This window comes from Copidosoma floridanum, unplaced genomic scaffold (assembly GCF_036245765.1).
Source record: "Copidosoma floridanum isolate Cflo_tuat_1 unplaced genomic scaffold, Cflo_Japanese_pri ptg000013l, whole genome shotgun sequence".
NCBI classification, from domain to species: domain Eukaryota; kingdom Metazoa; phylum Arthropoda; class Insecta; order Hymenoptera; family Encyrtidae; genus Copidosoma; species Copidosoma floridanum.
Window position 1 is genome coordinate 25,264,955 of NW_028321890.1, and position 279,741 is coordinate 25,544,695.

The 279,741-nt window shown below is 37.4% G+C and overlaps 32 protein-coding genes and 1 non-coding gene across 60 annotated transcripts; 21 read left to right on the forward strand and 12 right to left on the reverse strand.

The window, feature by feature from the left end:
• The first annotated feature begins 624 nt into the window (after positions 1 to 624).
• LOC106647262 (NPC intracellular cholesterol transporter 1 homolog 1b) lies at positions 625 to 6,876 on the forward strand. The gene is made up of 21 exons (XM_089590760.1): positions 625 to 866; positions 970 to 1,187; positions 1,318 to 1,445; positions 1,514 to 1,655; positions 1,741 to 1,936; positions 2,120 to 2,343; positions 2,443 to 2,541; positions 2,855 to 2,984; positions 3,104 to 3,350; positions 3,437 to 3,638; positions 4,072 to 4,188; positions 4,285 to 4,465; positions 4,667 to 4,794; positions 4,908 to 5,168; positions 5,251 to 5,414; positions 5,495 to 5,607; positions 5,691 to 5,839; positions 5,928 to 6,136; positions 6,214 to 6,445; positions 6,519 to 6,632; positions 6,706 to 6,876. Exons 1-21 carry the CDS (start codon positions 626 to 628, stop codon positions 6,874 to 6,876), a joined length of 3,666 nt encoding a protein of 1,221 aa, XP_089446886.1. The 5' UTR covers position 625.
• A 1,284-nt stretch (positions 6,877 to 8,160) lies between these two features.
• LOC149374971 (NPC intracellular cholesterol transporter 1 homolog 1b-like) lies at positions 8,161 to 17,423 on the forward strand. The gene is made up of 24 exons (XM_089591342.1): positions 8,161 to 8,223; positions 8,307 to 8,417; positions 10,769 to 11,043; positions 11,147 to 11,364; positions 11,443 to 11,573; positions 11,653 to 11,794; positions 11,927 to 12,122; positions 12,225 to 12,532; positions 12,651 to 12,749; positions 12,819 to 13,027; positions 13,107 to 13,313; positions 13,400 to 13,601; positions 13,686 to 13,802; positions 13,915 to 14,095; positions 15,076 to 15,203; positions 15,317 to 15,577; positions 15,660 to 15,823; positions 15,904 to 16,016; positions 16,091 to 16,242; positions 16,310 to 16,518; positions 16,589 to 16,820; positions 16,894 to 17,007; positions 17,081 to 17,243; positions 17,320 to 17,423. The coding sequence occupies exons 3-24, from the start codon at positions 10,794 to 10,796 to the stop codon at positions 17,358 to 17,360; spliced, it is 3,837 nt and encodes a 1,278-aa protein (XP_089447468.1). The 5' UTR covers positions 8,161 to 8,223; positions 8,307 to 8,417; positions 10,769 to 10,793; the 3' UTR covers positions 17,361 to 17,423.
• Positions 17,424 to 17,436: 13 nt separating this feature from the next.
• LOC106647313 (polyubiquitin-A) lies at positions 17,437 to 20,888 on the reverse strand. The gene is made up of 2 exons (XM_089591343.1): positions 20,713 to 20,888; positions 17,437 to 19,756 (listed from the first exon to the last, which is right to left on the reverse strand). Exon 2 carries the CDS (start codon positions 19,747 to 19,749, stop codon positions 17,689 to 17,691), a length of 2,061 nt encoding a protein of 686 aa, XP_089447469.1. The 5' UTR covers positions 19,750 to 19,756; positions 20,713 to 20,888; the 3' UTR covers positions 17,437 to 17,688.
• A 5,478-nt stretch (positions 20,889 to 26,366) lies between these two features.
• Positions 26,367 to 34,878, reverse strand: LOC106647314 (phospholipase DDHD1). The gene is made up of 11 exons (XM_014363639.2): positions 34,806 to 34,878; positions 31,498 to 31,792; positions 30,361 to 30,678; positions 28,805 to 28,978; positions 28,598 to 28,726; positions 28,382 to 28,523; positions 27,947 to 28,053; positions 27,563 to 27,870; positions 27,191 to 27,479; positions 26,965 to 27,120; positions 26,367 to 26,883 (listed from the first exon to the last, which is right to left on the reverse strand). The coding sequence occupies exons 2-11, from the start codon at positions 31,592 to 31,594 to the stop codon at positions 26,735 to 26,737; spliced, it is 1,869 nt and encodes a 622-aa protein (XP_014219125.2). The 5' UTR covers positions 31,595 to 31,792; positions 34,806 to 34,878; the 3' UTR covers positions 26,367 to 26,734.
• LOC149374972 (small nucleolar RNA SNORD36) lies at positions 29,265 to 29,325 on the reverse strand. The gene has a single exon (XR_016293008.1). It is a non-coding gene; the product is annotated as a small nucleolar RNA SNORD36 (small nucleolar RNA).
• A 2,678-nt stretch (positions 34,879 to 37,556) lies between the features above and the next one.
• e(r) (enhancer of rudimentary) lies at positions 37,557 to 39,778 on the reverse strand. The gene is made up of 4 exons (XM_089591290.1): positions 39,636 to 39,778; positions 39,490 to 39,561; positions 38,937 to 39,024; positions 37,557 to 38,420 (listed from the first exon to the last, which is right to left on the reverse strand). The coding sequence occupies exons 2-4, from the start codon at positions 39,490 to 39,492 to the stop codon at positions 38,203 to 38,205; spliced, it is 309 nt and encodes a 102-aa protein (XP_089447416.1). The 5' UTR covers positions 39,493 to 39,561; positions 39,636 to 39,778; the 3' UTR covers positions 37,557 to 38,202.
• Positions 39,779 to 41,215: 1,437 nt separating this feature from the next.
• On the forward strand, positions 41,216 to 44,943 carry Pgi (glucose-6-phosphate isomerase). The gene is made up of 11 exons (XM_014362447.3): positions 41,216 to 41,631; positions 42,021 to 42,114; positions 42,193 to 42,384; positions 42,463 to 42,543; positions 42,623 to 42,838; positions 42,918 to 43,157; positions 43,218 to 43,398; positions 43,469 to 43,587; positions 43,669 to 43,897; positions 43,968 to 44,034; positions 44,105 to 44,943. The coding sequence occupies exons 1-11, from the start codon at positions 41,501 to 41,503 to the stop codon at positions 44,226 to 44,228; spliced, it is 1,674 nt and encodes a 557-aa protein (XP_014217933.2). The 5' UTR covers positions 41,216 to 41,500; the 3' UTR covers positions 44,229 to 44,943.
• A 3,950-nt stretch (positions 44,944 to 48,893) lies between these two features.
• On the forward strand, positions 48,894 to 52,377 carry Dolk (Dolichol kinase). Of its 3 annotated transcripts, none has more exons than XM_089591143.1 (7): positions 48,894 to 49,384; positions 50,057 to 50,310; positions 50,399 to 50,619; positions 50,689 to 50,877; positions 50,951 to 51,160; positions 51,234 to 51,576; positions 51,658 to 52,377. In XM_089591143.1, exons 1-7 carry the CDS (start codon positions 49,305 to 49,307, stop codon positions 51,762 to 51,764), a joined length of 1,404 nt encoding a protein of 467 aa, XP_089447269.1. In that variant the 5' UTR covers positions 48,894 to 49,304; the 3' UTR covers positions 51,765 to 52,377. The 3 variants fall into 3 exon arrangements, with proteins under 3 accessions (XP_089447269.1, XP_014219161.2, XP_089447268.1); XM_014363675.2 differs by having other exon boundaries at positions 51,234 to 51,561; positions 51,634 to 52,377; XM_089591142.1 differs by having other exon boundaries at positions 51,234 to 52,377.
• A 2,446-nt stretch (positions 52,378 to 54,823) lies between these two features.
• Syt4 (Synaptotagmin 4) lies at positions 54,824 to 63,728 on the reverse strand. 4 transcript variants are annotated; one of them, XM_089591050.1, is made up of 7 exons: positions 63,237 to 63,728; positions 59,294 to 59,605; positions 58,041 to 58,441; positions 57,020 to 57,178; positions 56,580 to 56,897; positions 56,388 to 56,503; positions 54,824 to 55,938 (listed from the first exon to the last, which is right to left on the reverse strand). In XM_089591050.1, the coding sequence occupies exons 1-7, from the start codon at positions 63,286 to 63,288 to the stop codon at positions 55,902 to 55,904; spliced, it is 1,395 nt and encodes a 464-aa protein (XP_089447176.1). In that variant the 5' UTR covers positions 63,289 to 63,728; the 3' UTR covers positions 54,824 to 55,901. The 4 variants fall into 4 exon arrangements, with proteins under 4 accessions (XP_089447176.1, XP_089447175.1, XP_089447178.1 ...); XM_089591049.1 differs by having other exon boundaries at positions 59,294 to 59,608; XM_089591052.1 differs by lacking the exon at positions 54,824 to 55,938 and having other exon boundaries at positions 56,182 to 56,503.
• Positions 63,729 to 67,726: 3,998 nt separating this feature from the next.
• cpb (F-actin-capping protein subunit beta) lies at positions 67,727 to 69,209 on the forward strand. The gene is made up of 4 exons (XM_014363641.2): positions 67,727 to 67,862; positions 68,134 to 68,345; positions 68,450 to 68,822; positions 68,904 to 69,209. The coding sequence occupies exons 1-4, from the start codon at positions 67,860 to 67,862 to the stop codon at positions 69,135 to 69,137; spliced, it is 822 nt and encodes a 273-aa protein (XP_014219127.1). The 5' UTR covers positions 67,727 to 67,859; the 3' UTR covers positions 69,138 to 69,209.
• A 2,028-nt stretch (positions 69,210 to 71,237) lies between these two features.
• eEF5 (eukaryotic translation elongation factor 5) lies at positions 71,238 to 73,913 on the reverse strand. Of its 4 annotated transcripts, none has more exons than XM_089590642.1 (4): positions 73,859 to 73,913; positions 72,379 to 72,671; positions 72,165 to 72,299; positions 71,238 to 72,056 (listed from the first exon to the last, which is right to left on the reverse strand). In XM_089590642.1, exons 2-4 carry the CDS (start codon positions 72,652 to 72,654, stop codon positions 71,985 to 71,987), a joined length of 483 nt encoding a protein of 160 aa, XP_089446768.1. In that variant the 5' UTR covers positions 72,655 to 72,671; positions 73,859 to 73,913; the 3' UTR covers positions 71,238 to 71,984. The 4 variants fall into 4 exon arrangements, with proteins under 4 accessions (XP_089446768.1, XP_014219135.1, XP_014219136.1 ...); XM_014363649.2 differs by having other exon boundaries at positions 73,804 to 73,908; XM_014363650.2 differs by lacking the exon at positions 73,859 to 73,913 and adding an exon at positions 73,222 to 73,354.
• Positions 73,914 to 74,665: 752 nt separating this feature from the next.
• LOC106647370 (proteasome assembly chaperone 4) lies at positions 74,666 to 75,391 on the forward strand. The gene has a single exon (XM_014363713.2). It carries the CDS (start codon positions 74,852 to 74,854, stop codon positions 75,251 to 75,253), a length of 402 nt encoding a protein of 133 aa, XP_014219199.2. The 5' UTR covers positions 74,666 to 74,851; the 3' UTR covers positions 75,254 to 75,391.
• A 105-nt stretch (positions 75,392 to 75,496) lies between these two features.
• On the reverse strand, positions 75,497 to 81,445 carry Cda4 (chitin deacetylase Cda4). The gene is made up of 9 exons (XM_014363693.2): positions 81,120 to 81,445; positions 78,097 to 78,233; positions 77,908 to 78,019; positions 77,638 to 77,765; positions 77,042 to 77,247; positions 76,666 to 76,961; positions 76,320 to 76,566; positions 76,047 to 76,238; positions 75,497 to 75,950 (listed from the first exon to the last, which is right to left on the reverse strand). The coding sequence occupies exons 1-9, from the start codon at positions 81,178 to 81,180 to the stop codon at positions 75,839 to 75,841; spliced, it is 1,491 nt and encodes a 496-aa protein (XP_014219179.2). The 5' UTR covers positions 81,181 to 81,445; the 3' UTR covers positions 75,497 to 75,838.
• Positions 81,446 to 83,058: 1,613 nt separating this feature from the next.
• Positions 83,059 to 85,569, forward strand: LOC106647312 (protein YIPF6). Of its 2 annotated transcripts, none has more exons than XM_014363635.2 (8): positions 83,059 to 83,373; positions 83,444 to 83,575; positions 83,643 to 83,780; positions 83,847 to 83,925; positions 83,995 to 84,037; positions 84,112 to 84,243; positions 84,311 to 84,468; positions 84,539 to 85,569. In XM_014363635.2, exons 2-8 carry the CDS (start codon positions 83,549 to 83,551, stop codon positions 84,652 to 84,654), a joined length of 693 nt encoding a protein of 230 aa, XP_014219121.1. In that variant the 5' UTR covers positions 83,059 to 83,373; positions 83,444 to 83,548; the 3' UTR covers positions 84,655 to 85,569. The 2 variants fall into 2 exon arrangements, with proteins under 2 accessions (XP_014219121.1, XP_014219122.1); XM_014363636.2 differs by having other exon boundaries at positions 83,460 to 83,575.
• Positions 85,123 to 88,298, reverse strand: BBS8 (tetratricopeptide repeat protein 8). The gene is made up of 9 exons (XM_089590640.1): positions 88,104 to 88,298; positions 87,706 to 87,898; positions 87,468 to 87,606; positions 87,243 to 87,387; positions 86,332 to 86,580; positions 86,079 to 86,254; positions 85,690 to 85,861; positions 85,356 to 85,562; positions 85,123 to 85,266 (listed from the first exon to the last, which is right to left on the reverse strand). Exons 1-9 carry the CDS (start codon positions 88,200 to 88,202, stop codon positions 85,147 to 85,149), a joined length of 1,500 nt encoding a protein of 499 aa, XP_089446766.1. The 5' UTR covers positions 88,203 to 88,298; the 3' UTR covers positions 85,123 to 85,146.
• A 1,426-nt stretch (positions 88,299 to 89,724) lies between these two features.
• LOC106647311 (sodium- and chloride-dependent glycine transporter 1-like) lies at positions 89,725 to 97,180 on the forward strand. Of its 5 annotated transcripts, none has more exons than XM_089590985.1 (15): positions 89,725 to 89,764; positions 92,005 to 92,302; positions 93,750 to 93,881; positions 93,987 to 94,141; positions 94,805 to 94,893; positions 94,977 to 95,109; positions 95,177 to 95,311; positions 95,391 to 95,494; positions 95,568 to 95,692; positions 95,957 to 96,069; positions 96,138 to 96,266; positions 96,376 to 96,475; positions 96,546 to 96,646; positions 96,719 to 96,871; positions 96,942 to 97,180. In XM_089590985.1, exons 2-15 carry the CDS (start codon positions 92,029 to 92,031, stop codon positions 97,098 to 97,100), a joined length of 1,902 nt encoding a protein of 633 aa, XP_089447111.1. In that variant the 5' UTR covers positions 89,725 to 89,764; positions 92,005 to 92,028; the 3' UTR covers positions 97,101 to 97,180. The 5 variants fall into 5 exon arrangements, with proteins under 5 accessions (XP_089447111.1, XP_089447108.1, XP_089447109.1 ...); XM_089590982.1 differs by lacking the exon at positions 89,725 to 89,764 and adding an exon at positions 90,127 to 90,274; XM_089590983.1 differs by lacking the exon at positions 89,725 to 89,764 and adding an exon at positions 90,691 to 90,764.
• A 1,568-nt stretch (positions 97,181 to 98,748) lies between these two features.
• Positions 98,749 to 113,596, forward strand: LOC106647266 (uncharacterized). Its single transcript, XM_089590761.1, has 10 exons — positions 98,749 to 99,077; positions 102,418 to 102,568; positions 104,213 to 104,353; positions 104,413 to 104,553; positions 104,926 to 105,072; positions 106,236 to 106,391; positions 106,794 to 106,925; positions 111,968 to 112,223; positions 112,954 to 113,203; positions 113,279 to 113,596. Exons 1-10 carry the CDS (start codon positions 98,848 to 98,850, stop codon positions 113,460 to 113,462), a joined length of 1,788 nt encoding a protein of 595 aa, XP_089446887.1. The 5' UTR covers positions 98,749 to 98,847; the 3' UTR covers positions 113,463 to 113,596.
• A 462-nt stretch (positions 113,597 to 114,058) lies between these two features.
• On the reverse strand, positions 114,059 to 116,518 carry LOC106647348 (uncharacterized). The gene is made up of 4 exons (XM_014363686.2): positions 116,077 to 116,518; positions 114,595 to 115,995; positions 114,365 to 114,516; positions 114,059 to 114,289 (listed from the first exon to the last, which is right to left on the reverse strand). Exons 1-4 carry the CDS (start codon positions 116,514 to 116,516, stop codon positions 114,177 to 114,179), a joined length of 2,106 nt encoding a protein of 701 aa, XP_014219172.2. The 5' UTR covers positions 116,517 to 116,518; the 3' UTR covers positions 114,059 to 114,176.
• Positions 116,519 to 118,975: 2,457 nt separating this feature from the next.
• Tbc1d15-17 (TBC1 domain family member 15/17) lies at positions 118,976 to 122,904 on the forward strand. Its single transcript, XM_014363680.3, has 9 exons — positions 118,976 to 119,368; positions 119,881 to 119,973; positions 120,063 to 120,561; positions 120,643 to 120,822; positions 120,951 to 121,045; positions 121,134 to 121,332; positions 121,422 to 121,639; positions 121,718 to 122,032; positions 122,110 to 122,904. Exons 1-9 carry the CDS (start codon positions 119,342 to 119,344, stop codon positions 122,398 to 122,400), a joined length of 1,917 nt encoding a protein of 638 aa, XP_014219166.2. The 5' UTR covers positions 118,976 to 119,341; the 3' UTR covers positions 122,401 to 122,904.
• A 3,910-nt stretch (positions 122,905 to 126,814) lies between these two features.
• Positions 126,815 to 128,373, forward strand: LOC106647372 (uncharacterized). Its single transcript, XM_014363714.2, has 2 exons — positions 126,815 to 127,405; positions 127,498 to 128,373. The coding sequence occupies exons 1-2, from the start codon at positions 127,176 to 127,178 to the stop codon at positions 127,985 to 127,987; spliced, it is 720 nt and encodes a 239-aa protein (XP_014219200.2). The 5' UTR covers positions 126,815 to 127,175; the 3' UTR covers positions 127,988 to 128,373.
• A 242-nt stretch (positions 128,374 to 128,615) lies between these two features.
• On the forward strand, positions 128,616 to 130,907 carry TfIIB (transcription factor IIB). The gene is made up of 5 exons (XM_014363685.2): positions 128,616 to 128,975; positions 129,567 to 129,677; positions 129,752 to 129,938; positions 130,007 to 130,477; positions 130,564 to 130,907. Exons 1-5 carry the CDS (start codon positions 128,959 to 128,961, stop codon positions 130,723 to 130,725), a joined length of 948 nt encoding a protein of 315 aa, XP_014219171.2. The 5' UTR covers positions 128,616 to 128,958; the 3' UTR covers positions 130,726 to 130,907.
• A 1,198-nt stretch (positions 130,908 to 132,105) lies between these two features.
• On the forward strand, positions 132,106 to 138,439 carry akirin. The gene is made up of 5 exons (XM_014363625.2): positions 132,106 to 132,929; positions 135,247 to 135,434; positions 135,505 to 135,667; positions 135,747 to 135,803; positions 135,878 to 138,439. Exons 1-4 carry the CDS (start codon positions 132,743 to 132,745, stop codon positions 135,755 to 135,757), a joined length of 549 nt encoding a protein of 182 aa, XP_014219111.2. The 5' UTR covers positions 132,106 to 132,742; the 3' UTR covers positions 135,758 to 135,803; positions 135,878 to 138,439.
• Positions 138,440 to 139,489: 1,050 nt separating this feature from the next.
• On the forward strand, positions 139,490 to 144,025 carry Arr2 (arrestin 2). 2 transcript variants are annotated; one of them, XM_023389774.2, is made up of 7 exons: positions 139,490 to 139,826; positions 140,259 to 140,380; positions 140,618 to 140,917; positions 141,618 to 141,845; positions 141,951 to 142,139; positions 142,240 to 142,412; positions 143,151 to 144,025. In XM_023389774.2, the coding sequence occupies exons 1-7, from the start codon at positions 139,760 to 139,762 to the stop codon at positions 143,296 to 143,298; spliced, it is 1,227 nt and encodes a 408-aa protein (XP_023245542.1). In that variant the 5' UTR covers positions 139,490 to 139,759; the 3' UTR covers positions 143,299 to 144,025. The 2 variants fall into 2 exon arrangements, with proteins under 2 accessions (XP_023245542.1, XP_014219116.1); XM_014363630.2 differs by having other exon boundaries at positions 139,493 to 139,826; positions 142,240 to 142,408; positions 143,141 to 144,025.
• Positions 144,026 to 144,083: 58 nt separating this feature from the next.
• On the reverse strand, positions 144,084 to 146,001 carry TfIIEalpha (transcription factor IIEalpha). 4 transcript variants are annotated; one of them, XM_089591275.1, is made up of 6 exons: positions 145,986 to 146,001; positions 145,602 to 145,896; positions 145,369 to 145,535; positions 144,945 to 145,300; positions 144,448 to 144,872; positions 144,084 to 144,312 (listed from the first exon to the last, which is right to left on the reverse strand). In XM_089591275.1, exons 2-6 carry the CDS (start codon positions 145,726 to 145,728, stop codon positions 144,137 to 144,139), a joined length of 1,251 nt encoding a protein of 416 aa, XP_089447401.1. In that variant the 5' UTR covers positions 145,729 to 145,896; positions 145,986 to 146,001; the 3' UTR covers positions 144,084 to 144,136. The 4 variants fall into 4 exon arrangements, with proteins under 4 accessions (XP_089447401.1, XP_089447403.1, XP_089447402.1 ...); XM_089591277.1 differs by having other exon boundaries at positions 145,602 to 145,735; positions 145,802 to 145,990; XM_089591276.1 differs by lacking the exon at positions 145,986 to 146,001 and adding an exon at positions 145,951 to 145,984 and having other exon boundaries at positions 145,602 to 145,860.
• Positions 146,002 to 148,384: 2,383 nt separating this feature from the next.
• LOC106647361 (rab-like protein 3) lies at positions 148,385 to 149,681 on the forward strand. The gene is made up of 5 exons (XM_014363703.2): positions 148,385 to 148,547; positions 148,726 to 148,935; positions 149,031 to 149,179; positions 149,264 to 149,377; positions 149,437 to 149,681. The coding sequence occupies exons 1-5, from the start codon at positions 148,502 to 148,504 to the stop codon at positions 149,611 to 149,613; spliced, it is 696 nt and encodes a 231-aa protein (XP_014219189.2). The 5' UTR covers positions 148,385 to 148,501; the 3' UTR covers positions 149,614 to 149,681.
• Positions 149,682 to 151,236: 1,555 nt separating this feature from the next.
• Positions 151,237 to 153,669, forward strand: LOC106647267 (odorant receptor 4-like). The gene is made up of 8 exons (XM_089590762.1): positions 151,237 to 151,327; positions 151,469 to 151,756; positions 152,310 to 152,612; positions 152,697 to 152,907; positions 152,990 to 153,089; positions 153,178 to 153,297; positions 153,380 to 153,535; positions 153,616 to 153,669. The coding sequence occupies exons 1-8, from the start codon at positions 151,294 to 151,296 to the stop codon at positions 153,667 to 153,669; spliced, it is 1,266 nt and encodes a 421-aa protein (XP_089446888.1). The 5' UTR covers positions 151,237 to 151,293.
• A 1,721-nt stretch (positions 153,670 to 155,390) lies between these two features.
• LOC106647375 (uncharacterized) lies at positions 155,391 to 157,730 on the forward strand. The gene is made up of 7 exons (XM_089590764.1): positions 155,391 to 155,424; positions 155,512 to 155,781; positions 156,432 to 156,942; positions 157,048 to 157,147; positions 157,224 to 157,346; positions 157,423 to 157,578; positions 157,674 to 157,730. Exons 1-7 carry the CDS (start codon positions 155,391 to 155,393, stop codon positions 157,728 to 157,730), a joined length of 1,251 nt encoding a protein of 416 aa, XP_089446890.1.
• An 878-nt stretch (positions 157,731 to 158,608) lies between these two features.
• Positions 158,609 to 160,876, forward strand: LOC106647268 (uncharacterized). The gene is made up of 6 exons (XM_023389764.2): positions 158,609 to 158,876; positions 158,943 to 159,429; positions 159,713 to 159,812; positions 159,887 to 160,009; positions 160,094 to 160,249; positions 160,814 to 160,876. The coding sequence occupies exons 1-6, from the start codon at positions 158,609 to 158,611 to the stop codon at positions 160,874 to 160,876; spliced, it is 1,197 nt and encodes a 398-aa protein (XP_023245532.2).
• Positions 160,877 to 163,945: 3,069 nt separating this feature from the next.
• Positions 163,946 to 167,864, forward strand: Ttc7 (tetratricopeptide repeat domain 7). Of its 2 annotated transcripts, none has more exons than XM_089591663.1 (12): positions 163,946 to 164,315; positions 164,477 to 164,628; positions 164,714 to 165,195; positions 165,286 to 165,434; positions 165,513 to 165,757; positions 165,828 to 166,016; positions 166,087 to 166,265; positions 166,348 to 166,787; positions 166,866 to 167,104; positions 167,206 to 167,310; positions 167,390 to 167,481; positions 167,555 to 167,864. In XM_089591663.1, exons 1-12 carry the CDS (start codon positions 164,192 to 164,194, stop codon positions 167,685 to 167,687), a joined length of 2,529 nt encoding a protein of 842 aa, XP_089447789.1. In that variant the 5' UTR covers positions 163,946 to 164,191; the 3' UTR covers positions 167,688 to 167,864. The 2 variants fall into 2 exon arrangements, with proteins under 2 accessions (XP_089447789.1, XP_014219287.2); XM_014363801.2 differs by having other exon boundaries at positions 165,286 to 165,410; positions 165,483 to 165,757.
• A 13-nt stretch (positions 167,865 to 167,877) lies between these two features.
• Positions 167,878 to 178,763, reverse strand: LOC106647408 (uncharacterized). Of its 7 annotated transcripts, XM_089591664.1 has the most exons (13): positions 178,194 to 178,762; positions 177,877 to 178,115; positions 176,248 to 176,356; positions 176,027 to 176,151; positions 175,622 to 175,957; positions 175,468 to 175,550; positions 175,197 to 175,361; positions 174,585 to 174,647; positions 172,741 to 173,427; positions 172,335 to 172,461; positions 171,879 to 171,978; positions 171,299 to 171,541; positions 169,534 to 170,921 (listed from the first exon to the last, which is right to left on the reverse strand). In XM_089591664.1, exons 2-12 carry the CDS (start codon positions 177,979 to 177,981, stop codon positions 171,315 to 171,317), a joined length of 2,127 nt encoding a protein of 708 aa, XP_089447790.1. In that variant the 5' UTR covers positions 177,982 to 178,115; positions 178,194 to 178,762; the 3' UTR covers positions 169,534 to 170,921; positions 171,299 to 171,314. The 7 variants fall into 7 exon arrangements, with proteins under 7 accessions (XP_014219290.2, XP_089447790.1, XP_014219291.2 ...); XM_014363804.2 differs by lacking the exon at positions 169,534 to 170,921 and adding an exon at positions 167,878 to 169,495 and having other exon boundaries at positions 177,877 to 178,762; XM_014363805.2 differs by having other exon boundaries at positions 172,753 to 173,427; positions 177,877 to 178,763.
• A 178-nt stretch (positions 178,764 to 178,941) lies between these two features.
• On the forward strand, positions 178,942 to 180,243 carry mRpL9 (mitochondrial ribosomal protein L9). The gene is made up of 2 exons (XM_014363711.2): positions 178,942 to 179,371; positions 179,463 to 180,243. Exons 1-2 carry the CDS (start codon positions 179,276 to 179,278, stop codon positions 180,180 to 180,182), a joined length of 816 nt encoding a protein of 271 aa, XP_014219197.2. The 5' UTR covers positions 178,942 to 179,275; the 3' UTR covers positions 180,183 to 180,243.
• Positions 180,244 to 180,508: 265 nt separating this feature from the next.
• On the forward strand, positions 180,509 to 183,649 carry LOC106647269 (protein phosphatase 1 regulatory subunit 36). Its single transcript, XM_089591327.1, has 7 exons — positions 180,509 to 180,564; positions 180,639 to 180,765; positions 181,668 to 181,706; positions 181,743 to 182,196; positions 182,369 to 182,566; positions 182,686 to 182,888; positions 183,271 to 183,649. Exons 1-7 carry the CDS (start codon positions 180,509 to 180,511, stop codon positions 183,319 to 183,321), a joined length of 1,128 nt encoding a protein of 375 aa, XP_089447453.1. The 3' UTR covers positions 183,322 to 183,649.
• l(3)L1231 (zf-C3Hc3H domain-containing lethal (3) L1231) lies at positions 183,529 to 189,054 on the reverse strand. 4 transcript variants are annotated; one of them, XM_089591326.1, is made up of 4 exons: positions 187,014 to 189,054; positions 186,707 to 186,956; positions 186,432 to 186,616; positions 183,529 to 186,199 (listed from the first exon to the last, which is right to left on the reverse strand). In XM_089591326.1, the coding sequence occupies exons 1-4, from the start codon at positions 188,068 to 188,070 to the stop codon at positions 186,033 to 186,035; spliced, it is 1,659 nt and encodes a 552-aa protein (XP_089447452.1). In that variant the 5' UTR covers positions 188,071 to 189,054; the 3' UTR covers positions 183,529 to 186,032. The 4 variants fall into 4 exon arrangements, with proteins under 4 accessions (XP_089447452.1, XP_089447451.1, XP_014219159.2 ...); XM_089591325.1 differs by having other exon boundaries at positions 186,432 to 186,619; XM_014363673.2 differs by having other exon boundaries at positions 186,432 to 188,112; positions 188,402 to 189,054.
• Positions 189,055 to 279,741: the final 90,687 nt, after the last annotated feature.

Here is a 279,741-nt window from a genome sequence, read left to right on the forward strand (position 1 = left end):
TGTCCCTGCTACGAATTTATAATTTTATCATTTTTTAAAATATGCTGTCTTATAAATGCATTTTTCCAGCTTTCTCAAACAATGCCGTCTAGATTTAGATTCAATAACAAAAATTAAGTTCAATGAAATTATTTTTAACACAGATTATTATATTATTACTGTAAGTACTCGGTTGTAGAAACAAGTGGTATAATTAGTCACTAGGTAACATAAATTTTTTTAAAAACAATATATTTTTAAAATAAATAAAGTATAAATATAATATTTAGATAGAACACATGACGTTTAAAATATTCTTTATTTGAATTAAAATTAAATTTAAAATCACAGTAGCAGATAATAACAACCATCCTTTATTAAAAATTGTGAGAACTAAGGAAAAAAATCTTGATCGATAACTTCCTGAAAGGCAACGCGTTCTTGATAAGATATTTGGTTGAGGTCACGATAAAAAATCAGGTATTGGACAGAGAGATACTCGATCTATTAAATGATCAGTCTGGTTTAGTGATCAACGTGTACGTAACGTCCGTAATCTGTGGGACAACTAAAAATCAGTACATTTTAAAGTTTATATCCAAATTCTTGTAGATCAATTCTGAATAGCTATTTAATAATGAAAAAAATGAAATACAGTGGCTCCCAAGTTTCAAGAATGAAAATTTTTATCCTAATAAGTTTACTTCTCGTGTGGTTTCACGAGGTTTCAAGCCACGATTACCATTGCATCTGGTACGGAGAATGTCACGACGAAGGCCAAAAAGTTAGAAGTTGTTTATCGAACGACACTGCCAAGCCAGTTGTCGATCAAAAATCCGTTGCCATTCTTCGGAAAAGGTGTCCACATATGTTCCGTAATGAAACAGGTGCAGTAAAACCAACACATCATTGAATGATGATTATTTTATCTTTGCTTAAATTCAACTCAACCATATAAAAAATACAAACATCAATATGAAATATAAACAGATATTCCAAGAACGTGTTGTGACGTCACTCAAATAGAAAGAATGGAAAAGTCGCTGGCCCCATTAGACGCCTTTTTGGGCAGGTGTCCTGGATGTTTGAAAAATCTCCTTCGTTCGATATGCTCTGTTACTTGTGGCTGGGATCAAAGTAGATTTATGGACCAAACTGAAATTAGGACGAGCAATAAAACTGGCAAAAAGTACATTGAATCCATTGAGGTTGTTGAAAATAGAGATCGAAATATTTTTTAGCAAAAATGTTTTCTCATACGATCGATTATTTTTTTTTTTTTTTTTTATTTACTTTTTTTTTTTCTCTTTAATTCAGTTTTTACACTCATTTTCATAGGTATACCTTTCCGAAGAATACGCAAATGCAACATATAATTCGTGCAAAGATATTTATATCCCATCTCAGACTGTGATGGCCATGGATATGGTATGCTTACGAGAAAAAGGACCTTGTGACCCAAAAATGTAAAGGACGATTTATTTGTTACGTAGCGAATATACTCCTTATTTATATTAATATTGATATGCTTTAGATGGTTTTCGTCGATGGGAGATCCAAAGACTCCTTATGTGCCATTTTTGATAGATTATGTATTCCAAAAAAACAAATTGAAATCAAAGTTAATCGAAAGCTCGTTAAATCCACCCGTCATTCCATGTGAAATATCATATGATGTCGGTGAAGGTCTTACTTATTTCCGATAGATAAAATTTACCATCAGTTTTGTTTATTAAACCAAAACAATTATCAAATCTCTAGCCTCAATCATTACCGTGTAGCTGCGTGGACTGTCCTTCAGCCTGTAAGGCTGCCAATGATGTGCCTACCCTCCAAGATCCACTAGAGATTTTCGGTTGGAATATCTTCGGTGTCATAATGGCACTTAGTATTCTGATTTTAAGTACATTTTTTACAGTTTTTTATACTTTGAGAAATTGCAAGTCAACGAATCACAGTGAGTTTGATTTATAAATAATTTTTCTGCAAAAAAATTATCGATACGTTTGGTATAAAATGTAGAATTTTGTAAAACTCTCGATGGATAAAAACTCGGAAGTATCAAGTGGCAACGAAATAACCATTGAACCAGAGATAAACAAATTGCGGAAATCATTGAAAAATATATTCTGTGCACTTGGAAAATTTTTTGCTAATCGTCCAGTAACAACTTTGTCCGCCACTGGCATTTCCGTGATCATCCTTAGTTACGGGCTTACACAGTTAAAAACATCGACTAATCCGATTGAAATTTGGTCTGCCAAAAACAGTAGAGCGAGAATAGAAAAGGACTATTTTGACGAAAAATTTGGGCCTTTTTATCGCACCGAGCAAATTTACATCAAAACTGTCGGTCTTGACAAGGTATGTATTCAATATATTTGCCTCTTGTAATGTCTTCTGGGTTTTTTTACGCTGATAATCACATTAGAATTTGAATATGCACACATTTTTACTCTATAGATTTATTACAACACATCGGATGAAGAACTGGAATTTGGGCCAGTTTTCCACAAGGACTTCTTGCTTGAAGTTTTAAATTTGCAGAACAATATAACACAGGCAAATAAAAATATTTTTTTATCCTCACCCATCAAAATTACTACTTCTATCTTTGTTTTTAAGGACGTAAATTGTTTTACATCCCTTCCCAAGCAATAGATTATATTTTGTTGCCAATGAAGAAGTACTTAACTATTTTCTGTAGGAAGTGCTATTTTCTTTAATCAAAAATCTTACATGCAACTAAGAAGAAAATTATGACTACCTTAATGGTGCTCGATTGACTTGATGTCTGAGACAGCAGCCAAGTCCTTCCTAGTGGCGTAATTTACTATTTATATAAATTATATGATAATATTATATTATTTAAAAGCTTGGCCAAGAAGATGACCAGGGGTTGGAGAAAATATGTTATGCTCCAGTAAAAAATGATTTCTCTGGTCCAACGACTATCGATGACTGCGTAATTCAAAGTATATGGGGCTTTAAAAATAATGATGATAGTACTTTTGGCGATCCTAACGAATCCACTGAATCCTACGACCCTAAAAAGTATTTAGAAGACTTTTACACGTGTCTAAAGTAGGCTTTTCATATCTTACGTAAAATGGCATAAAAAAAGAAAATATGGAACGATTCAAAACAAAATCTGACCATTTCAGTGCACCTTACAAAATTGATTGCTTAGCACCATACAAGGGTCCCATCATCCCAGCACTGGTGTTGGGTGGATTTTTAGAGGAAGGAAGAAACGCGAACAGCTACTCTGGAAGGGATTACATCAAATCAACTGCCCTAGTTTTAACTTTCATAGTCAAAGCTCCACATGATCAAGATGCGAAAAGTGCCGTTTTGAAGTGGGAAAAAAGGTACTGCGTTTTTTCAGTTATTCACATCTACCAAAATGTTGATCATACACACACTTATTTAAATGGACTTTGGCAATTGCTTTCAGGTTTCTCGATTTCATGAAAAATTGGTCGGCAAACGATCGCCCGCAGTTCATGGATGTGGCCTATTCCGCCGAAAGGTCCATCGAAGATGAGCTCGAGAGAACATCGGAGGCAGAAATTATTACCATTGTTATTAGCTACGCTTTGATGTTTGTCTACATAGCCATTGCTTTGGGGGATTTTGACTTTTCTCGTCAAGGTTTCGTAAGTACCGCAGGTCCGATATTTTTTCTAGGCTGTAACAAGTACAGTACAGTGAGAGTAAAAAAAATTTATGAAAATTATAGAGGAATTCCATCAAAAATTACTATTCTGCACAGTAAATAGAATGCAAGCTGTTACAAAAATAAGGAAAAGTTTTTTTTTTAACAGTTAAAATTATGGTTCAAAAAGTAAATTTATTAACCGATTCTCTTAAGGTTTATGTTTCCAGCATGGTAATTTTTACAGTTCCAACCATAATTGTAACTGTTGAAATAATAATTTTTACTATTAAAAATAAGAATTTTTTCCTTTTCTGTCAATTTGCATCCGATTTTCTGTGCAGAAAGTTAATTCCTGCTGGAATTTCTCTGCAATTATTATTATTCTTTTCTCTCAGTAAACAGTAACAGTATTATTTCTACATAATTATCAGGTAACCAGTAGAATTGTGTTGAGCATCGGTGGACTCGTAGTAGTTTTTTCTTCGGTCTCTTGTGCTGTTGGAATATTAGCATACCTTGGCATATCGACATCATTATTAACTATTGAGGTACATGTTGTGGAATTGACTCGAAAACCAACCAACTGAATTGTTATAAATAATATTACAAGAGAGATTTATCTTCAACATTATTTTTCCAACCAGGTCATTCCATTTTTAGTACTTGCCGTGGGAGTTGATAATATGTTCATATTAGTCAGAACATGCCACAGGTATCCCCGAAATCTTGACGAATCTGTACCGGACCACATCGCACGAGTAATGGGTTCAATTGGCCCTTCCATATTGTTAACAAGCGCTTCGGAATGCTTTTGTTTTGCCATAGGTCATTTTCAGCATAAAAAATTTATTTATGCATTAATCTGTTTACTAGAAAACCGGACTTTATTTCTATTATCTTACAAAAATATATTTTCATTCATAATGCCTTTTTGCACTAAGCAAATTCTCGATACATGCAAATGTGTACGTGAAAAGATCAATCTTTGTGTATTGAAAAAATATGAAACAAATTTTATTTTTGCAGGTTCGATGGTTGAAATGCCGGCTGTAAATTCATTTGCGAAATTTGCTGCGGTTGCAATTGCTATCAATTTTCTTCTTCAAATATCAGCCTTTGTCAGTTTACTAACGTTGGACATCCAACGTCAAGAGGTAATAAACACATGCTTACTATAGTGCAACTAATAAAAATAAAAATTCAGTCTAGTAAATTTATTAACGATACACAGTGATTTCATTCATAAAAAATATTTAATTTTTGTCAGAGCAATCGCGTGGATGTTTTTTGCTGTTTGGCCGCAAAAAAGAAACAAGAGGACCAAAGAGGAATCAACAAAAACTTGATCAACTCCTTCTTCGAAAAAGTATTTGCCCCCAACCTCATGAAAAATCCCGTGCGTTTCGTGGTACTTTTCGTCTTCACTGCGGCCACGATTGTCAGCGTATTTTTCGCCCCAACAGTTGACATCGGACTTGACCAGGAACTATCCGTCCCCGACGACTCGTACGTTCACAAGTACTTCAAGGTAATGCTTACATGCGATTGTTACTGCTTATTATAACCATTTGGAGGCAACTTTACGTTAATCGAAATGACGACAATTGCAGTACATGAAGGAGCTCCTGTCGATGGGACCCCCCGTTTATTTTGTCGTGACTGAAGGCTTGAACTACAGTGACTTTGAAGTGCAAAACGCAATCACCGGAGTCTCGGGCAACAACAACGATTCCCTGTACCTGCAGCTTTATTCTGCTGCCAATAAATCCAGAGAGTAAATATCTCTGCAGTGATTTTTTGATTTCGTAAATTCATGATTCCCAACTTTTATTCTTGACTAAAAATTTATTTCAGAACATACATATCGAAACCTCCCAACTCATGGCTCGACGATTACTACGACTGGTCAGCAAATGATGAATGCTGCAAATTTTTTCCAGGAAACTCATCATTTTGCCCACACGAAAGTAATTTTAGTTATAGAAAGGCATGAATTGAGTTTTGTGATACAGGCAGTGACGATTCAAAAAAAATTTTTTTGCCATATTAGATTATGACTGCCAAACATGTAACAAAAGTACAGACCAGAAGTACACTTTGCGACCAACTGTGGAACATTTTAGGAAATATCTGCCCTACTTTTTATCAGATGTACCAGATTACGCATGTGCCAAGGCAGGAAGAGCTGTATATGTAGATGTAAGTGAAATGAAGCAAAAAAAATATTGGGCATGTAGAGAAAACAAATACTAAAGGAAAACTTTATGTACTACATCAACTTTCACAGGCTGTTAATTATCGTTTAGACGAATACAATATGACAGATGTCGGAGCCTCACATTTCATGACGTACCATACGCCTCTGAAAAAATCATCAGATTGGTACAGAGCATTGGAAAGTGCAAGGCTTATAGCCGATGCAATCGGTGACTCGATAAACAAAGCTGTTTCAACAGCAAATTCAACAAATAAAAAAATAACTGTGTTTCCTTACAGGTAAACCATCAAACTATTAATAATAATAAATAAAATAAAAATCAAAAAATGGCACTAATTCCAAGTCTCATTTGCAGCGTATTCTATGTTTTTTACGAGCAATACTTGACGATCGGGATGATGGCCCTGAAGTCGATGTCTCTCTCCTTACTCACCATATTCGTTGTCACCCTGTTCCTGACCGGCTTCTCTTTTTATTCGGCTGTAGTGGTCGCAGTGACAGTCACTATGATAGTCGTAGACCTCGTGGGCTTGATGGTTTTGTGGAACATATCACTTAATGGGGTGTCCCTCATAAATTTGGTCATGGTAAGAGAGTTTTACGACATTCACGTACACTTGAAAATGATAAACCCTTTAAAATGATCAATTTTTGTTAAAGGCTGCTGGAATTTCAGTTGAGTTTTGTAGTCACATTGTTCACGCTTACATAACATCCGAACAGAGTGACAGAAAAGAAAAGGCTATGGACTCTCTGGCTAGGATAGGGGGTTCAGTAAGCACCAAAATATTTTGTCACTTTAATTGTTATTTTTGAATAAACGTTAAAGCACGTCGTTCATTTTTAGGTATTCTCTGGCATAACGTTGACAAAGTTCGTTGGTATTGCAGTTCTTGGTTTTGCAAAGACTCAAATATTTACCGTTTTTTACTTTAGAATGTATTTAGGAATTGTTTTAATTGGCGCGATACATGGTCTGATTTTTTTGCCGGTTTTATTGAGTTTTACAGGTAGATAAGAGATTAATTTTCATATTTAATAGTGATGGTAGTTTCAACAATACTTTTTACTAAGTCTTAGACCTATTACTTATCGCAAGTAACTATGGTAAAATAGTTATCTCCCAAAGCAATATTTTTTACGTACTGAATTATCTACAACAGAAATTTTAATATTCCAATAAAAATGTCTAGATAAACAAATTACGAAACTTATTTAAATTAAATAATTGATGTAACAAACAATAAAGACTGATGTTATTACAGATTATATTTAAAAGCCATGATTCATGATCACCATAAAATTTTCCTGTGCTCGTTTATAAAATTATGATTCACTGAAGTACATCGAAGCACTAGTAGAAATAAAAATCTATTAAATAACGTTTAAACCATCTTGTATTACCATTTTCCCGTCTTCGAATGCCACGTGGATAACATGTATGTTCCAGCTAAACTAAAATGAATTTCAAAATTCTATAAACATGTCGCCGTGGAATCGATCACAAAAAATTTTTAAACTTTTTTGTTATTACCGATCTAGAAAAAAAATGGGTGTTTTCTATACTTTTTTTAGTACTGAGGACAAAATTTCTCATAAGGTATATGGAAAAATTGTGTAGAAAATTACTTATCATTTTTAAATATTTTGGTATAGCGAACTGTACTACGAACATGCGATAAGCGCCAAATATTATCTCGTATTAGTAAAGTAACTTTTGTACATGTATAATCATTATTTCTACATGTTTATCTTACCCATTACTCAGAAATTGGCTTGTTCACAAAATCAGTTATTCAAGGTCATTATTTATTTCGTGTAGTACACATTTTAATTAAATTATTGAATTTCAATTACACCAAGTTTCTTTTTATGTTGACGAGGAATGGTGGTAAAATTTATTGATAAAGAACAGTTTTTTTTACAGCTGAGAGAAGTGGACTTTGTTCACGTACTATATGTTAATGACGGAATTTAAGTTTTGAATTTTAAGTAAATCTTTAAACATAATTAAATTACAATGAATATGTGATTTCGCTAAAAACTGAAAACTATACTTTTAATTAATCAGCTTTGAATGTCATAATGCACTGTTGTATCGTTTATAAATTTTTATACTTGGATTGACACAAATTTCTAAGTTAACATGCATGACACATTTGAAAACGAAATACACATACGTAAGATGTATTACTTATCGTTTCGTTAATGACTTCTTAACGATGCTGCCACAATCAGTAGAAATGACTGCACCTCCTTTTGAGCCGTTGGCTTGAACATTTCTTTCTAACTTTGCAATCCAGTATAGGCAGTGGACACTCAAGTGGCAATACGTCTCTTGCTACACACTTCCCAGGATATAACGGTAATTTCGTACTTTCTTATATATTAACCGTTATACCAAGTTCTAAGTGTATTAAGCTTTTGCATGTCAATGTGCCATTTTAGAAACTTAACTTCTTTCGGGCTTCACCTGTGCCCAACCACGACAATGTGTTAAATTTTGCTAGAATTGCTGAAATTCACAAAGTGCATTTTGGAACTGTTGTAACACCACTTGTAAGTATAAGAAATTTATGTAAAATATTTTAAAAACCACCTTTTTGACAGTTATTTAAGATGCATCGCCCTAATACAATTCTACCCTTCTTCCGTCTAATTTTAACTCCTATGTCATAGTATGCATATGCACATACCATCGGCTTAACGGCAGGAAGCTATTTTTCGAATCATATAAACAAAAAAGGCTACTTGTCAAAGTATGAGACAAGAAGTTCACGTTTCAGACTTTAAGGCGAAAAAGTTACGGTCCAATTTTTATTGCTTCTTATTATAAGTTGGCTACACCGACCACAATACATTTTATTATAAATACCATTCGTTATACATCATGTCAACTTCAATAAACACGTCCATTTTATTTTTGTAACTATGTAGATTGTATTTAAGTATATAATTGTCATTTATATGCTATGTCTGTAGTATATTATTAATTAATTATTACAATATCAATGACAGTTATTATAAATTTGTTTAATTAATTACTTTATTTTTATTATTATTATTATTATTATTTATAAAATTGTTTTGAGTATTACTATTATTTTTAATATTATTTTATTAACAACATAGTAATAATAAGTAATTGATAAAAATAATTAATGAAAAATGAATAAGCAAAAGAATTGAAAAAGTTCTATAATCTTAAATTATCACTGAATGTAGGAGAAAAAAACAGATTTTTACGGCATTGTAAGTAACGGACTAATTTTATTTAAATATTCTACTAATTAATAATATACTAACTAAACTAATTTTTACATTAAAATTACGAAGTAAAATTAATATCATAAATTAATCACATTCTTGTGAAGTATATATGACGAAGTTGTTGAATACAATCTGCATAGTTACTAAATAAAATCAACGTACCTTACAAAATTATCATGTCGTGTTATACGACTGGTACTTGGGAATTATTGCAATATAATTTATTATGATCGGCGTAATGTCTGAAAAGTAACTTTCTTGCCTCATGCTTTGAAAAGTAGCTTTCTTCCGATAGGCCAATAAAATGCTCACCTTCTGATTTTCTTATTAGAGTACATTTTCAGAAGTTACCATAATTTTTTTTTATAGTATTTGTGTACACGACAGCTTTTATTTTCGTTCTCTCAAAACGCTTTAGCCGTAAGGAATTTTATCTCCAAACCTTCAGTTTTATCAATGACTCTAACATCCACTTATACAAATAATAGTTGTTTGTTTTTTTTTACCTTTTTCAAAATATAAACATTCGTCGTTTTACTGGATCTAGATTTACAGAAAAAATTACATTCAATAAGCTAACTTTTTAATATGAGCAAGTTACTTTAATTACAGTAAAATAGCCGATTGTACTAATAAGTGATATGTTTGCTCGAAAAATAGTTAATTTGTTTTATCGATCCGCCATTTCTTAAAACATTATCTTTGGGTAATAAGGCATTTCGAAAAACAATTTGAAACTTTGACGATGTAAGTACACTTTTGACAAAACACTCAATTTCAGGTTTTTCGTATTCAAAGTAAAATATAATAAAAAACCACATTATCAAAGAATAACTATTGTCTTTTACCGATAATGACAAGATTTCTACAACATCAGAAAAAAAAATCACGTCAATCAAATAATTGATACGTAGCCTAGCACTTACGGATAATCTGATTTACCTTACTACTTTGAAAAGTTTGATAATAAATAATATCCATTTCCAATTTTTTTTTCTCCTAAAACTTACTATAATTTCCCATTCATTTACGGTTATTTATACCTACGAGTCGAGGATAAACCGAAAAACCAAATCAGTCTGAAACAGCCCGGTATTCATACTGTAACGTAATTGTAACAGCGCCAGCTTATATGCGAGTTACTAGACAGGACGAAATGTACAGAAACATACATAGTGAAATTATTTTTCAACTTTTAAAAAAAATTATTTGCCATTCGTAAGTCCTGTGTTAAATTGACCTTCATCTCGAAAGGAATGCAAATTATAAAATTGTTTCTTCAAAAAAAAAATTTTAATATTAGTTATTCATATGACACGATGGAAACCATATTTATTAAACCATCACTCGTTAATGAATTGTACTCGCTTGCATAATCCCTAAAATTTGCTATTTAATCATTTATTCAACTATCCCGTAAGTTGTTATGCATTTCGGCCGGTCTTGTAACTCTACCAATCTGCTGTTCGGTAGCTTTCTTTCCAAGTGCATCACGGCAAATACATTGCCCGAATCTCAATGTCCCAAATCACATTTCATAGGTCCCAAAAAGTACATAACTAGTTATCAGCTGTTAAGCCAATATTATCATAGTATTTAAACAATATTTTTACTAGGTCGTTGCTATAAAATATTTGTAGATCAACTTCGAGCAGCTTTTCCACGATGAATAAAATGAAATACAGTGGCTCCCAAGTTTCAAGAATAAAAACTTATATCCTAATAAGTTTACTTCTCGTGTGGTTTCACGAGGTTTCAAGCCACGATTACCATTGCATCTGGTACGGAGAATGTCACGACGAAGGCCAAAAAGTTAGAAGTTGTTTATCGAACGACACTGCCAAGCCGGTTGTCGATCAAAAATCCGTTGCCATTCTTCGGAAAAGGTGTCCACATATGTTCCGTAATGAAACAGGTGCAGTAAAACCAACACATCATTGAATGATGATTATTTTATCTTTGCTTAAATTCAACTCAACCATATAAAAAATACAAACATCAATATGAAATATAAACAGATATTCCAAGAACGTGTTGTGACGTCACTCAAATAGAAAGAATGGAAAAGTCGCTGGCCCCATTAGACGCCTTTTTGGGCAGGTGTCCTGGATGTTTGAAAAATCTCCTTCGTTCGATATGCTCTGTTACTTGTGGCTGGGATCAAAGTAGATTTATGGATCAAACTGAAATTAGGACGAGCAATAAAACTGGCAAAAAGTACATTGAATCCATTGAGGTTGTTGAAAATAGAGATCAAAAAATTTTGGAAGAACATAATTTTATAAACACTGATTGGGCATTGGTTTTTGCACAGGTATACTTGTCAAAAGAATATGCAGATGCAACATTTGATTCGTGTAAAGATGTCGCCTATCCGGCTAGTAATTCTAAGGTCATGGACTTGTTATTATGTTTTGGTCAAGAGAAACCTTGTACCCCTAAAAAGTAAAGAATATAATATTTATTCATTTATTATACGTGGGATATTTTTCTCCTTATTTATATTACTGTTAATACGCTTTAGATGGTTTACGACAATGGGAGATCCAAAGACTCCTTATGTGCCATTTTTAATTGATTACGTATTCCAAAAAAACAAATTAAAATCAAAATTTATCGAAAGCCCGTTAAATCCACCCGTCATTCCATGTGAAATACCTTATGATGTGAGTGAAGACCATTCTTTTTCTATCAAAATAAATGTTTATGAATTCTTTTATTACTAATTAACATGTTTAATAGTTTATTACTAGTGGTAATAATAATTACAACTAATATTATAACGTTTACATTTCAAGTCGACATCGTCGAAATGCAGTTGTGTGGATTGCTCTGCAGCGTGTAACGCTGCCAATGATGTGCCTACCCTCCAAGATCCACTAGAGATTTTCGGCTGGAATGCCTATGGAATCATACTGGCACTCAGTATTTTGATTCTGAGTGCCTTTTTTACAATTTTCTATACCTGGAGAAATCGCAAGTCAACAATTGACGGTGAATTTTATTTATAAATCATTACAATTTACATGCAGGGATTTAAAAAAAATCTGTGACAAAACAATAATGATTAACAATTTACTTTAAATTCCAATTTAGATGTATCAAATTACCATGTCACAACCACTGAGCCAGAGAAACATGTATTGCGAGAGTTATCGAACTATATATTCTGTGCACTTGGAAAATTTTTCGCTCTGCATCCAATCGTAACTTTGTCCGTCACTACCATTACTGTGATAATCTTTAGTTGCGGGATGACGATGTTACAGATAACAACGAACCCGATTGAAATTTGGTCTGCCAAAAATAGTAGAGCAAGAGTCGAAAAAGCCTATTTTGACGAAAAATTTGGGCCTTTTTATCGCACCGAGCAAATTTACATCAAAACTGTCGGTCTTGACAAGGTATGTATTCAATATATTTGCCTCTTGAAATGTGTTTATTATTATTTTTTTTTTTTTACTTCTCTATACAGTGATAATCACATTAGAATTTGAAAATACACACATTTTTACTCTATAGATTTATTACAACACATCGGATGAAGAACTGGAATTTGGGCCAGTTTTTCACAAGGACTTCTTGCTTGAAGTTTTAAATTTGCAGAACAACATAACACAGGTAAATAAGAAAATGAATAATTTAATAAGTAAAAAAAAAAATGTTTAAAAAAATGACTTACCATTGAAGCTTGGCCAAGAAGATGACCAGGGGTTGGAGAAAATATGTTATGCTCCAGTAAAAAATGATTTCTCTGATCCAACGACTATCGATGACTGCGTAATTCAAAGTATATGGGGCTTTAAAAATAATGATGATAGTATTTTAGAAGATCCTAACGAATCCACTGAATCCTACGACCCTAAAGAGTATTTAAAAGACTTTTACATTTGTCTAACGTAGGTTTTCTAGTACTTACAAAAAATCTCATGAATAAAGAAAATACAGAAAGATTCATGAAAAATCTGACCATTTTAGTGAACCTTACGGTATAGACTGCTTAGCTCCATACAAGGGTCCCATCATCCCAGCACTGGTGTTGGGTGGATTTTTAGAGGAAGGAAGAAACGCGAACAGCTACTCTGGAAGGGATTACATCAAATCAACTGCCCTAGTTTTAACTTTCATAGTCAAAGCTCCACATGATCAAGATGCGAAAAGTGCCGTTTTGAAGTGGGAAAAAAGGTACTGCGTTGTTTCAGTTATTCACATCTACCAAAATGTTGATCATACACACACTTATTTAAATGGACTTTGGCAATTGCTTTCAGGTTTCTCGATTTCATGAAAAATTGGTCGGCAAACGGTCGCCCGCAGTTCATGGATGTGGCCTATTCCGCCGAAAGGTCCATCGAAGACGAGCTCGAGAGAACATCGGAGGCAGAAATCATTACCATTGTTATAAGCTACGCTTTGATGTTTGTCTACATAGCCATTGCTTTGGGGGATTTTGACTTTTCTCGTCAAGGTTTCGTAAGTACCGCAGGTCCGATATTTTTTCTAGGCTGTAACAAGTACAGTACAGTGACAATAATATTATTTCCACACAATTATCAGGTATCCAGTAGAATCGTGTTGAGCATCGGTGGAATCGTCGTGGTTCTTTCGTCGGTCTCTTGTGCCGTTGGAATATTTGGATACGTTGGTACATCAACTTCTCTGTTAACGCTCGAGGTGCCTATGAATTAAACGTTAATTATATAATTGTACTCTATATTGATCAGATATTGTGTATTTTATTACACTCGAAATCTACCCGAAAAACTAACATGATTTTTCCAACCAGGTCATTCCATTTTTAGTACTTGCCGTGGGAGTTGATAATATGTTTATATTAGTCAGAACATGCCAGAAATACCCTCGAGACGTTGCTGAATCCGTGCCGGACCACGTAGCTCGAGTGATTGGCTCGATTGGCCCTTCCATATTGTTAACAAGCGCTTCGGAATGCTTTTGTTTTGCCATAGGTAATTATTAACTACAAACCAATAACAATTACGGATGTAGGTATATATATTTCGTAAATACAATCCCTTGGGTCGATATTATTTAAGCCCACTATCTTACATAGATGAAACTCAATTTAAAATGCCATGCATCTTGCTTATGCTACGAGGGAAAAAAAATTACTGGACCACGAGTAACCTCTATTACAAGTGTATTGAGAAAAAAATGAGTATTATTTTGGTTTTTATTTTTATTTGTACTGAAACAGAAATACTCGTAAAACATGAAATCAATTAATATTAATATTCATAACTTTCGTAGTGAGATACCAGTGAACTATATTTTATTTTGTCGATATATAAGGTGTTGAATTTTAAAACCATAGGTAAAAAATAATTGAAAGTTAAGTAAATAAAATTGTGAATTAAATAATGTTGGCTTAACGAAGAAGGGCTTTGTGCAGAATAAAGTTATCCAAATTTTAAGCTAACTAGATGCAGTACAAATAATCAGATTATCATGTAGAGCGAGTAATTTGTTAACTTAAATGATTAAAAAAGGGTGTATTTTAAAGACTTCGTGCCTCTCATGTTTGTGCCAAGGATCAAAGGCAGTGTTTTGAATATGTAGATCGTAGGACAGCTACATTCAATTTTTTTTTTCGACGTTTTTTTCAACTTTTGAACGTTAATAAGGGCCCTCGATTACCTTGATAAGGGAAATAGTGTTAATCAGCATTACCAGATCAAATTTAAAAACAGATCTCTAATGTGGTGAAGAAAAACTTACAATTTCAGTTCACGTAACATTCCATGATATTATTTTCCAAAAAAAAAAAAAAAAAAAAATTGGTAATTTACTCTTACAAATTAGAGCTCTTGAGTTGATCAACGATCAACATAAAAGTAGATTAAAAACAATTATAACAATATATGTATACATTTATAGTATTCGGTTGTTCACTAAAATAATAATTTTTTTTTTTTTTTTTTAATGACAGGTACAATGTCTGAAATGCCGGCTGTAAATTCATTTGCGAAATTTGCTGCGGTTGCAATTGCTATCAATTTTCTTCTTCAAATATCAGCCTTTGTCAGTTTACTAACGTTGGACATCCAACGTCAGGAGGTAATAAACACATGCTTACTATAGTGCAACTAATAAAAATAAAAATTCAGTCTAGTAAATTTATTAACGATACACAGTAATTTCATTCATAAAAAATATTTAATTTTTGTCAGAGCAATCGCGTGGATGTTTTTTGCTGTTTGGCCGCAAAAAAGAAACAAGAGGACCAAAGAGGAATCAACAAAAACTTGATCAACTCCTTCTTCGAAAAAGTATTTGCCCCCAACCTCATGAAAAATCCCGTGCGTTTCGTGGTACTTTTCGTCTTCACTGCGGCCACGATTGTCAGCGTATTTTTCGCCCCAACAGTTGACATCGGACTTGACCAGGAACTATCCGTCCCCGACGACTCGTACGTTCACAAGTACTTCAAGGTAATGCTTACATGCGATTGTTACTGCTTATTATAACCATTTGGAGGCAACTTTACGTTAATCGAAATGACGACAATTGCAGTACATGAAGGAGCTCCTGTCGATGGGACCCCCCGTTTATTTTGTCGTGACTGAAGGCTTGAACTACAGTGACTTTGAAGTGCAAAACGCAATCACCGGAGTCTCGGGCAACAACAACGATTCCCTGTACCTGCAGCTTTATTCTGCTGCCAATAAATCCAGAGAGTAAATATCTCTGCAGTGATTTTTTGATTTCGTAAATTCATGATTCCCAACTTTTATTCTTGACTAAAAATTTATTTCAGAACATACATAGCAAAATCTTCAAACTCATGGCTCGACGATTACTACGACTGGTCAATAAGTCCAGGATGTTGTCAATATTTTCCCGGAAACTCATCATTTTGCCCACACGATGGTAATTCAATAAATCATACATTAAATTTTATGTTCAGTTGATGAGTTGACGATTAATTTTTCTATACCTTGCAGTAATATCTGACTGTAAATCGTGTGATATTTCGAAGGACGAAATTTACACGGTACGACCGACTCAGACAAACTTCAGAAAGTATCTTTCCTATTTTTTGGCAGATTTACCAGACGCAGGGTGTGGTAAGGGAGGAAAGGCTGCGTATGGAAGCGTAAGTATAAGTGAACGGAAAAAATTACGTGAATCAAGACAAAAAAACTGAATGTAAATTCTTTCAGGCTGTTAAATATCGTTTAGACGAGTACAATATGACAGATGTCGGAGCCTCACATTTCATGACGTACCATACGCCTCTGAAAAAATCATCAGATTGGTACAGAGCATTGGAAAGTGCAAGGCTTATAGCCGATGCAATCGGTGACTCGATAAACAAAGCTGTTTCAACAGCAAATTCAACAAATAAAAAAATAACTGTGTTTCCTTACAGGTAAACCATCGAACTATTAATAATAATAAAAAAATAAAAGAATGGCACTAATCCAAAGTCTCATTTGCAGCGTATTCTATGTTTTTTACGAGCAATACTTGACGATCGGGATGATGGCCCTGAAGTCGATGTCTCTCTCCTTACTCACCATATTCGTTGTCACCCTGTTCCTGACCGGCTTCTCTTTTTATTCGGCTGTAGTGGTCGCAGTGACAGTCACTATGATAGTCGTAGACCTCGTGGGCTTGATGGTTTTGTGGAACATATCACTTAATGGGGTGTCCCTCATAAATTTGGTCATGGTAAGAGAGTTTTACGACATTCACGTACACTTGAAAATGATAAACCCTTTAAAATGATCAATTTTTGTTAAAGGCTGCTGGAATTTCAGTTGAGTTTTGTAGTCACATTGTTCACGCTTACATAACATCCGAACAGAGTGACAGAAAAGAAAAGGCTATGGACTCTCTGGCTAGGATAGGGGGTTCAGTAAGCACCAAAATATTTTGTCACTTTAATTGTTATTTTTGAATAAACGTTAAAGCACGTCGTTCATTTTTAGGTATTCTCTGGCATAACGTTGACAAAGTTCGTTGGTATTGCAGTTCTTGGTTTTGCAAAGACTCAAATATTTACCGTTTTTTACTTTAGAATGTATTTAGGAATTGTTTTAATTGGCGCGATACATGGTCTGATTTTTTTGCCGGTTTTATTGAGTTTTACAGGTACGTAATATGAAAATGAATACTAAAAATTGTTATTGGATGAATAATGACAAGTTTCAGAAATAAAATTTTTTAGGTCCTAGCATGGTCAGAAATCCTGTAAATGTGATAAAATAAGATTTTGTAGAGCAATATTTATTTATTGTATTGAATAAAACTAAACATGGAAATTTATTAATAAAAACGATGTAAATAAATTATTATAATAATTTTATTTAATCAATTAATTTACCAATGAACAAAGGCTATAGTGTGTTATTAAAATTAATTTTGTTATGCCAAGATTAATAAAAACTGAAAAAATTGATATCAAACTTTAATAAAATATTCAATGCTTTAATTGCAAATCAGTCTAATGAAACACCAGTATTAATCAAAATAAAACAAATAATCTTAAAGCTATCAGTACTATCGACTTGCTACTGGTGATATGAAATAAGTTAACTTATAAGTTGCCTCCACGAAGACGAAGAACAAGATGTAGTGTGGATTCTTTCTGGATATTGTAGTCTGACAAGGTTCTACCATCTTCGAGTTGTTTTCCAGCAAAGATGAGACGCTGCTGGTCAGGGGGAATACCTTCCTTATCTTGGATTTTAGCCTTGACATTCTCGATGGTATCTGAAGCTTCGACCTCCAAGGTAATGGTTTTACCAGTCAAAGTTTTAACAAAAATTTGCATTCCACCACGCAGACGCAGAACCAGATGAAGAGTAGATTCCTTCTGAATGTTGTAGTCAGAAAGAGTTCTGCCGTCCTCGAGCTGTTTACCAGCGAAAATCAAACGCTGCTGGTCCGGAGGGATACCCTCTTTATCCTGAATTTTAGCTTTGACGTTCTCAATAGTGTCGGATGCCTCGACCTCTAGGGTGATAGTCTTTCCAGTCAAGGTCTTGACAAAAATCTGCATGCCACCACGCAGACGGAGAACCAGGTGGAGTGTTGATTCCTTCTGAATGTTGTAGTCAGAAAGTGTCCTTCCGTCTTCTAACTGCTTGCCAGCAAAGATGAGACGCTGCTGGTCTGGGGGGATGCCTTCTTTGTCTTGAATCTTGGCCTTGACATTTTCGATGGTATCGGAAGCTTCGACTTCCAAAGTGATAGTCTTACCAGTCAAGGTCTTGACGAAAATCTGCATTCCACCACGCAGACGCAGAACCAGATGAAGAGTAGATTCCTTCTGAATGTTGTAGTCAGAAAGAGTTCTGCCGTCCTCGAGCTGTTTACCAGCGAAAATCAAACGCTGCTGGTCCGGAGGGATACCCTCTTTATCCTGGATTTTAGCTTTGACGTTCTCAATAGTGTCGGATGCCTCGACCTCTAGGGTGATAGTCTTTCCAGTCAAAGTCTTGACAAAAATCTGCATGCCACCACGCAGACGGAGAACCAGGTGGAGTGTTGATTCCTTCTGAATGTTGTAGTCAGAAAGCGTCCTTCCGTCTTCTAACTGCTTGCCAGCAAAGATGAGACGCTGCTGGTCTGGGGGGATGCCTTCTTTGTCTTGAATCTTGGCCTTGACATTTTCGATGGTATCGGAAGCTTCGACTTCCAAAGTAATAGTCTTACCAGTCAAGGTCTTGACAAAAATCTGCATGCCACCACGCAGACGGAGAACCAGGTGGAGTGTTGATTCCTTCTGAATGTTGTAGTCAGAAAGAGTTCTGCCGTCCTCGAGCTGTTTACCAGCGAAAATCAAACGCTGCTGGTCTGGGGGGATGCCTTCTTTGTCTTGAATCTTGGCCTTGACATTTTCGATGGTATCGGAAGCTTCGACTTCTAATGTTATGGTCTTGCCAGTCAAAGTCTTGACGAAAATTTGCATTCCTCCACGAAGACGGAGAACCAGGTGGAGTGTTGATTCTTTCTGAATATTGTAATCAGAAAGCGTCCTTCCGTCTTCCAGTTGCTTTCCTGCGAAAATGAGACGTTGCTGGTCTGGAGGAATGCCCTCTTTGTCTTGAATTTTTGCTTTTACGTTTTCAATTGTATCTGATGCTTCAACCTCTAAGGTAATTGTCTTTCCAGTCAAGGTCTTGACAAAAATCTGCATACCACCACGCAGACGGAGAACCAGATGAAGGGTGGACTCCTTCTGGATGTTGTAATCTGACAAAGTTCTCCCATCTTCGAGCTGTTTACCAGCAAAGATGAGACGCTGCTGGTCTGGGGGGATGCCTTCTTTGTCTTGAATCTTGGCCTTGACATTTTCGATGGTATCGGAAGCTTCGACTTCCAATGTGATGGTCTTGCCAGTCAAGGTCTTGACGAAAATTTGCATTCCTCCACGAAGACGAAGAACCAAGTGAAGGGTGGATTCCTTCTGAATGTTGTAGTCAGAAAGCGTCCTTCCGTCTTCTAACTGCTTGCCAGCAAAGATGAGACGCTGCTGGTCTGGGGGGATGCCTTCTTTGTCTTGAATCTTGGCCTTGACATTCTCAATGGTATCAGATGCCTCGACCTCTAAAGTAATGGTCTTGCCAGTTAAAGTTTTAACGAAGATCTGCATGATGAAGCTACAACAAAATTTAAGCTTTATAAGTAACGCAGTTTTTGACAGATATCAATTTGTAAAACTAATATCGATATTGCTATTAATTGGTCAAAGCCTTTTCTTTGTCGTCGTCGTAGTTGATGATAATGATCTTTCGACGTTTAAATTTAACGACATAAAGATATGAAACTGATTAAAATGACACAAAACGTAAAGCTACCGTTTAACATTTACACGTACACAACACTCACAACGTTAATATTTTCGACCGATCCAAGTTGTTGCCAAGGGCGAATCCAATACGTTATCGCCACGAAATGTTTCTCCGACGATTCGGTTACATTCAAAGATGGTGAATATTTTAATTTGGTTTGATTTAGCTTTGTTAAATTGTAAAGGGAAACAAAAATTTTGAAGATGTTGCCGAAATGTTAATAAGCTCGTCTTTTTTTTTTTTTTTTTCTTAGTCACTAACAGATGATTTCAAGATGGTTACCCTGGCGTCCCTGATCGATAATATACAGCTAATTGTATCCCACGAGAACACCAGACGATGGACGAAGGAGTAAGAAAACATGTGAAACTTTGACCTTTTAAAGTCGACAGGGCTATTTTTAAGTACCAACGATTTGGCTTCGTAAATAAATTTGTTAATTCCGTACTCCGTCGTACAAGTTCGTGTAGCCCGAGTTTCAAGATGGACGCTCCTTTGTCTCCAGTTTACGACACTGTACGCATTAAAACCAGTAAAACCTCGAGTTTTAACATTTTGCGTTCCGAATTATGTAAAAGCTGTAAATTAAGGATGGACGAACAATCGTGTGTCAGTGCTGCAACTTTCTCGGATATTATTGTTGCGTTTCGCGTTGCAATGGAATGTTCTGGACGAGAATGGACTCGTCGTAGCATTACTCATCGCCAGTTGTTACACAGCATTTAAACATTTGGTAATAGAAAAAAGCACATATAAGTACTCACCAGAAATGTGATGCTCCTTGAAACTATTTTTTTGACTATATAAATGTAATAATGAACAAACTGGAAATTCGTTATAAATTAAGCGCAGGAAAGCAACTCTCGACTTGACTCGCTGAACAACCAACGGAGAATATTAGTACCCTCTCCTTGGCACTTCTGCAGCAGCTCTGTGTGTGTGGGTGTGGGTGTATTCCGCAAATGCTGCCAGCAGTTAAGTTACGTAGGTCGTGGTAACGCCGCATGGTGGGGCAGCGCTAGCGTCAACCTGTACTAACTGTCGGTGGGTTCCGCATGTCAACAAACTTTGATATTTTTTACTGTTTTCGCTCCCATGCCATCTGATATTTCGGAGTTTGTTGACATGCGGAACCCACCGACAGTTAGTACAGGTTGACGCTAGCGCTACCCGACCATGCGGCGTTACCACGACCTACGTAACTTAACTGCTGGCAGCATTTGCGGAATACAACCATAGTCCGCAGGCTAAGTATACGTCCTTAACCGCCTTTTTCACTAACGTTTAGAATAATGATTGAGACAATCAATGATTGTATCATGAGTTTTTGTATAAAGTTCAATTTATACAAATAAGTTGGTAAATATAGGCACACATGATTAATATTTAAACATTTTAAGCTGTATAAATATATAACATAGATTCCAAATATGCATTATTACCGCTGGAATATGCTAACAAAACCAAATATCCGTCTTTCTCACCCAGCAAAATAATAGGTATCTGTATAATCCTGTATCAATTTATTGCACACATGCGAAATGTTCAATGACAGTAAACAATGACATAATTTCAAACTTTACTTTTAACTCTTCATTTCACACGTAATTTTACAATGCAATTGATAAATTATTATTCATACAAAAGTATTAATATTCTTATAGGAGGTCGATTTTCAGGCAAAAGATTATTTGTAAACTTGCCGTAAACAGCACAGCCAATGTCAACTTTTTATTTTCTATCTACACAACTAGTTGCGGCTGGTTTTAGCGTTTCAGATTTCTAAACTAAAAAGTGGCCCTAAAATTCTGAAGGAAAGCTTTAGATATTTTAGGCCCTAGAGCCATGTTGTCAATTATAAACCAGCCGCAACTTATTTGACAGATACAAAATGAAAATTCAACATTTTCTATGCTGTTTGCGGCAAGTTTACAATTTATCTATTACTCGAAAGTATACATATATAGGAGGTTAATATTCGTATAAAACATACACTGCAAACTTGCCGCAAGTAGCACAAACATCGTTAATTATTTATTTTGTATCTATTTCAAGAGTTGCGGCTGGTTTATAAGTGACTAAATGGCTCTAGGGCTAAGCTGCCTAAAGCTCTCCTTCAGAATTTCAGAAGCAATTTTTGGCCAAAAAAATCACGACCGCTAGATGGCGCTGATCCTAATGATTATAACTACTTATAGTAGAGCCATTTAATTAATTATAAACCAGCCGCAACTGATTCAGTAAATACAAAATAAAAAAATAACATTGTTTGTGCTACTTGCGGCAAGTTTGCAGTGTATGTTTTATACGAATATCAACCTCATATATATTTATACTTTTGGGTAATAGATGAATTGTAAACTTGACGCAAACAGTGCAAACAACGTTAACTTTTTATTTCATATTTACGAAATTAGTTGCGGCTGGTTTATAAGTAATTAAATGGCTCTAGGGCTAAGCTGCCTAAAGCTCTCCATCAGAATTTCAGAAGCAATTTTTGGCCAAAAAAATCACTACCGCTAGATGGCGCTGATCCAAATGATTATTACTATACTTATACAAGAGCCATTTAATCATTTATAAACCAGCCGCAACTAATTCAGTAAATACAAAATAAAAAAATAACATTGTTTGTGCTACTTGCGGCAAGTTTGCAGTGTATGTTTTATACGAATATCAACCTCATATATATTTATACTTTTGGGTAATAGATGAATTGTAAACTTGACGCAAACAGTGCAAACAACGTTAACTTTTTATTTTATATTTATGAAATTAGTTGCGGCTGGTTTATAAGTAATTAAATGGCTCTAGGGCTAAGCTGCCTAAAGCTCTCCATCAGAATTTCAGAAGCAATTTTTGGCCAAAAAAATCACTACCGCTAGATGGCGCTGATCCAAATGATTATTACTATACTTATACAAGAGCCATTTAATCATTTATAAACCAGCCGCAACTAATTCAGTAAATACAAAATAAAAAGATAACATTGTTTGTGCTACTTGCGGCAAGTTTGCAGTGTATGTTTTACACCAATATCGACCTCCCTTATATTTACACTTTCGGGTAATAGATAAATTGTAAACTTGCCGCAAACAGCACAAACATCGTTAATTATTTATTTTGTATCTATTTCAATAGTTGCGGCTGGTTTATAAGTGATTAAACGGCTCTAGGGCTAAGCTGCCTAAAGCTCTCCATCAGAATTTCAGAAGCAATTTTTGGCCAAAAAAATCACTACCGCTAGATGGCGCTGATCCAAATGATTATTACTATACTTATACTAGAGCCATTTAATCATTTATAAACCAGCCGCAACTAATTTCATAAATATAAAATAAAAAGTTAACGTTGTTTGCACTGTTTGCGTCAAGTTTACAATTCATCTATTACCCAAAAGTATAAATATATATGAGGTTGATATTCGTATAAAACATACACTGCAAACTTGCCGCAAGTAGCACAAACAATGTTATTTTTTTATTTTGTATTTACTGAATTAGTTGCGGCTGGTTTATAATTGATTAAATGGCTCTAGTATAAGTATAGTAATAATCATTTGGATCAGCGCCATCTAGCGGTAGTGATTTTTTTGGCCAAAAATTGCTTCTGAAATTCTGATGGAGAGCTTTAGGCAGCTTAGCCCTAGAGCCATTTAATTACTTATAAACCAGCCGCAACTAATTTCGTAAATATGAAATAAAAAGTTAACGTTGTTTGCACTGTTTGCGTCAAGTTTACAATTCATCTATTACCCAAAAGTATAAATATATATGAGGTTGATATTCGTATAAAACATACACTGCAAACTTGCCGCAAGTAGCACAAACAATGTTATTTTTTTATTTTGTATTTACTGAATCAGTTGCGGCTGGTTTATAATTAATTAAATGGCTCTACTATAAGTAGTTATAATCATTAGGATCAGCGCCATCTAGCGGTCGTGATTTTTTTGGCCAAAAATTGCTTCTGAAATTCTGAAGGAGAGCTTTAGGCAGCTTAGCCCTAGAGCCATTTAGTCACTTATAAACCAGCCGCAACTCTTGAAATAGATACAAAATAAATAATTAACGATGTTTGTGCTACTTGCGGCAAGTTTGCAGTGTATGTTTTATACGAATATTAACCTCCTATTTATGTATACTTTCGAGTAATAGATAAATCGTAAACTTGCCGCAAACAGCACAGAAAATGTTGAATTTTTATTTTGTATCTGTCAAATAAGTTGCGGCTGGTTTATAATTGACAACATGGCTCTAGGGCCTAAAATATCTAAAGCTTTCCTTCAGAATTTTAGGGCCACTTTTTAGTTTAGAAATCTGAAACGCTAAAACCAGCCGCAACTAGTTGTGTAGATAGAAAATAAAAAGTTGACATTGGCTGTGCTGTTTACGGCAAGTTTACAAATAATCTTTTGCCTGAAAATCGACCTCCTATAAGAATATTAATACTTTTGTATGAATAATAATTTATCAATTGCATTGTAAAATTACGTGTGAAATGAAGAGTTAAAAGTAAAGTTTGAAATTATGTCATTGTTTACTGTCATTGAACATTTCGCATGTGTGCAATAAATTGATACAGGATTATACAGATACCTATTATTTTGCTGGGTGAGAAAGACGGATATTTGGTTTTGTTAGCATATTCCAGCGGTAATAATGCATATTTGGAATCTATGTTATATATTTATACAGCTTAAAATGTTTAAATATTAATCATGTGTGCCTATATTTACCAACTTATTTGTATAAATTGAACTTTATACAAAAACTCATGATACAATCATTGATTGTCTCAATCATTATTCTAAACGTTAGTGAAAAAGGCGGTTAAGGACGTATACTTAGCCTGCGGACTATGGTTGTATTCCGCAAATGCTGCCAGCAGTTAAGTTACGTAGGTCGTGGTAACGCCGCATGGTCGGGTAGCGCTAGCGTCAACCTGTACTAACTGTCGGTGGGTTCCGCATGTCAACAAACTTCGATATTTTTTACTGTTTTCGCTCCCATGCCATCTGATATTTCGGAGTTTGTTGACATGCGGAACCCACCGACAGTTAGTACAGGTTGACGCTAGCGCTACCCGACCATGCGGCGTTACCACGACCTACGTAACTTAACTGCTGGCAGCATTTGCGGAATACACCCTGTGTGTGCATGTGCTGGCCACTGGCGCTAGTGGCGCTCGCGCTTGGACTTTGAAATTAAAACCTCATTGTCCATACACTACAAGTCAACTCATTTTTTTAACTTAACTTATTTTAAACAAAAAATCGTGACTCATCACAATGAGGAGATGTATGATATAAAATAACAAAGACAAAATTGAATGTTTTCTTCTTTAAAAAACGTGTCCTCACATTTGTTTCGTACAATTCTTGTTTTCCAATGATTGTAAAATTTTTAATATTTTTCTGATAAATATTTCATTTAGAGAGTGTCGATCAACAGATTTGGACAAAGGATTGATGGGAGATTTTTGATTGATGCAGACGTTGAAACATTGTTAAATATTTATTTGCTTATAATTTCGTAACGTTTTGAGCCAATTAAATGTTTGATTATTGTTTCTATTCCAACTATATGGTTTAATTGCTACAATCAGTATTATGTTTTCATATATTCCTTAAATGTATGCATGTACCATATACTTATAAAAGTTTATGGCATTACAGATAATCAATTTTTTCGATTTTCATTATGGAATTTTCATAATATATCGTTGACTCACTAATGATAATTTTTTTTTTGTATTCTTAAAAAAGTGATGATTTGGTGTTCAACAACTTTATTTACATACATGATCATTTCAAATGATTGTTATAATAATAGTTTGAGAACAAAAAGAATTGTGATATACTTAGTCGATATTTATTTTTATCGAATCTTTTCCAATATTCACTAGTTACTACCGATACATTTCGTATAGATTGTGCACGATCTCCAGCTAATTTAATGCAAAATGGTAATAACTATTATAAAATGATGATCTAGTAATTTTGAACTTCTTTTTTACAGCAGTAAATATTAAAAAAATATGGTTTTTAAGCAGCATTGAGTCGTTATATTTCTTAAAGAGTTTTTGAAAAAATGATTATGTATGGATATGATAGTAATTAAAGTCTTGTCAGTTTTGTTTACAAATAATGATCTCAATATTACAAGAATATAAAAGTGGTATTCAATTAATATATCAGTCGCTAACCAATTGTTTACTGTTCTCTACCATTGCTGTTATTTCATTAGTATTTAGAATTGTGCTATTTTTAAACCGCCTTTTGATATGGTAACAACAAATTTTCAAACATTGTTTAAAATTGTTTTAAGAAATAACAACATTTTTTTAACAAATGAGCACCAATTAACTTACTTCAATCATAAAATAAAAATTACAATATCATGTAACAATAAACATTAAAGATTAAAGATTAAAGTAGTTGAACAAGGCAAGATATTGCTCGATCGAGGCAACTGCCAAATTAATTTAATAAAAGAAAATCGTACTTATGAAAATTTTCCACCAAAAAATAGAATCCTCAATACAAAAGTCACAAATAACTGAAAAAATTCTTATCAATAGGACTGAAAAATTCTTATTATGCAAACTATTATAAAAAAATTTGCACATTGTAGATTTTGTTATTATTGTATTGTTTTTTCATTTATCACAGATTTGTTTTTGGTGGCAGGCCTGTTTCCAAGCTCAGGCCTATAAGGCCTTTATTAGACTAGCTATTTCCAGTATAATCCGAAATAATTCTTTGCTAAAAATCACGGTTCAGAATCACGATTCCAAACATGGGAAGATTTTTGTTAGTACAAAGTACGCCACATCGCAATTTGTCCAATATGCAGTGTGAGCTGTTACAGTATATAAATAGTTACGCCCTATACCTACTGCTTGCAATCCATAATCTAAACGTTGTGGTAACTCTGTAAGAAAATCGATTGATACAGATATTTGCTGGTATAGTTTGATGTTTAAATTTTCTAGTTTGATCAAAAATGATCTACCTTGATCAGGTTGTATTATGGGGTTTTCAGGAGTAGGAGAAGACCCTTCTTTTGCATTCCATCCTGCTCTAACTAAACCCCACAGACTCCAACCTTTATCTACAGTTCTGCTTGGTGTATCGACCGGACTGCTGTCTGCATCCTTTTCGTCAGTATCTGTCGATCGAGTTTTCATAAAAATACTGTTAAAAGCGATGAATATATATTAAACGTGGTTGACATTTACCGGACTGCGGATTACTCTGATCACCATTATTCAATGACAAGGGCTGTGTTTGTTCAATTGGTTGACTATCAGCTCCACCGTGAGGTAATATACAAACTGGCTCTATTTTGCTATACCCTCTTTCCAACAAGGGCTCCATTCGGTAAGCAACGGGATCTGACCAGTGGAATATATTATAAAATCTGTTGCACAAGTATTCTGGCATTAAGTCTAATCTGTTGGACGGTGTACGAGTACGCAGAGCTAAAAATACCGACAGTGGTGAGCCCAGACAAAACAAATTTTCAATCTGTAAATAAACAGGATGATTATTGATGTACACCCTTGAATTTTGCTCTTTATCAAAACGTTATAAAGAATTATTGGACTCACAGGAAACCTCAAGCCTTCTGATAAACATGGAGATGAAGCTGGAGGACATGTTTCGAAGCCCATCCACCTAGTAACAATATCGTAAACAATAACACATCCAAGAGAATGTGCTAAGATCGAAACCTTTCCCTGCCACTCTGGATGTCGTTCAGCGAAAGTATTGTATAATCTATTCAATTCTTTTTGAAGACCAGAGCGTACTTCTCCTCCATATAGAGGACTAGTGTAATACAGGATATCCATAGCGGAAGTATTAAGAAGATGCCGAATACTTAATACACTAAATGGAGTAATGGCATCTACAATATCTAAAATAAGGAATAATTTCATTAGTTAATAATATTTATGCTGATTTAATTGGATGTATTCAGTTTTGTAATTTACCTCCATCCAGTTTCAGGGAAGATCTCCATTCCACTGGAAAGAATTCGACTCTATGTGTAGAATTTGGAAAATATTTCAGTTTCATTCTTTCAACGCAGTCTCTGAACCTGTATCAGATGAAAATCAATCGATAATTTTTTTGGAGATAAGCAGTCAATACAACCATAATAAACGAGAAAATTTGTTTACTTAGAAATAGTATATAAAACTATCGCATACACTCGGCTTGTATATTATCAATCCTACAGAAATTGGATACTTTAAATAATTTTTATAGGAAAAAAAAAAAATTGTAAAATTAAGCTCATGGATAATTTTAACATATAAAAAGCTATAACATCAAATTTTACGTCTAGTGATGACCAGACGGAAAATATATAGACACTCTGATAACAAATTGTCTATCAAAAATCTTAATGATATAAAAATGCTCACATCGTTGTGTTTCGAATTATTTTCCCTGTATCTCTTTTTTGGCCAATCCCATGAACTACAAACACTAAGTGGTCAATATCTTGCGGTTTATCTTCCATTGTGGCATGTTCTTTGTATCCTCTTACGATTCTATAACCAGTTGCTACAATAAAAAGTAAAATAGACCAGTTACCAATGTAGCCGTCAATTTAAAAGAAATGTATTCAAATTACCAACTTTTAGTGAAGCCAAGTTTCGATGAAACGCTTCGCATTAATTTGCTAGGCGTATATTCATAATATAAATCGACATCATTTATCGCGTGCCACTTGATGTGATACTGCGGAAAGTGTTCGGTATGGAGGGCTGAAATCGACAAAAAAATATATTATGTTAACAAGAAATTTTATAAATATTTATGAACATCCATATGACAAATTTTACCTTTGCACGAATGTGAAGGAGTGCCAAATTCCGGCGTTGAACTTGACTGTGTTAAAGTTTGCCTCTGAAACAATTTTAGGTGAGAATTTTCGATAACTTCCGAGTTATCGCTTTCCAGTGGTATCCACGTTCCGTCATAAAACCATGTGCCTCTCATTATTTCCGATTCTTCACCTAACATAAATTATTTCAATTGATGAAGAAAGTATTTTAAATGTCTTATTTCAATTTTTAATCGTTACTTTGTGGTCGTTAAACTATTAAAAAAATTTTGTGTCAATGCATACGTGTGGTTATTATATTCATTCAAGTGATGGCGAGGATTTATTAAGCTGTGCAAGTGAACGCAATGAAACCTTAATACGTTCATTGAACGGCCTTCGCAAACAATTGCGAGTAGGTATATATATAACGTTTCATACAGTGAAAGTGTACATTATTCGAGATTTTAAGGGTATTCATTGCTTTGACTGTCACTTCATTTTATATTTCAATTAAATAAATTTATAACATCATTACAAAGGGTTGGAAATATTAAGAAAATTACTTGAAAACTTTATATCATTCAAAAACGTTGTTGTGTTGTCTTACGCCGATATTACTATTTTTAATCAACTCTCATCGAAGTATAAGTCGATCGTTCAGTTAATCTAGCCATGATAAATATGTATTATTTGTACTGAGCATATAAGACTCTATAGTAAAGCGTGAGCGACACGACAAGCCCCGTAATCGCATCCTCGATAGATAAGGCTTAAAAAAAAAAAACAAAAAAAAAAAAATTGTCTGAGAACGTGTACATGTAAGCGAAGAACGTGCGACTATCTAATCGTGAAACAAAAATTTATAGAGAACACAAACGTCAATTTCTGGCGAAACATCTATTCTCTACTGTTAGCATTTAAAGTCGAATGTTGTAAAAGGAAATTAGGTGTAATAAACTCAAGGACAAATCAATCTCTGCTTAAAAGAGATAGTACAGAAGCAATACAATGAATCACGTGACCGTAGTACACACAACATATACCTATCTTGAGATCAAGCGCAGTTTAACTGGACAAAAATAAGATCTATGCCTCGGAGGAGTGACGAGCTTGTAAATTTAAAAAAGAAAAGAATGGCCTTTACGTAAGCTTCTGTTTACTTCCAATAATTTAGAAACAATTTTTTTTTTTTTTTTTTTGTTCTTGACAATAACATGCCACTTTTCTCATGTGATGATTCGCTCTTGAAAAAATTATACCTAGTAAATTTGATGTTGATTTCCAACGTAATAAATATTGTAAAAATGCATATCACATTAAATACAGCAGAAAAATATTTTTCCAAAATTGTAAACAGTATCAGTTAGTGTTTTGTGTCATAGATTGATTAGATTACGTGAAACTAAAAATAAATACGTGTATGTAGTGACACTGTAAATAAATACTAATACTCTACGAGTTCTGGTATGATAAATAACGTGAGTTAATATTACTTTTACAAGTTTCTGAGAAACTTAAATTTATCTTGAACAAATTTTTAAAAATGGGTACTAGCTAAAATAATTTATTTACCTGGCCAGTATATAGATATACACTTCATGTTTTCCAGGTCAGCATCATACATGCCGCCTCTAACAATAACTCTTTCAATCCTTCCGGAATCACTACCATTTCCATTTTCGTTTGCGGCACATTGTCTTTGTCTCCAAGCATTTTCTATCCTCAAACTGTCATATCCGCAAAATTCCACCCATCTCTTATTTACATCTTCCTTGTACATCCATCGAATTTCTTTTGGTAACAGTGGCTCTGCAAATGGCAACTGCTTAGGCAACTCTATCTCTTTATTTTCCTCTTGACTATCAATTCCATTCTCTTGTGTACTGCATTCTATAGTGAAATAAAAATGAAGAATGAGCTTGTCAGTTCTTAAAAAACAATAAAAATCAGATTCATTGAATCTTTATAAATAGAATCGTAGGAATGCAAATGATGGAAATTTTTGTCATTGGTCATTTTAATGTTATATGTTTTAGCCCATGGGTCATTGAATCAATGAATGACAAATTATAAAGCATTAAATAAATTAAAATGATAATAAATAATAAGTGCACCAATTTTCTCAAAAAATCATAAGAATAATCTTAAGTAAAACAAATGGTAAGATATGAATTTTCAATATCGATTACTCTGAAACAATAGTATTTTACGAATTCAAATGAATAAATATGAAAACGCTGTGAGTACACAATATACTGATGTCACATAATAACACGGGTAAAAAAATTAACGTAATGAAGCGAGCAAACCAAGAGCAGAACTTAAAAGAAAAATAACTCAATAGCTACTTCATGAAGTTGAAGCATAATGGAAATGTTTTTTTATCAGTCACAGGCATATACCTACATAGGTTTTTTCAATTTAACTCTCAGTCAAGGTACAAGAGAAAGATGGCATTATTTGCAAATTATGTGAATGATTCATACACAAATCAGTTTTGCTCGCGTAGTGTCTTACAAAAGCATGTAACACACAGATTTATCATTCAATTAAATTATGCCAATGACAAAAAACCCAAAAAATCCCGTCGACAGTGCTGAAAGTAATTCAATTGTACTCAAAGTACCGAAGCGACAAGTAGAAACAAGCAGACGAATAACAGCAATTCATCAGATAGCATAATTTAATTTTTTTTTTAAATGCACTCACCTGTCTGCATCCGAGTATCGTCGTCATCGTCGTTGTCGTGATCAAGCGGAGTTTCGCTGAATGGATCGACGTTGTGGGAGACAAGGTTGGCCGACATCCTCCTCGCGAGGACGACGGCACCCAAGACGATGACGCACTTCGAGGTGCAGTAGATCAGGGAGCCGAGATCGACGGCCGCAACGTACTCCAAGTCAAGCGCCGTCGTCGTCGACCGGGTATTTGCCGTGTCGTCTTGTGGTAGGGTGTACAAGCAGTACCTTACACTTTTTTCCTCTTGGAAGGCGCAGAGCAGCAGCTTTAATTATAAAACGACACGGCACATGTTTTTGTTATTGCTACTCAACACTTATAAATACACTATATAGTTAGGGAAAAGCTCTACGGTCGACGATTGTCATGCGTCCAACTGATAATGATAACAATAATGAACATCGAAAGAAAACGAGTAAACATCGTTTGATGTAATGTACGTTGCATAGTTGCTTCGAGAAAAATCATTTACTTCGGAAGCAGAACACTTGTTGTTTCGGATTGTCAGTTGTCACATTGTTCAATGTAGCGTTTTTTACGTTAGACCAGAGCAGAGCAGCGGCCGCACTTTTATCATAGATACTTACACACTAAGTACACGTTTAGTAAGTAAATCACTATTGGAACGGCACCGAGTACCGAGGCATAGCTTGCACTATAGATGTCCGCACACGCGCTCGTCGCCCGCCTTTTTGACAGAACTGCAGTTTTGTTATGCTGCAGGTTGCAGCAGCAGACGCGCCTGCTCGGAAACTCCGAAAAATACACTATTATGTAGCGTATATGTATTTACTGTGACAGTGTATGAGTACAGCTATACTATAGTCCTTGACTATATATAAATATACATATGGGTACTCAAAGAACTGAAAGAAAACTGTGCAGCTCGCTGTCAATAGGTTGAGCCACTGTCGCGCCGACCCGAGTGCATATTCTTTCCATACGTCTATATATATATCTATATTATTCTATTTGAACAATTATTGTCGACTCAGTCTCTAGTCCCTTTTTTCTAGGTATTCTTTTGTTTTTATTTTTGCTCGTACTTACATAAATATGGCATCCACAGAATTTCTCAATCACACGCGGTATTCATATGCGATTATGCGTCACCATCCCGTGAGGCTATTTTTTTTCTATCTTTCCCTCTCTTGGATGCTCTTAATTTAGACATCACACGTATACATACACATATTATAACCATACATATCTTAAGGATTAATTGACTGAAACATTTTTTTTTTTTTTTTTTTTTGCTGTAAATTTCCATGACTATACTTTCAGTGACTACTTGTATTTTATGATGTTTTACGATTTCACTCGAAATTAAATAAAAACTGTCGATGTTTTAATACAATTAAATATTTTAATGTTGATAAGAAAAGTAACTACATGTGTATGTATATATACAATTGTATGAGTCCGCTAATTCAACTATAATGAACGTTTAATTTAAGATATGATCAAACAGCATGACTTTTTCAAGCACAATCAAAACATTGGGAAAAAAGTTCGATTAGTAAATTATACATCTTTTTACGTAGAACTTTTTTTTGAACAAAGACAAAAATCTCCAAAGAACTGATTAAAAAATGATCGTTTTTATCAATATTTTTTGTTAAACAGATCGAAATTTTGTTACAACTTTCTTCAAGTTCTTCACGTCTTGTGAATTGTTATAAATTACGAAAATATGTTTGCATTTATAAAAAATTTTTTTTTAATCCATCAATCGCAAGTAATTTTTTCACCACATTTGAGATGCATCGACATTAAATGTGTCTCATTAAAAATAATGAATAAACGCATTAATGATGATAAAATTGTGTATTGATTTTATTTTTCGGGAGGGATTCGACTTCAAAATAAACCATCTTTACAAAAGTTAAATATAAATAACAGCACTACTGTGCAGTGCAGTTTCAAAACGGCTTCCTCAATTAACCGTGTGGTGTGGATGTCAACGTCCGATTAAGTATAAGGTTTCAGAGTGTTTAGAGCATTATAGGCCACTCCAAGATACATTAAACTAGAAAAGTTCATTACAAATCACGAATTTAACACACGGTATATTCACTTGACAGTTTTACGAGGATTTTAAAATTAATTTAAATTAATAAAATAAAAATGAAAAATTGTACCGTCTAGCTTTTATCTGTTTACATAACAACAAATGTATGTCAATCCTACACACTATGATGCATCAGTTGTGCAGGCTATGCTATGTAATATTCAAAAGTGCATCTTCATCAAAGGCCATTATCTCCCTTCAGCCACATTAAATTCAATAGTTTTATTTTTTATCAATTATATTCGTATTAGCCCCGAAAAGACACACTCAATTCATTTATTAGTTTTTTTTTTTAATTTTTATTCCTAAAAAAAAATATTAAATATGTCATACGTACAAGAATCGTTTCGTCCAGACTATAACTTGAGTTATTTGTCAAAATTGTAGCTGTAATATTTGCTCTAATAAAAAATGCAATGATAGTGCCCTTAGTGCAAAATTTTTGTACTTTGCGTAAATTTTTCCGATTAGTTTTAACAAATTTTAGTCTATGATTTAAAATTCTATAAAAATCATAATTACCATCGTAATCATAATCCATAAGAAGAAAAAACCGTAAAATATTTTATGGAAAGCAACTGCTTTTTGTTAATTTTAGGAAAAAAAATTCATCACCATAAAATATCCCCTCATTGTTGTTGAAATTCACTTAAATAACGTTTTGTCAACAGTACATATAGATGTATTATTTACAATATATCATTACCCCTCCAACTATATATCAGGTATCATTGTTTTTTTAGTAACAACCAAAAACTTACTCGCACAAATCGATCGTTATTTACGTTGGTGCAATGAATACTTTTTATAAAGACTGCGTCAACTCGATTTCAGCAATGATGATTAATTTATAGGTATAGAAACAACTGAGTACGTAATAATAATAATTATTATTATTATTATTATTATTATTATTTACTTGAGTATCGTTGAACACGAGCAATGATATTACATCCATGATTTTACGACAAAGCATATTTTTCGTGTATAAATAACAACCCTGTACTTTTGTTATTTACTCGTACTTACTAATGTAAGTAAGTAATAAGATTACAGGGTTCTCTAGAATCAACTGGTAAAATTACAATTATTTTGAAGGGCATTCGGAAAAATACGATTGTCGTTGGGTGTACCACGTTATACTCGGGGATTATGTGCAAGTATTGAGAAAAATCACACAAGACTGCGTGCACTTCCACTCACCTACTTGTGAGAGATCTCGGCAAAACTGCTGCACGTGATGGTGGTGATTTAAATCTGTCTGCAATGTGCGCTTGCAACTTTGGCATTGATAGACGTGCACTGGCTAGTTTATTACAGCTGGCGAATCATTTCCTCAGCACTCGGTCTTTGTAAGTAACAATCTTTTTTTTTTTTTTTTTTTTTTTTTCCAACTAGGCAGGGATACACGCGCGATAAAGTTTCTTCGTATGTGCGGCTTTTGTGAGATATCGGTGCAAGATAAGCGTATATGTCCGCGTTGAGTGAAAATTTAACTAGAGGCGATAATTTGAATTTTCACGTTTCTTCATTTCTTTTGTTGAACGGACAAAAAAATAAAACCCGATGAAAATTGTAATTTCAACACATGCGTGTATTGTTTACGTGTGTATATATTATAAGGCCGAGAACCTTGTCTGATGTGGTACGCGCACGAGACGATAAGTCGCAAGCACTGTGGCGTAAAAGAAACGCTTGATAAAAATTTGAAAAGTAAATTAGTGTTCTTTCGCTTTTACAAGTCTCGTATATGGGCGATAATCATGTGAGGATAATAAGTAAATAATCACCGAACTTACACAGACTATTGGAACAAGAAAAAGGCGTTTCCAAAAAAAAATATTACAAACTTTTCGTGTATTTGTCCTAATGTAAGTGTACTTGCACATACGCTGTGCATTTTTGCAGAGACCATTTAAATTGTTGAAAAGATATGTATGTACATCGATACCTCGGTCAAAGAAAGCGCCAACTTTAATTTACCCTGAAGAAAGCGCTAACTCAGATTTGGTTTTAATACGAGACTGTACAAAAAGGAAAAAAAAAAAAAAAAAAAAAAACATTAGGTGGTGTTACAGAAGTAAGTGTGAATAAATCGATCAACAATCAACATTTTTGCAGGGCAAGAAAAATTGAAGAGAAAATTTACATGGAAGAATATCTCTAGAAGGCATTTTCTACAGTATAAATTATACAAAATTGTGATGCAGGATATTTTTTAATAATTTTTAATATAAAAAATTTGAATACCGATAAAAAATCATGTGTTTAGTTTACAGCCAGAGATAAAATAAAATAAAATATCTACTGAAACAATTTTTTGTTTTGTTTTTTTTTTTCAAATGAAATAATTGTAACATAAAAAAATTAAAATAATATAGTTAATTTTCTGTACTTCGCACAAAATATTTGATTAAACATTTTTTTGAATAAATAATTTTTTTAGGATTTTTTAGTTCACATATTTTTACAATATTTTTTTTAAAATCATTAATTCATAGAGAGTCCAAATATAATGTATTTATACGTTGTTTCGTTTTATTATAATTGCATGTTACTTACGAAAAAATGGTCACAGTAAAGAATCTGCATTATTTTTTAAAGCTTTTAAATGGATCAAATAAAACACAAAGACCAAAGCTTTAAATGGCTAAAATTAAAAAAAATTGAAATTAGATGCACATGTAACTCTAGAAAAATTTAGTAAAAAATCTCCTGGAATATTTCTTCTTGAACCGTGATGATTAGAATTTTGTGTGAATTTCGTCATACACGTAAATACATGTATACAATATGTATAAATGTACCTTCTGCCCATAATCGGAACAATAAAAAATTTATTTTAAAATAAATAGGTATATAAATCATTAGTGTTTATTTTATCAAAGCACTCTGGATCTGTATATTTTTCTATGTCTGCATATTTTATATACTCATATTTATACTGTTCGATAAAAGTATATGAGTTGAACTAGTAATACGTTTTAGAGATGAACGAATTTTGAAGTTTTTATTGAAAAAATCATAAAATTATCTGTTTGACGATAAAGAAACGCAAAAATAAGTTTCCTATTTTATGATTCATCCATCAGCCTCATAATTTGAGTACAACGTAACGATTTATTGTTAAAATGCGGGATGGTTTATTCGGCAGCTAACAGATAGAACCATATACTTCATGCGAGCTTAGCCGTATTTTATCAATCACAAGGGGATCGGTACATAAATAGAAAAAAATAATAATAATGATGAATCAGATTGTCGATATAGAAGGTACACACGTGCGCAAAGGCTGTCGTGTGTATAGCTTCGTAGATTTGTAGCAATAATAGAAGAGCAAATAAAAGTAATGAGTGCATACAACAAAGCAAAAAATAAGTATACAAAATATATCACTAATTTGATTTACGGGAACATGCATGCTATAATGTACAACACAAAAAAATTGAAATAATTTCGTACGTTACACTACTTTCATGGAGCGCAAAATTTTTTACAAAAAAAAAAAAACTCATACTACTACATACTATACATGATTGTGTGCGAAAGGTAGGTATAACAATGCATCACAACTAGGTACATAAGTAGAAGTGTAAAATTTTCCGACTTTAATGTTTAGTCTCGGTATTAAGTGATCTTGTATAAGGAATTTTCATTGGAACCGAGGCTTTATAAAATAATTTTTTGTGCCAAATTTCTGTTTTAATATTAGTGATCACTTTACAATGAACATATATTTTTCCTCTGCCCCCTTACGCAATGATATAATTGAATAAATCGGGTATATTCATGTATTTGATATTCTTAAGCTGTTAACTAAATATCGACACCTCAAGTGTAAAAATAGCTTGAAGCTAAACTTTGTTGGTAGCAAAACGCTATCTCAGATTGCCTTGCGTTTGTAATTTTTGCTGTATAGGTAAAAAAGAAATCGGGATATAAATTAAAACTCTTATTTGAAAATCATACGAATTTTTATTTGTAGACAAATTAACTTTATTTATAACACAGTTTCAGAAAAATCAACTAAATCTATAAGTGCGAGTATATCAGATTGAAAGACCGTTACTGTATTTCATAACAATTTGCAATTATTAAACGAACAGTAAATTTTAAGTAGAATAAGAGTCAATTAAAATTTTGCATTTTCAAGTTCCGTGAGGTAAAAGCGGTTTAAGTAAAAACTACAAGTAATACTTTTATTCATTACATAAAGTTGTATTTATCACGATTCATATAAATATCAAAAATATTTTACAATTTGAATTTAAACAACATTCATGAAAAAGTACATTTTTACTTAAACAAAAAAAACTTTGACATAAGGCTACATTTATAAGGACGCTAAGTCCAAACAATAAGTTGAGAAATTTTTAAGTGACCGTGTGATTCTATATTCCGTATACTATTATTAAATAAAAAATGCCACCATCACTTATTCCGTAAAATATGAACTTTTACCATGATCAATCAAATTCAAATGATAGAAGACAATTCTCATGGTTTTATTTCATACCCTTCATAGTTTTCTTCAATTTATAAATTACTTAATTAAACAAGTAATTAATAAATTATCTAAGTGTAGAAAAAAATCTATGGAGTCTTTATTCAAGTTCAGCAGCCCTACGAAGCAAAACATGAATTTTGTCCTTGATCCAGCTTTTGTTGTAAGGTGCATACGTGTTGGTTGATTTCTGATAAACTAAGCAAGATAAGTCTGTCAAATCATCAAGAAAGTCAAATAGTTGTTTGATATCATATGTGATTGTAGGTGTGTTGGGATTCTGTCTTTTAAGATATTCTTCGTATATTTTACATACTCCTGTAAAGATTAAACAAAGTTTTATTTATGAAACAAAACACCACCTAAAATATCAATAAAAAAATTATAAGAACTGTTTATTTTTGGTTAAATAGTAAATTTTTAATGCACTAAATCAAAAACTCACCAGTTCATCACGAAAAAAATTATTACAAATAGTAAGACTACAACAGTATCATTTGAAACTAAAACTGACTTAATGCAATACAAATGTACATTGGTTTTGTATTATTTAAAGAAAAAATTAGTATCTTATATAACAGAGCCTGCACCCAACTATTTAAGTACCCTTCACTTATATTCATCCCCTTGAAATATATAGAGTAAAATATTCATTATACATTTACAAATCAAATCAAATATACATTTACAGTTTACATATTGTGCAACACTGTAATTAAAAAATATGTCTACATCGAAATTTATAAATGCCAGGTGTTGCTCTTTCTCACAATTTCCTTCATAACTCTAAAGAATTAGTTACATAAAAAATATTAGTAATGAAATAAATTTTACCTTCCATACATTCATTAACACTTTCATAGTCAGAGTATGTCCTTGTCTCTGGCCTATTTGCAGGCTGAACCAACAGAATGGTGTGTGACTGAAAACAAATCCACACAGGAATTATTTTTATTGATAAAACCAAACTGATGTTGAACATTTTGGTTAATGATAAATACTGAAATCTTGGCTCAACAACCAATTAATAAAATCTCTCAAGTAATTTTAATCTACAGTCATTCCTGTTGTCCTTAATAAGTATGCTATTAGTATAGGAACTGTAATTGTTATTCGTGAGCAAAAAAGTTGGCGTCACATAATAGATCACGTCTGCACTAATGACAGTGCCGTTGTAACCTCAAATGCAAAATATGATAAACAACACATAACTTTAAGCCAGGAATCACTTTTCCAATTTGCAATACAACTGTTAAAAAAAATGATTTGCGAAATGAATAATTAGAGTTACGAGTGCCTCGTTTGGAGTAAACAAATGAACTGAACATGGATTACACGAAGTACTTTTACTCCACTAACACACGATCCCATAACACGATTTACTTACCATTTTATGGATTAATCAGCTCTACAAATGAAAACAGGAGGTATTTAATGGATAATTCAAAGGCAGCAAGTACTGTTGGTGGTAAAAAATGTGGTTAAAGTCGCACAACTAGATAAATTTCTTTGCAATTTGAAAAAGACTGGTACCGAATCACTATACCACCGACTTTCATTTATCTTAAACTCCGGTAGGTACTTTTTCCGCAGATTTAAAGACAATTGAGAAAAGTGTCTCGTACATCGTACAGTCGTGCACTATGTTAACTACTTACGGAAGCCCGGTCACGACATCTGCATAAAAACGCAAGAGCATGAGCACGCAGTCACGCACAAGAATAAGTATGAGTGCACAAAAACACGTATTAGTATTAGTGCACGAAAGCGCGCACACAACAAGTTGAAAATTGAAAAGCAAACGGTTTCGATTTTATCTACTTGAGTACCTACTTACCACGACCTACGTAACTTAACTGCTGGCAGCATTTTCGGAAAACAGCCGAAAACGATGTAACAGGCTGTAATGTGACTATGGGAGTGAAAACAGCAAAAAATATCGAAGTTTGTTGACATGCGGAACCCACCGACAGGGACAGACAGTTGTCTGATTTTATCATTCTGGTAAAAAGAGAGCATGATGTAAGATTTACTTGAATTTTTGTGTAGTAATTATAATCACCACTAAGTAGTGCCATTTGTTCGATTTTATTAAACCATATAAGTAGAATATCTTTACTTTTGGACGTCGATTTTCGGGTAAAAGATAAATTGTAAGCTTGCCGCAAATAGGACAGACAATGTCAATTTTTATTTTGTATCTGTAAGATAAGTTGCGGCTGGTTTATAATTGATTAAATGGCTCTACTATTAGTTATAGTAATAATTATTTGGATCAGCGCCATCTAGCGGTATTTTTTTTTCGCCAAAAGTGGCCTCTAAAATTCTGAGTCGGTGCTTTAGCGCTTAGAGCCATTTAGTCAGTTATAAACCAGCCGCAACTCGTATTGTAGCTATAAAATGAAAAAATAACGATACGTGTGTTTTTGGCGGCATGTTAACAATCTACTTTTTACCAAAAAATCGACGTACTATGTATTTATACTTTTGAAGATAAATTTTCGAGTAAAAGATAGATTGTTAACTTGCCGCCAAAAACACATGTATCGTTATTTTCTTATTTTATAGCTACAAAATGAGTTGCGGCTGGTTTATAACAGGCTAAATGGCTCTAAGCGCTAATGCTATGGGTCAAAAGTTTAGGGCCACTTTTTAGTTCAAAAATCCGAAACGCTAGATGGCGCTGATCCAAATAATTATTACTATAACTTATAGTAGAGCCATGTAGTCAATTATAAACCAGCCGCAACTTATCTTACAGATTTAAAATAAAAGGTTGACATTGTCTGTGCTGTTTGCGGCAAGTTGACAATTTATCTTTTACCCGAAAACCTACCTCCAAAAGTACAAATATTTAGGAGCCAAATCCCAATGTTGTTCAATAACTAAAATGATGTATTGTGTTAAATTATTTTTAAAAAAGTGGTATATAAATGCGTAACATATCCGCAATTGTATAAGTGTAGGCTTAATTTATTACAAAACAACAATGTGTAATATACGTTTGTGTACAGTAACCAATGTACATAGTTAACATTTCAATAAATAATGATTCGTCAATTTTTGTCTTCATGGCAAAACAATAAAAAATAAAAATCACAGATACTTTTTGAAACTGTACAAGCTTTGTAATCTGTGGAAATTTTATGAGAAAAACCTCTGGTGCTCTGCTCAGCTGGTGAATCCCACAAACAAAATGTTTCACTTGATCGACTAGTGAAAGCTTAGAAACCCTCTCGATCTCGATTCAAGTTTCAAAAGTCAATATATTTTTTCCACCTTATCCCGCGAGAGTGGATGCATGAAATTGAATCGGCCTTATCGCGCCTCGCAAGTCGCAAACCGCGCGCGTGAGAGTAAGTGAAGTAAAGCTTGCGATAACACATTTACTCTGAAAAATGGAAGCTAAGCCAAAATTGAGCGATGAGCCGACATGGAAAAAGCTCCAGGACCACTTCAACGCGGAAGGGTCGAAAATCAACATCACCAGGCTTTTTCAGGAAGATCCCGGACGCTTCAACAAGCTAAGGTAAGCTCCTACTTGAAGACCAAGCGGTGTGGCTTCACCTTGAAATGACCTTTTTGACAGTACATAAATTATTTAGGGATTTATTTTAAAAAATTATCGAGTCACATTAATTGCGTTTTTTAAATTTATACAGGCTCTGATACAGTATAATAATGTTTTGGATGTTTTTTAATTAAGCTTTTTTTTCATGCTTACAATTTATTTGTTAATTTTTTGGCATGCATTATGGTTTTATTATTTTTCTTCCCCCCTATTAAATAAAATATCGGAGAAAAGGGATTTAGACGATTATGTAACATTGATGGAGACTGTGGAATACAAGCTTATGGTAGTTTTAACTTAGTCTTACATCAGCTAATTAATTTCATCATTTGGCTTTCAAATTTTAGCCTGAAGCTTGACACACCACAAGATGGACCCATTCTCCTTGATTACTCTAAAAACAGAATCACAGATGATGCTTTTGGTCTGCTTTTCCAATTGGTAAAAATAGTTTTTAATGAAGAATTTTCATTCAATCCGATGAAATTCAATTGATTGGTGAATCATGTTGGTGTATAGGCAAGAGACCGTAGAGTAGAACAGGCCAGGAATGCTATGTTTACTGGACAAAAGATCAACTTTACTGAAGGCAGGGCTGTACTCCACACTGCACTGCGCAACAGAGCCAACACTCCCATTTTAGTTGATGGCAAGGATGTGATGCCTGATGTAAATGCTGTTTTGGCTCACATGAAGGAATTCACCAATCAGGTAAGTTGTTTCTTTCATCACTTTGAAGATTTATAAAAATTTTCATTCATGAAACAACCAATCTTTTGCATACCATAGGTTATTTCTAAAGAATGGAAAGGATTCACTGGAAAACCAATTGAAGATGTTATCAACATTGGTATTGGTGGTTCTGATTTGGTGAGATACTGATTTCCTATTTTTAACATCTAAAACTCATACTTTTGGATTTTTTCATACCAAATATCTTGCATGCTAGGGTCCACTTATGGTGACAGAAGCCTTGAAGCCATATCACGTTGGTCCCAGAGTTCACTTTGTCAGCAACATTGATGGAACTCATATAGCTGAAACATTGAAAAAACTTAACCCAGAAACAGCTTTGTTTATTATTGCATCTAAAACCTTTACAACGCAAGAAACAATTACGAATGCTATCTCTGCTAAAAAATGGCTACTTGAGCATTTGAAGGATGTGAGTTTTTAGAACTATGAATGTATTTTTTAGTTATTAAAACAATATAACAATTGAATTAAATGATTCAAACTTACAGGACTCTGCTGTAGCACGTCACTTTATAGCTTTATCAACTAACAATCAGAAAGTTAAGGAATTTGGTATTGATGAAAAGAATATGTTTGGTTTTTGGGACTGGGTTGGAGGAAGATATTCTTTGTGGTCTGCTATTGGTTTATCTATATCTCTCGCCGTTGGGTTTGATAATTTTGAAAAACTCCTTGAAGGTGCATTTTATACAGATCAACATTTTCGCACAGCGCCATTGGAAGCAAACGTTAGTACCTATTTTATTGAGATTTTTCAGTAAAAAAAAAAAATGATTTGATATTTTTAGGCTCCAGTAATTCTTGCTTTGTTGGGAATTTGGTATCATAACTTCTATGGTGCTGAAACTCATGCTTTGTTACCTTATGACCAATATCTTCATAGATTTGCTGCCTACTTCCAACAAGGTGACATGGAAAGTAATGGAAAGTATGTTACAAGATCTGGTGATATTGTTAACTATTCAACTGGTAAATAATTACATTCTTGAAATAAATTAGGTATAAGTCAGAATGTAAAATTAATGAAAAATTTTTAAAGGTCCAATTGTTTGGGGAGAGCCTGGAACAAATGGACAACACGCATTTTATCAACTTATCCATCAGGGAACGAGACTTATACCAGCAGATTTCATTGCCCCTGTACAGTCTCACAATAAGGTGTTTATTTATTTTAATTAAGAAATAAGAATAAAATAATTCAGGACAATTGAAAATTTACTATTATTGATCTATATCCAGGTTCAAGGAGATTTGCATCACAAAATTTTGCTTTCAAACTTCTTAGCTCAAACTGAAGCTTTAATGAAGGGTAAGAGCCGTGGTCAAGCTCAAGAAGAACTTGAAAAATCTGGTTTGAGTGAAAATCAAATCAAAGCAATACTTCCACACAAAATTTTTGAAGGAAACAGACCAACTAACAGCATTGTAGTAAAAAAACTAACTCCATTCACTCTTGGAGCACTAATTGGTTTGTTACATATTTTTAAATCATTACTGCAAATGTCCCCCTTTTCTAAATTTTTTTTTAATGCTTACAGCTATCTATGAACACAAAATCTTTGTTCAAGGTATCATCTGGGACATTAACTCGTTTGATCAATGGGGGTGTGTATGCATAATTATAATTTAATCAATCATATACATTTTTTGTTAATGTGATTATTATTATTTTTAGTGTTGAGCTGGGTAAACAGTTAGCTAAAGCAATTGAACCAGAGTTGAATACTCCTGATAAGATTTACAGTCATGATCCATCTACAAATGGATTAATTGCATTCATTAAGGCTCAGAGTACTTAGGTACGTTTCTTGAGATAAAGTTGGAAAAATGCATAGATCTGTGAGATATTTCTGCCGTTGGGAAGTTATATTTTTAGTATAAATATGAAAGAGATGTGCTTATTACTTTATGGTCTATACACACAGTCTTGTACAAGACTATAGGCTTGCATGTGTACTTTGCTGTTTGTGTTATTCCCTTGTAATCAAGAAACAATTTCAGTGTTGAATTCTTATACTTGCACTTGATTATTAATTCATAACTAGGCAATGTATGTATAACTTGTAGTTCATGTAGACCACGAACTAAAAAAATTGCATGCCTGGTTATGTATCTTATTATCTCTTTTAAAATCAAGAGAAACTTCGTCATTGTATGAGTTATTAAATATTATGTAGAACTCATTCATGATTTTAATCATGCAATTCGTCACTATTGTAGTGAAATGAAGTATATAGCTCTGTGCTTTCTATGATCAATAGTGCTGTTATTACACTGGTGTCTATTTTCTATGTTTGATAAAAAAGTAAACTCAGACGTTTATTATTTTAATACGCGCCTTTTACATGTTAAATTGTATTTTTGTTTTTAACTTAAGAATGAGAGAAAAAAAATATACTATGTATTTACGTATTAAATATCCACAATAGGAGTTCAAGGGAAAAAAAGTGAAATGTTCAATGACTATCGTTGTTAACGTTAATAAATCATTAAAAAACTAGTCAAAATTCTGAATCTACATGCGTACGATGAGTTTTACCACTGTCCAATAAGTCCAATTGTTTCCTGCTTTGACTTACAAATTGTCATTACTAATTAAAGCTGCGCAAATAACAATAGAAAAAGTCAGCTCTCTATCACACTAACGGAAAAAAAATGTAGATGGGTGGTTTGTAGGGATCGAGCGCGTGTGTTACAGTCGACATAATAGGGAACCCACTTACCTATTGTGGACCATAGGTAATACAGGTTCCGTCCATCGACTGTCACCGATACGGTAGAAGTCAAAACCAGAATTCTACAATAGGTAAATGCGTTCCCTACTATGTTGACTGTCATTAGCACGCGCCCTACAAAGCACTCTTATCGACTGGTCTGGTATGCAAAAAAATTTGGTTTGGGCCGTTTGGGGCCGACTTATTATTGTATGTATAATTATGTACATACACAACATTAGGCCGCGGCCACATAGACGCTTCTGACCGCGTCCGCAACTCCGCACGCGTTTAACGTCCGTGAAAATCCGTGCCTAATAGATCCTAGATCTTTGCTGCCAACTTCAAATAAACTAACTCCCAAATAAACATCCCGTATATTCACACTTTTTTTTGTATATAATCCGAAAAATCGACCTCCTAATTATATATTTATACTTTTGGAGATAGATTTTCGGATGAAAGTAAAATTGTAAACTTGCCGCAAATAGCACTAACAATGTCAATTTTATATTTTATATTTGTGAGATTAGTTGCGGCTGGTTTGTAATTGATTACATGGCTTTACTGTAGGTAGTAATAATTATTTGGATCAGCGCCATCTAGCGTTGGGGATTTTTGAACTAAAAAGTGGCCCTAAACTTTTGACCCATAGCATTAGCACTTAGAGCCATTAAGCCTATTATAAACCAGCCGCAACTCATTTTGTAGCTATAAAATAAAAAAATAACGATACATGTGTTTTTGGCGGCATGTTAACAATCTATCTTTTACTCGAAAATTTATCTTCAAAAGTATAAATACATATTACGTCGATTTTTTGGTAGAAAGTAGATTGTTAACATGCCGCTAAAAACACACGTATCGTTATTTTTTTATTTTATAGCTACCAAATGAGTTGCGGCTGGTTTATAATTGGCTAAATGGCTCCAAGCGCTTATGCTCGGTTTCAGAATTTTAGAGGCCACTTTTGGCGAAAAAAAAAATACCGCTAGATAGCGCTGATCCAAATAATTATTACTATAACTTATAGTAGAGTCATTTAATTAATTATAAACCAGCCGCAACTAATAAGTAAACAGAAAATAAAAAGTTGACGTGACTGAAGCTATTTGCGGCAAGTTTACAATTTAATTTTTACCTGCGAATCGACCTCCAAAACCTTAAATGTTCTACTTGTCTTATTGGGCTTGTAAAATCGACTACTTACTACTTAGTAATGATTACTACAAGTACTACTATTTTACTACAGCTACTGTTAATGATTTTTGTTTATACAAGGGTGCCTTATGTAGGACGGGGGGGCAAGGATCAAGATGACAATTGCATTGCACACACGTTAAATTGATTGACAAGAGATATCTTACGTTGTATTTAACCTGTTGTTATTATCTACAAGTAACGTGTTTAAATAAAGCAAATATAATATGAGCATGATAATGTTTTTGCGTAGCTCTGATAAAAATTATGTTGATGGGTATGTTTGCATGCCATAGCAAACGTTTACTTCAAACTAAACATACTTATTTAAACACTACTGTTGTGATGATAATTTGGAAATGAAAAATATCACGAGGCACCACACGAATTAATGTACTTTAAAAGAAATTATATTTATAAAATTCAAGAATGTTTTTTTTTCTGAAAAGTTCATGATTTCAAGTAGTATATCTTAAGGAAGTTACTAAGTTTTAGTCGTATAAATATGTGTCGAGGGCAATTACTGTAACTTAAGAAGCTATATATTTACTATAAATATTTAATTATCTTCCGATATTAGTGAGAATTACATGTATGACAGGTACGTGTGTACACTTGTTACCAAAAAAAAAAAAACTACAAGAAACTTATACAAGCTTGGGATCCATCATCCATCAACATGTTTTCTTTGATTTTTTTCTAGAATATGAGAAATCGTGCTTGTTATCATCGGGTATATTTAACTTCAATAAGTTGAACTTTTTTCCTTGTATTAATTCATGCAAATATAGTAACGATTACATGGCTGTACTGTAATTATTACAATTTACAGTAGAGCCATTTAATCAATTATAAACAAGCCGCAACTAACTTTGTATGTACAAAGTAAAAAGTTAACATTGACTGTGCTATTTGCGGCAAGTTTACAATTTATCTTTTACCTAAAATCTACTTCCAAAAGTATAAATATATAGGTAAATTTTTGGATATAAGATAAATTGTAAACTTGCCGCAAATAGTGCAAAAAATGTAAATTTTACATTTTATGTCTATTATATAAGTTGCGGCTGGTTTATAATAAATTAAATGACTCTACTATAAGTTATAGTAATAATTATTTGGATCAGCGCTATCTAGCGGTATTTTTTTTTTCGCCAAAAGTGGCCTCTAAAATTCTGAAACCGAGCATAAGCGCTTGGAGCCATTTAGCCAATTATAAACCAGCCGCAACTCATTTGGTAGCTATAAAATAAAAAAATAACGATACGTGTGTTTTTAGCGGCATGTTAACAATCTACTTTCTACCAAAAAATCGACGTAATATGTATTTATACTTTTGAAGATAAATTTTCGAGTAAAAGATAGATTGTTAACATGCCGCCAAAAACACATGTATCGTTATTTTTTTATTTTATAGCTACAAAATGAGTTGCGGCTGGTTTATAATAGGCTTAATGGCTCTAAGTGCTAATGCTATGGGTCAAAAGTTTAGGGCCACTTTTTAGTTCAAAAATCCCCAACGCTAGATGGCGCTGATCCAAATAATTATTACTACCTACAGTAAAGCCATGTAATCAATTACAAACCAGCCGCAACTAATCTCACAAATATAAAATATAAAATTGACATTGTTAATGCTATTTGCGGCAAGTTTACAATTTTACTTTCATCCGAAAATCTATCTCCAAAAGTATAAATATATAATTAGGAGGTCGATTTTTCGGATTATACTTATACAAAAAAAAGTGTGAATATACTTACCGGATGTTTATTTGGGAGTTAGTTCATTTGAAGTTGGCAGCAAAGAACTATAGGTATAGGCACGGCTTTTCACGGACGGCAAACGCGTGCGGACGCAGTCGGACGCGTCTAATCTAAGTATGTGGCCGCGACCTCACTTCAGCGCTTCTTCGTATAAATCCGATATTCGTTACAAACATTAAAACTGTGTACTTTAAGGTATTAGCGTGGTACATATTTTTAATTATTTTGTACATTCGGACAGATGGAATACAGGTGAACTTGAGTGTAGCATTATGCGTCAGGAGTAAGTACTTATAAGAGAAAATCAGTAAAAAAAATATTTCCGAGAAGAAGAAAAAAAAACTATGAACAATTAAGTAGCTGCTCAAGGATAAGTAATTGAACGATGCTTATTACCCATAGAGATATAAAAGAATTCTTATTATACCTGTATGCAAGTTACGTTAATGGCCGTTCGGATTACGCTGCTAACAAGCAGCCAAACTGGAGCCACCAAAACTCCCTAAGAATAAGAAGACCTGTATGCAATCATATGAATCTCTGAAATGAATGACCTTGTGCTTGGACAGCATTCGTTTGTGTTCGTGTTGCTTCTTATCACCCGCTGGTTTTTCCTTAGCTGATTCGTAAACACGACCCTATACTGTGAATTTATATTATTAGGTGTGTATACGCAAAAATCGTGGGGTGGGAAGGGGAACGTGGGACGTGGGAGGAAGAAAAAAAAAAAAATATATATATATATATATATATAGTTAATAAATATATACAACATAACACACTAAACACACATTTCGCAATTGTACCCACACATTGATATATGCAGCGTATTCGCTCTTCTTTTGGAGCGCGAAAGTGTAAACAATCTGCCTGCAACGAAAGAAAAAAAAAGAAAAGAATTGTGTTACGGGTTATACGAACGAGAGTTGAACGCATCATCGAAAGCTATAGGTACTTACAGCGCAGCGCAACAGCAGCTGCTGCGACAAGTTTGCGATATCTTCAATGACTTAGTATTTATTTGTAATATATAATATTCCATTCTATTTTTTCTCAAATTCTTATTGACCACGCAATTGTGGAGAGATCGGTGGGTGTTGTTTTTTGCGGTGCAGTGATTGCACAAAAAATAGCTGGAGAGAAGGAGCAGATCAGTACATAAGTACAGTTCTATATGAGAAAAGAGAGGAAAAAGTTATGGAGACCATGACCAAGTATTATCGCCTCCTGGAGGAGAGGATTCTCAGCAGCCTGTTGTCCAGCGGGCTGCGTCATCGGTATGTAAATACGCGTTGAAACACCGCTTGTAACGATATTTTTAACATTATACTTTTGATCTTTTGCATACAATTTTTACGTAAATTACGGAGTTTTAACCTGCCTGTGTAAATATATGTTTACGTGTTTTATGTGAGCGCGGCAATTCAACTTTTATCATCTTTGTACTATATTTGTACTGCACTCTTTTGTGTTACATTTTCCTTGTCGGATATTTATATCTCAATTCACATCTTCAGCAGAGAAAAAAGAGCATTGGATCTATCTGCAGAGCAAACGAATGTTGGGCTTATTCTAAATTTGTGTAGACTTTTTAAGTTTATAGATACTTATAAATGTCATATAATCGTACACATAATAATACCATTTTAATTACCGATTCCTATAAAAAAATCTGTTGCTTTATTAAATGTAGAGTCTCGATATTAGACAAAAATACAGGGGCGCGATCGTTCGTTATAGTAAGTAATCCTAGATTTAAAGCGAGATGTCTGTTGAAATCTTCAAAATTAAATATATGAATCATATTTTGAGTCGTTCATCAAAAATAGCCTATAGAGCCGTTTTGTTAAAAAATTTTATCAACATTCTCTAAACATTCACAATTAAACTTAAGCTCAAGTGAAATTCATTTAGGCCTTTTGCAATGTAATTTTTGTGATTACTTTTAGAACCAAAGACTGTACTGGATTATGGCTTGGACCATTGGTTGGTTTGAGTGCTCTGTTGACTTTTTTAAAAGAGGACAGCAGTTATTCGGAGCTATGTCTGTTAACTGGCATAGCAGGTGGAGGATTAGTTATCAGCTGTTTGTGTCTGTATGCTCGGCTGATGATGGACAATGATGCTGCTAAAGATTTCCATGTTATATACTTTTTTCCTTCCATAACACTATCTACTCTGTTTCTTCTTGTTGGTAATAAAGGTAAACTGATTTTATGAAGATTTTGTGGTATTTACAATGAAAGGCTTTATGATACTAAAATTATAAAAACATGATTTATTAAGTGCAGGATTACTGGTGAGTGTGTCATGGGGTCTTATGGTTGGAAGTTTGAGCACATGGGGAGTCATACAAATGATGTCCAATCTGCCTGGTTGTTTTACATTGGGGGAAGCAACAGCAGTTACTCATGGCATTGTACTCTTTATACTGTCAACATTTACCAACCTGCCATTAAGATATCATTTGCCTCCTATTCACGATAGTGATATTGCTACTGTGATAGTGCAAGTAAGAATTTTCTGCAGTTATTGGAAATTTTACGTTCGAATTTCGTTACTCAAAACTTTACTCTTCTAGGTGGGAATTCTTTATGCCATGTCAATTAGCATTCTATGTGCAAATTTTCCTAAATTACGTGGACCAACTTCATTTTATTTGTTAAGTATTGGAATGCTAGGGTTTTTAGCCATTCCTGCCTTACATATTTTACTGGATCAAAGTCCCCTCTGTTGGATATTTACTTTTGTATTTAACTCACAAGCCAAGGTATGACATTCAGTCGTTACACTTGAATCATTTAGATAAGAAAACATCAAGTATACTCACAATTTACTTACAGATCATCCTTTTTATTTATTGGGCTGTTTGTTTATTGCTTGCCATAATTTTTGGAACGTACCAAACTTTGAAACAAACTCATGCAAGTACTTCGATTAGAAAAATTTTTCATTTGTTAGCTGTTCTGGTGTATATTCCTGGTCTGATTTGTGAACCAACCTTATTATACTTGGCAAGTGGGATGGTTTTAGCATTTTTTTCAATGATAGAGGTAATTATCATAAATTGATTCAATTAATAAATGTATTTAAAACTGATTCCTAATTTTATTGTATTTGGTGTAGGTTTTGAGAATTTTAAATCTTCCACCATTTGGAGATTTCCTCCAACAAACTTTTTCTGCATATGTTGATGACAAAGATTCGCTGGTTTCATTGACTCCTTTATACTTGATGTGTGGAATATCTGCTCCTCTATGGCTACCAACCGAAAATATGGGCTTGTTGAAACTAATGAGTGGTGTTCTGACAATTGGAATTGGAGATAGTGCAGCCAGTTTTATTGGAAGTAATTGGGGTAAACACAAATGGACAGGTTCAGATAAATCAATAGAAGGTACAGTTGCCTGTGTTGTTTCACAACTAATTACCATATTTGGATTAGCCTTTTTTGGTAAGCATAAAAAATGTATTTCTTATGACATAATGGAAACTGTAAGAGTCAATCGCCATTGTAAACTTTTAGGATGCTTTGAAAGTCCATTGCTAGTCAGAAGCATATTTTCAGTGATCTTGGTATCGCTTGTTGAAGCGCATACAGAACAAGTGGACAATCTGGCATTGCCATTTTTAATGTACCTGTGTCTTACTGTGTAAAAGAAATGAATGCATTCAAAATGTTGTTTTAAATGACGCCAAATGTTGTTTCTGTTTTGGTTACATAAATTATCGTCGATGCAGGGCTACCGTGCAGGTGACTGATGAATTTTTTAATAATGTTACAAAACTTGACCAAGGATGTACTGTATCTTAGTGATGATCGAATCCAGCTTTAACTGTACAAATTATAATGATTTGACGTCAACAATCAATGCACAAACATTCTTTCAAACTATAAACGATATTATGTTTTTTGTTAAGTCTATATATTTATAAATACTTTTTGACTTTTATCAATCTTAGAATTTTTAAATATATACTAAATATTTATAACCAGTCAATGAATGGTTTAGGTGATAATCATAACAGTCGTGCCTATGAACTCTTTTTCTTACTAAAAATCATGTATTACAGCATTCCTATCAAAGCACTTTTCTAAAAATACAGTTGAATGTTATTTCCGTAGAAAAAAAAAATTTAATTACCACTTAGAAATGACAAAGTCTGTATTTTAAAGCGTTAGACTATAAAATATTTTTAAATGTTGTACTATATAATATTTTTGTACTGGAAAATCCATAAAAGGTCTAAACTGTCATTTCAAATAGACCTTTCTAATCTAACAATTTAATTATAATTAACTGTATAATTAAAAAATTTAAGAATAAAAAAATATGTGATACTGTAAACCCTCGTAATTTATTAAGTTATTAGAACATTACACGTACGCCATATCGGCAAAAAGCACGGATGCTTCGTGCCCGTGGGCGCATTTTGAGTCTGACAATCACTTTATATCTTTATTTCTATCCCCAAGGTTTTATCGCAGAATTTATATCTATTATAACGTAAAATCTACGTTGAGATGACGGTCGAATCAAACTTGACAGAAACTTTGGAGTGATACGACTATTTATTTAAGTAATAGAATAGGTGAAACATATTAAATCTATTTTGAATACGTTGAACTGCAATTCAATGTCTCGATTATAACTATTGTTACTGACTTATTTCTCATTCTTCTTTCAATAGCCAAATCGCTCTAAATCCAAAAATAAATTGAAAAAAAATTTTTAAAGGATGATTAAAAACAAAGACAAAATTCTTTATAAGATTTTATTTAAAAAAAAAAAAATTACAATCCTTTGTGTCTGTTTCATTGATAGCATACGGTTTGTAACAATTTGCCCATCGCCAATTTGCTACACATAAAATCAATTGTACTCAAGAATGTGTGTAAATATATAAGTAATTAATGCTACATACAAGAGATGATATTGTTCTCAAGTTGTCGATATTTTTCTTCTTCATATTTTTTTTCAACTCCTCGCTTGTCCACGCAATCATAATGACATACGCAATTGTGATATAGTACGCGGGTGTTAAACCTGTAATCGTTCGTTACAAATTATCAAAAATCAAGACACTCCGAACAGGCTTTGAAACGTTGAACAAAAAACTTTTCCATGCATTTTGTTTATTCGTTTTCTTTTTTACTGGAAGGAAAGAAATCTCTACCGTGTTTTTTTTTACCTTTCCGCGAAGGGAGGACCATATATCGTTGGACAAGTCATTGGAATTTTTTTTTTGTAATAATAACAAATTAATCAGTTCTTTTTTTTTATTAAACACAGTCTACGCAATTATATACAACAAATTGTAATTGAGAATTTTTTCAACTTATGCGTTTGTAGAGAAATAAATCATGGTACTCTTTCTTCCTTCGCGGATAGTGCCTCATTTTGGTAATTAAATAAGCTACCTATACATTACTGGAAAATACATAAATATGTATTTTCCAATCAAACAAATCTCAGACATTTCTACACGTGCACAACACGCGAAAACACAGTATTCATACAAATGTCGTTCGAAATAAAATTATGGTAACATTTTAGTTGCACCGAAATAATGGTAAATTTATTCAAATAAACAAATTCTGTATACACAAATTTTCCTGTTCGATCTACTTGTAACACCAACGTGTATTATCGGTGAGTGTAATTAATAATATGTACCTATATGTAACATACAAAGTAGCGCTCCTTCAATCAACGTCAATTACATATTTACAGTTACGATTATGATGTATATATATTATATAGAAGCTGCTTATTTCCTGAAATATAAGTGGGTAAGGTTTTAGGGATTGTATAAGTGCGAGCTGTATTTTCACTTGTACAAGCAATTTTTTATTTTTTTTTTTATAATTTTTAATTGTTACTGTAGTAAATTATTTAAGTAAAATTTTTTGCTTACTCTCGAGAGTTGCTGAAGACATCAGATATCATAAACACAGTATCCAAGTAGTACAATATTTTCAGTTTAGTCTCACCAACGTTTCGAGTCGTCAAAAGTTTTAACATCTGTTATATAATTCGATGATAAGTATCGTCCAGATAAATTTTAAAATTAAATGTCCTTAGGTTTTTTTCTTTTTTTTTTAATTGTCATTAACATGACATTGATAGGTGCAAAATACAAGATGTCATCTTTTAAATCAACGTGTTGATTCGATGTTATTAGCAACGCTGATTGTAATTATGCAATTGATCACAAGTTTTAAAAAAATACACAAGTCATACAACAAACGTATAATATAGTTACATGAAAAACATTTGATTTACGGGATGGTCGTGAAATAAAAAAATTGCTGTTTTTTTATCGCTGACATCAGATAATAAAGAGGATTAAGGGTGACAATGAAAATTTTCAAATAATTTTAGATAAAATTGTCACGTTTAAATGGTAATGAATTAACGGATAATGAAGTAATTAATAATCATATTATGTTTGTGTAGCTCGTATCGTACACCACAACGTATAGCAATTCATAAAAAAATCCATCGACACGGACATCCCGGTTTATTATGACATAAATAAGTGTACTTTTGTAAGTACCTTTGTGTCCTTCGTAATACCGTGAAAATCAATTTTTCTTTCGGTCGTTCGCGCAAGTCGCGAACAGCTTGCGTCTTTCTAAATATGTATGTTGACGTACAAGTATACGCATACATACAATGATCTGCATACCATTATATTCTTTTTCAAATTCATTTTCATCTTTTTTTTTTTTTTTTTTTTTTTTGAATATTCATTTTCTACTTCTACAGGTTCGGTGACCCACATGCTGACAAAGTTTGCCGAGCTCAGTCAACACTATTTTTCACGATCGCTTTGAGAAATCGAGTTCAGCATCGTTAGTTGCGCCGTAAGTGTGCCTCTATTCATTTTTTGAAGCTGAATTTATAAGTAAATACGTATTCGAAAAATTAAATTTTTTTTTTTGAGGATTGAAAAAATAGATTTGCCACTTGACGTATCACACTAATCCTAACTAAACGCTAATTTTTATCTAATAAGCTATACGAGTACCTAAAGAGTTTTTTTTTTTTTTTTTTTTTTTTTTTGTTCACTTTTTTCGTACATGTCCACTCGTTATAAGCAAGTATGAAAATAAATTGATAATACTGTCTAAGAAAATACTTATCCTAATAGTAGTAGTTTTTATAAAAACGTGGATTTCATTGAAAGGATAGCTCTCCTGAACAGTGAAAAAAAGTCTCGACGCTTCGAATTATTTAAATGGGGGGAAAAAAAAGTAAAAAAGGAAACAGTTGTCGAATAATCGTCCCTCGAAAGGCACCGTTCGAAGATAAACTATCTTTAACTAGATGATATCCTTTCAGAGCCAAAGTATACGCGCTATCGATTTCCCAAAGTGTATCGTTCGAAAAAAATTCCACTCGACAGTTTTACGAGCCCACGGTAAATGTACGTATGTAATATATACTCGAATCTATACGTCATAGAATGGCACAGAGATCCCTCGATGTAGATATTTTTTATTTTGAGGACCACCACTTGGATCCCTTTTATTTGCTCTTTTTCAAATTAATTTTGGTTTTTTGCTATTTTTCCCCTACATCAGGTGTACCTCTGCAGCGCATTGTTTGTCGTATTTGCATATCAGGACTGAGCACTTGGTTGTATACAAAATTATCTAAGATTTCCATCCGAATGGACTTTGAACCGTACGTATATGTAATAAATAATGTTCATCCAAGTACAGAATAAATAGTGTAAAAAAAAATCTCATGAAATAATTAATTTCTTCATCTGCCTTTCAACGCGTCAATTCACGTTCATTTGGCTGCATCCTTGTATCTCACTGAAATATGCATTTTTCTAGTCATTTCATTCAATTGGTTTTTTACATAAATTGAAGGACGCTTATATCACATGCCTTGCATTATTCTCAATACAATTAAAAGGTGATAAAATGATGTTGTATACACGACTAAATTATCATCATGTGTGGACTTTGAAATGACAATGAAGTGGATTTAATAAGATCAATAAACCTTTCTTTCTTATAAAACGCAAAAGTGCTCAGCATGTGTATAATATATACGTGGTACACGTGATATATTTGCCATCGATATTGTTTTTATACCGTCACCTCGACAAGACGAGGAGTGGTTTTAGGGGGCGGGGAATGGAAACTAGACTCGGTGAAGTGAGGTCGATGTCGAAAATTGCCGTGATCTTACGCATCCTAGTTAATATATGCGTATAATTTATATAAGGTGAGCATACCATACAGTTATATATCCTTACTCTCGTAATTTGTGCCAATCGGCTATCTGGCGCTTCGGTGAATTGCACACTTCGTTCCAATGATTAAGTGTCGAGCCCTGGCATTTAGGTCCACCGATTTCCAGTCGTCCGATCACCTTTGAACAATCGTTATGTTAAACACGAATGGAGGATTTTATTGTAAATGACGTGAGAGTTTGGGTCTGAAATTACCTCATTCTTGGTAACTCGGTCCCAATCGAGCAGAGCAAACTCGAGACTGATTTTGCCAAGGCCTTCACCGCTGTTTGGTATCTCGAAGACGATCGATTCGTTGAAGATCGGGTTGAGGGTGCGCTTCTTCACGTGCGTCTTCCTCTTGGCGATGCGCTGGCCGTTGTAGAGCAGATAAATCTTGACGTAAGGATCCGCGAGTCCCGTCACGTCCATCTTCGGCAGATTTCGCGCCTTCAGCACCACCACGGTGAGCTTGCTTGCGGCTGGCTGCCAGCACAGGGACACCAGTAGCTCGCCTCGGCCCTGCGACTGGATCTGCCGTCGAATAAGATATCGCACGATAAAACACACAACGTGGTGTCAATTGGCATTATTTCCGTGAAATTTCAGTTTGGTAGGGGGTTAAATGTTTATTGACGTTTTTCGATGGTTATTACCTTCAAGCTTCGAGGACAGATTTCCCGGCAGAGCGAGATGTTCTGGGTTTGCGTGAGGTGCAGGTTTTCTACGGACGAGAGCGGGCAAACTACCTCGCCGATCACGTCGTCGCGGGAGTACCTGTCGAAACTCATGATGACAAAGTGGAGGCTGATTTTCTGCAAGTAATAGTACCATTTGTTTGTTTACTTACATGGTTGTTCATTTTGTTGCTTACGTTTAGATAATTTTTTTTTGATTAAATGGTTTTGAAATGTTTTTCAGGGATAAATATAATAATGAATTCTATCAAGAAAAATCGACAGTTTAAATCAATTTTTTTACACCAAGAATCATGTTATCTCTCGGGAAAAAATTTTTTTTTCACACAATTTATTTAACCAACAGTTGAATTATAATTTCTATTCATTGTTGCACGCGTACAAAAAATGTATTGCATGTCAGATATAATTAAGGTATGAATGTATGAAAAGATACACTCGTATTCCCTTTAATTTGAAAAAGAAAAGGTTTGATTTACTTTAGCACTTGTATATTATTTCGAGGGTTTGAAAAAAAAAAATTAACTATCCTTGCGTTTACACAAGATCTTGCAACAATACTTGGAGAAAACATCCGTATTGGTTATAAAAAATAAAAAAAATACATGTCATTGCGAACGTAAGTTGAACATAGAAAAAATTCTTCCAATTCCATTGGATCTATCCAAGTGAAATTCAATTTTTTTTGTTTCGTAAGGTTAAAAAAACCACGTCGATCGCCAATTGAGCTGAAAAAATTGAAAACGACTTTCCAAGAGGCACGGATAAAATTATGCTAATGGATGTAGTTTGCATTTTGCGCACAAGGCATCAAGGGGGAGAAGGGTCCGCCGCAAAAAAGGCATCGATCCCTCATTAAGTACCTATGAAATTTATGCAGTCGGTCGAATCGATTATCAATAAATATTCAACGCCACGGTACTGGTAAGTTTGTACTCCGTACTCGAAAAAAAAAAAAGAAAGAAAAAAAACAACTCACCTGCAACTGAGCAAAGGACAATCCAAAGAAAGTAAAGTCCTCGTCGTAGATGGGATCCCGAGTATTCCGAACGACGCGAGTCTTGGTGCGATGTTGCTTGTCGGGCAAGAGCTGCAGCTTGACGTAGGGATCGCTGCTGTGCTGGCCCCGAGCCGGCAGGTTTTTGCACTGGACGACCGTGACCACGAGCCCGTTCTGTTCGCTCAGGTAGTGCAGCTTGAACACCAGCTTGCCGAGACTGTCTCGGCTGGCGTCGACGCAGTCGACGATGCCATTGCTGATGCCATTGTTGTTGTTGTTGTTGCGGTGGGCCTTTTCGCTTATCTCAAGCTCGGCTTTGTCCCGCTCGTTCTCGATGCTCAAGGTGACGTCCATACTCGGCTGGGTTGGGGTTCCTGCCCCTGTCACACGTGCATTTTGTTACTTTACTTCAGAACTTTTTCACGTCATTCGTGCGAAAACAATTTTTTCTCATCCGACTTGTGAATATACATCAGTTGAATTTGCATGAGCACAAATAAAAGTACAAATTTCACCGAAAATCGAAACATCGTAGTGCTTATTAATATTCAGCTCAGCTGCTTCTTTTTTTTCCGCCATTTATATGTTGTCGATCAAGTCGGATACAGACGGACCTTTTTTCTCAGCAAGATTTTTTTTCTTTTTTTTATTTTTTTCTTATTAATCCAAAGCTGTGTATACGCCGAGCCACGGTTACCATTAACTTAAGTGTACGGAGTACGTCCTTTGCAAGTACATGACATCTTTTCTCTCACCACCATTCAGCCAAGTCCGTCCAAGTAGAGTGTCACGCTGAGCTTAATCTCCCGGTGTGGGTCTGTCTTTCGATGTACATATACATTTATGGGAGCTTTTTCGTCTACCCTCAAGAAAACTTTTCGTTCTTATAGTCAAGTTGGCCCACTCTCTCGTAACAATACTGCATTCGATAGCATAAGGGGGGACAAGGGAAATTAATTTTTTTTTTTTTTTTTAATGAAAATTTCTTTAAAAAATTACACTCTGCAATGTAGATGCTTTTTTTCGTTCATCCCCCAAACTTTGTGAGAAAATTTACGATATTCTTCGGGAAAAAAAAGGGTCTGTAATGGCACGGGTCAAAAAAAGAGGGGCCGAAATACGAGTTGAACGGAACCCTTACTAACGAAATTGGCGAATCAGAGCCGTATAACTTTATACACACGTGCACTGTATCTAATGAAAAGTCGGTGAAAGGTATATAATGCACCAACCTTGGGGTGACTTGGCCTGCTGTCCCGGCAGATGATTCATGGGCGGTGGTCCGGTCGGGCTGGGCGTTTGGGCGCCGCTCGAGCCGGGCGGGCTCTTGTTGCCGGTCGGACTCGGGCTCTTTTTCAGGTAGTGTCCCTGGCAACCCGGGCTCTTGACGGCCGTGGGCTTGCGATGGGGCGGCCTGAACGCCAACGACTTGTCAGCCGCGAGTTTCGTGTGCTCCCGCCGCCGACGGCACAACCACCAGGTCATCACCGCCGCGCACACGAAGGCTGCGCTTATGCAGACGCCGACGAGGGTAGCTCTCGACACTACTGCCCAACGGATCAATCGGCATACGTTACGACAATCTATTATTTTTTTTTTCTCTCTCTCTCTCTCTCTCTCCCTCTGTATACTTTGCATATATATTTTGATGAGCCGCGTGTTTTGGATGGGGAAAACAAACGCCAAACCTTATTTTTCCCTAATTCACCGTCAAAAGTACGCGACAGCTGTTTCTCGGGTTGCGCATTGTTTTTACCTCTGCGTCCCAAAATGGGGGGCAGTGTCTATACATGGGAACAATACTTTTTATTGGCAATAATAATATTTACAATCGAACAACGTTCAAGGCCGCAGAAACTATCCAAACTGTGTATTCTAAACGTGCTTTTTTTTTTTTTTTTTTTTTCGGATCAAAGGTGCGCAGCAAAAAGAAGTCGTAAAAGGTGATGCTCGAGAGAAAAAAAAAACCATGCCCTCCTCCGTGGAGTATGTGTACCAGCCTAATATCACGTTACCCAAAATCCATCCCCTCTTGGAACAAAAAGAGCACAGTCTCTTTTAATTTTGATGAGAGTCGCGACAGTAAAGCTCGCCCCCGGCGTAGTCTATATGGAAAAAAAAAAAAAACAAAAAAAAACTCTCAAATGAAAGAGGAGAAAAAAAAAAAAAAAAAGAGAACTGGGATCCTGGGACCACCAGTGCGTCTGATGGTTTCATCGACGCGCAAATTCAGGGGTCTTTGTTTGCTCTCCATGAAACGTATCTCTCTTTTATACAACACGAAAAAGTACTGGAATACTTTATTTTATTTCATTTTATAGTACAAGTATTTAGCGTTATTATTGTTACCGAATAAAACTAATAAGCAATCAACAGTGTAAACACATGTATATCATTGACGTACCTATATGACACATGTACAATAGGTATTTTGTTTGGTTGGTAACCTATCGATCCAATTTTTATGTACAGAGGCGCGTACATGTAAGTAATTTCGGTGGGCGGTAAGTGTTTTGGGACGATTTGACCGGAAGCCCGTGCTAATTGTGCCGTAAAATATGCACAGGCAGCATCGAGTCTTCCCATATACCAAAAGTCCACATATGTATACACACAAGGCAAATTGGTAATGGATACGTATTGGTTGCCCGACGAATATATAAGTACACATCGCGTTTAAAATTGGCGTGAAATCGATGCGAAACGAGAAATTACAGGGTTTCATCCCCGAGGTGTTTCTCACCTGTAACTCGAGTAATCGGTGAAACGGTAACTGCAGCCATAATTATAATGCTTGCGTGTAGGTATATACGTACATAAGTACCGAGCAAAATTGAATCGTGGTATCGAAAAAAATGCCTTACTTTCGAGCAGATTTAATTTTAATCAAGTTTCGTTGATCATGCGTTTTATTTATTTTTGTTTTGTACCATTTTGCTCGAACGAGTGTGCCATACATACGAGTAACGCAATCGTCAAGTTTCCGAAACTTCCACGGCGTACACCAGAGCAAGTTTGTCGTCTCGCTTTTGCGTCATTCTGATGTACATTCGTATTTATGATTGACAATAATCGAATGGCTTTTTATATTATCATATGTACATGCAAGTTGCAACATCAATGGGTTACTTTGGTGCCGTTTCCAAACGAAACGGGCACAAGTAAAATGTACATAAATTACTTGGGTAATATTTGCAAAGTATCAATTTCTCATAAAAACAAAAATTTAGGCATTTAAAGTAGGCAAAAGATTGGTCCTCTCGATAACCAGCTGAAAAGTTCGTATCAGTTTATTTGGAAAAAAAAAAAAAAAAACTACTTTTCTCCCTACGATGAGCTTTTGCGAAATACCCGGCAAGAGAGAAACAGCAACTTATATATAGGTACCGAGTGGCGATTCGATTAGCCATATTGCGCCATGTACAGTGGCCCAGTTGCGCCATTACCGCTAATAATTGTAGCCATACGTAACCAGCTTTTGCGCGCGACAACGAGGGTCAAGCTCGTAAAAAATAACGAGACATATGAACGGAGCGAAAGGGGTGAGTCCATCACTGTGCTCTCGCCCTCTCAATCATTTCCGCTCCCATGCGCGCTTATATGAAAGTAGGTACTTTTCTCCCCAATGATTTTTGTCCTCTCCTTATATATACCCGAGGGCTTAACCCACTGGCACGTAAGGCCGGTCTCTCGAAAGCTCCCACCAACTGCCAGGCTTTGTATATAACATTGCCGATCGAGGTATATATACGTGTCTCCCTCGCACATCAACTGCGCCAACCGACGTCATCGCCTGCGTACTTTAGCACAACGACGCGCGTTACATATGTCATTACCGCGTATATAATATTATACATAAGGGTTCAATGGACTCGGGTGCTTTTTTAAAAACCATGCATGTACAGCCTTTTTTGCCGGACGTCACGGTACAGCGGACGCTACAGTAGTACGGGGTTGCTTAATCTAAACGTATACATCATGTACTTTATTTCACGTGACTTTGGATGAAAATTGTGTGTTTGTGCAGTACACCCCAAGAATGATTATTATTATTACGTATTGGTATGATTTGAAGAGGAGCAGGTGCTGTATTTTTCAATTATTTACATTTGAATTGCCCTCGAGTCACAATTATACGATTACTGTACACATTGACGGTAAAATTATACGTTTTTTTTTTTTTTCTACCATTATCTTTGGATAATCGAACCAACAGGAACGAGTTTTTGTTTAGTATATACCTACCAATATTTTATTGACAGGAAAAAAAACAATCGATTGAAGCAGGTAGCAACACGAGTCTCAACTTTTTTCCATCCATCTCGAAAGAGCCGCTCTTGCGATTATTTCAGCCAAACGGACGCGTAACGAGCCTCCTTTGATCCATTTGAAAAGGGGAGGGAGGGTTCAACAACGTAAAAGAATAAGATGAAGGGCGCAGCTGGTAGTTGCATTTGGCACTTTGGTCACGTTGCATGCAGCTCATCCTTCCGATCAATCAGAGGAGAGAGCCAATTTCTCACACAGAGCTATTACCTACTTTTTTGTCTATTTCCTTTTTTTTTGGAGGGGGTAAAACTATAATTGAAGAGTCGATTTAAGGAGCTTGCAGCGTTCGATTGGTGTTGGTGATGCCATCAGCTTGACAATTTTTTATTACTTGTTCCCACGTATCATTACTTTCGATCAGCAAAAAAATACGATAAAAAAATAACAACACGAGACCATATATATAAGGTATATGTAAATCATACCACGAATCCAACATACGTAACTTTTGCGTCTGTACAAAAAAAAACAACTACCCTTGGGGGCCTTTCGGCCCTTTGCATATTTCAGCAGTCAGTTTCGTCGAGCACCCGCAAAAAAAAAAAAAAAAAAAAAAAACAGCAAGGAGCAAAGCAAAAGGGCTCTGCGAATAATTGATTCCCCCGTGTGTTCGGGAAACGTAGAAAGACAAGAAATGAGATATCGATCGATATATATAGGTTTAAGTGTTTGTTACTCGACACCACGAAATGCCAATTGAAAGGTACAGGGAGAGAGAGAGAGAGAGAGATCGTGACGCATGAGAGTACACAAAACAAATCATGGTAAATATACATACGAATGGCATGGGCGATATATAATTTCACCCCGACAGAGGGTATAGGCGTATATATAAACGTGACTCACCAGGCTCGACGGGCTGTATGAGGGGGCCATCCTCGGCGAGGCCGCCAACCATGTTGGCCCTGCCGAGCTTGACGACTCTAACTGCTCCGGTGGTCCTCCTCGGTGAGGTGGCACGGCCACCTGCGGCTTGTCGCCCGATGCACCAAAAAAGTAGCCTACCGAAACTCAGTAGGGACGAGCGCGAGAAGAAAAATCCACTCGATACGCCACTACTTTCCTTATCACCTTTGTTATTACTGCCCTTGGTGAGCACTACTGCACGGGGGTATTCGCTCCAAGGGGAACAAGTGGCTTCTGGCTCCTCGTCCACTCCACCTGCTGCCGATGCTGTTGCACCACCAACACCACCGACACCACCACCGTTAACACTCTACCGCCACCAGCAGCTTCTTCTATGTGTATCCTTAACGGTACACTCGTTCTCCCTTTTTTCTTCCCTCTCTCACGCGAGAATGGACTGGATGAGAACAGGAGGACCCATACCTACCCCCGTACACGGACTCTCTCTCTCTCTCTGTACCTGATGTTGTACACTCTTCTTGATATGGGCGTGTGTGTGTGGAGTAGGCGCGAGTTTGCGCGCGTCTTCTCTCGCGCCTCGATCAATATATAGGGAGTGGAGCTTGCGCTCTTGTGCTCGACGCAATACAAAGTGTGCCAGAGAGCAAGAGAGAGAGCGAGAAGCAACAATTTTGCGGGGGTTGCCGAAGACAAGAGGCAGGAGAACGCTATGTGGTATATAGCACGCGCGTTCGCCTGTATTTTACGGTAGTTTTTCCCCCCCCCCTGTAGTACGAGCTTTTTGCGGACTCGAGCTTGCAAGCGCTGCTTGGCATGCATTGCGTGCAGACGGGGGGGTTGTCGCATGCAAGTGAGCTTAGTCTCTTGGATAGCCATCGGGGGCGGGGGGGGGCATCGCGAGGTCAACGAGAGAGGATTTCGATTTGTTCGGGGCCAAAGGGGTATCTTGGAAAGAGCTTTTATGCCTTGTTTGCTTGGATGAGCTTTTTCTTTTTTGTAGATCCGGGGCTGCACCAAGTTTGTTTGTTTTTTTGTTTTGCGTGACAAAGTAGAAACTCCCAAGTGGTTGGTTTGACATTATTTTCTCTCACTCGGACGATTAAATGTTAATACGCGATGGTATCGGTGTAGGGTGCAGGGTGTATTTGATATTCTTCGTCACGATTGTTTCGTCAACAAACGGGTACCGATCGCGTGCAGTCATATACTAGTGTATTAATTTATGATGACGTGAAACATTTTTGTCAACTTACGAATATCCCATTTAAAACATTTGTTGTCACTTTAAGACAATAACAATTTTTATGAAACTTGCTACACAGTTCCCTGCCACTTAAATACATAATGTGTATATATATACACATATATGAACATCGAAATGTATTTCGATGGCCCAACACTATAGAAACGTATTTTAAAACTGAAATACCTACCCATATTGCAAAAAGCTTTAAGGATCATTCTTTATTTTTACGTACCTTCGTACATTTATGATCACTATTTATTACCTACTTACAATGATTTTAGTTGGGATGCGTTACGCGTAGGAGCATACGTCTGACCGTACGCATTTTATACTACTTATTTCGTGTAAAGGGCAATGAAAGTACTAGAAATTTTTTCTCGTTTTTACTGTTTGTTTTACATGAATTGAATTTGGAAAAATATTGCTCGTGAACCTTGAAAATCACGTAAATTAACTATTTATGTTTTCCTCAAGATATACTTATCTGATGATCAGAAAAAAGGTTTCATTTGGGAGAAAAGAAGAGACTTGCCTTACTTGTTATTAATGTATATTGAAAATTATCTGCAATCTTTTTTTTTCTTAGTTTAACGAACAAGTGACATTTATGATCAGATGGAAGTATACATGGGTTGAGTCATCGATTTTCAAATATCTAGTACTTTTCGGTGGACTTAACTATGCGCGCGGGTTCGTGTAGATATTGGCATTCGATTGAGATGACATTTATTATTGACCGATTTCAAATAATAGCTGTTCCGTGTCAACCTTGAATTATAATATTCTTTTAAAAAATATAGACTAATTTTTCTTACAGGTTATTTTAGAAAATAACGAAATATAAATGAATAATTATTTTTACATTAATTCAGATAATATCTTCAAAGGTCAAAGTTTCTTCAACTGGTAATAAATATTTGTAGTTAATTTAGTCGAGAATTCGTGAATGCACATATAATACTTATTATGAAATTGACGTATAGTTGTAGAAATAAGTATATAAACACCTGTGAACATACAATTGAGCCAACACAAGCGTGTGAAATTCATATGTAGACTCGTAATTTGCATCTCTTTCTTTTTACTAGTGCGTTTTAACTCGTTGTTTTTTATGGCAAATACAAAATTTTTTGGTTCTCGTTGTCAGTAGCATTCTTTCAAGTTTTTATTTCTAAAATAAATATTATAGCCGTGCAAGTGCTTGTACAAGTTAAACTTTGTCGTTTTGATTAAAACGTATAAATTCGCAATTCAAAATATTCCTAAAATATCTCGTAAAACTTTACTATGTATACTGCTCCAAATGGAAAAAAACAAATAATAATAATAATAATAATAATAATAATAATAATAATAATAACAAAAATAACGTGCATACGTTTTTGCGTGAAAGTGCGTAAAAGTATCAATAATTATCAATAATATTTAATAAAAATAAATTTTTATTACTTAAAAAAAAAAATAAAAAAAAATAAAAAAGTTCTGATTCAATCCAGCATTTCAAGATGTTACTTCTCATACCAGTAAATCGTAAAAATAGAAAAAATCTGTAACGTGAATTGCCGTTGGTTATTTGATATTTTAGTCTTGTAGTATACATATAACATAAATAAATGTGTAGTTTTGAACGATCAAATAGTAGGTATTCTACCCTAGAAATTAAGTGAAAAGGAGAGAAAGAAAAAGTTGGTATCTGAAGTATGTACATTATGTGAGGCCGTTGGAAGGATAAGAAAAAGAGATAATGCCTCTTAGTATAAAATTATATGAGTTATGGAGAACAAAAGACGATGTAAGATAAGTATCACATACCAAGACAATAAGGGAAAGTGCAATACGACTTTGTTCACAAAGGCTCGATCCATCTCTCCAACTGTATATGTATATAGGCTGTTGTTGAATTCTCTGGTATTTTACCATGAATGCCCTCGGTGGGAGTGTATGAATTGTATTTTTTTTTTATTATTATTATTCTATATTAATACATGGGGAAAAATAATCCAGCACGTAATTATATTTACTATACTTAGTAAAAAAATCATAATAATAAATAAAAAATGTGTGCCACTACCAATAATGAAATTTCCCTGAAGAGTTGTTTTTCCATTTTAATATAACAAATGGTACATCTCGGATTGATCCATATGGATTCATCCATACCAAATAAAATTGCTAATTTACCATACACATATCAATGGGATTCGTTGAAAAAGTTACCGGGGATTTGACTCGATGTGTCGGCTACCGTGATACATACATATATCTAATGAATAATAAATATGAGACCGTCTGCACGTGGTTTCACTGTCTAGCGAAGATTTGCTCGATTCAGCATGTGTCGTCGTAGCAACTTCATTTTTATACATATTTATTACTATGATGTTAAATAATTTTTTTTATTGACATTAAACGTATACTGTACAACCCGAGTATGCGTATGATGAGGAATACACACACAATATATTATATACACATGCGATGAATACGTTGGAAAATTTTTTACACTAACTTTTTACGTACAATTTAATTGTTGAGAATTTATTTATTGATTGCGAAATATTTCGTAATTTTACAATTCATTTTATGTTACAAGACGATTCGGTAAGTTTATTTGAAGCATTTTCTAGGTATTCTGAAAATCATTGGAAAGTTTGAATGCTTATTACTATTTTGCATTTTCGCTCTTTTACACTTAATGTTTAATATTCATTCAAACCAACTGTTATTATATTGCTTTAACATCCGCACTAAATAATGTATAAAAAAATTATATTATTTATGAGCCCTACGTAATAGCATCGGATTTGGGAAGTGTTTTGCCATTAGCACTATCTCAAATTTCCGCGGGGCTCTGTCGGTAATCGACAACAAATTTTTTTAATACGATCGAACAAGGCTCATTATTTACCTTCGTTTTTTCAAAATTTTTTGTGTTCGTACTTACACCAATTATTATACCGAATATGGGTCCTCGATTAGAGGTTATATAATTTCGCAATTTATTTTGCTTTTTTTCGCAATTAATTTTATCATATTTCACTTAATCGAAAAAAACGAATATTTTTTACATCTGATTCAACAATAAAATAGCTATTTTGCAAATAGTTTTGTAAATCACTACTGCGGTTTTGAGAGATGATGATTTACCTAGATTTACCTACCCATACTATGTGTGTTCCCAAGTTCCCATCATATACCTATATGTACTTAAAAATAAGAACCATCCGTGCGTGCGGCGACGACAACTCCTTTTGTGGTTGGCTGCGCGTTCGCTATCGCCGCCGCCTCCTCCCAGGGCCCTATAGCTCCGAAACTGAACCTGTCGTCTTCATTCGACGACAACAATAAGCGCTGTCATGGTAAGTTTTTATCAGATCTTTGCATTACGTTGGAGCTCCGAAACTGTAATATTTTGAGATACTCAAGTTGACGCGGGGATTACTCACCTACTATTTATCTTAGCTGTTCTTCAAGTTAACTGTAACAAGAAAAAAATGACTTAACCTACTTATGTCGTCGATCTGTCAAAATGGCGATTAAAAATATTTTAGAATAAATATAAAAATTGTCCCAAGCCTCGATAACTATTTTCGTGACTTGCTAAAACTTTCTTTCATTTTTCCCTTGCAGACGGACCAACAAATGGACTGTGCGCTTGATCTCATGAGAAGGCTGCCACCTCAGCAGATCGAGAAAAACCTCAGTGATCTCATTGACTTGGTTCCACTGTTATGCGAGGATTTACTCTCGTCTGTCGATCAGCCTCTAAAAATAGCCAAGGACAAAGAGAGTGGCAAGGATTACCTACTCTGTGATTACAACAGAGATGGTGATTCATACAGGTAAAACATGATACACTTGTTGATTTGTATTTACAAATAACATGGCCGATTGATTGATTAATTAGTTTATTAATTAATTAATTAATCGATGGGCTTTCTCGTAGATCTCCATGGAGCAATACTTACGATCCTCCACTGGAAGATGGCTCGATGCCATCCGAGAGGCTAAGAAAGTTGGAGATTGATGCCAATCATGCGTTCGATCAATATCGTGAACTGTACTTTGAAGGTGGTGTGTCTTCTGTATATTTGTGGGATTTGGACCATGGTTTTGCAGGTGTTATATTAATTAAGAAAGCTGGAGACGGATCAAAGAAAATTAAAGGCTGTTGGGATTCTATACACGTTGTTGAAGTGCAGCACAAATCTACTAGCAGATATGCACACTATAAACTTACTTCCACTGCAATGTTGTGGTTACAAACTAATAAACATGGTTCAGGCACAATGAATTTAGGTGGGAGCCTCACGAGACAAGTATGTATTCACCATTTCTTTCACTTTTTAATATTATTCATTTGTTACACTTAATTATTGTTATTTTTGTTTCTATACCAGGTGACGCAAGACGCTCTTGTTAGTGAAATATCACCTCACATTGCAAACATAGGACGCTTGGTAGAAGACATGGAAAACAAAATAAGAAATACATTAAATGAAATATACTTTGGAAAGACCAAAGACATTGTAAATGGCTTGAGATCGGTTCAACCTCTAGCTGATCAGAGGCAGCAGGCCGCTCTGAGACAGGATCTAGCTGCTGCATTACAGAGGCGAAATGCTAACAATTGATCTCCAGAAGAACCCGAGAACTTTGATTACGATTGTGATTAGAAAAAAAAAAAAAAGAAAAAAAAAGAAAAAGTAAAATAAGATACAAATCGAGAACGACTTGCGTCTTTGCACATTAAATCGCTAAACTTTGTTATTACGTTTAGAGATAAAGGAGATATGGAGTTATATTGTTGAGCGACTGAAGATGCTCATTTATCGGTCATTTCATGAAAAAATAAATAAAATACATCTGCAAGTACTGAATTTAACGTTTAAGCGTCGAAGAGTAGCTAGCTGATGCATTTCTACTAATAAAACGCATTTTGTTACAAAATTCCTCACAGGAGTCTTAGTCTGTTTTTGCAAATAACAAACATGTTGAATCATGTAATAGAGTAAACAAATGACGCTTGCTTTTTTTGTTTTAATTTTCCATTATGAGTACAACTTTTTGCTTCAGAAGTCTCATTAACTTACTTTGAAAGTTTTAACGCATTTACAAACTTGAAATGTATTCTTTTGATTTATTATAAAATAAGAAAAAACACTTGTAAAAAAATGCTTTTAGATATATTTATGCAAAAATGTTAGTTTTTTTTACAACTGTATTAAAAACATACGACCTGGGGAAAAAATATATCTATAATTACGTAAATATTATATACATTTTTCCTAGGATGTAAATTAGTAATAATTATGAACCATAATTTTTTTTTTTCATATTGATTTCAGTGCGTTTTATTTATTATAAAGAAGTTAATTATAAATAAAATTTAAAACTTTACATAAATTTTTCCAATTTTTTATTTGCTTTAATCAAACATTGCAGTTATTTTTCGCTTATTCAATAAAAATTGTTTCAAATCCATAAATAAAAAAAAAAAAAAAAAAAAAAAACGCTTCCTAAATGATGGTTGAAGACTGGTTCATTTTTTTTAAACTCCTAATGAAGCATGTTATTAAATTTCAATTGTCAATTATTAATACCATTCAAACATTCAAAGTTATCCTACATTGACACTTAAAGTAGGTAAGATCAATGGTGCCACCTCTTTTAAACAAAAAAAAAGGGAAAAAAAAACTACACACAAAAATAAAAATTTCATCATGCAGGCTTTGAAAGAGACTTCTTTTGCCTATATTTGATTTAATTCAAGTTACCTAAACAACTCTATATTTAAATATACGCAAAGCATCAATATTTGAAGCTGGTAATTTAATTTAATTTTTCATCTATTTTCAATAAACGGATGGTATAGACTTCTTATGATTAACTACTGTTCAACATCAGTTAGGTAAAAATATCGGAATCGTATACTTATACTTGTTACAAGGGCGGTAGCACCATAACTCTTGAAAAAACATCCGCATATTAAGTTTTTACAAATGAAGTTGGGGTCACCTTATTTGAGCAACGCGGCTTCGGAGCAATTGTTTTCATTTTTTTCTTCTTTCAATATTCAAAGCATTACGCTTATCTCACAACTTAGTGTCCAACTTTGTGCTCGTACAATAGTTATTTTTCTTTACTTTAATTTTTTTATTTAATCACAACTCAAGTAACTTCACGTAAGACATACGATTTTCGTTGAACAAAGCACACGCGTAGTACAAACACCGTTTTTGAGACATAATTATATATATATATATATATATATATATATATATATATATATATATATTGTAGAAATCTTAAAGCCAATTTGAAAGGGATTTATTAGAATAATTGAGTACTTTGTATGTACATACATCACGTGTTTATGTATTAAAAAATAAACAACTTTCTGAGACTTGATACATGAATTCTATACATCATCTTGAAAATAAAAATTGTCAAAAACAACAATTTTTTTTCAGACAATCATAAAAACTTCTCTTTTAACGAAAAAAAAGTATTTTAATGCATGACTAACATTTCTTTAATATTAATTTTTTGCATTTTTCCAGCACAATTAAGATGTTTTACTAGAAGAACATTCAATAAAAAAGTAATGTAAAATTATTAATGCTTAGACATTACGTAATTGTTAATCAGAATTAGGGAAGTTAACTCATAACCATTTTGTTAGTAATATAATTCCCTAACTACTGGTAGGTGATTTTAATGCATACAATGACTGATTTGTAATATTGAGTCTTTTATTAGAAACTTCATTAAAAAAATTCGTGTTATTAATTACAGGTGCTAATGATTCGAGGGTAAGACCCCGCAGTTCGATTGCAAGCTCACTTCTTTGATCATTGCAAAAGTAATTTACAGAGCAAGACGATTGGCAGTTTCTTATAGAAACGTGCACCATCTCTAGATATTCACAAAAAATTGGTCTCAATTAGTCATAAGCATCTGTTATTTTAATACATGTATTTAATAAATTATAAATTTGTCACTGTCTCAAATTTATTAACATGAAATTAACAAAAAGAAAAAGATGGAAGAATTAAGACTTTCTCGAATTTTTATTTTATTTTTTTTTTTAACCCTTCGATGTGAAATCGTCGCCATTTCTCTTGTATAACAAACAACGTTTTTTTTTGTTTTTTTTTGTATGTACGTGTAAGTGTGTATGTGTGTAGTTTGTAAAACTGCGGTGTACACTTCTTTTCAAATCCTATACCCAGCTCTCACTTACAATGCTTAGAAACTTGCAACTTTTTGGGTTTTTTTTTTCCTTTTCTCATTCTGATTATATTAAGAAAGTAAATAGTTGTTACTTTGATAAAAAGATGCTTTTGCTCCGCTGTCAAGTTACTGCTGGTTGAAAGTGTTGACTCTTTTTCTTATTTATTTATTTTTTTTTACCAATGATAAGGTGTCGATTGGCTAAGCAGGTATTGAGGTTGGTGTACTGTTCACATTGAACAAGATTATTTATCAAGGGCAGTGTTGGTTTTGATAGCAATAACCACTTCTTCATTGCAGGCCTTTAAGACTGTACACTGTGAAAAGAATAATTACTTGTAATACATTTGTGAACATAGGAATGTTGAGGAAAAAAAAAAAAAAAAAACTGGTTTTAGTTTAAAAATACACTTGTAAATACTTACAAGTAGTTCTTTGCCACTATCAAAGTCAGAACGGAGCTGAGTACCCAAATCACCATCTGGAATTTTGAGATCTTCCCGCAAATCTCCATTATCAGCCATTAAAGTCAAGTAGCCGTCATCCGATATGTCTGTCAGCTGTATTAATTTACAAAAATAAGATAACATGTATTGAATTGACACAAGTATCAAATCAATGAGATAAACTTGTGCACACCTGATAGTCCTCTCTCTTGACATGGGGCACATCCATGTTGTGTGTGGAAGGACAAATATCCTCATACTTTTTAGAATTAAATATATCTATACCAACAAGATGAACCTTGGCGTGGCCATGCTTTCCAGTCTTGGATGTAGACATTTCAACAATCTTGCACGGTCTACTTTTTAACATAACGAAACCATTTTTGCGCAGTGCTGAACACTGCATTGGGTATGTAGCTGAAGCTCCGGAGTCTCCAGTTTCGAAGTGAGTATCCTCGATGTCTGCCATGTTTGATTGTAGTTATTCTGTAGGGGAAAAAAAAGTTTACAATTAGCTGGGCAAAAAAAAAATCAGAACATAACAACATCATCCAGGTTAGACTCCCTAGCATCATGAGTTATAAATAATCGAACTGTAAGGTTAGCACATTTCACGGCGCTACTTCAAGGTAATCATGAGAGTTCAATGTAAATAGAACGAACGTCGCCAGAAATCAACAAATGAAAAAAATTTTTTTAAATGAAGTGAACACGTAAGTAACGAAGTAAAGAAAAATAAGGCAAACCGAGGGATTGCGCATTGCCCAGCTCCCGGAGCTCAAATCCGCAGTCAAAACCGATCTGACGGGGGTGCCGCGGGTCAAACCAAGTGACCATGTGGTAGACACGCTGCGAAAAAGCCCGGGGTGGCCAACATCGAATTCTACGGCTGTATCGGAGGCCCAGAACCGGGTGTGCGACAGACACACAAGTGAACACGGGCTTGCGGAATGAGCGTCGCGAGAGTCATTGTTGAGGAAACACCTTATGGTAGAACGGAATTCAAATGTTCTCTGGTGAGAGGTAGGTACAGTACCCTGGGAGCTATGATGGTGCAGCTGTAGGACGAGGCCCGGATCGCTCGAGGAAAAACGCAACCAAAAGTTAACCAAACAATTTTCGAGCACACTACGCACGGCGGCGTGTTTCCTCCTCGCTATAACGCACTCTCTCTCTCTTTCTCGCTACTTTTCTGGCTCACTCACATAAGAAATATATAGGTAGAGAGATGAGCAATGCAACGAGCATGCGAGCGAGCGGAAAGAAAAACACAGCTGTGTGGGTTGTACGAGAGCGCGGGTCTTTTTTTGGGGACACGAAGACGTGAGCGGAAACCCGCTGATCGTGAAGCATGCACCAGGAGTCGTTGAACCCAGGTAGGTTTTGCCGCTAGAGTTAATAAACGTACAACACACAAGCGAGCAGCAGGCAGACCTGAGACCGCGCTCTCTGCGCCGAAGCATAAGCGCGACGTCGACGACCGGCGTGGTCATTTAAAGTAGATAAGTAGTTAGCATATAGGGTGCTCGTACGCTCGAGCTGGCTGTATATTACACGCGCACTGGGAGTCCGTCTCGAGGAGTCTGGGAGGATATCGGTAACCTACGGGTAAGCTTACTTGGATATCCTGGTGGAAACTCGCACAAGGTAGCACTCAGCACGAAGGTACTCACGTGTGATCAAAATGGATACTCTCTAACCAGACGAGCCAAGAGCTCGCCGTCGGCTCGAGACTCTCGAGTCGAGTTTGCAGGGCGCATGCGCCTGTTCTACAAAACCAAAGCGCGGGTTATACGAAAATATATACACCTGTTTACTTGATGCACGCGTATCATGTGTAAACGCCATGTAAACGTGTTATCGAAAAAGATGATTGGTAAGTACTTACTTGATATATTAAATAGACAAAAAGTATTCCAAGTATCGTTGAGGATGGTAAAAAGGACTATTCCCGGTTCTTATGATCTATTGGAAACACTACAGTTAAAATATATTATGCCCTGTTTTTTTTTTTTTCTTTTAATGATCATTGTCTCCAAAATAAGTCGTTTTCATATACATAAATATATTCTAATTCAATTTAGTGCGGTAACACTTGGGTTTACCAAGTATCTGCTCTACCGACTGTGTCTTAATCCATTTCATTGTGTTGTGACTTTTGATCATAAAATTTCTACGTAAATTTTTTTAAAACTACTGCTCCAGATAGATAGACAATTACGAAACAATCAGGTGAATCAGTTGGTCATGTCAAATAATGTATGCTACCTATCTGGTTGGGCTCGCTCGATAAAAAAAAAAAGGAATCTTGACTGTGTCCTATCGTGACGCATACCGTTTACAATGCAGACAGTTTTCCATTCTTTTTTTCTTTCAACATTATGGAATTATAATATAGATTTTATGTCAATATTTTTATATCACACAAACTCGAGTACATTGGTTAAGTAGTTGGTTAAGAATCTTATTATTTAAAATTACGCGCGCAGAGGATCGGTTTGGAATATGGGACATGTATAGTGATGGGGGAACAAACCAAACGTTTGGAACGTTTTGGGATTCTAACCTAATTATAAGAAGTAAATATGTATGCTTGAAAAATCTGTTAAATTGCGAACACTTGTTTATATTTATAAGTATATCAACCAGAATCAGCTACTGCGAGGATGTCGGTGGTGGACGCAGTCGTGGAGCCAAAGCTTCTTCCGTGCAGCTTTCAATTTCACAGCTTTCACGATAAACTGAACGAGGTTAGCATTGACTGTCAAATTGTTAAAATGGAAAAAAGTTTATATCTGTGGATCGGTGATCACAATGATCAAAGCATGAAAGACTTGGCTCTGGCCATCTCCTTAGTAAATAACGACAAAAAATCTACAATATCCACGAAAATTCTTGGACCTATAGCCGATGAGTTGTCCTCCAACATAGCCAGCCGGTTATCCAAAAAAACAGGCAAGCCTGTTTATGTTAGTTTTAACTTGAACGTCGACAATCTTACCTTGCCTCTTGTGGAAAGGAGAATTCATCAGGAGTTGAAAGATAATGCCCAGCTACTGGATATTTAGCACCTATTATTTATTTCACATTTTACATCAATGTATATACAAAGTAACAGCTACTAATCCGTGATAATTTTTTTTACTACTACCTATTTTCTTTAAAAAAAACGTACAAATAAAAATATTGTTTACTTTTTAACATAACTTGCATTTTTTATCAGTTCGTTTACTTTAATTTTCATAATTTCAGTGCTATACCTTCAACAACATTTAAATCAACATATAAGGATAAGTGCAATTTCATTCGTTATTTAGATGTAAAAATACTATTTGTTTAATTTTGGTTCTCTTAAATCTCAAATTTAATTCAACCAACGTATAAGCAAAAAAAAAAAATTTCTTCAAGATTGAAAAAGTGTTTGTTTATGTTGTGTTGGTTTGATGAATTGTTAATCTTTTCCTAAAGTTATTAAAACAAAAGAAAAAAGAAAAAAAATCAGTTCAAGTCTATTTTAAAAGAATTCATGACTCAGTTTGCACTGTCTCGAATTTCATTCATGACTGAGCAAAGTCTTATCAAGAAAAATTCGTTTTATTTTGATTCTTGGAATCAAACAGTTTATCTCTTTCACTGTGGCCAATGTATTTTTCCTACTCTCTTTCAGTGCTGTAAACAGTGTAGTTGTCATTCAATCGACCAGTACCTTTGGCATCGTGCAGCCAAGGATATTTTTCGGGGCACTCTCTGCAGGTTTCCATGTACCTATATACACATATAATATAGACAATGTTTCAGTTTGTTAATGTTTTCTCCATCTGAATTGTGAAATAGAGTTAAGTAAATCGATGGCACATGTACCTTGTTGTTGTGAAATTTGCATCAGCTGGTTTGAAGTCCAAGGCACATTTGTTTGGATAGTTGCATGATGGTTCGGGAAGGTTTTCTGTTTTCTTGCATGCCCAGCCATCAAAGTTGCTCAGTGCATTGATTGGCTTTGGATCTGTCATCCAATTCAGAGCTTGTGTAGCCGTGACGAAGTAAACGTCAGGTCTGTACAATATTGATTAAAACGTAATTAGTTTGTGGAAAAAAAAAAAGCAAACAAAAAAGGAAAATTCGTGAGTGGCTCACAGCGTCGTCACCCAATCCAAGAATTTGGCCAAGCCGTTTTCGAGCTCTTTGATTTGGAACCAATTGGTGTGGAAGGGCATCATGTAAGGCGCGCGGTTCTGATCGTAATAGCGGCTAAAGTCCTCCTGCAGCCACTCGAAAACTTCCTGGGCATCGTGGCTGTGAAGCACGCACTGGTCCAAGTACGGGCAATGACCGCCCTCGTAAGTCTCGATGTAGTGAGTGTTCAAAGGCAATTCCCAAACACCTGAAAATTTCATAGAAAAAAATAACAACAAAAACGTCAATTGATTACTCAAAGAATTACTCACGACGATTATTATCATTTTTTCCCCACAATACCTACCTGGGAAAGATTTCGTGGGGCAAGTTCCAGCCTTGCATTCGTGCGGCACTTTATAATCAAGCGTGTAAGGCCAAATGGGTGTTTTGACCGGTGAAACGCCGATACTGCTGTCGTATATGAAACCATAGTCCTCCATAACTTTGTACTGGGTGTTACGACCTGGTTTCAAATACGGCGCGCGCATTCCAACAATGTCGTTGCGCGACACGTTGCTGAAGTGCTTCAATATCTCGCGCATGCCGATCATTTCCGTCACCCAGTCGTCGTAGCTCTTGTCTTCCAATCCTTTTTGCAACCTACAATTTATTTTTTTTTTTTTGTTGTAAAAAGTGAAACACAAAAGCGATCGCGCGTTAATGAATCGAACGCTGCTCACGAGATGGTTTCTGCGGCGATTTCGTGTCCATCGTGAGCGAAGCTCTGCACCATATTGTAGTTGCAGTACTCGTGGGAAATGAAGAAGGTCCCCTTGAGCGGGCAATTGTTCGGATTGCGCCGGTCCGAGTTGAATATTTTTTGATAATGATCGAAGTTGTTGTGGTTTATCGCCCCATCGAACGTCATTAGAATCATTTGTGGCGTCTGAAAGGCAGGAAAAATCAAAATTTTACTCAGGTTTCGCGATAATATTATACTCCATGGCTGATGATTCGAAGTTCCTAGTTGTTGTAAAAAAAAAAAAAAAAAAAAAGATCCACACACTTGGGTCCCCGTACATTGTATAGTCTTTGTCAAAAGGGTGGTGCTTTTGTTCATTCAGGTAAATCGCGATGAGCTTGTAATTATTTACGAAACTGATGAGTTAATCAACCAAAGTATTCTGGCATAAAAAAAAAGTTTAAGCCAATTTAACTTTTATTCAATGCCCAACAGTTATTTCCATACGTGAGAAGATTTTTCGAGGACCCGTAAGTGTCGATCGTGTAACTCTTTGCTCCGGATCAGCTAGATCTTTTTCGCAGCTTCACTTACTTCCTGAGGCCTCAAGCCGCCGGGTATAATGGTGCCATCTCGAGAGCAAAAACAATAGGGAAGTATGCATTGCGACGTGTCGCAGCGCTGGGCGAGATTCGTAGGCGCCTCCGTCGATGGCGCTGGCGCTAAAACATCATTGTAACAATATACACAATACCTACATATGTATATATAATAAATTAGGTCAACCAACTGGTATCATATAGGTAAAACAACACTTAAAACGATGCGAAAGGATAAAAAAAAAAAAAAATGTGATTGTCGTACTTGTTGCAATGGGGCCGCAACGGGCTTCGTTCTTGAAGGTGCAAAATTTGCTGATGTCGTCAAAGTACAAGCCGGACGGGCATCGATTCAAGTAAGGATAGTTGTCGACGCACTACGCGAGTATCATAAACAATCGTGAGTTAGTACATCGCTCGTAAATCCAGCAAATGGTCTACGTCTAAGGGATACCTGATAAAATCTCCTGCAAGTCGCGGGATCGGCAAAGTTCCCGTTTCCCTGGCCTTCGGGGCACTTGAATTCCTCGTCCTTCTTGTGCTCCTGCTGCGACTGCTGCTGCTGTTGATTTCGATTGCTCTGACCCTTGACTGGAAATGGAAAAAATCAATCAGTCTCAAGGAGACGAGCAAAGTTTTCCGCGTTTCCATCATATACGTGGGTAATATATTATTATTGCTTTTGCCGGCTGCTTTTAAGCAAATTTTGTGCAAGGTTCACGCAACCGGTTAGGTATTTTGTACAAAGCGTCAACAAATCAACTTTCTCTCCAAATTATTATTATTATTATTTTTTTCCGTTAAACGTATAAATATATATTTGTATGGAAATCATCTGGTAACGAATGAGACGCACAGTTAATTTTTCGGTGATGCTTGACCGGTAGTACTAGTGTATATATATATATATATATATATATATATATATATATATATATATATATATACGTTTTGTGATTCCGCGAACGGATGAAAGTATGCACATAATATAGGTACTACGTGCCGATTGCACAAAAGTTTTTCAGAAAGGAGGGAATCGTTGATATACGTGTACATACATAATTATACCTATGGCAATGATGGTAATTATGTGGGATTGCACAACGTTGTGCTTGCCGTTGATTAAGTTCACGTAATATTGAAATAGCCGATGGTTGTAACGCGCGCGTGGCATCAACAATCTATGTAAACAGCAATTATTCTGAATTTGTAGTCAAGAGTACTTTCTGCTTTTCTTACTTTTTCCAACTATATAATTTAAAAAAAGGCATGTTACACACGTTGATATTTTTATGGTAAGGACATCCATCAGTTTACGACGCTCGTTTGATATAATCTCGACCTTGCAAAGTACAACATAAAAATCCTATCCAGAGGTCGTATATGCAACAAATAATGGGCGCAATATACCAGACGTTGGAGGTGCTACCGGAAAACCGGTACGAGAAATTCGATCGAGAGAAAAAAAAAAAAAAAAAAAAAGAAAAAAAACCGACACCGGGAAAAATAAAATTAAAAGAAGCCATAAATACCTATAGGCGCGCTCTGATGAAATTTACTCGCGTAATAGGCCATTTTATAATTGATTTCAAAAAACTTGTAAGTATAATACAGCTTCGGACTCTTAGCATGTGTGTGTGTCTGTGTGTATGTATAAATAATTCCGGATTTCTCGAATCATCGAGTGAAAGTTGAAAAAAATGTCGTTCAAAAATAATTTGGATGAAAATAATGCGCAGCTCCGATCGAGGCCATTACGTACATATTTTTGTATTGTACGAACAGTAAGTATTAGTTATTAGGAGTGCATATGTTTATGTTTATACTGCGTGTGCTGTGAACTAATGGCCAAAATTGCGTGTCATTTCACCGACTTCGCCTAATAATACTTAACAAGATCATACACAATGAAAGAAAGTAAAAGTGCCATTCGCCCGCGCATATTTTGCCCTAATGCGTAAAACTTTCTTTATACACGATTGTTTGCCGTGCTCCAATTGTTATTGCTATATTATTGTGCACCGCGTATACCCATACCAAGTGCAATAGGTGCACGAAAAAATGGATTTTATATGCTTTGGCAATATGTAACAATATGTAACATGGAGAAAATAAAAAGGGCAAATCAGTCCGCGAGCTGTGTACGAACCGAAAAGACAAACAGGAGGATTAGCGTCGCGCGATGGTTACGCACAATGTGGTGCAGGTGTAAATCAAACTGTAACAGTAAAGTGGAAAGTGAAGGTGCATGTATCAGCGACGGCAGTACAAACGCGCGCGTGATAATAATACATACATACATACCTAGTTGAGCTTGAAAACACATACACATGTACCTACTCATTTAGCTGCAAAAAGCCTTTGTATAGGTACATATGTTATTTAAACTCGATTTTTAATGTGTAGCTACGGTGTATTTATTGATTTCCGTACCCTATGATAATAATATATACAACCGGGAATCCCCGGGTATTTCTGTCTTTTTCTATTTTACTCGTGTAATGTGCATTAAACGTATACACGTGCGTACATATACGAATGATTCTACGAAGAACAAATGGACAAATATTTTTCTCCCCAACTTTTTTCCAGAGATTTTTGAATGGTCGACAATTTTGGGGGTGTCGTACACCATTATTTTCAGTCCTCTTTCTCTTAGGGTTTTATTTTTCCGTTCATTTTTTAGATAATTTTTTGCCCAACCCCACCGATTTTTTGTGAAAAGTTACAAAGAGCTATAAAAATGATAAAACGACATCACCAATGAGCCTTGAACAAATATTTTAATTTACTTTGTTACATTCCTTGGCAAAAAAATAAACATCTCTTTGACCCACGTTGTCTCGAAATATTATACTTTTTGCCCGTCCCGAAAGTACATGGCACATTTTACACGGAACTGCTCGTATACATGTGCCTACAAACACCCAAAAAGGAAAGTACCCATAAAATCTGTATACGTTTCGTTGCCAGCTATTATCACTAAACATAAATTTTACCCACACAATCGATACATGGGAAATTTATTTCAACCCACCGTCAAACGATACCGTAATATATATTTGTACATCCAAACTTTTGAATAAAATAAACACGTATAATAAACACACACATTGCCGATCTAAACCGATCCGAAGAGCGGCGGACTAACGCAAAAAAAGTTGTACGGGTACACATATATACATATATTATGCACCACACGGCGTGCACTTTCACGCTAAGACACTTTTACTAAGTACTGCCGATTTTCTGCACGACGCGCCTCGGGTGTTGTTACAAAAACCATAGGACAAAATATCCACGTATGTTTATAGGGACCCAAAGGGTTGGTACTGTTTTGCTTGTATGGAATTTGGTATCAAATTGTCTCGATCCTTCTGTCGTCGGACAGTAACTCTCTGGACTCGAGAAAAGAAAAGAAAAATAGATGGAAAAAAAAAAAAAAGAAATGAAAATGAAACGCAAACCAAAACTCACCTGAAAGGACGAGAACAGCAACGGCGCCGACGAGGTAGGCGAGGAACCGGATTCTCGACATAGCGGTGCGGACCGTAATGTAACTAGGCCTACAGCAGTAGGGAACTCCTTTCCAGGAGACGAGCGCTACTGCTGCTGTACCGATAATGTGCTTAACCGAGGAATAACCGATTTTCCAACAGGTGCACCTATACTCGGTATAATATGTATAACCCGAGAAAATAAAAAAAAAGGATATGCGTATTCGTGGAATCGAGGGAGATAATATACTTATCACGCGCGCGAGGAGCTTTTGTAATTTTCGCAATGGATACGTTGCTGCTGGATACGAGAACCAGCAGTTGCGCACTGCGGCTTTTGTGAGTTCCATTGCCGAGGGGACCCGCGCGGCTCCTTCCATTTCTTCTTTTTTTTTTTTTTTTTCTTTCGTTTTTTTTTCTTTGTTTTTTTTTTTTTTTTTTTTTTTCTTTTTTTCTTTTTGTGCCGCTGCCACCACCTCCTCTTTCCTGGCGGGCCCGAGGCCTCGGCCACCCATTGGCTGACCACTTTCTTCTTCTCACCGAGGCAGCGCTATTATTATACCTACACGCGAGCTCGACTCCCGAAAGCTTCTCTCATCTCGCGATTAGAGATCGGTTGGCTTTTTTTTTTCCTTTTTCCGGACCCAGGGATCCGGATTTTTCGAAGCGTATGGGTTCGCTGGCCTCTTCGTGGCGTGTAGGGCCTTGTCGAGCCGAAGGGACTGCTCGGACCCGTTTCGCTGCAGTTCCCTCAAAGTTTTTTTTTTTTTTTTTCTGTTTAAGAGCCGTATATGTATGGAAATAAATTTTTGTGAACGGGTATAACAAATTAAATAAATTGAAGAACAAAAAAAAGCCGATCGCAAATCGGTTGCAATCGTTATCGGTATGTATCGATTTTATTTTTAGTTCACCTCTCTAGAACTCTGAAAAATTCGATTTTTTTTATCTGAATATCGATGGACCGGTTGAGTCTTGGTTTTTTTTTTTTTTTTTTTTTTTTTTTCAAAGTAATGGTCGATTTGACTCTATTTCTCATGAAGCAAATCGATCAAGGACGATTTTGATAAAAACGTTAATTCATACTAATAATTTTTTTTATTTTCCTCTTGCAAGAAAATTATCTCGATAATGATAATTTCTTTTTGTTTTTAATGCCCAATTAAGAGACTGGTGGGCATGAGGAAATATTTTTAACATCCACTCAAATCGCACGGACGACATCAAAATAGTTTTTAAATTTTTGGGCCTCAAAATCATTCGATCGCTAGTTTTTATCCGATACATTTCTCAAATATTATACTTACTTATTCCATGTGAAATTGTAAAATGACTCATAAAAGTATAATTCGTTCGAGCTTGGTTTCGAATTTCGTTTCGCTTGCATTTATTTCAATCACCATTGAGTAGTAAATTGTCGAAAATTCGGTCTTACACGTGTGTAGAGGTAATAAAAAAATTAACTCAAGTTCAATGGTCTTTACGAAAATTTATTCTCATAAAAATCAACTTGCACTAGAAGTTACCCAGTTTATATAATTCATCATTTATCAAATAAAATAAAAAATACTTTTTGCGGCATTCGTTCAAACTATATTACCAGCTCTCGGTAACTTTAAAATTATCCTGCCCTACCGGCTACCACTGACTTATATTGTTGCAATTTTATATACTTTGCGATATATGAATTTATAATTTAGGCACCCATTTCAAATTTTTTAATTATTACTCTACAAACAAATAAGTATATATATATATATTTTTTTAATCAATCGATACGTTTTTGTTGTTATCCTGCTAGCCCACATATATGTATAGCACTACTGGCGCCATCTAGCGATCATCACTTGTCTCGTAACTCTCGGAAGGTTGAAGGCGAACTTCGCGCATGCGTAGATATGAAACTCCAGAACTGTCATTCTACAAATCTGCAGTCTGCAGTTAATAAATAATGATAACATTGCAATCAAAGTGACGTGTGTGTTCACGGCGTGTGTGTACAATTTTTAACACGTTTACAAATAAGCAAATAAGTAATATAATTCATTGCGCTTACACCCGTTGATTAATTGACCAACTAAAGTAATTCCTCCGCAGCTGCAAGATATACATGCATACATTGTTAATTTTGGTCAGACAGGAAAACAAATGCTTATAGGTTAATAACAAGCCGAAGTATTGAAAATTCCGAAATGACTACGAAACTGCGATTATGAAAGTTTTGATAAGCAGAGGTAATTGCGTCATGTTACCCCAGGTGTAGTGAACATTTTACTGTTTGGGCATAACCATTGGTAATTGAAGACTGCGTTTTTTTAAGGTGTTTTCGTTGTTGACTTATTTTCAAGAGTTTAGTATATCAGTATTAGATTTCGAACTCTTAAGTGTATAACAATAAAGTGACACACAATGGCCATGAATGAAGCAAGATTTGACGTAAGTTGTGAAATACTTGATGAATACAAATAAGCCGTGAAATAACCTTTCGCATGTTGCACTACAGATGTTTGACGATGGAATATCTGCAGTTGATCCCCAGCACGTGCAGGGGGACATGACTGTAGGTCCAAATTTGAGGAGTCAAGCTAGCCTTGGAGAGCCAGACTTTAGCACGCTCGATGAACCCATAAAAGATACCATTGTATGACTCCCCATGCTTAACTTCTACTATCAATTTATATGGTTCTTACATTTTATTCATTTTCAGCTGAGGGACTTGAGAGCGGTAGGAAGAAAATTTTATCATGTTTTGTATCCTAAAGAAAAAAAAAGTTTGCTCAAAGAATGTATGTAATTTATTTTATGTAACATTAGACACACATTAGGTTAGCAATTGATTGATAATGTTTTTATAGGGGATCTTTGGGGACCTCTTGTACTTTGTACATTCATGGCAATGTAAGTTTTCATTTAAACGTTTTTTTCAGTTTATCTATGTTTATATTTTTACTTTACTCGTTATTTTGTTTTAGGATTCTACAAGGATCTTCGGACACAGCAAACAGTTCCAATGATGGTGGTCCAGAGTTTGCTGAAGTTTTTGTAATTGTATGGATTGGCTCCATGGTGGTCACACTAAACAGTAAACTACTTGGTGGAAATATGTAAGTGGCACGGGACATATCGTTTAAAAAACGAATTAAAGACATTAATGCTATGTTATGTTTACAGATCTTTCTTCCAAAGTGTGTGTGTTCTTGGATACTGTTTGCTACCCACAGCAATTGCACTAATCATATGTAGAATAATATTGATTGTTGAGCAGAACTTTATTTTATTCATTCTGAGGTTTATTATTGCTATGATTGGTTTTGTGTGGGCAACTTATGGTAATTATTCCTCTGATGATTTTCTAACTTCAAATTATGATAGATTCATTGCATTTATGTATTATTTCAGCATCAATGGCGTTTCTTGGAGATAGTCAACCATCTGGGAAAAAAGCCTTGGCTGTTTATCCTATTTTTTTGTTCTACTTTATAATATCGTGGCTAGTTATCTCTCATACAAAATAAAGTTTATAAAAAGGGATGACAGACTATAACAAGGATTAAGCACAAAACTCGAAAAATAATGGGTTTCAACAAAAAAGTCAACCAATCATGGTATTTGTAAATTGTCAAAAAAAAAAAAAAAAAAAAAATTGTAATGCATTTGTGTAAAAGAAAAAGAAGTGATGTTACGTTGTGCTTGTACGATTAGTTTGTGTAACGAGAGAATTTCCAAAATATTGTGATAATAAGGATTTTTCTACTTTCTTGCAAAAATCAACATTTCTCAGTATTGTATGTTTTTTTTTACCAACTTGTTAAAGAAAGATTCAGTTGAATTAAAACCAGATAATGCACTTAATTACGAGAATACGTGTAAAAGTGCACTTGCCTTTGATGATCTGTAAATATGAATTCACAAGAACGGCGATAATGGGTGGAAACGTATGTTACATAAAAAAATAATATAAATATTTGTACAAAAGAATTATTTTTATTTACAATGTTTTGTTTTCATTACGACATGTATGTAAAGTACTGTTGTAATTTTTCCAAAAGTTCTTTGCTGTCGCGGTGGTCAGGATAAGCCTTCAGAGCTTTTTGTACCGATATGTAACTAGTCTGTAAGTCTCCAGTCTGAAACGTAAAGCGATCGACAAACGATAACTTAAACTGTATAGATATGAGCAATTGAAAAAGAGATGGTAAAATAAAGTAAATCTTACGTTGTATGCCAGAAAGGAGCTATTGAAATGCGGCTCGTACATGTAGTTGGCAATATTCGCCGCAGCGTGAAAGTATGTGCGAGCCATCGCAACATTGCCATTTTTCATCTCCAGCACTCCGAGATTATTGTACGAGGGTGCGTGCTTGTTGTCAGCGTTGATAGCCAGTTTCAAGGAATCGGATGCCATCATTAGGTCTCCTAAGCACTTGTGTATGTAAAAAAAAAAAAAAAAAAAAAAAAAAAAGAATAAATAAATATCTATCGATCCTCGAAATGTTTGAATCAAAAGAAATTATAGCGATCGATTTTTGTATCCCGATACTTTAACTCACTATGGCCACGTGCGAGATGCTGTACCAAACGTCCGCAACGTTTTCGTCGGTGGCTAAACTCAGAGCCCTTTCGAAGCAAGATATCGTGAAATCGTACTGTTGGGCGTAAAAACAGCACATTCCCAAATTATTGAACAATTCAGCGTTGTAGACGCCCATCTGTAACAGCCTCCTGTTGTCGAAACACACGCAAATTAACACACGTTTAAACGTTTACTCTTGATCACCGCGTCAATAAATATAATATACATTCGGTGTCAATAGATAAAAAAAAAAAAAAAAAAAAAAAAAAAAAAAAAAAAAAAAAAATTAGAAATAAAAATCGTGAATAATTTTATAAACCGAAAAAGGCCTTGATTTCGTACAACCCGCCCTATATCTGGAAACACCTGTAATATCGCAACGCGATCTCCGGCTGATCGTTGTAAAAGTTGTGCAACCCGATGGTGGCAATCGCTTCGACGTGGGACGCGTCCTCTTGAGCTATTGTCTTGTAATACTTGACGGACATGGCGACGTTGTGCATACCCTCGAAAATCCTTGCCATTTCCGTCAATATGGACACCTGTTGAAAAGTTTCGGATGAATGGAAATTATTATAATCGTAAAAAAAAAAAAAAAAGAAAAGAAAAATTCACCCACATCGTTGGGAAAGCACTCGAGCCCTTTTTTACATTGTTCGAGGGCGGCGAGTGGCTGGTCGAGTTTGATGAACACCCGGACGAGTCTGAGCACCACATCGATGGTTCTGCAATCGCGCAGGGCCGAGCGAAATTGCTGCTCCGCGTCCCGCGTAAGCCCGAGTAGGTAGTAACACTTGCCGAGTTGTACCTTCCACCACCAATCTTTGTACTGGCATGCTTGGGTCGCTTGCACGGCCAAGTCAAGGGCCTTCAAAGACAGATGTTTATTTATTTTTTTTTTTTTTTTTTAATGGACCCTCACTTCTGTATTTAATTTTTCTGGGTTTCATCAATCAAAGTGCTCAGCAATTGTTTTTTATAATTCGAGGGTTGTAGGGAAAATTGCATCTACAGATGATTATTTTTCTAATTTTTCTTCAATAATTATTGTTCATTTAAATAGCCGACGCTAGTTTCTTCTTTGACTACATTTATTTTATCAACGACTACCATAGTACGTGCAATTTATTTTAGCAAATCAAAATACGTAAGTATTTTTTGAAAAGAAACAACTGTAGCCTTGATGTATAAAAAATTGCATACTTGAAAATTTTTTATAACAAATGGTTAGTCTTGTTTTCTTGTACGAATCATATTTTGCTTGTTAAAAATGAAAATTCATAAACTTAAACAATAATATAAAAAAAAAAAAAAGTCGTTTTGATCTAACAAGTACACTGTATCCAGTAAATATTGTCGCCAAGTGTCAATTAATATCATGTGATCGGTAAGAAATAAACTAATTGTTTGCTGTTTTATAGTTTTTTTTTTTTTTCATACAGCTTACCTATCTTGCAATAAATATTCGACGTACAATATTAACAAAAAAAAAAAAAAAAATTATCGAGTCCAAAATGGTAATGTACTTACGTAACGCGGATCGTTCTCGTGGTAGAATATGTACTCGAAGAGCGGCTTCGCCACAGCGGGTTGGCTCGCGTACTTGGATATGTTGAGCCGGGACAGCTGAATGAACGGGCCGCCGGGCTCCGTCAGCATCGACGCAGTGCCCAATCTGTACGACTCGAGCCACCCCCCAATTAAAATAACCGAGTCGCAACGAACCTTAATAAATATATAAAATGACATGGACACCTGACGAGCCGACCAGAACTAGCGGTAAGTGGTCGCGCGGTCGCCGACGTCCTCGGGGTCCGTAAGGTCTGCTCGACCCCTTGCGTCAAATCCAAGGCCGACTGCGTTGCCGGTCTCACTACTCCCGTCACTGGTCTGCCTTTGTATTAAAAAAAAAAAAAAAAAAAAAAAAAAAAAGTCAACAATAAATGTTTATACTTTACTACAATTATACATATGTATATTTGTAAAAGCTCACCCGTTTGGGTTCTCGGTCGGAACGCCTGTCCGGTAGCCACAGTGCCCGGGTTTTTGAGCGAAGTGCCAGGCCTCGGCATCGAGGCTATCGTGTCGTTGTCGAGGAGACCCTCGGCCAAACCCTCCTCCTCGGCCTCGATGTCGTCCACGTAAACTTGAAGCGTGAGTGCCCGCATCTTCAGTATCCAGACCGCCTACGTGTAATTGCACACATACACGAGCGCGTGTTATAAATGACATGAACATTTAGTCAAATCAAACAAATCATTTCTTCGTGAAAAAAAAAAAAAAATTATTTTTTTCCCTTTTGTATTCAAATAAGCTTTAATTACAACAACAAAAAGTACTACGCGTTACGGGGGAAAAAAAAATAATGTCAGAAAAACCAATACGATTCACCTGGTCAAGGGGACTCTTGCGCAGCAGTTCGGTACATTTAGCGGCGCAATCTTCGAATTTTCTGCGCCGAAAGAGGCTAAGCGCTTGAAAAAGTTCCATTTTGGCACTGAAAAAGGTACAATGAAAAATCCGTGCCCATCTATTGATCCCACCAATCACGGGATTATTGTACAAAAACTACAAACCGACAATAGCTATACGATACTTGCGAGCCACGTAAATTATATACCTGCGTAGCACCTGGCAACGGCCCTCCATACACACGTATATACCTACCATAGGGGGTCTTTCGATCGATCGTAGCGCGCGCAGACAAATTGTATCACCTCGTATATAACATATATACATACCCTCTGCGTAAAAGTACGCACGGCTTTGTTTTCACGATTTTTATTTTTTTTCGTATAAAGTATAAATATGCTCACAACGATGGTATGGAACAACTAGGGACACGCTCGACCTTGAAACGTGTGTATTGTCTTGCAAGGAGCGAGATGTAAAAATAAATGTTTTTCCTGCACACCTCGTGCACCACTCTTATTTTCGATTCATCCTCAATAACTTGATCTTCGTGCACTGATAAAACACTCCAATGGACGTTCGACTGAATGGCCCTACCGATTTTTCGGTCAAATTTAATCAACTATACATAAACATTTGTAACGAGTGTAAGATAAAGCACATATATTATATGCCGTGACGATCGGAGAAACGATGAATCTTCCGAAGCAGTTTTATACGCGGACGGGGTGATTAATTTTTCGTTGGCTGATTTATCTTTGACGACGAAGCGCAATTTTGACTTATACGAGCGACCGTCCACCCACGCGGGCACAGTTTGACAATGTACTTTGTACACGCGCCCAGTATAAAGTTGCTGCAAATAAAGGTTTAATACCATTAATTCCAGCGAATCCCGTACATGATCGGCATTGGGTGTATAAAATATAACCCCGTATTGATAGATAAATTTGGTGACATTTAAATCATACATTGGGCAACCAAGCAAACGTAAAGTTACATTTTTATGAGAAATGTAGAAAATTTTTTCCATACAACGGTAGAAAAAATGAGGAACATTAGTAGGTACATATTGATTATGCGTGGCCATTTCGAGGGCCATTTCTTATTGTCCATCGGGAAAAGGTACTCGCATGTATAATTGTTCCCCGTAGTAGGTATATGCAGAATGTATATTCTCAAATCTGGCTTCCCTATACGCGTGATTTAACTGCACCACGTAATAAACTATTATACAAGCGAGAAAAAAAAGTTGGGCTCGTATGGTTATAAAATTCTAAAACCTCATGGTATACACATGCTTGTATGATAGTAAAAAAAACGTTGTTGGGGGGGAGGGGGAGGAGAAGGCTGAATAAAGCTTTTCGTAGAATTTAGGTGCATTGGATGGTATGTTACCACTGTAGAACATAATATTTATTAATAATAATCAAGTATACAGGTATATTCGAGTAGAGTCGGCCAATGGGCCGATGAAGATGTAAGAGCAACCGGGTGGGCAATAAAGCTAGAATTTATGTGGGCCCGAATAAGAGAACTCGAGGAGAGATAAAGGAGAGCTGATGGTCGGCATAATCAGTGCCATTATCATCGTGAGCGTGTGGTCTACAGCAGAGCTGCGGCAACAGGCAGTACCTAGTGTATGGCATATTGTTATAATAGTGACAGCGACGACGACAATCAAATCGCCGATTGCCGATTTGCGTGTGCCTGTATACACGTATACGAATACATACACGTGTGGGGCGCATGGGGGAGACGACCAGGAGAAGCTGCCACAGTACCCTGACAGCTCTCGTACCTATAAGTGTGTGTGTATGTGTGCGCACGTGTAGCAGTTGAGGCTGGCACTCTCGGCTGACAGTACATTACATTATATTATATTATACAATATATAGTTTTACGCGCTTCATTACTTACTCATTTCACTAGACTTGTACTACCTGTAAACTTTGCCAATTAATAGTAATAATAATAATAATAATAATAATAATAATAATAATAACAACAATAATAATAATACAGGCTTTCCTAGCTCCAAGTGTCAGCGTCAACGTTAGTGCGTGGTGATTGCGAGTGCACTTTTTTTTGGCCATCATAAGGATGATCCCGCTACAGTTCTAACTCTCTGCCGAATCCCCGTAGCTGAGGTCTGTCTATTGCGCTTATAGATATACATATATTCCCTTTTTACAAATGAAAGGAGTAAATATACCTATACTTCCTGATCTATGGTACCTAATACAAAAAAAGGGCCCTTGTCCTTTTCCAGAGGACGAGGCATGCGTACTTTGTGCTCGTTAATCGGCGAATTTGGTCACCTTTAAATGGCCTGTACTTGTTGTATTTTTCAAACACGCGCTTTCTCGACAAAAGAGCGCATACATTAAAATGAGGCGCAAGGTCGATACGTTAATGGGGGACAAGAGGGGGGGGGGAGCCTTCGTTCCTCTAGCTCTTCTTCTCTCGTGTTCGTCATTTCGTTACATCAGCGCACCCTGTTCTCGCGGGATATAGGTGAGCGCGCGTGTACGCCTGTTCAGTATCATTATAGCCGGATATGCGCGCCGTGGTGCAGCTTTTCAGAATACCTCCGTTGTTGGGATGATAATGGAAATTCATTTCGTCTCGCTGGTACAAGTTCGTGGGTTTTTTTTTTTTTTTTTTCACCTTGACAAACCAATTTTTCATCTCTGCCTCGCTCTCACTTGCTTCTTATATACGGTCGAGGGAGTTTCTTACAAGATTATTAAAAACATATTTTTTACTAAGTATTTTACCTGCTCGTGAATTTGGGAAAAGTTTAATTAAAAAAATAACTGTATATAGGTGAAGACAAATTCGTACTTGATTGCTACCTATTATCGAATTGCCTTGTACATTTCAGGAAAAAAAAAAAAAAAAAAAACAAATTTCGTCAATTCAAATAATTCAAACTAAATAATATTAATTGTATTCTAATCAATAATTTTTTTACAACGTAATATTCAATAGATTTAAGTAAATATTTACTTGTTTTTATGATTGTTTGTACGAAATGTTTTTTATTTTATCATTTTCTTGTGGGTCAGCATTAAATTAACGGGTGTATGATATACAGAGGCATCATAAAAATTATTTTTTACAGCTGCAATTCAAGGAGATATAGCGTTGTATTACATGCGTGAGATGCGACACACACACACACACAAATGCGATTTAACCTCATTAATCTAGTGATTCAATTGTAGCCAAATATAGACACGGATAAACTAAAGGTTCTTTGATAAGGAAGGTGCGAGAGGTAAATACGTCGTTTGACCGAATCAGCGCGCAGTATAGGCTCTCATTGACCAATCATATATATATACACACATGTACATAATACATATAAAACAAGGAATAAATTGCCCTTCCTCTCTCGTATCGCTTGTACTTATCTATTTTATTTTATATATATGTATATTTATACACCTCCATGTTACCATTTAAGTCGTATTATGACGAGTGATGCGCGTACAGTTTTCCCCCAACAATCAATTTTATTGCTAAATTATTCTCGTACTCGGCCACCCGTACACCCATTAAATGTTCATTATGGAGTAGATCTTTTGTAAACAATAATATACATTACCGCAAACAAACTAGCCGTCCCACACACGCTTCCGTTTCTCCGCGTTAAAAGAGTGTTGTATATATATTTTTTTTCATTTATATATACGAACGGAAGCTTTCACTCAACACGCGATGTTAATCATACTTGTACAAATTAACGTATCAGCGCGTCGTTTAACTATAAGCAAGCACACACATATAGACCACTGGTGGTAGATTGAAAAAAGTCCCCAAGGATAATTATTGTTATTATCATTATTGTTTTTTTCTCCTTCTTTCTCCGCAGTGATCGGCAGCTCGACCATCGACAATGTCGAAGCACAGCGAAGGGCGCAACGAGCCGAACGCGACGGTGGTAGAGTACGTTTTCGCGACTGATACCATCGGCAAGAACAATAGCACACCTAACCGAGGGGATGACGCCGAGTCGAGTGATCGAGGTGTTGGCGTTACCACCGCCGATGGGGAGCCGGACCGCGGCACTTGGGCCAGCAAAACCGAGTTTCTGCTCTCGTGCGCGGGGTACGCGATCGGCATCGGCAACGTGTGGCGATTTCCGTACCTGTGCTACAGGAACGGTGGAGGTATTTTTCGATCGTTCGATAGCTCTTTTTTTTTTTTTTTTTTTTGTTTCACGCGAATGAAATTAGGCTCGAGCAGGCTGCGATCGCATCAATTGACGATGACGCTGAAAACGCGGCTCTCGACGCTCCTCTTCCTCTTCATTGTCATGCGCTGCGGAATCACTGCATAACACATACACACGTGTGCTTGTGAATATACACACAATGCTCAGGTGCACGTATGAAGGATTCCTCGAAAAATTATCTTACTTTTGATTTAAAAAAAATTTTTATTTTTTATTTTTGACGGAAATTTCAAAATATATCAAACAATTATTTCTGACTTAAACATTGCAATAAATTATGTAAAATTAACTTTGATCATTTATTTTGCTCATCGTAATTGATGGATGTGGCGTTTTTCGTCTATTGTCAACGAAAATAATGAATATAAAAAAATTTGATTTTTTCTACTGTAATGTTGTTTAAAAAGCATTATGGAGAATATTAAAAAGGGAAAATCAATGGGATAAACTACGACTTATACCAAGTAAAATACAAAACTCACTCACAATCAATGAAATTAAGACTGTTTTTTTTTTTTTTTTTTTTTTTTATAATGTTATTAAAATTTAAAGCAAAAAAAAAAAAAAAAAAGAATTCAGGAAAAAAACAGCCAAAGTGTTTGAAAAAAAAATTAAATATTTTATTTCAAATACTTAAAAAAAATCCTTTATCTAAAATGTATTGTAATTATGCCAAATAGTGTCGGACTATCAATAATGTTACCATATACTTGTACAGTACACGCGTAAACAGATTACAGTAGATCTTGCAATGTTTCCGGTCTCTGTCCCCCACTCACTGTCATCATGTACGCATGTATTCTTATTTATGCAAGTATGCACACATGTATATTTATTCACCTCTGCAGGGTGACAATTGCGGCTGCTGCATTTTATTAATAAATGATTCCGTCATCTGTACAATGTCGCGATCTGCTCGCATGTGGGCGCCCTGCACCTTATAGCACTGTCACTGTTTCGTAAATCACTTGCGCCCTTGAAAACCCCCCTCTGAACGATTTAATCCAACTACCGCTGCTTATTTACCTTACTTATCGAAATTGATTGATTTTCGTTTGCTTCCCCCCCCCCTTTTTTTAACAATTATTTTCCTTCATCTGGTTGCGGAATGTCTTTTTTCATCTAACTTTTTCAATACTATCGATTTCATATTTTTATGCAGCTATTTATACGTTACGTACAAATCAATAAATGCTTCATTTCGTTTGACATGCAAAAGGAGAATGAGCATGTGAATTACATATCATACAATGTCCATTAGAAAATGTACAAATAAACTTGTTGGCTTTTCGTATATTATACGTGTATATGTACGGCATGATGTTGGAACTTTTTCCCCAAGAAATACGTTTGATGAAAAAAAAAAAAAAAAAAATTTCTAGGAGCTTTCTTGGTACCGTATCTTTTGATGCTTTTTTTATGCGGCATTCCCCTGTTTTTTATGGAATCCTCGATGGGCCAGTTCGGCAGCACTGGCTGTATAACAATGTTCCGGATGAGTCCGCTGTTCAAAGGTAAAAAAAAAAAAAAAAAAAAAAGAAAAACTCATTGTCACCCTGCTTGGGATTGCCAATACGACACAAGCGATTTTCCCTTTTTTCTTTATTTTTCCATGACAGGTGCCGGGTTTGCGATCGTCATAGTAAACGTCATATGCACAATGTATTACAACGTCATAATTGCGTACCCGCTATTGTTCATTTTCATGTCCATCAGGGGTACTTTGCCTTGGGAGAACTGCGGTAATCCCTGGAATACGTACGGTTGCCTCAAGGTGGGTAAACACTTCCTATACAAGCACGATTCATTTAAATTGGAGTGTTAGTTAAACGTGTGTAAAAAAAGGAGATAAAAGTGTGTAATAATTCATTGTACGGCTATTTTTATTGGTCTTCGAAACAAACCTTTATACTTAAATGAGTGCAGTCTGGGAATATTGTACATTTAATCAACTCTGTGTCTCAACGAGAATTTTGTGGTTTGCATTTCAAAAAGTTTTTTAAAGGGAAAATATTGTTTATGAATTTTACTACAAAGATTAAAAAAAAAAAAAAAAAAAAGAAAAATTTTAACTGGGCTTTTAACATAGATAAACAGAAATAGATTTTTTTTTTAATACAAATTTGTTGTATTGGACACATCTTTGTAAACGAATCAAACACATTGCAGATTGCAAAATGATACCAAAGAAGAAAAAAAAACCCAAATTTACTTGAGATAAATTTAATTTACATGTTCGTCATTATAAAAAATATTTTTTATCTAACTTTATAAAGTATTGTAAAGTAAAATTACACATTTTTGATCAAGCAAGTAGCATAAAAGTTGTAAAATTAGCCATTTACATTAATTCAGCCACTTGTTTTTATTATTAATTGAAAAATTTTTACAATAAAAGTAATAACGGTAATGATGTTTTATTTTTTCATTTCTTTAGTTAGGTGGTGAAGTCTTTACGGAGAAAAATGTAACTGACCAAATACAATTGATCAAAAAGACAAGAACGCCAGCGGATGAGTTTTTTCAGTGAGTCCCATTTTCTTAATCAATCGACTAACAATTATTGTTTCCTACAAAATTCAAAACAAAAAATGATTTTAAAATTATAGCAATCACATACTGAAGATATCGGATAGTATAGATGACATTGGTGGCTTCGTTTGGCCGCTATTCTTTTGTAATTTAATTTCATGGATTATAATTTTCTTGTGCATTTGCAACGGCGTCAAAACAGTCGGAAAGGTAACTTGAAAATGTTTAATTATCTATAAAAAAAAAAAAAAAAAAAAAAAATCAACGAATGACGCAGGTGGTTTACTTCACGGCGACTTTTCCATTCGTCATACTCTTGGTTCTTTTTCTAAGAGGTATCACACTACCCGGTGCCATGGATGGTATTGTTTTCTATTTGATGCCAAAGTGGGAGGAGCTCCTGAACTTAAAAGTATCGATACAAACAATCTACACATTGATGACAAAATTTTTATTTTTCTATTTTAACAATTTTACCAATGTGTAATTAGGTTTGGGCCGATGCTGCCATTCAAATATTTTTCTCCCTCGGTCCCGGCTGGGGAGGCATTGTCAACATGGCCAGTTATAATCCCTTTCGCAACAACAACAGACTGTGAGCGTTGCCTTTTTAACATTTTTGTTCGTCACGAAATGTACAAGTTTGCCATGTATACATTATTCTTTAGAGATTCCATATGGGTGCCCATACTAAACTGCGGAACGAGTATATTCGCTGGTTTCGTTGTTTTTTCGGTGCTTGGATTCATGGCGTACAAAACTGGCCTACCCGTGTCGACCGTGGCCACTGGAGGTGAGTTCATATTATATTATATATTGACGTATTTTTGCTTCCCCAAAAGAAAAGTTTTGCGAACCATATGCATTTTAATGACCTAAGAATAGTATGTTTGAAAATATGTAGTTAAATAATTTTAAAGTTTAAAAAAAATATTTTATGACCACATATTTGCTGCACGATAATTGAGAATTATTTTATGATTTAAAAAAAAAAAAAAAAAAAAAAAAAAAACATGAATATTGAAAATTTGTGATTACATGATAATCTGGCTTACAGGTCCGGGATTGGCTTTCGTGACCTACCCAGAGGCCATAACCATGCTCCCCTTCCCCCAAGTTTGGGCCGTCCTCTTTTTCTTCATGCTCTATCTCTTGGGCATGGACAGCTGTGTAAGTTTCTTAAATCCACCAATACCTTGTAATAACTGATTGTATTTGAATTTAAAAACATCCAACAGTTTGTACAAATCGAAGCCATCATATCAAGCGTGACGGATGCGTACCCGCGATTGAGGAAGCGAAAACATTTGGTCACCTTGGGATCGTTGGTTGTTTTGTTCTTAGGATCGTTGATTTTCGTGACAAACGTGAGCACACCTTTTTGTCCCTTTCTTTGTAGCACAAAACATTCGCAGGGTGCCTACGAACTGGGGTAAAAAAACAAAGGGAAAAATTAAATTTTTTCTTCTTTTTCAGGGTGGAATGTACATCCTCCAAGTGTTCGACTGGTACGCGGCATCGATCTCCGTCATTTCCATCTGCCTCGTTGAAGTTATCGTCGTCGGATGGACTTATGGTATAAACAAACAAAATAAATAAATAAAAAAAAATAGTTTAAACACGTAATTTGGAACAATTGATTAAAGGCTGCAGGAACTTTGTGCGCGACGTCGAGTTTATGATAGGCGAGAAATTGCACTGGTGGTGGCCGCTTTGCTGGAAGTACACCACGCCCGTCATACTATCGGTAAGCCTCCCAAGTAATTATAAACGACCAAATGCTGTTACGTAATGGTGTACAACCGTGGGACTGTTGCAGTTCATCTTCGTAACGACGATACTGTTCAACACACGGGTAACTTACAACGGGGCGGCCTACCCGGAATGGGCCATAGCGCTGGGCTGGTGTTCGTGTCTCGTGAGCATGCTGTACATCCCCGGCTACGCGATTTTCTACTTGCTCTTCGGAAAGGTTTGGGCATTTTAAATCTTGGGCTTGCCGTCACTGGACGATTTTTTCACGTTTTACGTATCACGAACAGGGAACGATCAAGGAGAAAATCCGGTATGGCACGAATCCCACGGAAGAATGGGGTCCGCAAAAGGCGGAGTATCGGGAGGCTTGGGAAAAGTGCGTCAAGAGCAAACGAGCCATGAGCGATCACGCCTTCGTCAATGGCGTTAAAGTTACGAGATGCTGACCACATACATGTGTGTGATAAGGAGGAGGGTATGGAGATTAATTTTTGAGACATGACAAGCCATGGATGTTTTGTACTACGTGCAGACAAGTTTTTTTTTTTTTCCATCTACAATGTACCATCGTTGAAGGATAATGACAAAAAAAAAAAAAAAAAAAAAAAAAAAAAAAAAAAAAAAAAAAAAAAAAAAAAAAAAAAAGTACAGAAATGTGAAACGAACGTGCATGCATTGTATATTATGTGTATCTTCGAAAACGAAAAAAACAAAAAACAAAGTTCACCAATCACAGTATAAACTCGTCGTTTGTTAAATTCCCAGTGTTCCTGCCTCTCCGAGTCCAAATTACCCGTGAAAATAGTAGCAATTATCCGTACCGAATCTTCAAATGAACTAAAGAAGAAAAAAAAAAAAACAAGTCAAAATGCCGAAATCACTGGCGAAAAATCCAAAAAGAAGAAAGTCCTCGAAACCCGGGGCGCAGAAAAAACTAACCTCACCGGCAACCAGCACCCGGCCGGGGAAAAAGCATCCGAGAACGGCCAAAGCGAGAAAACGGATGTCCAAATCCAAGAAAAAACACGCCGTGGAGGGGAGTGGAAAAAAAAGCCAGGTGGAGGTGGTAAGCTCCGAGGAGGTGGATGGTAAATCGGCCCAGGAATCCTCCCAGTCCCTCCGGCTGAAGCGATCGCGCGAAGCTCGACGCCGAGCCCAAGAGAAGATAAAGATGATGTTCAACTCGTCCGACGATCCCTATGACAGGCCGCTCTACTGGTGGGAAAAGTCACACGTGAAATACGCGTAAGTCATACGCGTATAAAAACAATACTTATATCCCCGACAAACAATCAAAGCTTTTTCACATGTCTTGTCAGCCAACGAGCTTTTATACGCCTATACCTGCTACTCACGTATGTAAAACCTATCATCGCTGGCATCAAACGTCCAATGCCCGACGTAATCGCGTGCCTGGATGGGCTGATGGATCCACGGCTGTGGGGGGGAGGGGGGATTCGGGGGTTGATGTGTCACATGTCCATCAAGAACATTTCGAATGTACGCATTTTCGAGCTATAACGCTTGTCTAGTCTGTCAGGACTATACTCACTGCCAGAGCGTTGTGCCGATAGCCCGTACTAGGTTGCACTATATATACCGATTTGGCTCGAATCATCGCCCGCGAGCTCCATCTCCCTTAGTTCCTCTGGTACTTTTCAATTGAACGCTCGTTTTTTGGTTTTTTGGTTTTTTTTTTTCCCAGAGTCAAGCTTGTCTTGGAAAAGAAAACTGATTTTAAAGCTTTGACAACCATCGTGTACAACATTTTTGTCTGCGATGTACCTGCGTATAGGGATCGTGTCATCGAAATTTTGTTACGCATATGAGTTGTAGTTTTAGTATTTCTTTGGTGCGATCGTATGGAGCAAAAAGTGTTTACTATAAATTGAATATCGATGGTTTGCATTTTCAAACGTTTTTTTTTTTTTTAAAAGAGCGACACTACACCTTGAATTGTTGTGCCAATTGAAAAAAAAATCCGTTTTTTCACTGTAACTCTATAAATTTAATGTTTCACGCCAGAAGGTCACTGTATCAAAAATAACACGTATGCCAGTTTTTTGTCGATCACGTTTTTATATTGTTATTAAACTTTTTGCTCTGTCGACAAAAATACATCAGTCGTATGGTGTTGTGCAGAAGCGCAGTACGGTGTTTGTGAATTGAGTGACCACACGTGTATACGTAAAAATGAGTTACGTGGGTGGTTTCTGGGCGGCCGTGGAGATGCTGGTGGCGTTAGATAGGTTCCGGGCTCGTCCTTTCATCAAAAAAGACGTGGTCGAGGATTGGCTCGATGATTTGGCGAACAAATTAAAATTGCAACCAAAGTACAACAGCGAGAATCAGTCCAGGGATGGGGACAGCGAAAGCTCCTACAACTGCAGCTTAGCAGATTATGGAAATTTAGTTGATTGCAGGTACCTCACTTTAAAAGTAGAATTAGAAAATTTAAAAAATTTGACCTTTCATAGTACATTAGCATATATCATTAGGTTTCTTTGCAAAACCTTTTATTAATTGATTGCTTTTAAGTAAGTACCAACTCTCAAGCGTATTTTATATTTATGATTTGTTGGCTGCATAAAACGAGGTATCGATGACAATTTCAAGTGCGAGTAAAATTAAAGTTTTATGGTTTCTAAGTTTTATTTTAACATAACTATAAATTAAGAAATTTTTACGTATTTTTATTCCAAGTAGATGTAATACGTAAGAGTAATGTGTCAAGAATAAATTTTTTTTTTATTTTACATATTGTTAACTACAAAAGTGAATTTAATCATTAATTTTCATTTTATTTTTTATTTTCATTAAAGTAAAATTCGCAAGTCTTTCACATTGCTCGAACGACTTACGATGGAGTTGTCAAGATACATTTTAGAAAAATTTTCACAAATAATATGTAAAGGGTAAGTTTTGATTCGAAAAAATTAGGGTTGTTTTAAGTTGTCTTTATGTATTTGAATAACCTGGTCACACGTTAAATATTCTTAAAAATTTTTCATGCAACCCTCTGTTAAATCAACGAATGTATAAAAAAGCTCTACAAAAATACTGCATAGGTGCAACACAGCAAAGTTAATGAAAATAATTTTTTTAGCAAATGAAGTATTTTTTTTTTGCACCAAGTCATCCTATTTATATCAAACAATCCAAAGTTAAATAAATTATTAATTTAAAAAATAAGCTTTAGTATCTTATGTAAAAATATTAATTTTTTTACCTATATGTTTTTCAATTTTTATTTGATTTTATTTTTTCAGAGCTTTTGTTATTGCCTGAACGATTTTACGAAAGCAAGTAAACGTAGAAATGTTTGCCTTGTGAAAATAAAATTTTTTCATCATAAAAAAAATCATCCGTTGAAGTTCTACTATATTATTCAGATAATGTGTTTAGTACTTTGATAAAAGTGTAGTTTTTAACTTACAAAAAAAAAGAATCATAAAAACTGATGTTAATCCTATAGAAAATTTTCACTCAAGGGATGTACTATTGTTGTATACACATACTGCCCCATACTTTGAAATAACTTTAGTTTTTTTTCTACAGTAATGTAGCTGAGTATAAAAAAAAAAAAAAACTTAATTCGATAATGTTATTAATTATTGTAGGTAATCCGAGTTGATCGAACTATTGTTAAATAAACTCTAACAATCAAACATCGGATAAATGTACCGAACATAATAATATAACTCTGATTTTTATATGTTTATACAATCATTTACATATAAACTGCACTTATTCCGGTGAAGGCAAACAAGCCCAAGTTCCAAATCATCGAATTTAGCGTTAAATGTGAATCTCAACGTCGTCCATTGTACATATATATGTTCTCTTTGTTCAAGAAAGTGTAGCGATTTCACAATACCTACTTTCTACCACAGCTGTTTCTTGAAAATATTTTCAATCGATAGTCGATTGGCTTTCATGGCACGAAAGCTCTGCATGAAAGGGCAGACGAAAGTAGGTACATGTATATTTATATATAAGCTTAGAACGACGCGTTATTTTTTTTCACGTGTACAAAGACACCCAGTATACAAAGCGGCTCACGTCCTTCGTTGTTTGAACGTTTATAATCACAATACACGGAATTTAAAGTCAATTGGTCGATTGTCTTTCAAATATACCGTGTCTGTTTCATTTGTGCTGTTTCTACTTCGATCAGACACGCATTTTTTTGTTATTTACATTTTTATTAAACTGTACGGTGGAAGTTTATTGCAACAGTTTTATTTTATGTAAATAACGCGTTATAAAGATCCACCCCATCATACCTTTCGCAAGTAAGTATTGTTTAGTTATTTTTCCTTGTACTTTTGTCATGCGGCATCAGGCGCGTCTGACCATACTGGGGTTTTTCTACTTAAACTCGACGCACTTTTTACGTATACATATTACACTATAAAAAATTCTAGAAAAAAAGTATGGTATAGGTATTTTAATTGAATTGCATTTCTCTTGTTGTCATTGTTCTTCTTGGCGAATTTTGTTTTCTTTTTGTAGCAAAAACAAAGAAATCTTTGGATAAAAATAAATATACAGATTTGTGGTTCTATACAGACGATGTGCCACCCGAAAATCTTTATTTAAAATGCATGCTAAAACCAAATTGTTAAACGTCAAGAGAAGAACAATAAATCAGACTCATCACGTATCGGAACAATGTTCAACGACTACGCGCGACGTCGATCAATTTAACGCCCATTGCCAATTAGATCGGGACAACGCAGTTATTGCGACATTTTACCCTCGTCGCGTATACGAGCAGCTGTACGCGTACGTGCTCGTTGCTTCTTATTTTTTTTTATGTTGCGGTGAGCTGTATTAGTAAAGAAAAACAATCTTTCCTGCATTCCCACCGGAGTATATAAACTTTTATTGTTCCCCTCGGCTCGTAACATCCAACTTTCGTTCCTCTGACGAGCAAACACCAACCGTAATCATATACACATAGGCACCATCAGCAAAAAAGCTCGATCCTATATGCACATACGTATATATATATATATATATTAAATATCTATACACAAAGCATCACCTACACACGAACCAGTCATCGCACCAGTCACGAACACGGCATACAAGCAGTCTTTGCTCGCGTCTATCGCCTTTGCTCTTCAGTTGTAACTTGGGCCTCAAGTGCCGCGGCCGACATCGTCTATACACGTGGCATCGATTGATCGGTTATTATAATATCGCGCTCGTGTCGCTTACCCCGTATAGCTTTTACACCGCGTTCATATAATAAAAAGCCGCGTTGGTGCAAATGTATACCAATTAGTTGATTTTTCGGGCCCGATTGAGATTTTTCCTCATTCGTTGTTTGATCATGTGTGAATTAATTTTTTTTTTTTTTTTTCTTTTTTCATTTCGTAACAAGAAAATGTAAACCAGTCCATTATCGGGTTTCAAGTAAAGTTCAGCGTTGGGGCGTATTAATTTACGTGCAACCGAAATATAGGCTGTGCGAGTGCAGAGACGAGAAAGGGATGATATTATCATCTAATGGAGCCAAATGAAAGTGGGGTCCATAAGTAGCATTAAAAAGGCATTTGCGGGGGGGTGGGACGTTATTAGAGATTATAGTGGCCGTGCGCGGCAAAAGTTTTTATTGCAGCAGCTCGGGACGACATCACGAAAGAAGAAGCCACTGTTGTACGATGGATATGTATAATATTACGCGACTGGTACAACACTGGGTGTGGGGGTGTAATTATATATAATTGTAACGTATGGACTCGTGATTCACAGTTTTTCCCACTCGGGTGTGAAGACACGACTGGAGCTGTTGATGGGCAGCAATGTGGTCAGGCTGACCGATCGGAAGTACATGACGAGGTTGGTGTCGAAAATCCGGGAGGAGCACGAGCGTAAGCAGGAGACGCGCATCGAGGACAGAAAGGTCAGTCCCCCCTCCCCCTTGCTTTGATCCTACGGAGACGAATTTCGAGGGGGGGGGGGTAGGGGAAAAAAAGAAATACATATGAAATCCCAACGTCCCTCTTGTATACACGGTCCCTTGATCACACCGCGATTTTCACTCGAGGAGAGCACGCGCGCTGTCTCCCACCGCCCACGCTTCAATGTGTACACATACATCTCCGACGACTCGATTAGAGTGCAAGGAGTCGAAAGGAGAGAGAAACACCGGGGCGTTATTAAAAACGAGAGCCCCGCGAGGCCGGGGGCAGAGGGGGAGCGGATTGCAATCTCGCCGCACTTTTTCTTCTCCTGATGGGTATTTGTGCTGTGCGCGTACTCGACTGTAAAATCAAGAGGGTATATGGTATACATTGGAGTACGACGAAAGAAGGCCTTTTATCTTTTTTTTTTTTTTTTTTTTTTTTTTTTTTTCTTGCTTCGCTGGACCGAGCATCGTGATCTTGGGTTTTATCAAGATTTGTTCAGCCGAAATCGAGACATGCGTATAGCTTTCGTGTGTATCTTAACAATGGTGCCTTTGCTGCTGGTCGACTAATTTTGATGGACACCTGTTTTCATTGCAAATTTGTATTTCTTCGCGGTGAAACTTCCCGTTCGATGTATAGGTGCCACTTGGTAAAAATTGGAGGAAACATTAAAATAACGGATACAGGAAATACGCGTAAACGGGTAAGCCAAGCAGGCAATAGCTAAAGCTTGCATGAGTCGGGCTCGTTTCGTAACGTATGTGTATACACATATCTAGAACAACAGCAGCGAGGAGCTAATAATGATAATACAGGGGTATGTGCACGTGTATCCGAGAAACGCCGTCCAAGTGAGCGTACGGGGAAACTTTGTTGATGCATTGTACATATAGGTACTGGGTATAAGTTAATCGTACCTGTGCCGTTTGTTTTCCTTAGGCAATTTTGTGATAATCATGTGGCCCTATCGAGTTAAGCTTGCCTTCCTTTTCCAAATCAATAACCTATATATATTTCGGCGCAGTTCGGCAAAGGATCAATTTTTTTTCCCGGTAAATATATTTTTCCCGGCGTTTAATCATCGGTTAGGCACTTTGGGCATATTATACGTATACGTGGTCGGGCATTCGCTCCATCGCGGATGTTTATCTTGAATATTGGAGTATGTTACAGATCCTCTTTTTTTTTTTTTTTTTTTTTTTTTTGTTGTCCACCTACGTTTAATCTATAACGTCATAGCTGATAGGACAAATAAAAACCCAAATTAGTAAAAAAGTATTTCCGTGAGCGTATCGTGTTTCGGTGTGTTTTTTCTCCACTACTCCACAGTAGGGGAATGGGCATCACGATTAATCGATGTATGAATCATCAAACGTCCTTATAATGAGATTTTCTTCCAAAAATGCAAGGGTTTTTTTTCTTTCTTTCCAACTACAATGATGAAAAAGAAAAACTCGAAAAAAATAACAGTACAACGTATTCTTGGAAGAAAAACAAATCGTATTCGTAACATCCATGGTGGAAATACAAGTAGTATTTGATGAACCCCTTCCTCTCGCTGAATCGCACTTTGATAATACACACATCCCGTTCGCGCGATGCGTGGGAAAATATTGTATCGGTTTTTCATGCTATAGATGCGGGAACTAATGCGCACGAAAGACATGGTATTAAAGCGCTTTATCAGCACACAAGAGGCCCCGGCCGAGATCCGCCAGTATCCCCTTTTCAAGCTGTACTCGTACTGCGACTCGATCATTGATCAGCACCGCGCGAAGGTAAGCCGCTCTGAATCGTGTGCATATGTTTTCGCTGAATTTTTCGCATTTCACCACAGGACACGTCGAAGAAGGTGAAAATCACGGCGTCGCTCTATCGGATGCTTTATCCGCACCCTTCCAGCGAAAACTTCGAAGCGGAGGAGGGACACGAGGACGTGCCCCTCAAGGAGGTCCTGATCGACGGCCAACCGGTTATGGTAAGGAAAAATCCGTCGACTTTTTTTCTTCTTCTCTTCATCACCCGAAGGCCAAACTAGCACCTTGTGCTTTCCATAATGGGATATTCGATGCTTTTTTCGCCGTGTGATGAAATAAAATGTAAAAGAAAAAAAAAAAAAAAAAAAAAAAAGAAGGCGAGCGAGTCGAGGCTTGGATTTCTGTGATGTACGAGATGAAAAGGACTTTCTTCTTTATGTCGATTCTTTAAGGACAATACTGTTTGTACATAACAGCTATGAGCTCTGTTATTTTGCGCACAAGTACATATACATATACCTACGTTGTACAAAATGCATCAGTGGTACGGTGACTTTTCATTACTACGTGAATTTAACGAGAATTCGTCTCAGGTTCCAATGACCAAGGAGGAGATAGAGCAGCAGAGGAAGCAACAGGAAGCCGCCAATGATATTAAAAATGGTTACATGTTCACTAAGGAGGAGTACGAAAGTCTTAATTACGAGGCCGACGCTGTGAAAAAGTTGAAGGAAGTCAAGGTAAGACTGTTCGGGCTCTACATTTTTTTCCCCCCCTTTCCCATTTTTCATTACGTAAATGGTCGCGCGGAGAATCTTTGACGTTAGCCTGGCTTCAATTTTCTCTGATGCTTAAGCATCCTCTCTTTCTTTGTAACGGAAAATTTTCGATTGTCCCTGGCTCGGAATAATTCGCGCCTACGCGGATTTTAGGTCGGGTAAGTTTTCAAGACAAAGTTCCATTTTACGGGCAAAGTTTTCACCATAGAGTGTAATTTACTTTGAATGTTTTCACGCCTACGCGTTTTAGACTCGTAGTGTACGATGATAAAAGAATATTACATTCAGGTATTTATACATACATATTGAAAACAAGTGGTAACCTAACGAACTTCTATTGTAGTTCAATCACAACTGTGCGAACCACTCGTTCGAGGATATTTCTAGGACAAGATAAAAATTTTGATAAAAAAATTCTCTTATTGATTTTTGTTTTGTTTTTTCACTACTTTTTTCGTATTTTTCAACCTTTTGTTTTTTATACTTACGAAATGTGGCTACGGATTACTAAAAATAATCGTTTTTCTTTAAACACCTTTGCGACAGGAAAGAATTGCAGTTGAAATCAAGTTCATCTATAAATTTATGCGTAATTTGATAAATTTTTGTGATAATCGAAATACACGTCTATACGTACAAACAACATTTATGAATGAATAATACCTGAAATATATTATAAATATGTATACTTAACGTATTAGTGGTAAAGAAATAGTTTTTTTCAAAAATCATCCCGTCATACTTGGTTAAGCTTTTTGTTTTTCGATACCTCCATTCGTGCATTAAATTATCGATGCCTGCGATTACCGTCCGCGATCCGACACTCACGACATAGTCGAGACTTTCACGCGAGCCGCGATCAAATTGGCATACTTATATGTATACACTATGCAGCCGCGTGTCTATTTGATTGACGTTGATTACGCCGAGCCGCACGCGATGGTCGCGAACTCGCTCGAAAGTACGAGGCGAAAAATATGAAAATCCGATAGTTTGGCTAACTTAGGGGAGCCCTAAAGGGTCCCTTCGCGAGGAGTTGCGAACACTCGATCCAACCTTTGGATCTATTTTTCTGCATCTACATGTAAAACAAAAAATAAAAGCAAACGAACAAATATTTACAGACCGTCAACGAGATGTACAAAAAGGCACACGATATAGTTGGCTTCCTGATTAGTTTCTCGCCCAAGGAGAAGCGCAAAACGTGCGCCATGGACGCAGATCCCTCCACATCATCATCGTCGGCAGTTGTGTCCGCTGCCTCGGCCAGCGGAGCTTCCGTCAAATCGAGGCACTGATGGCTCGAGACGCGCCCACACGTCCAGCCCCAAAGACCGTCGCCGAGTTGTCATTGTTTCATCCCCAGTGACTACAACTATAGGACAATGGCTCGAACAAACTGTACCTATACCATTTTTCGTTGAATTTCACAAGCGCGAGTATAATCAGTGCCGACAAGTGTTTCAATTGGTATATTATGTTATTGTAACCATGTATTGCTTATAAAGTTCATGTATTGTATAGCTTTGACGGGAAACAAGAATACCGTTGTTATTAATATTATTATGTTTTAATGTGCTATGTCTCATAAGTACTGTTTGACTAAACACAATGACAAGGATGAGCTTTCGATAAAATTCATGATTTGTCGAGTCCAAATTTTTGTGAATCATTGGCCGTAGGCGGCCGAAGCTTCGAAACAATCAGCCGTCTCGGACCTGCACTTTGAGCAATTTTGCGCTATAACGGGCGAGCGCGAAAGTTTCTCGTACTTTACAGCCACCGGCACGCCTACACCCGACTACGAACTTTACGTGACGTATATACGATGCCAAACTCGGTAATGGGTGGTGGCGAAAAAATTAAATTTTTTTTTTTTCCCCTCGCCAAACTTGTTTTAATTGTTAACTTTTGTACCTTTCCTGGTTAATAACAAGCTGGAAATTAATAATCGCCCCCCCTCGGGTGCCCACCTGTTGAGAGTAGGATACACCTCCGGCTTGGGCTGATAAATTTTCGTACGCCCAATTTCGCTTGCTCTTCGAGCGTGAAGTAATAACGTCATTCAAATCGTAGGCGCGTTTTGTCGCTGAAATAATAATAATAATCTCGTTAACGTCATTCCGTGTATTTCATGTTGCAGGCGTTCAAGCCGAGCATCCCATTTTCTTTTTTTTTTTTTTTTTTTTTTTTTTTTTTTCTTCGCGCGGTAATAAGTTAATCAAGTTCTCGAGCAAACTGATTCAGCGAAGCCCTTTTTTCCTTCATTTTGTACACTTGAACAATAAAAACAAACAAAAGTGTCCACACAATTATTAAATTACTGAGGGAGTAAGTATTACTTTTATGAAATATTTGAAAGATATCTTGTGCAATTGCGTCACGTTGCGTGATACGAAAACCTTGTAAGTGCAGTCGAGCAAACTGTCATGCTGCTTTCACTCCACTGTTGTTTGCGATTGTTTGCAATTAATTATCTTAATACTTTATGCTCAGTAAAGTTAATAAAGATGATTGTTTTTAATAACAATGACTTTGAGTCTCCTTTCAAATGCTACGAGTTATTTTGTACGTGTTTAATTTTTTGTTATTTTAATAGCGATCAGCGAGGCCAAGAACATATTGCATCAAGATTGGCTGGATTCTATGATGTGAGCTTCCCACAACGTCTCTCGGATAAAGCACTGGCCAAATATTTAAATGTACATTATTAAAGAGAAACATAAATATCTGCGTGTAATTATAACAATAATGTAAGAGTATACAGTTATGGGATTTGGTATCGAAAACTTTTTAACTTTCAATTAAATGAGGAAATTCAACTCTTTTTCAACAAGTATAGATTTAAGAGTATTATCTAGAAAGTAATTGATCAAAAAAATTATTTAAAATACATCTTGAAAAAATAAAATACATACATATTACATTTCTACAGAGAATGTGGATTACAAACTGATCACGTTGGATGTAAAAGCGTCGAAGAACTGATCTTAGAAAATTTTAGTATCCTAATATTTGACGAGATGCACGAATTTTTTAAACTGTCCCAGAATACTTTGAAAAGTTTTATAAAAATCATCTCGCGCATGGTTTGTTGCATATATGTATATTTTTGCACGTCCTTGGAGTGCTGCAGAAAATTTGTTATCATTGTACTTTTTGAATGAGCAAAAAAATTGTTTGATTCCAATTGACAAAATGGAAAAAGTTTTCCGTGTCCAGTGATGGGATGGCTACCATTTTTACACATCTCTACCGTACGAGAAGAGTATTTGACTTCGGGAAAAACAAATAAACTTTGCGGAATTCCCTTATGGTTCGAAGATGACAGTGAAATTACAAAGTAGGTCATTAGTTTGGACGCACGGTAAGGCCACCTCACACTGTCCAAGTTCACACCAATTGCATGCATAAACAGCTTTTGGATACCAAAGCGTCAAAGGACTAAAAAATTAATATAAATGTGCGTATAATGCTAACCGTAAACGGAAAGATAAATTTTCCATACTCTTTTTCCATAAATTTTCCATACTATCAGTGATTCTAGCGATCGTGTTATGCCAATACATTGGAAAAGGAAACATAAGTAAATTGTCTCAAGCCATAAATTGGGAGCATTGTATCGAACATACCCTAGAGAAATTTTACAACAAACACAAAATTGTTAGTTGCGCGAGCAGTAAAAACTATTCCACTGAAAAAAAAAGGTTACAGCTACAAACGGTAAAAATGACCAAACAACGTGTAAAAATGTCCAAGACGTTGGAATGCCACTATTAAATTGTTTAAGAAAACGACTTTGTTTTTCTCATTTGTCACGATGCTCTGTTTTCCCTCCTCCCTCGCTCGGGTTTTCACTACTTTGGCTGTCCATGTCGTCCCCGTCGTCGTCATCGTTACGTGCGCGCATGTATACGTGCAGGAAAACTCGACGCTCTCCCATATAAAGCGCCCGGCCGCTTAATCCACACACCAGTAGATTCACCTCGTCCGAACAACGTACGCCTTTACTTGTACAATTTTATGTGCTTGCCGGTACGCGTCTCCATTTTTTTTTTTTTTTTCTTTTACATCGAACGAGTGAGATAACAGATTAGCAATCAACAACAATATAATCCGAGTAGAACAATATTTTTTTGTTATTTTGTGCAGTACTTCGTACCCACGCGAGAACTACAAATCTCGTTCGTGCGCTGCGGTCAACGGTTACAAGTGACAAGGAATACAAGTGTGCTGGGGTTACTTAAAAGTTACGACCTTACAAGAAAGTTTTTTTAAAACCCCCGTCCAAGCGGTCAAACTAAATTTCGCTAGAGTAAGTATGAAAAAAAAAAAAAAAAGTTTCCCCGCGCGTAACTTTTAAAAGTTATTGGTTTAACTTTGTGCGCGCGTAGGGGCGGTTAACGCGATTATTGTCGGTGATATTTCTTTGGCAGTTGAACGACGAGTAATTTGTAAATGCTAAGTGATCGATAATTCGTGAGCTTGACTGTGTAGATGCGAGAGCTTTTAAAGAAATAAACGCGATTGTCCATTATAATATCAAGTAGTCGAACTCGATCATTGGTCAGACGAGTCGAGTGAGCGAACGAGTGTTTGAGATTCGTATGTGCGATGATACGTGCACTGCGTAAATAATTGTGGTATGCACGTACGAGGAAAACAATTTGAATAACAAATAATGTGAATTAGTTTAATATATCGACATAATACCAAAAAGAGGTTTTTTGTGTGTTTAAAATAAAATAAAAATCTTTTCAACATCGTGAAAACTTTTTTAAATATTCGACAAGTTAAAAATTACGCACATCTTGAAATAAAAAGTTTTGCTCTTTTACTGTTTAAACAATTACACGTACTTTTTAACCATGGAATGTCAAAAAAAAGTTTAACTATAATTCTATCATTTATTTCAAATGTAAATTATTATAAATAATCAGTTAAGGTCATAATTTAATCATTAATTTTAATAAATAATAATTAATTTTAAAAATAATAAATTCGTTACCCTGATATTATACGATAATGTGTATTAAGCATGTAGAGTGGCAAATTTAAAAAGAAGACATTTTTCCGCCGTACAAAGTACTTCTTCTATAATACATATCTCTCTTAATTACAAGATTTTGTTAATTATTTTTAAAAGATGATTTTTACATAAAACCATGTTAAATCAGTGGGTTTTTGTGATTGTCGATTCCTGCAGAAATTAATTTACTGCGTGATTCATAAAGTATTATTTTTTACCAATTATTCGACAAAAAAATGTACATTAATTTTCACTTCTATTTATTTAAATGATTAAATTCTAAACGTAAGGTCGTACCATTTTTTTTCTTTTTATCATTGAACATTTCAATATAACTTTGTAATACTCAAATACAAAAGTTTTAAACATTTATAAATATATAAATTTCTAAAAATCTAAATATAAAAATGTTCATACGAGTTTCAATAGTAAGCATGATTTTTTTCCCAGACTGTAGTTCTAAAATTTTCGAATTTAGGAAATCAATTATAATACCTAATTAGTGTCTCTTGTACAAAGCTGATGGTCTAAAAATTTTTCAAAGTATATTATACAGGATAATCCCATTCACTCCAAATGCAGTATGAGTAAATATACTTGCAGTCTTTCTAACGTGCGCGCAACGAGAACAAAAAACGAAAAAAAGGACAAGATTGTCGCACACTGCAAGCGATTCACGAATGTAATGGCAAACTCTAAAGTAAAATTACTTCCAGAACAGAGTATACTGACTAATTCACACACAGCACATATATATCTACACGGCGTACGTCCACACATGGACTATCGAGAGCTCGAGCTTTTAGCCATAAACTTTCACATGCACGCGGGAATTCCCTTGCGAGTCCTCCTCTACCTCGCAATCTCATCAGCTCTTATTTCTGTACTTGCGCACACATATATGTGTGTACACCCATACGCGTATAACGAGGGCACGTTAGTTACAACTGATGCTGTTGCGTCAATGTCGACGCAAGGCTGCATCAGGTGCGTGTGCCAGCCGTGTTCAACGCTCTAATAGCATTTTTTCCGAATGTCCACACGCTCCCCTTGCAACTCATGGGTTTTCTGCAGCAATTGGAATCTGATTTGCACATTGTCGTGACGTTTTTTTATATACTCTTCTCTACCAATAACAATTACAATCAAATGGAAATGTAACGCCAAAGGACAAAATTAAAGACTTTGGTTTAAAATTATTAATTAATCTGTATAATCCTATATAAATCTTCCTCATAACGCAACTTTTTTGAATATCCAACTTTTTAATACCTAATCTAACTTTTTAACACTGCGAAAGGTAAAATAAGGATTTTTAATCACGAAAAGTATTGATTTTTGTTTTACAAATTATTTATTCATACGAATTCAATTTAACCATAATATTTAGCTCTACGTCTGTTAAAAAAGACCTTTAATGTTACAAAATAATAACCTCCAGTAAAATTCAAGTAGACTGTTAATAATTTTTATTCGTCAGCATTGCTCAGTGGCTCAGTGTAAATGAAAAATAATTTGGTACACGTCATTTATTATTGTTTTTTCAAGAGTATTTTTAAATCTCATCATTTTTATGGGCCCTACTAACGACAGTTCAAACAATTTTCGAAAATAATTTAATCCAAATAGTTAATTTAACTTGGACACGAGTGTACAAAAAATAAAAGTTTTATTGTTTCAATAGTAGTGGAGGCTTTACATTTGACGTCTTAATGAATAATATAATCGTTCTCAGTTTTGAGAGAAAATAATTTAATTTTCTACTACTTTTAATTTTTGTTACGTTTTTATTTTACAACGAAGACAATCACTACATTATTATTGCAGATGCGTTACATTCTGTTATTCTGTGTCACCGTATTAAACATCGGAACTTTAAAGACAGAGTTGATAGACTATTCGCCAAAAAACAACGTCAGGATGATTAGCTCGATGCTCCCGAAGTTCTTGAAAATACGTACGGAAAGTAAAGAACGCGAAGGAAGGGACGATCAGCAAAAGTGGAACTTTCAGCCGAATGATCCGAGGTTTCGAAAAATTCAGTATCTCAACAGTGACAATGTCTATGGAAACCAAGAAAGAGGTAACGCATACGTCCACCTATACTTGGCTATCTATCATTTTTGTCGAGTTTCGTTATACCCTCTTATACACATCTCTCGCTGAATCGGCCGATTGGTTTTAAATTAAAAAGTTTGATGACAATTCAGCAAACAAACGAGCACATGCAACAGCTACAATTTAAACACCAATAAACTGCTTTATCACCTTGAATAGCTGAAACACGAGATTAACGTCGTGGATTCAATTAATTTAGAAAATAATTATAATTACAAACGAGAATTATAATTTCTTTTTACGTATACATTTTTAAAAATATTTCTATTCATTCACACTTGTAATTATGATTTTAACAAATTTTTTTTTTTTTTTTTGAATCATTATAGTTAAATAAATAAAAAAAATTATGAATGGAAAGTGATGTTGTCTCGTTAAGGTGGTCTTGTGAGAAGAAATTTATTTATTTGGAAATAATAAGTAAAGTTAGCTGTTTGTAACGTAAATATTGTACAATAGAAAAAAAAAAAGAATTTTTGAAAATCCGTTTCGCTCATTGAACGATATATCAATTGGAATCGCCGTAAAGAGCTTTTAACAAGCAACTTGAACCATTTTTGCACAAATTCGCATAAAAAATGTAGTTTGCGTAACATCGAAAGTTAATCATCCGTAATTCGCCCATCATGTGAATAAATAAAAACTGTGCTCGATTCAACACGTTTTTTTGTACCTCCACACACGCAACAACACAGACTTCGCCGACGCCGACTACTTGCCGATCGACCAACTGGACGACACGCAATTGACGGAGCTGTCGATCGACCTGCTACGATCCCTGTATCTCCCGGCGGCTTCCCAAGCCCCTCCTCTAATCGCGGTGAAGGCTGATCGTGATGACTCGATGGAAGACGGGCCGTTTTCGGTGGAATACAACCGCCGGCGGAATGTCTCGAAGAGGGCCCGGCTCTACATGAAGTTTCCGTTCAAAAGACAACACTCCAGGTAATATACGTACAACGCACGACAGCTCCTCAAACGTACGCTTGTAAATCGGCACTTTGTCCAACTGTTTTGCAGAATTTACACCAGTCCCGACTTCGACATCATATGTAGCCCATCGAGGAACGAAATCGTCAAACTCCTGTCGGTCTTGCACAACACGCGGAGCGGCAACAAGGTGTTTGTCGATTTTTGCAGTCGGCGGAGGCCCACGAATGCTGTGTACACGAATATTCGATTTCTCGGACGAAGGAGAAGGTAAACGATTTGCGCACGAGAACGATATTTTTTTTTTTAAGCGCTGTCTCGGGAAACTGAGATTTTTTTTTTTTTAGTGTTTACAAAACCTTTACGAACTTTTGAGTCTCTTGGGCAAAAAAAAATTACCATCTTTTTTTGTTTCTTCAATGCTAAATATATAAGATAATAACTTTATTCGTTTACTTAATTTTTATTAACTTTATTCATCAAAGGATAAAACTATATAAAAAAAAAAAAAAATTCACTACGTCTTTGTACTAAATCTTTCTGTCTTTGACTGTACATATATACTCATTAAAGTAGCTTAACGTAGTTGAATATCAAAGTTAAAGAATTTTTTTGAAATAACGTCAACTCGATGTATTATTATTCGAATCCCAATGTTACCCAATAATTCAATATGTGCCAAAAGCGAAAAGCATCATAATAATGGAAAATAAAAGAATCTATCGTTTTCAAAGCCAAACTTTTATTGTCAACCCATCTACGATGTGTATCATATTAAAGATGTATAGAAATAATAATAATAATAATAATAATAATAATAATAATAATAATGATTAAACAAAAAAAACATTTATTTGAGATTACCAGACACTTTACTCGAGCAAACGAAACATTGCGAAACGTCTCGAGCAAGTATTTCGTCACGACTCGACAAAAACAAAGAAAAAAGAATAGGTCCAGCGTGTAACTTTGAAGAAAGACTCGCTCCTCAGTTTGCGCACGGCTGTTGCGAGAAAACGATGTTGAAAGCACTTCCTGCCTCCCGCGAGTCGGAGACGAAGCGAATGTCCACGGCACCCATTTGCCTCAGATCGAATACCCCTGCAAACAATAAAATCTCGTACACACGTGCAAATCGCATTTGACTCGGGATACACCTCGGAGAGACACACTCACGCTTCTGGTTGTTCAGCGAGCTTCCGCAGTACCGCTTGTCCTCGTTGCTGAATGACAAGTACTCTCTCTCGCACCCCTGGCTCGATTCCTCTTCCAGCCCAAAGTCTTCCAAACGAACTTCCAGTTTGCAAGCGCCGCCAGCCCCGTTAAATCTAGAAAAAAAAAAAAAAAAGAAAAATATCGCGTCTCCAACATTACCTTACATGTACATCTTGTGCAAAGTTGCTCACCTCCAGCATTTGTCGATCCCAGCGTTGTGGCGCTCGGGTGACCTTAACGATCCTCCACTAGCCGCGACTTCCTCGCAGCCATCCGGGTCCGAGCGGTCGCTGGCCGACCTGTAGATCCCAAACCTCTCGCACCTGGCGCTCCTCAGGGCGGCCTCCTTGGACGCCACGACCCAGTCGAGCAGCACGCGGCTTTGGCAGTTGCCCCCGAACAACCGATCCCGGGGCTGATACCCGACCGCGGTGATCACGTCGGCCTCGCCGCTATCCTCGAAGCTTACGCTCGGCTTTGGGTAATAATAGCCAAGGTCCCTCTTGGCCCGCGGTCCCACGGTGGATGAGTTGGACGGCGCGGCAACGGCTTCCAGATCCTGTCGGCGTCGCAGGTACGGCGAGTAAATCGGGTTCGTCGGGTCGTAGGGTTGGGCACCGGTGCATGGGTAGCCCGAGTTGGCGCAAGGGTAGGAGGAGCGGGTGGGGTAGTAGCCGGAGCTGTATCCGCATGACTCTTGGACGACGTCGACGAGGAAGCCGGCAAAGTTGTTTCTCGGGTAGCCCCGGTAGGTGACGGAGAGCTGCTTGGCGTAGGGCTCGGCGAACGGGAGCTGCAGGGTTTGGCCGGTCCTGCAGCCGCACAGGTGCCTACCGTCGATCTCCAGGTGGCCGTGGCTACAGTAAAGCCCAGAGTCGGCTCCAAAGTTGAAGTACCGAAGGTTCAGGCGCAGCCGGCAGACGTCGGGCGAGGCTTTGGCGATGGTGTAGCGACAGGTGTAGGTATTCGAGACGCTCCCGGGAAAGCCGGGACTGGAGAGGAGGAAGCGCCGACTGGCCGTCGGTAAGCTGCAACACTCGCCGCTCCGCGAGCCGAGGTAGCCCCCAGGGCTGTTCCAAGGGTTGTACCGGTTGAAGGTGGACTGATACGGGTTGTAGGTGTTGAGGCTCTGGTAGCTGGTGGGATAGCCAAGGTAGTTGTAGCCCGATTGCTGCTGGTAGAGGCCCCGGTGCGGGTCGTAGATGAGATTCGCGGTCGAGCCCAGCCTGCTGGCGTCCTGCGGGTAGTAGTTGTTGCGGAGATTGGCGCTCTCGGCGTTGTACTCGACCGGTTGCCCTTGAGGGTCCCCGCCTTTGTCGCAACTCGCGGGTCCAAGTTGCGGGTCGAGGAGGGACTCGGTGTGCAGGCCCCTCGTCGAGCTCTTGTCCCAGGACACGAGGTGCTCCGAGGGCCGGAAGGCGCCCGCCTCGAGACTCGGGGGCCGCAGCTCCATCGGGAGCGACGTCGACGCTTCATCCAAAAGATCGGTATGGTTTTGCCTCTCGGTTGGAGGCAAAAACAAGTACGGGGTTATCCGGATCTGATCCTGCGACCCATGGGCTTCCGAGGACAGCGCACCCACGTCGTTTGCGCTGGAAATTCATACGCAGGAATATCGTGCAAGAAGGTCAAACATGTAAGGAGAGAGAGAGAGAGAGTTCGTATATACTCACTGGTTTCTGGGTCGGGTGCTGAGCTTCAACGAGCAGGGAATGGCCATGACGAGTATTTTGAAGCCCCTGGCGGGGCCCTTTGTGCCGCCCGAGTGAAATCGGATGGTCAGGCTGTTGTTTTTCGCGCCAGTGAAGCTGCGGAGTCCGGTGACGGCACCGCAAAAGACGCTTCGATCGCCGACTCGCACATAATCGTCCCTGCAATCGTCCGAGGGCCGGACGTCAAAGTCCTGGAACTGCAGGTGAAAGTCCTGCTCGCAATCGGTCGATTGGTCGGCTTGCAGGTGGTACGTGCACTCCAGGCTCTCGGGGTAGCCGCGCGGGTAGTTTGGACTGGCGATCGTGTATTGAAAACCGCGATAGGTACCGCCGCAGGTCTGCGATTTTACCGCCGGTGCGAGGAAACACGACAGTAGTAGTAGAAGTGAGCGGAGCTGCATCATTTTTTTCTCGTTTTCTTTTTTTTTTTTTTTTAAATAAGTGAAAAAGTGTACAAGTTTGACTGAACCGAGCAGAGCATCTCTCGGCGCGTGACTTGTGTATAATAAGGTCCCTAAAGCAGGCAGGGGGTACGTGGCAGGTGAGCTCGAGGTACGTAACTGGCGAGGCGAGCGCGCCGGGGGTCCCTCTTATGACGCGCGAATGTTTGGCTTGGCCAAATATTTCGAGGTTTCACTTCGCGTGTGGGTACAAGTACAACAATACAGTGGGTACACGTACACGTGTATACACGTGCGGCTGGTATGCGGCGCGATTTGTTTGAACGAGAGTGTGCGACCGAGGCGCGCGAAACGTAGTGGGCTGCGCCCATCAATAATTGCGGAGGATGTGTGTCTAGAAATCAATCGCGTTTGGAAAAACAAAGCCCCCGTCCCATCTCGCGCCGTGCGAATCTCTTATCTGGTTTCGTGCCCCCAAAAGTAGGTAACACTCGTAATAATGGGTGTAATGTACGACAATACGTATACGACGCTTTCGTTTGTCGTCTCTTTTGTTTTCGAGAATAAACGGTAAACGTCATTTGGTTTTCTTTTTTTTTTTTTTTTTTCTTTTCTGTTATTACTATGGATTATTTTCGTGTTATAGCATTGATCAACAGGTATAAAGTGCAAGAAAAGAACAGCTTGGTTGCTTGAACGAGAGATGAACGTATATATTTATATGTAACGTATTTTTTTTTTTTTTTTTCTTCAATTTTTTACCGTAAAATAGATATTCAAAGTAAAAGTGTAGATGAAACTTTAAATGGGCGTCTGATATTTTTTACTTTGGAAAAAAATAAAATAAAATAATGGATCATGGTGCACTTTGGTTAAATATTTCTTGTAATTGCAAGTGATTTTGTCACTCATTTATGTTGATTGTTTACTGTAACAATTTCACTCACTGATGCTTAAAAAGTTGTCAAAATTCACGATCGGTTGTTCAAAGGTTTCTTAAACATCAGTCGTTGGCTTTGTTTAGCAAAATCTCTTGACGAATGAAAGCCGTAGCAAGTAAAGAAACGTAGAAAGCGCCAAACGATATACTGATGTATAAAAAGATCGGATGCAGACAATATGACGCATCCACGCTTGCCCGAGTAAACGCGAGTGATGAAATTTTAACTTTCTACGGAGATAAAAAGGAATCGCGGAAAAAGATCTTTTTTTTTTTTTTTTCTTCTTCTTCTTCTTCTTTTTTTCTGAAAAATAAGTGCCGTTATACACGACTACGCACGGCACACGAGCACAATACATAATAGTACCTTTATACGTCATATTGTGATACACGGCATGAAAGCAGTGGGAAATAATGACGGAAGCAAAAAGTCGCACCTTTTTTTTTCTACACACGTGAGCAACGAACCAACGAATGAACGAATGAATGAAAGTCGGATAAGAGCACGTATTATTTATCATATGCGTATGGATGCCCGCCCGATGAATAAGCAGTTTCGAATTTTGCCCATGGCGATAAGAGGCTGATGCATCGTGCTTTATTTATATGTTTTTTTTTTTTTCTCTCTCTTCTCCAACTATACGTATAATATGCCGAGGACGGGGGTGAGAATATTTGTCTTTTTAGATTATATTGGAGCTTTACGTTTTGTTACTTTTGTCAATTGACTGATTAAGGCACTCTTAATTATATGTACTGCTGGCTTGATATTCGCAATAATTATATAATGGCCCTTTCGAATTTGAGCCCTTAAAAGGTAAGCGACAAAATAGTAAATGGCCCATGTTTGAGCTCCAAGCGAGCAACAAATTTTCTCGCCGTTAAATGTGTTTTAGGTCGTTTTGAAGTCGAGATGATACGTGATATATGTGCTGCTTGCTTGATACATCAATAAGCTAGCTAATCTTGTCATAACTCAGTTTTGTAAATAGCATGAAATTTCGTTTTTGCTAGACAAAATAACAACGAATGAACTGCAAATTTAGAAATAGGAGTACCTTTTAGTTATTGTTACTTGGTGCTGCTAGCTCGATATACGTCACTCTTAGTATTGCGTACTTATTAAATGCGCATATACTTAATAATGGGTGTTCAGAGTGATGTAAAAAAATACAATCATGGGTGTACACTGGGTGTAATAGCGTACATATATTTACGGACTCTGAGTAGGTACAGCTTGACGACGTATTAATAATATCATACATATATACTTATATGTTTAATATGGATGTACCTATATAAAGCAAAGAGCATGTAATTATAAATTTTCAATACTGATTGTGAGTGTAAGTTTATAAGTGGGTGTAGGTACCTATATTGTTGTTGCATATTATACGTACGACGAACAGAATGGACAAAATACAACGCATGACGGTATATATGACATATTTAGTTAGTATAGGCATATATATACATATATAGGTACACCAGTATGCCAAGTGTATAGGTATAACGTAGATCTAACGTTGGTCAGTGTGAAACTGTTAACAGCATAGTGAATAACCAAGTGTCAAGTTTTTGCTAGCAATCTCTAATGTTTACGTTTGCACAAAGATAAGCCAAGAAGAGAGAGAGAGCGAGAGTACCAATATAAATCAACTGATAAGTACTTTTGTTTGTGCATTTAACACCCCCATAATTGCTGCTTATAATACACATGTAGGTGGTATGTGTATGTGGTTAATTGTTAGTGGCTTGATCTGCAACCTGGAAATCCTGTAGGTATACTTTTCCGAGAGGATGTTTTGAAATTGCACAAGATAAATATCTCGCATAGGACGGGAGGAAACGAGAGTGTGCTTCCAAGACTGCTGCAGGCAATAAAATGTTCGAACCCACGGAACAGGGGAAGGTAATTTTCAGATCAGTGTTTCTTGTCATGTGCGTCTTCTTTTTGTCTCACACTTAACAACAAGTAGGTAGTTGGTTATCGAGAAAGCGCTGTATCAATTAAGTAGTTTTGTTCGTCCGACTCTGTTTTCGTTGTGTGTTACAAGTATGTCGTACATACATACATTGGATGACACACAACAACAAAGCCTTTGACAGATAGCCCATTGTAGTTTTTGAAACGGTGTTTGCTGATATTTCGTCATGTACATTTGATTTTTTTCTTCAACTTTAATGCTTATCGTTACTTCTGCTTACGTCCTTTTAGGTAATTCGAGAACTTAACTTATTTTAAGGTTATATTATTTTAATTTATGAGCGTGACGCATCCCTTGCGTCTGTAGCGCGGCTTGATACATTAATAAGGTAAATTCAGTTTACGAAAACAACAAACACAAATCTACGTTACAGTGTAGATGAACTTGTACGAAATGCAATAAAAAATTGAGATATCAATTCTCGGGATATTTACAGGATCTCTGTATCCACACCGGGGTCGTTTTGCGAGGAGCTAACACAAGAGAAGATGAAGTTCACAGCTCTGGAAGCCTCAATATTGTCGAATACGTAATTAACTTTTTTTTACCAGTACAAGTTTTTTTTTTTTTTTTAATTTTTTTTTTTCCAAATAAATAAATCTTATTTAATTAATTCAGAGTTTTGGAAAATGCATCGAGTGGAAGCCAACCGAAGTGTCAGTTGTATCAGAGAGCCAAGATCAAGATCCCGAGTGGTCACTTGTCAACACACATACTAGAAGAACAAGATCATCGTCGGAAGGTCCAGATTCTCTTGGACGCAGAACAGTTAGAATATTATTTTCAGAACTGAAGTCACTTCGTGTGCACCAAGGTGGCCAACAGTTGATATTCATGCAAAATGATGGCACGACTTACGTGGCCTTTTTTCAGTTGTTGAATGCTGAAAGCTTTTTCAATTCTTTACAAGGTTTTTTAAAATTCGTCAGATCCAAGCAAGACAAATATCTTTATCTTGTTCTCGATGAGGTGAGTTCAGTACTAAACAAATCTTTTGCGGAATTAGATATTTTACAAGAACACACCTCGGATTATGTGTGGAAATTCGTGAAAAATCTACACAATCATCCCTACGAAACGACAATGGAAGCCTTTAGCAAATTAGCTGATGTATGGTGTTAGTACTTTTACTACATTCTTCTTCTTACCTTGGTAACAATCATAAGAAAATATTACTTAATTTATTTGATGATTGCAGTATATAAAGAACCTGTAAAGCGCCCAGTAGAAGAAGCAGTAGCTGATCTTCTAAGTCGGTCCCTAACAGGGAATGTTCCGCAACCACCAGTTGGTTCCATTGGTTCTGGTGAAGAATATGAAGTGATCGATGAGCCAGGTTTAGGAATTTTGTTACCTCCAAGGCCTCCTTGTTCAAGAGGTATTTTTAAATTTCCGTAAATTTTGCTATAAAGAATTATTACAGAAATTCAAGAACTTAACTATAAATAAATGGAATGAAATTTTTAATAACTATGATAAGTTTATTGATATTTTTTGATGTGTCAGGGCCACCTCTTAATCAAATACAGTGGGATCAGTTCAAAGATGCAGAGGGTAGAGTTAAGAATCATGAAAAAGTAAAAGAAATCATATTTCGTGGGGTAAGTTGGCCAATAAAATTTATTGTCTTTGTAAACAACTGTTTAATTTTTTACTTTATAAAACACGAAATCAATTTTTCCTATCTAGGGTATTTCTCCTTCGTTGCGTTACGAAGTTTGGAAGTTTTTACTCAAATACTATCCATGGGAATCAACAAACGCAGAAAGAGTTGAATTAAAAAAAGCAAAGACAAACGAATATTACACAATGAAATTACAATGGAAATCAATGACACCAGATCAAGAAAATAGATTTTCAGATTATCGTGATAGAAAAAGTTTAATTGGTAATAATTTTTTAAACCTTTGCAGTTCAACTACATATGTTACCGCAAGCAATAATGTACCACACAGCCTTTATATTTCAATGTTTTAGAAAAAGATGTAAACAGAACTGACAGAACACATGCTTATTATTCGGGAGAAGATAACCCTCATTTGACGCAGTTGTATGATATTTTAATGACATACGTTATGTTCAACTTTGATTTGGGATATGTACAAGGGATGAGTGACTTATTGAGTCCAATATTGTGTCTAATGGATAATGAAGTCGATGCCTTTTGGTGTTTTGTAGGCTTTATGGATAAAGTGGTGAGTAGTTTTACAAACATTATTACTAAGAAAAATGACAGCGCAACGTTAGAAATTACAAAAAAATTTTATTTTTAGAGCACTAATTTCGAGATGGACCAAGCTGGTATGAAAGGTCAACTTTGTCAACTTTACAGTCTCCTTAAAGTTACAGAACCTCAGCTAGCACAATACCTTGATAGACATGAATCAGGAAACATGTTTTTCTGTTTCCGCTGGCTCTTGGTATTATTCAAAAGAGAATTTAATACAGTTGACATTATGAAACTATGGGAGATACTTTGGACTGATTTTCTTTGCAAAAACTTTCATTTGTTATTTTGTGCAGCAATCTTAGAGACAGAAAAAGCGACTCTTATGGAAAATCGTTATGGTTTTACTGAAATTTTAAAAGTAATGAATATGTCTTTTTACACCAATTTTGTATTGAACTTTATGCCCAGCTAATTGTCTAATTTATTTATTTGCAGCACATTAATGATCTATCCCTGCATATTGAATTACCTTGGACATTATCAAAGGCTGAAGGTATTTATCATCAATTAAAGGCTGCAGAGCCAGAACTTCCTGACAACGTACGTCTAATCATAGGGCTAGAACCAAAAAATAAAATTAACGATCAATTAGATTTAAACAATGAAACAGCGAATACTAATGGAGATAGTGCTCCTTCGAATAGTTACACCGACGAAAGTGTTAATGTTAAATTTGGAAAAAATGAAGTTTCTTTTGAACGTAGTATAAATTTATCTTACTTATGAAACTTTTAATTGCTAATGTAACGTATTTATATGCATATATCGGTTATAAAATTGTATTTATTTTAATTCCATGATAATAGAATCTTTATCGTTATCTGATTCTGTATTCTGTCATTTCAAAATTACATCATCTAAGTATTTGCAGAAAAGCAGCGACTTCAGAGTCATGTTTATGGTACATAATTTAGTAACATTGGAATTTAATAAACGTGCAGAAGTCATTAAATATTTTTACGATACATTTTACAGTACATACATATGTATATTTCTGCAAACTAATTTTTTTACGGATAAACTCGATAATTATTGTCTGAAAACAGAGAATCATTCAGGAAAATTGTGGTACTATTAAATTTATTATGGGTGATACATCAGCACAATATAGATAATTATGTTAATTTATCATGTTAAGTATAATTATTTTTAATTGAAATCTTATAAATATACAAATCAAAATAATGTACATTAATATGAATGAAGTAAAAAAAAAAATTTTGGAATCAATGTAAGTAGTGCAGAGTAAAAATTTAAGTCTGATTTGTGTTACAAAATAAACTTTTTTAGATTTATATGAAGTAAAAAGTGTATATTTCTTATAAGAGTTACGTATTTAATAAATAAAATTTATTATAACATATGAGTAATTTTTTGTTGGATGATTTCTTATACAGTCCTGCCGTAAGTCTTTTTTTACTATCTGCTTGACAGGGTAATTGTACGGAAGCCCAGTCGGAGACACATAGCTCTAGCGGCTCTCCTAGCATACACCATCAACCAACATCAAAGTTTAGGGGAGACGGGTGGAACGGGTGATTCGGCCTGGGCCAAGAACGGAGTGGGGCTGGAAAAATACGAAGACCTAGGGTGTGTTCCGCAAATGCTGCCAGCAGTTAAATTACGTAGGTCGTGGTAACGCCGCATGGTCGGGCAGCGCTAGCGTCAACCTGTACTAACTGTCGGTGGGTTCCGCATGTCAACAAACTTTGATATTTTTTACTGTTTTCACTCCCATGCCATCTGATATTTCGGAGTTTGTTGACATGCGGAACCCACCGACAGTTAGTACAGGTTGACGCTAGCGCCGCCCGACCATGCGGCGTTACCACGACCTACGTAACTTAACTGCTGGCAGCATTTGCGGAATACACCCATAGTCCGCAGGCTAAGTATACGTCCTTAACCGCCTTTTTCACTAACGTTTAGAATAATGATTGAGACAATCAATGATTGTATCATGAGTTTTTGTATAAAGTTCAATTTATACAAATAAGTTGGTAAATATAGGCACACATGATTAATATTTAAACATTTTAAGCTGTATAAATATATAACATAGATTCCAAATATGCATTATTACCGCTGGAATATGCTAACAAAACCAAATATCCGTCTTTCTCACCCAGCAAAATAATAGGTATCTGTATAATCCTGTATCAATTTATTGCACACATGCGAAATGTTCAATGACAGTAAACAATGACATAATTTCAAACTTTACTTTTAACTCTTCATTTCACACGTAATTTTACAATGCAATTGATAAATTATTATTCATACAAAAGTATTAATATTCTTATAGGAGGTCGATTTTCAGGCAAAAGATTATTTGTAAACTTGCCGTAAACAGCACAGCCAATGTCAACTTTTTATTTTCTATCTACACAACTAGTTGCGGCTGGTTTTAGCGTTTCAGATTTCTAAACTAAAAAGTGGCCCTAAAATTCTGAAGGAAAGCTTTAGATATTTTAGGCCCTAGAGCCATGTTGTCAATTATAAACCAGCCGCAACTTATTTGACAGATACAAAATAAAAATTCAACATTTTCTGTGCTGTTTGCGGCAAGTTTACAATTTATCTATTACTCGAAAGTATACATAAATAGGAGGTTAATATTCGTATAAAACATACACTGCAAACTTGCCGCAAGTAGCACAAACATCGTTAATTATTTATTTTGTATCTATTTCAAGAGTTGCGGCTGGTTCATAAGTGACTAAATGGCTCTAGGGCTAAGCTGCCTAAAGCTCTCCTTCAGAATTTCAGAAGCAATTTTTGGCCAAAAAAATCACGACCGCTAGATGGCGCTGATCCTAATGATTATAACTACTTATAGTAGAGCCATTTAATCAATTATAAACTAGCCGCAACTGATTTAGTAAATACAAAATAAAAAGATAACATTGTTTGTGCTACTTGCGGCAAGTTTGCAGTGTATGTTTTATACGAATATCAACCTCATATATATTTATACTTTTGGGTAATAGATGAATTGTAAACTTGACGCAAACAGTGCAAACAACGTTAACTTTTTATTTTATATTTATGAAATTAGTTGCGGCTGGTTTATAAGTAATTAAATGGCTCTAGGGCTAAGCTGCCTAAAGCTCTCTTTCAGAATTTCAGAAGCAATTTTTGGCCAAAAAAATCACGACCGCTAGATGGCGCTGATCCTAATGATTATAACTACTTATAGTAGAGCCATTTAATCAATTATAAACCAGCCGCAACTAATTTCGTAGATACAAAATAAATAGTTAAAGATAATTGTGCTACTTGCGGCAAGTTTGCAGTGTATGTTTTACACCAATATCGACCTCTCTTATATTTACACTTTCGGGTAATAGATAAATTGTAAACTTGCCGCAAACAGCACAAACATCGTTAATTATTAATTTTGTATCTATTTCAATAGTTGCGGCTGGTTTATAAGTGATTAAACGGCTCTAGGGCTAAGCTGCCTAAAGCTCTCCATCAGAATTTCAGAAGCAATTTTTGGCCAAAAAAATCACTACCGCTAGATGGCGCTGATCCAAATGATTATTACTATACTTATACTAGAGCCATTTAATCATTTATAAACCAGCCGCAACTAATTTCATAAATATAAAATAAAAAGTTAACGTTGTTCGCACTGTTTGCGTCAAGTTTACAATTCATCTATTACCCAAAAGTATAAATTTATATGAGGTTGATATTCGTATAAAACATACACTGCAAACTTGCCGCAAGTAGCACAAACAATGTTATCTTTTTATTTTGTATTTACTAAATTAGTTGCGGCTAGTTTATAATTGATTAAATGGCTCTACTATAAGTAGTTATAATCATTAGGATCAGCGCCATCTAGCGGTCGTGATTTTTTTGGCCAAAAATTGCTTCTGAAATTCTGAAGGAGAGCTTTAGGCAGCTTAGCCCTAGAGCCATTTAGTCACTTATGAACCAGCCGCAACTCTTGAAATAGATACAAAATAAATAATTAACGATGTTTGTGCTACTTGCGGCAAGTTTGCAGTGTATGTTTTATACGAATATTAACCTCCTATTTATGTATACTTTCGAGTAATAGATAAATTGTAAACTTGCCGCAAACAGCACAGAAAATGTTGAATTTTTATTTTGTATCTGTCAAATAAGTTGCGGCTGGTTTATAATTGACAACATGGCTCTAGGGCCTAAAATATCTAAAGCTTTCCTTCAGAATTTTAGGGCCACTTTTTAGTTTAGAAATCTGAAACGCTAAAACCAGCCGCAACTAGTTGTGTAGATAGAAAATAAAAAGTTGACATTGGCTGTGCTGTTTACGGCAAGTTTACAAATAATCTTTTGCCTGAAAATCGACCTCCTATAAGAATATTAATACTTTTGTATGAATAATAATTTATCAATTGCATTGTAAAATTACGTGTGAAATGAAGAGTTAAAAGTAAAGTTTGAAATTATGTCATTGTTTACTGTCATTGAACATTTCGCATGTGTGCAATAAATTGATACAGGATTATACAGATACCTATTATTTTGCTGGGTGAGAAAGACGGATATTTGGTTTTGTTAGCATATTCCAGCGGTAATAATGCATATTTGGAATCTATGTTATATATTTATACAGCTTAAAATGTTTAAATATTAATCATGTGTGCCTATATTTACCAACTTATTTGTATAAATTGAACTTTATACAAAAACTCATGATACAATCATTGATTGTCTCAATCATTATTCTAAACGTTAGTGAAAAAGGCGGTTAAGGACGTATACTTAGCCTGCGGACTATGGGTGTATTCCGCAAATGCTGCCAGCAGTTAAGTTACGTAGGTCGTGGTAACGCCGCATGGTCGGGCAGCGCTAGCGTCAACCTGTACTAACTGTCGGTGGGTTCCGCATGTCAACAAACTCCGAAATATCAGATGGCATGGGAGCGAAAACAGTAAAAAATATCGAAGTTTGTTGACATGCGGAACCCACCGACAGTTAGTACAGGTTGACGCTAGCGCTGCCCAACCATGCGGCGTTACCACGACCTACGTAACTTAACTGCTGGCAGCATTTGCGGAATACACCCCTAGCTAAGGCGTTATTTGCCCGACTGGCTAACATCCACCGAGAAGAGAAGAACTGCGAGTGAGCCGGCCAACCGTCGGTACTGCACAACTTCTTAATAAATTCTCCGCTAGGCAGCACCAATGGCGTTTTATCAAAATTTTAATTTTTTTTTTTATTTAATCAGTATAAGAAGAGAAACACAAAAAATTGTCAAGTGAAGCTGTAAATATTTTTTTGAAGTGCAAATTTGTACTATCATGTACATAGGTACATATAGAATTTTAAGATCATAAAATTTTTAGGCATTGTCGAGTGAAATTTCAATCTTGTAACGAAAGCATCATTTGAATAAAAAACCATTTGTATGATAGAACTGGTTTTATTCCGAAGTTATGGATTCGATAAACAACAATAATCGTTGAATCCTCTAACGAATTTTCGTTTTGCCAATTCAAATGGAATTTATTAACTGTGGCAAACGAAACAGAAAACGCAGACGTAAACGTCGTCTCAATCGTAAGCAATCCCACCCAAAATTTGAGGTTAAATCTGAGAAACGGCAAAAAATAAGTAAAAACTCCAAGCATTACAGTACTTACGTGACAAAAGAAAAATTAAAAAACAATACAATGGATGCTAATGCTTTTTGGGAGAATTATAGTGCAGCTCACGAATGGCAAAAGAGGTGAGACCTTCTAGTTCAATACATGTTTAATATGATAAATATAGTAACTACAAACTAGCAAATTATGTGATTGTTGAGTGTATTATTTGTAGACACAACGTAACTTGGTGGAAAACACGATGCTATGCTTTAGAACATGAAAATCGTGTATTAAAAGAAACTATAAGAAATTTGATGCAAAGTTCAAACTCTAAAAGCCATTCTGTGTTTGAAACAAATCAGCATGAACAGTTTCATGAAGACAATTTGGATGAGGAAGAAGAAACTTGTACAGATGAAAATTTAGAATTTCACGTGAATGAAGATATGATGACCTTTTTGACTCAAAGTATTAGACATAAGATAGAATTAAAAACTCAGAAAGAAAGTGAACTATCGGATCAAGAATCTAAAGATGATGATCAGCAAGCAGAAGAAAATATCTTCGAAAAAACTCGAAAGAAAAGTGAAATAGCTAAACTAATATATGGTGAAGCAAGTACAAAGATTTTAGCTATGGAAGCAGCTCTTCAAGCTACACTTGATAGGCATATGGAAAAATCAAAACCACAATATTGGCCCAATATACCGTTAAAACTATAAAAATTTCATGCATCTCAACAAATACTTAAATCTTTTATCAACTACAAATGTAATATTTTTGTAATTAAAACTTTGAATCGTTACAGTATTTTTCAACATTCTTTTAATTCTCGTATCCTTGAATATTACAACGTTGGTAAAAATAAAATAAAATTTTTCTCAACACATAATAACAATAAACAGCAATCAAGGGGCACATAGGTCTAATGAGGTGGCTCTAGGTTTATTCGCACAATAGATAGTGTTGTTCCAAACTGACTAACTTTGAAGATTTACTCTTTGTTGCGCTGTTAGTTATGAAAATACATTTTTTATAAACTTACAGTTGTGTGATAAAATTCTATAATCAATGATACGAAACTTAATCAAGTGAAAAACGTAATAAAAACTGAAGATAGTACATATACAAATAGTTAAAATAATAAAATATGAACAATGTACATACGTATATACGTAGTATGGAATACTTTACCTCTTTTGTTGGTCTAGAATTAATTTTTTGCAGAACTCTATGAGTACTCGGCGACGATAACGTCGATCGAATTTACAAAGAATCAAGTACTTACTTATATATTTTATAAAATTTTAAATTACCGCTATCCATGAAGTTCGAGGTTCAAATAGTCGATTTGCTTAACTCGAACATCAAATCGAACAGCCAGCGAGCCAGCGAGATTGTTTGAGTTTATACATGCACTCCAACACTCCAAGTGCATGTGGCAAGTGGCATGTGCATGTGCTATTTGCTTTGCTGCCTATACGTATATGCCTATAGACATGATATAAGTGTACAAAAACAAGAATAAAAATTTAAGTCGGTAAAGGAAAGGCTTCCACAGTCGATGCATGTTGGTTTTAGCTACAGGTTATTTATACACTGCAGGAAAAAAAGCCTAGGCGAAGAACAGAGTTTGGTTCGAAGTAACCCAGTAGCCAACCAACAGGTCACAAGTTGACAATAGAAGGAAAACATGGCTACACACTCGAGGTATGCAATGCTTTTTATTATTAATTTGTTCAAACGCATATACGATACTGAAAAGTCGAACACCTGGTAGATTATTTTACATACATATGATTAATTCGCTCAGTGTCAACAAAGTAAATAAGCATAATCCTCATGTTTCTACTTAGCACCATTGTTTTTATTGTTCCAGTATTTTATGGCGCGTGTTCTTTTAATTACTACTTTCATCTCTGTGACATCTGTTCACAAATGTTTACATCTGAGTAATTTGTTTTTTTTTTACTTATTTTTGCTTTTAGTGCGGACAATTTTTTGTTTTTGATCAAATTTTTTTTATTACTATGTACATAAATAAGTGTAAGCTTATCAGTTGCCATTTTTTAAAAGTAAATCTCACAATGATATTGAGTTTAAATAAAACCGGATAACCCATGGATTTTTAATGAAAACTTATGAACATTGTGTTTAAAACTTGTAAAACTCTATTGTAAAATAAAAATAATGTACACTATATTTTTGGTTGTAAACAGTGGAGTAAAAGACCGATTTTTCATATTTTTAACTAGTGTCGTTATTTAATGACTTACATTACAATTGTTTGTGTTATTGCAGACACGAAACAAACAAAGTTTGCTGCTATTCACATCCAGAAGCTCCATTAATTGAAGATTACAGAGCTGGAGATCAAATTTGTTCGGAATGTGGTCTCGTTGTAGGGGACAGGCAAGTACATATTTTAATAAACAAAAATCTTGTTATATGAAAATTAATTTCTGATGTTCTAATTGCGATATCAGAGTCATAGACGTAGGATCAGAGTGGAGAACATTTAGTAATGAAAAGGCTGGTGTGGATCCATCTCGTGTTGGTGGTCCTGAAAATCCTTTGTTAAATGGCTCAGATTTATGTACAATAATAGGACCTGGTACTGGAGCTGCCTCTTTTGACAGTTTTGGAGTTGCAAAATATCAAAATCGTAGAACTGTAAGTACGAAAATTAAAAATAACGTTCACAAACTTATCATTTCGTAATCAATATGTATTAAATTCAGATGAGTAGTTCAGACAGAACTTTAACAAATGCCTTTCGTGAAATTAACGCAATGGCAGATCGCATCAATCTTCCAAGAACCATTGTTGATAGGGCAAACAATCTTTTCAAGAAAGTGCATGATGGAAAGAATTTAAAGGGACGTGCAAATGACGCTATTGCCTCAGCTTGTTTATACATTGCATGCCGTCAAGAAGGGGTGCCACGTACATTTAAGGAAATCTGTGCGGTCAGTAAAATTAGCAAGAAAGAAATTGGAAGGTGTTTTAAACTCATTCTCAAAGCTCTCGAAACTAGCGTTGATCTCATCACCACTGGTGATTTCATGTCGAGATTTTGTTCAAATTTGGGCCTACCAAATATGGTACAGAAAGCAGCAACTCACATTGCCAGAAAGGCTGTTGAATTAGACATTGTACCTGGCAGATCGCCCATTTCTGTAACCGCCGCAGCTATTTACATGGCTTCACAGGTAAAATTAGACTCGTATTATTATTTTTTTATAATTATAATGATCGATAAAAACCGTACAGTTTTATAATTGAAATTTTTTATTAGGCTTCTGAAGACAAAAGATCACAAAAAGAAATTGGTGACATTGCTGGTGTTGCAGATGTTACAATAAGACAATCTTATAAATTAATGTTTCCACATGCCGTCAATCTTTTCCCCCAGGATTTCAAATTTGCTACTCCAATAGACCAACTGCCGCAAATGTAGTAGTGATATTTTCGTTTCAATTTTTTTTTTTTTTTCTTTTAATTTTTTAAATAGGTATTACCAAAAAAACTTTAACTATAAAAAAATCATGAGCACTTTTGTTTGAAAAATAAGTTATTATTATACTTTTAAGTAACCCTTATAGGAATAGGGACCTTCCGTTTATTTCATTCGATTTAGTGTTCATTACTTTTTTTTTGTTTTTTAAATAATAATTGACATTCCTTGAATTATTAGATTTGACCAAGCTTTTACTTCTGTTGAAGGAAACAGCATTCGTTTTCGCATGTATAAAAGAAATGCTTTTTTGAATTTCATTTAGTTACTTTTTCTTTTTTTTTATTATGAGTAAATTCTAAAAACGATTTTTTCCAAATTAGCTAATTATTTTTCAATATTTAATGTTCATAAAAAATGAATGTGATAAGAGACTAAAAATATTAAGCCTGCCAACAGAAGCAGTATTTACCTTAAATAAAAGAAATACAATTATTTTACATATTGCATAGATTTATCGACTTAGTGTGTGTGTATTTTAGTAACATGTGGTAAAGTTTATTAAAAAACATAATAAAGACTATATAAGAGTTGAATTTGTTGTGTTTGATTGAAAAAAAGGTCTGCAAAACCATGCCAATATTCTGTAAGTAGGAAGTTATCGAGTGTTCAATAATACTTCAAAATCCGATAATTTCTATAAACATATGGGCAGAGACATGTTTGTAATGGTAAAAACCTCTAAAAATTTGAACGTGCATGTACTTCGTATTTGCCAAGTTTAAAAAATAAACCATAAAAATAGTACCAATGATTTTTTGATGTTGAGAAAACTGGTAAAATATGTATTTCATCTAGATATTTTTTGTCAACAATGATTTTTTTTTCAATGATATTTTTTTTTTTAAATTAACATCGAGTTTAAAGATGTGCACACAAAAACCCAAGAAACAAAAGATAAAAAAAAAAGATCCAACAAAACATGGTTCTTTTGTTCCATGTCCCGTTGAGATATCCTTTTTTACGTTTCTTGCTTGAACTGTTATATATTAAAAGAAATGGATACAACCAAAATACGAAATTTAATGAAGGCCAAAAAAGAAACTTGTTGAATTATACATGGTTTCTGCATTACTAAATTCATAAAAAGAGTCTAAGTTGAATGAAACGAAAGATCAGATAATTATGAGTAATCAAACTCTCTCATTCTGCTCATTCAACAACGATTCAACGTTCAACGCCCGTTCCATTATATGTCATGTGTGTGTTTTCTAAAGGGAGAGGTACGGAGGTACCCTATAGGCGTATATCTATATACATGCTCACGTATGGTGTTCACACATATTTACAATGCAAAAGCACAGAGAGGGGCATCATCAGCCATCAGATCAGCTGCGTGTGCCGTGTGTGTGATCGTGTGCGCTCCTGCGTTTCTCAGAGTCTGTCTCTGTCTGTTGTGCAAACATTAAATTCCGGAGCAGAAGCAGTGAGTGTATTCAAGATCACAAGTCGACCACCCATCTCATCTGCACCCTGCAGTTGCCTTGCTCCAGACACAGACTCCAGCGTCTAAACTAGTAACATCCATACACAGACGAGCAACAGAGAGGAAAGAAAACCGAGAATTTGTGAGCAGTAGTAGCTTGTAGAGGCAGTAGAGCAGCGAGCTCCTCGAGGCCGCCATATTGTGAGCGAGCAAGAGAAGAGTGTTTGTTTTGGTGTCGAAACAACCAGGCCAACATCTACTACGCGGTCACGAGCTAGCGTAGAATCCTCGTGTCGCAAACCCCGTAGCCGAGCCGTACGTGAGTCACTCCAGCTGCCTCGCATAAACGCTCAGAGGCGTGCTTTTCCAACCACCCCGCTCTCTCTCTCTCGAGGAGGAGACGATTAGTGTATTTATATATTCTACCTTTACCTCAACATATTCGCGTGCGCGCGCGTGTGTGTGTGTGTGTGGACGGTGTCCGACGAACAGCATCAACAGGAGCAGTAGCAAGACTAGGAAGCAACAGCAACGATGGCCTGCGCCACCCTAAAACGGTCACTGGAATTCGACCCTGTGCACAGCCATGGAAGGCCAAATAAACGCCGGCGATGCATACCCATGAGCAGCGTCTCGCCCTCGGCCCATTCCGGCAACAGCTGCGGCCAGAGTCCAGGAAACAACTCGCCTTTCGGCGAGGTCACCAACAAGCTCACACCTGGTAAGGCTAGAACGCTCTCTCGCACATCATATATACCGCGTGTGCGCTTTCCTCAAACCAATTTTTATACCACTTGCATTTTTTATTCGTATCCTCGACGACGTCGTCGTCGTCGTCGTCATTTCTACCTACCCATCGAGACCAATCTCTCAGTTATTAAGTGTCTTAAGTACCTGTAAGTACTTTTCTTATGTGCAAACGGCCATCTTTCTCAATTCTGTATTATAATTGTCCCCGTGTGTACGCTCAGCTGCTTTATGTACACTTATGATTTCTTGGGAAAAGTCTGGCTGTTGTTTACATCTCTTTTCTCTCCAAGTACCTACGCTATATATCTAAGTACTTTAATTCTCTGATGCATCATTGTTATGCTTCTCAAAGTGCTTGCGTACGTATACACGCATACAAGCTTATTTGATCTTTATCGTCATCACCATCATTGTGACCAGATATACACTTATCATCATCCGTTCGATTTCGATTGTCTGGGTGTACTTACATAGTTTGGTGGCAAAAATAGCACGTACACTTACCACATTACCAGGAGCCCATACCACCTAACCTTTTTATTGTACCTTCTATAACATACATGTAAGAGGGTACAAAAAAATCTTTTTTTTGTATCGCATTTGAATACACACTTGGGTTCATAGGTGCAGGGGCAGAGCAGAGACGGGCTTTAGCTTGTACGGGCCATACATTCGGGGGTCGGGGTTGGCGGGGTGGTCGTAAAGGATTTAAAAGCCGCTGCAGCATCTTTTATCACGGCGTGTGCGTTCAGACGAAAAATGGGATGGAAGAGGGCAGGGTTTAACGTATATTGGAACGTGAGAGCTATAGCTCAGCTAGCAAGCCAGATATAAGTATTGTAAGGGGAGGGAACAGAACATCAGATACCCATACTTTTGTATATAAGGGTCGAGGAATCCTAAGAAGGAAATAAGGCATGCTTTTGACAAAGCTTTCCCATTTGTATGTAACGCGCAGTTACGCTCCCGAGGAATATTTAGTATATGCTCATATATTATTGCTCATGAGAAAGGCAGAAGAAAAAACTGTACATAATTATTACTATTATTATTTTTTTTTTTTAATTATTATCTACATCACGCTTTGTAACTTCTATGGTTGGATAAGTTGATTACTCTGCTTTCAAAAACAAAAGCATAGCAAAAAATAAACACTACGTGCGATATCTATTCGTGCATGTATTAATTTTACTAATACTGCTTGCTCACTCCAGCTTCTTTATGTATATCTTATTTTGGAGCAAACGTATATATATGTATAAATATTTTTTTTTTCTTTTTTATGAGGGTCCGTGCGTTTCCCACCAATATACCAAAGAGTCAAATTCATGACAATGTTACGATATTATTAATTAAGTAAAATACATTACGTAATTTTTTTCTTGTTTAAAAAAACACTTGTTGCAATCAAAGTGTTAAAATTGTACAAACAATGATTTAAAAAAATTGTGTAAAGTAATGTTTTTAAACACTAATAAACAAAGTATTATTGCACAACAATCAGTATTTTTTTAGAGCTAGCTGTCGTAGTTATCACGTCGTAACGTTTCACTATTTTTTCGAATACTAAAAAAATTTTGAAAAATCTCGTCAGATCGATAGGTATTAAACTAAACGATAAAAAAAATTTTGACGTTCATGACACAGTGAGATAAATAACACAAAGTTATCGTACAAACTTCCGTCTCCTACAAAAATTGTTTATCTGGTTATATTTTTTATTTAGGTGAACCTTAAAAGAGGGTAGGATAAAAACTTGGGGTTGGTTGGAAGCTCTTGTGTGCACGATTTTCTTCACTTGGCTATGTGATGTATAAAGTTTTTCATTAGAATAAAAAGAAGTTAGCTCCAACTCATTCCAAGTTTACAAGATTTGGTACATCGTTCTGGAAATATTAAAAAAAATTTAAGAAAAAATTTGCAAATATCAAGTCATTGTAATCACCTGAAAGAAAAGGGCTGATTTTAAGTCATTCAGAACTTTGATAGTGCTCATTAGTTTTATTAAAAATACATATATTCAAACTAAAAAGCCAATATGGCTCGATTGGAGGCATTTGTACAGATAACTTTATGTGTTTCTATAGTCATAAGCCTTTCTTTTTAATCAATACTAAGTTAAAAAATGAATGTCTGTGATTGGTACATTTAGCAAAGAAATGTTTTTTCTTGGTCAGGTGTGTGGTAAAGTGTGCCCTAGTAAACATGTTGTATCAATTATACAAAATAATCTTTTTACCTTTTAAGTAAATACTTGACATTTTATGAAAAACTGATATAATTTTCAGAAAAAATGGCTGCTAATCTCAGAGAAGAAATTCGTAGATTAAACAAACGCAAACAATTAACCTTCACTTCCCAAAGCGATTCTTCAGATATGGAGACTCCAAATAGCCCCTCAAGTCCATCCTGCTCATCAAGCAACTACAACTCAAATTCCAGTACTAAAGAAAAGCCACTTTTTACATTTCGACAGGTAATATTATATTCTAGTGAATTACATTTTAAGTAGAAAAAAAAGTGATCTAACAATTAAATTTACTTAGGTTGGTTTGATCTGCGAAAGAATGCTCAAAGAACAAGAAGTAAAAATTAGAGAAGAATATGATCAAGTCTTAAGTTTGAAACTTTCAGAGCAATATGATACTTTTGTTAAATTTACTTATGATCAAATTCAAAAGAGATTCGAATCAACAGCTGCTCCAAGTTGTAAGTATTATTTTATTTAAAGGTTTTTAATTAACGTTTCGTCTATAGTATCAAAACTGTTTTCATTTGTATATTTCAGACTTGTCCTAAAAACGGATTACATAGAGTGAGGCAAAATTTCCCTAAAGAACGTTAGGTTGGTAAAGCTGGTTTATTAATGTAAAAATTCAAATCGGTAAACTCAATAATAAGTTATGTTAATAATTACAGATTTTTACTGCATAAATGGGTTAAATTTGCTTAAATTCTTGAGCAAAGATAAATAATACTACAGCGTACTATACAGATGAGTAAAAGAGAGTCGTAATAATGTTAAAACATAAAACCAATTACCATAGTAGAAATGGCAAAAAAAGATTTAGCAATGTAAGTTTAGTAAGTTCTCAATGATCAGTGATTGCATTAAAAATTAAAAAAAAAATTTACAATATTTGCTAGTGATTCAACTAACAATGTTTGTACTACCTAGTATTAGAAGTGCGCTGGTATCGGAGAACTGTGTGTATGATTCATTGCCAATGCAAAATCTATTGTAGATACTGATTTAATTGATAATGCAATGATAGCGTAGTAAGTTTTCTGACAACGTGTAATTGAAATTATTTTCAAACACCTCAAAAATATTTGGAAAAGAATTCGAACAATTTTCCTGAAATGGGCGTTCTTTTTGTATTCCGCGTTGAAATGGAAACTTTACCTTGATTATGTTTTTGGGAAGGTAAAATGAGCAGCCGGTGATTTTCTGTTTAGGCTTAATACTGTTATTAACTTGTACGTAATTTAAAAAATTATTTCCCGCAAACTGAGCCGAGATAAAACGTGTCTCTGACACGTGGAATATTACTAGTTTGTAATGCCTAATCGAATATCGCAAGAAAAATAACTTAAAATCGCAATTGAGTTAGAGAATAATTAGCATATTTTTAAGCACCAAATACCATTGTGAATTAAAGCTAGGTACTTTTATTTAAAACTTCTTGCGACACCCAGTGCTTTACGCGCAATAAGGTAGAATTCTATGCTTATATAATTCAAGTCGTCGCTTTGATATTCATTAACTATAATTGTAAAGTAGGTGCATTATTGAGAAACAAGACTTTTTAATTTTGCATAACTTTTGAAGTTATTCATAAAATTAAAAATTCGAAACTCATATTGAGATACATTGTAAGCGAAAGGTTTTGTAAGAAATTAAATTTTTCCGTAATAGCGCGATGTATTTTTAAAATGGAGATATAAACATGCTAGATTCTCCTTACGATTGACGTGCCATTTTTTAAGTCAAAATTCATTGCCTGGTACATAAAACTTATTTTTCAGGCTTGGATTAGTGATTGGGATTATTTGTAAATTAAATATCACAAATAATAATTTTCACTTTTGTCCATCATTATCACTTAAGCAACGGCACTACCTATTTTTGAATAACTCCCAAGAAGTGGCCCAAAATTTGTTTCTCTCATAATTTGACACTCAAATTACAATTTTTTTTTTTTTTTTTTCATTGGTTTCACTGCTACTTGTGTTACGTAAAATTAATATCTGGAATATCTTGAGTTAATTTTAATAACCATAACACTTTCATTTGTAATATAGATATAAATCACAGTAATTTGAAAACTTGGAATTGTACGGTTGCATTAATAAATTTTTGGAAAAATTTTTTATGTCTTTCATGTATTTCTTGTTCCCTAATAGCAACGGCTTGCCATAGTGTCTCTACCTTAATTGTGCCTACCAATAGTTGTATTTACGCCTATCCACTATAATATGTCCCTTTCGTTTTGTAAGGTTAATTTTTATTAATATTTACATTGCTAATGTTATTTTTGCTATTACTGTTATTACTTGTCGAATTTTGTTTTAAAAGTTTGTAATTACTCAGCTCTTGTGCATACACGATTTCTGTTGACATAATATTATGAAGTATACCACACGCATATAAATATTGTATAAAATTAAATTTAACATAATGAAACAGTAGACAATGTTGATTAGCATCATAAAAAATAAGCTTGTATTCCCGTGATCCTAAGCCGTCTCAGAGTATAAATTAATTTTTTTGTAGAATTAAAATTTTGTAACCCTTAAATGAAAAATTTGTATAGCAGTCTCGAACAACTGATGATTCTAAATTTTGTTACGAATCGTTAGCCTTATTTTTTTTAATTACTTGCCAATTTATTGAATTATGAAATCTTGAGTGAAACATGATTTTTTATTTTCCTTTTTCAAGATGAAATTTTCCTTTGTACATTGACTGTTTTGTAATTTAAATAAAAATTAAACTTTTTGGTTAATTTCAGCGAAACTCGCTAAACGAGACATTTTTTAATGAATTTTTACACTTGTAATTCGTAATAAAAAAAACAAAGAAAGAAGAAGAAGAAAAAACTATATGAAACCGTATAATGCTTTTGATACACGTAATATAAATGTAAAGTCAATAGTTTGTAGCGTGTTAAAAGGAGAATGAGAAAAGAAGATAGTGGACGAAGAGGCAAAAATTTGTCAAAGTGCAAGTTATTTCATAGCTTTAAGTTTAATGTACATTATTGCGATATCGCTTGCGATGGGCGATCGAAGAATTGTCAAAACAAAAACAAGCGGCAATTCCGGCAGTTCAGTTTAGCGACGTTCTAGATAGATGAAATGAATTTGAAATTGAACGATATATAATTACTACCCATGTACCACGTAAACTTATCATCATTATTAACATGATTATTATTTTTATGATTGAAATAAAAAAAATCTTAAGACTGCACACAATACTTGTTGATGTGACTTTTTCTTGCACCAACTTATCATGACAAATCCCGTACAATTTTGTAATATGGGAGTAATCCATTAAAAATTTCCCATGTCCCCCATCAATCATTAATCCCGTTTGTTTGGAATTAGAACCGGGAAATTTTTCAGCCAACTCAAATTTGCCACAAAGAAGCAGCTAAAAGCAACAATTTTTTAGTGGCAGTACTATATAGTGCTCTGCTATACTTTCGGGCGCTACTCGACTCAAACGTAGGTATAGCGTTTATAGTATTTAGTACTTATGATTTGCGCGGTAAATTAATACTATCGGCAATTAATCAGTCAAAAAATAAAAATAAACGCACGCAATTCTAACATAATACTAATGTGTGCATTTTTAATAAAGTTATTTCAAGTACTTAATTGGTCAAACTGTGTCACTACAAAATTTTAGGATAAAAAATTTCTCCGACTTGGACGTTTCTTTACTATATAGTTTTGAATGGGGCGTTTCTTATTTTATTGAGCCAACGAATTGTACATATTTAAAAAATTCGAAATTCGAAGTGCAGACTCAACTGTTCGACTTTTGAAGCTGTAGGCATTATTTTTCAAGAGGTGAGCATAAATGTAGTGTCGAGCGAAGCAAAAGTTGATACTCAACATGTTCGCTACTAAAATTACTTTCATAAAAAAAAAAAAAAAAAAAAAAAAAAAAAAAGGTTTTAGTTCTATATCGGCAAGTTACTTTTATGAATATTACACATACGCGTGCGGTTTATGCACGTGCGTACAACACATACACAATATACACATGTATTTTAGGGGGTGTGCAAAAAGGGGGTTTGTCGGCGTGCATGAAAATTTTGTACGTCTGGTGTGTATGCACGTACAACATATAATTAGTTGTTGGAAAAAAGATGCGCGCGCTGTGTGCCGTTTAATCCGATTTTACCTTTGAAAAGTACAATAATTGAATGATCCGGTTAAAGGAAAGCAGTATGATGACGATGTATAGTGGGGCTTCGAGGTGCATCGGGAAGCCCCTGGAGCGAAGTCTATAAGAGGTGGTGCACCGGACCCGCGAACCCGTCACTTCTGGGCGGGAATCCTAAAAATCAACATAATATTAGTGTATCATATATTACCCCGGGCTCGAGCCATCAGCGGACGATCCCGCACGTAGTGGGCCCCTCTCTCTCATTCTCACAGTTTTTTTTTTTTTTTTTTTTTTTTTTTTTTTTTCTTCGAAATTCGTTGTTTTCATTGTCGTTCAAGTTTTGTATTGTCTGTGCGTGAGTGTTCGTTCTTAATTGGTGCTTGCAACCTCAACGCCAGATGATTGGGGTTTTGCTGTTGGCCTACGTCGTGGCCGTCAAGGTTTTCAAAAAGGTCACCCCCAATGGTGAGTCCGTTTCTTCTTTTTGCTTTAATAAACCAACGGAATTGCAGTTCTTCGGGCTGGTTATTATGTAATTTTTTTTTCTCTCTCTCTCTTTTTGCAATACCCTCACTGTGCAAAGTAGTTTTTTATTTTCACGGGCACTGATGCACTTGATTAAATCACTTCAAGTTGGAACATTAATTATAAAAATTGAGTACAAGTATAATTACGTTGCGTAATAAGTGTATATACAATTGAAGCTCTGATTACGTACACCTACTTGGAAATTGTTCGCCGAGAAAAGTATTGAAAAATAATTACAGCAATTGATTCCTTACAAATACATGAAGTATCTAGATCGGTATAACTCGCGTATACTTACCCCTTTGTTTATCTCAATGGTGTTTCGAACGTATATATATCATCACGTATACGTATGACGTTGGCTCTTAGGCAAAGTCACGGTTTACCTCGGCAAGCGAGACTTTATCGACCACCTCGAGTCAGTGGATCCCATCGATGGCATCGTCGTCGTCGAGCCCGACTACCTCCAGGGCAGAAAGATTTACGGCCAGGTAGGCTATACCTACGTACATTTTTCATCGGTGCTTCTACAATATAGCCGTTACAACCGATTTTTTGAGCTTTTAAATCAACAAAAGGGTTTTTTTTTTTTTTTTTTTCTTCCCGATCCTGTATATATTATACGTAATGGCGCTTACCTCTAAAAATGTATATAAATTGTCACGATACGCGGAATGCAATGAAAAACGACGCTCTGATTCGGGGGGGTAAATGGCAAAAATGCGTAGGTGATCACAACGTACCGCTATGGCCGGGAGGAGGACGAGGTGATGGGGGTGAAGTTCAGCAAGGAGTTGGTCCTCAGTCGAGAGCAAATAGTCCCGTCGAAGAGGGAAAAGCAAGATTACACGCCCATTCAGGAGCGGCTGTTGAGAAAACTCGGCTCCAACGCCTATCCTTTCCTGTTTACCTTTCCAGCCAATTCACCGAGCTCGGTTACCCTACAGCCCGGCGATGACGACCAGGGCAAGCCCCTCGGTGTCGAGTACACCGTCAAGATCTACGTGGCCGAGAGCGAGGACGACAAGGTGATTTCAATACATTGAGCTTTTCAACTCGCTTCGTACCTTTTTTTTTTTTTTTTTTTTTTTTTCCCATTATTTGACAAGTTCAAGTACATGGATTATAAAGGGTAAAGAGAAAAAAATGCTCAGTTGTCGCGAAACACAAAAAAAATCAAATAATAATTCAATAAGGCGTGTCGTAAAGATTATCGCGTGCATTCTCGTATTTAAGAATATAACTGGATTTTCGCTCGTCTAGGCATCTCTTCTTGTGTGTGTATTATATAACGACCCATTTACTTATCAGGCGGAGACTCAAACTGCATGCGTACTTACCTATATTTTTATACATTGCATTGTATACCGATTCCTAAGCTGCTTTCGTAACGCGCGTTTTTGACTCTTCAACGTTTAAACAATAAATAAACAAATAATTATGGCACTAGCGGGTATAAGAGTGCATTTTCCTTCAAATCTCTTCTTTTACGTATACCTATACATTGATTTATGTAATTCCCGGGGTCGTGTGTTACCTGTACGTAAAAAAATGTATCTGGCTCGTTACGTCAAAAAATGTACATGGTAGCTCGTATAATAAGTATGTAAGAACGAAGAAATGCAACAAAGGGCCGAATGAACGGAAAATTTGTAATTTAATGAAAATTTGGATGAAAACGTAGCGCAAGAAAGTATAAGCTGAGTAATGATATGTTTGTCGATTCAGGGTCACAAGCGATCCTCCCTCGCCTTGGCAATTAAAAAATTACAATACGCCCCACCGTCGCGCGGCCGCAGGCTTCCGAGCTCATTAGTATCCAAGGGATTCACGTTCTCTCAGGGCAAGCTTAACTTGGAGGTGACATTGGACAGGGAAATTTACTACCACGGCGAAAAAGTGTCGGCCAACGTCATAGTGACCAACAATTCCCGCAAAGCCGTCAAGAACATCAAGGTGCCGTTTCACACATGCGTGTATCTCTCTCTTACTTGACTTTATAGCACAAGTATAACATAAATAATGAGCGTATATATGCTTGTTTGGCCCTTATTTGCGCAGATCTTCGTTGTCCAGCATTGCGAAGTGACCATGGTGAACGCCCAATTCTCGCGCAACGTGGCCAGCTTGGAGACGCGAGAGGGTTGCCCCATAACACCGGGGGCCTCGTTTACCAAACAATTTTACCTCGTGCCCTTGGCCAGCAGCAACAAGGACCGTCGAGGCATTGCGCTCGACGGGCATCTCAAGGTACATATATTATACATATTATTATTATACCTACATCCGCGTATACTGTATAATATATACACAATATATAGACGCGATCATTGTATTGTTGTTTTTCCAGGATGACGACGTCAATCTTGCCTCCTCGACGATGGTTGCCGAGGGTAAAGCCCCAAACGAAAACATGGGTATCGTCATCTCGTACTCCGTGCGCGTGAAACTCAACTGCGGCACCCTTGGCGGTGAACTCGTCACCGACGTGCCCTTCAAACTCATGCACCCGGCTGTGGGTCAGTTTATTTTCAACATACATTCATCTATTATGTTTCATTACATATTTTACACGCGTAATACTTACGTTGTGGATGCCGAAAACTGTGAAAAATACATTCAAAATACGCACAAGAGGGAATTATCGAAACAACGGAAAACAATCGTGCTTTTTGCAAAAATTTGTTTATTTATTTCGACAAAAATATGGCTTTCTTCGTCACGAGCCCCGTTTAATTACCCCGATTTCACCGAAACAGTCGAAGATTCAGATTTTTCGTCCAACGTCAGCCATTCACGGCACAATTTTTTTTCAGCGTGAACAATTAAAAGTTAGCCGCGAGACAAACTTGATCAGCTGAACTAAACTGTGTCTCATCAGAGGCAAGAGCTGCTAAAAACCCGCGATTAATGTTTTCGTAAATATGTATTGCAAAAAAAAAAAAAATTCTTTTTTTTAATTTACTATTAAAAATACGATTGAATCAAGTTGAAATTTGACGTAAAATTTTCGTTTGGGAAGTAAGTAGATCGGTAAAAAAAAAAAAAAAAAAAAAGTAGAATTAAATTTATTGAACTTAATATATTGGTGGATTCTTACCTTAGACGATGAGTTGACAGCAGCTTTTTGTTTTTAACATCGGGGTACAGTGCATGCAAAAATCTTTGTTTCCAATTTTTCGGGGCCCAATTTAGAGACATATATGCCCACCACGTATTATGAACTTGACGCTTTTGTTATCGATGTTCAGGAGCTGGAAGTGGGCCGGAACCAACAAAGGAGTCCTCGAAAGGAATGAAGAAGACCAGGAGCATCGAAAGGGGTCGGTACGATAATTACGCCAACGACGACGACGACAATATCGTATTCGAGGACTTTGCCCGTCTGAGAATGAACGATCAGGAATAAACGCAAGCCCATAGGTCGTGTCCATGGGGTTTCGAAGAGAGATTTAGCAGAAAAATTTATTGGAAAAAAAAAAAAAACGTAAACAACGAGAATCTTATAGAAAATCGTGTGCGTTAAATGCAGTGTAAACTTTTTTTTTCTTTTTTTTTTTTTTTTTTTTTGAGGAATAACGCGTCTTCAAAACCAGCCGATGTGCCAGAGTTTAAACAAACAAAAAAATATCTAAAAATGATAAAAAAAAGAGAAAAAAAATATTCAAAAAATGTTTGTTAACATCGCCTTGGGAATTTCCTTTCAATTGTGGTGGTTGAAGGGAAATTTCATTGGGGGGGCGAGCAAAAAAAATGTTGATTTCAAGTAAGCTTAATCGTTAATTAAACTTAATGAAAATAACACGATTTCCCGTATTACCAGAAGTGACATTAATCTTAATAATTGTCTTTGATCATGTCTTAACATAATGACAAAGAATTATATACATATATATATATACATATAAATGATAGACGTTTATAATACATGTTGATAATTTCTATGGATTCCTAAGCCTAGGGTTGTTGAGTTTTTGCTGTACGCATTAGAAAGTAAACAACAAAAATATAACCGTTTAGTATTAATTTAATTGTGAAATGTTTTCAAAGATTGATAAGTGTTACCATTAAAATGTTGTTTTATTATAATGATTGTTGTAAGAATATTTGAATAAAATAATATTTACAACTTACAATGTTTAAAAAATAAGGATATTTTATTTATAAAAATATTTTACATTTTTTAATCCATCCATCTAGGTATGTACATGCATAGATACATTTATATTAAAAATACAACAGTTATTTCAGTCATACATCGAAGAGTAAAAGTCTTGATAAACTTGTATATATACTTCTTTTTCTGCATCAGTCATTTCTGCGATAAGCTGGTCATTAATATCGGTTATAGCGATTTTCTTACCGTTTACATTGACCGTTGGTATTTCGTCATCATCTTCCGACTCCATAACATCAACCTCACCTATATTCGATGAAAAAAAATACAGTTATTATGGAGAATTAATTTGTGAAAGAACAAATCGTTTCCAAATACTTTTAAAAAAATTATAAATATTAATGTAACAATTGATAAAATCACGATGAATTGAAAACTCACCAGTATCAACCGTTTGCATATCTCCTACATCCTCATTGTCACTACTGTCACTTGATTCATGCTGTAAAACAGTTCTTACAGCAGTGGCACTAATGCCACCTTTCTTTTCATGTGCTAAAAGTACCGACATAATATCTTCACCCTGTTTGCTATTGACTGTGTTAGTATTTGAAGCGGCAGTTGCAGCACTTTCTAAAATGCTATCTTGATTGTTTCCTAGATCATTTTGTTCATCAGAAGTGGTGACTGTACTATCCGTCAACCAAATTGGTCTTTCTTTCTTTTTATTTGCACTGTCATCTTGAATTTCATCTCCTATTAATACATCAACTCGCGTATCCTCAACCAAAAATCCAGTATTTCTCGTTGCTTCACCCGACCATTGATCATTAGGTCCACGAAGATTAGATTTCTTATTATCAATGCTGAAAAAAAAAAAATTTATTTTTATTTTATCAACAAATGCATCAAATTGTAAAAAATTTATAGTGTAATACCCTTTGAGAGCATTGATATCTGTAGGTTCGGGCTCCAAGATTTCTGGTGCCAATTTGATTCCTTCTACTTCTCGAAGAAGAATGTACAGTGGTTCTAATTGTTCATTGAACTTGGCTAACAGTAATCTTGAATCTTTTTTTGGAAGTGCCGACAGATCTTCTTCAACCAATTCTTTACAAAAAGTGCACCGAAATTCTGCAGTATCCATATCAAATAACTGATCAGCCTCCAAATCTGTAAATGTTTTTAAACAGCTAGTGCACTTGAAACTGGCTCTACTCGTTGCATCTCTTTCTTCAGTCTCCATCTTTTTTCTCATCACATCTAATTTATATTTGACAACATTTACAAATATCTAAAAACAACCAATCCTGTAATATTTATGAATAACAAAAATTTACTGGCACCTTATCCAAACAATACCTTGTAATTAATAAAATAATAATTGACTTTTTGTGCTTTTCCATCTAATCCAGTCTCCATTCTTAGTTTGACTTGAATAAATTTATCATTCTTCAACGTAGTTATACGTGCCCTTAACATTTTTCTATCAAATTTAAGTAAATCACAGATATCATCTTCTTTCATGCCTAACAAAAGTTTTATTTGCATTACTTAAAGTCAACAGGCAAAAGTTTGGTGTGTATGATACTTACATGGATTCCTTACAAGCATATCAATAATAAGTGAATCTTCAATAGAATAAAAACCTCGCACTACTAATCGCGCCAGTTGTTTTAAACTACTAGGAACTTCTGTGACCAATCTGTCCTCAGAGCTCATTTCGGAACTAAAGATTAAGTTACAGCATAAGGTAAGTATTAATTTTACTTGATCTAACTTCCTTGTGCCTTACAAGTTCTTGAAGTCTGTGTTGTGGTGTTTGAATTACAAAAAATTTTGTCATCCAAAAAACTGATTTAATTAAAATTTGTGGTTAAAAAATTCAACCTAAAAATTGTAAAATAAAAATTAAGTCTATCAAAAAAAGTCCACAATATTTACTGCAATATCGCTGTTCTGTTATTGAAAGTTGTTACCAGGTCGTTACAGACCCTCTACTGAAATTTTGAGGTTAAGAACTTATTTGGCGTTGGCATATGTATATATACATACAAATTATTGTGCAGATGCAGATACACAATAATTTTATTTGGTTTACAATCAGCGCCATCTAGCAGTGTTCATTTTCTCGCGCGAGAATCTCAAAATGTCAAAAATCGGCCCAAAAACTCTTATAAATATTTATACCTTTGGAGGTAGATTTTTAGAAAAAATTATATTGTAAACTTGCCGCAAATAGCACAAACATCGTCAATTTTTTATTTTATATCTGTGAGATTAGTTGCGGCTGGTTTGTAGTTGATTACATGGCTCTACTGTAAGTTGGAATAATTATTTGGATCAGCGCCATCTAGCGGTATTTTTTTTTCGCCAAAAGTGGCCTCTAAAATTCTGAGTCGGTGCTTTAGCGCTTAGAGCCACTTAGCCTATTATAAACCAGCCGCAACTCATTTAATTGCTATAAAATAAGAAAATAACGATACATGTGTTTTTGGCGGCAAGTTAACAATTTATTTTCTACTCGAAAATTTATCTTCATATATGTTTATGCTTATAGAGATAGATTTTGGAGGAAGAGTTTTTATCAAAATGTTAAAATTCTATAATCCTTTTAAGTATTTACTAAGTGTAACGTTTAGTGTTGATTTTTGTTAATTGAAATAGGTAAAAAACAAGTAGAGCCATAATTATAATGTCAGAGTTTTTTAAAACATTTTTATTTGATAAGTGTTTTTATAAAAATATAAAATAATCTTTTCATTACATTTATTGACATAATGTTGTGTACATTATAATCACAGCTACGAAAGAAAATCGAAGTTATAAGACCTATTGCTTAGGAACATCCCAAATTTCAATGCACACGGAGTATCAGACTCAATAACGTAGTTATTACTGTTTGCAACTATACAATTGGATTACCACCTGGATGAAAAAAAAATTGTAATGTTTTGAAACACAATATATTAAGCGTGGCATATGGTTTTACAAAATTTACTTACTAAAATTAGTTTTGCCCGGTTTGGAAAATAATGTAACCTTTGTGACTTTTTGTACAATTATTTTAACACAACCAAGTTTGACTAAAATCTGTAATAATTAAGTTTTTAAGTATTAGAGATGATGAGTTTAATCATATTTGAATACCTTTAACTTGTATGCAAGTAAGCTCGGGGCCTTCTTACTTAGTCATATGTACCTAGACTGGATACACCTGCCTCTTGAGCATTTCCAGATAAATATTTACATGATAAAATATTCGAAACATCATACCTCCATCAATTCTCTAGTGTCATACGGTTGCAATACTGGTGAGAACCGATTTTGTACTCTACTAAGAGATAAACCTGGCCTCTCTACAATAACATAATACTGCTCCAAGCATACGATCCAAAACACGCCTATTCAAAACTCCATCGATTCTTATCCAAGGTTTTATTACCACTTTGATTTCTTCTTTGCTGCTACAAGCAATTAATAAATTTATCTTGGCCAACAATGAGCATTAAATATTTTAATGATACAAATTTCTTTTAATGGTACATATTCGGATAAAAGATAAATAGTAAACTTGCCGCAAACAGCACAAACAATATTAACTTATTATTGTCTATCTATCAAATTAGTTGCGGCTGGTTTATAATCCATTACATGGCTCTACTGTAAGTTGGAATAATTGTTTGGATCAGCGCCATCTAGCGGTATTTTTTTTTTCGCCAAAAGTGGCCTCTAAAATTCTGAGTCGGTGCTTTAGCGCTTAGAGCCACTTTGCCTATTATAAACCAGCCGCAACTCATCTTGTTGCTATAAAATGAAAAATTAACGATACATGTGTTTTTGGCGGCAAATTAACAATTTATTTTCTACTAAAAATCGACCTCCTTTGTGTTTATACTTTTGAAGATAAATTTTCGAGTAGAAAATAAATTGTTAACTTGCCGCCAAAAACACATGTATCGTTATTTTCTTATTTTATAGCAATTAAATGAGTTGCGGCTGGTTTATAATAGGCTAAGTGGCTCTAAGCGCTAAAGCACCGACTCAGAATTTTAGAGGCCACTTTTGGCGAAAAAAAAATACCGCTAGATGGCGCTGATCCAAATAATTATTCCAACTTACAGTAGAGCCATGTAATCAACTACAAACCAGCCGCAACTAATCTCACAGATATAAAATAAAAAATTGACGATGTTTGTGCTATTTGCGGCAAGTTTACAATATAATTTTTTCTAAAAATCTACCTCCAAAAGTATAAACACATAAGAGGTCGATTTTCGGGTAAAAGATAAATTATACACTTGCCGCAAGCAACACAGATGTCGTGACCGGGCTTCTGTAGATATATGTCACTAAAGTACTTTTAATAATTATATTCTCTACTTCTTTTCCGCTGTTGTAATTGTACTGCTTACGGGCAGAAAAAATTAATGTTTGTTAATGTTGTTGTTGATGAATAAAGTAATGGTTATTTTACTTTTTTGGATGATTATCAATGGCAGCTATTGATAAAGTAAAAATTATTGTTGTTGGAGACTCAGGTAAGGTCTTGTTTGTTTCAAAACAATCGTGACATCCTTTGTATGACGTATTTTTATTATTTATTTTTTTTTAACGAATGGTTGTATGTTCGTTAAAGTAAGCAAATTATTCAAATGCAATAACAAAAAAAGTTGTCTGGAATACACATTTGATAAAAAATTATACATCAACTTATAGGTGTGGGAAAATCATCTCTGACACATCTAATATGTCATCAACAACCAATAAGCAATCCATCTTGGACTATTGGATGTTCTGTGGAAGTTAAATTGCATGAATATAAGGAAGGTACACCTAATCAAAGGAGATATTTTATTGAACTATGGGACATTGGAGGTAGTCAAAGTCATAAAAATACTCGTGGAGTATTTTATAATCCAACAAACGGTAATACATGTTCAATGATATTTAGAGTCCAATTGCTTAACTTTTTGTGTTTCATAATTGTATTCAGCTAGTGCAGTGGGTAAATCTTGTTTCAGGTATTATACTTGTTCATGACTTGACCAACAGGAAATCCCAACAAAATTTACAAAAGTGGTTAGAGGAAATTTTAAACAAAGACAGCAGCAATACTAAACCAAAATCGTTTGACGATTTTGACCCTGAAAAATTTGTAGGGTCAACACAGGTTTGTTACATTTAATTGTTGTAAATACAATATTCAACCATAGGTACGGTATTAAGTGCTTACTAATATTTTTACATATTTTAGATTCCAATTTTGGTAGTTGGAACTAAATTTGATATGGTTACGGAACTAAGATCAAACATTTATAAACGTTCCTCCACAATAGCCGAAGAGTGTGGTGCTGATGAAATATTTCTAGTAAGCTTTATCTACCACTGATTTGTCTTGCATCAACTAAAATTCTTTAAAACTTTTAGGACTGTCTTCAAATAAGATCTTTAGCGGCAGGATCCAGTTCTTCTGTAAAATTAAGCAGATTTTTTGACAAAGTCATTGAAAGGAGGTACTATGCAAGGGAAGGAATAAACCTCGAGCAACGTAGACTACCAGTATACACGACACAGTACAGCACAAAATCGTATCATAACGATTAAAATTAAGACTATATGATTCATGCAAAATAAATTTTTTGCCGAATTTTTTGGTCAATACACATTTTTAAACTTAATTGATGCGTCTTTTGCCAATAGTTATACTAATACACTATATATTTATAAAATATAAATAAAACATTTTATACTAACTCGAGAGATTTTCTTAAATTGTAGTCACTTACTGTGTAGTATAGTCAAAGTTAGGTGCCAAATTCAAGCTCAATCAAATTAATTTTAATAAAAAAAAAAAAGAAAAGAAAAGAGAAGCTTTCACTTAATGATAAAAAATTGAGTTACTTTATCTTTGAGTCACCACATGACTACAGAAAAATCGTGGGTTGCACTAATTATAAATGTTTAAAATATCATTAAAAAAATGTAATTGAACTAAAATATAAGCGCTCTGCTTACACCTAGATAGAACTGAATCAAAGGAAAAAATTACCTTTTTTTTTTCAAAAGTTTTTCTTTATTTATTTTATTTTATTTTTTTCAAATTTTCAGTCATTTGTATAAGCTTATTTGAGTTCAAAATTTGTTCTTCTATGATTGTCGAAACAATATGTATTCGATCTACTCGACAAAACATCCACCATTTTGTCGCAGACGTCATGCAGTTTATTGTGACGGCAGGAAAAAAAATGTTTTTATGTAAAGCATTAACACAAGGCAGTTTAACAAAGCTATGTCGTATGTCATGAAACGTAAGTTGTTAAAATTATGAAAAAAAAAAAAAAAAAAAAAAAAATAGAACAATAAGTATTCATAATCAGCGTATAAAAAGATAAATTGCAACATTCACGACATTCTGTGCGAAAAAGTTGTATTTTTGCAAAACCTACAAGTTCTCCGTGTGTAATTAATTGTCCTTAAATTGCCTTTTGTTAGTGATAAAAGCCTATAATATTAAAATTGTTCTATCTTCTTATTAAAACGGCAAAGAAAAGGCAAGTGGAGATGTATCGGTGTAGTCCCACACACAATTTTCGCATCTGTTAATATAATAGCCATTTCTGTACTAATTTGTCCTTTGACATGGAGTTACACAAGCCCTTGTCTTGTGACGGAAAATCATGATTTCTTTTGTCACCTCGTAAAACAGCAAAAATAATATCAAATTTGGAAAATTCCATAATAAACTATAAGAGTTTCTTTTAATAATTAAAAGTAAGAAAGCTTTAGATTTTATATGCTCGCCAGTTAAAAAAAAAAATTAATACGGTAGATATATTATAAAATATGTATCGTTAAAAGACATACACGTGAGACGTGGAAAATTATAAAAATTATAAAACTCAGCACTAGTGCGCGCATGTATTTATTATTATTTTTATATTAACCAGACACAGTACTTATGCGCATTGAAAGGTTCTCCGCACAACACACTGGAAACTGAAGCTACAAAGACGGAAGCTACATGTCGTTGCGTCTCATAAGTAATTCATGGACACATATCACTCTGCAATTATAGCTTAGTTCTGAACTTTTTTTTTTTTTTCCCCTTGGAGTATAAGCTTCTACAGAGTCACCCACCACCCCTGATTGGATTAATAATCGGCGTCTGTCTTTCATTCGTACTTCTCTGTGCTCAGTTACATTCGTGCCATTCGCAGCAGTACTTAACAGACGTATTGGTCATATCGTATTTAACAGATTATACATATATACAATTATAGTTGAATGGCTCCTTGTAAACATAAAAGTAGCCCATCAGGTAATTTTAAGACTTATTTTTTTTACTAACTTGAACAAAGTACCATTAAAATGTATTATTATGTATAACTTAAAAAAAAAATCATTGTATCAAATACGTTTTTAAAGGATCATCGTATTTGCCCTTTTTTTATTTTACAAGGTAACCCAATGAGAAACAATGCGAACTTAAATTACGCGATCGGACTCAACCGCTTCAGTCTCGAGTTGATTGGCGCTTGGCCCGATGGAAACGAAAAAGCTCATGGCTTCAAAAATTTGCGTATCTTATTCATGATCTCATGTTTGGTACTTTTTATCTTCGTACCTCAGATGTATGCTCTTTCGCAAGTTTTTCGCCAACTACCCTTGGCCATTGACAATATCACTACTTCTTCGGCCACCTTTGTGTCAGTCATCAAACTCTGGCTTCTGTGGAACAGTCGAAAAGGTAGAAACAATTAACATACACATCTTATTTCTTCACACTTGGGCACGAATAGTCTTTCAATTTTTTTGAAGTATAATATTTCATTTAAAGTACAGTGTATTATTAATTAAAAAAAAAAAAAAAAATTATTTAAAGAGGTTTAACAAACATCTCAGAATGCAGAGAAAGCGGTAAAACTTTCAACAATAACTATTCGAAGTATCGGAAAACTGTATGAATTTTTTCAATATTTTTTACCACACATGTTTTTATTAATAAAATTTTAACCCTTGATACGAGCTTTTAAGGACAGCAAATGAATTTAGGCTCGTTTATTATCAATAAAAAAAAATAGTGCATCGCTTTTTCAGCATTTTGGGAAAATCTTAGAACCTCCTGAAGTACTACTTCAGACCAAAAACGAACGGACAATTTTGAAGAAAAAAAAAAAAAATGTTCTTTCAAGTGCGTAAAAATCAATGAAATAATTGTGCCCAGATCCATGTTATATATCGTATGGATCGAATCTCCAGAGTTGATATAAAAATTTGTTTTGGCATTGATTTCAAGTCAGCATTAGAACCGGTTGTGACCAGCATCATAGCCGATTGGACCAGTTCGAAACCTCTTTGGGAGATGAACATTATGAAAAAGCAAGCGAGACGAGCGCGGATGTTCACCATTAGCGGATATGCCATAATGTTCAGTTGTTTTTTTGGATTCATTGCTTTGCCCTTGTGTGGACTCAGTACGCGTATAGTCAACAATATAACAGATCCCAACAACGGACGTTACTTTCCTTTACAAACGAAATATCCTTTTCCCTCCGAAATGTCGCCATACTTCGAGTTGACTTACTTATCGCAACTCGTCACAGGTAAGCAAGTCTAGCGTAACTATAGAACTGATTTTTTTTTTTTCATAAAAAAATTTTCAATTTAAAATATTATATACATTTCAGGTGGTTTCGTTGGAATCGCCTTTTCTGTTCCGGATAACTGGTTTGGATGTCTTGTCTTTCACGCTTCCGCACAGTGTGAAATTTTGAAGATTAAATTAAGTGAAATTTCACCAAATGATTTTAATCTTGTCTCTGAAAACAGGGAAAGAAGAAATAAACTTTTACAATTGAAATTGATTCAACATGTCAAGACTCACGTGCAGCTTATTAAGTATGTCGACAGATGCAAGCTGTTACGTAAAAAATGGGGTTTAAATAGTACTTAATAATGATAATATTGTTGATTGCTACAGATTTGTAAATGCAATAGAAGAATCATTTAATGAATTAATTTTGGTTCAAGTCGTTTTTTTGTCATTAATCATGTGTTGTTTAGGATTCGGAGTATTAAGAGTGAGTAAAAATACGGGTATACATTATTTCCTATGTTTTTTTTTCATCGTAAAACATTTTCAAACAAATATTTTCCACTACCATACAGTTTTTTAAATACGAAACGGAAGTTCCAATTTTTCAAGTGGTCACTTTAGCAGGAACACTTTTCAATCTGTTGATCCACATGCTGATTTATTGTATTGCGAGTGAAATCGTTACAGCGCATGTAAATTTTAAAAATTCATTTTTAATAATCGTTATAATAATTGTAGTGATAATAACTTGAAATATTATTTTAATAATTTTAGAGCTCTGATTTTTCTCAAGCAATTTACTTTTCTTATTGGTATCTTTTACCTGCTGCATGCGCACGAGATATGATTTTTGTCATGAATAGATCAAAATTTCCATTGAGACTCAGCGCTGGAAAATTTTTTTACTTATCACTCTACTCTTACCTTCGAGTATATCCATTATTATTATTATTATTAACAGTATTAAATTTTATTTATTGAATTTTACAATTGTGGTTACTATTTTTCAGATTTTAAAAACTGCATTTGGATATACTTCTGTGCTGCTTGCTGTCAATAATTAATTACTTAATGTAGTTATAAATTTATAGTTTTGGTGGTTGGTCGCGGTCTTTTCCCGTTACTCTGATTTAACTAAGATATGAAATTATTATCGAAGAGAAGCAAATCTTTATATCCTAGTAAAATTAGAAAAAGCCGAGACTAGTGGTGATAATAACAACAACATCAATAATAGTAATAAAAAAAGTAAATAGTCAATAATATTTTAGTTGTTAAATTTTTTCTAATTAAATGCATGATTCTGGCCCTTAAATACGCCATATTATGGTTGCAACTTGTCGGAAAAAAATTGAACTCACTTTATCAGAAAATTTTATAAAAAAAACAAAACATTGACAAAATATTCCGAAATATCAGGTGATCACTAATTACACTAGGTATCTATTGTAAGTAATAATTTACTGACGCATGCTTCATTCTTGGTAATTTTTTTAACACTTGATTTGCCTTGTCTTGGCATCATTAATTTTACATAATTATGTACAGCAGACTTTTATTTTCGAAGTTCAAAAGCATCCACTGGAAACATTGTATGCCCAAAATAATGATTACACCTTGTTGATACATGCTTCGGAGGTTCACAGCAATCGCATAGTCTATACAAATAGCAAATCTGGGAGTTTGAAGTTACAACTAAAATCACATATCGCTTCAATTGTGGCTTGAATAACCATGAAATCATACAAAAGCTCTTGAGAACTTATACTTCCACGTTATCATCTATATCAAATAAAGTTATGTACACATACCTGCAAGTTGATTTACCAGAAAATCTTAATTATAACACAGGTATTATTTATTTGTATGATCTCTTGTGTATGTATTAGTTTTCAATTTGAAAATTGTACCTTGGGCACTTTTCTTGTCGTATGAATGTCATCGTGTGGATATCAAACGTTGCATAAAACTGCAATTGTATCGATGATGCTTAATGTACTTCAAAAGAATCAGGTATTATATTGGTAAACTGATTGCTTTCTTGTCTTTTCTACAAAAAAATTTAACACGCTTTTGTTTTGTACTGTATATTATTTTGGTGGTGGGAAAAAAAAACTTGCAAAAATTTAGAGCTCGACGCACGTTTTGGCTGTCGTCACCGTCACACGAAACGTCAAAATAATATGGTTCGAGAGTGCGCATGTACCAGTGGTAACGCTATATCCAGAAAGTGCCTTTTTTTCTCTGCATCACCTATAAGCTTTGGTGACGCAAATCCCTTCCCCGTAACTCTAATGCAACTTGTTACGCGTAATTGCTGTTCCAGAGAATCGAAGATTACATTCGCGGAAACGTGGAAAAAGCCCTCGCCCCCATCCAAGGCGTTACGATTTATATTTAATAGTACGTAAGTAGCCGCAGTTTGAGAAACTCGTCGAGCCCCCACTTGACGGTATTGTTTTCATAAATTATGGCCTAATAAGGTTCTCCGAAAGAGCTTCGATGTGCCCCTCATGGGAATGCTGTTGTAACTCCCTTTTTCGTTCTTTTTTAGCGCCTGCTCACTGCTCAAGGGAACGTAGCTCGGGCAGTAATACTTTCGCGCTTGGACAAGTAACATATAAGCTATACATTTACTCATTGTCATCAAAGTACGGACTCCCCTATTTTTTTTTGCACAAAATTATAGAATAACATGTGATTTTTTTTTTTATTTCAATACCACAATGCCGATTTAGCTCCGTTGGTCCCTGGAACTTAATTCTACACATGCTTTGGCATAAAAATGTCCATGAGCAGTAGTGAGAAAAATTTACAAGGTAAAGATGATCATTTTATTTATTTCCACGACACTCAGTCAAGGAGTGTACCTATACAAGCATATTATCTCGATGAAATTGAAACAGATTTCGAATGGGCTTTCGGGCTGAATCGTTTGGCACTGCGGCTGATGGCCATTTGGCCGGGAGATGATGATTGCATCGAGGAATCGAAAAACAAGCAGTTACGAGTGCCATGCATGATACTGGCGATGCTGTTCTTCTTATTCCTTCCTCAGATGGCGGCTTTAATTTTGGTTGTTCACGAGTTACCGCTGGTCATTGATAATTTAATGACGAGCACGAGTGTTTTGACCTCTACGATAAAACTGTACAACCTGTGGCACGGCAGAAAAGGTATGATGTACATGCACACATATTTGTGCGCTCGGGGCTGTCGGTCATTATTTCGCAAATTAAATGTTTCTCAGCTCCCAACTGCTTGAATCTCTTTATAGACATGTTTGCCCAAAAAAAAAAACCGATTGTTTTCCTTGTGTCTCTTACGGAGGAGTGCCCATGAGAAAAAAAAAAAAAAAAAAAAAAACATTTTTTCTCTTTTGGTCGAAATACTTATTAATAAAGTGAGCAAAAACTTTGATTCACTCGGTGTGCCTGGGGTACACATGTATATAATATCTTATCCATTGTTTATATGGATATCGAGTCAAAAAATACTTTTTTCCTACCTCGGGCGTTTTTGAGAGGCTGGTGTGCCCTCGGTAGGAAAAATAGCATTCGCCACATAAGCGCCATCGCTCCATGGTTACCTTACGTCCCTCGGGCCCTGCTTCACAGGTCCCTTGGGCCGCAAAATAGCCCCGGAGACGATGGCACTCATCCGACGAAAACTATCATTAAGGCATCATTAACAATAATCCTTCAAAATTAATACAATTACTTGCGTCAGGGGGTGCAATTTAAAATACAAGATGAAGCTGAAGAAGAAAAAAAAAAAAAAGTTTGCTCCGTACTCGCTTGCGACGTAAAAAAATGTACCGTCCAAGTTTTGCAGCCCGTGGTGCGATCGGTAACGAGAGATTGGCTTCGAGACAAGCAAGAATGGGAACTCGGGCAGATGAGGCGCGAAGCAGCCAAGGCGCGACTTTTCACGGTAACCGGCTACTTCATACTCGCAGGCTGTTACATGGGATTCGCACTTGCGCCGCTCCTCGGTATCCAAGTCCGCCTGATAACGAACATTACCGATCACGGCCAGCGCTATCACCTCGTCCAATCGTACTATCCCAGCTTCGATTACTCCGAGAGTCCGTACTACGAGCTGGTCCTAATTTCCCAGTACACCGCCGGGATCTTTGTCGGTATGGCTGTCAGTATACCCGATGTCTACATGGTAGCTCTGGTCAATCATATGACCGCTCAATTCGGCGTACTCGGGACCCATGTCGAAACGTTCATGTGGGAGGGTGACGAGCAATCGATACCCGAGTGCTCTCGTCGGCGAGACTTTCGGGCAAAATTGAGATTTTTCGTCGACAGGCACGTTCACCTCATGAAGTAAGCGGCTTTTCCGCCATTCGCCTATACATATACATACACGTGTTACAACAGTGTCAAAAAATTATACTTACCTACATTACAACGCAAGTACTCGTCTTTTAGAAACGTCGCTGCCATCGAGGATTCGTTTAGTTTTGTCGTTGCACCGCAAATACTTTGCATGGTCGTCATGGTGTGCTGTCTGTCGTTTCAAATCTTGAGCGTACGTTCTGATACGTATACATGATTATGTAAGTGTGCTCATACAAATGTGTAAGGTATGAAAAAAAAAAATTTAGATTTTTGGGAGTAGCGATCACAAACCGCCGATCCTCCAAGTCTTGACCCTAGTGATGACTCTGTTCACCATGATGATGCACATGCTCGTCAACTGCTTTGCCTGCGAAGTTCTCAATGAGCGCGTAAATCGCTTCTTTTTTTTTGCCCCCCCCCCCTAATGTTATTTTAGATTAATATATTGTTTTTCATTTAACCAAGAGTACGGAGATGTTCCACAAAATCTACGGGAGCGGGTGGTACACGGTGCACCAGCACAAAGCCCGAGATCTCATACCGATGATGGCGATGTCGGGAATCCCGCAAAAAATAACTGCTGCCAAAATATTTCGGCTTTCTTTGCGAACATACTGCAACGTAAGTTGTTTTTTCTTCTTCTTTTTTTTTTTTTTTTTTTTTTTTTTTTCTTGATTATTATCAAAACTTTGTTTTCACTTTGATGAACTGTATAGATACTGAAATCAGCAGTCGGTTACATTTCGATGTTGATAGCTGTTAGCGGGAAATAACTTGCACGATGACTGTCAAATGAAGAAAATAGATAAAAATGTAATAGTGTTACAATAGTCACGAGATTCCAAATTTATGAGGCATCGGATGACATTGTGTATAGAAATGATTAATATATTTTTCTTCGACTAAAAAACAATAAACCACATTGCCAGTCACTCGATTGCAACAATATTTTTACGTTCACATTTATACTCCTCCATTATACCCGTTATAGAACGGGTTTCGCGAAAAAGTATAAAAATCTGCTGTCTGCGAAGTTACGCGCTGTATGGGTACGCGAAAGGTAAAAGTTGCGAGGTATAAGCATATAATACCGCAACAACAGCAACGACACGTAAATAAATGCTGCTATTATGTGATGCAAAACGGGCAATTATCTGTCGCGCGCGGCATGCAAAGCTTTCGTTTCACGTGCCTCGACAACTTTCCAGACTCTCTTCTCATCGATTATGCATCTGCGGTATCGACATCAACAAGAACACAACAAATCCTCCCTTGACGAGCATCTACAAGGGTTCAATGTCTCTTACCTCTACACTGTCGAGTTTCGCTATTCTGTACGTATAGGTACACCGCATTTCTCCTCTTTCGTACCCGTGCGTTATTTCCTCGTGTTATTGCCCGTCAGTGCTCGCATCGCACTCCAAACGACAATACATATTGCCATTTTGAGCACTTTGAGCGTAAAATCGGTTTTGCTCTCAAGATAGCCAACAGTGACAATTTTTATTCCATCGTAATTGTGACGTTTCTAAATAAATTAAATAATGGAAACGATGGAAAAGTTACACGATGCAAAAGACAAGGGTAAAAAAAGCAATTTGTCATAATTATGACCAACACATAGACAAGGAATCATTAGAATGTTTAAGGTATGGATTTCAATTGGGCCATCTCGTGGAACCGAGCAACCCTGCGTTTGATGGGAATTTGGCCGATCGACCAAAAAAATGGCTCAAGGTATTCAAGGGTGCGCGTGCCATTCATGATTTTGGTCATATTTTTCGGGCTCTTCGTACCCCAGTGCTACGCCCTGACTTTGGTCGTGTACCACCTACCGCTTGTCATAGATAACTTCATGACAACATCGCCGGCAATGGTTTCTTGTATGAAGCTCTACTTTATATGGCGTCAGACAAAAGGTAATCACCGAGAAAGCACGAACCATCGCAATTTCGTAGACGCATAGATTTGTTTTTCCAAGCCAGTATTGCGACCGGTGCTCAAGTCCATGTCCAAGGACTGGGTTGGAGCGAAGCGCGACTGGGAGCACGAGATAATGAGGTCCGCGGCGGAAAAGGGCCGACTCGTGACGATCGTCGACTACATTGTCATGGCGGTATGCTACTGCGGCTTCGTGGTCGCCCCCTTGATCGGTTTCGACCTCCGGCTCATCAACGGCATCACCGACTACGGAGCCCGCACCCTCCTCGTCCAGTCGTACTACCCGTTCGACTACTCGGCAACTCCTACCTTCGAATTGGCGTACACACTGCAGTTTCTGGGCTCTTTCTTCGTCGGCCTCGCCGTTTCCGTCCTCGACGATTACTACGTGGCTCTTCTTTATCACGCCAGCGCCCAGTTTCAAATCCTCGGCATCGACATTCAACACCTGCTTCGGGACGGTGCCAAGGACATCGGTGACTTTGACCGAAGGCTTCGGACTTCCATCGACAGGCACGTCCATCTCATTGGGTAATATGTCTTTGTAAACATTTCTCGGACCAGTGTAGCACTGCTTGAATTCATTGGGTCGATTTGGGGACTCAATCATCACGAGAGAAATCGTTTCAAGTCTCCAACTCGACCCAATGGATTCAGGCTCAAACGTCGCACTGCTTCCGTATCGAAGTAGTAACGGTATGAAAATAGTCAGACAAGCCATGAGTTTAGTTGAGTGCTGATTGAAAAAAATAATAAGTACCTACGTGGGGGAGACGCCAAGGTGCCCGTATGGTTTACAAAAAAAAAGTTACAGAATTGTTTCAGCTATCGAGAAAGCGTTTGGATTCGTGATTGCAGCTCAAATTTTCTGCATGTCCACGATGATTTGCTGCTTGGGATTTCAAATTCTTGGGGTGAGTTTGGAATATGGTTAAGGTTTTGAATTATTTACAAAACTATAGCAAACGAGAAAACAATCCCACATCAGATACTCGACGTAGCGGACAACAAACCCACGGCCCTTCAAATAATCACGCTGACGGGAACGCTGGTAACAATGATGCTTCACACGCTTGTCCATTGCTTTACGAGCGAAATTCTGGCATTCAGAGTGAGATGTTCATTACTAGAGCGGCAATTTACGTATACCAGCTCGAATTATCTCGGCATGACATTGTCCGTATTCGTTTATTAGAGCGCCGATATTTTCTACAAAATATATTGCAACGAGTGGTATACATTGCCCTGGAGGAAAAGGCGCTGCCTCGTACCAATGATGCTCGTGTCAAGTGTTACCCGGCAGATCAAGGCAGGATACATTTTACGAATGTCTTTGGTGACGTATTGCGGTGTCAGTTGATTTTAATATATTTGCATGTACATACGCAATAAGCGCTATATGCACTCGTAAACTAAATGTACCTATACACTGAAACATTGGCGCGCGCGGTCAAGAGAGAGCACCTGACACCTGCATGTCACGCATCTTCGTTAGATCTTTGCGGGAGTATATTTGCGAGGTGCAGCTAACAGATGGAAAATCTTTTGATATTTTATGAAATCCATATTATTTCTGGTTAACATTTTTTTGTTTTGTTATGTATTCTATACGCAGATAAATTATTTTATTTGTTCAAGTCTTTCGACAGGATAAAAAAGAAAACTACGATAACGTTTTATGTATAGTGCATGATTTTTTACACAGTACCCAATTGCAATGTAACGGATACCTAGTGCAGCACAGTTATTTGAAAACAATTAAACTTAATTTTCTGTACATAAAAGTAAATAAACCCATTTTTATTATCAGATAATGGCAAATTTTGATCGTACTGTAGCCAATCATAAAATTTGATAGGGGGTCCAGAGTTTTGCCACCCATGGTTAATCGCTTAAATTTAATTTTTAATTATAGATTATCAAATCAACAGCAGGATACATCAGCGTACTCATTGCTGCTAGTAAAGGGGGAAGATGAAATGTTTTTATTTCAAAGATTTATGGTGTGTGTAGACAGTTCACGGAAATCGAGGAAATAATTAAAGTAATAAATTTTTCAACTGACACAAGAGAATGGCTAATTACACGTTGTACTTTTTTTATTTTAATTAGGGGAAAAAAAAAATGGTTTCCGAGAAATTAATGAGTAAATGAAACGAGTAAAAAAAAGTACAAACACCAAACCATATGAATTCTATGTGTTTGAATCATACATAAAACCAGTTATGTATTTTGTTGTTTGATAAGTCATTCACTTCTCTTTTTTCTCCACTGGTATCAGACATTTTTCTACATGTATGCATGATTATACCGCAAAAGTGGACACAACTTTCTGAATCATCTCTAATCTTATTACCTATTACACTTATCGTACATCTTACATGTCCCATCTTCTAATATTTAGTGACATCACTCTTAACGTGTTTTGTACAATACCGTTCGTCATCATTGTTGCATTAGGGACTGTATTCTTTAAACAAATTATAACATGGAAGGTAATTTTATAATTGTTTTTGCAACAACTACTACTTTATAAAGTGTATAAAAAACAAGTGGCACAAAAACAAAAAAGTCTACACTTTGTCATATAAAGCATGACCAGAGATTTATATCACCAGAGCAAAAATTGAATGGTGTAAGATATACATTTTTTTTTTTTTTTTTTTTTTTCATACTTAAAAACTATTTTAGTTATTTTTAATGTAAAAAATATGCATTGTGAAGAAAAACGTCAAGCATTTAATTTTTCAGTTTTTAAACTTATGCATCTAAAATTTTCTTGTAGAAAGTTGATTTTTTCTTCGTAAAAATAATAATAACATTTTTTGTTCGTTTTCATACTCTACTAGCACTAAGCTCATGGTGTACTGAATATATACATTTCGTATAAAGTATGTGTTCTCTAAAAGGGTAATTTAAAGGAATGTGTTTATGAAGATCTGATGGAAAAGCTCCGAAAAAAAAAATATAAAATCTGATTAATTTCACTGTTTGTACGAAATATTTTTCACTCGATACTGCGAGTTGAAAAAATAAAAAACCGAGTACATTAGTTTTTTATAACTAAAAATAATATAAATAAAAAAGACAGTAATCGTTAAGCTGCCAGTCAATACACATGATTGAACCAAAACGCTAAAGAAAATTTTGGCATGGTAAGTCGTAAGAGATTTCTGTTAATTTGATTTAATAAAAAATACTTGGATTTCTTTCTGGATTATTTTCAATGGGAAACGCATAATGGGCACCGACTGCTGTGGAATGGATTTTTACTTTTCTTACTTCACAGGAGTAAACCTGGGCGAAACTGCAAAAGGCAGCAGGTAAAGTATAGAAAAATACGGATTCATACAATGAAAAATTGGTTTTGGCCATTCTAGTGTTTTCGGTCCAGAAATGGTGGTGAAAGACTTCACGTTCACTGAGGTAATATAAAATATTCCCAGAAATGATCGAGAAAAAAAAATTTGTTGCAATTCTACTTCTTTTTTCATATTTAGAATTGAAAAAAAAGCCACGATGAACCATGGAAAAGAAAGAGTATACATAAAATTTCAATACATCTCAAAAGTGTACAAGTGTACCCTACTTTATTGAAGTTTATCAAATGAGAAAAGTATTTTATTTTGATTTTTTTTTTAACCAAGCGATTTTTTAACGTACCACAAGTGCTCTTAAAACTTCATAGCTTACGGCAGAGAAGCCCCCAATATTGTTACCATTTTTAAACATTTTTATTCAATAGCACTACATCAATTAATCTGTCTACTTACAAGTTTCAATTTCATTAAATTAATTGATAATATTTACAGTGAGTATATGATGCAAAGTAGTAAAAATAAGGCTAGTTTCAATGTTTTGAGAATCTCTAACAAAATTCTGATAAGACTGGAAATTTTTATACTCCAGTTATTTGATTCCTGTACTATTCAACAAAATGTAATGATAATTATTTGTCAGAGTATATTTCAAAAATAAGACCAAGATAAAAATTGGACTATAAAAACTTGAATTTGTTATGAAAATCATGGATTACTGCACTATTTACATTATCTTCAACAAATGAGAAAAAATATAGCCACAGATTGTGCTTGCAGGAAATACCTTAACCTATTTAGATGTAAATGAAGAGTAAACGAAGCAATGGACAGTGGTTGTGGTAAACCAATAAGTGAATATACTTAGGAAATTAGGTTTTTGTGCTTTAAGTATCTCAAGCGGAAAACGTATTGAAGAAATAGTTACGGAGTCGTAAATAATTGAGTCAATTTACACCTGTATTTGCCACTGCAATGGGTCCAAGCCAATAGTATCAAAAACTAAATATTTTACGCATGTGGAATATGTATATTATCTTATAAACATTTATCAAGTGTGTAAATTTATATTTCGTTGGAGGCCTATGCTTACTGAGTGTGCGAGAACTACTAAGAGAAAAATTACGTATGATAAACTGATTAAAGATCTTCGGGGGATGTGTATAATAAATTTATAATTTTCTGCGGACTGGAAATAAACAATTTATTTATTACAGAAAGTACATTTCTGAAATAAAAAATTAAAAATATATATCTCGATATATATATATAATGTAAAGTGTATTCAAGTATACATATATATTTTTTTCAGAGATAAGAATCAATCAGCGCCATCTAGCGGACGATTATTCGCGAGAAAACTCGAGGCTCAGATACCCTACGGACGTTTTTTTATTTCAGATGACGAAGAAAAGCTCAACTCAGATTTCGCTTTTTAAAACGACATGAAGAAATACGAGTTGTGCTTTTCTTCGTCCGCCAAAAAATTTGATCGCTTGCAAATGGTAGAGCCAATCAGCGGCGACTTTTACAGCGGACGAAAAAAAGCACAACTCGTATTTCTCAATGTCATTTTGCGTTTCGAAATCTGAGTTAAGCTTTTCTTCGTCCTCCGAAATAAAAAAACGTCCGTAGGGTTTCTGAGCCACGAGTTTTCTCGAGAATAATCGTCCGCTAGATGGCGCTAAGCGTGGATTTTTACAATTCTGACGTAATTCTGACATTTATTCTCGGATTTCCGATTTCTATTCTGTTTCGCGTCATTTCTGATTCTGACTCTGATCCTCTGATGACAATTTGACAATGAGAGTATAAAAGCACCACGGCGAATCTGTCAATCTGAGTTTCGGAACAAATCCCTAATGTTGATGGTTTGGTGTTGTGTTGTGTATATCTCCTACTTGTGTGTCGAACTGTATTGTTAAATGTTCTTATCTTTTATCGATGTACTTACTTAAACCTTAAAAAGTGTTAAAATGACGAGCAAAAAGGGTCAAACCTGGAGGATTGAGGCAGAAATTGATAAGAATCGCGAAGAAAACAACTGGAAGAAGGTTATCGACTTGGCTGATCAGCTCAAGACTCATTGTCCTAGTAATGGTTCGTTTAGAATTATTAATATTTCTTTTCTCACTTGTCCATTTTTAGATGTATGAATATGATTCTGAAATAATTAAACCAACGTGTGACCGCCTATATGCGTGTTTTTTTATAAAAATAAATTGCAAGCAGTTGTAGAATTAAATTGTTATATTTTGCAGAATGTTTGGCGAATTTTTTGGGAGGTGAGGCTAGATTGGAAAGTTTTCTAGAGCAAACTCCACCTATTGAAGCAAATATACCAAAGGCAAAATCTGGCTTATTAGAGGCAAAGAGATTTCTGCTTCTTGCAGCGAATGAGAAGGACAAGCAGGTATACTTACTATGATTGCATAATGAATGATTTGTCATTTTATTTAAGAGTCGTAGATCTAACGCAATGATGACTTGCATTGTAGGCTCCAGTGGCGTTGGATGCACAGCTTCTTCTTGGTAAATTGCACTATGCCATGGGAATGTACAGTGAAGCTGTGTTTCATTACCAGGAAGCCGAGCTACAATCTTTAACTGAAAAACAGTTGCCCAGTCGGAGTTTGCGTATAGTGGCTGAATCTTTTGCAATAAAAGGCTTATGTCTTGAAAAACTTCCTCCTACTTCAAAATCCAAGTACAAAATATCCGAGTGGCATAGCCAGATGATCAAGTGTTTTCAAACTGCTACCGATATATCTTTGGTCTATTTACAAGAACAAGATAAAATAGCAGTACAGCAACAAAATGGGACCTTAACAATTAACAGCAATAACGTGGGATCATCGTCTCCTCAATCCTCTATTCATTCTACAAAACATATGGGACCTATTTTAGAAACTGCTCTACAGAGAGCACCTCTGATACATTTACAAGCTGGCAATATCCAGGCTGCAATAGAGTGTTACAGGTAATTAACGAACGATTTTAAAAGGATCAATTCAATTAAATTAAAAGAGAGAAGAAACAATCTTTTTAACACTTTTGCAATTTATTTTAGAGGCATCCTTACTGCTCTTGAGACTACAGCGACTCAAAGCTTGAGGCTATCATTAACAAGGCAGTTGGGAGAGATTTTGCTGCGAGGAATGAAAGGTATCACGTATGCTACACCTGAATCGCCAGGTATAAAACTTGTCATTTATATCTGTGGGACAGCTCCAATATAATTTATTCATACTACTTTCAATATTCCAGCTGAAAAAATAGGAAATAAGAAAAGTGCAGCCCCTGAATCTCCTTGGAAGCCCAAAAAGTACTCTGGAATAAATTTATTTGTTCCAAAAAATGAATATGAAGAAATGATTTTATTATTGTTAATAAGCGAAGCAATGGCTGTGAGAGACGCAGTTCTCAGTCAGTCTCCAGAATTTAAAGAAGCAAGAGCTCGTGCTTTTGAAAATGCCACTGCTATTTACGATCTTCTTACTATTGGAGTTGTCAGATGGAGTCAAGTAGAAGTTTTGCATGAGGTAATATTTTTAACATTATCGTTGTTTTTAATTTTTTAATGGAATTAATATGATAAAATTCTTACCACAGTCATTTGAAAGAGCAATGAAATTTTCGCATGGTGAAGTGCATGTTTGGATGCAGTATGCTTTATGCTTAATTAGTCTAGGACGATATGTTCATGCATATTCCGTCTTACAAGTTGTAATAAAACTTGCGCCAACCAAAGTAATGCCCTGTTTACTGGCTGCAAGACTGTGTTATGAACATTTGAACAAGGTAGTTATATTTATTATTGTTGATATCGCTTGTACCAGCATGGTAACTACGTTCAAATTTACTTTTATAGGTTGCCAAAGGAATTGAATGGAGTCAAAAAGCATTGCAACGAGAAATGGCTAGTCCACAAGGCTTACAATCGCGCTGTCATCTTAATATTGGCATTGGAAATAGTATACTGAGTGCAAAAACAATAGTCAAGAAAGATAAAATAGAACACAGTCATGCAGCCTTTGACTCTTTTAGCAAGTAGGTATTTAAATAATGTTTGAATATTGTTAAGCTCCAGGTAATATACTGAGATTTAAACTAAAACGTCAAAATATTTCAGAGCTCAACAATGCGATCCAAATGATCATTTAGCAGAGTATTACCTAGCTCACGAATATGCAATGAATAGACAAATGTCCGAAGCCATGACGCACGTAAAAATTGCTTTAAGCCTGAGGGCAGAACACATTCCGTCACTGCATTTGTTAGCACTGTTACTTACGGCCCAAAAACAGTATACCGAAGCTCTAAACTTAGTCAACAGTATTTTAGAGGAATATCCTGATAACTTAAATATTTTGTATGTCAAAGCAAATTTAGAACTACACAGTGTTGGTGGGGAAGAAGCTCTTTTTACAATCAAACACATGCTTTTCCTTTGGAAGAATTTGTACGAAGATCAAACAAGCGTGGATATTAACGAGCAACAAAGTGAAAAGCGTAGCGAAACGAGAAGCGTCTTCCAAATGTACACAACAGAGATGTCGGACAAGGATTCCAGTAAGCTCATAATTTTATTAGTCGAGATGAAATTTATTGTAATAAAAATGCTTTAAACTTTTACGTTTTCCATTTTAGATTCCATTCATGCACAATCACTGGCTGCCTCAAGAGTAGAGCAAGCATTGTCGGAAGTTGCATCGTCACTTAGCTCCTTTGTTCCAAAACCTGGACCACAACGAGCGTGGCTACTACAACTACAAGTGTGGCTATTACTAGCTGAAGTGTTCATAGTCTTGAACCATCCTAAGGAAGCGATATTATCCATTCAGGAAGCGGCAAATATATTTCCACTGAGCCATCACATAATGTACACTGTACGATATATTTTTAATCATGAGTACTTAATTGATACAATAAATTTAATTTATTGCGATCGATATAATAATATTGCAATAATTAACATGTTTCATTGCAGCGCGGACTGTTGCACGAATATAAAACGGAGTACGCGGAAGCCAAGCAGTGCTACCAAAATGCAATTTCAATTAATCCTTCTCACGTTAAAAGTCTGCAACATCTGGTAAATAAAATATATTACTCTATTTTCAAAAACAAATACATGTGAACAATGAAGTATTTTAATTTTCGTTACTCAACAGGGTTTAGTCTATCATTATCTCGGATGTCAACGTTTAGCTGAAAAAACTTTACGAGATGCTGCAAAGATTGATCCCATGTCTTACCTAACATGGTAATAGTTGCTTTTTATTGTATATTTAGTATTAAATTCCACAACAAAATCGATTAAGTTTTATTTTTTAAAGGTACAATTTGGGAAAGGTTTTGGAATCACTTGGAGAAGTTAAAGCTGCAAGTGACTGTATGGAAACAGCTTTGGAAGTTGAAACATGTAATCCAATTCTTCCCATTTCATCAATATCAGTGACTTTTGAATAAAAGTATGTAATTTAATGATTAGGATATATTTAGCAGAATTTAATCTTTTGATGATGGACTCTTCAACTGTACAATTAAATTGTTAATAATCTTAATTTTACTTGTTATGTAAAATATTTAGGTAGTATTGTACAAAAGTATTGTTAATTGCAATAAAAGCTAGAAAAACTTAGTATTTTTCCCAAGGTTATTTATTTTATACATTTGAGATATAATTGTTTGCACTCTATTTTTTTTTAAACAGAGTATACAATTAGAAAAATTCTATGCTTTTCAATATAAATTCCAAATACACTTAGTCATTTTTGTTCAATGTACATAAAATTATTTGGATTTATTACATTATTTCTACTACTAAATCCTTGAAGAATTTAAAAAACTTTTTCAAAGCCAAAAGCTTATTCTTAGTGTATCTTTAGTCTTTTTCTCTTCATCTTCCTATCAAAGGTAGATTTTTATTTGCAGCTTACAAAAATATTCCATACAATATTTTAAAAGAAGTATTAAGAATATGCATTTCTGATGCCATTCTAAATGCACATACGGATTAGTACAACTTTTGTTTATTACAGTGCATTAAAATTAATCTCTTATGTTATATTTCCACGCATAAATATTAAATGAATTACTGTGTGAGGAATCAAGCAAACGGATAAGTTAAAAACAGAAACTTTTTCGTGTAAAAAAAAGTATATACTGAGTTGGATTTTTTTCTGAAGATAATATAAGGTTGCATATCGATTCCAATGGGTACTGTTTTTATAAAAATTCAGTAACACTTATGAATGAAGTTTAGGAGTTCATAGATTAACTAAAAGAAGTATAAGATGATTTTTTTTTAACTGCATTCTCAGAATTCTAGTATCATTCGTTTAAATGAAACAGTAAAACAGCATATCTATAAGATAAAGTTTTTACATTAGTTAATTGGAAAACTGATAAATTTATGTTTCCTTCCTATCGTGAAAATTTTAATAAAATAGTAAAATATTTAGAATCAACAATTATATACATGACATTAATCACAAGCTGCGTTTTAAAACTAATGATAATTATCATCTTGTCAGTTTCTAATAATTATAAATATATCCCATATTTCCGCATTCATCTCTGAATTTTATGTTGATATATTGCATGTTCAAGGTGAATTAAAACATTGATTTTGGATAATACGGTCTGATAATACCTTAATACCTAATATCTTTTTTCATTCTGTGTCACTCATATTTACAGCATATACACCAATAAATTGCAAAATTAACGAAAATTATTAATTTAACATAAGGTCAGAATGGAAAGTAAAAATGTAATTTTTTTCGCATCATTTACTCTTAAAACTGTAATAACAATAAAAGCAACAAATAAATATTGAATTAAAAACAAAGATTTCAATTAATAAGATAACCAAAACTGGGAATGTAGACAGAAAATCAATTATCAAATATTTAGAAATAAGAAACATCTTGTAAAACGTGATTTTTTAAGATAATGAAATGGACAAAAGTTTGAATATTTAATTGTAAATTTCCGTAACATGCGAATTTCAATAAAAAGAAATTGCTAGTAAGAAAGCATATTACGCGTAAAAATTTTAAATAATTCTAGAATCTATCATTTAATTCATCACCTTTTCTCTATAAAAACTTCTTTTTTTTAATCTCCATACTTGCTTATGTTTTTTTTTTTTCATATCAAAAATTATATTTACACATTAAAAGACAAAATTACAACTCATTATGAATTATAACGGATGATTCCATCCAAGAAATGCCTTTCTTGGCACTGCAAATTTCTTCTTTTGCCCAAAACTGAAAACAAAAAAATAGTAGATCAGTAAGAATTTGTTATTTGGAGTTTATTATTTTAAGAAAACTGCTTTATAAACCAAAGGGTTTCGAGATGATTTGAATTCACTAGTAAAATAAGTTTCGTAAAAAGTTTTCCTTTGACGGCCGAGATTAAATGTATAAACTCGTGGATAAAATAACAACTGTGTGGTATTATGTGAGACAATAAATTGAACCCTCCACAATTGTGAGATTTTTTTTCGTAACTCGAGTAAACTTTTTTTTTTTTTTTTTTTTTTACAACTATAAGAAGAAAAACCATTCAATTTATACAAAACGTTTCCAATATTAAAAAGAGGAATGAAAATATAACACTTAATAGATTTAAATAATAATATTTAAAAAACTTAACATAGAAAGGATTTTATTTCGTAGATACTTTTCTCGATAAAAATAGCAATAAAATAATAAAATACTTCCTTGGATGTTAAATCCACCAATTTGATTTATCTATCAAGCCTAAGTGTTAGCAGGAGTAGGATATTATATGAATATTTTAGTCAAGAAGATAATTTTTCGTCTTTTATAAACATTTCAAAATAGAAAAACTTTAATGTCATCAATAAAGTCAACAACAGTACAAAATGAAAACCTAAAACAATATTTTAGTGAGTATTATACAAGTTATTTCGACGAATTATTCATACAATATGTGTCGTAGAGTAAATTAACATTCCATTTTTATCAAAACTAAATTTAAAAAGAAAAGAACCGAGACACTTCAAAATCGAAATAAGAAACTGAAAGCCTTATATCAAGTGAAGTTTTAACGTACCAATAAATGTTTTATAATTTAAAAACTCTTTCATCATACGTACAAAAATTTTCATTACACGTAAAAAATACTTTACATGATTCAGTCTCGAATTTGTATTATAAAATTTTTTGTATATATTACCATTTCATGGTACATTTGTTCTTTTATATTAATTATTACTTCTTAAAAGAAAACTGTTTAATCAGATCACATTAAAAAACACGTTACTCTGTTAATAATGAAACAAATGCGCTTATAAATTTTCAATATGAAAATTAAGCTGCCGCAAAATTACTATCTAAAAAATACTGAAATCTTGACTTTTTATTGTTAGGAATAACAAACTTTCTTAATTAGCCGTCACAAAAAAGCATGTTTCTTTAAAATTTTGGCCACTATATCATCTGCAACGATAACATAACAACCATAGAGATTTACTCATAACAGGTGAAATGTTTGTTTATAATCATCATATGTATACATAAGAATTTTAACTATCGCTGACAAGTGAACATGGACGTGAACCGCGCTCCAGATTTGAGTAAGAATAGCAAGAACCAGAGTATTGCGACACAAGCTTACGATTCAATCCTGAAAAAAACGTTACGCCACAATGACTCGTTTTGTCAACTGAAAGCCAAAAAAGTTTATGTAATTACAAATGTAAGTTTGAATTAAGCCTATTTTTATTTTGAATGAATTGATAACTCAACGTTTTCTCTTACTAAACTCCATCTTTCTTAATGTGCCAAGTAGTTAAAATTATACATATCAGCAAGTTTTAGATGTATTTAGAAATCTATCTAATTATAAATATATTGTAAAAATAAATTTAGGACTAAAACCTGTTTCGTAACGTACACAAAACTTTTTCTAATTTTAATTTTATTAGATTAATACATTAAAACAGGTTTTATGAAGTATTAAAAAATATTAAAAACAAAGACATCGATTAAGATTGACAAAAACATTTCATAGGAAGAATAATATTAATGTTTAGTACTTACTTAGAGTGAATTTAATTCACGTTTGTGAAGCATTATTATTCGCTATTAGCGAATCAAAAATATTTCCCTTGTGATCGACAAGTTTGAGTGAATCAGCTACAGAAAGACCTTCGTTCCCGTTGTTTACCGCAGGGGCAGGCGATGATGACGAAGGTCCTAAGAAAAGATCATCCTCGAAATCAAGCAAGTCATTCCCCGAATTGTATGACATGAGTTCACGATTATTCTGCAGACCTATTGAATCTACAATAAATGTGTGAAAATTTCATGTATTTTTCTTATATTTGTTAATAGTAAAATTTTATACTAAAATTGCTCAATGACATCGATATATAATCAGCTATGAAATTTTTTAAATAACAAGTGAAAGAAAAAAAGCTTGAATTTTCACAAAATCGTGAGACTACGGAAAATTCACAACACGTTAGTCTGCGATTATTTATAGATCAATGCTTTGTCAATGCTACACTTGAGTTATAAATATTACGGAAACAAACATTTTATTTTAAAACTTTATATTGAAATTTTATTTTTAGTAGTTAAAATATATATTTAAAAAAGGTAATACAGTAAAAATTACCGTTTACGTGATGATCGTCGTCAATTTCTCTTTCTTGAGGGTCCAATTCAGGATTTAATGGAAAACCATAAGGGTTCATGGCATCTTCGGTTCCAAACAGCTAAGAGTAATAAGTTAAAGATACCAAATGATAATTAAAATTTTTCAACTTTTGATCACAATTTGTCATTAATTTTAATGATCGTTTAAGCAACATTGAAAATAATACGCAAAACTCAAACAATTACCAATTTCCCTTGAACCCATCAATTAAAATATTTGTTTGCTTCTGACTAATTTTCAATTTTGCAAAATCAATACTAAAATTTGTAGCAAATTTTAACAAGTGTGAACACTTCTAAAACTTAATAAATGTTTATAAATATTTTGTATTCGAAATTACAAGTATATAATTATTGTGTTTTACACTCATGAAGTTTTAAAAACTTTCAACTTTACCAGAAGAAAAATTATTACATCGAAATCATATCTACTCACTCCCAGAAGAGTATTAGCATCGATGCTGACATTCTGGCCACTTAGCATTTCCCTCAAGTTATCTAGATCATTTTGCATGTTATCGATGTGGCTGTCACACTCCATTCTAAATAAACATTATTAATCGGTTATTTTAGATGTAGATTTATTCGCTAATGTAAATGTAACCCCAATCGTATAGACGGATCAACGGTAACGTCTAAGAGCATGATTGTGTTTTTTAATAAGTATCCAACTAAAGAATTGTCATATTCAATACATTATATTGTCATTAAAAAAAAAAAAAAAATAAATAAATTTAAAAAAAGAGCGTTCTCTTACTGCAGATGGCCAAAAAATCCTTGAGCAGTTTTTATATTATACCCATGGTCTGTGCTGAACTTACATTGGGTCTAACCTGTAGTTAGTTTCATCTGTGTTGCCCTGATTCATACAACTGAGTGACATACTCTTGTGTTCATTTTTTATCGACTTTTTAGCTGATAAATCTGATGACTTCTGCTCGGTGTTGTTCGTCGTAGAGAAAGTAGCTGGCTCATTACTCGTCGCATTTATGAAATCGAATTTGCCAAAGGCTCCATTACTCAAGTCACCGGTAACGTCAGGGCTGCAGTCTCCTGTGGTTAGACTACTACCTCCAGGGCTGTTATTACTGGTGCCAACACTATTCAGGCTGCTCACGCTCAACGGCATGGCACCGCCGTTAAAGTCCTCGGTTTCAATGGCATTTTCCTCGTTCACATCTGGTACGATGAGGATGTTCTCCAGCTTGATGAGAGAGTCATCCTTAGACGACGTGTCTTCGATGTCATCTTGCAGAGACTCCAAATCAAAATCCAGCTCCTGCTCTGCATTTTTCTTCATGTTAGCAACCATGGCTGCAAGTTTGGAACTGCGTACTGTAGAAAATGGCACTGGCTTTGGTTGTACTGCTGTAGGCAACGTTGCTGCATTGCCCGACACTCGACTCGATATTACTCGATTTGGTGATGATCTTGCTCGTTCCGTGGCTCGCGTCGCTTGCATTTTGGTCGTCCTTTTCGCTGGCATTTCTACAACATATACTTCTTCTCTGTAAAAAATAAATTCATTCGATGTGATTATATGATTTACTTGCATATAATTACATTTTTCTTATGAATCTAAATAAAGCAGCACTGTTTAACGATTTAATACACTGATAATCGTAATCAAAAAGTAGTTTTCAATTACTTTAACACATAAAAGCTGTAAAAAGAAGATGAATTAAAGACTGGCACAATTTACATCTAATTATAAAAATTGCAAGTGTGTTAAAAATGTATGCAAGTAACATAGTAAAATATGCTTAAAATTAATTTCTCCTGTGCTGCATTAGTAATAGTATAAAAAAAAAAAAAAAAAACTCTTGTTCTAATGTATACTCTATTGATGAATGAAATAATCGATAAATTACTATTCATACTAGGAATTGCAAATTCCAACAAGTAACTAAATTTATTAACAAAACTACGCTTTTGCAATTAAAGTATAACAGACACTAGTGTCATCAGAGCAAAAAGTGTAATTACGATGTACAGAAAAATTTGGATACTATAAAATGACATTGTAACAATAATTGTTCAATAAAAAAAAAAAAGTATTTAAAATCAAATTTACTGTTAAATGCTTGGTTAATTAATATTAGCTACTTCCAGCAATAGTCAATAAACTTTTTGCTATTTTCAAACCTTATTTGCATCAACAGTAGACAATTTAAATGTTCTTAAACTTTGTGCTTTGATAAAAATACAAGGTACTCCTGTGGAACAATCATGCCTACGAAAAATAGTTGTTTTATACACAAGGAAAAAAATTCAAAGTGAGAATTACTACTAAAACGAAAAATCTACAGAAACAAACGTATAAACAGAGCTTGTGAAGTATATCACTTATGAAAATGCAGACACACAAAAATCAAAGGTTTTTAAAAAATTCCAACAAACAATTCATTGTAATAAGCCTCAATAAACATAAAAAACAATTACTTGGGTATAAAAATATGTTAAACGAAAAATGAAAGCATTTTAATTGTTATTGAAGCTGGATAGACAATGTGTAACGTAAGTCATGCATACAACATGTTTCTAAAGTTAATATAAAAGTTGTAGCTTTCTGGAATATTCAATAGCATTTTAAATATTCTACGTATTAAAATAGAGAAATCTTCGAAGCACCAACACCAAATAGCTACAACAGAAATTTGTTAACCTTGTTTCTTCTCCGTTTTCTGAAGCTGGTATCAATATTTTGATGGGCATTCTATTTTTCCTCCTGGTAAGGTTTAAAGCGTGTTATAGTGTTATTATTTACGAAGGACTAAAAAATCAGATAAAACATTGATATTCAAGGGGAACTACTAACATCATGAAGATGTTAAACAATTCTTTTTAATTTATGTTACAGTTAGACACTTGTGTTACTCATTATTGACAAAATTTTTTTCCAGTTATTTTTAGTTTTACATAATTTACACTAACAATAAGAGACAATGAACTCATAACTTTAATCAATCATTATCAATATGTAGCGTTAAAATTTTTTGAAATATGTAGGCCTAGTGAGATGATGAAAAGTTTTTGTAAAAATAAATTTTTCAATACTACCATGAAGGGCGCAAAGTATTTGGTACACGATTGATATCAAAGCTGTTGTTAAGTAAAATCAATTAGATTTTTCTGAATACAATAAAAAAAATATCTGGTTCATCGCATCTTACATTAAAAATAGTGAATGCCACAGAAAAGAGAATGGTATTGTACTCTCCTAAGCTTAGAAAAAACTATATCCCTATAAATAAAAAAATGATTTCACTGTGCTTACCCTTTCTTATCAATTTTCGTTTTTTTCTTTGATGCGTTAATGTTTGTGGTTTCAAATTCTTGTGGAATTTGTTCTGTATTATCAACATAATATTCTTGCAAGTTCTCTTCAGCTGTGTACCGTTCAGGACTTTCAATGGTAGGTCTCGTGTCATTGTCCAACATTCTGAAAGAAAAATTTATTATTTTGAAAAAAGTTTTGGCCAAGTTTTTATTCCAAACAAGTGAATTTTAATAATCAATATTTGGAAGAAAATTTTTTATTCACGTACTCGGCAACAATATACTCAGAGTCTAAATCTGTATCATATGCATCCAATTCATGAATTGCTGGTCTTGTGGGCGAATTATGTACCTTAAAATTATATGAAATATGTAAAGTAGATAAAATGTTATAAGGAAAAAATAAAAATTTTTTTTACGTACCTTGGGTACTTTATTTTGCTTTATTTTTTGTCTACGTGCATCATCAATCATGAGAGGATACCTCCTCTTTATTCCCAAACCAGAATTTCTGTTTGAACTCACAAGACTCGCTAGAAATTGAATTAGATTATTGACAACATGTTGTTGTTTCATATGTTTTTGTCTCAATAAGGCAAGCTCCCTCCACAGAGCCTCGTTCTCCCTTTTCATCACACCAAGCCTTGAATCAAAGTTTTCTTGCCTTCCTCTCAAACTTCTTACTTCTGTCAACATTTTATTCATCAATTCTGGTTTAATTGGTTGTTGAGATGGATCTTGCGATTTATTTGATGCAATCTAGAAGAGCATCATGATAATTATAAAATTGTAAATGTAATAAATTATAAAGTATTTAAAATGCTATACCTTTCTTTTTATGTGATCCAAGAGGTATGGATGGTCCTTACAAAAGTATTGATGAGCAAATTCCATCTCATCTTTGTCACATTTTAAGCCACCCAGTTCTACTGAAACTTTTTTATGAAAACCATCTAGAAAAAAAAAAGATTAACAATTTCAATACATACCATCATTTAAGTTTCACACACAAGACTCTGGCAATAAATGTGTATATTAAAAATAGTTACACATATTCAACTGTCGCACAAAACTAGCCATATTGTTGTGCTTGTAGTAATGTGGAAGCAATTCTCGTGCAAATCGTGCTTGATTTTTTATGAAAAAACTCCTTCCATTCTGTAAATCAGAAATACGTTTTCTTTAAAGTCATTAAGATATTTACATTACTTATTTTTGCAACCTTAAGGAATATTTTGCTCGATTTTTATAAAACGCTTTATCTCTTAAAGAAGAGCACACTTGTATAATGTACATTGTGCTTTGTAATTATCTTTAATAGTTTTGATACTTATTAAACACTTGTCTTTATAGTATAGAAAAAACAAAATTAAAAATAAAATTTTTTATTGTTATATTTTATTATTTGATACTATTGTTTGATTCAACTTATGTTAATGATCTGAGATTCAACTTATGCTTAATTAGCACACATATGTTTAGAGAGGTGATTTCAATCTCATTAACCATAGGAAAAAAGCATGATCTGTCCTTTATCTGGTACAGACTACTCACCCTGGCGCATGGACTTGGGGAAAAAATGAAAAAATTTTCATAGCATGTGTCTTTAAAAGTACACAATATCAGCTATATGAACAGAGAGCGGCGTGTGATGTAATATCCTAACGTACTTATGAAAGAATCTCACGCATGTTGGTGTTAAAACGAGCCTCTGTGCATAAACAGTGACCAAACGTCGCAATACGTTTGCTTCTACGCCGAGCCGGAATAGGTGTGAGGCACTTAGATATTATATGTATGCACCTAAACCGGATCGCGTGTTATGCCGCGTTGATATGCCCGATGAAGAAAACAAAGTTCTCAATCTGCCACTGTTGCTAGTGGCCGGTTCTATGTACGAAGTTGCGATTGTTTTTTTACAAAAATATGCAAGATACCTATCTGGCCGACCTGCAACTATTGTAAACATTGACCCGCCGGCTGTACGAGTAGAAAGTTCGAAAATACTGTTTTATTTTTTATCTCATGGAGACAACAAAACGATTAACATTATTACTCATAAATTATTACCCAGAGATCTTTGCGTTGAAACATTTTTTGACGCAAGCACTAAGATTTGTAATAATGCTTTAACAGATGCATCTTTGTTGTCAAAGAATCAAACAAGAGTAACAACGTTGTGGACCTACACTTTTGGCCACTGGATACTCGTATTTATATGATGAACAAAAATATGAAATTGAATGTAAAAATAGAGAGACTGCAGGCAAAGTGAGGGGTACAAAAAAGAAACAAAGCACCTGTGTGTATACGTATACAAGTACACATAGGTGCCATATTACGATTGACGACGTATCTTTAAGGACCAACATCATTATTATGTTTTATTGACCTTTTAGATTAATTCAAAGGTCAATGGAAATCCTAGAAAATAGTTAGATCACAATTTTTTTCCACCCCTTTCGATATAAGGTAAATTAAAGTCCAAAAATAATATGTGACAAAAGTTATCTATATACCATCATGAGCAATATCAAACACATCAGATTGATAATGTATACACACAAACTCACGCACTCGAGACATAACAGGTCAATGTAGCAGCCACCGCGAACCGCGAGGAAGTCAATATCATTAACATATATCAATAGGTACAACGAGATGCAAACATTACTCACCGAAGCCCAGCAGATGAGCTCGTCAGTTTCCGGATCCTCAACCAGCCTCCAGAGTTTCCCCAGGAAAGCGGGCACGCTAGTGCCCATCTCGGAGACCGTGTGCATTGTCGTCGGCAGCGTATCACTCAACACACCGAACGTCTTGGCAGCGGATTTCGTCTACTCTCTTCACTTCCCCTATACTTATCTCTTGTGCTTACTTTTATGCCGACCCACTGCTGACGACTGTCCTCTCCTCTCTGCTCCTTCGTTATGTTATGTATAGTACTTATTTGTGCTTTATTATATAGTCTCTCTCTTATATCTAGTCTAGCAACCTCAAAAAATGTATTATTCCTCTCTTGACGACGACGACCACTACGACGACCGAGACGACAACGTAATTTTCCTGACCTGCACAACGTTTTGTGAAAACTGCAGTGAGAACTGAGAAGGCCGTGCGCAAGGTGTACTTTTAATACAATGATATATGTCCAAAGAGTAAACTCTTTTTGCGTGTTGATCGACGGCTGTATACTGACGATGTTGAAGATGACGATGATAATCGAAAAATTGCGCACTGCGCGACACACGAACGCACTTGCGATTACCGTTGCTCTCTACACATGCACTTTCCCTTCGTTTTCTTAAGTAGGTACCTTACATTATAACGTCTACAATACTTTAAATTGTAAATAAATAAGTAGGGAATTGAGGTCAGATAGACACTACGGTCGAGTTGGGGTATGAACCTTGTCAAATCGACACTTAAAATATCCGTGAATAACACGGTAACACTTTCGCGATTAGTTCGTATAAGTAAGTAGGTATAGTCAGACTGATGTAAATGGCTGAAAACTAAAAGGAGACGATCAATTTTAAGGCTTCATTCACAATGGATAAGTGTACTACTTGTTGACGTTGTGACTTTGATTTGAACTTCAAGGTCCATTTTCATAGGACAGCCCGCTGGAAATGAAACACGAGGAGCCAATGAGAGCGAAGCAAGAGAAGTGCAATAGTTCTCTCATTGCACAAAATACACCAAGACATCTAATTAAGTAGTAGGATTTCTGTAATCTCGTACTTACCGTCTCATTTCGAGTTAATCGAATGGAGACAATAGAAAAATCGTGTTTTTATTCGTCCACTTAGTGTTTGTTTTCTTTGTAGTTAGTTACGTGTGTAGATCAACAAAAAAATAAGTTAAAATACAGTTTGACGCTGGTCGCTACTTTCTAATGTGCTTCATGAAAAAGCACCTTAATTTATTTTTAATTTTTTTACGAATGTATTCAAGAGAATCGTCATAACCTCGAAACACCGCAAAGTATTTTTAAATGACATACACCAAGAGCATCAATATTAAAACCAGTGTAATTTTGTTGTTAAATAGCAAAGCGGTACGAAAACATAAAAAATGATAGGTCCCTTGAAATTATCGACAAGTATCCTTGTGACAACTTCGACAACACTTTTAAATCAATCGTTTAATGTTCTCAATCAACAAACAAGAGTAAGAATCTTCTTTCAAACTAATGATTAATTGATTGACTTCATTTGCTTGCAACTTTCTCTATCAATGTAACAATTGACATGTGTTTTAGAATGTAGTTCTATTGAGAAGGATGTATCCGATCAGTCTTATAAAAAAGGGAGGGAAGGTTCCCAAGATGAAGCATAGACAGTTTATTTATGAAGTAATAGAAAATACAAACACTAGGCCAAAGAAACCAATAGACATGATATTAACTCAATTTGTAGAGGGTGTCGGAGAAAAAGGTGATAAAATCAGTTTGAAACCTATGAAAGCATACAGAGACTTTTTGCTGCCAGGTTTGGCAGTTTATTCAACACCAGAAAATATAGAAAAATATGCAAGTGTTGTTAAAGAAGAAAAAATATACAGCTCTAAAACAGCTCCATTGACACAAAAATGCTTGACGCCCTTTAATTTAATAGTAACCATGTCTGTCGATCAGCCTTGGACTCTTGAAAAATGGCATATTAGAGCAAATTTCAGAAAAGCAAGGGTTCATGTGACTGATGAGTCAATAACAATGCCAGAGAAAGAAATAAAAGGTCCTAATTTGGATTTAGAAGGTAAAGAGTTTTATGTTACTGTAACCATCAATAATACCGAATCTGTTAAAGTTCGATGTACACTGCACCACGATTCAGCTGACATGTCTAAGAAACTTGATCTTCCACCTGAATTTTGGAAAATTCCTGGCAAAGCTATATTTGAAGAAGATCAAGAAATTTTAGATTCAATGCCGAGAACTGTGGAAGAGGCCAAAAAGATGAGACAGGCAGCTTTATCATGATTTTATTATTAGTTAAATATTTTTTAAAACCAATAAACAATCGCAAAATTCGTATTACCAATTTTGTATTTTTTTTTGTGGAATTCCATTAAAACTTTAAAAGCTATAAGCTACCCGATTCGCATGCTATATAGTGATAGTACTTTTGGCAATTAGATTCAAACTAGAACAAACTGCGCCAAATCAATAATTCAATTCAGTTCAAACTTCAGCTTTCAAGCATCAGTACCTGTCAGTCAGTAACGTAGTTTTACTAGCCTGAGATAGATATTTTTGTACCGACGTTATTTCGTCACATTTTTTTTGTTTTTGTTAAAATTTTATAAATGGAAAAAAAGTGTTTTGTATGGGATGATACTATCGAGGGGCTAGCTTTGGCGAGGTACGTTAACATATAAAATGTAAAACAAAAAAAAGTGTTTAAATTGTATTTTTCAAATTAAACTTATTTAACAGAACAACGAAAGACGATGACAAGAAAAAAGTTTCGAGGAGAAAATCAAAAGCCGCGAAGAACAAAATATATTTTCCTCACAAGCATTTGATATACAATTTCAAGGAAACCCTCAGTTTTACCGAACAGGTTGGTTATAGCTCTATTGAATAGCGATTAACATTATGTAACGTAATTGATTTATTTTTATTTATAACGAAATTTAATTACCAGCATCGAAGAAGAAACTTTTAATTACTCGCTAATCTGTGGAAAAAAAGAAATTGTTTAATCTCTTAAACGATTTATCAATTTTTTTATCAGTAAAAAAACTAAAGACTATATGTATATAATGCGCAACTGCCGCAATAATGTGAAACAAAAGTGCATTAGATAGTTTATCTTGAATATACATTACATTATTCACGATATGAAAACACAAACATTTTTACATCCTTCAGTAAAAATCATGAGAATAAATATAAGCTTAACTCACAATAAGTGATAATAACCAATAGCAAAAAATTAATGAAGCCCCCATGTTTGAGACTGAGAATATCATTTAATAACTGATACTATGAGATAGTATCTGCTGCTTTTTTTTTTATTTTCATCCTGATCGACATGTCGGAAAGTAATTTAAAAAAAAAATGAAAATAGTTATTATGAGTTTCGATTAAAAATAATTATTTGTTACTATTTAATATAAAATTTATGGGTAATTGATAATAATTATTATAAATTGTAACTGATTATTAATAAATTTAATGACGGAATTGATTTTTTTCAATTCAGATTTCATACAAAAAAAATAGTAATAATAATAACTAATAATTCTACATCATCTTGAGATAGATCAATCGTAAATTTTATCGTAATTTTAAACCTTGACCTGATCGACTGTTATTATTAGATTTTATGGCGCTCATTTTTTCATCATAATTAAACGAACAAATAAAATGTTGCTTGAGGCCAAAAAAAGAAATAAATTAACAGCAATGGGCAAAACGCCATCACGTGTCGCTCTATGTACTTATTCGCAAAATTCACAGACGAAATTCCAAAAGTACTACGAGCGCAAAAAACCATCGGTCCAAGCAACCAGCGACGAAACCAACGACTGGGAGGCGGACGTGGTCCTGCTGCAAGACGTAAAAAACCTGACGCTGTACTTGATCGGCTCGCCCGTGAGCCCGGAGCTCACCAAGTATCTGCAAGTCTGCTGCGAGCGCTTCCTGCGGGCTCTCGTCCTCTACTTCCAGCACTATCTGACGACCTGGACGGGGCTGTCGGAGAGGCGCGCGGCGGCGGCGCGCCGCATACCGAACCCCCTGGCCGGTGGCGCTCGACTACGCCGAGCCGAGGAGATGAAGGTCCTTCGGTGCGTGCTGGCCTGCGAGTACGCCGAGCTGCTGATGGGCCGTCAGGAGGAGGCCAAGCCGTACCACCACCTTCGGGCCGGCGAGACGGCGTTCGCTCAGTCGTGCGGCGAGAAGGACCTCAGGGTCTACGAGACGCTGCTCCAGTTCGGCCACAGGCTCGTTTGGATCGCCCTCGGGCGCAAACAGAAGGAGCTCATTGGTAAACAAAAAAAAACAAAAAAAAAAAAGAATTGATTTTTCGCTCGCAAAAGGGATATCTGCAAGCTTGGATCGACGCGGGTCAATTTGAATATTATGAAATTGCCGCTTAAGTTGCGTTTCTATTGATTGTTTGTCTATACATCGAGTATATACGTGATTGATTGATGCAGAGGTGGAGATGCACCGTTTGTTCAGGAGCGACGCATTCAACTCGGCCAAGAGAAGGTGCACCGAGTGCCAAGTGCCGGAGGACGAGCGCTGGATACTGTACGGTCCGAGACTACCGGCTCGGCGGAAAATACTGTCCAATTCGCCGCTCCCCTATGAGATTCTCAACACAAACTGCGACCATCGGCTATTATCGATTGGTAATGGACGGGTTCTATAACATTGCGTGTATATAAAACGTCGCAGTTGCGGGAAGACTCTTCCGAGATATTTTTGGCGAAAGGAATGGTCGATTCTGAAATTGTTTTTCATGCGACAGGACGATCAAACGTCAAGTCCAAGGATCCTCGCATGGTTTATCTTGAAAACGCTCTTCTCGCCAGGGAGCAAGATTTACCTCGATTGGGCATAAAATTGGGAATTTTGGGCATGCCGCGTTCCGACTTTGATGTCATGCTGATACCCCAGGCGAGCGAAGAGGACCACGTGGTCGTCCATGAAGCTACTGGTGCTGATAAAAAGGTGTTTTTCTAACATTACATCGTACCTATAATCAAGCGAATGCTTGTAAATGATTAATCGACTTGCGCATTTTTTGTTACGAAAATCAAGGATGTTTAATGGGTGCTTTTTGGCGGCAGTCTGTTGTTAATTGAACGTAATACGTGATTGGTTTACTATACATCTATACGTGTGAAAGCAGGATAATAATACGTGCATCTCGAATGACTTCCAATTCGTGAACTATATTTTTACAATTACAAAATACTTTTTCTGCTTATTGTTTGTCTCTCTTGTTCATCAAACATTCAGATTTCACAGGAAACAAAATTTTGAAAACCGACGTTGAATTACATTTGTAAATATTTTGTCAAAAATTAATACATTTGTATTACGTTTACAGGAAGCCGACGATTACGAAAGCTTGATACCTGCCAGTGGTTTGGATCAATAACCTTTACTCTGGTGACGATGGAGCTCGCGAAAATAGCATGAAATTAATCTATTATTTACTTATTCACTTATTGCTCGTGAGTTGAGGGGTATAGGGGTATGGTTGTAGGTGTGAGGTGGAGAAAAAGCACTAAAGCAAAACTAAGTCGTCTGTGTAATTTTTTTTATCTCATAAACTGTAAAAAATTTATTTGTATGGCCAGTCGGCTTTGTTGCATGCATGCACAGTTTTTTTTAAATTCCATTTTCATAAAGTCGATTCGGTCCAAGTATAATTATTTGTTGTAGCATTCTTTTTCAAGCGATGAGAATAATGGAGAAAATAAAAAAGAAAAAAAAATAGAAAAAAAGAAATTAAAGTGATAAAAAAATACAATGTACAATTTCGGTGTTATTTACCACTCGACTGTGCACTACTATCTTAAAAAAATTATAATTTAAATAAATAAGAAAAAAGAAAAATACTGACGTAACAAATGGAACTAATGTAGCAAGTTACTTGTTTATACATGTCGTTCATTGCAATAGAAAAATATTAACACATATATTAATCATGTACATGGGTTCTACAAAAAAGTAAGCACTAAAAAGCATATAGCCTAGTGAGAAGAGTTTTGATGATAAATATGTTACAAGGGCAATACAATATTCTATAATGTATACGTTGTTTTTGGATCAATCGGTGGAAAAATAAAATTCGTTGTTCTTCCACCGAATTATACTTTGCTTCATTTTTTATCTGTGTGAATTCACAACGGTAATCTAACGATATACAAGACGAGTGGTTTGTTTACAACACATTTAAATACACCCCCAATGTGGGGAGCTTTTTTTTTTGTTGTTACTTTTTTTTTATCGACGAGGATTTTCTTTTTTCACAACATACAGCTAATTTTACTTTTCGTTACTTATTAAAATTTTCGGAAATTTCATTACTAGTACTATGAATTTTCTTCAAGGATTCATCAATCGAAAGTTTTTTTTCAGTCAGTCTCAGAGTTTTATTTTTGCACAGACCTTGTTATTATTAAAAGCCAGATCGCATTTGTTTCAAGATTTTCTTAAGAATTGTCAGAATTTGTCACAGACTGAAACACAAGTAGTAACATGACAAAACATAAATGTTATATGAATTATTAAGTTATTGAAAACTTACATCAAGTGCCGTAATGTTACAACAGGATTGTTGTAATTGTTGTTAAAATTAGAATATCAACTTAACATACCCATATATAAATATGTATTTACATATACTTTCGGTATGTAACAAAAATACTCAAGCAATCGTCCTGTTATTCAATTTTCATCGATTGATTACCAAATTTAGAAAAAAGGTATACTAATGAGATCAAAAATTAATTGGTTTTTTTTTTTAATTGAAATTATTTATTACAACAAATAATCAATTGTTTCGTGATGTGTCTGTTTGTTAACAGATTTCTTAGTTCGAAAATTTACTGGACAAAGTGCGATCTAGTAGATCTACCACTGTACACATTTATACAAGTGCCTGTGTGATTGTAAATTATAAACGAAAGAATCAATGTATAATTTAATCGTTTCATTATGCCTATATATTACACGCGATTATACACACGATGTTACACAAGTTTGACAAATACCTCCCTAACACTTTTTTCCGAGCAAAAATAGTATGAACAAATTAGTTTCGATTTGAACGAGCAAGAATGTACAAGTAAAAACTATATATTTCATTTCGAGCGTAAACGTGCTCAATTGTTTTGCTTTATCTGATATTTTATTTCTTAAATCTAATTTCATTAACTAGGTGTACCAATATACATTTTTTCCTTACTTAAAAATGTGTTACACGCTTTTCTTATGTATTTTCAGTATTATCCTTTTTTTTAAATTTTTTCTTATTTTGCTATTTTATGTTTGTTTAATACCTTGTTCAGAATAAACCTATACAACTGCTTCATTATGCTCAGACAAGGATCTGTATATTTTCTTGGCAATAACTATTGACGTGATCTGCGCGTGTATCTAAACTCTATTGGTTAGCTCGTCTCGTAACACTTAAACTTTCAAAAAAATTCATTTATACATCATTGTTTTTAACATACAAAAAAGTACTTTTGTATGTATTACAGAGTTATTCTTTACATGTAACATTTGGACAAAAAAATAATGATTGAACAAACAACAGCTTCATTTTTCTTCTAGGTAATATTTAACAAGATTTTAAGATAACTACTGTCGTTTGATCTACAGGAAATTTGTGGGACAAAAATGCTTAACCGTTTTGACACCTAAGAACTACGTAATCTACATTATTTTGCTGTTGCATTTCCCCGCAACGTGTTTACTTATTTTTAAATTTTTTTGTCGTGTAAACGAGTCAGTTTACCGTGCTTAATATTTTTTATACTTTTTACAAATTAAACATGACTCTAAAATAGTTTTTCATTCGTTCACCACATATACAATGCATGTAAATCATAAAAAAAAAAAAAAAAAAATTAATAAAAAACCACTTTAGCTATGCAACGTCGAACAACATAGTGTTGGTTCGCTCACACAAGAACGTCGAAAAGCTAGTGCTGAAATCTAAAGAAAAAATAAAATAAAATAAAAAATGGTGAATTTACACAGCACCAGCATCGACAAGCATTTGTCATTTTGAATATACACTTTAACAAAAGAGAAAAGGAACGTGTGCACAGTTAATGCTTAGCAAGGCGACGTGGACTACGAAGCTATATCCGACATGAGTTGGACAAGAAGACTTGGCTCTAAAAGCCCGTGTGTACCACCCATACGCTCAATATTCCTAACATCCTTGTCAAATGCTTCGACGGCACGTTCCAGTTCCTCCTCTTCCTCGCGAGTCGGCTCATATTCGCCATTTCTTCCTTCTATAATGCAAAATAATATAATACTCTCCAGTTCTGAGTTTCGGGAGAAATGATTGCTGTTTTGAGACTTTTTTTTTTTTCAATTTAGATCACGCGATTGATAATTGTGATACAGTACCAAGACTGAACTTAAAAAAAAAAAAGACTACAATTAATGTTTTATTTTTTATAAAAACATCTAGAATTATTATCAGTCTCAAAACAACATAATGAACGAAAAGTGCACAATTACCTATGAATAAGTCGTTGAAAGCATCTGCTGGCAAACTGTTAAGAACATTCTCAAAGTCATGTTCAGTTGCATGATCCAGCGAGGCAAACACCTCATGATCATCCAATTCCACCTTTAATCCAGCCCCAAGTCCCAAAGATCCAACATCCAAGCCTAAATTATTCAAATTATTCAGATTATTCATGCTACTGAGGTTGTTCAGATTATTCAAGTTACTCAAGCTATTCAAATTATTCATATTATTCAAATTATTCAGAGCCCCCATCTGATTGGGCAATTCTTGAGCGAGAGTGTTCAGATTGTTCAAAGTCTTGGAGGTCAATTCGTTGTTGGAAATCATGTGATTCGTAAAGTGATTCTCGTCAGGTAGCAGGTGATGGTGGTTCGTTGGAACGACTGAGGGCATGACTGGGGGCACAATTTGTTCAGCGATTGGCTGGTGAGGGATCGTTTTGACTTCCAATTTGCCGGTCGATGGCGGCCTTTTCCTTTTCTTGGGTCTAGATCTGGATTTGCTGGGTTTTGCTGGGTTCACCGCACCGGCGGACACAGCTCCAGCCGAAGCCACAACGGTACCCACACCAGGTGTGACTGTCGTGCTCGTCGTGCTCGTCGCGATTGTGGGCGCTGAGGAGACGATGTTGGGAGAGCTCGGCTTTTTGCTGCGTGCCTTCTTTGGTTTGGACTCCTGGGACTTGCGATGGTAGTTGTCGCGCTTCCTCGCATGCTCTGGGCAGAGAGGCAACTCGTGTGCCACGTCGAAAACCGGCACGGAGCACTGCGTGTTGTCGCTGAACTTGGCCGTGCAGTGCTCAAAGAGCAGCTGGTCACTGTTAAGCATGATGTGACGGGAGCAGTGTCGAGTGCAGGGAAGCGAAGTTTGCTGGCAGCCCTCGGCTCCGCAGGGACTTCCCACTATCAAAGGCCCGTCTGTGACCGTCGACTTGGAGCCGCTCAGTATCCTCGCGGTAGCTGTTGGGTCGCGCACGGCAGCCTGCAGCAGGTAACGAGTTTTCTTCTTTAAAGCTTGCTGTTGCTCCTCGTCCTTGAATTGAAGCTGGTACAATTGGCGCTGAAGTTGTACCCTCACATTAGCCAGTCGGCTCGATCTGGTCGACGAAAAGTCCGTCGTGCCAGAGTACCAATGGTGCTGATAAGTCAGAAGCTCATCGCTACTGGACTCGCTATCGGATAACTCCTCACCAGCCCTTGGGTAGTACTGGAGAGTGTGGTCCCTATCTATACGCTTTTCTTTGTACTTTTGCAGCAACTTGATGTACTTTTCTTTCTGTTGAAGAATCAACTGGGTCGGTGCATAATGGCTTTTAGTCATGTTACAACTACTATCTGATCTTGGTTCTGTTTTGATCTCAGTCAACAGATTGGACTCTGTCTTGATTTTTGTTTTTAAAACCTTTCCCCTGGATTTGTTTCTGTTGGTGCTTGGTGTTTTTGAATTCTTTGGAGCAATTAGTTTGATGTTTTTGCCGCCTGTCGACACAACAAGCGGCTGCTCCGTGTCATTGAATACATATGGATCAACACCTTTTTGCAGGTCTGAATTTACAAAGACCTTGAAGCGGTCTGAGAATTTTAATTTATTGTCCATGGTTGGATGCTTTGAATTTAGGATCTTCATTGAGAAATGTTTTTATTGTACCTTTCACAAGCTGCATAATAACTAAGATGTATATGAATTTATTACTTCTGTTTTTTTACCGCTCAGACTTTGTTAAAGGCAGTTGTAGATACTTGAAAAAACTCCATTGCACAAAAATTTTGACCTTCAAATCAACGTGTACAAAAAAATTTAATGCTCACTGTTATGAACCAGAAATTGTTACATGTTACATCTCTATAATACAACATGTAAATATAGTAAGCTTTTTAAACAAATTTGTGCACACAGAGCTTGATCAAGAATTTATGTGCTGTCTGGAACATTTACCTATCAAACTACAAGTACTTACACTGGAATTAGCACTTTGTGAAAAGATATTCATTGTTGTGTAAACAAAGAAGTTCAAATGCTCCTCCGATTCTTATGATTCCGAGATTCAGCACAACTTATGACAGTAACAACTAGAGTAATTTATTGACTTACTACAGCATCATCAGACAGTTAAGATACTCGCAGTTACAGTGAAGTACCAATTAGAAACAAGTCTAGTTGTAATAATAGTACACAATTGAATGTCATCGGTTAACCAGGTAGGCTGAACACTGCCAAGAAAAACCAGCACGCGCGAAAACCCTGTATACGCTTACTGTAAACTTGTCACTTTGCACAACAATGAATGACAAGTGAAAATTGAAAACCACAACAAACAAACTCGCAACACGGATCGTTCCTCCGCGCTAAGATTGAGACACTTCACATCACGATTGAGGTTATGTTGTCCTTGTATTCCTGACAACTGCGTTGCACGCGCTGACAGCTAAGATCCTCGAGCTTAAAGCTAGCACGACTTCATATTCATAACCAGGTAACAATTGATCCTTGGGAAGCTTGAAAAATTAGCACATTATCGAGTCAAGGGTTAGGAAAAATATCGGCTGGCGCAATTTTAATAACTACACACACAAACACGTTCACACATACCTAATGTACCCACAGTACGGCTTACAGGAGGGCTTAGCTTTTACTGTATATTATTGTGACTATATAGTCTGTGTCGTATCCGAGAGAGAGAGAGAGAGATATATAATATATACACAATCACTTTTTTTGTGTCCGTGACTTCCCGTACAGTCGTGGACTCGTAGTCGTAGGTCGTAGTATTGGTATAGTATTGTGTATTACTGTATTGGAATATTGTATAGTAATAGTAACCATATAAGCAGCAACGCCGGCAGCGCCGCTCACTTTCACTAAAGAATCATGAAATCAACAAAGAAGTCGAAAAGCATTGTGGGACAAATTATTTACTTTCGTAATAATCCTCATAGTTTGGCTACTGGAATACCGACAGAAAAAAGCTACAATACTTATTGAATACGTAGAAATTTTTTCTCATCGTAGGTAGCTTCAAATAGTTAAAATGAAGTTAAATAAAATAATCGCTTATTAATTTCGTTGTAGTGACCACGAGAGGCGCTGATTACGACAAAGCATATAGCTATGACAAGATATATATTTATCACTATGATGTTTAAGTGCTTATATATACTTATCCAAGTGAGTCTGTTTGCAAAAGCTTAATTGCCTAACGTCGGAATCACTTGTCAAAATTCTACATTTATTATTCAAAACACGTTTTCACGTGAAACCGAAAAATTCTTTAGAGTTGAATGAAACAAAGGGGAGCTAAATGAAATATAATTTAATCAACTTGACTGTTTTGAAACTTTAATTTTTAAGGATCCACGAAGGGAGTCCATTATTATTATTTATAATTTTACCCCCGAGTACCCAAAATTCGTTGAAATTATTGTTACAAAATAAGATGTGAGAAAATAAATGTTTCTAAATAATTGTACACGCGTCACTAAATTATGATACTTTCAAATTGTTGCACCCGGTAAAGGTAAAGTGATCAACTTACAGACGTTCGCGTGGGATTTTCGTCTACTATAGTTGCAAAAACGTAATTTTCTTAGCTAAGGGTAATTTTTTAATAATCTGCTTCCACCTATCGTTCTAGTTTTCCGTGCTATACCTAATTTATTTTTCGTTTGCTAAAATATGTGAAAAACTATATACCTACACCGAAAAATTTGAAAAAAAAATGCTTTCCACTAATCTTGACTTGTTTTCATTGCCCGATGTCTCGAAAACCGTTGTATTAAAACCAAAACAGAGCTCCTAACGTTGAAAATCGAATAACAATCATAGTGTACATAATTTTTATAAATGCATTCAAAGGGATCTTATACGCGCTGTTATCGGTTACCGATAAGCCGATAACCTATAGCTTCGCAGTCCATACAAATTTTTTTTTTTTCCATAAACGCGTACGTGAGGATGGGAAGAAGGGAAATAATTTAAGTATATCGTGAGATAAAACGCGTGTACGTTTGATTTTTCGTTCAATGTATATGTAAACTAAGAATTACACGTATATATGTATACAAAAGATACAATATATTATATGCGATTGACACATTATTCAAAGTTTCTCGTGCACATGGTTCAAGTTTTGTATGGGTATAAACGTAACATTATCAATTTTTTTTTTTCATTTCAAGAAAAGTTGGTCAGACCCACGTATATATACAAATAAATGTATATATATATATATATATATATATATATATATATATATATATAATCTAGGGTCATATTATGTCTACATGTTATTTACTCATATCGTACATCAACACGCGGTGATATATCATGTTTCTTGTAGACATAAAAGTAATATCAAGCTGATAAATATATACTTATTTCACATATGCGCGTACGATTGTTGCTATTTATCATCCATGACCATCATCAGCGAAGCTCACGCGATAATCATGCACCATGTGAATGCGTGATCTTACTCTAATCATTTTCTTTTAATTTGACACTATCGTATTATCTTTCAGTTTATTTTAACAATAAATTGTTGTCAGTTATAGATAGTTCATCAATTATCGATGATATATATATATATATCACTGTCCTTACTTCAGTGACTGTAAAATAGAATAAATTTATAATCGCGACTGGTTCTTTTCAGCAATATGTTACTTTTTACAATATTTGAAAGATGTGTGTACACCGCGTGTAAGCGCTTTAAGATTGAAAGTGGGTCATTAGTTTTATCGTTATATTACGCTTCAACGTTTGAAATAAACCGATCGCAACGTTTTTTTTAACGTAACTGCTGCAACGTAAGAAATTAACGCTTATCGATGTATTGCTATTAATATACACTCCATTTGTAATATTGAGATTGTTAATAGTAAAAAAAGTATAATTTTATAAAATCGTTTGCGATTGATGGTAAGTGTTTTCTATCCGTGTTATTACTAGTTGACGGTCAGTGCGTTTGAATTCAAGTTCACGTGTGTATAACTTTGGATTGCGTCCACGAGATGGCTTGCGCACGACAATAAAAATTTGTTGCGTCAAATCTTTGAATATAATATATTATCAATGTATTACCTAAATATATAAATAATCCGTGTATGTAAATTGCGTAACTTGTACGAAAAGAACCTTAGGGTGCCTGTACATGGGCGTCTTGCAGTCTGGAGACTGCCAGCCAAAGCTTCGGCGGGCGATTCAATTCAAATTGATAGAGATCAATATTTTTTTTTTCTTGCATTCCGTACAACAGACACCTTGGTTTCAATGAAACTAGACTCTGAAGTCGTATTTTGATTTTAGAAACTGGTTTTAGTAAAAAGTTTTAAAAAATTTGGAATCAGTATAACAAACGACTAGTCGGTAAACAGGGAAATTGCAGTAACAGGCTGCCAGCAAAAACTAGTCATTTGTTATACTTACTCGAAATTTTTTACCAAAACCAGTTTCTAAAATCAAAATACGACTTCAGAGTCTAGTTTCATTGAAAACAAGGTGTCTGTTGTACGGAATGCAAGAAAAAAAAAATATTGATCTCTATCAATTTGAATTGAATCGCCCGCCGAAGCTTTGGCTGGCAGTCTCCAGACTGCAAGACGCCCATGTACACTCGCCGTACTTTGATTCGCAAACCGCGAAGTTTAAATTCTTAAATTTTTTAATGACAAATAAACATAAAGTATGATTTTAAGATTGTTCAATAGTTGTTATTATGATAGTTGTTTATCATTATATTTTTATTTTATGGTTCTGGTTGTTCCTCGTGTTTTAATACGATAAATTACTTTAAGAATTCAAACTTCGCGGTTTGCGAATCAAGGTATGGTGAGTGTACAGGCACCCTTACTACCCGTCAATTTTTAACAGCTCTCCGTTTTAAAACCTGATGAACACAAAACTAGTTGAATTTTTATTTTAATTGTAGTTTTCATAAAAAAAAGAGAAGGAAACTTTTGGAGTGCAATAATATTAACCATTAATTTTCGGGTTGTAATGTATTTTTGCTTTATTTGAGTTGATCCAATTGTTGACATTGTATTTTTATTCGAATGGACAATATTGAATTACAAGAAAAAGTTATACTTTTGATGTACGAACAGTTTCAAAAATGTTGATGACGCATTTCATAATCTGGAATTTACTTTTCACAGTAAAAAGTTTTTGAGATTTTTTTTCTTTTTTTGTTTTTTTTTTTTTCTTTTTTTTTTTTATGATATATAATCATTTTCTTGACAAAGCATGCACTATAAATATTAATCGATGATGAAAATTCACACATGAGTAAAAGACACAAATTATTGTTAAACACGCAGTTGTGTATACGATTAAATGTAATTTTTTTTTTTTTTTTTTTTTTTTTTTCTCTATAGTGAAAAAAATAAAAAGTTAATTATACTTTACATCATGTGACGTAGTGCCTATAGTAAAATTACTCATTTTTCCAAACACACACAAAACCGATTCAGTAGATAAATAAATAATATGTTAATTTATAAATATACGGTTACATGGTTCAATTTTCATAAATAAATATATAAAGGTATCCACACGAACACATTTTTACAATAAATAATTTAGTATTGATAAGTACGACTGTAAATACGTAGAACTTAATGTTAAATTCACAAACTAATATTAAAAATTAAATTGACGATTACAATAAATACAGTTTTAGTTTTTTGTATACGTAATTAAACTTAAAAGTGGCTCCCATCACTTATTAAATACATTATTAATGTATAAAACTTTATTAATGACTAGATTAATATACGGTATGATTTTTTTGCCCATGAATTGAGATCATTTTACTGTACTAAGCTGTCCAAAAAAAAAAAAAAAAAACGTAAAATGGTTTACTTATAATTCACGCTTTTTACCACTAGGTACCACAACTACAACTGAATAAATAAATAAATAAAATAAAATAAACGGACTAGCTGTTCAAGTGGGTTATTCATGGGCGTGTGACTAGAGTACACTCTCTTCCAACATATTTTTTCATGTACTTACATACTAGTACGACTTACGTATAATCTATTTATTACGTACTGGCAAAGTTGATCTTTGCATTACGATGATCCAATTCATAATATTAAAACTATAGCCGGTTTATTGTCATTCAAATTATTAAGAATACAAAATTAATGACTAGAGCGCAATTTCTATAGAGTAAAAGCTTACAATGTAATTATCAATTAATAATAATATTAATGAACTTTTTGAAAAATTTTCTTAACGTTGATTGTATACGCAAATTACAGTGTTGGGCAGGTTCGCTCGAATTGTTAATTGTATTTCTAACGACTTATCGATAAAATTGAAATTGTACACAGCCTTCGAAAATACCGATAAAATAACGAATCTACGTATATTGTTTGACTTTTTTTTATTTTTTTCCAAATTAATATTTAAAAAGACGGTTGGCCTGATAACTGCAAGTAGAGTGAGTGATTTATGAGCGTCGGGACGACTAGCTGCGATCGATGATCGCAACAACCCGACGCGCGCTTACTAACTAAAAATCAGTTTGGGCTTTCTCTCTTTTTTGTATATTATTGACTGTACAGCTACAAGTTTTTTCGAGCATCGCCGTGACTTTGGTATTTACTGGCGAAATAAGAAAAAAAAAAAGAGCGACGATTTCCTCATGTTGACTAGAAATTTAATTATGACTTGGTACAATGAGGCACTTGGTGCATTTTTGGCATTACCGCGAAATTCACCGGAACGTTGATTTGGTTTAATTTTAAAAATTTCAATAGCATTTAAAAAATTAAAAAAAATATTTTTGAAATCAACGATTACGTTGTAATTTACGGTCCAAGTGATATGATGATTAATTCAGTCTTTTCGTGATGGAAAAAAAATTCGATATGGTGACTTTCCGGTGAATTTCGATAAGAGCAAAATACGGTATAAAACTTTCCTACTGGCACTCATTCCCAAAAGACTTCCGAGCTAAAGTGATTACATCAATAGTATATAGTGACTAGAAAGTAAGTTGTTATTCATTCGAGCTTAAATAACTATTAAGACTAAAAAGACACTGTAGAATTAAACTTAAGTCTGGTAATACTGAGTGCATTTTCTCGCTGCATATAGCTAAATCATTGATAATATTACTTAACCTACTTTGTATTTGGTCATGGTCTGTATGGCAGCTTATTCACGGCAGTGTCAGCTAGTTATGAATGGTTCAGAAATAAAAATTTTAATCAAAAGCAAAAATATGTAACCTATTATTATTATAATTTTTTTTTTTTTTTTTTTTTTTCAAGTTTTGATTTTTCGTACAAAAATAATTTTCTCAAACCTAAAATTTTAATTTTTGGTCCCTGCATGGATGATATGTATTGTTTCTTCGGAAGGTATAAACGAAAAATAATTGCAAGAAAAGCGGCCCGCTTTCGCACTAAAAAATAATGCATGCAAGTTTAGAAAAAAAAAAAAAAAATCAATAAATAAAACACCAGAATGACGAAATTTCGTTGACTAGAAAAAAAACTATTACATAATGACTAGATTTTTATAGACTCTTTGTTTTTGTTTTGTTTTTCAGTATAATTGTTTCAAAGGCTTAAGCTATTACTTATGTGTACGCAACATAATGACTAGTAGGAATGCCTTTGTATGGTTTCTATAACGTATATGTGTAGTACTTAAATAATCGTGAGAAATTATAACTTTCACAATACTCGAGGGTACCTAAATTTTCTAATTAATCCTAAACTAGAATGACTAGACGTTAAGTAATTGACTTAGACGTTAAATTTTGATTGTTTCCCAAGGTAAGAGCTAAAAATTATGAATGGCACCTTTTGAATGTCGAAACCGGTGGCCTGACTACCAAGAAGACTAGATTTCGTTTTGTCCCTTGACTATACGTATACAATTTTGGTATTAAATTTTTATCCTCCAAAGACTAGATCCACACTCATTGACTAAACAATTGACTAGATTAAAATCATACGGCAGCATTTTTTATGTAGATGGTAAAATTTTTTTTCTCTTTTACATGACTTAAAGAAACCATGTGATGAAAAAAAAAGAAAAAAAACCACCAAATAAGATATATTTAAGTCGACTAGAAATTTTTGTGGTACTTAAGACGAATGACTAGATTGGAAACCACGTCGCTGTGACTAGAAAATTACACGACTATACAATAAAGTGGATACGCAATGACTAGAATAACATAGATATGACAATAATGACTGGGCTTTTAGGAATGTAAAATTTGACGCGACCTTACCGACTAGTCTCACTAATTCATCCGCAATGACGCAAAACTTATACATGTAAGCATACGCATGGTCACTCGGTTAACGTTAATCAGTCTCGTGAGTTTGTTTCTGAAAATCGAGCGAACCGCCAATTACAAATACGCGTGACTATGGCTGAATTTACAATTTATTTAATTTTTTTTTTTTTTCATACCAATCGTATACAAACGATTGATCGGACGTAATGACAAATTCGATCGTAGCATTGATCGATCGGATGAAGATAACTACTTTAGGGGTCCGGATTAGTCATGAAAAGAAAATAAAATCGAAACAAGATATTTTTGACAGTTATCGATCGTTCGATACGTGCGTAAGTAATAAATATTCACCGGGAATGGCTTGTAGCAAGTACCAGGCGGGCGAGTGTCCTCGTTGTAGGTTCCTCCTCCTGGTGTTCTTCTTTTTCTTCAGCAGGTGACTGCACGTGACTGGATGATTGATAAAAAGCGGCAGCTACTCTCTGAGAATTATTGATTTTTTTTTTTTTTGGTGATTTTTCGTATTAACTACATGGTTGTGTCCCAAAGTGTAGTCCCGTTGTTAAGTCCTGGCTGTGTATTATCTGAATGTTATCCTTGAAAGTGACTCGATGTATGACAAGTGCTGCCGCGGAGCCTCAAGTGAAAAAGCTCGTTCTTCAAAAAGTTAATCACGACGACGTCAACATCATCCTCCGAGGGCGCGAACTTAAGAAAATAATTGTACTCTTCATCGCTGCTCTATGACTGTGTGCCCGTGTGTGATGTGGGTGCAAAGAAATACCTTTTTTGTTCCTATGTACAAAACTCTCTCTCCCCGAAAGGCAGGAAAATCCAAAACAGCGAGCCCCTGAGCCTCGTGTGGTCTTCCCAGTTCCAGTGGGTGTTGGGTTGTTCCAGCGCTCCAAAACGAGGGTAAAATATAGAACGCCCGTGGTTATTTGCCGTTCTCGTTGGTCTCAAGCGCGAGGGTCGAAACACCGGGGGCTCTTTGGATCTTCGAGCCCCGACCACCCCCGCCAGGGCCGCGGTCATCCCGCGGACAGCGAACCACTTGGCACTTTGATCCTCGTGACGCGGAAATTGGCGGTGCTATGTCCCGAACCACGACCAGGCATGCTGTTTTCTTGTACAGTGTACATGTACAAAAGTGCAGGGGTGAGTTGGCTTCGCGTGATCCTCCAACAGGGAGAGAGAGAGAGAGAGACAGGAGCGGACACTCGCTCGCCTGGTTGTCGACTGACCGGATCGGCCGGGGAGCGCGTGGCTTTGAGGGCGCTTCCCCTCCAGTCCCGCGACCACGTGACGGACGCCACGAGGCCCCCACCACTTTTCGAGCGGCCGCCCACCATCCGTCGATTGGCCAGCTCCGAGTCCCCCCCACTTTGGCTCCCCCGACTGGCTTACGTTTAGCGCGCTGCGATTGGCCCTTCCGGTCGCGCTGGGGCGGTTCCCGGAGATCCGGACGTAGGGCGCAAACTCGGGCTATCGCAACCCCTGTCCCTTCATTGTTAGGTATATAACTATATAAGTACTTACTCCAAAACCGCTGCAGCGCAGCTGAGATTCTAAAGGTGCACCCATATATATATATATTTCATAAGGTGCAGGACGATTTTGCAACAAACCCGCGCCGACGGTTATCCATTGGATGGGTGTTATTATTTATTGTCGAGTATACCTATATACTGTGTTACGCGGTTGTCTCTGTCTCGTGGGTACGATGTACATCTACGAGGCGTACATTCTCGACCCCCTTTCCCATTAACCCCCCCGAAAGCGCTTCTGCACCTTTGGTTTGCGTTGAAAACAACTCCCCTTACTTACGGGGGGGTAAGCAAGTATATTTGGCGGAGCGCGTCGGCGTGCGCGTTACGATAATGGATGCGTGACGTACCTACACGTACACACCACGGCGTTGGCCTCTTTGTTGTTGCAAGGGATGGTGTGCACATATACATACATACATGTTTACAGGCAACGGGCTTCCGCTTGATTAGACCGAGCGGTGTAACGGTTCTTGCCATTATTTTTATTATTAAGTATACATTGTGCGCGCAACGGACGTTGCAGCTTTGGAGAAACTGTTTGCGGGGGATCGGTGCAGGTACGGGGGGGCCAGAACGTTTATTACAGCGGCTCCGCTACGGCGGGTATAAAAGTGCCAATTTTGATAAATCGTTAAATCAATCGAATGACACTACATTTGTAGCTTATGTAAAATTTAAGTTACATTTTTTATGTACACCAAGTCTTATGATATTTTTTTTTTTTTTTAACAGCGGTGGTAAAGCTCTACGGATTCTTTTTTGGGGAAAGTTGTGCCGTTCATAATATTATACATGGACTAAAATGGGCCTAGAAATGGGAAACCATACAATTTGATGAATTTATAGTTATTTACGATTATTTTTTTCTCATCGACATTTAATAAACTTTGGTAGTTTTTATATTAAACATAAGCACTTAATGACTTGATGATCCTTTAAATATCAAAGACAACCAAATTTCGCTTCATAATATTATCATCTATAATAATTCAGTCTCTCAAATTGGTATTCCTAATGAATTTCAACTTAAAATTAAAAAATTTAAAAAAAAAAACCAAAATTTATGCTTCGAACAAGCGATTAAAGTAAAAATTAGATTAGATGTAATAAATGTATTTTATGTTGAAAACTTTAATCTACTCTTTTCCAGGTGAATAGTTAAAGTAAACCTCACGAAGCATCAAAAAATGCATGAACCAACATTTATGGATAAATGTAACTCCCACTTATAAGGGTAGTGCCAAACTCGAGAACCAAAAATATGTATACGCATCGAGTGTACCTGGAGAACCCTTTACAGACACACTGCGTCTCTGGTCCAACTGAAATGGCCCACGCCCACGCGTATGACAGACACAATTGTGATGCGCCAGACAATGCGTGATGCAATGCAAACGTGCATGTATACACCGGCAAACCCCTTGAAATATTTACGTCGGCACAACTTAAAGGCACTTTCATCCCCCCTACACCCACTGCATGGACTTTTTTTCCCAATAATTGCCATCGAAAGCTCGTTTGGTATAATTGCATGAATATAATTGCATACATCACCCCCCGTTTTCAATTGCATGTACAACTATACACTATGAGGTGTATGTACTAAAATCGGCAATCAACAAAATGGCCCCACATACGAACAAAATGAAATTATGCACCGGTAAATATACACTTTTAACAAATAGGTGTATAGCTCGAACCTGTCAAATTGCGGGGGTCGTTTGCGGGGACGTCGTAGAGTATACTAATAAGCCACCCCCTCCGATCTGACCGGACTGACGGTTGTTTTTTTTTTGCATTTCACGTGAAAAACGTCTGTGTATGTCGTAAAAATACCATCACAGGTTTTCATTCAATCAGTGACATCATCCATACGTCAGGCACACCAAATATGACGTTCATCTGAGTATATGTATATATACGAACGTAAAAACTTGTTCGTACTATATATACATATATTTGTATATACTTTCGCGATTACTCCGATCTCAATTGTAAACGAACATCAGCAGCGAGTATATTATACGTTTGCAGACCTGCGTCCACGCGGCTTCACCTCCTCCTCCATTTTCTCCTACTATTTCCGCATTTGCATATTTGCGAGCACATTATGCACGTAATATATATAACAATATATATGCACCATACGGTTAGTCGTTCTAATTGCAACGGGTCGGTCAGCTGTACGAGCGTCCCTGAAACTCAGCCCACGCGGCTGTAAGAAATAGGCAGATTTGATCTTCCGCAAAGTCTCGAGGTTTCGGTGACAGAAAGAAAGAAAAAAACGGCAAAAAACGGCAGTACATTGTTAGTACAACATACACTGGTGTAGCAGCACACAGACACAGCGATCAAATCGAGTGAGGCCGAGGTACACAGTAGGTATATGCTACAGCCACTTACTTGGTTTATAACTATATATATGTGTGCACATGCATAGCCGTGGGGAGGGGGAGGGGGGCTGCATGTGGGTACATTTTCCGCGACGATGACAAAATTATTTAGCTGTAGATTGTAGATCGGCATATGTAAACCATAAATTGCAGAAATGTATGTGCATGTGTATTGAATAGAGAGAGAGAGAGAGAGAGAGAGAGACGGGTGAGGAGCGAGGGGTGGAAAGTTGACGCTCGGGCATTGTAATGGCTCGGGGAGGGGTGGAATGCGACCGAGTGGCCGCGGGGGGGACGCGTGCGCGTGCGAAAGGGATCGCATTGGGAGCGGGTGGAGCGCGACATAAGGTTTGGGGCTGGATCGGATTTTCGTGAGTCGTGACCGGTATGGTGATTTTGATGACGGAAGAGGGAGGAGATACCAAATGCATGAGTACATGTTGTTATTTCGTTGGAGTTTATGTACTCCATATCGTATATTCCGGTATAATTTTCTTTTTTTCCCTCCAACGTCAGCATGTCGTTGGGATATAGGCTTGGAACGTACTTCGGTTGGGGCAATTGTGGGGGTTGGATGCGTGAACCTATACGGGGCTCTGATTCAGATTTTTAAGGCATGTAAATCAATAATGTGTATACATATTATGTAGAAGGAGAGAGGGTGCAAAAACACGTCGCAGCCTACGGATGTACAATGTGACTGCGTATGGTCATTGAATAACTCCATGCGCAACAAACAGGAATGTGGAAAAAAGGTTGATTTCTTCCCTCCCCCTCTTGCTCGAGGTTTTTTTTTTCACTTCATGGGTGTACACGTTACGATATACCAATTTGGTCTTTATAACTATTGCGAGTAAGGGGTTATTTTTATTATTTTTTTTTTTTTCATTTATTATTATCCAAGACAAAATATTTAGGATGTACAAATGTATAGCAAAAAGAGCAATCATTTCATGTCTTTGCAGCACGAGGTGCTCCTTATTCGTGATATAATATCACATACATTAGAAGTATAGGTATAAATTGGGTACAAGTTTTTTCAACAGTCAAACGACACGTCCAATGACAATATACTATTATGTTATAGACATCTGATGGGCCAGAACAAAAAGATAAAAGTGCATAGAATAATAAATATACCATGCCCCAAATTCCTTGTTGCAGTGTTGAAAAATTATTTGAAACAATACGTTGGCATGTGTGTCCCTGCGTATATGTATATATTATACAATACGACCCCCTGCACGTGTAACATTGTATACCTATATATACATTTACGTAATATGTATATGTAACAGTGCATTTATCACCTCGAGAAAAGCGATTCCACCGGTGCTAATGCATTATTATACCCCGGAAAATCTGGCCCCCTCCTCCTCCTCCCCCCCCCCACATAGGGATGCGACAACTTTGTCTCCTGTCCCCTTTTAGATTCGGGCTAATGCATACATATACGTACATATACCCTTGGGCTAAAATTCGACACGCGCACGGCACGCGCCGCTTGACTGCTGTATACTTGCGCATACCTATATATATATTTATACACGATGCCTCTACATCTGTCTCCTCCTCGCACAGTTTTTCGCCGGCTTCTTTCACGGCTCCCCTCGTATATGTAGTACGCAATATATATACATAGGTATACATGCCTACGGGCCAAATGGAGCGTCGCGATTCGACGGCTAATAAAATTCATGCCCACAGATGCCCCATACAGCAGAGGAAAGCAGCAAGTCTATATAGATAATACATTTGATTGCGAGTCCCTGTAAAGTAGAAAGAATTTATTTAGAAGCATTTTCCGGTCAGAGAGATGTTTGCCGGGCTGCTTTTGGGATTGGTAAAAATTCGAAAATACCGATCAATGGAAAGCTGTAGCGAAGAAGTTTTTTGGTCATGAAAATAATATAGGCATCGATTTTTTGTATTCCCAAAGGTCCAGGTGAAAAAAGGAACAGAAGCATCCCCGTGCCAAAAATAATTTCCATTCACTCCCGATTAAAGATTTTTTATACCCGTGGGTGGTAGCTGACAGAATCATCTCCAGACGCGCGGAATTTCGGAAGTGTAGGGGGCGGCTGGCACAAGATTTACAAATGCGCTCTGTCGGATGACTCGGACGATAGGTCTGGGGGTCGAGAAAATTTTAGACACGGAGCCCCGCTATGTGCGTGTAATCAAGTGACGATGATCAAGAGACAAAGTATCCCGATCACCCTTCGAGCATTGCTCATAGGTGCTGTTGTACTATCTGTACTATCCCCGTGCTATATATAATACACGCTTGATCGATGTCCTACTCTCCTCCTGCAGCTGCGCTTAACGAATCAAGACGATAACGTTTTAATACATGTCACTGATTAAACGAGCAGTTTGTTATCATTGTGACAATTTTATTTTTCTACCAATGAGTTGTTACATTACAAGCGATGGTGCGCTCTAAATATTCCCGATAACCTTCCAAGCGCCCCTCCATTGTCTGCATCGAGGTGAAAAAAAAAATAGAAACTAGCGCATGGTCGTCGTCGAAGGTGGATCATCATCGTATGCGGGTATCGGCACTATACCGTTCAACGATCGGTATACCTTGCACGCAATAAATAACGTGCTTACGTGCGCTCGTATACCGATTTTTATACAAACAGAGTCGGGTCTTTGGATTTCAGGTGCAATGCCGCGACGCCCCTATAATTACAATCATACATACACAAACCAACATATCTGCAAGGCGTACGCTATTCTGCAGTGAATCGTACAGTACGAGGATGTCATAAGCTCATCGGATTGTTCGAGGTTCGCCAAATTGAAAAAAAAAACAAAAAAAAAAAAAAAACTGTGAGCTAGTGTCCTTGGCTGTGCTGGCATTGTTACCCGTATTCACAAAGGTCGAAGCAACAACTGGTACAGAGATAAAAAAAATTAAAAAAAAAAAAAACAACAAATGACAATTAAACCTATCTGTGTGATCAACCGATGTTTTAAACTCATGGTTGCCGGCACAAAGTGAATAACGTATCGAAGTTTCGTGCCATCGGCACGCGCCCCTTCGCCTTCCCGGGAGTAGGTATCTAACCCCGAGTATCGACCCTAAACAAAAAAAAAAAAAAAAAAAAAAAACGAATCGACAGTCAAAGGTATTTTATACCGTTTTCACGAGAACAGGAGGAGGAGGAGGAGATCACCGTAGAGTTCCAGATAAACGCCGGTCGATCACGCCTTTGGTGTTATTACCTCGTGCCTACGGGCTACACTGCAGCCCGGGGGAGCAGCTGTGCTGCCCGAGCGGCAACTCTCCTCCGTGTATAACTTGTTAATTAAGCGTAAGGGCACGTAACACAATTACCAGTGGGATTTTAGAGGTGGTACGTTATCGAGTTAATTTTTCTACACGCGGCTGCTGCGGGGAGAGAAATGCGCCCGATGCACATGATGGGTGTATATCATATGTATATATTTTATGTACGTCCGATTGTTCCTTTTGTGAAGAGCTACACCCCCCCCCCCAATTATTTTTTATGTGATGTACTACACTTTGAATGGCACGAGACGATATGTGCTGCACGAAAAAGCCTTTACAAAAATAAACGTACACTGTGTACACGTATAATTGAAATCATCAATCCCCGAAATCAGACGCATCGTCAATTGTATGCGTATATACTTTCCGAAATCTGAGAGTCGTGGTGAATAATAATAAAAAAGAAAAAAGAAAAAAAAAGAAATGGTCACCTGGTCGCTCAGTTGCTGCTGGTGACAGACAGCGTATAACACACGCGAGCTCGATACGGCTAACCAAATGGCACAGGCCATCACCCGTCACGGTTTAATCAGCCTAAGTAGGGAGTATATACTGTCTCATTCCGCCCGTCCGAACGATTAAGGGCGCGCTTTAACCACTGCTCCTTACAAGTATACATATATATATATATATATTATTGTACCGATTGTACGTAGTTACATACGGCAAAGACGAGACTTATACCAATGTACACGTACCCGTGTATGTCTGGATTAATCGGATCACGCTAGAAAATGGAAATGAGCCACATATCTGTATACGTATGTATGTATATATAGATGGGTATACAATTATGCTGAGCTTTCTTTATTTTTCCGTTCATATAGAGCTTTGCTGTCGTGTTACGGGGTAATAGCGACGAGGAGGTACACTTTCAATAATCATTTCGAGCTCGGATTGAAAAAATTTTGCAATTACATAGGTACATACCCGTGTACGGTGTACACATAATGAAAAGCTCTGCAGTGCATGTCACACATCGGATGGCAGCCACTCGCCTTTAATGATCATCAATCCAAGTGGTCTACACCTGCAGGTTGATTCCATTTTTCCTCGGCAAACCTGTAAACATATACAAAAATATACAAATATACATATATATACACACATGATAAGGATTAAATTGTTATTTGCAGTTTGGCGCCCGATGTATCGTATCGGGTTATCTTGTCGATCGGACGCACGCGCGCTCTCTTTTCTGTATACATCGTGTCCCTCCCCGTCTACCTCTTTTTAACCCCGATCTTCGAGTATTGAGCCCGAAGAAGAGGAATTTAACCATAACGGGGTGTGTATACATATAGGTACGCAATAAGAATAAGAAGAGGAGGAGGCCCTTCACGAAGCCACGAACGACGCATCGGACGTATAGGTATATGTATATACGGGGAAATTTAATCCTTAGCTCCTTAAACTCCTCAGACGGCCCCTCGAGGTACATGGCTCTCGCGCACCTGGAGCTCTGCATCATCAGCCACCCACTCTCCCCCTGTTTTTTTTTTTTTTTTTATATATTCTTCTGTCGAGTCACTCTCAAAGGTGACGGTGTACCTACACGTATACGAAGGTATACTATAACGGAGCGCGCTTCCTTCCAACCCTCCCTTGGCCCTTTGCTTCCTGATGGATCGTGCCCCTCCTGTTGTACAGCTACTCATCCGCCTACTACACCATAATATTACCTGCTTTCATTCTTATATATATATATACATATGTAGTAGGTGTATGGCCCTCTTAAAGGTATACATATTATGTATTGGTACTTGTATATATCTGTATGTATATGCATGTATAGGCGATGGGCACGTGCCGGAGGACAAGGAGCACGCGCCCCGCGCACAACAATGCGTCTCGAATCGAATAACTCGACCGACCGATCTCTTATATACCGATGAATCTATACCCCCGTGCGTGTGTATATATACACTTATATATTTAAATATACGCGGCTGTAGAATACACGTTGTTATATTCGGCATGTAGACGCTGTCACCTCAAACACAGCTGCAGAGGTACAACAGAGGTAAGTATTATATACTTACACATTATGACTATTTCGATGGATCGTGTCGCAGGTTTTCTCTTTTATTTTGTTTTCTTTGTCATTGTACGCCATTGTATGAGGTACAGATACTCCACATCCCGTCGAGTTCCCTCTCTGATTAGGCCAAAGGGGGGGTCATTGACTGATGGCGAACGTGAGACACTCGTCCTTTCGCGTATTTAGAAATTGGGGTATTGTTGGCGTGCCTATACAGAAAAAGTATAAATACCTTGGCTCTAGACTATATTTTTGACTGTCACGTAAGAAGTCGGGGCAACGAATCCTGTTGAATTGCTGCTTCAGTACAATCAATGTACAATATGTAACCAACTAACTAAACACGTATCCTTGGATGATTGCTTTATCGATTTCTTTGTACATATCCCGCGAGGAGCGCATATAATAATTATCCTCCCGCATATCCCAGCGTGCAGTCATGTCTGCATGTATATACGTAACGCATGCCTCTCAACTGTGGGCGCAGGGTATATAGGTATATATCATGTAACAATGTAATCGAATAACTCTATGCACACATAGGCCGTTTAATCGACGAGTCATGGCATCTGCTTATTAGGTTTCACTCCCTCCTCCTCTCTCTTTTTTTTTTTCACCGTCTCTTCAAAGTGGAAAGCGAAGCAAATAAGAAGATGTACTCTCTCTCCATCCACGCGCGTGTCAATGAAATAAAAAAGCCCGCACGCGTTTGTCCGGGCGGTTAGAAACTCCCCCCCCCCTCCCAGGAGAGAATGAGAAGAAAAAAAAAAAGTAAAGTGGTCGAGTCACGAGGTATACATATACAGCGTTACGAGACGCTTTGTTGTAAATAATGCATCGGGGCTAGTTTGGTGGCTATATCATGCGCGTGTGTACCTCTGTTTTTCTCTGGGAAAAAAAAAAAGGGAAATATTTACCTGTGTAAGAACGATAGAAGGGAAGAGGGCCGGGGAAAGGAGCGCAAAGGTTTGCTGTATACATGGAAATTGCGGGGGCGAGGGGCAGCGGGAGAAGGAGCGTTTTGTGCGCGTAATTGCTTTCGAGAGCAATTACATGTGGAAAAGAGAGAGCAGGACTATTGTCGCTGAACGCAAACGTGGGCTTGATCTGTTTTTTCTATTTTTTTTTTCTTTTTTTCTTTTTCTATTTTTTTTTTTTTTTTTTGTGGCCCGTCTTGAATTATAAATGGATCTTTGCGTATCGTGAGTTTTGGGGGAGGGGGTGTACTGGGAACTTTGCCACTCGTATTTAATAAACACCTTGATTCTCCTATACGCATCGGCTGTCGCTCAGGTACACGTGGTGCTTATTTTTGACAGAGCAGTTCGCGGGATCCATCTGACTTTTTTATAAGTTACGAGGAAGCTATTTTTCGCTTTTGTTTTCGGCTCAAAGACAAAGCGTAATTTTTATTATTATTAATATTTTTTTTTTTTTTTTTTAACTTTCGCTCGAAAACTCGGGTCTTTTGGTGATGTAAAATTTTAACGAGATCCTCGCGGAAAGTTGTAATCGACGATTGTCAACCAGAGTACATGTGTGCAAACGTTAAAATCTCCAAAAAGTCCAAAGATAAAAGATGTGAGGGAACCACTGCCGAAAACAAGTAGTTTTTCATGGCACATCGAGCTTTTCTTTTGGTATTGTTGGTATTATGGAAATCATGTTGTACACAAGTAATTTTATATCATTTGAGATGGAGTTAGAATATTAGCCTGGGCATCATCAAACTCAAAAGTTTCCGAGTTTAGATGGATTGAAAAACATTAGGATATCCATTACAGCAGAGCTAAAATTGCGATAACCCGTCGACATAATTTTTTATAAACTACCAAATAAATACACGAAAAAAATTCTTTTTAAATTTTGTTATGACTAAAACAACTCAGAACAAACGATTGATCGGATGAACAAACGTATCGCGCGTACCAACGCATCGGAAACGCGTCAATCTCGAAAAACAAAAGAAAAAAAAAGACGTAACAGCGACCCTCGATGACGCAACGCCTCGCTCGGATGTGTCTTCCTCTCGGAACTGGTGCGCTTCCGATTTCCCACGACGACAGGGACGAGTGGCGCTCTCGAGGACCAAAAGGGTAAGAGGAGATCCGATCGGCGCCGCCGACGTATTATATATATATTGTTCCGGTATTCCAGTGCTCGTCTATATAATATGTATACAATGCAATGCACGTACTACCAAGAAGAGCCATTGCCGATGGTCACGATCTTCTCCGGAAAACAATGCGTTATTGTTTTTTTTTTTTTTCTTTTTGTTCGCTGCTCGTGGGACTACATGTACACGCGGTTGAGTGGCAAAGGGGAAGATACAAAGTGCGAGCGCTACAGATTATTTTCGCACGTTATATATACGTATGAATTTTATACGTACATGTATATATGAAAGCGTATGGATACACTTGTACACGCGTGTTTTTGCATACTAATACTGAATTGGCTTTTTTTCGTGATGGGGCACTGCACGAGGATGCGGTTTGATAAATTGTGGGTTTTGATCTTTGATAAGCAAACGTTCATTCGAGTCAGCGATTGATAAGTCTTTTCTTTTTGTTCTTTTTATGTAATGCTCCTCAGGGGAACTTTCAGTCTCGTATTTTTCAAGTGCAATCGTATATTTTTGGTGCTGAATAAATTTTGAACCAATTATAAATCCGAAGAGACAAAAAAAATGTTTTAACTTCCATTGTTCCTAGACTCACTAACTTTGAGTACCTCGTCGATATAATATCAGCAATGACGGTAACTATATTATGTGTGCATTCGAGGGGCAACGTGTTATTGTTATTTTATCGTTTCATTTTAATGTAAGTTTAATTGGAATATTGAAACAAAAATAAACACAAACTCCATTCGTAACGCATTAAGCACATCACATTTGTGTATCGCCATTTACTGATAACAATAACCAATTAGTACCTATTATCATCAAATATGTAATTATAAGTTTAAATTATTACATCACTGGTTACAAGGTTGGAAATTTGTAGACAACTCAAGTCATCGTGTTGCTCATCAGGCAGTAATTTGATAATAATAGGTACTACTCGGAAATTATTGTTATCACTATGAACGGTGATAAATATGCACGTGATATATGTATAATTATACAATGCGTCACGAATAAAGTACAAATTTCTTCCATCATCTCATTAAAGTAACATTGAAATTTAATGGTAAAATGATAAATAATAACTAATGATAGTAATAATAATAATAATAATAATAATAATAATAATAATAATAATAATAATAATAATAATGATGATGATGATGATGCGGGGTTCTCGGATGTACACAGGCTGCACTTTTCGTCATTGTTAATATAGGTCGACGGGGAAACCCTTAACATAAAGTTACTATTATTATTATTATTTTTCTTATTGAAGCTATAGTCAAAACTCGAGAAATTTCGCTGCAACCGAAGACACTGAGCCCGCACTAGACACAACTTGTGCACATGAGTGTATCTCCGATCCTCCTCCCATCACAGAAGTACCTAATGTAAGTATATAAACAACAAAGAGCCCGTTTACACGGGTATGAGAGCTTGGCGCATTTAGCGAGAGAAGCAGAGTACCTACATAGGAGGAAGAGGAGGATGTGGTGTATATACGCAAAGGGGTGTGCTGTACTATACAATAGTCATGAGGCGCGAGGGTGAACTAATGGGGCACCGCGCAACAGGTTGTCCCCCCTCCCCCACATACATCAGACTCGTCATTGCGTTTCGCGCCCTCCCTCGTCCTCCTCTTGGCAACCCTCTCCCATATACAAAGCTCTCACTTTCACTCTCTATTATGTCGTATACATAGGTATAATATAATAGGTACTCTTATAAATGTAGGTATATATATATATGTGTGTCGTGCGCGAGCCTCTCTCTTGTATATATCTATTATATAGAGACAGAGGGTGTTGTGCGTTTGAGGGTGAGGAATTCTAGCGAACTTGTTCGCTCACCGGAAAACAAAGTGGAAAGAACAAGAGGGCTCTCTTCGCTCCAAGGGTTAATTGTCTGTATATTGGGCGATAGGTGTATAGGTATATGATATAATTATACCGTGCATGTGCGTATGTAGACATAAATTTGTCCTGTCTCTGAGGGAGCAGAGAGCGCGTCGCGGGTAAATTTTCGTTCCCAACAAACGTGATCCGCGAGGTGAGAGGTGCTCCTCGTGCAGCGTCAATTGGCCGAGCTCGTGGGCACGGGACGAAAGTACAAGCGATGAATAATAGATCATCCGGAAGGACAATGATATACGCGTATACGAGCAACTGTCGGGGGAAAAGAAAAACAAAAAAAAACAACAACAAAAAAAAAAAAAATCACTTGCTCGAAAAATATAGTCACCGCACGTTATACACCATGAGAACGTAGCGGCGAAGCTATTATCTCCCTAGAGCAAGGACCTCCGACCCCCTACACCCTCATTTATCATAATAACATTGATTCCAGAGCACCAGACCGCTCTGTCAGCGTATGGTACTTATATGTCTATATATTCAAGTAACACCCCCTCGGTGCAGCAGCTTTCCCCTCTGAGGAAAAAAAAACAAAAAAAAAAAAAAAAAAACGTCCACAGCCAAATTATTGAACACCGAAGGAAGAAAATTACACAGCTCGCGGTAAAACTTTTTTTTTATTCCACTATACATTCAGCAGCAAAACAGCAGACTTTTGCATCGCCATTTGGCGCTCGAGGCCATTGGCGGAAAAACTGCACGAGCGACATATGCGTGTATATATGTACAAAAGGTATATACGGTACGGTGGTGGGTTATGCGTTATATTACACATCGGAGAAATAATGGGCGAAGGAACAAAAGTGCAGCAAATACATATGTATATATATACATATGTAGGTCGAGTGGGGGTTTTTCGATGCATCGTGGGGGGTATAAGCGTAACGCGCGTGTAACCGTATATATATATAATAATGATGTGTAATACCTACGTGCGCACCGATCGTCAACCCATTATTACATTTTTCCTATGGGAACGGCCAATAAAACCCACCCCTTCAACCCCTAACTATCTCTCGCTGTCCACTGTATCTACGTGTAGGTGCGTGCGTGTGCATCCATAGGTATACGAATGGAGATCAGCGTTTTGTTACTGTACCCCGTACTTCCGATGCGTGGGAATCGCGGGCGCACACGTTTTCGATCGTGCTACTGCTATTGTGCCTGTATGCCTGTCCTTGTTTTGACAATTATCTATTATTTGGATGGAAAACGTACGCGTATACAAGGTGATTTCACTTATTTATGATGATACTTTGACAGCTCGATTAACAAACTACCCCTTCTAATGTTAAAAAAAAGAATTTTTTCTTTTCCCTTACGGACCATGAGCAAACAACAGCCGATTCTGGCAATGTGGGTTCATTGGGTGCACACCTATAGGTATAACTCTCAAACAGGAGGAAATCTAAAAAAAATCCCAGCAGTATACAATTAACTGCATGTGTAGAGAGAGAGAGAGACGTGCTCTTTTCTCCCAAAAACCAATACCAATTAGACAAGAAGAAAGACAGTGGGAACGGAGCGACACGCGGTATCAATTAAGCCGGCACAAGGTATAATAGAACCGAGGCACACCACCGGGATTGTCTCGAAAGCATCACCTATATCCTATACATCTGCCGAGCGTGTCGAGCTGCATTTGTCGCGCGTGGGGTGTGTGTTGGTTGTACACACGTATATAAAACGTGCGAAGCTTTGGCGCGACAGTTGAATGACAGGTGAGTGGGGAAGCTGTGACACCGTAATACTTGCGCTGTACGCGCCGGCAGTACTTATACAGTTTAGCAAATACGTGGATTGTGCGATACATATATGAAACATGTAGCGCGGGGGGAAGGGCAATTTTCGACGACGACTACGCGCGAGAATGAAAGAAAGGAAGAAAGACCAGAGCACAAACGCGCTCTTATACCTATATACATATATATACTCTGATGTGACAATTACCTGAATTACGCCCTTATTCACTCTGTTTGCCGACACATGCATGGCACACCCTCGCAGCACCTAATATATTACATGTATGCGCAACCCAACGTAAGATTCTTTAGATTTGCCCTTGTCGTCGTCACTTTTAATCGGCCGCACGCGTTTGCTTGGTTATTTGCACGGGCTTTGTTGTACCGTCTTACGATTATAAAGGGTTTGTTTAACAGATTTTAGTCGATCCTTACAGATTATCGTGGAAAAATAGAGGCCGAAATAATACCAACAGCGCAACCGTATACTCACACCAGGAGGTGAAAAACGCCATGGAAATTTTCAATCCAATAACCCTTTTTGCATGTCATACATACAAATAAGTGGTGTTTGTTTGTACACGCGACAATTATTTTTGGATGCGATGGGTATACACGTGTCACGTGCACGTTGATGAATAATTTCGAGTTTTCGGCGTAGGAAGAACAAAAAGAAAAAGAAGAGGAAGAAGTTACAAACGTGGAAATAGCAAATTATCGATCGAACGGGTTCGCGTGGACAAATCGTGTATACGAATATAGACTTGGCAATCGAGGAGTGTATGTATGTACACCTATATGCACGCTCGTGCATCCCTCTATACCAACAGGTGTGTTTTTAAAAAAAGTCACACACACACACACACACACCCCGTAAAATGTGGTACGTGATTAGCATTGCGCGGGCGTATCGAGAAATTTGATTTCGATTAAACGGATGAGCAGCCTCGGTTAATATAATATAACGCCAAAGAAGATCCTCCGTTGGCCGAGAAAATATCGAATCCACCCCAACATGCGTGACCTAATCAGAGATGTATTAATGGCTGGGACGCGCCTCTGATCGTCGTACAGTCTTTGGTTCAGTGCTCCGATACGGGACGACAGCCAAGGTACCCATACACCACCGGTGCCCCGAAAGATAATTAATCGGCAAGCTGTTCCCATGCAGGGAGAAAGTCACGAGCGAGAGTATTAGTATAGGTAACCGGATAGCGGGAGCGCGTGGCCAACGAACATCCAGAAGCCCCTTCCTCCTCCTCCTGGTTTTTTTAATTTTTTCTCTTCACCTCCAGCGCCTCGCGTCTCTCCGAAACTCTATACAGCCGAAGCTGCCGGTGTTAAATTGTGCCCTCTCCGTCTGTTCCCTCCGCGCTTATATGCCCCACTTGAGCTTTTTCCGACTTCTTTGGCTTATAATTTCTTTATCTTTCAAGGGATCCTTGGGACGTCATCTGTCGGGTCTAACGGTATACATGTATCGATTACGCAACATCGTTACAATCAATGATCGCCTCGATCCCCTCAGCGCTTTATCTCTTTGTTGCATAATATATATATATACTTTTGCATTCCACTTGATGACAACTTTTTTCCTTTGTAGGTATATGATGCACGGGTTTCCTCCCGCGCGTTGCCAATACATCCCTCTATGTATAGCCCGTCTTTCAATAACTGACATGTATAGTGGACTGTAGTCGAGCAGGTACATGTGTGTGTATATAAAGTTGACTCGACAATGGAGCTACCTTTTTTTCTTTTTTTTCATTGCTCCGCACCGATAATCATAAGAATGTCAATAAAAAGAAGAATATGCACCGTGCACGTCTCTCTGCTTATTACCTTTTTTTTTTTTTTTTTTTTACTTTCCTCTGTATATTATCCTCTGTAGTTTCTCGTTCGCGTACGCGGATAAAAAGCAGCTATTACATAAATATATTTATGAGAAAAATTGTATACAATAAATAATGAGACTTGCGTCCTTTGACATTTGCTCGGAATGAATATTAAAGGTAAAAAAAAAAAAAAATCAAGTTGAGTTGAAGAAGAGCCGTGTGATAGTTGCTACCTCCGGACTCTGTTGAGATTGAGAAATTGCAGTGTGTACCTGTAAGTACAGGTGAATCGATCGTGACGATACACCCTGTATATTATATGCTCGTGTATGTATACGCGCCAGTGCATGCATTATGTGTGCCTATAGTTATATAGGTGACGTGCCGGCTGTCGTAGGACATATCTCAAAGTTTCAGTAATCATCAGCCAAGTATATTCCCATCGATGCATTGTTCATTGCGTTGGTGTTAAAAATGAACGTGGGACACTACATGCATTACACACCATATTAATATTAATTTAATAATTATGGTGCATGTAATATTATATAGTTACGAAAGCGCCGAATCTCGGAGTTGGCAAAAGTGTGGGTACGATGAAAAATCGTTGGTGACAAATGTACACGAAAAGGGTACATTGATGAAAAGCAGAAAAAAAAGAAAAGAAAGGATGAAAAAACCGAGCACAAGAGCCCGAGAGACAGAGAGAGTTTAGCGACGGAAAAGGACTCATATCCGCGGAGAGGGAGGGGCTTGACGATGACATGCGGGACCTAATATTCCATCTATCGGAGCCTATATATATATATACACGGCCTTCTCTCTATTCTCTGCCCATCTGTCACACTCTCGCATACATATATATGTATACACTGGGACACACGGAGGCGATTCAATAAGGATTATTATTACACAGAGTATATACACGCGAGCCGGCCCCCGCTGTACTAGCTGTTACAGTACTCCACTCTGCGTTTTCTCCGGACTCTTTTATGCTCGCTTTTTTTTTTTTTCTCTTCTCTCCTTATCGTTCTCTTGCTCTCTCCATATACCTACTTGTTCTCTCTTGTTTCGTCCATGTCGCTGCTGTTGTTGTTGTACGTGCACTAGCCCCGGGGACAAAAAGAATTAGAGGGTGGTGCAAGTACACCTATACAGCTAGTGCATATTATTACCCACGCACACACGTATACGTGCAGTGTACGAGGGTTTGGGGAATCAAGTACTTTTGCCTATACCGTGTTAATGATCGGGTAGTATATTGTGTGGCAGGGGGTCACTACGATGCATCAGCGCTACAATACACATTATGGCACAGGTGGTTCATCCTTGGACATGCGGTATGTATATATAGGCGTTTCGGTGTCTTATTATCTCTTCTTTCTCCTCTTTGGCTCATCTTGTGTACAATTTTATGCGTTGGGTATTTTCGTTTTTACGTCCAAACAAAAACTGTACTGAAATCTGTTGACTTGGCAGTTGATGGATTGTGTTTGAATTCCAAAAGGATCAGTGTTAATCAATATCCAATATAAGGAATATCAACGCTGCAAATGCCAGTTTCTTTTAAGATTTGATTGATCGATGACAAGTTGCATAAAATACACCCAGTTATGGAGGTATTTAACTTTTAAGTAAGGTTTTATTTTTTTATTTTACAAAGCTACGAGAAAGAAAAAGAAAGAAAAAAAAAAACAGTAACTTTATAGTCGGCAAAAAGTGGGAGAAAATGTAAACGAGGCATTTGGCGTACATCTGTCGTTCCAGGAGAGGCAGGTCACGCGCTGCGTAACTATACGTAATGTATAGGTACCTGTGTGTATATACCTATTTTAAATAAGCGTGCGCTGCAGCACATCAGGTGAACACGTACACGTTACGCACACGCTTTGCAGGTTTCTCGATTTGAGGGTACATATTATATTATTATATAGGTACACTCTCGCGCACACACACACATGTATATACATACATAAATATGTACATAAGCGTATTATATATAAGGTACTTATCGCATGTTGTACGCACACGAACTTGCGCGCTTCCAAGAAAGTTTACCGCTCCTGCGTTGCCGCGAGTACATGTATATATGGTGTATATCCTTACTCGTATACAGGTACAGGTTAATCCTTAATTCCCCGTCGAGGTGTTTTACGGTACTTGTGGGGAACATATGTGGGTGCACCCCGACTATGTATAGGCTGACAGCTTTTCATTTTTTTTTTGAGGAAATCCTTACGCTTATCTCTTACTGCTCCGCAGATGTTGTCGGAAATCCTTTAAGAGCCGGGGGTAGGTATGAAAACATTTCCGACTCTACTACTACGTGTATACACGCCAAATAATTGTTTATTCAACACGATTAATACTTTGATGCTATATCTAAGCTCGTTTCATTTGTACAAGCGTATATCAAAAGGTAAAAGTAACCGATAAAAAAGATATATACCATCTATACCTACGATATACTGCACAAAACACAAAACAAAAGAAAACAATGTTTACACACATCCCTTATACATCGTATTTCGTTTGTTTGTTTTTTAACATTTATTATCCTCCTCGTACGCTGTGTCGCCGACGACGTATATCGATATCCGCGTGCCGATCGATCGGCAATTCATTCCCCAGCCTTGATCGTCATCGATACCACCTCGCGTCCGCCAAGCGAGGAAACAACCCAGCCAGCGACAAAGGAAAAAAAAAAAAAAAAAAAAAAAAAAAACCCAAAAACTGAAGAGAAAAAGGAAGCCGCCGGCAGTGGGGGTGCGTATACATGGACATGCACGCGAAAAAAAAGGATAATATATTATACCCCTGCAAGGCAAGCATTGCACCGATACATAGTATATAGGGTACACGTAGGGCTTTGCGTGGCACGCGTCCGGCGCGCGTGTATGTAGGTACACACACAAAGAGTTGTCTGTGTATAGCCATCATCAGGAAGGAAGTGTCGCGGTCTCTGCTCTTCCGGCCCCCGCCTGCACCCTCTCGCTCTTATAGCTCTGCCGCGAAAGCAGCTGCCGTAGGCTCTCTCTCTTGGAGCCCGCAGCCCTTGCGGACGTAAAGTAATCCAGCGTGTCCCTGCGCGTATACCTATATATACGCTCACAGGACGTCGTACAAGTGCCATTTCTACTTCCCGAGAGAGGTGGATGGACAGATAGGCACGGATGGATGGGTATGGGAGTAATATATATATCGGCCGGAGGTGGTGCGGCGGGGCTTCGGTTTTTCATAATAATTATACACGTATATATATGTACATCCCATACGCTTATACATACACGGGGTTAATTGGACATGTATGTATAAAATCCTCCTGTACCGCGCGTGTGGACCGAGAGGATGAACCAAAGGCGAGACGCGATGTTATTTTTTTTAGGGGGACTCGTTTAGAAAGTTTCATGTAAACAGGCACTTTTGGACAGTGGGGCTTCCTTTTGCTTCTGTTATTCGGAGAGTCTATACGGTCATCTGGTCAGTCGATTCGGGTGTACGGATGGCGACCGATTCACCGATTCATCGCATTTCATTTTCTCTGGTTCAGGCTGCGACCAATTGCTAAACTTGTTAAATTTATTGTTTTTTTTTTTTTTACGTATACATGTGAATTGAGGAACGGGGATGAAAATAAAAAAATTTTTTTTAATAAAAATGGCAATAGTGAAAATTATTCAAAGCCCACTCTGCGAAAGTTGGAAAAATGATATTTTGTACGGGGCAGGGGGCGAAGAAGGAAGTTGAATTTTAATAAAAATGTCGAGCTGCGAGAACTCGCGTTCTCCCGGCGTATCAAAAATTTATTACCACGAGCACCCGGGCAAAAGAGAGAGAGAGAGAAAGCGGACGAGGAATCTCGAGTGCAAAATAATCGCCGGCGAACGACGGGGCGAGGTATGCCAATTAAGTTCCGGCGAGCGGGTAATTATTGCCCGTAAAAGTTTCTCTTTCTCTCGCTACGCTTATATTATATACATATAATATGTATATATAGATGTACACGCGCATTATAATACTCTTGCTTGCAAGCATTTGGGCAATAGACTCGCTTCGTCATAGTTGTATATGATGGATACATACATACATACATACGCATACATATTATATACAACTTTGCGGCAATTTCGGTGTCCACGGAGTCGAAGTAGCGAGACTTAATTTTTAATACTCCCGTCGAGAAGCCATTGCTGCAGGTATAAATATACTTGTAAGGCCGACGAGGCAGAGCACCGAGACGAAAGATGACATCACAGAAGACTTGATCATCCTTGAAAAATGACACCAAAATTACCGTGAAAAAATCGAGGAAAAAGTAAATATATATGTAATGTTTGAATTGTAGTGATAGGTAATTGACGATTAAAATGGTAATATGCTTGCAGTCGATCGAAGCAAGTGACAACGCATGCTCAAGTATCGCTGGAGTGTGGGAAAAAACCGAGTCGAGGATCGGAAAGAAAAAAAAAAAAAAAAAAAAAAAAAAACGAAGGGCCGGAGGGATTAATTTCCATCCAACGACAAATTTAAACGTCCGGAGCAATGATCGACCCGCAGGTGAGCGCGTACGTTTCTCGTATTCTCACGTATATAAGTATACCTACGCACCCGTATGATTGCGTCACCGAGTAGGTAAAGAAAGCTGTGATATGGGCACTTTGAAAAACGCTGGCCGAGAAAAAGTGAATTCCACAAGTAGTGCTCCCATCCGAGGAGGTAGACACTCTAGGCACGGTATATATATATAGTATAGCTACCCGAGAGATTGGGTCATCAACGGTGCACGCGAGGCTGTACGAGTGCCCCTATAATTTACCCAAAAGGGACGCGATAAAAATCGTATAGCTCCTCCACGAGAGTTTCTTCTTATTCTTCGTTTCCTTTGTCAAGCCACTCCCGGGAGGACTGGACGGCCCGCGTAATGTGTGTATAAATACCTACACCCTACACCATGGGTACATGCGTACAATGCCCATAGGCACAGGTATATCATCTGCGGGCGGATTAAAAATTCCGAGGATACCGGCACAAATGTGTCTACGTAAACACTTGGTAATTTCAAGCGGGGCACGTATGCTTCGACATCTATTTTTTTTTTCTCTCCACACCGCTGCTCTGAATCCTTAAACGGATCGCCATCGATTTTTTTCCTTCTCTCTCTCTCACATAATGTGTACCTACAATCTACATGCTCTTACGCGGTAAACGAGGGGCGGGGGGGGGGGGAAACTGCACGTAGTAATTTCGAGTATAGTAATGTATACCGCAAATATACGCACTCGCGGTAACGCCGACTGTTCGACTCTATCGAAAAGATCATAAGTATAATCACTGCGCGGTAGTACACCGAACTAATTGTCCGGGCCAATCACCCGTTTTTCAAAGACGCTCAGCGGGATGAACACACGGCCTTTGTGCGTATACTCCCTCGTAAATAAGCAAACTCGTGATGGCGCGAGAGCGAGGCCTCGGTCGTGAGTATATTAACCCGTGAAATAGCGCGGGCGGCTACCCGCCTGTAAGCCTCCGGACTATATATACCTACATTGTGCGTGTTGTGCGTATTCGAGAATGTCTCAATCGGACCACCCCACCCTCATCCCTATATATACTCGGTGCGCGCATTCTTTCTCATCCGAACCCCCTGCCGGTGCTGCGGTACATGGCGTGAACATTGAGCGTCTTTGTGTGCAATATACGTGTGTGGATTCGGTCGCGGTATGAGGCCTCTACCGTTGCTGGTGGTGGGTGGCGGGGTGTAAATGTGCAGTGTGGGGCAGCGGTGGACAGATGCGTAAGTTGCCCGCCTCCTGTGGCGCGACACCCCCGTGCGTGTGCATGGGCGAACGACGGATACGTTGGAATAAAACATGTATGTATGTATACCGTGAAAAAAAGAAAGACAAGGGAAAAAGGAGTCGAGTGGAAGACTGACTGCTGGCTGGCATTGTGGCATGCTTTGCAACTTGATAAGGGGCTAGGGAGGAATTGGTGCCTATGCGCGTGCCCTATCGAATCGAGAAAAATGTATTTCGTTCGCGAGCGCACTCATTTCGAGGGGTTAACCGGTGTTGGTGCGCTTGCCAGGAGAACCGACGAGGAGAACTTGTCCCTCTCATTACAGGACAACTTGATTTTTTTTTTTATACCTTATCCATAATTAATGAGGTCTGACGGTTTGTTTGGTTGTACTACTGTGTACATGGGAGATGCAAAACCAGAGCTGACAGGATATGATAAAATAAAAAGACAAATTCAATAAAGTTTTTACTCTGACTTTTACTTGTTTACAACGAGAAAGTTTGGGTGTATTGTTCGCATTAGCTTTTACAGGTGGGCTTTTTCATGCAAAGCAGCGACATTGATGTGACGTATTTTGATAAACGTAGGTGACAATGCGCCATTTACTTATACGTTTAAAAATGAATGTTCTCTCGACAATTAATTAATTTATCGGTCACCTATAAGACGTGGGGCGCACGAGATCGATCATTCAAAATATACTTGGCGGAATATCGTTAATGAATAATATACCATTACAAACATCAGCTCGCGTGCACACATGCACCAACAACTGGTCGCGCGATAATACATTTACGGCTCAATGCACTATAGACGAACCGAGTATGCACCAGCCTGATGCATTATAAATGGGTACACGAAACGGCTTGCCGCGGTTCTATTAATAAAATCATGCAGCGAGAGAGCAAAAGAGGTACCACAACGACAACAATGTGGTGTCATCGGAAAGCGAGCTGTCGATGACGAGCAGTGCTCATATCGAGCGTAAAAGTATGCGTAGTGAAATATCAACCGGGTGATAAATTAATCACGAGTACTATGCAAGCGCCACGTGGCGTATATGTGTAGTATCGTAACGCGAGGGCAAAAAGTTTTTGTCGCCGATGCGATATATACCTACTGTCGTCTCGTGATTGCACCTTTGCACGATTGTTTGGTTTTTTTTTTTTTTTCCCCTGTACATTAACATCTTTAAATTTACTCGTACTCTTGCCAAGGGAGGAAACAATTTTTTTTTTTTTTTTTTTTCAAGTTAGCCATGTTACATAACATAATATAGTAGCCGTGCAGGCACTGGTGATTTTTACCCATCCACACCTAGTACATAAATTATGTATGTATGCATGTATACAACAATCTCCGAGCGCTGGAGGATAAATATAAATGCAGATTATCGATTTGGCACACTCGAGCGAGCTTACAAGTGAACACGACGATAATCGCCGGTGAGATCGAATTAAGTCTTTTCCAAAGGGGGATGTTTCTATGCTATATTGTGTGCGGGGGTACAACGGGCGATTCCGCCCACCTCGTATAATTGTAGTAGGTACATATGTATATAATATTGGCGACGATGATCATAATAACAATAATAGTTGATTCATCACCAAGAGTATAGCAGAGCGTCGATCCAACGGTGTGTGCACATGACTTCTTTTTTCTTTTTTTTTTTTTTTTTTTTTTCCTTCACCCGGTTATGGTACACAATAGACCAGGGGGTTGTTGCATACTTGGTCCACGCGGATGAGGGCGGGACTCGAGAGAACTCGCTTTTGCTCGACGGCCGATTCAATTGCGCGTTCCGCCACTTTTCGTCCACCGAAGCTCGAAAACCTCCCCCTTCCCCCCCCCCGACCTCTACCGAACAATCGGCGCACGAAAAATTTCATACGCGAATACACAAGTGCGCCCAAGAGCAAGTACATACATAACCAATGCCTATATAACGCGTGCCTTTGAGTTTTTCATTGTCACGGCGCGGTCGCGTGCCCGCATCATCCGATCTTGGCTGCTCTACATACACGTATACATATGCGCCCACTTGTTTGTGTTATGCACGCACAGATGCGTTTCTGACCCGTGGATGTATATAAGTATATAATATATACATCGTGTGCACGGAAGCGTTACTTATACTCACGTATCGAGAGCTTGGATTTTTCAATTCGCGAGGATTAGCTGTATACTTGTATGTTTATGCGCTGCGGTATATACGGTATAGGCTCTGGGGTGTATGCTATTTTTATTTTTTTTTTTTATGTGATTAGCAAACTGTACGTGGGCAACAAGTGAAATTGTTCCATTCGAGTTTTTGGTACAAGATAAACCACCTTTTGGTAAAAGATGAAAAATAAAAACTGGGCGCTACATTACGGACAGATCCGCTGCTGCTGGTGGCTAAAATCTCGGGATTGCTTTGTGCGTCCCCATCGTATCTTCACCGTTAATCAATAAGATAAAAACGCGTACACGTGTACGATGCATCAATATAAATTTTCATGATACACAAGCAAGCACGGCAATCTGTCGATGAACTCGTACAAGCAGCAGCAGGCACGACCCTCCTTCCCTTACCTCGGACGCATTTTCTTTTCTTTTTATTATATACACACATGTACAAGGATCTCGACTTCCTTTACTCTCTCTCTCTCTCTTCTCCCTCCCTCTTTCACCCCCCCCGCGCAGGCAACGCTATTACCCAATTATTGTTTATCTCGGTCCCTGCTGCTTATACGTAAAGCTACGCAGTGCGTATGACAATAATAACACTTGGGTGTACCGTAAGCCAAGCCAAACCATCTGTCCGATTAGCAGCGATCGAATGCCAACGAAGACGAGATAAGGCGCGTATGTGTATATGGTTAAAATATACAAGCATATACATGTATAAGTTGCGTGTGAGGTGAAGGGTAGATTTTTCAGTCCAACCCCCCTGTGTGCGAATGGTATGTATACGCGTATACGATATATCGAGCAAGCTGCACTTGCGCGCGGAGATTTCAATTGCGGGAAAAAGAGATTGTGGGCCAAAGGATGCGGGGAGATAAGAGAGGACTTGCCAATCTCTGTGCGAGCTCCAAGGTATATACATATATCGTAAGCAATATATACATATAAAGTAGCTATCGTAAGGTGAGCCAGAGTAGACGTGTTTATTAATTGCTAATACTCAACTCTTCGCTATACCGACTTTGCTAATTTCTTCGTCAAACCTCTATGAGGTTTTCTCAATTTTTGCAGGCATTCGGACTCCTGTTGGCTCTAGCTTCTGAGAGCATAAAACACGGGCGCTCTCCTTTTGAGCCAGGGAGTCTGTGGATGCCTGTTATTTAAATCATTGCAATTCATCCACGTTGGCTTTTCAAACTTCGGATTGCTGCACTACTTCAGGCTGCCCACTTTCATGTTATAATCCTGGCAGCGCTGGAATTATTTGATCTGCACCACTTTGCTGGACCACTACTATTCGCCTGCGTCTCATACCGAAATTAGTGAGTGTTTCTCTGAGTGAAAACCAGTGACTGTGCACAAACTTAACTACAATAATAACCTTGGCCTTAGTTCATATTTTAGTGTAATATTATTGAAGCATTTCATTTACTCATTGTTTTAAATCACTTCACTGTATCCATTTCTCTATATCTATTCTCATTTTATCAACATATCCTCCATTTTTCACTACCTTATCAGTATTTTTCCTAGTATTCTTTCTTAATTCTTGATATACTGATTATCACCTGTCTTTGTTCATTTTCGCTTGGCTCAAGGCCAACGTTTCATATTATGTTCTGTCCCTACCATTTAATTTGTATACACACTCTTTCATAGCTTACTATATGTTGTTTACTTTACATACGTCTCGACCGTTATATTTTAAGATATTAATAAGTGTTTATAACTTCATGTACTACTACAAACTTTTCCTAATGTCCAATTTTAAGCGTTGTGTAATATTATGCGTAAATATCTGCGCAAATCGTGTCTAGTCTGTCGTCGCGCTACTTTTACAATTGGGCAAAACGAACGCCTTATTTGTTCTATTTGCTGTAAGCCTTATCATAGAAAGTGTATTGATCCCAGCTGGTTTTCAAATTCTGCATCTAATGTCTTTCACTGCTGCTCTTTAATACCCCTACGTCCCAGTCCCCCCAATTTTATCTCACAGCATCATTCACAAAATTGTAATCTAACAATCCACCACACAAATCTTCCTCACAAGAAAAGCTTGAAGCGTTCAATCCCAACCGACATACTTGACAATAGTTATTCCTTTCCCTCAGCAGCTAAGGCCCCTAGACTTTTTCTCTCTCGTCCGCATTTCGTGTATTTTTTGAGCAGTATGAGCGATAATGGTGATCAAGAAAATAATTCGGGCATGATGCTTCTTCGAAGTCTTGTCAAAAATTTCGAGGATTTCCGGAAAGAAAATCATGACGATATGATAAAACTTCGAGATGACATGAAACAATTTCATACTGATATGAGGGAGTTTCGTGATAATATGACAGAATTCCGTCAGTCATTGTTGTTAGTCAATACACGTATCGATAATCATGAAACTACCTTAAACTCACAAGTAGCCAAGATTAATGACGAATTAATTACTGCCAATGCAAAATATAATGCGATCTCTGATGCCTCTTTATACAAGGAAACTGCCGAATTAATTATCACTAACATCCCTTCATCAATCAACCTTAGTAATCAAGATATCATCAAAAGCGTTTTTCAAGCAATAGGCTGTCAAGAATTTATCAGTTATGTTACACATACACGCGATTGGGCACCGAAAGTACAATCTAATCAGAGCAATCAAAGACCATTATCTCGCGCCGTTTACGTTCGCATGAACTCACTGGACATTCGAGATCAAATATTAGAAAATTCTAATAAACTTTCAAAATCTAAATCTTCTACTCTCTTCGGCAATGGAGGTGATACAGCGATTTATCTACGACCATTACTCCCCCAGCCTATTTATAATCTATGGCGTAACGCTATTAAGGTTCACAAATCTATTAATTACTATTTTCCTGTAATGAAAAATTTAACGGTTTGTATGCGTAAAACAAAAGATTCAGCATTGATCCCAATTCGATCTGATAATGAATTGAAGGCCCTCGTTAATAGTATGAATAATTCTCAAAATTGACGCCAATTAAATAATAGTAATCAAATTTCTATCCCCAACTTTTTTAAAATAGGACATATTAATGCGAACCGCTTAAAAACGCACTTTAACGAGATTGAACTCAAGTGTATCGATTCTGATTTTGATGTATTAGCAATCACAGAAACATTTCTTTCGGATCTTGATGATGATTCAGTCATTCAAATAGCTGGATATCGACTTCTTCGAAACGATCGTCTAGGCAAAAAAGGTGGCGGCGTCGGAATCTATTTACGAAATTTTTACGAGGTCAAATCGCTTGCTCAGTCAGATTCACAACTGACCTTAATCATCTTCGTCGATCTGCCCGGCAGCCCAAAGAAGCCCTAGTATGTCCAAGATTCCACACTGAAACCTACAGGTACCTACTCCTTCTAAACTCGCTGGGCATTACAGTTTTCGACACAAGGTTAAAAAATAAATTTCAAACATTTCTGTTTAATAAATTGCTTGATTCTGATTCTCAAGATTGGAACCGCGAACAAGGCATTATCTCATGACTCTAAAAACTTTTAAAATTATTTTTAATAAAAACAAACTTATACAATCTTACAATAGCTACAATAGTGTTAAAATAAGTCTAATCAATTACGTTAAATTTATTTATTGCCAAATTATACGATTATTACTATTACCAATTTTATTAATTATTTTGTCAATTATAATTATATGTATTCTACGAACTATTACTTTTGTCATCTTCACTGTATTCTTATTCCATTGTTATTAATTATGTTGATAATTTGTTATGTATCTTATTACTCTATTAATTATCTGTAAATTATTTGAGAACCATACGTGGTTATACCACAAGGTTTGAATAAAGAATTAATCTAATCTAATCTAATCTAATCTAATATATACTTGCATGTGCACGGATCTTTTGGTCGCGATAACGAAGCACATTGATGAGGGATGGGGGAAGGGGGGCCAATTGTGCGGAATCGTCTGAAGATTTTATTGGGGAATTGTTCCTTTCATCGAGGGGTTTTGCTTTGGGTATATATTTGTCTTTGTGTTTCACGGCTGATGCCCGTGGCTTGGGAAAATTTTTTTCTTTCCTTTCGCGGAAGACGTGGGGTTTCGTTGGCTCGTAAATTCCGATCGACCCCAACGAGACGGGGTTTTTTTTTAATTGGCAAAGAGCTTCGATTCGTTTGGTTAACTTTGCCCTTTGGTGCAAACAACAAGCTTGAGGGGTTCCGTTCAACTGATCAGGAGAAAACTCTTTTTTGTTTTTTTTTTGGTTCGCAAACAAAAAATTTAATAAAAAAAACTGTGAAAGAACATGCGGCTATCTGATACTAGCCTATTCATGTCTTACAACAAACGGTGACAAACATTTGAATACAGTATCAGGGTAAAGGTATACACAGAAAATACTTAATCATTATGCACACGTACATGGTGTCGCTTTCGATAACCCATCACATCGATGTTTGAACTGTAAGATGCGAAGCACCGTTTCTATTTTCGATCATGTTTATATAGGTACACCCTACGCAAGGTGGTGGAACCGTGCGCCTGCGGTTATTCACGCGGATTTATTTTACGGTGATTGATATGGTAAAAAATATTGCTACAATATTTGATAATCTTATATGATCTAGAGGGGAGAGAAAGAGAGAAGTGATTTTTGTGCGCTGGAAATTTTCTATATTTTCATGTTACCTGTATTTATATTATGCGTGGTTTTTAATAGTATTTAAATATGACTATCGTGTAATAAAACAAGGGTTAATTCCCATAGGCTGAAATTTGATGAGAAAGTAAATCATCATTTCGTAATATACGACATGAAAATCTGCAGTACATAATATCTGTAGGTATATATATGACAAATTTTGACGGGGAAACGTAATTTTTAACACAAAAGTTTTATTTATCACATGATTGCATTAACATTTGTCAGTTCAATCGGTGTTTATACAAACTCATAGAGCCACCTTCGCAGGATAAACCTTGCAAATTGCAAATGCGGCAATCGTGCGCTTTACCTTTTCAAAGGGATTTATTGATTTTCAATAAAAAAAATCGAGGTTTCCGCTTTTTGTAAGGAAACTGTACTCATTATTTCTTCGGACAGCTAAATATTCAGTGAATTGTGCGAGCCAACAATTTGCTCGACCAGAAGGACAGGAAACGGGGCGCGTGATTCAGTTGCCGTATATATATATATTATATACCTATTTGTTGTACAAGACTGCACAGATACAGGCTTGATCAACAATCTGCGAGCAAATTGCAGAGTATATACCTACATATACGCACACGCAAATCCCAAAATGAGACAGGCAACTATACACGCGTGCGATGTCGCAACCAACCCCACCAACCCTCGCGTATACATATACAGCTGCGTAGGGGAGACAGTCACTGTGTATGCTGATGCATTCGTCCACGCGCCCGTGCATTATCATAGATAAGATCACGCGACGACTTTGCGGGCGCGCATTGCACGTGCCGCGTGATTATACCTATCCTATATACATTGTATGGGTATAAATACGCAGGTAGAGAGAGATATATATATATATACGCAACAGAGTAGGTACTTCCCTTATACCTGTACACACGCTTAATCTGTGCATATATACATTTTAGAGCGGAGGGAGCACATTATCATCGCTAGTCCGCTTTTTTCCCTCCCCCTTGGTTCTGTTCATTCTGGTATACCTACCAATACATTGTGGAACAGCTGTTACTCGCGGATTGATTTTTAATCGAGGAAATGCCTGCTTACTTTTTACTCGTGTGATATATACGTATAAAGGGCCGTCCGGATAAGGGGCCCAACAGGGGAGGCGAAAGGGGCTTTTTTTTATTAAGAAAAGTACGTATAAGTACAAGGGGTGGCGGACGTGATTTTCCTCTTTTTTTTTTTTTTTTTTTTTTTTTTTTTTTTTTTTTTCTGTCCTCAGAGTGATTAATTATAACCACGGTAATTGGCGTTCGTCGAGCTTCGTTGAGTTTTGTCAAATGTACAGTTGTTGATTCGATCGTGCAACGCGCGTGTGCTGCATTTTTAATTGCGCAAGGGTGAATTTATCTTTAGCGTATCCTCCAGTAAGATACATTTAATTTTTACTTTGACTTTTTGTACATCGGTGCATGACGTTGTTTGGGCATTAGAGAACAATTTTGATTAAAAACGTCATCGTTGCCGGATATGGAAGAATAAATAATTGACAAGATATGTATTTATGGAGAACGAGGAAAACAATAAAATCACTCGATGGCCGTACACACCTGAAATGAGTGCATACTTTGTCATTGACGAAATAAGAATATCATAACTGATGTAGAAAAAAAAAAGACCAGAGTTGTAAGACGCGCTTCCTGTAAATTGATATAGTCGCGGCGCGTAATGTAAAAAAAGTCGCGACAAACGCATGCACATTTTAAAATTTGTTTCTCCAACCAAACCAACATTCAATGTCGACTCCTCGATTGAATTAGTTCGTATCTTAATTTTTTTTTTTTTTTTTTTGCTTCCGTAATTTTAATAATCTAAGCGCTAACCCCGTTAGACATCCATTTGTATCATACATGGGGTTTCCCGAATATATTCCAAACAGAGTATGTCAATAAAAGGGTAGATATTTTTTGCGCGTCTAAATATTTTTCAATCATCAGCCAGACAGCAGGTAAAAGCTTGTACATGCGCTTGGAAAGAAAAAAAAAAAAATGTATACAACGAGACCAACTCTGCACCGGCATATAGACAGCGAGAAGAGCCAAAACCCGTTCATACCTTATACTTATGATGCACCTATACGGCAAACCCAAACTCGACTCATCTCTCCCTGCTCCCCATAAGAGGACCAAAGAAAAGACACGAGCAGCACGGGCGCGTATACCTTCATAATATGTATATTTATGTTGCATAGGTAGAGGCACCTCGAACCCCCTACCCCATGGCATAATATATGTATATACACACGAGCTACCCTCGCATATCCTTACAGCTCGTAATGCGCGGACGCGTGCGTGATGCGGAGGCCAGGTGGCACGTGACGTGGCCGACGGGGTCCTTTTACTTACATACATACGTGTTCTCCCCCCTCCCCCCCATGTATACCTCACTCTTTTATATTCTTGTTCTCCCTCTGTCGCTGTAACTGCGCCTCCTTATATACGCGGCGTATATGTGCGGTGCATCGCGTATATGTAACGGGGGGGGGGGGCACCTATCTATATACATAAGAACGGGGCATAGGGGTCGCGAGAGCGCGCGCCCCACAGGCAGCTGCGCTTCGACAATGCGAGCGACGCGCAAAGAAGCGATTAGAGCGAGAAGGAGAGAACAAAACTCGATCGAGGGGGGCTGCCTCCCTCTCTCTCTTTCTCTCTTATGTTATTTACGTGAGTGTGCACGCATGTTGTAAGTTTGGACAGTGGGTATATTATATATAGTGGCTGAAAATCTGTTCGGGGGACTTTTTTTTTCGAGAGCGAGTGTTTTTTTTTTTCCTTTCTTTTTTGTTGGAGCCTGATTTCGCTGCTGCTCTGCAAAAATGTTACGCGTGGCGAAATATTTCAACCCCCTGTGTGCGTGGACTTGGAAGTTTTTTTTTTTTTTTTTTTCCTTTTTTTTACTCGTCAAAGTGTACAATTATTTATTTACGTTACTACATGCGCCTCCAATGTTTGTTGCATTGCTATTTTCCAAAATTGATAGCACCAAGTGCCTATGTGCACAATATTCATAGGACCATTGTCGGTATATTATGAGCTATTGGCTCAATCGACAGAGATAAGCGAACGCAATGCAAGTAAGGGGCACATACTCGTGTGTCCTGGTTCGACACACGATGCTGCTTTAAAGATGACGTACAATCACGTAAATTAAATACTTGAGTGTGTCCAGCCTCTAGGAATCTATTTTTTTTAACTCAATAATACACTCGGTACAAAAATTGACCAAATGATATAATATACGTGGCCCAAAAGAAAAAAAGTCATCCCAATAACAGAGATTGTCTTCCGTTCTTGACACTATAGAAGCAGACGCGTGTACCACCTCAGCACCTCTTTGTCGCTGACATACTTAAACCCATACCCCGAATATTCCTTTCAATCCTCATTGTCTCCTTCTTCTTTACTCGTCCAAAATCTTCGCAGACGCATTTCACGCTCATACGTATATACAATGGGCACTACGATATATATATATACAAATATTATAGAGGCCTTTGAACCCTTCGACTTTGGCTCTGCCCTGCCCCCCCCCTTTTTTTCGGACCCCTAGATTTACAGCTCTATACATACGCACAAGTATATAACATACGGCATGCCCCGCTAGGTGATTTCCATGCAGCCCGAAAGGGAAGGGTCGCGTGCGCGTACCACACGGCGGAACTCCGTAATGTGACTTTGATTGGCGAGTCGGGATTTCGGGGACTCAGGTATATATTATACAATAAGGTACGGGTCTGGCGAGCGCAGATGTGTCCTTTTTTTTTTTTTTTTTTTTTTTCAACGAGGAGACGGACCCCCTAAGGACACTTTCGTTAGGTATTTGCATTTTTCAGGTCTGCAGAGCATCGGGGCGACCGACGCGTGGCCCGATCACCCGGAAATTATTAATCGCACGCAAATACTATAATATATATACGCAGCAGCGCGTGTAAGTATGCGTGCCTGTGACGCGTTAAAAATTAATCAACGCGCCGATGTCGACTCGTCATTGTCACGCAACAGATGAACACGCGCATTGTCATTCGTTTGCGAATTAATTAATGATCGATTAGAACCCCAAACCATATTACACGTATGCGCGACACGTAGATTGATTGATTAACCAAAAAGAGACAAAGATTTACAGCAGCTTCAACAAAAAAAAAAAAAAAAAAAAAAAAAAAAAAAATGCATTTCTCAAAGACAAAAAGGATGACCCGAGAAAAAGATGAAGTTCAAGTGCGTCGACCGCAAGTGCACGTGGTTTGTATAGCTGTACATAATGGCTCGTATACGGAGGGCCAATGAGGCACCTTACGGCACATCTGCCAAAGTATACAAGAAAGAAAAGACGCCGTGTAGGTATATATACGTCACTTGTGTGCGTCTGTCCATTAATGGGGCGAGTGTGGCTGTAGTCGACGTCACGCATTCTTACGTCGCCCATTGTGCTCATATATATGTGTACAAACTCCAGGAGCACCTTGTAAGGTCGCGAACGTCCCTCTACTCTGACGTACAACTTACCCACACTGGTATGTATGACATATTCTTACACGGACTACGTCATCGACACACACACCACGTATAGTATATACGGCACAGCCGAAGAAAAGGGAGCCTCGTACTTATAATATATAATATATATATGTACCGCTGCACGTGAGTAGGCCCTACCACTACCCTCCCTCTCTCCTTTGCCGGGCCCTTCATTCATTCTTATACTCGATTTCACGGCCTCCACCTTGCGAGAAGGGGACGACCGGCCTTCCTTTTCTTTTTGTTCCTCTGCCGCAAAGGAGCCGGTGCACTTATATATACCTACCTCCCGTCTTGTACGCTGCCTTTTCGGCGTATACCTATATGTGCACTGCCTGTATCAAGATATGACGTGCCGAGACGGCGACGATTGTGAGTTTAAGGGGGTTGCTTTGTGTTTATTGGGGGGTATAAGTTTAAGTACAGGTATACAAAGGGAGTGCACCGGTGTACCCTTGCAAGGTGCCCGAGAAACTTTTAGCTATTTCGGGGTGCTGGTGATATATATATATACATATATGTATACCTACCACAGGCTATTTATTTTTGTACAGAGGAATTTGTTTTTTTCGTTTGTTTGTTTTGACTCTCTTGGCATGTGTGTATATAAGCGTGCTATACGAAAAATGAATACTTTACGTGGTGGAAAAGAAAAAGTTGTTCAATGAAGTTTGCAATGCAGCATATACGCAAGTATTGATAAATGTCATTGTTTATTTGCTCGACTTTTAAAAATCACAGGGTATGTTTCTCCCTGAAAAATTTTCAGTTATCATATTATAAGCACACGTTTTGGAAAGTATATTACAAACAAGAAGGTTTTAGAGATAACAAATATTCCTTTTGTTTCACACGATGATACGTGTATTGTCAAATTTTATCAAGTGAATTAATCAACGAAATCTTTTGGGAACCAACTAATCCCGAATCATTTAATGCCAACTATATTTTAATACAACGTAATTATTCCCAAAGTGCCAAAAGGTGCCCCTTTTGATGCTATCCATATACCTCCAATGCTAAGCATATTGTTTATATTTCATGTATACATAGCTCGAACGAGCGTGTTATGTTATATCGGTATGTTGCATTAGCAGTGGCACAATATTATATGCGGCGTATGTATACGTACATTACGTGTTCCACTATTGCTACACACTTAATTGGTCGTAAAACGAAAAGCCGCGCGCAAAAGCGTGACAAGTTTTTCCGCTTGTTGTGGTTCTTTTTTTTTTTTTTTAATCTCTCGCTTTGAAAGAAACAAACCATCAGTTTGAAAAAAAGTGGGCATAGATATACATACGATTTGCACTGTGCCTCGTTAACCTTAATATACAAGTTGCGATAGAAAAAAAAAAAAAAAAAAATTGAAAAATCACCTCAACTACTGTAAAAAAAAAAAAAAAAAATACAAAACAAAAATGTTATAATGAAAGTAACGAGTCAATTAAGTTATGTAAATTATTCAAGCCACACGCACACGTATATACAATATAATTCCGATGGGAGCAAAAGTTAAGGTGCTCCCGTTGAAATATATTATACACTCAATCACATTGCACAAACAAGTTCTTGCACCGTCTATTCTCACCTGTAAGCCTTATCTTTGCACGTACATACCGTATATACGTATACACTTAAAAAGCAAAGCAAAATAGAAAAAAGTGGCGGTGCAAGGCGACACAATTAAAATTTATCCATCATCGGTGTGTATAATTGTTTGTGGGTGTGCACATTATAATACTCGCCACCCAACAGCTCAACGCACGCCATTGCTTTACACATTTCTGTATATTACATATATACCTATATGTATACGTGAGCACGTACCCGTACACATCTGATACGTAGGTATACCGCGTGCGCCCTCGACTTCTTATCTCCCGCGTTCCCCCACATAAAAAGCGCGCGCCCGAGCTTTTAGAGCCAGCACTTATATGCCTCGTGAGCATATAATACATTATATAAACACACATGTGCCCGAGATGTAGCGCATATGTCGATATATGGACGGAAAGAGTCGGGGAGTATTAATAGATGAGCGTATACAGATAGCTTCGCATTTGTCAATATCGTACGCGAGCTGGTTGTTTGTTGGGCGAAAAATAGGGGCTTGTACGTGTATATCACCGTATCGTCATTGTACCGATCATCGCATGGGTAATTATACCCTACACGTCTTTATCGCTCCTTTTTTTTTTTTTTTTTTCCTTCTATTTCATGCGATCAAAACGCGACGTGGTAATACGTATACAAACCACGAATTCTAATCCACGTCCATTGGGTTTGACCCTTTACTGGCACGAAGGAAAAAAGGATTGTCGTTTGGACTTATTGTGCAATAATAATATATATTAATGCGCAATCAAGCACGAGCCTTGGCGCATTGCCTTGAACTTTGCCTGATTTATCGCTTGCCGCAGTAAAAAAGCTATTAAGAAATGTGTGTTTCTCCCAGTGTATGCATGTAGGTAAGGTATACACGTGAGGTTTTCTTTTTTTTTTTTTTTTTTTTTTAAATAGAATATTTGCCGTACGATTAATTGAAAACAAATCAAGGTGCATAATTTATTTTCATTCGCCGTGATGCTATGCATGGAAAAAAAAAAAAAAATTCCAATTGGATCAAGCGTACCTATGTACATGAGAATGCGGTATTAAAAAGAATCAATGAATATAATCCTTGATTGTCCTCCTGTTGATTTTGCAAATGAATTGCGATGCGCGATAAGTACGGATAATTGAAACAAATGCAAGTTACCGAGACGGCCAACACCAGTTGTACCTGTATATAATATACTCGTTACATTGCACGCGATGTATCGCTGTAGGTATACGTGTATACAAAAGGTGATGATGGGACGTGATAAGTGCACCCGCGGTCAATAGCCAACGAGTATACATATATACGTATTGTACCTCCATCGGTTGGTATGTTGGTAAGGGACATATGCACATATAGGTATGTATGTATGTTGTAAAGCAAATGTGAGATTAAACAGCGGAAAGCTTACGCTTCTGGTCTTGGAATATATAAACATTGTATGCCTTATGGGTGTACGGAGGACATATGGCGCGCTGCGTCAGATACGCGCACTCAATGAGTTACGGAACTCGTGTCGCCACTTTTTTCGGCTCGGCTGCTAATTAATTAGGTTTATACGTACCTATAGGTACGCGTAGCACCCGGAGCAACGAGATCGTCCGAGACGATAGACGCGCCTATCGCTGGCTGATGGCCATCTCGCTTTCGTGATAAATGTCATTGGCGGGTGCGCGCGTGCCTCGTTGCGCCCAGTCTTTTTGATCCTTATTATTGTAGGAGTCATTTTTTTTATGGGATTAACGTGTTTTTCTTTGTACATTTATTTAGCCACGTCTCAGCTGCATACAGTATAATAATATAATTGGGCATACATGAACCGAGTTTACTTGTAAAAGATATCAAACAGGTGGCTCAGTTTTTTTTTTTTTTTTTCCTCCTCTTCTTCTTACTCTTCCCTCGCCCCTCATCTCGCTCAACTTTTTTATCCGAAGATTGTTATCTTTGGACAGACTTTTCGTGCCTATGCGGTCGTTCAACTCTCGATTGCTGGAATTTTCGGTACATACTCCTGGTCGGCGCATGCATTTTTCACGGCTCTCGTTTTTTAAATCTTAAATTCATTTTCATGCAAAGTTCAAACAATTGGCGTACATGGTTTTAATCTTTATTTTACAACAGGATAAATAAACTAGAGATCGTTGAACTTTGATCGGAACATTTACTTTAGCTTATCCACCAATTTGAAAAAAAATACTTTTGTTGAACACTTGAAAATCAACAACGTCACTTCAATTTATTTTCTTCTCTTTTGACTGCAAGAGGGAGGGGGGGTGGTGAAGTTTAAAGTATGACTTCCTGTACTGTGGTCAGAGTGACTCCAACTTCCGGTTTCTTAGGCTCACGCTCTTGGGGGGGTGATGAGACACCGCGGGGTTACCAGGAGCTTGGGGTGACGGTAAAAACCCTCCCGAGTACGTATAAGTGTATAAGCGTATAAACTTTATCATATGCCTGTACGGCGTGTCCTGGTCAATTTTTTACCCCCGAAAAGCCCAAGCTCTGGTCGGGGTTGGGCACGCCCTCGTTTGGCTTGGCTTTTTTACTTTTTGTTATTCCGTACCCGTGAATCTCTTTTAAAACGCACATCGTTCCCCTTTTCCCTAAAATATCATTTTTTCGCGTGATCATCTGGATATTCTTAAAAACGATGAGATCGAAAGAGTAGCGCATTAAATTTGCAAAATACCCCCCCTCCCTGCACCGTCTTACGCTTGTACATAATATAATGGATTCGCGTGCATCGAACAACATGTGCGCGTAAGTATACACACACCCACACAGCCACGTGAATAATTAAAATTTTTGTCTCTCGGAAGCTAGTAAATTATTCAAGTAAATATTACACATCGTACACGACCAAGCGATGATTTCAATGCGAGGATTTTTATAAATTTATATACCCGACGCTGTGTAGTTTGTTATTCATAATGTACCCACGCGTCAGATAACACATATATATATATATACGCATCAATGTTTCAGTTGTTTTAAGACGAAGACAACCCCCTTGCGTCTTTATCTATTAAAATTATCTTGCATTTTCAACAAATCTTGGGACTCGCACGTTTACAATATTTATCATGATATTTTTTATTTTTCCTTTTTTTTTTTTTTTTCTTTTTTTTTTATTTATTTCAGACAAAAAAATACACATTGCAATGGTACAAAGTCAGTCGGGCGAAATATCACGGTGCCCACTTGGTGTTGGCCATTTGGCTCCTACATACATACCGACTAGCGCACACAAAAGAATAGCTTGACACGGGCGCTCGTGGTAAGGGGGATGGGGTGCATTAATCGCCGATGGCTGCCTGCACGTACAATAACGCGAATCTCGAAGCAAAAGTTCCGAGCTCTGCTTCGCCTATATACATACATATATATGTGTGTGTACATGATTGTTGTTATTGCCGTCGCACAAACGCGAACGCGCGTATGCGACGCAAAAGGTGTAGTATATACCCATACGTACCTATATAAGAAAAAAAAAAAAAAAAAAAAAAAAAAAGAGAGAGAGAGAGAAAGGGGGAGGAAGTTGAACCATAGGGGTGGAACGAGGGGAGGGTGGTGGCTCGCGTCGGGCGCGTGCTGCCGAACAATGGGGGGGAAGGGAGGCCGCGCTGCTGAAATCAGGCATTGTGGTGCAGGTATACATATATACATGTATAGAAAGAGGAGAGAATATATTATTATGAGTATTATATGCGCAAGGCCCGGCAGCCGCGCGCACATTCGTCTATGGGTTGTATGTACCTATAGTCGTAAGTATGTGCGCCGCTACGTATGTACACCTATGTATAACCAGCGGCAGCTGCACCCTTCCCCCTCGTCAAGTGGTCCCGTTCTCTCTGCATCCCTCTGTCTATGTACTGTCTGAGCTGTCGCTTGGATTGGGTACAATCGCGTACATATGTACGTGCGTGCGTACGTGTGTGGATCCGGAATCGAAGCTCAGGCACGTAGTGAGCCTTACACCTACGGCAAAAATTTTGATTCGCCGGGCCATCGTGCAACATGAGATGCGATACAACACACATATATATATTATATACAAGAGAGCACAGAGATGCGCGTGGCGCGTGGCCTTGAAAGGGAGCTAGGCAGCGTTGGTGGCCCCGTACGCGCATACCTATCTCGACAAATGTCACTTTTTTTTTCACCCCCAAATGAGGGGCGCGCGCTCGAGCTATATAATGTGCAGCATCTCTCTACGATGATATTTTCTTTTTCTCGCTTTCGGGGGATGGGCCGATAGGGTGTATAGGTATCGGATGGGCTTGGTTTTTTTTTTTACCAGTGATTGATTTGGTTTCGGCGGTATCGATCTGTTTGGGGGATGAAAACTACCGATTTTTGTTTTCGACGCGACGGAGTTGCATATCACAATAACAAAAAACACTATCGTGAGGGCAAAAATTTATTTTTTCCACCTCCCACTAGTTGTTGACAATCCTCAAAGATTTTTTACCAAAATCAAATGTCCCAACAGAGACCCATAAACACCTTCGATAAAGTAAAATCAATAAATCAGGGTATATACGTATACGCGACGGCAACAACGGAACCGCGAGTGGAAGGAAAAAAAAAAAAAAAAAAAAAAAAAAAAAAAAAAAAAAAAATTGTAAAGGTGTACGCTTGCTGTGTCCACAGCGTGATTTCGTAAAATCAATCGGAACCAAAAGCCTACAATCGCCAGCTGCTCTTTCTCATCGACGGTCAATCCTTTCGAGCTTTTATGTATATATATATTTGTACGACTTTAGGTGTGCACAGTGTATATGGGTGTAGTGCCGCACAAACGACACGCGACAACCCGACACGAGAGTCGCGTGCCGACAGATGCATGAATGCGTTCACCTTCTCAGTGCTCGCACGTATTTATGCTACATCTTTGCAGGGTAATTCCACAAAAAATCACCCAAATGGTACGACGGGGCCTTTCCAACTGCATGGGTTTATTTTGTTGATAAAATAACTATGAAAATCCTCGGCGCGAGAGTATTTCGTGAATTTTTACTCTTTTTAATCGAAAATAAGATAAAGACAATTTTTATTGTAAATCGCTCGTCAATTTTGAGGAAAGAAATTTTTGGCTATAAAATGTGTGATAAATTAGTAAAATTAACAAGATAAAAAAGCCATGACCGTTACCATCAATGACCAACCTTCTTAATCGAATTGAAAAAGTTAAAAAGTAAACCACATGTTACTTTTCGTCTCGAATTTTAAAATTTATATGGTTTTAGGGTGTAGACAAAGTGTATCCTTCAGTTTAATCAAAGTGAGTATGATATTTCTCAACCACAATACGAGGACGTACAAAAAACCTGATGAAAAAAATATATTTTTAAATTTATGCACAATAATACTCGTCAAAGTCGTCGATTTTGTCAAGAAAAGGTCGTATGGAAAAGGAGAGGAGGAAAAGAATAAGAGGGTGAAGATGAGCAAAAGTACGTTACGAGCAGGCGTATATATATAGCGATATAGAGCGCGTGTGCGGGTGGTAGCTGCAGTTGATCTCTACAGGCTCTGTTTTTCTTTTGTCACGCTGAGACTGACGTATAACGATCACGACGACTCCGGAGAGGCCAATGTCCGGTGAAATTCGAGAAAAGCGGGGCCAGCCTGTGCAAGCACTGCTATTCAGGTATCATCTGTATGCATGGAAAAGGGTTGCGAGGGTGAAAATCGAGGCATTGTCTGGAGCATCGGTAGCGCAGCTGCTGCTGTACTTTTACTCCATACGTATAATACATGTACAAACTTTGATATACCCTCGTCGATTCCAACCGATTTTTCTGATTCATAATAGGTGCATACACGGTGGCGTTGCGGAAATTCGGTACGGGTGATCTTTGTGCATGACCGGCACGGCTGTGTTTTTACAATAACTCTGACAGCGAGAATAATGGGCGCTCGGATGACAGATGCAATCATATTTCCTCCAATATCTTGTTACGGATTCTAAGATGATTCTTTCTTGCGATTTTTCAGTGTAACGAGTGTTGAAATTCGTGCAATTGATTCGTACGAAATGCACGACTATCGACATTCATCACTATACAAGTGAGTGTCGTTCCTAATGAAATTTAATGTATTTTAATTTACGCAATGCTTTAAATTAGTAAGCATAATTTTTTTTTATTGGGATTCACAGTAACTAATTATTTTTTGTTATTCTTTTGTTTCTTTTTTGCACTGTAGAGTTTATATTTATATACTTTGTGTATTTTTAAAAAAAAACTGTACCTACAACACAAAAACGTTGTATTTTAACGATATGTAAATGGTAAAGCTGTTGAAATCGATGAGCAAACAAAAAAAAAAAATAAAAAAAAAAAAAAAAAATAAATAACCAGCAAGTGATTTTGATGAAGGGAAAATGTAACATATATCCTACGGTAAAAGAAAAGGAGCGAGGGATACCGGAAGATCTTTATCGCACAATAAGATATCCGTACACCGCATATTACAGGTGGTGCGTACCTCCATCTCGGAAGGAAAGATCGAGGTGTCAAAGAGAAAGGAAGGGAGAGAGAGAGAGTTTCATTCATAAGAACATCGACGGGGCCAAAGTATATTATGAAGAGTTGACGAGGGCACGAGTACGGTTTCCTTACGTCGTTCTCGTCTCGTGTTACGTCTTACCCTATACATGCGCTCTTACACATGCATATACCCACTTTACGTACACACATCTGTACCCTTCATTCATGGTTTCGTCTCGACGGTGTATTCGATATTTTTTACTTTCCGTACTGGTACAGAGGATAAGATAATCCTTTCGTCTCTCTTTCCGATACTGACGAAGAAAATAATCCGAGATCAGAGCAAAAGAAAAAAAAAAAAAAAGAAAGTCATTGACGTTGTACCTAATTGACCAAAATAGTGAGACGGTGAAAGAGACCCGAAAGGCATTGGGAAGGGCAAGGACACGGGGAGGACATAATAATAAGAAATTTGTTCAAGCATCGGCTAATAGGTGTACCCCTCGCGCGCACCCCTGCGAACCTGTTTCTCGGTCCTTACAAACGTTACAGGCACGTCGTGGACCCACAATGGCGAGCACCTTGTACTTATTATATACCACACGCGCCAAAAGACGTCGTCGTACAAGGTGCACCGGTATAGCCCTCCTTGGCCCCTTTTATATATATATATAGCCTCGAGCACCTGTACAAACGTGACGTGTACCGGAGGCAGGAAATCTTTTTCTCCCATCGAGCAAAGGAGCCCGCAAACTCGATCTTTCTCTCCCCTAAGCGAGCGTGACGTATACGCCTTCTGGGCTCTTCCCCCCCCCCCCCTCGTAAGAAGTAACATTGTAGAGGAGAACAGTGCGTACGAGTGGCCCTGAGGAGCAAAAGAAAAAAAAAAAAAAAAAAAAAAAAGGGAAGAAAAGTGGCTCCGACTCATCCGCGTGTGTACTCGTGAAATGTACTTACGAGATTTTTATTTTCTCCGGTAAATACACTTTTCTCTCGTTTACTTTCAGCCACTCGATTACCCGTATCAGGCAAGGGGAGATAATAGCCGCCCCGTGGAGTGGGAAATACTCCCGCGTGTATGACGTGATGGCTTCATTGACGCCTCCGTGTGCTGTATACTAATATATACTATATATACTATATACGCTGATCGAGTCGAGGGGCTGTTTTGATTTGATAATTTGCACTGGATGATGATGGCGCACCCGCGATTTGACGATGAATCATAATTAATTGGCGCGCCTTTTTCTGCATTTCGAGACAATTTTCAGCATCGCAACTTGAACTAACTCAGAGATTCAAAACGTTGGGGATTTTCTGTATAGATCACAGGCTAAAATTTGATGGATATTAATTGTAAGGCTCACCCCGAAGTTTCACCCTAATTTAGATTTTGAAGTTTTTTTTGTAACGAAAACACCAAGACGGGAAATTGAATAAACTATTATACGTAATAAAACCCATGATGAGGAAACGGTGACAAAAATCCTCGTAAACTACAAAAACTAAAGTTAAAAAAAAAAGAAAATGAAAAAAAAATGGTCCCCAGGAATAAAAAAAGGACAAACATTAGGGACAATAGCCCCAAGACCCACTGCAACGCATTAGCAGTAGCAACACCCGGTAGGACCCTCGGCCCGAAAACGCGACCATATGCCCCCTTGGCTATCTCACTCTCTCTCTCTCTGTCGTTCTTCCTCTCGCTGGAACCAGAGAACGCGCTCTATCTCTTTTCACCACCCCCCTTATTGTCGAGCGCGAGGGTGAGGAAGGGGGGGGGGGGTTCCGGTATCGCATAAATCACATCCACGCGCTGCCGTATCCGCCGCGCGTCTATCCGGCTTCGGGGTGTCCGCGTCTCTCTCTCTCGCGTACGTCGTCCAATCGAACCCGATCCATCGGCTTGTCTTTCTCCCCCTTCGAGTAAAAACATACATACTTACTTACACCGCCGGTGAAAGGGACTGCAACGCTGGTTATTACCCGTACGAGCGCGTTTACGCCGCACAGGAAGACGATGAAAATTACGCAACACCATACGCGCGGTGACCGTGGGGTGGCTCCGGTGGGCCACGCGACAACCTCACCCTCTCTATCTTTTTTTTTTTTTTTTTTTTCCTTTCTTCTCCGTGTATCCCTCGCTCGGTGGAAATGCATGCCGGGAGGTACGTATACCACACGTCTCGCTGAATAATTATACTTTACATAAATGTGGAAAACACGATGTTCCATCTGTGGGGGGGAGATCGGGAAAATATATGCTGTCCTATGTATTGCGATTTTATTTTCATTCAAATTAATTTGACTGTTTTCCTCTTCATTTTCTGCAATTGGTTAAACAATAAACTGATTTTACAAGAAAATTGCACAGTTTTAACAGAAATCTGTGTTAACACGTACAGGTAAGTAATTTTTGATACGAAAAATCATATGTCATCGAGTGATTGTACATATAAATTGGAATACAATTGTACATATAATTTAGCTAATCATAGTTAACACTAATACTCCGCTTCCCCAGAACAGCACATTTTATTTTATTATTAAAACTTGTCAAATAATTTGTTTTCCATTCAACCGGTTAAATCTGTAATAATTGATTGTCGGAACATTTTTTCCACGCCAATGGTAGAAAACAAATGATAAAAAGCGTGGAAGTCACTGCACGAAAAATCAATAGCCATACCGAGTTTGTGTAAAATTATTATAAAGAAAGAGAGAGAGAGAGAGAGAGAATGTTGGCACGGAGTTACGAGGAGAAGGGGGTTGAGTCATCACCTGGCTCTCCGGCGCGTGCACCCCAGCACACACACACACACATGTGCGTGCAATTGCTCTACACCCCGCAGTGGGCTCGGGAAGGTTCAAGGGGGGAGAAAGAAAAAAAAAAAACCAAAAGAATGAGGAACCTACCCCCCATATACCTGTATGAAAAGACCATATAAGAGGAAGACAGACGGCAAAGAGGGAGAGAGGAACTTGTGCTAGACCTGATCGAAAAAAAAAGGGGAGGGGGAACGAGGAGGGGAAAAGGGAGAGAGAGAGAGAGCTATATCAGTCCGTGCGCGTGCATGGGGGTAGGTTATACGCACAGGGGGCAGGTGATGCCAAGCAGTTTTCGCTATTCTTTCTTCCTTCCTCTCACCCTCTTTTGCTTTTACACATGTGAGCGCGCGTGCAGGTCTGTACGTACGTGTATAAATATACAAAAGTCGCCCCTCCCCAATAAGTATACATACACGTATACATTATACACTCGCAAGAGCAGAAAAGACCAAAGAAAGTATACATATAGAGCTAAAGGTGATGCGTGCAGGCGCGCGCGTGCCCCCATCGAAACCCTCCCACCTTTTCATCCCTTGCGACGTGCAGAAAGTATCGCCTTTCATTAAAATTACCTGGCTTTGGGCTCCACTGCTTCTATATTATACCAGCCACTACTTATATGCGTGTGATACGACTTGCAGGATCGATGGCATTTTTTTTTTTTTTTTTTTTTCTTTTCGTACGAGACGCTTCCGTCGCCACCGACGTCCTTTGATTTTATTTTTTATTTTGGCGGGGGGAGGACCTATAGTTACTGAACTTGGTTTTTGGCTCTACGCTATGCCATCCCGCTGAATTATAGATTGGGCGATTAGGTTCGTTTTTCTGTCGAAAAGCACCACGTTTCGTTTTTTTTTTTTTTTTTTTTTTTTTTTTTTTTTTTTTTTTTTTTTTTTTTTCCAGCGCGATTGTACAGTTTTATTTATCCTGTGTTATTTCACGAATTCCAGGGCAAGTTGCTTGCTTGGCCAATTATATTAATAAATTCTAAAAATTGATCAACGAGATAAACGTACGCGCAACATACACACGTATATAACGTGCGAGCAAACGCAATACATAGGAAAGAACGATGTATATGTGTTAAAAAACAATAAGGGCGATTAAAACTAATCACTCGAACGCGCTGATGGAGAAACGTATTCCCGCCCCCTCGGGGCTAGACGAGGCGGTAAGTACCCATACGCGTAAGAAGTGTATATTATTATTAAGCCCTCGCTCACCATATGGTCAGTGCTCTCTTGTTTTATGTACCTACATATATACACACGTGTAGGTATGATATACGGACTCGCTCGCGAGGATCTATGATTTAAACGCCATGAGATTTGGTTAATCGTCTTTACGTGCGTATAAAGCTATTGGAGGAGGGAGGAAGAAAAAAGGCGTGTGTGTATGGCGTGCAGGGGGTTACTCGATTATATGACTACCCTTAGATGTACATAATATTATGTACTGGGAGTACCTATATGTAAGAGAATTAATTGTACATGAAGTGGATGCAGTTTCCATCAATACGTACTTTATGGATATCCATGTACACATATTATAATACCATGTAATCAAAGTTGGTATAGTGCGAAAAGTGTGCTATGCTTGCTGTATAGTGAATGGGTAAATCGGTGGACAGATTTTTTAGGATCGGGGCCATATGTAACTAATTTTTTTTCACAAAGTACCACATAAGCATGAACCGTGATCCAAAGAAATACAAGTACCTGTACCTATCAATTGGGATTCCAGAGTATAAATTGGGACGATCAATTGGAGCCCAAAGCTATATACAATGAATAAGCGTTAAAAAAAAAAAAAAAAAAAAAAAAAACATAAACTATACGATCCAACTATATAGACAACACCAGAGATGCAAATGCCAAACAACGAGATGATTATAGTCTTCTTCCCGTATATAGGAATAAAGATTGCTTGACCATAATTTACCTGGTAATGTGTACAATGCATGCATACCACTTTGCCTTGCGCTTACAACTTCTATACATGTATTATACGGTATGTACATATAAAGTTCGATCGAATCGATCTGCCCATCAGTGGGCCCTTGTACAACTGCATATGGGCTGCACTGTCAAGTGCGATTTGTGGGTAATGCCATCTATGTATACCTATACCTATACCGGCGATCGTTCAAAATTACCGATCTGTTATAAATGTACGCGCGGGTGCTCGCCGAGTATAAAGTCCCTCTGTACGCGGCGGATTGCGTTTTTCAAGGTATCGTCGTATACATACATATAGAAAAGTACGGATAGGTATATGTATATAAGTAAGCAAATACTGTGAAGTCGGATGTGTGAATTTTTCATTTGAATAATTTGTACGCGCTGCTGTAGGCATCGTGGGCTCTTACTTCGCCGAGGAAGGGACTCTCACCTGTATATGTATACACAACCATACATACACGCGCGTGGTCTTGATTCAGAGGTAAAAAAAAGAAAAAAAAAAAAAAAAAAAAGAAAAAAAAAAAAAAAAAAAAAAAGTTACGGGGAAAAGCGTTTTGCGGTTGTTGTAATATTCATTCTTATCCGTGAATTCGTCCACCGAGCAAAATAATACAAACAAAAGACAAGGGAGTAGTAGTAGGGGGGGGGGAAGAACAAAAGAAGAAGAAGAAGAAAAAGGTTGAAAATTTCTCGGTATGTACGCAACTTGGCGCCCAATCCTTTCCTATAATATGCCGCTCTAAATGGGGAAGGGGGGGAAGGGGGACCCCTCGTGCAAAAAAACACGCCCACGCATTTTGATGAAATTATTCTATACACCTATACGCAGGGCTAATCGACGCGCCGGCTTCACCAGGCGTATTAATTTCCACTCGCTCGAGTCTCCGGCTCGCCGTGAAAAATCGCTCACTTACAAGTACTGTACCGATTTACTCTGGATTTCTCATCGTTACCCTCTCTACCCCGAAGGGAAAACTGTCGGCGCTTATTCGCCCCCCGGGCTTTTCCGATGTTTAGGTACACATACATATAATATACAGCTTATATAAATACATACACGCGCGTGCTATGTACCCTTTCAGTATTGAATTTGCGTGTGTGTATATATATAGATAGAAAACTACAGCCCGGACAATCTGTCGGGAGAAACAGGCGAGGCGCGCCTGTAAAGAACCACTTTCGATGCAAATTCATCCGACTCCCTCTCTCTCTCTCTCTCTTCTTCTTCTTAACACGTAGGTATATATTCATACATGTATGTGTACACAGTAGCGAAGCAAAGCCTCACGGAAAATTGAAAGCGGTGGAGTTGGTATTTTTATTATCACCAAGGACTTGCAAGTCGTTTAACTTTTCGAAGGGAATTGCTGATGGCTCGAGATTATCAATTTAGCGGGGACGCTGCTGGTACATGTACTGCGTGTATACATTGTATATGTATGTATGTATGATTATACAAACAACGTCACAAGTTACACGAAATATGATTGGTACCTATACATAGTAACAATATGAACATATAATAGATACATATAGGTAAATCTAGCTGAATATTTCGAAAATAAGTATACCTATATGAGCACCTGTTATTCGATAAGTAGTTATCCAACTGAGCAGTGGCTGCAAATAAATTATTCCGTCGATTAGCTCGTGCACCATGTTAAATGTATATCTGCTCAATAAATGGACCCCGTCATATAATTATACAAAACGACACAAAATCTCTTGGAGATATACTAGTCGTTAATAATAAATTAAGTTCAACCGAGCAACGTTGATGAGTGTCCTTTTGGATGATATACAGTACAAGTAAAAGCGTATCACGTACAGTTGAAATTCCAGTCGATTGATTGTACCAACATATTTATACTTGCCATGAAAAAAGTATACGATAAAGAAAGAAAGACGCGGAATGATAAATCTTGAGTGAAAGAGAGAGAGACACCCACCCTTGGGTAGTTTATTCATGGACCTGTTGAGGCGTCGCGAACGCGTTTAGTCTAAAAGCGCCTATATTGTGGTACATGCATATGTATATATCTCGAGAAGGAGAGAGGGTGGGTGTCCAACGCGGGTGCGCCCTCGTCGAAACATCACTAGAGCGGCCAAGGACTCGTGAAATTGGCCGTTTCGAAGCAACGCGAGTGCGGGGGAGGAGGAGGAGAAGGGACCATACTGGGTTTGTAAATGCGCGTTTTGAACTTTCGACTCGCACACTCGTGTGACAATACACATATACGTATGGGCGCGTGGTGCCACTCGATGTACACGCAACATTGGACCGACGGAGGAGGAGATCGAGGCGTTTTGTTGTGCACGGTAATGGGCCGATCGAGCGGGCGTCGACGCCTCCGTCGAGTGTGGGGAGGATGGGTTTTTTTTTTTTTTTTTTTTTTTTTTTTATTGTGTACCGGTAGGTTTGCAGTGTTGTTGGGCGAAAATTGCGAGCGAGTGGTGCGAAAATGTCGATTAGCCCATTCTTATGTCCGATGGCTCTTGCGCGTCGCTTTGAAGGATGCGATTTGTGATTTACGGCACGGGTGGGTGGGTGCTCGGCTTGACGGTCGGGCACCTTCTTCTTCTTCTTCTTTTTTTTTTTTCCTTACTATTGTTGGGAAAATTATTTGCAACCCGATGGGAATTTCCGAGCAATGGGAACGAAAGTCGATATTTATCTGGTCAAAGAAACGAGGGCGATCAAACAGTATCGTTTTTCTTTGACGTTTGAATACGCCAAAACACGTGTCATATATATTATGATCACATTACATTATTTCAAATGCATAATATATGTTTCGAAAAAAGCTGCAACGTATAGGTTCTTAAAATATGATATTCAAAGCAGATATCAATCTTTAATTAAAGGTATCAAAATAACATTTCAAATAAAAATATTCCACCAAAGGAGTTAAAGAACACGTTTAGTAAGTAATAGAAATTTCTGTTTTTAAACGCATGAAAATGTAGGGTTACAGATAAACTTTTCAAGAACAATGAAATTGATGATTTTCAAACTACAGTACTGTCTGTTGTGTTGAACCAAACAACTTTTTTTTCTTTTTTTTCCTTCAACGAATGACACAAAAAGACTGTAAAAAGTGAAATTTATGACAGCCATATTTTTTCATTCCAACATCCTTTCTATACAATGATTTTCTGTTCAAAAGTGTCAAGTTTTATAGAACTGGTATAAATACTTGTGAACCATAAACTTGGTTGCTTTTGAAAGTATATTACTCAATCAACGCAACCGCGATGTATTTTATATATAGAAAAAAAAAAAAAAAAAAAAACAGATATTTAAAATTGGATTGACGCAACTAGCCATGAAAATAACTTTTAAAAAATAAGGAGGAATAAAATTAATTCCAAGAGCGTGTATGAACAAGTTTCCCCAAATGAAGGCAATACCCCGCACGAGAGGATAATGTGGTCGTAAGCTGCTTATCGGTCACTCGCTCCCCCCATCGCGGACCTCCGCTGCATCAACAAATGCACTTAAATAGCATAGCATCGGCGTGGCGCGCGTCAACGTAAAAGGCATGGATATACGTATGTATCATCCGAGCACTTCTACTCTCCGCCAGATGATTCACCTGGACGATGTGCCGCTGCAGCTGGCACCGCAAGTACAGGCGTACGTATAAATGGTATATATTTATATAGCCCGTCCGTTTCACCAATACACTTATACCTGTAGTAACTATGGCCTCGTCTTTTTTCACTCCCTCTCATAAGTATTTAATTTACCCAGAATGAAGGGAGACGTAAAACGCGATACGGAGGGTCGCGATTCGACCGATAGTCTATGTGTTACAAAGAGACAAAGAATATACTACAAGATGGGCCCATCGGTAAACACAATCCAAGCTTGTGCATTACACGTAGGTACACCGTCTGGAGCTTTTCTCAATTGCCGTATAAAATTATACATTATATGTATACGTAAAAGTTACATTACTGGCAAACTTTTCATACGCACACAATAATAATAATACATTATCATCATCATCATCATCAATCCCGTTTACATTCACTCACGTCCCCCTTTTTTTTCCTTTATTTTTCATGCTACATGTTATTTATATAATATGTGCGTTCAACAAATTCACGGTCATTTTCAAGTTTTCTTCATACGCGATTCGTCCCCTCATCGATGATTCAACCGTCAGTTTGATTACTTTAAATGTGCACCCCGCAACTTTGGCAAAGTTTTCCGTCTCTCGTTGCCAAAGTGTATATTTATGTATATAATATGTGTATAAATCGCATGTATACTTATATGTATGATTTAAACCGCAGAGCTTGACCTGTACAAAGAGATATAATTATATCGAAAAGCCATGCGTTAGTGCTGTACCAAAATTTCAAAAAGTACTATGTCGGCAATTTACACCCCGTGACCTGTAAGCTAACATAGTCTGATTGTCATGAGATTGACCCTGTACATAAATGGCCTTGGTTGTATACTTTTTTGTTTTCACCTTAGAAAAATATGTATGCAAAATGATACGTGGGGCCATCGAAAAATCAGAGAAATCACTTTGATTGAATTTATTGTTTTGTTTAAAACTTTGCTCGAAAATGTTGGTAACCGATGATTCCATCGACAATTGTTTCTGTTTATTTGCAAATCATCACAACTGCAGAGCTTAGTTGCTTACTTGCAACCTTTCAATATATTATATCAACAGTACAACCAAGAAAGTTGAAAATCACTGCACGTTTCTCACAAAAATTGATCATTTCTTATGTTGGTATTTGCTCTTCTTCATGTACCTTTTTGTTTTTGGATCGAAGGCAATGGCTACTCCGTACAGGGTAAAAATGGTACACCCAAAAAACGTGGGATCACGTAGATGACCAATATTTATACATTTCATTTCTAAATCAGATTTTCCGGAGATTACACATAACGTTTGAAATAAACAGAATGAGAAGTAATAATCGTTAAAAAAAAAAATGTTGGAAAAGCCATTGATGCCGGTAGGGGTACAGAGGTATTTCTAGTACATATAATTATAGTCTTGGGAGGTGAGAGAGAAAGGACTAAAAGAAGAAAGAGTTACCGCAACACATAACGGGCGGCGTCACCGCCCATATAAATAAGACTGACTCACACGTCTTCCCAGCAAGTATACGTATACATTTACATTATTAGTGGTACACGTGTTAAACGAGGTTTCGGGCGTCGTCGCGAGACGCCACACCAAGTATAGCGTCTAAATATTGCGTGCAAGCTGCTGCAATGGCACACACGTGGGCATTCCTCTGCTATTACAATATTAGAAAAGCTCTCGCGAGTACGTCGACTCGCGCGAAAACAACCCGTTGAGCTATTGAACGTAATTTACGCTAATGTGTAATGTAGTGTTATTTTACTCATCATCATCACTGTCATTGAAGAAAGAAAAAAAAAAGCATTGGTTCTCAGAAATTTGACTAAAAGAATAAGCGGAGCATAAATATTTCTTTGTGTCTCGAAAAAAATCCGTTCTCCATCCGATTTGCATAATTTTGTACACGCCCGATTTATCGCCATCACTCGTGTACTTTTAAATAATCAAACCACCGCAGTTGTCGTTGGCACAAAGGGACGTGTAAAAATCCGCGGAATCCAGTAGGAGAAGACGTCGTTACGTGCACGTGGGGTATATAATATCCAGTGAACACGACTCGCATTCCTCCGGTGCAGATGCGTGTGCCAAAATTAGAAGACGCGGCGGCCCCGCGAATGTCATCGGCTGCGACAGCTGAATTATCACGGGCGATTAATCCTTGCGAGCTGCTAGAGATGGAGTGTAGGAAAAAGGGGAATAAAAAAAAAAAAAAAAAAAAACAAATCCCGAGAGTTAACGAGATGTGCTTTTGGACGCCGCGCGTTCCGATAAAATAATTCCGAGAGTGGATTTTCGTTCTTAAAATAAATCAGCTGCTGCGTCGTAGTTGTTTTCTTTTTTTTTCACCCCTTTCGCGGGAGCAAAACGTCATAAAATCATTTTGATGTTGATTTATGGAAAGAGGAAAAAAAAGAAATAGTTAAAAAAAAAAAACGAGTATCGGGAAGTAATCAATAAATGTCGATGTATGTTTTGTTAACGTATTGCGTGTAAACTATTTAAAAAATAACTGCATGTCTTAGAAACCATAAGAGTCAGTCGGGTGCACCTCTTATACATCTGATATATGAACTTTGTATAGTAATATATAACCCTCCCTGTATGAATCGTGACTCATTTTGTCGAACCTCGTGTGTGTATATGTGATACCTCCCGCGTGCACCCTCGAAACTCGTCTTACTGCACGTGGGAGAAGAAGGGTGGTGGTGAAAAAAGATCCCAAACGAATCGCTAATCCACGCCATCAGCGTCGTCACGCGCTCGTTAAGAAAGCAAAAAAAAAAAAAAAAAAAAAAAAAAAAAAAGAAACACACAATCCTCATTCTGGCGTGAATCACACTAGCGAGGCATCGGACAGACTTGAAAAACGATCGGCGCAAATGTGCCGCTATGCCTGTAAGGTGCAAGCACAGTATGATGTATATAGGTATTTATACAGTCAGCTTTGTGAGTCAGCTTGCTGCTCTGACTCGTTTTTTCAACACAAGGCCGCTCCCTTCGCTCTATTTAACCGCGGGACTTTCTCCTCGCTTGCCTTCTTGCACTGGTGCTCAAGTGTATAAGCGTTTGAGTCACGATTTTTCGTTTTCACCTTACTTTGGAAATAAGTCAGAAATTGTATAAATATGCCACGTGATAGTATTCGAACAACTTAAGAAATGGCCCGTATTGTCTTGTACTGGTGTGTGCTTGACGCACGCTAAAAAAAAAAAAAAAAAAAAAAAATACATGTAGGTATATATGTATCAGTTGCCTGTGGAGGGAGAGAGAGAGAGTCCAAAAATATACTTGCTTACTCCCATAACCCAAAGAAGCGCGGCGAAAGCGAGAGTCGAAACGCACAAAGAGGAGCTCTCAAGGGAAGGGCTCGGAAGAAGAAAGAAAAAAAGGGAGAAAAATCACGATGCATCTCGTGCGATTAATAACACGCGGCTGTACACCCCCCCCCCCCCCCCGAGTGCGTCCGTCACACGCGATTCTTATACACCGGCGCCTCGGCGACGCGCCTCCCCCTTCTTTTGAAGGGTCGTGTCGCACTTGGGTATACCTATTGCTCGCAAAACCCAAGTGCAGTCTTTTCCTATTTTCCCGTGGCTGGCTAAATCGTGCATTCCCCGGATGAAATTCAATCGGGACTCATACCTATACTGGATTGCATTTATTCAACCCCCCTGGATTTTTCCTTTCCCATCGTCTCGCTCCACCCACCCCCTCCCGATGATGGTTCACACATCGATTCAATCAATCGAAGGTGGAGGCTCCAACAAGTAAGCACCCGTTAGTCACGAGACTCGCGGGAGATCTAAATTCGTTAGCCATTAAATCCCGCGGAGAATCGAAGCACCGAGCAAGCCTTCGCTCTCGGCATATCTGTCACTCTCTCTCTCTTTTTTTTTTTTTTTTTTTCTAATTTTATTTCTCTTAGAGTTGTTCACTCTTTATTTCCAGAGGAGTAAATTTACGGGCGCGCTGGCACCACGTGGCAGACAGTTGTTATATTAGGGAGTGATTTTTCTCGCAACACTGGCGCCTACCGTACAGTACACCGAAGCTATTTCGTTTTGATTTTTTATTTTGCTCATTTATAGGCACTCAAGAGACGGGGTAGGGGGGACCCAGTGAGCTTTGCTGTATATATATTTAAGCAACGTGTGGCTGAGCGGTGGTATTTAACGACCGGGAACGTAATACGCGCCGCCTTTCAATGGCACTTTGCGTCTCGCGAGAGCCTCTATAACCTAGTTTGTTCGTGCATATAATGATAGGTGCGTATGAGCTTTGGTGCCTCGCGTGCTCGGTGCATGTCGTTGCACACGCTCGTACATCACGTTAGCGCTCAAAGGTTTTTTTTTTTTTTTTTTTTTTTCATTCCTCAACTCGATGATGAAGAATTAATTATATTTTGATCTGCTTCATTTTTGGTATATATTATATTACAGGTAATGAGGAAGGGTGTTGAAGAAAAAAAAAAAAGATTTCTTCGACAAATAAAACCCTCAGAGTTGCGAATCACACTCGCACAATAAATACCAATGTATTGGTACAATGTGATCGATAGCGCTAGTCATCGTGTTCACTTGTATACAACGTACCTGTACATATAAAAATACATCAATTTCATCCATTCATCCTTCTTTCCGACGTACCTTATTTTTATTTTTATTTATTTTTTCACGCACAGTCAGGGTGTGCCTATAAATATATAAAATATTATGCCTCCAACGAATTTTTCAATAGGCACGATGTAAGAGAGCAAAAGGCGTGGGAGTGGATGAAAAAAAAAAAAAAAAAAAAAAAGTTGGACACGCCAATGCTCGAAATTCCGTCGATTCATCGGGAAACGATCGATTCATGTATGTATATAGAGTATACATACCCACTAACGCACCGAGCAACCAGTCGTGTTCAAAAACAACCCCCGCAGCAACCGGACTAATCGACGATGGCTCTTCTCTTCAAAAGGGGGGTTGTTGTCGAAGGTGCGTGTTGGTACACGGTATAGGGTAATGAGGCGCGCGCGGCTTGGCTCTGCTCCACGTGAAATTCCCACGTTTTCCTGTTCTACACGGATAGGTGTACATATTAGTATCACCGGTGCCTCGGTCTATTGAAAAGAGCAAAATTAGCGCTTACAATGACCGACAGACCCATACGTATCGATATGGATACAAAAAAATAATAAAAGGTTTGGGTCCCCTCCTAGGAAAAAAAAAAAAAAAAAAAAAAAAAAAATTACACAGAGCTGTTGTAAGGCAGAAAAACAAAGCCGTCATTCCCTCCTTTTTCTAAATTATTGTCCTAAAAATGTAATAAAAAAAAATGAAAAAAGATGAAAAAAAGACCCAAGAACGCACAAAGGAAGAGAGTCCCGTCGCGCGCAGAGACACAACAAGCGAACATATATATACATAGCGGGTGCATTGTGTGTTCGCTGGGGGTCCCTCTGGTGTGTGCGCATATAATAGATACGCGTATATGTACAATGCACGCGTGTATGCTCGCACCCCCGTGGGCTATTCGTGCACGTCAGCACCCTTGAGCTCATTATCGAAGGGCACGATCATTTTTTAACGGAGCTAGCGCGCAAACACCCACTCGTGGGAGAATTATGGTCGCTTAATTGCTCGCGCGCGCCTCTCTCTCTCTCTCTCTGCTTGTTCCTTCTTTGTTGTGTGTATTGTGCTCTGACATGAATTTCGATCGAGTGACTGCAACGTATAGGTGGTTTCTTGGACAACTTTTCCTTTACTCTCGCAACATCGGAGCAACGTGCATATAATATAATATATACATACGTAGCGGCAATGCACGAGAGGGTCGATGATGTTTTTCTTCGATTGCACTTGAAAGCAGGGACAGGATGGATATAATATAACTATACTGCTGACCACACCGCCAGGCGATTTGTCGAGTACGGTGTATTTAAATTGTGCAATATTATACGGTGTTGGTATCGATCTTTTTTTTTAATGCATATATACATGCGTATAGGGTGCAGGTATACGTAAACACACGCATTATACCTCAACTGTGGTTTTCGCTCGAATCGCCTCCAATATTTCTCTCTGCATAATTTCATACCATCGCTTTGTGTATTGTGATTGTAATTGCACCAAGGTAAACTTGAAAATGTCAGCCCCCCCCCACCCCACCCCCTACTGTATACATAAACGCGGATATACGACACGAGTATTGTTGAAAAAACAAAAAAGCTCGGAGACTGTTGGTACATGCCACCATCACCTACGTGTTTTCTAAAGTAAAAAATTATACTGTCTTAGGAATAGTAATGATAATAATAATTTTATACCTATAATTATATAGCCGCGTTTTCGTGATCAATTTTCAACGCGACAATCTGGACAATTAAATACAGCCTTTCCAACCGAACGCTTTTTTCTAACGTTGAAGCTAAATAAACATAGTATACTGATACCTACATACACACGGCAGATTCAACACACACACACACACACACTTGTGGGGCAAAAAAATTAAAACATTATGGTTGTACAGAGGGTGGCTGCAGGGGCGCGCGGACGTATGTATATACTATGATTCCTGGAAAGACGCACAACAAAATTACTCAATTTTACGTGTATATAGGTATGTGTGGACAGGCAGACCGGTACACATGTGTACTAGGCGACGACGAGCCCTTGCCGGGGAAAAAAAAAAAAAAAAAAAAAACACGTTGGAACGGTTGATTGGTGATTCATCCGAAGCACTTTCGCGGGGGGTCGAAAAAAACAACGCGCAAAGCTCGGCGAAGCCGCTGCAGGTGATGCGCCGTTTACTCCATACCCTCCCCCTTACCCCAACGCCCGTATTTGATAGTCGGGGCGAAATAAGCTACCCCTCCTGACTATACACACCTAAACTCTCCTTCTCGCGTGTAATTACGCACAGGTGTGTGTCCTTTCGTACGAACACCTATCCCCCCCTCGAGTGATCGGCCAATAGTGGATTTTGTGAGAGAGAGAGAGCGGCCGTTTCCGGGCAGAGAGCACCCGCACGTTGCGTGGTACTTGTGTATTTTTTTTACGCGTCCATCGGGAAACTTTGGGATTCGGTTTATTTATGGTATGGTGCACTGTCAAATTATGTGCTTTTGTTGTGTACACGCACGCGGGGGAGGATACTCTCTTTCACAGCTGTCCATAAGTGTATTTATGGGTATGGTGGCGCGTGGTTATCTCGGGCTGAATCTACCTTTTTTTTTTTTTTTTTTGACTCACGCTCGATGTAACGACAAAAGAGATGGGACGGGGTTTTTTTTGTGTCGCGAGCCACGCGATTTTTCTCGTTCTCTCTGTGCAGGTGTGCAATGGTAATAGTAATAGTATAACCCATACGCAAGCAGGTAAAAATCGCAGACGTTATACCTGCTTTCTGTACAAATAACCAACGCGTAACCCGATCTTTTGTAACGAAAACAAAAATGTTTTGTGTAAGTGCACGCAACGAGCACGCAAACCTTTTTTTTTTTTTTTTTGCTTTTTCTCGCTTATGGTAGATATATACATATATGCATGTGTAAATTGGGTGGGAGAAGAGCGTCGATTGGGTGGATATATGATATATTTTGTACTTATTGCTGTACGGTTTGGTGGGATGAGTCAGCGATTGTTGCACAAAGAAAGAGTGTAGAATGTAAGGGCTCCGTTACAAGATTCGCCAGGATAGGGAGGGTGTGGAGGGAGGTGGGGAGGGGGTGATTGTCCCGCCCGAGAAGTCACGCGGCGCTATTAGCCATCTAACTGTACACTGTAAAATGCCATACACTACCCCCGAACGACTATAACGGTGTACACAATATTATACTCGGAAAAGGATGAACGTTTGCCATCAGGAGAATGAGAACAACGGAAGAAGAAGCAGTGGAGATATCCCGGAGATTTAAAAGTCACGCTGTTATTTGTATTGTGTACTTATGTCTAGAATTTCGCGCCTCCCGAAGCCAAGCTGGGACGGAGGGGGGAAGAGACACAATGCAAAGCAGAGAGGAGAAAATATATATACACATGCAACATAACAACAGTGTACGGAAGAAAGGGCCTGCACTGTGACAATCCTAATGAGCGCGTGCCGCTGACGGGGGCAAGTGGAGCCCGCGCTCGCTGACGATGATGATGATGATGATGCCGGATGCTTAAAAGTCTGACGTACACAATACACGCACAAGGTATATAGGTACATACATACATACATATATACAGCTGTTGGTGATGGGCGCACGTGGCAAAGGTATTATATATTATTATACCAGGCGCATCGTCCTGCTGAGCTTTTTTCTCTCTTCTTCTCTTCTGCTTTTATTTGTTTATTGATTGTCAAGGAGCCATGACGCGTGTTTATGGGGTTTCACCGGCATCGGGGTTACCGATCACTTCACGATACACCGGATACTCTACAATATAATCGGTGGATTTCAAGCGACGAAACTCAAAGGACAAGATAAATTCCGGCCAGCAGTCCATGAAATATGTTTTTTACCGTGTGTGATTGTTTATTGACAGTCGAGTCGAGTGAATCATCGACACCAACACCGATAAGTGTATATGTGTATATTATACCTATTGCATCCAGGCCTATATTATTTCCCCGGACATTTGTATGTACAAAGGTACTCTTTTCCATTTAGAGAAAGACTCGGTTCTTATTCATCATCTCACACGTATGTTTAAAAGGCAATACTACCTACAAATGGGCAATAAACACGAGCATTCCAATGGTGTGTTCACACGTGGTGGTGGTGGCTGGCACATCTTGTGTGTACAGATATTAGGCCATACGGTTGGCCTCGGCAAACAACTTTTTTTTTGTCTGCGTGCCATCTGAATAAGTAGAATCCTACGACCGTACACTCCTTCTATTGTGCATTACAGGATGTAGGGTATATGTATATACCGAAAGAATTTAGTTGGAGAAGAAAAAAAAAAAAAAATAAAATAAAATAACAGAACATCCAGCAAAAATCCAAGCTGAGCTATATTCTTTGCCGCATAACAGCGCGTGTCGACACTATTCCTTGTATACGCTCGCGGGGGTGCGCTATGAGCTCGAAACACATTTGATTCTCGACGAATACAATATCCATATGGGGCATTCAATTGGCCGGTTTTTAATCTAATGGCATTAGTGTAGAGAAAAATCGAGGGAGATTCGGACGAAACTTGGACCCTCGAGACCGAACAAACAAATCAATATCCTATGGATTAATTATTGTATATTACATGAGATTGTATATTATTGGCTAATAAATTCGATGTCTCGTATATATATTATAATATAGAGTCAATGAAAAAGCCAAAGTGAGATTTTCTAAAGAGTTGTTCTTTATCCTTGACTTTGGATCCCAAGTATGGGGTATGTTGTTCAGCGTGAATCTTTAGAATCAAGATAACAAGAGGAGAACACTCGGCGAGATCTTATCAACGTTTAGCGCGGCGCGCAAATAGGATAAGAGAGAGAGGAGGAAGCCCATCTACATATACACTCACACGCGTGTCCGTATCACCTGCAGAGATAGCGAGCATCTCCTCGGATGGTGTGCCCATGTTGTACACACATACATCCGCATCGCCGGCTCCGGCGCTGATTGAATTACGCCGCGGCATTTAGCTTCGCTATTCACAAGAACTGCCCGTGTGTACAGACAACTGCAGCGCAACCCTTTCGCGACGGCGTTGAATGGCGCTGCAAATTAAACGGGGACGAGAGCCCAAGATAGGGGGAGGAGGAGGTGGTACGGTGAGTAATTCGTAACAGGGTTATACGGAGGTGTTGTACTCATTATAGGCGCCGACTCGTTTTTAACCGAGTTACCCTGTTATATACCTTGTTGTACACTGTATACAGCTGCTTCGGGGAGATGGTACGTATAGGTAACAACATGTTCTCGAGGAGCGCGCCGTGTTCCGTTGGGATGTTTTGCGCCGATGGATGGCTAGGTTGATTGCATTATTCATGTTTTATTCTATTTTTTTTTTTTTTTTTTTTTTTTTTCATTGTACTCTATCTGGACAAGGACTGTGCAGCGTCCAAGATTTTTCGCGATTGGATCATAACTGCTGCAGCACGACCAGGCTGGTGATGGTTTTATCTACCTAATTTTGTTTCGTGTGAATTATAATATAATAATGAGCTCCCTTCGCTTTTACAAGAAGTTGATTTTTTTTTTTTTTTTTTTCTTAAACTTCATGGTTCCGCGTTTTCAAGTTTACCGATCATTATATATTAATTTTTATTATACAAATATGTAGGAATAAAAAAAAAAAAAAAAATGAAAGATAACATTTTCTATTGTTGATACTTCTCTTTCGTTTTAAAGATTAAAGCTGTCAAATAAAGACGCGAATATTCTTTAAATCCTTTTTATCACTCCCAGAATAACAAAAAAAAAAAAAAAAAAAAATTATCAACCAGTGTCTCGTAAGTACGAGGATTTTTTTTAAACATCCAAAACAAGTTTGGCTTTTCTTAGCGAGCCGTCAGATATACACGGCCAGAATGTTGTAACATCCATGCAGAAAATCAAGTAAACGTATACATACATATATAGAAATAAGAAAACATCATAAATCGTAACGTATATACATATAGTATAGATAGTGGCAATAGGAGGATGACGTGAAAGAGAGGGTGTTACGTATGGGTAAAGCCTGTCCCTCCGGTTTGAAACAGATCTTGGGAGGAGGGGAAGAGACTCGGACAAGAAACAAGGGTGTCGGCGATAGAGAACGATTCACTTTGGTATATGGCCCACACCCATGTATACAAGAGGGGTTGGTCTGGCTGCCGCGCAGGGCGCTTGTTGCTCTCTCTCTCTCTCTCCTGTCGTTGACAAGTTACTCTTTGACCGAGACCTTCTTTCTCTTCCCCTGTCTTATACTTATGTGTACACCACTCCCACCGACCTTTTTATCCCTTTTTTTACCCCATCAGAGTGTACAGGCTGCATCCATCCTTAGACCCACGCATTAGCTTACGGTTAATACGCGTACTCTTTCTCCTCTTGAAATTTTATTATCCTCATCCATATACAGTTGTACTTGCGTGTAGGTCAGCAACATTACATCGAATAGCGTGAGTATCCGTGAGTCTTCACCTCGACGAATCGCCAGAGCTCAATCTGACGATGAAACATACGTCCGGCTGGCTGTGTGTAAATATAACTTCCTGGGACGCATCAGCGCACCAAACAAAAGTATATTGCGTACTTATTGTATATAATGGTGGTGGTGGGACCGTGGGCAATTTACAGTGTACATTGGCACGTGCCTGACATGATGTACCCATACCATATATACACAATGAACAAACTTCGAGGCTTCGAAATCGCGTAAGGAGAACAACTCAACGTACGTGCCGACCACACGCAGATGTGTATTACATAAATATACACCCTCCCATTCTCCGGGGCGCGTCTTTCTCTGCAATTCTGTTTTTTTTTTTTTTTCGTGACCGCGTAAGTATATACACATGTGTATGTATACGAGAGGTGCACGCGTGCCGGACAGGGTGCAAATCCGCGCACCCACGCCCACAATTACTCGAGTCGCTCGAGCAGGAAGCCCCTGCAGACGATGAGGGAGGAAAGACCGAGCTTACGTGAATGTGGAGTTGTACAAGGCGCCGTTGCTGCTGGTGACGACAATCATGATGATAATGATGCTACATGCTATATATCATGTATAGGTATATAATATACATCCTAGTGGTGAACAAAGTGCGCTCGGCATGCCGAGAACAAAGATAGCACCCCGATAATGGGAAGAATTGCATTGATGGTCAGGATACGTGGAGTGCATAGATCAAGGGCCCATCCCCCGTATAGATATATAAGTTTCAGAGATAAAAGACAAAGAGGGGGTGCAAGACATTTTTCGTAATTTAAAAGGACATTATTTATTATATATATATATAAATATATGTACTCTTTGAAGTGATGGAATAAATTTTAAGCCAATCGTGAAAATGAGCAACTTCTCTAGAAAAACTGTAACGTTTTTTACACTTCTGCTCAGTGCTTCTTTTTTTTTTTTTTTTTGTTTTAGACTAGAAAAAACAAAAAAAGTTTTTAAAAAATCACTTCAACATATACTTCCTTATACCAAGAAAAATTAGAGAGACGAATAATATTTTTTAACATATTTCACTCAGAGATATATATATACATATGTATTTTTTTTTTCTTTGTAAAAAATTTTTTGCTTGTGCACAGTTAACAAGTATGCCAATAGGGAATGAAAAATAATAAGCGCGTGTAATTCAATCAAACGTATATATATATATATATATATATTATATACATGTACGTGAATAACGAACAGCAGCGCGCGAGGCTCCGAAAACAATTAGTCGAGGAGCCCAATCGAGCGTGCAAAAACCCAACGTACGGATTATTATCGTAGGCAGCAAAAGGCATTAACCGACACAGGGAGGAAAGCGGCGTCGATAATAGCGACGGTCGCAACACCCGGCCACCCTCGTTCGTTTTCCCACGACGCGCATCGATGCTCGAGTGACCCCGTGTGTGTATATACATATATAGGTGCACATCGGCACGACGCTCGTTAAATCGTACACGGCGCGGCAGTCCAATCATTATCGGTAAACACTGGCCCAACGCCCGGCGCATGAATCTATTTGATCGATACGTCCACCCACGATAACGTTACATGCGTGCAGCGCGCACCGATCGGAAGTGTCCGCAGCTCTTCCAGCCCCTTGGCTACGCAACAAAATGAAAAAAAAAAAAAAAAAAAAAATCGCGCGATGACTCAGCCAAAGGTGGTTTATGCGTAATACCTACTGCACGCCAATCGGGGCGTGCACGTGCCTTTGGCGGTGAGTTCGTTAATACACCGTGCACACACACAACGCGTACAGTTGGCGACTCGGGACATGGAAGCGGCAGATAAGGGATCGGTATTGTGATGTGTATAGCCCAATCGAGGATGAATCTAATTCTCTCGCGAATCGGAAATTCAAAGCGACTGATGATGATAATACATGCGTACACCAACGTGTGCCAACGACAAAAGGATCACAGAGTAGTTTTGATTGATGATCGGAGACGAGTCGAGAGAAAAAAAAAAAGTAAGTAAGCTGTTGGTGCACGATAAAGCGACGATTTAAATACTTTGGGGATAATTGTTTTATGCTACTCATCCAAATCCTGAGGAGGCCTGCATACGCGCACGGGGAGCGGATCATCGCGGTGTACGAGCATCATCATATAATCCCGGGTCCGTGCACTCGAGAGCAGATGCGCATTTTCCCCGTAGCCCAACCAGCGCATCCTGCCTAATATTCGTCCTAACGACATCAGCTTTATATGCACGCGCATTGATTCTCGGTCACCTCGAACAACGGATCCCATCTTTGACGCGCGAAATCGTGAGAAAATCGGCGAAATCCAGAAGCAAAAGTACCACCGAGGGAGCTGTTCCTCGGACGGAAAGAAAAATATATATAATCGACACGCGGCTAGAGGCGCTCGGTGCGTTAAATCACGCGTACACTATACGCGCGGAGGTCACGTGCGGTATAAATAGGAGCGAAAAAAAAAAAGAAGAAGAAAAAAATGCGCATAAACAGTTGGCATGCGTGCTTTTTTTTTTTTTCTCTCCCCGGCGGGGGTCGAAGGAACACATCACCGGGAGTAATGTAATTTATGGCCCCTGTGCATTGTATACTTTCGGCATCTCGGGGGATCGCGCGTATGCATGAAAAATGGCGACGGAAGAGCGTAAAGTGCCATTATTCCTATTAGGGACACAAGCAACCGAGGGATGGATAAAATTTTTAAGAGCCAAGCGCGAGTGCATAGGTACTTGCCTATTGCGCCTCGATGGGCATCCGGCTCCCGAAGCGTGAATCATTCGGTGCTGGGAGAGAGACAAGAAGAAGAAGAAGAAAAAAAAGATAGACAGATAGATAGACTGAGAGAAAAAAATAATAAAAATTACTCGGTCGTCTACAGACTTTTTACTATACATTTGAACAATCATTTTTCGTGGTTTATAGCAATTATTTTTGTTGAAAGTACCACTACCTCCAGCAATGAAATGGTAAAAATTAGGATTGGCCCAAAGTCCCTAGACGGCGAAACGACACCAGATGACCATTCCAGGACGGTAATTTTTATTATAATTGTTTTCTCTCAGAGTAGAGAGAGAAGAAGCCAACGTGTATACGCTCGGAGGAAGGGGGCCGTGGGATGAAAGGGCTCTTTTGGGTGTGAAAGCGTGTGCGAAAATCAAATGGCCGATTCCTCATTCCTAATGAAGCAGGCGCGAGGAGTAATCCGCGCCTATATAGGTATATACCTATATACGGCGGCACGAGAGCAAATCCGAGCGAGTAATTTTCGCGAGTCCGGCATCAAATGGAGAAAAGTGTCTGTGTGCCGATGACGGGGGGCGGTCGGGCGAGACCGACCATCGGCCTCCTTTTTCCCCGGTTGAAACAAGCTGCTCGACCAGAGAGAGAGAGAGACTCCGCGCTTTGGAAAACTGTTAATCAAATTGGGCTTGAGCCCCTCCCAGGACCTGCAACTACTGTTTTTAATTAACCTTTGCCGGGTCGGACCAGTTGGCTGTGTACACCTACTTACACGAGCGTTTTACCCCCGTATGACGGTGGTGCAGCCGATCTGATCAAACAGCCGGGAAACCCTCTAATAGCGTTCGGCCCTCGATATATATACTTATCCCACTGGTTTTGGTGTCCCGGTTTTGTTTGCTCTCGCATCCGGGAAAAGGAGACGAGTTTCCGTACGTGTCTGATGGTACGTTTTTTCTTGGCGAAAAAAAAAAAAAAAAAAAAAAAAAAAAAAAGTAGGTATACTTACAGTAAGTACTTGTGCAGTTGTACAGGGAAGGGTGGTGGTGGTGGTGGTGCCACCGTGATGACGTAAGACGATACTTCTGGGTGAGTTGCGAGCACAGTAGACGCGTTTCTTTGTTTTAGAGGGGGATGAGTAACAGATTTTGGAGGGAGAGGGGCCGAGCGTGCAATTATATATCTTTGGCGCGCCCATAGATTGGAAAATACGACACCGGGAGAAAATTCAATCCGGAGGAGTGGAGCTTAACGGCCCAGTGTTTTTACTTTACTTGTTTACGGGGAGTTGAACATTTTACGGTAAGTGCAGAAGAAAAAAAAAAAAAAAAAAAAAAAAACGATAAAAATTTGGCCCGAGTAGGGCAATCTGTATCATCATAGCCCATCAGCTCAGATGTGCAGAAGCGAAAATAAATTAATTCCTTCCCTTACCACGTTCGCATAACAAATAAAATAAATCCCGAGTGTCGTTTGAATGTGCACGAGTACATTGTTTTTTCATCGAAACCCGATGCAAACGATACTACCGATACGCCAAAGGCGATCGGAGGGAGAGACACGCTTACCCCATACTTAATACATGTATTTGTGTGTCCCCATTGTCTCCGTACACATATTATATATGTATACATGTAGCCATCAAGGGCTTTCGTTTAATGCTAAGCTGTCATCTCCTTCGGATGTCTTTGATGTGACGTGTGTGTCCCGGGTATGTATGTGTTCCCCAACGCTGCACCATTGACCACCTTGTCCCAAGAGGCCTATACTACTACTACCATTTTGCAGTCGCGTACATTAATGTATTGTACGGTGCATTTTCATCTCTCGATTAATTTTTTTTTTTTTTTTCAACATCACCCGACCAAACAGCATAGGTACGTGATTATGTAATTATCCTTGAAAATAAAAATAAAAATGAAAAACACTGATTGCAGCTTCGCAGTCTCGGTACACGGATTACACCCTCACCCGCACTGACAAAAGAAAAAAAAAAAAAAAAAAAAAAAAAGGCTCCTGATGTAAGTATACTTTGAGGCAAATGCACATACACGATATACTCATAGTATTACCTATAGTGTAGTAACACACAATAATACGCGGACGTAATCCACGACTTGTATAGGTATACACAGATCTCGATCTCCGATAAGCCCTAGGAACAACCTCGTCAATCAATCACGGGCTGCACCGCACAGTGCCTACACGTGTGTGATGTATACTTATACTCGAGCTCATCTCCCGTCCCAAGATAACAGCAAAGCTATACACACCGTATAAATACACTGGCTCCCTCTTATATTTTCTGGGCTCCCGAGTCGAGATTCATTTTGATCAGCCGAGCGTGCAACGATTCGAGAGCGCGAATCCCTCGCAGCACACGTGCGGCTGCTGATGCTTGCAAGGGCCGCATATGTACCGTATAGGCGCGGGCCACGCGCTCGATCGCCGCAAATTTTCCGCTTGCAAGGACACGCCAAGCTCTTCGTGCTTACATTATTAGAAGAGGGCTCGTGCGAAACGTTGCGTAAAGGTTGCTCGAAATGTCGCGTATGGCTTTTTGTTCGCGAGCATAATTATACTCGTGGAAATACCTATACGCAATATGTCATACGTGGTTACGTGCAGCATGTGTGTTCAGTAATGTTTCGTCAGAGTCGACGGACAAAAGGGAGGATTTTTACAGAAAGCCTTGGCTCCCTTGGATGTTTTCATCCCACCACGTGAGAGGGAGCACCGAAGATTCATAATACGCAAACGATCACACGGTGATGTGAGGGATGACACAACTATGAGTTTTTCTTTTTCAAGTACCTACTATGAAGAGAAAAAAAAAAAAAAATAAAAAAAAAATCAAGTTCGCTAATGACTGCAGATTACGTCGTGGTTAAAGACCATTGGTTGATAGTTCATCGACAGGAATCTGGTTGGTAGTATACTTTATATGTATACCTAGGGGTGGTGAGTAAAAAAGGTACCATATGCGTACGATTATAGGTTGTACAGTGTGAAAGCTCGGGGTCACCCGATATAATATCATGTCTTTCGCATACGTCATAGAGTCATATATTTGAAGCACAAAAGTGTCCTACAGAGTGTACACCTTCGTCTCTCTCGTTATAGAGCAAGGGGTGGAATCGAGGGTACACGCATGCGATACAATACATGTCACTGCGTGTTCGAGCGTCAAAAGATGATGGACGTAGCACAAGTGTGTAAGTATATTAGTTAAAAGTAAGATGGACTTGCTTCGCGTTGATGTATATTCATTGGTAAAAAGGACGAGCGATGGCATGTACACCTATACATCCTGCGCTCGCCTTCTCGGCCAGATGATGCGTGTACATTACACCAATGGGGTTTTGTTGGAGCGATTTATAGACGGATGGCACGCGCCGATTAGTAGCGATCCCATTGTTGCAGCTAAGAATATGCTTTTTGGTTTTTGGACGAGATGGGATTTCTACCGCTGCTACTACCATTATTGTTATATACATGTAAAAATCGCTTGAGAGAATCTACTTGTACTTACGATTGGATGAATGTCTTTTGACGGAGGACTGTTCGTAGCGCCGAGGTTGCAAGTTATGCTGTAAAACAAAACAAAAAAAAAACAACATTTAAATTATTTAACAAATTAAAACGATAATTGAGTTTGATGGACTTATTTCGGTGACAATATAAAAGCAAATTTTAATTGCTAGAAAAACGTAAACGTGTTTTCAGTTACTTTATTATAAAAAGTCATCAATTTTTCCAAGAGCATATACTTTATTTACAAGACTATACAGCTAGTAAGTAATGTGTAATTTAAAAAATTCAGCTTAAAAAATATAGCTTAAAGAAATTTTTTATTTTACATTCATGTATACCTAATACAGTTGCTAGTTTAGTCATAGTCGACAAAATATTAATTTTTCAGAAACACAAAAACTAAATAAACGTTATTTAAATACATTAAGAAATTTGTAAATTTTGCTTTTGCTGATGAATCGACTTTTACTAAATATTTAATATTTTTATTATCTTATTATGTTATGTATTTTTTTTGTTTTTGTTTATAAAAATACATTATTAAATTATAAAAATATGTATTTGATTTAAACATTTCTTAGAATGTACTTTGTCATTCAAACATAATGAATGTATTATAATGTTGTTCAAACAAATAAATTGTATAAAAATAAAAATAATTCTTTAAAAATTTCTTTCCAAACTAAATAATGTTATTCTCAATCGATAGTAGATTTGAACTATCAGGGCTTCTTTCAGAAACGTAATTACAGCTAAGAACGCCCAAAAGACGACTCCCACCCCACGAGAGGCTGTACAAAAGAGGACGAGATGAAAAAAAAAAAAAAAAATCCGGCTAACAGTACATAGATGGTATACACATAGATCCCGTACGTATATACGTGCTTATCCAAACATTGCCCATTAAAACACCAGTGGCAGGATATATATACACATGCAACGGCAGCTGAGCGCCTCCACATGTATGTATGACACATGTACGTAAATGTGTATACCAATACTTGCACATCCAGTGCTTCAGAGAGAGAGAGAGAGAGAGAGAGGAGCTATATCAGCCGGTATTTTTCAATTACAAAGAATATCCTTTTTGTTTTCAATGACCGTGTGTGATGTGTATAACAGCGATGGGGTAACGAGAGCTCCTCCTCTGGTGCCGCATGGCGCACAAGCGTCGGTGCTCATCATCGCCGTCTATACATGTTCCTCGTTCCCATACTCTCACGCCGGCGTTCCTGTGGGAGAACCGACCGACCCCAATTCCTATGGGAAATATACATGTGCGCGTATTTTTCGGGGGCTTCGCGTGCACGCGTGCAAATTGGTTTACATCCCTCGATGATTACGCGTACTTACTTTTATATCTATATAATATGTACACTCGGTGTGCGCGGGGAGACGATGCGCTGAGATTAATAATTATAATGATGGGAACGCGCGATGAAGTACGTATAAATACGTTACGTGGGTGGTGAAGAGACACCGTAAGCGCGTGTGTTTGATTCGATAAATCTCTGCGCTGTGGTAACCGTAGCAAAGGGACAATTTTTTTTTTTTTTTTTTTTTTTTTTTTTTTCGGCTCATAACAATACAATTTCAATGGGTATTTGTTAGTATTTTCACTGCCTCCCGAACCTAAAGGGAGTAAACGCCATTTTTACAAGGAAATAAAGTCGTATTTTGGGTGGAAGGAGGAAAATAATCGTATACACTCGGGAGAGAACGTCGTACTTTCGCCTCCGGTTGCGTAATGAACGATTTTTCTAATTGAGAATTTTTTAATCAGTGTCACGCGTAAGGGATACTGTGTTTCATGATTAACGTTATTGTGTAACATATTGCACTATCATTGCAGTTTACAAAAGTTAAAAAAGACAAAAAAAATAGCTATACACTTTCACGTTGGATTCTCGGAAAATGTGTGTCCCATAATGTGTGGTTTGCGAAACTCGTTCGAAATTATTTTCAGAGTGAATAACAAGAAAAGTTTAACTTTACACACGGACATGCTGGTATGAAATTGAGCTCGAAAGTTGAGCTATCGTTTTTTTTTTTTTTTTTCCAGTCATCAATCGAGTGATGCTATACACAGTTTTTATGTCAAAAAGTAGAAAAGTTACGTACAACGTTAGGCACGTATAACATTTGGCCAGTCACGATTTTAAATGTCACCATTAAACATGTATTAAAAATTATTTTTCAACTGATTAATCATGAATTGTACTGTAATCAGGAGAGAAACATTTTTTTCACTTATTTATAACGTAATTGTACGTTCTCGCGATTTATGACTCGGTATAACGTGTGCATTTGTAGAGCGATTACTTAAAAATGTACGTGAGAAGAGAATCGAGGGACTTTCTCTTATACAGAACTGCGTGGTAACTTTGAACAGGCTGCAAATGGGCTCTCAACCCCCTTGGGCGGAGAAATGTAATCATCGCGCCCATCATCAATTCTCTATATTTCTATACCTTCGTAGCCTGCAGTTAATGAAATCGGCAAGGCAATCGGTGCTCAAAGACAAAAATTTTCACGCCTTCGTTCCATAAGCTACGTATACATCGCGTGCTCGTCTTTCGGAGTCCTTAAAAATCACCATAATCGCGTACACACGATACAATAATACACACGTTCCAATATTCATGGTGATGTCGCCCAACTACACGGATGAGGATCTTTCAATTAGCGGAGCAATGATTTCGCATGGCCAACGATACCCCGCCAGCTGTTCTCCCACGAGAGAAACCACGAGAGCGCGTTATCTCTATCTCCTTCGCACCGAAGAAAGAAAAAAGGGATAAATCGGACCCCTTCCCGCCCCCAACCCCCTCTCGTAAAGAGAAAAATCTCCCTGTACCGCGACAATGCACCGTTCCACAGATGGATCCATAAGTAGCTCTGGTGTACAAAACTATATGTATACAACTCCCTACGCATGATACTTGTATATATGTATATAAGTCTATAATAACGATGCTCGTTAGTCGTTGCCCTGTACGCGGCTCTGGGCCCCCAACAATACGAGGAATACATTTTTTTTTTTTTTTTCCAGGGGGAGCGCATCATCACCCCGAGACCGTACCAACACATACGTGTGCGAAAAACGTTCTCTCACCCACTGGCTCTAGCTCGCACAGAAATATAGGCCCAGAATAACAGAGTCCAGTCACCGTCGATGGCAACAACGACGGCCCCCTGCGTCCCATCTGCACGTATGTATATACACACATGGATAGGTGCACGAGAGGGAGGGGGTGGATAGTGGCGCACGTCGATGCGTCGCAACGCGATGTCGGGGCATGAGTATCGGGGGGGTGCACGGCGAGTGTGAGAACGCACGTGTCCGCGAGATGATGTACCTCATATATATGTATACAAGTACACGCGGAGGGGGTGGAGTTGAGGAGCTTCGCGTGGGAGCCGCTCTCGCGACGATCATCCGTGTCGATACGTACACCCTACTCGTGTATGGGAATGCGAAAGTAGTAGCATATATAATATATGTAATATTTTTTTCGTTCGGCTATATAAATGTATATGCTGCAATGCGTGCATCACCATCTTTCTTTTTCCTATTTTATTTCCATTTGCATCTCCTGTGGGGTAAATTTGTTTTGTTTTCTTCTTTTTTTAATAAGCTGACTACGTGATCCCTTATGGTGCACCGACAGGCTACATTACAATATGTTTGTCGTGAATGATCAAGAGAGTTTTTTTTTTTTTTTTTTTTTTTTTTTTTTTTTTTTTCTTTGTAGAATTGTCCAAACCGCGTGGCCATGACGTAAGTAGTCACCTTGCAAATGTTATAATAACTTAATCGGCACAGCCCCGCGCTGCAATACCTCACGGGAGCCGAGTAAAACGCAAAAGCCCTCGTTCCTGTAATTGAGCAATTTCAAAAGCACGTCCCACCCACGCGAGCCGTCGCCGTATATATACATCGCGTTTATCTTATGCTACGCGCCCCGATGCCCCCGACGCATCAATAATCCAACTCGTAAAAATAACAGGATATATATATACACACCTACATATGCATCGTATACTTAATAATATGCGCGCGCGATGCATCAATGAGTAATGAGTGTGCACATAGCGGCCGAGTGATGATGCGCCAAGAATATAATATATATGCGCGTGTGGGTATAGGAAGCGGAAAATGCATTCTTCAAATTGAAAAAGCCCATAAGCTTGCCGCTATGCGTATAGATACATATAGATGTACACAACACTCCGCTTTGTATCATGTACTTATTTACGCACGTGTATAAAATTCTCTCGGAAGTCCAAGCGTCCCCTTGGGCCGTGTAATTTGTGTACACACGGCACACACATGTCGGGCGCACGTAAGAGCAAGGAAAAGAAATAAAGCGCGGGTGGTAGGTGCTTATTATCATCGTCATCGATCGGCATCGCGATTCCCGAGAAAGGCGCATATGGTGAAAAATAATCGCGCCGCGTATACGCGGGGCTGCATAATACAGGTATTACAGTAGCGCGAGGGGTGTGGGAGGGAAAAGTGGCCCAGTATGTGCTTATGGAAAAAAAAAAAAAAAAAAAAAAAAAAAAAAGGAAGAAAGAAAAATAGCAATCGCATTTGCGACCAAGAGTTTCTCGTTCCGTATGAAAAAAGGGGGCCGTCGAAGGGCAAAAAGCGAGAAATCCCTGCAGGACGGAACTACACTCCTTTGCGGGATATTTTTCCACTCGGGGGATCCGGAAATTCTTGCGATCGCCGTGTACGAGCCGTAAACCATAGCGGACCGCGTGACTAATGGCCCGTGCCCTATATGGGACGTTTATGCTTGTATACACGCGGCTTTTCGTCTTTATGATTATTATACCAAGCGCCGTTGTACTTCTCTTCGTATAATACTCTTCGGCCCCCACAAATGATAAGATACTGCGCTATGGAATTGTAACACGATTGCGGCACTCGAAACGATTGTTTCACAGGGACGAGAAATGAAAAAAAAAAAAAAAAAAAAAAAAAAAAAAAAACCACGCGTTTGCTCTCTAATTTAAAATCAGTAAATCGATTACTTGAATACCCATGCTAGGTATGTATAAATGACGGAGCATATATAGCCAATGGTTGGGAAAAAAAATGCGTGCATCATTGAATAATGGAAATGCAGCCGGCGACGGAGAAATCCAGAGGCCAAACTCACACGAGGAGCTGCATTTGTTCACTTCCGCACGATACGCATGAATATATGAGCAAGCCACTGTCGTGCGGTGTACTTTATTAGACGTGTTTATGTATTCATTGTATGCGTGTATTATCTCTCTCGGAGCTCGTTGCGCATCGTGTGTGATACGCGTATACATAGGAATGGCTGTTTGGCCAAGGGAGAAGAGGAAAAAGAAAACAGAGGATAAACGAAGAAGAAAAAAAAAAGGCGCTCCATTAGCATATACCTATAAGAGCATGTGTGTGTGTGTGTGTGTGTACCTACTTAGGTTTCTCGGGGAAGAAAGGCGAGGTGGTGTAACGGGCAAATAATGGGCAGAGGCGCGGATGATCGTAATCTGATGAAACCGAGACTGTTTTTTTTTTTTTTTTTTTTTTTTGTTATGTGTCTCCTTTGAGGCTTTGAACGTTAAATTGATTCCCATCGTTTAGTTGGCATCGTAATGAGACGAGCCGAAAGGACTTAAATAACGAGTTTTCTTTTTTTTTTTGCTCCTCCTTTCCATCGGATTCGACCGTATAATGTATTTATACCATGTAAAATTTGACGCCGCAAGAAAACGTACCACTCGTTCAATAATTCATGAGGCTATTTTCTTTTTGCCCCTAATATAATAAATTATACACTCGGCAGCGGTATTTGGAAATTATTTTCTCCTTCGCGATACACTTTCCCGGGATATACATATATGCGTACCTACGTATAATTTTTAATTGGTTTAATGGCTTTTCGCGACTTTTTCGCGATTCCGATGATCGCATTGCCCGATAACGACGATTTACATAAAGATTCCATCTCCATATTATGTGGGAGTACCTGTATATGTGTCATTATCGTACCTTGGGGGGGGGGAGGGAAAGCCTTGGGTTAATGGTTCCTGGTAAAAAAGGAAAATCGTGTGTATATGGTCATGTGCGAATCAAGGAAATCTCCGTCCTGCAACAGCCAATTACACGTGAAAATCTCCGGCTGCGTAGCACGCGTGTATGGTTGGTCAAACTAAGAGATCGTTTTTCTTTTTCCCTCGCGGCGTTGCACGTGAAACAAAGAAAAAAAAATATTTCTTCGTTCGCACGCGTCGCACATGCGAAGGTAAGGGAGAAGAGAGAAAAATCAACAAAAGGAGCGCCCCGAGCTGCGTGTCGAAGCATTATACTGCCTGCGGCGCTCTCCTTTTCGAATGATTTTTAAATACGACCTCGTTTATAGGCATTGAAAAAAAAAAAAAAAAAGAAAAAAAAATTATGTTTTTCGTAATTGAATGCCGTGTACACACACACACACATACACACCAAGCGAGTTTGAGATAAACCGATTGAATTTTTTTTGTATACATGCATATACTTGAACGCGTAAACGATTCGATTTGCACGAAACGCGATCAATTGGTCACAATTCTGAATCCTCCCCCGCAATCGGATCCTCCCATTTACACGCCCCTCACACCCACGAGAGAGAGAGGGGCACTTGTTGCTCTCGCGAGCGTGCAATAACGGACACATCCTCCGCAACAAAAGGTCCCGCGACGTGACTCGGATTTCTCGACACCACCGCGCGTGTACACGATCACGCGAGCGGAGAGAGCTTTTCAAGCTCGCCAAGTATCGACCATATACACACGCGAGCAAAGAGGGGTGGGGGGGGGGCCCGTGCATTAATTCAATTGCCGTTCCTCTCGGCACTGTTGCGGCTTCCCTTGCCCTCCACGTGATTCCGATCTTTCGGCGGTTCAAGTTATACACAAGGAACAAGAGAACCATTCGTCACTTTGTCAACGAGCTTTATGCACAAATGCCACCTGTTTGTCCGCAAGCTCGTATGGCTGTGGCGTTTTTTTTTTTTTTTTTTTTTTTTTTCCTTGAATTGAACTCTGTACAAAAATACACTGCGTAATCTCGTAACTTCCCCCCCCCCCCGCCATCAGGCATCAGCAGTAAACTCGAGCACTAAAGCCGAAGCAGAGCAAGGAGGGAGGGGAGGGGGGGATAATGAACGAAGAGAGATGAAAGCGAGCTCGCTCCCTTGGCGGACGTGCGTAATTAGCCCTTCCGGGGAGCCCCTCGAAACGAGCCGTTTTCGCGCTCCGCTGCAGGAGGGAAGGGATGGAATATCGCAGAGGTGAGTACATCGGCAAATCGATCCTAAGCGGTGATGCTTCTCACGGGAGGAGGAGGAGAGGGTTCATTAACTGCCTTGGCTCTCTCCGCGTGATGAGACATTCCGTTGCGCGTGACTGCGAACCTGCCATGTCTCTCCGTTTATTAGCGAATGCGGTTCCGACGTTGCACGGAAGGTGATGATGGCCCCTTCATCACAACCATACGACTCTTTACCATAGGGACTTTTCCTCTTTTTTTTTTTTTTTTTATTTATTTTTTTTTTCTTCCAAGGGAAAATATAATAATTACAGCAGGTCGAGGGCAAAGGAAATTACACCCACGCTTAATGTTACACGTGACAGATATACACATATATACTAAAGATCGGAAGCTAAAAACCTAACCTCGAGTGGAACCAAATCACCGGGATTGTCGCAAAATCCAAAAGTCACGCAAAATTTCCCTTTGATTTCCGAGTCAATCCAAACGAAAATGCCGTCGACGAATTCTCGCGTGGTTCATCAAAATTCCGAGATCAACGGCGACTCGAGGAGGTCGCAGTGCAGCAGACACAGGTACGCGGTTAGGCCGCTGCTCGGCTACTTGGCACTGGCGCTCAACGCGCGGGACACCCAAGGCTCCCGCTGGTCCGCCGCGGAAAGGTAACCTTTTTTTGTTTCTTTCCCCCTCCGACAAAGACGGGTTGTATAAACTCCACCACCCGGCAGTTGGCATCGAGTTTGCGTCCGCCTGAGGAGCGCCCTCTCGTCCGATCGCGAAAGCCAACAAACGCCCGCGGTGGCCCCCCCAACGGCGGATCGGCAACCGATCTCGGGGATCGTCGGCGCCGTCAAGTCCTGGTACCCTTTGGTCGTTTCAAGGTGCATGCGCTGGAGCCGGGACAACCCAAGGCGCGCCCTAATCGTCACCCACACGAGTTTCGGCAGCTGCTCGGGAGGCATGTTGCTCCTCACCGCGAGGAGCGACGGCGACCGGGTGACCCGAGCCCTCGTCAACCTCAAAATGTAGGTACACCCATGGCGTTGGAAGCCAGGCCGAGACAGGCTTTCTTTTGACGTAACACGACGACCGAAGGGGCGAGATCGGCATGGCCAAAGCGAGCGTGGGCTCGCAGACGAGCGGGACGCGCTGCGACAGGGAGATCCAGTGCACAAAGGCCACGGAGTTCCTCAGAGCCGAACCATCGGCGAGTCAAAAGACCGCGGGATGCAACGAGGAGGAGCTGGGGCACTACCGCAGACCCGAGTTCCAGAGGCTCGCCGGCTGGCGGAGTCTGTCGACGAGCGCCATACCCGGGCTACTCGGCAGCGGCGACGGTAGGACGCGGAGAAGGACGCGCGCCCCACCCACCGCCAGGAGGATCGGCCGAGACGACCACGTGCGTGTACTGTATACATAATATATTTATAGAGTTGCGCGTACAGGGGACATGACATGGCAGGTTCTTTGTTCGGTTGCCAGCTGGTTGCCTCCAAGCACTTCAAGTGCCAACTGGCGAGGAGACCCACCGTCTTTGCCAGGGACGAGCCGCTTCGGGCCCCCGACCCGAGGAAGATCCTCCTCGAGGAGTACACGGGCAAGGCGAGGGAGGCGCGGGTCCTCGAGAGCGTGAAGCGACGCATGGACGCGGGCTGGCCCGACAAGTCGTCGTCCGGCTCGTCGGTGCGGACCGGCAGCTGGCACTCGTTGCTGCCCCTGAGCGAAAAGTCGTCGTACCTCACGGCACGGGGGTCCCCGACGCGGAGTCGTTGTGGGTGCCGCTGGTGCCGGGACAAGGAGCCGGCAGGATCGAGGAGGTGGAGGAGGACCCGTGGGGCTCCGGGGTTGTGCGAGTCGTGCGACTTTGAGAGGGAGATCGGCTCGCTGCAGCGGCGCATCGAGGCTCTCAAGGCGTGGAGCGACAGCCGAGGTGAGGCGACCCCGAGCCACAATGTAGGAGCACTTGTGTGACGTGTGCGCGTGCGTTCAAGGCTGCCGGTTGGTCGGGGAGGCGGTGGGCGGGAAATCGAGCGAGGGCGGCTCGGTGGACTCGGGGGTGCTGGTGGACGACTTTTCCCCGCGAGACTCGGGGGACTGGCTGGGCCGGTCGCCGGTGGAGGAACAAAGTGACGACGACGACGCTCTGTGCAAGAGGGTCGAGAGCGCGGTCATCAAGTTCACCGAGAAGCTGATACTGTGCGAGAGGCGGGCCAGGGACAGGTCGAGGTCCAGGAGGAAGCGGAGGGATCCACGGGTCAGCCTTATTATACTTTTTTTCTCTCTCTCTTTTTCTCCAGAATATAACTCCACACATGTGTGACAAAACCATTCGATCCATCATGGCAGCAATTTTTATCTATACGGTTGACGATACTTTCATTTGCTCCGTGTATCGTTTGTCGAGTGGTTTTCTCAAAAGTATAAATCCAAAGACGTCGTGTCGACAGCAGTATCGACATCGACAAAGGTACGGTTGACTGAATAATTAATCAAGGATGCACGTGTCGTATATATACTCGAGTGATGTACAGTACAATAGACGTACGGCCAGCTATATACTGCTCCTTGCATTATACACGCGCATAATAATCGTCACGGCAAAATTCTTGATCACCTGATTGTAACCGTATGATTGCATGTATATACTGAAAAATCATCCGTGTATCCCTTGTGGCGTTTAACAGTATGAATATAAATATATCTTATGTCCGCGTGTATTTATTGCTATGGGCATATTGTAATGTGGGGTTCGCTGGAAATCCAGTCCGATTCTCGCGATTCTCGATTAATGAATTAATTCACAGCCCATGTATGTGTACTTGCAGGCGCCGACACCGAGGAGGGTCCCCAGCAGCAGAAGCACCTGCAGTCTGTTGAGTTATTTAAGGAATCACCGCTACTGCAGCTCCAGCGAGGAGGAGGAGGAGCGACACCACAACTACATAACCGACATATCCACGCCGTCCTTGGTCTCGCTTTCCGACGCGGAATCGCCGAGATCGGAAAAGTGACCGTCCAATCGATTCGATCTTTCCGACCGATTTTTTTTTTGTTTTTTTTTGTTTTTTTTTTTTATTATTTCATCTTCGAGTGCTACGTTCAGCTGTACGGGCACTAATATTAATAAACCATACTCCTCCATTGACCGTCGCGTAATAATACAATATGGGGATGTAGGTGTATACGGTTAATCATTTTTTTCGCTCAACAACGAACGAAAACGATCGTGCGGTGCAGATAATAAGTATTTTATAGATGAAACGATGTCGCACCCATATGTATACTCATGTATTATACATGTATATACCTGAAGCAGTATGATGTGTGAGTATATATTATAGTGTAGGACAAACGCACAGCTTGACCGCATCGTTAAAAGAACCAAACTCGACCGAATGTACACTCGGTTCCTTGGCTCTCCGACTGTGGTTTCCTTTGAGCCTGACGCGTTGTCCTGTTGTATGCCTTACGTAAATATATATGCCAGGTACGAGTGTAGGGTCTCCCCGGAGGGCCGTGCTCGGCTGACCGGAAATGCTAGTTCTTCGCTCGTGTCACCCCTTCCCCCCCCCAACCTCTTCTGGTCTGTGTATTGTCGCAGGATGAGCCGGGCAGTCCTTTGTTTTACCGAGCTCCAGGTACACGGGTATACGCAAAGGAGGAGGGAAAAAGGTCCGTGCGAGCGATAAGAGACGATAAACATACAAAAACAACCAATGGATCTTTTTTTTTGTTGGAGTAAAAGATTTTCTTGAATCTGTCACGCTCCGTGTCCCCGAGTTTAAAAACTGACCGGGAGGAGTGTATACCTACGTGTCACAAAGAGGAAGGAGAGGAAGAAGAAAAAGACTGAGCAAGCTATACATGTGTACAAGGGCTGTCGGACGCAGAAGCGTATAGCCCGGGCAAGCGAGGAGGATACGAAGAGAGAGAGAGAGAGAGAGGTACATGATCAAAGCAAATGTTTGCTCGTCGTCTTTGAAAAAAGGGAAACCCTGGGGGGGGGGTTCCGAACTGGCCATTTCGCGAGCGATTTATCTCTGCGCATTTCACGACTTTTCTCATCCGTGCCAGACATCACTCCATGCGGGAATCGGCGTGTAAAACAATGGTACTCGACTCGGGACAAAACTGCGCACCAACGCGTATATAATAATTGTACACGCGTATGAAGCAACGGACCGCGTGAATCCCCCCGAAACCCTATAAATACACCCACCCGCTGGAAAATAATTGAGCCGAGGATCGAAAAATTATTCCACTCGATCTCTCCTTTCCTGCGCGTACTCCCTTCCCCCGAGAATTATATACATGGTATATGCGAGGGCTCGCTCCATATCAACACCCCCGCGGCACCTGTACATATATATATAAGAACGAAATGAACACGACACCCCGCAAATCGAACGGATTAGCGTCATTTACGTCGTCGTCGTATTTCCTTTGCGGTTCGTCAATGGGCGTATATACAGAATTACACGAAACGAGGGAGGAAAGAGCGTCAAAAGAGCTCCAGAGAGAAGCGTCGCAATGGGAATTAGAGTATACTTGTACATAGTTATACCCATATATACAGCTAAGGTGATTTGACGAAGGGGGTGTATAATGTATAATACCATATAAGGGATATATCAGGGGGCTCATCTTCATTCCTGTTTTTCTCTCTCCCTTACGTAGTCCCCCTTTTTTTTCAATTATACCCCGATACACTGTTAATGCGGATATGTATATGTTATAATTACTGATGGGCCTTCGCCCACTCCCTGCATGGCTCCTTGTACCATATCGTATTTTGTCTCCCACATACTACTAGTCCTTTTCACGTTCTTTAACTCGCAAGTGTACGCATAATAATATTTGTGTGTGTATATACATATAAGTATATTACAATAACCCATATGGGTGCGAACGCGGGGTTTTGCACTTAAGCACATGCTAGTATAGTATCAGATTTTCGCCACCCTGTACGACCGGGGGACTTTAATGTATACTCGTGACGATTATTGAATGGCATTGGCCGACTTTGAATGGGTGTTTGGACAAGAGCGGGGTGTTGAGCTGCACGAGTTGCTCGACGGCATATGGTGATTTTTGCGCTTTCGCATCGACACGCCGTACACATGTTTTTCGGCCTACAAATTGTTTTTCCGATGTATCGGGTTACGCCGCAAGGCTTAGTAAGTATATATACCTTTTGTAACCGTATACTACACCTACATGGGTTGGACGAAACGCATAAAAATACCTATCACAACTGTAACGAACCGGGGGTGTAAGAACAAAAATGATGGGAAAACATTGAGGTGGCACCAAGGGACGCTTTTCCCTCGTTGTGAATTATCGCCGTTGCCACGGTCTCGCGTGTATACGTGATATATTATACATCAGGTATATAAATGTATATACATGTTGTAGTGTACGGAAGAATGCCCTGACGTTACGGTATTTCCCCATTATCGGGAAATATCGACGCCTCCGCGCGCAGTGGCCCCGAGACCAGGTTGACGCTCGGAATTTTCACTTATTGCGCAATTCGCGCGAGTACAACGTCATACCTGAGTGTGTTACGAGGATATAAATGTACCGAGCGAGGAAGAAGCTGATTGATCCGTTTTTGGGCTGCTCTGAGACGGAGGACCAAAAATTTTCACTGCACAAACCCAATAATCCTGCAAATACGCGTACACATCTACGATGTATAGTACCTGTACGCGTGGTAAGTTGTTATAGCTGAAAAATAAAAAATAAAAAATCTCTCGAGCTCTTGCTTTCTCTCTCCCTCGCGACATATATTTTATATACATATATGTGAGGTGTGGGTGTGCTATACGTTGCGCCTGCAAGCTCGAAATAAATCCCGAGAGTGCAAGCTACTTTCTCCCGGTAAGAGCTTTCACGTTTATTGTACGCCCTCTCTCGCGATATGTATCTATCGAGGATCAGCTCTCGCTCTTGTACCTACACACGCACACTCGACGCGACCGATGGACGGAAGCGACAATTTTGTTTGCCTCGGCTCTCTCGAATCACTATACTTACTCTTTTTTTTTTTTTTTTTTTTTTTTTTTTTTTTTTTTTTTCTTTCCCTCGCTCCAATCGCCTCGACTTTCCCGGTGATTGCTCTCCCTATACATGTACTCTCCTCTCTCGAGGAGCTCCGATGGTCACGTACACGCAGAGGTTTAACTCTCGTTTTTTTTTTTTTTTTTTTATTTATTTTCGTCGCCCCTCATTCGCACCAAATCGTCACCTACTTTTGTGGAAAAAAGTTTAAATGCGCACATCACATCCTTTGGTTGCAAAAATAAAAGCATTTAGCAGGGTCCAAGCACTGCAGGTACGCACACTCGACCTTTGAGTTGATGTTTTTTTTTTTTTCCCCTTCCATCCCGTCGAGCCTAATGTAGGGGAACAAATGGAGCTGGTTGCCTCTCGCACGCTCGAGAGAGCGCCCGCCACGGGGAAACAATTACGGCCCCTCTCGATCCCTTTCGAGAGCTAAACTTTTCCTGGATGAATCAAATTGACGCGTTACATCAAGCTTGTAAGAGGTGCCCGTGTATGGTTGCTGGTTCGGGACGGGATTGCGTTGATGAAAAAAAAAGAATTTCACTTTCCAAGATCGAGACGATAAAATAACGTAAAACGTTGTATCCCTATGTGGAAACTTTTCTCGGGAAAATGCAAAAGTATAATATACACCATGCAGCGAAAGGAAAGAAAAAAGCGGTCAGAGCACGCGAGAGGCACTCGAAATCGAGGGTACATAACCGAGTAAAGTGCGGAGCGCGCGAAAATTCCATTTTCCCCGAAAGCGGAGATGACAAGGTTCGCGAGCTGCAGGAGATGGAGGGAAAAAAAAAAAAAAAAAAAAAAAAAAAAAAAATTGAAAAATTGCTTCTTCCTTCCCGGTTCTCTACGACGTATCGAGGAGTAGACCCGGTATTCCCGCGGGAGGGGAGTCAGTCAAAGCTCCGGGTACCTACAGCCTACACACACACAGGGGTGGGCGCCGCTAAGTGGATATATACCCTGGCGGAGGCATATCAGCCAGAAATCCGCTGCTGCTGTACCAAAATATATACCTTGCACGCTCTATTGAACGGAACAGAGAGAGAGAGAGGAGATCCGTATATACATATAGTATATATAGTCCGACACGCTTTTTCACGGCAAAAGCTCCAATCGAATTCCCGGGGGGAAGGACACGACAAAGGGAGAATTTGGGTTAAGCTCGCATTCTTCGGTGGCCATTGTTTTACCCATCAGGTATATGTATACGAGGAACAACGCGTTTTAGTTACACCTCGCGTATAATGTATAATGCATGAAATCCATATCGATGTCCACTCGGGCTCTTTAAAAGTGCATACATGTATCTCTCGTAGGCATTAAATAGGCACTGCGCAATTATAAGCGGTCGATGGACGCGTATAGTCCGCACATGTACGTACAGGAGGAGGTACAGTTTCCCCAACAGTTTTAATACATCCTGTATGAACCACCTACGCGAACTACGCACTTGTATACGGGTACAAGAAGGATTAGGCGAGCCGTGGCTCATGAGGGAATGATGATTTCGAGGATTTTCCGTGCGCGGGCACAAAAAGCCGCGGATCGCATCAAAGTCCCATCGAGCGAGCACGAGCACACGTAGGTGCGGCGGTAGGGGAAAAAAAAAATTGGGATTTAAAGCTAGCCCGCTTTTTTCTTTTTCTTTTTTTTTTTTTTCTTTTGTGAGAGATGTGACGTAAGGGCAAGGCGGGGGGAGACTCTCGCGATGGATCTCTTTATCCTCGGCGAGGGAGGCGGGCGCACAAAAGGTTCCAAGATTACAGGGCCGGGCAATCCCCTCCTCTGTGTGTGTGTGTGAGTTGGCGATGTTCGAGAGACACGATGACACGTGCTCTCCTTACTATTATTATTATTATTATTACCACCGAGTAATATGGTCCCCTTGTGCGGACACGGTGGTTACATATATACGTACTTACTTGCGTCGAAATCTTGGGATTCGGTCAGAGTGCGTGTACAAAAATGTAATCAGCTCTCGATGGAGATCGCAGACCGATACGTACGATTTTTTTTTTTTTTTTTTTTTTTTTTACAATTGCGTTAAAGGATCGAACGGCAGGTGGTGATTGGAAAAAAAAAAAAAAACAGATTGCTCGTTATTTGTTGATTGTGTATTTTTCAGTAGTTAACACTCGTTTTGTGCACACTTATACATCAGAGTCGGTTGATAAACAAACAAAATCATAGTAAGTACAAAACAATAAAAATAGAAAAGAAAAAAGATTTACAATTTTATTTTTTTCTACATAACAGAGTAGTCGTACAATGATTCGGTAAAGTAACATTTCGACCCGAACGCTTAAGGTGTATACATATCATGCTCCACTCTCGATTTTCCATCAAGTAATCGTACGGCGATTCTTTTTCGCAATTTACACATATGTATATATATATTTCTTCTTTTATACAAAATAAAATTATCTCCGTTCGTATACGTGTGAACGCACGAAACAACTTATATCCTCGTATTTACAATAAACCCTTAAACATAATCTTATGCGGTATAGAATATATATAATTGTCATGTACATCGTGGGTCGCAGAACATGCCGGTTTTTCGCTGAACTTGCCGATTTTTCACCTTCTTTCTCGTTAACAATAAAACAACAAACCAAAGCGTCCGCTTGATTTCACGTACTCAACAATTCTCACGTACATGCATGTCGTACCGATGATA

What these genes read in the sequence shown, in the direction of transcription:
- LOC106647262 (XM_089590760.1), top strand. Translation starts at nt 626, where the DNA reads ATGAAATACAGTGGCTCCCAAGTTTCAAGAATGAAAATTTTTATCCTA. An exon ending in TATGTTCCGTAATGAAACAG is followed by an intron (nt 867 to 969) that starts GTGCAGTAAAAC and finishes AAATATAAACAG; the next exon opens with ATATTCCAAGAACGTGTTGT. An exon ending in GGACCTTGTGACCCAAAAAT is followed by an intron (nt 1,446 to 1,513) that starts GTAAAGGACGAT and finishes GATATGCTTTAG; the next exon opens with ATGGTTTTCGTCGATGGGAG.
- LOC149374971 (XM_089591342.1), top strand. Translation starts at nt 10,794, where the DNA reads ATGAATAAAATGAAATACAGTGGCTCCCAAGTTTCAAGAATAAAAACT. An exon ending in ACGTTCACAAGTACTTCAAG is followed by an intron (nt 15,578 to 15,659) that starts GTAATGCTTACA and finishes CGACAATTGCAG; the next exon opens with TACATGAAGGAGCTCCTGTC. An exon ending in TGGCTAGGATAGGGGGTTCA is followed by an intron (nt 17,008 to 17,080) that starts GTAAGCACCAAA and finishes GTTCATTTTTAG; the next exon opens with GTATTCTCTGGCATAACGTT.
- LOC106647313 (XM_089591343.1), bottom strand. Translation starts at nt 19,749, where the DNA reads ATGCAGATCTTCGTTAAAACTTTAACTGGCAAGACCATTACTTTAGAG.
- LOC106647314 (XM_014363639.2), bottom strand. Translation starts at nt 31,594, where the DNA reads ATGTCGGCCAACCTTGTCTCCCACAACGTCGATCCATTCAGCGAAACT. An exon ending in CGATACTCGGATGCAGACAG is followed by an intron (nt 30,679 to 31,497) that starts GTGAGTGCATTT and finishes ATTTCACTATAG; the next exon opens with AATGCAGTACACAAGAGAAT. An exon ending in TTCCCTGAAACTGGATGGAG is followed by an intron (nt 27,871 to 27,946) that starts GTAAATTACAAA and finishes TCCTTATTTTAG; the next exon opens with ATATTGTAGATGCCATTACT.
- Pgi (XM_014362447.3), top strand. Translation starts at nt 41,501, where the DNA reads ATGGAAGCTAAGCCAAAATTGAGCGATGAGCCGACATGGAAAAAGCTC. An exon ending in TTGGTCTGCTTTTCCAATTG is followed by an intron (nt 42,115 to 42,192) that starts GTAAAAATAGTT and finishes GTTGGTGTATAG; the next exon opens with GCAAGAGACCGTAGAGTAGA. An exon ending in TATTGTTAACTATTCAACTG is followed by an intron (nt 43,399 to 43,468) that starts GTAAATAATTAC and finishes AAATTTTTAAAG; the next exon opens with GTCCAATTGTTTGGGGAGAG.
- Dolk (XM_089591142.1), top strand. Translation starts at nt 49,305, where the DNA reads ATGGAGACCATGACCAAGTATTATCGCCTCCTGGAGGAGAGGATTCTC. An exon ending in TCCAGCGGGCTGCGTCATCG is followed by an intron (nt 49,385 to 50,056) that starts GTATGTAAATAC and finishes GATTACTTTTAG; the next exon opens with AACCAAAGACTGTACTGGAT. An exon ending in CATTTTTTTCAATGATAGAG is followed by an intron (nt 51,161 to 51,233) that starts GTAATTATCATA and finishes TATTTGGTGTAG; the next exon opens with GTTTTGAGAATTTTAAATCT.
- Syt4 (XM_089591049.1), bottom strand. Translation starts at nt 63,288, where the DNA reads ATGGTTGGCGGCCTCGCCGAGGATGGCCCCCTCATACAGCCCGTCGAG. An exon ending in TCTGTCCTCGAAGCTTGAAG is followed by an intron (nt 56,898 to 57,019) that starts GTAATAACCATC and finishes ATTCGACGGCAG; the next exon opens with ATCCAGTCGCAGGGCCGAGG. An exon ending in GATTGGCACAAATTACGAGA is followed by an intron (nt 55,939 to 56,387) that starts GTAAGGATATAT and finishes TGCATATTTCAG; the next exon opens with TGAGATACAAGGATGCAGCC.
- cpb (XM_014363641.2), top strand. An exon ending in AGAGATGGTGATTCATACAG is followed by an intron (nt 68,346 to 68,449) that starts GTAAAACATGAT and finishes GCTTTCTCGTAG; the next exon opens with ATCTCCATGGAGCAATACTT. An exon ending in GTGGGAGCCTCACGAGACAA is followed by an intron (nt 68,823 to 68,903) that starts GTATGTATTCAC and finishes TTTCTATACCAG; the next exon opens with GTGACGCAAGACGCTCTTGT.
- eEF5 (XM_089590642.1), bottom strand. Translation starts at nt 72,654, where the DNA reads ATGGCAGACATCGAGGATACTCACTTCGAAACTGGAGACTCCGGAGCT. An exon ending in TCAAGAGAGAGGACTATCAG is followed by an intron (nt 72,300 to 72,378) that starts GTGTGCACAAGT and finishes AAATTAATACAG; the next exon opens with CTGACAGACATATCGGATGA. An exon ending in ATAGTGGCAAAGAACTACTT is followed by an intron (nt 72,057 to 72,164) that starts GTAAGTATTTAC and finishes TTCTTTTCACAG; the next exon opens with TGTACAGTCTTAAAGGCCTG.
- LOC106647370 (XM_014363713.2), top strand. Translation starts at nt 74,852, where the DNA reads ATGTCGGTGGTGGACGCAGTCGTGGAGCCAAAGCTTCTTCCGTGCAGC.
- Cda4 (XM_014363693.2), bottom strand. Translation starts at nt 81,180, where the DNA reads ATGTCGAGAATCCGGTTCCTCGCCTACCTCGTCGGCGCCGTTGCTGTT. An exon ending in TGCTGTTCTCGTCCTTTCAG is followed by an intron (nt 78,234 to 81,119) that starts GTGAGTTTTGGT and finishes TTCCATTTCCAG; the next exon opens with TCAAGGGTCAGAGCAATCGA. An exon ending in ATCGCCGCAGAAACCATCTC is followed by an intron (nt 76,962 to 77,041) that starts GTGAGCAGCGTT and finishes AATAAATTGTAG; the next exon opens with GTTGCAAAAAGGATTGGAAG.
- LOC106647312 (XM_014363635.2), top strand. Translation starts at nt 83,549, where the DNA reads ATGGCCATGAATGAAGCAAGATTTGAC. An exon ending in AACCCATAAAAGATACCATT is followed by an intron (nt 83,781 to 83,846) that starts GTATGACTCCCC and finishes ATTCATTTTCAG; the next exon opens with CTGAGGGACTTGAGAGCGGT. An exon ending in AAAAAGTTTGCTCAAAGAAT is followed by an intron (nt 83,926 to 83,994) that starts GTATGTAATTTA and finishes ATGTTTTTATAG; the next exon opens with GGGATCTTTGGGGACCTCTT.
- BBS8 (XM_089590640.1), bottom strand. Translation starts at nt 88,202, where the DNA reads ATGGAACTTTTTCAAGCGCTTAGCCTCTTTCGGCGCAGAAAATTCGAA. An exon ending in CCGACCGAGAACCCAAACGG is followed by an intron (nt 87,607 to 87,705) that starts GTGAGCTTTTAC and finishes TTTAATACAAAG; the next exon opens with GCAGACCAGTGACGGGAGTA. An exon ending in GCATCTCGCACGTGGCCATA is followed by an intron (nt 85,563 to 85,689) that starts GTGAGTTAAAGT and finishes TACATACACAAG; the next exon opens with TGCTTAGGAGACCTAATGAT.
- LOC106647311 (XM_089590985.1), top strand. Translation starts at nt 92,029, where the DNA reads ATGTCGAAGCACAGCGAAGGGCGCAACGAGCCGAACGCGACGGTGGTA. An exon ending in CGTCGTCGGATGGACTTATG is followed by an intron (nt 96,476 to 96,545) that starts GTATAAACAAAC and finishes AATTGATTAAAG; the next exon opens with GCTGCAGGAACTTTGTGCGC. An exon ending in TCTACTTGCTCTTCGGAAAG is followed by an intron (nt 96,872 to 96,941) that starts GTTTGGGCATTT and finishes TATCACGAACAG; the next exon opens with GGAACGATCAAGGAGAAAAT.
- LOC106647266 (XM_089590761.1), top strand. Translation starts at nt 98,848, where the DNA reads ATGAGTTACGTGGGTGGTTTCTGGGCGGCCGTGGAGATGCTGGTGGCG. An exon ending in CGCGCATCGAGGACAGAAAG is followed by an intron (nt 102,569 to 104,212) that starts GTCAGTCCCCCC and finishes TTCATGCTATAG; the next exon opens with ATGCGGGAACTAATGCGCAC. An exon ending in TTCAAAAGACAACACTCCAG is followed by an intron (nt 113,204 to 113,278) that starts GTAATATACGTA and finishes ACTGTTTTGCAG; the next exon opens with AATTTACACCAGTCCCGACT.
- LOC106647348 (XM_014363686.2), bottom strand. Translation starts at nt 116,516, where the DNA reads ATGCAGCTCCGCTCACTTCTACTACTACTGTCGTGTTTCCTCGCACCG. An exon ending in AGCACCCGACCCAGAAACCA is followed by an intron (nt 115,996 to 116,076) that starts GTGAGTATATAC and finishes ATGAATTTCCAG; the next exon opens with CGCAAACGACGTGGGTGCGC. An exon ending in GGGATCGACAAATGCTGGAG is followed by an intron (nt 114,517 to 114,594) that starts GTGAGCAACTTT and finishes TTTTTTTTCTAG; the next exon opens with ATTTAACGGGGCTGGCGGCG.
- Tbc1d15-17 (XM_014363680.3), top strand. Translation starts at nt 119,342, where the DNA reads ATGTTCGAACCCACGGAACAGGGGAAG. An exon ending in CAAATTAGCTGATGTATGGT is followed by an intron (nt 120,562 to 120,642) that starts GTTAGTACTTTT and finishes TGATGATTGCAG; the next exon opens with TATATAAAGAACCTGTAAAG. An exon ending in GTTTTACTGAAATTTTAAAA is followed by an intron (nt 122,033 to 122,109) that starts GTAATGAATATG and finishes ATTTATTTGCAG; the next exon opens with CACATTAATGATCTATCCCT.
- LOC106647372 (XM_014363714.2), top strand. Translation starts at nt 127,176, where the DNA reads ATGGAATTTATTAACTGTGGCAAACGAAACAGAAAACGCAGACGTAAA. An exon ending in GCTCACGAATGGCAAAAGAG is followed by an intron (nt 127,406 to 127,497) that starts GTGAGACCTTCT and finishes TATTATTTGTAG; the next exon opens with ACACAACGTAACTTGGTGGA.
- TfIIB (XM_014363685.2), top strand. An exon ending in AATATCAAAATCGTAGAACT is followed by an intron (nt 129,939 to 130,006) that starts GTAAGTACGAAA and finishes TATTAAATTCAG; the next exon opens with ATGAGTAGTTCAGACAGAAC. An exon ending in CTATTTACATGGCTTCACAG is followed by an intron (nt 130,478 to 130,563) that starts GTAAAATTAGAC and finishes ATTTTTTATTAG; the next exon opens with GCTTCTGAAGACAAAAGATC.
- akirin (XM_014363625.2), top strand. Translation starts at nt 132,743, where the DNA reads ATGGCCTGCGCCACCCTAAAACGGTCACTGGAATTCGACCCTGTGCAC. An exon ending in CACCAACAAGCTCACACCTG is followed by an intron (nt 132,930 to 135,246) that starts GTAAGGCTAGAA and finishes TATAATTTTCAG; the next exon opens with AAAAAATGGCTGCTAATCTC. An exon ending in CACTTTTTACATTTCGACAG is followed by an intron (nt 135,435 to 135,504) that starts GTAATATTATAT and finishes AAATTTACTTAG; the next exon opens with GTTGGTTTGATCTGCGAAAG.
- Arr2 (XM_014363630.2), top strand. Translation starts at nt 139,760, where the DNA reads ATGATTGGGGTTTTGCTGTTGGCCTACGTCGTGGCCGTCAAGGTTTTC. An exon ending in CAAAAAGGTCACCCCCAATG is followed by an intron (nt 139,827 to 140,258) that starts GTGAGTCCGTTT and finishes GTTGGCTCTTAG; the next exon opens with GCAAAGTCACGGTTTACCTC. An exon ending in CCGAGAGCGAGGACGACAAG is followed by an intron (nt 140,918 to 141,617) that starts GTGATTTCAATA and finishes TTGTCGATTCAG; the next exon opens with GGTCACAAGCGATCCTCCCT.
- TfIIEalpha (XM_089591275.1), bottom strand. Translation starts at nt 145,728, where the DNA reads ATGAGCTCTGAGGACAGATTGGTCACAGAAGTTCCTAGTAGTTTAAAA. An exon ending in GATATCAATGCTCTCAAAGG is followed by an intron (nt 144,873 to 144,944) that starts GTATTACACTAT and finishes TTTTTTTTTCAG; the next exon opens with CATTGATAATAAGAAATCTA. An exon ending in TATGCAAACGGTTGATACTG is followed by an intron (nt 144,313 to 144,447) that starts GTGAGTTTTCAA and finishes CATCGAATATAG; the next exon opens with GTGAGGTTGATGTTATGGAG.
- LOC106647361 (XM_014363703.2), top strand. Translation starts at nt 148,502, where the DNA reads ATGGCAGCTATTGATAAAGTAAAAATTATTGTTGTTGGAGACTCAG. An exon ending in AATTTGTAGGGTCAACACAG is followed by an intron (nt 149,180 to 149,263) that starts GTTTGTTACATT and finishes TACATATTTTAG; the next exon opens with ATTCCAATTTTGGTAGTTGG. An exon ending in GTGCTGATGAAATATTTCTA is followed by an intron (nt 149,378 to 149,436) that starts GTAAGCTTTATC and finishes TAAAACTTTTAG; the next exon opens with GACTGTCTTCAAATAAGATC.
- LOC106647267 (XM_089590762.1), top strand. Translation starts at nt 151,294, where the DNA reads ATGGCTCCTTGTAAACATAAAAGTAGCCCATCAG. An exon ending in TCTGTGGAACAGTCGAAAAG is followed by an intron (nt 151,757 to 152,309) that starts GTAGAAACAATT and finishes ATTTCAAGTCAG; the next exon opens with CATTAGAACCGGTTGTGACC. An exon ending in TAGGATTCGGAGTATTAAGA is followed by an intron (nt 153,090 to 153,177) that starts GTGAGTAAAAAT and finishes ACTACCATACAG; the next exon opens with TTTTTTAAATACGAAACGGA.
- LOC106647375 (XM_089590764.1), top strand. Translation starts at nt 155,391, where the DNA reads ATGTCCATGAGCAGTAGTGAGAAAAATTTACAAG. An exon ending in TAGTGAGAAAAATTTACAAG is followed by an intron (nt 155,425 to 155,511) that starts GTAAAGATGATC and finishes AAATTGAAACAG; the next exon opens with ATTTCGAATGGGCTTTCGGG. An exon ending in CCTGTGGCACGGCAGAAAAG is followed by an intron (nt 155,782 to 156,431) that starts GTATGATGTACA and finishes GTACCGTCCAAG; the next exon opens with TTTTGCAGCCCGTGGTGCGA.
- LOC106647268 (XM_023389764.2), top strand. Translation starts at nt 158,609, where the DNA reads ATGGATTTCAATTGGGCCATCTCGTGGAACCGAGCAACCCTGCGTTTG. An exon ending in TGGGATTTCAAATTCTTGGG is followed by an intron (nt 159,813 to 159,886) that starts GTGAGTTTGGAA and finishes ATCCCACATCAG; the next exon opens with ATACTCGACGTAGCGGACAA. An exon ending in CTTTGGTGACGTATTGCGGT is followed by an intron (nt 160,250 to 160,813) that starts GTCAGTTGATTT and finishes TTTTAATTATAG; the next exon opens with ATTATCAAATCAACAGCAGG.
- Ttc7 (XM_014363801.2), top strand. Translation starts at nt 164,192, where the DNA reads ATGACGAGCAAAAAGGGTCAAACCTGGAGGATTGAGGCAGAAATTGAT. An exon ending in GCTGCAATAGAGTGTTACAG is followed by an intron (nt 165,196 to 165,285) that starts GTAATTAACGAA and finishes AATTTATTTTAG; the next exon opens with AGGCATCCTTACTGCTCTTG. An exon ending in GCCTTTGACTCTTTTAGCAA is followed by an intron (nt 166,266 to 166,347) that starts GTAGGTATTTAA and finishes AAAATATTTCAG; the next exon opens with AGCTCAACAATGCGATCCAA.
- LOC106647408 (XM_014363804.2), bottom strand. Translation starts at nt 177,981, where the DNA reads ATGCACACGGTCTCCGAGATGGGCACTAGCGTGCCCGCTTTCCTGGGG. An exon ending in TCTGAGTATATTGTTGCCGA is followed by an intron (nt 175,362 to 175,467) that starts GTACGTGAATAA and finishes TTTTTCTTTCAG; the next exon opens with AATGTTGGACAATGACACGA. An exon ending in GAAAACGGAGAAGAAACAAG is followed by an intron (nt 173,428 to 174,584) that starts GTTAACAAATTT and finishes TATTTTTTACAG; the next exon opens with AGAAGAAGTATATGTTGTAG.
- mRpL9 (XM_014363711.2), top strand. Translation starts at nt 179,276, where the DNA reads ATGATAGGTCCCTTGAAATTATCGACAAGTATCCTTGTGACAACTTCG. An exon ending in TTCTCAATCAACAAACAAGA is followed by an intron (nt 179,372 to 179,462) that starts GTAAGAATCTTC and finishes CATGTGTTTTAG; the next exon opens with AATGTAGTTCTATTGAGAAG.
- LOC106647269 (XM_089591327.1), top strand. Translation starts at nt 180,509, where the DNA reads ATGGAAAAAAAGTGTTTTGTATGGGATGATACTATCGAGGGGCTAGCT. An exon ending in CCATCGGCTATTATCGATTG is followed by an intron (nt 182,567 to 182,685) that starts GTAATGGACGGG and finishes TTCATGCGACAG; the next exon opens with GACGATCAAACGTCAAGTCC. An exon ending in CTACTGGTGCTGATAAAAAG is followed by an intron (nt 182,889 to 183,270) that starts GTGTTTTTCTAA and finishes TTACGTTTACAG; the next exon opens with GAAGCCGACGATTACGAAAG.